This window comes from Solea solea, chromosome 14 (genome assembly GCF_958295425.1).
Source record: "Solea solea chromosome 14, fSolSol10.1, whole genome shotgun sequence".
NCBI classification, from domain to species: Eukaryota; Metazoa; Chordata; class Actinopteri; order Pleuronectiformes; family Soleidae; genus Solea; species Solea solea.
In genome coordinates, this window is record NC_081147.1 from 23,543,175 (window position 1) to 23,831,532 (window position 288,358).

Genomic DNA, 288,358 nt, shown 5'->3' on the forward strand with positions numbered 1-288,358 from the left:
TTGGGAATTGATATAGTTTCATCTTTCCATAACTCTTCCCCTTAACAACTGTATGTAAAGTTCCTCTCTTTTTTTATAGGGCGTTTCACAATTCCCACTTTTGATTCACAGGGTCTCTTAAGAACAATGTCTGTCAGCTGTGATGAGGGATAAGAAACAAAGTAAAAATGCATCTCACTCTTCAGTGGCTATGTCTCCCGTGAGAGGACATACTTCCCACAACAATGAGCTACTTAGACTGCCAGAGGACACAATGCATGTGCAAAAAAAATTATCGAGTAAGATGTGAGAACGGTAGATGCAGAGAGGGAGGAGGAGGAGAGGGAGGTTATAAATTAAACATGGAACAGATGTGAGACATATTGCACCTAGACTGAATGAAGACATCTGTGGCATCCAAACATCATTTGTGCCATGATAATGCATACGATGGCAGACATGGATCATTCTAAATACAGGCAGGTACATTAGAGAGATGTTCTGATGTTAGAGGCAAACAAGATGCAAAGGACTGCTTTGATGCAAAAGCATCAAATATTGATTAAATGTATTGAATGTTTGAAAAGAACACTTCAAATGTAAATAGGCTTTTTTTTAAGTGTACTTTAACAAATGTGTGCGTTTTATGAGGATCTATTTGCAGGAGTGGAATATTATATTTATAATATAATATATCGTATAATAGCAACTTGTATGACTCTGTTACATTAACATTAAGAATTTGAGTCTGATGGTAGACACCTATGAATTCTACATACTGCACCTTTAAGTATTTACATTTAATGTCTCTTTTCACACTAACCATCTATGCGTTAGAGAAACATTTTGTTCTTTGCTGCAAATGGTTAGAAATTGGGTTTACTATTGTTTTATAAACTACTTTTGTATCTATGAATACTCCGTTAAGGTCAAACAAGTGCTTATTGCATATAGTTTATATACTTTTACTTTCACTTACTGTCATGAATCAGCAGATTGTAGGTTGCTATAAAGCAGTTTTGTTTAAACAGAGGATATGGATGCTTTAAACTTCAAATAAAACTCTCCAAGAATCAAATTGTCCGTGACTTCACATCAAGTGAGATTAACCACATGGAAATATATGACTGAATTAGTGAATTAGAAGCAAAGAGAAGATGCAGGTTCATTTTTTTTGTATACATCAAACCCTTCTGATTAAATATAAATCTCCACCGAGCCACACAAGAAGACCCTTTGCTTGTCTGAACTGAAGATCTATGGTGACCTTGTCATCAAGGACTTTGCAAGCCGAGAATATTAATGAGCTCACACACATGAATCAGCATTTTGTCATATTTTATTAATCTTAACGTTTAATCACCTTCTCTTCTTTATCTTAACCTTCCTAGGCGACGCATCATCTCCTCGGGGCTCCGTGTCTCTGTGGACGCTAACGATATTATTTCATTGCGTCACATTTACAAACTTAAATTACATTTAGGTGATTTCAGTGGCCTTAAAAAATCAATAGAAGCTGTGTTTTTACTTATCTCTTCAATCTATGCAGATCTCTCCTCTTGGAATAAACTCGGCATTAGTTATTTACACCTTTGACAAAATATGACCAAGTTCATCTCTAACTTGATGATTCAATCTCTGTATAAAGCCTTGTGGGCTGTGTCACGCAGACATAGTGAGAGACAGAAGGTTATTGTCACCTCTTTGTTATTGCTTTGCTCAAAGCGGTAGCTTATTGTTGAAGCAATATCTTGAACTGTATTTCTCTTTAACTCGTTGACCATAAACAAGGCTTCCCTATAAACCCACTGACACAGACACTCATCAGTACCGATCAAGCTCAGTATTAGATAAGTCACAAGCTTCTTCTCTGTAAACATTGGCAGCACATTCAGGCTTATTATTGCAGTCATTACAGAGTCCCGAGATAAACGAACAACACCGTGGCGAAGCTACCTGCCGCCAGAACTCGGCTCATTCTTCCTGGTGGCCTCGTGTCGTATAAATCATTACTGTTTTGTTCTGTTCTTTTTAAAGTGTGTCCTTGCTACAAAAACAAAAACAATCAGTCATTTGATCAAGAAATTGTCGTACGACCTCTGTCACTAGACAAGTGCCCCCATTTAATTGTAGAAATAATGACTGTCCATTGTAGAAAAGGTGAAAGTAGCTGTAAAAAAGTTTGAGGACAGAGTTGATGTAGTTAGTTGCCTGAAATGCACAACTTTGACAACTTGGACACTTGAGATTCCGGTTCGCCTCTCATCTCCTACCAACAGTCACTTTTATTCCTGACCTCTTCCAATTAGTTTTTCTGCCCTTTTGAAACCCAAATTAATTAATGTTCTTTATTTTGACAATCGGTGCAAAAAGTCACTGGGAATTATCACCCAGCTCAGCAGCTTTATGGAGCTTTTTAATCTCTTTTCAGTCTCTTAAAGTGAGGCTGAGTGTGAGCCAATCACTCAGCTGTTCCCAGCACAATAGCACTCATAAACGCACTGTATTCCCCATGCCCACAAACTGCCAGCAAGTCAAAACAGTTTAGTCCGACACGCAGCATTTACAAGAGGGTGACGAGCTGAGACTAAAACAAAGAAGGAAAAGGGTGAATGTTGGACTTTTAAATGTGTTGAGAAACAGAAATAGACGTTTCCTTCCTCTGTCAGATCTTCTCTCTGTTGCTGTCTTCATTGTTTCTCTTGTGCGACTGTTGACCTTTCAGTAAATATGAATTCAAAATGTCTTCCGTCTCGATTATATCAACAACTCTATCAAATGAAGGAAAAGTTGCAGAGATATAGATGCAATAAATTCAGGTGGATGTAACTGTGGATAGGGTTAAGTGAGACAGATGTTGTTCGCTATAAAACATTATATGGCAAATGGATATCAAGGTATGTAGCCGTGGCCTGCTAGTGGACCATGAAGGTACTGTAGGCAGGTTGTGAGAGGTCATTAAATAATAAAACAATTAATAAAGCATAAAACATAATTAGGATTATTTGAACAAAGTAAGTAAACAAAATGACGGTATTTAAATCAAAGTCTTGTATACCATCTGGACTGAAAAAAAATACATTAACACATGTTTAACATGGATAAATCTGAGGTGACAAAATTCACAGGATCTCATTTCTACATCTGTTTGCGTTTAACGCTGAAACCACCTGATAATTAACCTGATTAAATGAAGGAGAACAAGCAATAATTGTGCAGAAGTCACAAATTCAAGTGCATTAATACTCATTGGCATTTACATGTTATTTTATGTTTTAAACCAGAAAGTTTACTGCTGTATTTGCTCAAAGATGTATCATATTTCGGTTTGTTTGTAAACCATCACACACACACACCACCACACTACTGTTCCAAGTCTAGATTTCAGGGGATTCTGCTGGTGACTTGGCCTATTTACTATTCATCTATCTGATGCTTGTTTCATTTTAATACTAGGTGCCAAGCGCAGTTCCTCTGTTCATGAATAACACATTTTTACCCAAGGGTTTTTGTCTAATCTTAGAACATTTAAGGCAAACGCAGATACAAATGGAATATGTGGATTTAGCCAGATTTAAACGAGCAGCCCCTTTCTTTCATTGGAACAGCTTAATTGTATTTACTTTTGAGGTCAGAAGGTTTAAGAACACCTCCTGGGTCAATTAAATGTACATAGTGAAAGTGCTACTGAAAATAAAGCACAGATCAAATTAAGATGAAAGACAAGGAATCATGGAAACATTTCTTTCTTTCTTTCTTTCTTTCTTTCTTTCTTTCTTTCTTTCTTTCTTTCTTTCGTTCTTCCAGCAGCTAAACTCAATTTAGTTTTCTATTTCAAAAACATCACTTGATAAATGTATCCCAGTGCTGCTGCAGAAGTTCTCACACGTGTCATGGGTTCTCTCCAATTCATCCCAAACCAGGTCCACTGGGCTAAAGTCTGGAGACTGTTGCTTCATCGTGTCAAGCAGCAACATCCAGCTGGTTCTCTTTTTTTAACCTTTGCCAAGGAGGTTTGTGGAAATGAATCAGTTGTGTGTTTGACAAACCAACAGATGCCGGTGAAAACCTGAACTTTGTGGAGAGGTAGGAAATGAGCCAGAGGAGAACCCAGAATATTTGGTGCAAAGTGGAATAAGGGAATGGATCCAGTTTTTTCTCATCTCTCTCGATAACCCTTAGTGCTCATGTGTCATGGATCTGTGCCGCAGGTGCACCATGGTACATTGCCATGGGTATAATACACAACTCCTTATACGTACTTCCTGGGGGGGGGTGTGTGTTTATAGGTCACATATTCAGGCTTTTTTGTCTTCTTGTTGTTGAGTCAAACTTATGATTCATTTTATATCACATTTTTAGTCGTGATATAAAGTAGCAATAATTGTGCAGAAGTCACAAAATAGACCGTTTTTCTGTTGTTTTTGTTCATAAAAACGAGCCAAGTGAACTTTGAACTGAGACGTATTTGGAAAAAATCGGCCAAAATGCTCTGTGTTATAGGGTTAACTGCTAGATATTGGTTATTTTTCTGTACAGAAGTATGCATAGGGTACTCTATTGAGTCCTGTAATGTGATGTTGTGTCATTATCCTGCCATATTTGCCCGTGTTTCTTGTTACTTGCTTCCAATAACCAGAAAGTTGTACGGAGGATGGATTAATAGTTTCCGCCAACTCTGTAATTGATCGTGCAGATGTTTGTGTTCACATCCAAGGCATCATTTACTTCAACTGATGCAGGGAAAAAAATACATTTTATAATTGAATTTGCAGCTTTATAAATCTTCACCTCATCTTACAGTAAGATCCTTGGGTAGTTTGCTGCTTACATTTATTTTTTTGAAATGCTTAAATGTGAATGACAGCTGCATTGTGGGCGTTTTGGACCTTTTGACTATTATTCTTTGACGAGCATTCTTCATCATAAAGCCGACAGATGCTGGTGTTGATAATGCAGTTGCCAAGCACATGCATATCTGGATTGTAACAGGTGCATTGGGGGCCAAGTGGGAGCAACAGAAACATTACTGTTCCAACACATTCAGCAGAATGTTTACTGGCAATTTATGTGATGATGTAAAGTCGTTTCTTTTCTGAAAATGTCTTTTATTGCACTGTAAAACTATAGCATGTTTATGTTTTACTGTTTATATTTTGATATTTAGAGCACTTATTTCATTCCATATAGTGCTGTGGAATTACTTTAATTTGTATTTTATATTATCATATTAGCTTAATAAATGACTTGATTAATACTAATGTTGCATTCTTTGTCATTAAAACATTAAAAATATGTGCATCGTTGTTAGAAGAGAGCTTCCCCTGTGCATAAAGACGCAAATGCCGCTGTTCACCACACAGGTGCTGAAAAGTGACAACGCATCACTCACTGTCTACCAGGACAAAACATATGCAGATGACCAAGTGTTTTATGTGTAATATCCTCGACCTGCTGCAATAAATGCCTCAGTTCTTTATAAAAAAAATGTGTTGATGACTGGTTGTTGATGAATGGTTTGAAAAAGTCCAAACACATGTGAAACAGGAACAAACATGAGGAAGACACACAAGTAGTGAGGAACAAAGTGTTCTGGCAACTGACAAAATAAACAATGCTTTAAATACAATGGAGACTAATTAGAAAAAAGTCAAAGACGGGGAGGAAAATCACAAGAGATGCATAGAACACACATTTTAAAAACCTCAAACTGAAGTTCACACAAAAGGGCAGATCATGAGACTGTGCTGTCAAAAGCCCCAACATTAGTTTAAACTCTGTGCAAAGAAAACAAGTAATATGGTTCTGAATGATACACTTGACCTCACTTTACAAAACCAAAACACTGCAAACAGCAGTTCATTTAGTATTAGCTCGGTAAATATTCGCATCAATACCTCCGTCTCACTATAACAGCATATCCTCACTTCTACATCAAGTCTCACACAAATATGCCACAAACTTCTTCTTGGATAAATTCAGTTGCTGAAAGCAAACGATGTTGACAAATTGAGGAGTGTCTCTAGCGCTTCACCGCCATGTTGTGGAATGTTGTTGACACACTGATTATCATACAGTTGCTCAGTTCCAACCCGTTCTCATCCCGAGAGCGTCACATGCCGCCGCTCCGTCACGTCCCTCAGCATCGCCTCATCCGAAAGAGACGCACCTGGTGTTCAACTGACTCAAATGTAAACCCACTGGTGGCACATTTTGATAAAATAAAAGTCACATTTTTAGGATAAATATCTGGGTTAAGCTTAGAGGATATTCACTCTTGGCTCACACTCAGACTTTTATTGTATTCATATCATCAGTATTTCCATAACCAATAATAAATCATAAATAAGAGAGAATACATATATTCTACATACACTTTATACTCTACATGCGTACACTGTGTGTCTGTGAGGCGACGCCAAGGGATGTGACAATGAGAACAGGCTGTAAGTTCAGTATATTATGTAATGGCAGCTGAAATCACATCTGAATTATATTCAGATACATTTCAGACACACGCACATTGCTGTTACTTTGCTATATTATGCTTGAAACAAGTACTTATTGTCTTATATCTTATATGTCGTATAACCAAGGGAAATACTAAACCTGTGTGACTAAATCAAAGTGTTTAGCAGCATACAGAGCAGGGTTTGTCGTCTCCTCTTGTTGTCGAGTGTGACACGGTCCTCATCGCTATCTCCCGAAACTGCACTGGTCTCCTCTGTTTGCACCCATCTGTGCCTCTTCCTGCTTTATCTCTCAGTGATATCCATGCATCAAACACTCTTCTCAGACATCTCATGGCTCTGGCTGTGAGTCCTCCAAACAGGTGCAGCTGTCCTGGCAGGATGCCTGAAAGTTAAGCTCTGATGTTGCAACACAAGAGGACTTTCTCTTTGCAGTCGGTTCCTTAGGTTTCTGCTCACGTGACACAACACAGTGCGGCTGATTGTTGGTGGAGAAATTCACTCACACACAAAAAACGTCCAGAAGTCAGTTTACGGAAACTGTGATGTGCATTTGCTCTAACAGTGGGCAAGCAACACGAGAACATGGACTAACAATAAAAGCAGTAATTAAAGCTGAATAGGATGGAGAGAATGATTATACAGCTGCCTCAGATACCAGGGCCTTAAGTGGCAAAAGACAAAAGATGACGACCATAGTCAAACAAAAGCCCACAGAATTAACATGAAACACATTTATTTCACCTAATGGACCTTCAGATCCAAGACCTCTCACATGGCTCCATCATATCCAGGAGGAGCACAAATAAAGAGAGTCCTTTTTCCACCAACCCCCAAGAAACCACTAGCAACACACTCAAAAAGTCCACTTCAGCTGGGTTGATTCTGGACTCTACTGCAGGACCAACCTGCTGCACACCTGCAGACCATTACAACTCATTGATTATCCTGAGCCCCTGTAACCAACAGATACAGACCGATGCTCATGCTTCATACACAACAGATGACCAGAGGCTATTCCTCCACCTATGAAACGCCTCTCCAACACTGACACCCATGTTATTGTGTTTACTCCATTTACACTCTTTTCTTTCAAGGTTGCAGGGGCAGTTGTTATCATCACAGCTCACTTAATTTTTATTATGTTAATAATAATAATAATAATAATAATAATAATAATACGTGAGTATACCCGGGTGGTCATTGATGACCATAATATGATTTAGTTTCAAGCTGTTTTTAAAAAAGAAGTGAATGCGTGTTGATGTTTTATCCTGACAGGAGAGTTTTTATTTATCTTTTCTTTTCTAAATTCCACTTCTCAAAGTGCTGAAAACAACAGTGACACAGCTCCAAAGTGGCAGCTGTCAGGATTGTGCGAGCACAGATGGCTCCCGGAAGCTGAAAAGTACGAGATGTGTCACCACACATGTGCCATGTCATTCCAGACGTTAAGAAACATAGTTTCTGTCGTGACATTTTAAGCAATGACGTTAAAAAGTTTCCCAGTTACAGCCTTTTCTTTGATCTGAATATATAACTCATGTCTTCCTTTAACATTGAGCCACTTGATACAGGTCAGGAGACTGTGTTTATGTTCACCTCAGCAGTGAAAGGCTGGTTGAGTGTTATTGAAAGTGCTGATCTCCAGGAATTTTTACGCACAACAGTCTTCACAACTGCGGTGAGCATCAGAGAGTGTCTCAGAATGCACAGCATGTTAAACTTTGAAGTGGACGGACAAAAACCGTGGCGAGACAGCGTCAGGTTATACAAAAAACCACGATGTAGTCTGGCCTGATGAGTCTTGAATTCTGCTGAAAACAGAGGCAGAAATGCTGTTCGTTTCACTCTCCCCTCAATGACATCTCTTTCCCCCCCGTCAGTCCAGTGATTCACTCTCCATTCAAGCCTACTGGTAGATAAGCTTCTTAAAAACGTTCCTGGACGTGCGCGTCTAACAGATCGCTGAGGGTGAATGGGTGCCAGTCACTGTCCTCTCATCACCCCTTTACATTATTGTATACAGATGACTGTGGGAGCCAGTTTGTGAACAGATACATCTTAAAGTGTGCAGACAATACAGTTATTGGTCTTCTCCATGATGATAAATCAAGCCAGGGCCTTGTGATTGATTTTAAAATGGTGTCAAAATGTATTTCTCAATCGTAACGCGTCCAAGAAGAAAGGCTCGCGCATTGACTTTTAGAAGTCACGCCCCTCCAACTCAGCGCACCGTTATTGATGACCAAGAGGTGGAATCTGTTGTCTGTCAGATATAAATATCTTGTTTTGAAACATTGACAACAATCTTAGCATTCAACTGGAAACAGGTCAAAACTTAAGAATTTACATTTTTACATATGAATAATCCTCATATTAAGCCTGTTCTTGGGAAATGGCAAAGGGGGAGAAGACAAAAAAAACATTTATTCAATATGTTCCTTCTCAAATACGGTAGATGCCCCAGAACACACACACGACACAAACCCAGGTTAATAAGTATCCTCTAGAGGAAAATCATGAGAATCCTGCACCCTTAAAATGGTACATGTTCCCATAAATCCTTGGGTCAAACCACTTTGATGAAATGTGGGGGAAAACTATTTTTTTTTAAAAAGCGGCTGATCTCATAATTTATCCCCCCCCCCCCCGTTATTGAATGAACTGCTTTGCTCTGATAAAAGCCCCTGGATAACATCGCTGCCTTTTACAGCACAGGGCGGGGAACTTGACATAGATGAATTTAACTGCTCCTCATGAATCACTTCACTGTGCACCAGTGAATATTACAATGGAGTGCTCTGCTTCAGTGCTCGCCACTCTTACAGGTTGTGCGCGTGCACAATTGTGCTGCTAAACGCCAAGGCCTTTGCATTTAGTCAAGAGGGCGGTCATCTAAATGTTTCACATGGGGGTTTAAATTAAATGCAGCAGGGAATTTGAAGAGGAGAAGCTAATGTTTTGGGCTGTGTGCGTCTCTGCTGGCCAGATATTAAGATATTATGGATTTGAACTGCGAGCACAGCATTTAACCATTATGCCCACACAGTAGCAAATTACAGAGTAAAATGCACATATAAATTAATGAGGGCTATATTTAAATGCACCAAGTCTGCCATTTCCAATTTTTATAACAACACAGTCCAATTCTTTCAACCTTTATTCACAAATGTGATAAGCACACAGACTTTCCTTATTCATCCCACAAGACACAACCTTATTATGCCTGACTCAGGCAGCACATAATTAGTGTTCTTTTAATGATGTTACCAAATATCAGATATTTTCCTTTCAGTCTGTAGTAAAAAAAACTCATCACCTCGTCCTTAGTTTTTAACTTCTTGTTTATTTGTGTTTATTGAACTCTTATGGTCCTACATGACCCAGCATGGGGCCATGAATCATACTTTGGGAATCATTGCATCGGGTATTTTGATATAAACAGGATTAACAGCATGAACAGAGAAATCAACACACTCATATGGAGTGGTGTGTGTGTGTGTGTGTGTGTGTGTGTAGCGGGGGCTGTTGCCAGTGCAGGTACTGCAAATATAAGATTCATTATTTATAAAGTGTGGGTGTGAGAATTAATCATGTAAACATTGGAATCCCAGCATAGACACACATCACTTGGAATCCTAAGCCACGTATGACATAATATGGATAATATGGATTTGTTGTTGACACCGAACATGGAAAATTATGGGACGTTCACTCATGCACTGTAAGTAGAATTGGATAATTGTTTTGCAATGGTAAGTAGGGGCCGCAAAAGTTGGAGCTCATTTGAAATGTTGTTTATAGTTTGTTGTTATATAAATACTAATGTGAATTTTGCCCTTGTCTGTGGAATTATATTCTTCTTATTTTTAGTCAAAAATTTCTGAAGCTCTGCTGCCTGATGAAAGGTTATTTAAAAACACATGGGTGCACCTAGAGAGGGAGAAGTGGAATAGATTTCAGCAGTAATGAGTCGATGTTTTGTTTGTCTGACATGAAAAAAAGTAATTTTATTGTAATTGTATTTTTTCCATGTTATTTTTAATGTTTTATTTTTATATATATAAATATCATTATTTTGAAGACTTAAATGCCTCAGTTTTTCAATCGGTTTTGGAATGTGCTCCTGTCACAGCTATCTATACAAACATTTAAAAATGGCCTTTTTGATTATAATAAATGTACTGCATGCAGTAGGTTACATTTAAAATACCAAATGTTAGCGGTTAATAGAGTTGGCTATACTGACTCACACGCCAATATATTGTAAGTTAATGAGTTAAGTGACGTATGTTCAGTAAATCCACAAAAATAATCATGCAACTGCATGATTATATAGCCTAAAGTTGTACGCTAAGGGTTAATATAACGTGGAGACAGTCCACGACTAATGTTGGCTCAAATAAATAGAGACTCCCGTTGTGAGCCACTTATTTTGGATACAGAAGAAAACACTCATGCCGATAGATTACAGCGGGAAGCAGGCTGTGTTTTTGTGTGACACTTTCAGCATGGATATGAAATGAGTGTGGTATTTTTAACATGCTTTGTGTGCAAAATGAGAGAGAGAGAGAGAAAGAGAGTGTTCCTCCACCACAAAGGGTGCAATACACAGGAGACAAATAGGCCTGGGCTGCAGTTTGACAATGAAATGGTGCAGGGGGAAAGTGGGACTGGGCAGTTAAGATTGGGGAGGTGGAAAGACACATTTGCTTTTAGCGAGAACAGTTCAGGTGAAATGTCGGTGTTCATTGGTTAGCCCTGTCACTTCACCCCCACCAGGTTTCATGTTCTCCCTGTGTCTATGTGGGTTTCCACCCACGGTCCAATGACATGCAGGTTAAGTGAAATGGAGACATACAAATTGCCTGTAGGTTTGAGCGTGTTTATCTGTCACTGTGCGTTACCACCGTGATAGACCGGTGACGTGTGTGTTCTGGTTGAATGTGACTCTCAGTGTGTGGTCTGAAGACGCATAGATGGGACTTGTGAATTACAACTTTAAAGGTGGAGCGTGTTAAGACTTAGTGACATCTCATGTTGAGGTTGCAGATTGCAGCAAATGCAGGACTCCACTGCTTTCGCCGCACACTCCCAAGTACATCAGGGAACTATACAGCTGCCTTCATAGCAGAAATAATATCATTCTTATACCGATTTTGCTGGCTGATTTGTTCTTCTGCACCACTGTACAAATGTGGTGCCACAAAATCCATGATTCTGTTATGAAAACTTGAAATTTTAAAGTGAGTATACACTCACAGGTCTGCAGGGTGTATAAATATAATGAAGTATAAAGCATTAAGTGTTTTTCTTTTCAGTCTTCCAAACAAATGTGGCTTCAATGACGGTGGTCAAGTCGTGTTGGGAGGAAAGTGGACATCCATCTCTGACAGTGAACATTGTGAAATTTAAAAACAAATCGAGGCAGTGGACTTTCAGAGACCTGGGACTAGCACTGGATAAACAAAGCCAAAGAAAGGAAGCAAGAAAACAGTAGAAAAGGGATTGCAAATAATTCTGATATCGTTTTTTCTTCACCGGCCAGACACATCATTTTCAAACCATTATGTGTAAACAACCAAAAAATAAAAATCATGTACCTGATTTCGGTATCATAAATTACACGCACAGCTGAGTCTATTTACGTGATTTCTCTTTTAATAATACATGTGTTATTATACGGATTCCTTTATATCCCTCTCTCATCCTTTAGAGTGTCACATTGATGTCATAAAGGATATCAGTTGCAGCTTAAACATTAACATCGATCCAAAAGGTTTCATGTAGTAAAAAATTATTTACTGGCAACACATACAATTCCCATTTAAATGGTTTTGATAAAGCCGTTCGACAACTGCTTCACGTTAAAAAAGGCCCCATTTTAAATGCATATGATATAGAAAGCTTAAAGGTTTGTATTCTTTCTATGACATATGAGGTGGAAACTTGTCAGTACCAAAAATTGTCATGATATAAGAAAAGACATGTCTCACACACACACCTTCATAAACCAAATGATCACAAAAAGAGGTGATGTCAAGTCTCAGCAACACAAGTCAATCAAGTTAATTCTCTTTTTTTTTCCCCTTAGCTGAGGTATAAGAGACGTTGGAAGTGAACACTGTTCTCAATATGAAGAAAAGCCCAGAGGTCTGGCTTTGATCTTTTCTTGCCGGAGAATTGTGACATCTGCTGTTTCAGCACATCTGAACTCAGGTGGCCTTTCACACAATAGCATTGAAAAAAGAATTCACTCTCACAGATTAAATGAGGAGCTCTTGAATTCTCACTCAAAACTGGAAAAAGGAAAGAGATGTAACAAGTGAATGAAAGTGTTATTCTTCCCTGACGTTGCACACACACACGTGGGAAACGAGCCATGTGCTGCTGACTGAGACCTTTGTGCATCGTAAATCTCTTATCTCTCCACAGCACTGGCAGGGTCAGCTCATTTTCAGTGCAATCAACTCAAAATGTCAGCTGAACCTCTGGGTTTATTTTCCACAGTTGGAACATTCAGTCTCATTTGTTTTGCTGTGAAGTCCTGTCACCCTGCATATATGGACACATCTACAACATGCGTCAGTAAGCCTGATCTCCACTGGTTTCACTGCATGTCTGACTTTGCTTTTACACTAAATTAAAACGTCAAACTGTATCTAAGTTATAACTATAAAACAGTCAAATACTGTGATAAGTGATAAGATACAGTTTTGGTTTTCATAAAAAAATTGTTGTGCCACATTTTTCCGTGTGAAAATGACATGTCCCTCCATGATAATAAACTCCACATGACATGAGGGTTGCGGTGGGGGGGGGGTTGGGGGGGCAAGTCGCCCGTCCATCACATATAGAGACAAGCAACTATTCACTCTCACACCTACGGTCAATTTAGAGTGTCCCAGACTCAATTAATTAATACTTATTTATTCTATGAATAACAATTGATTGAACGATTTCAGAGAGAATTAACTAACTAATCGTTTCCATTAAGTCGTGTTTGAGGGAGGACACAGGAGACTTGAGCTGCTCTCTCAAACATCACGCCTTCCTCGGTCAGGAAAGTTAACACAAGCCAAAGAATATCTAATATCAGCATCAGTTTGAGTGAAACATAATCAGAGTTTTTTGAATGCCATGACTTTTCTCCACTGTGACTCGGCTGCAGCAGGTCTGTTTCTGTGGGTGTGTGAGTGACAGACAGACAGACAGACAGACAGACAGACATCTCTCCTCACACTGTGGGCGACGGATTTTCTGTTTAGTACCAGGTTTTGGTACCCAGGTGTAAAGTAGTACTGTATAGCATCCAACGCTTAATCTGCATTTTGGTAAGAGGGTGCACGTGAGAACTTAGAGGCCACAGCACTCCTGTTACACACTGTAGTTCCAGTGATTGCTGATTATTTAATTGGACTTGGTGTTGCAATTACTGATGAATTCAGCACAACACTTTGTGCTCTGACCGGGGTTGGTGTTGTCTTTGTTACAGTGACAGTGATGAGCGCTTAGTGATGTTCCCATTGGTAGTGTATGACATCAGTTGTGTAGCCCAGCCTCACTGGGTGTTTCCACCTTTTAAGAATCTCTCCATCTCAAGACAGGTCCACAATAGGCTGATCTGACCTGCGGACTAAGTGGTCATTTGGCAGCACATACTGGACCCGACCACAGCCAGTGACCTCTTTTTTGCAAGTTCCTTGATTGCCTTCCTCTGCAAGACCAACCCTACTGGATTGACCTGTACCTTCCAACCCAACTCTTCTGCCTCAGCTATCAATCATAGCTTTTTACTTTAATATGTCTCAGAAAGAGGGAGGACCTGGGGTCACGGTTAGTAACCTGGTTTAACCCAGTTTGACGGGGGGCCTGTCTGTGTCCCCGTGTGCATCATCTCCAGGTACTCCGGTTTCCTCCCACAGTCCAAAAACATGCATATTAGTGATAAGGTTGATTGGACACTGTAAACTGACAGTAGGTGTGAACATGAGAGTGAATGTTGGCCCTGTGGTGGACTGGAGACCTGTCCAGGGTGTGGCCTACCCTTCGTGAGCTCTGATTGGCTCCAGCTCCAGTGGTGTCCCTCATTTGGAGAAAAAAAAAGAGCCTCATCCATGGGACTGTCAGTTCAACGATGAAGACACAACTCATTCATCAATAACAGGACATTACCTAATCGATGTGTTCTAATTGAAGCGACAGATAGCTTGAACATCCTTTCTGCATCTAATTTATAAACCAAACACACATGAGTATACATTTTTCATTTGTGTTGCAGTTGTTCTTCAGTTGTTTGCTTAAGAATCATCTCTCTATCTGGTGTGTATTTGTGTTGTGTGTTAGGGAGGGAATGAGAGACTGAAAAACAGTGGTTCCCCAGCGGATGTGTCTTTGTGTGTGTGTTGCCTCAGGTTATGCTTCATAGTTACTATTGACTCACCAACTGCAAACATCCAGCAAGTACGTGAGTCATTTTGTGACCAAAGATAATAAATACAATGATGGTGGTTAAATGTCTTTGATTAATTTTGTACTCTTACCTTTTTAGATGCCACAGTCAACATTTGAGTTTGTGTCACACGTTCGTTTATCATTCAAACTGCTGCACATTATAATTGGTTTGTTTATCTAATGTGTTACTTCACAGCATTAAAACACACAACAACAGGCACAACGTTAGGTCTCGATCTGTAGACGCCTGCTTAGTGATGTCTCGCTGTCGCTCACTTTGTCACATGCCATTGCTGAATCCTCCAACTCCAGAGTAAGAATGTTGACTTAAATATGTGAACTATTGTGATTTAATGTAATCAGGGAGAAAACACATTATTTGAAATGCAGTTTAGATTGAGATAGACTGTGGCAGGGAATCTGAGTATAACCCTTTGTGACAAGCAGTTATTCGCCAAACAGCAGCATGAGCATGAGCCTGCTTTTCTAGCAGATAATGCATGGTAAACGGTGCATCCATGGTTTTCATGCATATGTGACCCCTGGATAATTGGCCTGTTCATTTCTCAGAAAGTGACTCAGCAGGTACTTGTCATCTCCCACCTAGAGCATGTTACTGCAAATCCATATCTGAGCCCCCGCGTGTGCGACGAGACCTCTGTTTATAATCCAGAGAGTTTCTCTGACTAAATGAACTACTTGTTGCAGTTTGCAGTAGAGGATAGGAAGTGAGGGGAAGTGTTGCCTCTCAACTCCAAGCTACAGTCAACCACTGCCCATCTGCCTCTGGATGATGACCGATTACACACAGACCCTGTGGTCACTCATCTCGGTCAAGGATCTTCTCCCTGTTGGGTCCACGTTGGTCAAATGAACGGCAGGCTGAAGTCAGATGAGCAGGGTCACTGTTTTTAGCACTTTAGCCATGTGTGTGTTTCCTTTAACACTCCCTGGGAAACAACCGATTTAGTTTCTGTCCTTGTGAGTTTATTTGGATAAATCACCATGTAGAAAAAAAAGCACAGTTGAATGTGACTGAAAAACATTTTGTTTTCTGTCACAGAACAATGCAGTTGATCCTGAAAGATTGCCGGGCAGCTGATGGTATCACTCTGTCACGTAAAAGCAGAGTGTGTGGGATAGGAACAGGTGGGTGATCATTTACTTTTCATGACTTATGTCAAAAGATTCTTTACACAGACCAGAATGGTGTTGAGGCTTCTTTGAGAATGACCGTTTAACGCAGTGCAGAGTGTTGGTGGATTCTTCAAGGTTGGAGAGTATCTAATGGTCTAGCATCTGCTCAGCAAGGACAAAGCAGCTGCACAGGGAGAGAAGAAGCACGGTGGGGAGTCAGAGCTTGAAAGTGTGCAGAAAATGGCTTTACAAACAGGAAGATGATTTGTGCAGAAATACAAAAAGGCAGGAAGGTAAATGGAGGATGGAGCTCATGTTTAGACTGATAATAATTCTTACACCAGTAATGGTGGTTCAGAGTGTTGTGTATTAAAATGAAATTGTTTGTTACTGTTAAAACATTGTGTGGCAGGTGTTCATTTGTTTCAGCTCAACACATTCATTTACACTCCAGACTCACTGTTATCATCTGTTGCACTTGTATGTTTCTGCAAACCACTGATATGTGTGAGCTCACAGTTAAGGACACACATCGATGTGGACTTAGTGTTTTACCTACTTTTTGTGATTTGACTGAAATTAGAAAACCTGACGGCAGTTTGAGACGAAATGTCGCAGCATCCTGTTTTGATGCTGCGACGTTTCGTCTCAAACTGGTGGGCGATCATTTAAATATGTTCACCATTTTACATGGCAGTTTGGCAGATGTTAAAAATTCAGACATTTTCAGTGGGTAGATTTTCAGCCATTTACAGAAAAGTACAATGTATATGGATTTCTGGGAGTCCAGGCTGTTTAAACTGCTTAGACAGTGTGTGTGGTTGGCAGCTACCAATGCAGTGTTTGTTTAACTCTCTGGAAACTTAGTTTCTTATTTACTCCATAAAATAATGAACTGGACTCATGAAAGTTTTTCATCAATTTGCACCATCCTGAATAAATACAAGGGATAACAATGCATTTCTTTGTGTCCTGAATGAGGTTTTTGAATAATTTCAGTTTAATAGAGCTATACCTCTAACTTGAGAAAATGTTGGAGCTGTTTCTATCAAAAAAAAGGTTGTTTTACCTTTCGTTTTTCCATTTCTACTTACTCAGTCTGATATTCCCCATGACTTCATGATGAAACATGAAGGCCACCAAGTACCTTGGTTCCCTGGAGACAGTCTGGCTGAATACATGTTCAAATTAAATCCTAGTACAGGTATTCAAAGCATGACATGCCTCTCAGGTGGATTGGCTGTATCAAAATAGCTAAAAACCACCATGTACCTTGTGTCTTGCACCTTCCAATAAAAACTTCATTCTGTAAATGTGTGAGAAATCAATTAATGGGCGAGAGTACGTGTTTCTGTGAAGAAGATTTGAACACATCTGGTCTAATTGAAGTTTTTTGCTGAAATATTTAGGTGCTGTTCAGCGTGTTTCATGCATTATCACAATTCACTCCTGGTAATAAAGTGCTTTATACAAAATCCATACTTGGAAATAAAGTTGCCACTTCAACAGAATAATATCGCGTCAGGGAATGGAAATATTGCTTTCACCTCTGGAGGGGAGGAATGTAAGATTTTCCATCTCTTTGCTCCCATTTATGAGACCATTCATCATTAAACAATTACATAGGCAAAAAAATTTAATTTCCCTTCTCTCATTTCTTCCCTCACGACTGTGCTTCCCAGAAAGGCCAAAAACATAATTACAGAATGCTGCAACACACTAACAGAGAAATATCGACTGTTGGCTTTCAGTAAAACATTCAGTGTGCATTGCACAGCAGTCTGTGCTAATAATGTTTTACCCTCAGCTATGTCTTAGAGACATTTTTCACTGCCACCTCGCAGTGAAGGAGAAGAATATTTTCCCTCAATCTCATAATCTTTGTTTTGTGACCAGAGACAAAAGAGGCAACATGGTGGAGGCAGTGTGTGTGTGTGTGTGTACATGCTTCATATAGAATTTTAGCATTGTGCGTTGTTCTCAAGAGCGTTTCATTTTATGTTAGGGAATGCTTGCATGTATATTACAAGATACACAGTGGCACATGTGTGTCTTCTTCCTCTGCAGCCAGCCATTCTTTGGACATCAGTTTGGAACAGAGTCGGCTCACATGGGAGGTCATTTGGAAGCCCAGGCTCGTCACCGGGGAGTGTATGAAAGCTAAACCTAATGAAAGCACTCATAGCCAAAACCTGGCGGCCAACATCTGCCCCATACTCCAACTACAGCCAGCTCCATTCCTCCATTTCCCAGGCTCTCTTTCTGTCGCTCCAGTTGCAGGTCTGCGTGATCTTTCATGTGTTGCATGAGCTCGACAGCCTGTGGGGCGAAGGAATCCAGCAGAAATGTGTGGAATTTCAAAAATACCAGGATTTCACTGGACAAATGTATGCGTTTGTATTTTTTTATTCTGGGGAGTTATTTTACAGATATAAAAATATGCTCTCCTCATCCATAACGATGATAGTCATTTCAGGAGAACCAACTTGTGCACACACAAACACACGCACACACACACAGAAGATAGAACTGAGTTTTTTGTAGACTACTACTACTTCTAAATTATTTGCAGAAACACTGTCTGCAATTTCTGTTTTGAGCCACACAGAATTTGTTCTTGGCATAAAACTTCTGACAGTTCATGTCCTTAAAACTGCAGTATGTAATATTATGGGTCTGAAATAAATAATATTATGAAATATAAAGGTTCTCAAAAACTGAGAGTATGTGCAGTAGTTTTTGAGCTAAACGAGACAGTTGATGACATAAAATTATTAATTTGGTCACTAGTTGAAGTTAGGAATGCTTCAGAGACAGAGCTAATTATATCCAGCCTTTTCTCCCAATGTTACATGAAAGTAGAATTGTTTCATATCAGAAGTAGTCCTTCCCTTTGCCCTGGTAACACATGAGTCGCACAGGAATGAAGCTCCAGTGTTTTGGAGGTTCCACAACAAAGCTGTTTAAAAAATAACAGAGGCAACTCAGTCCTTAGGACCCATTGGTGTATTATTCAGTTAAGCCCAAGATGTTTGTCTCACGAGGCCCTGTCTCGCTGTGAACACTGCAGTGCCTTCAGCACTCTGATGTGCATCATCAGCTTACCAGACTTTAAATGAGCAGGTGCCTAATCAGCTGGATTTGCCACAGGTGCTCCCACTCCAATCAAGGTGAAGAGGCACCGAGAAGACGATCAAGGGGAATGGATGACACCTGAGAAAAATGTCAAGTTTTATGGTAAGGGTCCTGTCTGCCACTCTGTGTGTCTGTCATTCATTTAACAAAATGCAGGGAAACATAAAAGGTGGTGAGGGGGTTTATGGGTGATTTTGTTTGTAGTCTTCCCTATACAGTGTGAAACAAAAACTAATTCCATTTAACATAAACTACACTGCACCTTTCACATGTACAGACTACGATTGTTTTTTTTAACATTATCTTGACTAATTACGCTATAAACGTAGCTAGATCAATAAATGACTCATAAGACTTGCTCATAAGAGCCACACAGCTCTTAGAACTTTCCAAACACAAATCAAATACATACACTGATCCCATTGAAATGCAACGCAGTATAAGCGATGAAATACAGTCTATATAAAAAAAATCTGTATCACAAGTAAGGATTATTCTGCATGTCACCATGGACACATATACCGTCATACTCAATTATAATGTCAGCCTGTTCCAGCTGTCAGCCTTATATGAAATATATGGATTACTGTAAAAGCAGGCTAAATATCTACCTATAACTGGAAAATATGATTTTGTATTAGGTGTTTCCAACCATACAAAAGGGAACGTGACTTGTGCTTTAAATCAAAGTACCACATGGTGGACAAATTAATGATGTGAGCGTTATTTAGGACATACTGTGCACATGGACCCTTTGTATTTGGCTATCATCGGGACAAAGGTCTCATGGGTTCAACAAGGAAACACATTTTAATACAATTCAACTAAACGAACACTGTGGTGGTGGACATCACTGACCTACAACATTAACCTTGTTTCCTTTGTGTTTTTGGAGGAGCTGTGGCATTTGGTGCTCTGATTTCTGAAGCAGAGGCTCAGAAACCAAGCCGAATCTGTGGCTCTTGTTGCTGCAGATGCGGGACAACACACTATATATAGAGAGAGAGAGATGGAAGAGAAACAGTGTGAGAAAGAAAAGGCAGGCAAGCAGAAAGGGATATATGATGTTTCCAATTTAGGGAATATATGTTAATGAATTAACACTGCAAACAGAAATTAGTAATAGCAACAGACAAGTGATTGAAGGCTGTTTGGGAGTGGGTGGTTTGAAACTTACCTCAAACTGGCATCTGTTAAAACAATGTTAATTAAGGACATTTCAGAGGAAATATCGGTGACAGTTGAAAAACAGGTAAAGGCTCTCAGTCCAACAACTAAATAAACACATTTATTACATTTCGGTGGTGGACTTAGCTGATAAGTGATAATGTGAACCTGATAACAGATCTTAGCCTAAAATAAGAGAATCTTTTGAGCTGCAAACAAAGAAAACCTAAAGCTACTCTTCATCTCTCTTGTGTTGCAAAGGAAACAGAAGAGATATAATGTGTCATTTTGTGTATTATGCAATTGTCTTCTTTCCTAAGAAGACAAGGAGTGATCAGTGAAGTTAAAGAGAAACAGATCGCATTATGTAACAACATTTATAGTCAACCCAATGTTACAAATACATCTTCATTTATTTCACATACATTTTTTTTAACTTTTACTTTTAAAGTTTTCACAATCTAAATGATTCAACAACAAAATGAGAAACTACCACAACAAAGTCCAAATGTTCTACTGCGGAAAATGATGCAAATGTCACTGTAGTAAAATTGACACATGGAGTTTGCCAACCAGCAAAGGTACATTTAAAGGAATAAAAGGAGACAAAAATAGGACAAAAGGTGGTTCATGTAGGTACGCTGACCACTAATGGGTCATCTTTATGTTGATCCAAGCTTTATGTTAGATCTCGAACAGTGTTTAAGGACTGATTTTTGTAAAATACTTCACATTTTTCATAAATATTTTTCTACTATTTTCATTGATAAATAATATATATGTATTAATGTCAAGGAGTCAATTGGTGAGCAGGGACAGATAATCACGCATAAAAGCCCTTCCTTAATCCATAGTAACTTTGAAAGTCTGAACACATGGGGTTATATCAATTTTGGCTAATGCATCCCATGAATATTGCTATGAATAGTTCTTTTGAAGTAATTTGCAGATACATGTGTACATAATGAAGCATTAGGTACACATATGCAAAGTATTTGACATAGGGAATTATGGTCTGTTTCATTGATTTTGTTCTGTGAGTAAGCATGGCGCAAGACTAAACAAAGTAGGTTAATAGCTCAGATACAAATTTGTACTGTACATGGTTCAGCAGTCTGTAGCTCCAACCCAAAACAGAAGGGTTCTTTTTTGGGCATATAAATTTCAAAAAGCTGATAAGTGACACTGCTCCCTTAAGGTCCTCTTGGTGACAATAGTTTTCACTTCTTTTCCTTGTTGAAGAAGTATGCTCTCAGTTGCTTAACATCATGTCCAACTATTCCTTGCAGTTCATGAAGATCCAGGGATTTATGATACTGCTCAACTTGTAATGAGAGCCCAAGTCTTTTCACAGTCTCTCTCTCTCCCTGTAACACTGGGAAGTTCAATAGTCCTATTTGCAAAAAAATACATTGTACTTTGGGCATTCCCACAATCCAGAATGTTGAATCCACATAAGAAGTCACATCATTTTCATATTAAAACGACGAGGACCAGCTTGTCCCTCGGCCGAGTCCACGTTAGTGCCATTAGACTTTGACCGTGGCACATATTCAACATCTATGTTGTTTTTATGTTTTCCTTTTCCTCTGCTCCAAACAAAAAGGAGCAGGAAACAAAACAAGACCACTCCAAGGAAGGTAAAACAACCCATAGCTGTTGACACTAAAATAGTCTTTAGGTCTAAGCCAAGGGTGCCACCAGTCGTCGCATTGGCAGTGGTGTTGCTGGGATCTGTGTAGTACTGGGTCCTGTTGGCATACAGAGATCCCAGGCTTTTCACTGCCAATGAGGTCATCAGGGTGTCATTCCCGGCAGTGTTTGATGCAAGGCAAAGGTACACTCCGCCGTCTTGAACCTCTGCTGACTTGATCTCCAGTGTACCATTGTTGTGGACGGTCACTCTACCATGGCTCCTACTTGTCAGAACTCGTCGCCGAGGGGACAGCCAGGACACAGTGGGTCTTGGTGTCCCCTCAGCACTGCAGCGCAACATTGCCTGCTGGCCTTCATCCACAGTGATGGTTTGTGTTTTATTCTCACGAATTTTTGGCTTGGTGCAGGTGACGTAATATGACAGTAGAGTCTCCTTAAACTCCCTAAAAGGCCTTCCACGGATACCTTCAGGTGTGCTGCACTCCGGTTGCGAATCCCCAAAGTAAATGGAGTGCCGTTTCTGTAGGATCCACATTAGACGACAGTCACACACTAATGGGTTGTTATCAATCAGAAGAACCTCCAAAGCCTCTGGAGACTGAAAAACACCCTTTTCCAGTGTATCCAGTCGGTTGTGAGAGACATTAAGAACTTTAAGACCACGCAAGCCTTGAAAGGCATACGGCTCAATCGTGGTTAACTGAGCACCAACCAGGTGAAGCTCTCGCAGACGAACAAGCTCCATTAGCATTCCCCCTTCAATGTGGTTGATGCGGTTGAAGGACAGGTTGAGGTGTGTCAGATAGGGCAGATGCTTCATGGCTTGATAAGGGAAGGAGGACAGGTTGGTATTTGTTATAAAAAGCTTGGTCAGGTTGAGGCCATGCAATGTATTTGCTGGCACATGGTCGAGCAAAGGCCAATTATCGATTTCTAATTCCCGGAGCCTGAACAACTTTTTGAATGAGTAAGGGTGCAAGGTACTGATGCCGAGGTAACGCAAATGGAGGCTGACAAGGTTATGCAGGTGGGAAAGGGCCTCAGTAGGCACAACTGTAAGGTTGCATCTTTCTAAGGTTAGTATTTCCAGGCTTAAAAGTCCACTGAATGCTCTGTGAGAAATGTAAACCAGATCATTGTCGCCCACTTCCAAAAACCTCAGATTGTGTAAGTCCTGAAACATATAATCCAGGAGGATGACGATTTTGTTGTCACTTATATCCAGTCGGGTAAGATTTGTTAAACCTGCAAAGACACCCAGGGGAATGAGCTTGATACGATTGCTCTTGAGACTGAGTGAGTGCATGTTAAAAAGGGAATTAAAAGCTCCAGGCTCAACATAACTGATAATATTTCCACTGAGGTCAAGTTCCTCAAGCCCAGGAAACACAATGAAGTCATCAGGGTTGATCATTGTCAGTTTGTTCTTGCTCAGGTCCAGGACCCTGGTCTCTGTTGGGATGCCATCCGGAATAGTTGGCATGCGCTTGCGGTGACAGACAACTGCTTTGCTCTGCGCCGAACACTCGCAGCGTGAGGGACATCCTAGGGTGGAACCCACAAAGACAGCCACGAGGGCCAGCCCCAGGAATGGTTGCCAGCATGAGATGACCGTGTGCAGCATGACTTTGCTCATACACTCGAACATTCTGTCACGGTTCTACAAGACAAAGAGAAAACAAAGTGGTTACTGAATGAATGTACATCAGTCTTGGGTGCACAGAATAAACATAAGAACAAATAGTTTCTCTGTGTTTGAATGTATTGACAACCATGACGGCAGAACCGCCTTTAACTGGAGTCCCTTGTAAAGAAATCTGCTGAAAACAGCAGCAATGCAAAGATGTTAGCAGGTAACATGAATATTTAGCAACAGTTTAAGTTTGTCTAGCCTGTAGCAGTAACTACTGTGGCTAGTAATGTTTCAGTACTGTGTAGTTATTATAAAATATACAGGTAATTGACCCCCTGATTCAGTTCAAACACTCAGACAATAGCAGACTAACAACCCTCATTCAAACCTTAGGGTGTGAATCTGCATTTTAAACATAACAACTCACTAATGGGAGATTGGAGATTTCCACTGGTCAGCTAGAACAGAAAAGCCTGTTGTCTATAACATGTGCAGATAGTTAACTAAAAAAGTTTAAATGCATGATCAAGATTAACTAATCAACTTGATCCTACAATAGTTAGCTTGTTAATAGATATACATATCCATAGGGCTGGCTGGCATAACAGCTTAGTTCTCTTCATATTAGGGCTGCAACATTTATTCGATGAATTGATTATTGGTTGATTACTAAATTAATTGTCAACTATTTTGACAATAAATGAATCGGTTTGAGTGTTTTTGTCAATAATTAAAACAAGCTTTCACATTTTTCACCTTTTTAAATGTGAATATTTTCAGGTTTGTTAGCTCCACATAACAAAGAAATAATTAAAAGTGAATAAATAAATGGTTTGTGTACAAAACAAGACATTCGAGAACAATTTTTATCAACATGTTCTGACATTTTACGGAAGTATCGATTATGAAAACAATTGTTAGTTGCAGCCCTACTTCATATTAGCCTCTGCCAACCCTGATGTGAAGAGAACATCAAATGACAATGCATTTACACAGACAGAAAGAGGAAAATGACAGGAAAAGTGAAAAGTGCCACTGGGCAGTCATTCATTTTATTGTATGATTGCCTTTTTATGTTTATGTGGAAACATGCAAAGACATAAAACTGAAGGATTGAAACATACAAACCACACTGTGGGTAATGTTTGTTTGTTTGTTTTTTATTATTATGAATTGTTAATTTATGAAACCAATTTGAATTGGTAAAAATATCTTGGAGCTGATAATAAAACAGATTTTTATAAAATTGGTTTTGAAACCAAAATGTTTGAGTCAATACCCAGCCCTAGCTGGGTTTATGTAAAATAGGTTAATATTGCAAATAACATGGCAGGACTCACGTCTACTGTGGATGAAAATGCCTTTATATCACATATCTTGCCACCTAGGTATGTATTTTCACAACTGCTGCTGGCCTGTATGCACTGGAAGTGTAGTGTGTCAGAGACACAGAAGCTCCACAATCTAGGTCACAGATCTCCTTGCTAATCAAAAGCTATTGGGTGCAGGTGTGTACTCCCACACCTGAGAGCAGTCAGCGTTACTGGGAGGCTAAAGAAGGAGGGAGGAGATGAGCTGCTCTGTTGGTTTGTGTGCATTGTGTCTTGTGAGTCATGTATTGTGGGTTCTGTTTCAATTATGCTTTGGTTCCAGTTGTTTTTTTTGTTTATGTACCATTTTGATACAACTAGAGAGTTGCTGTGTTGAGTTTCTTCTCACTGCCACATTTTTGAAGTCCCACATCACCCACTTGTTGCAGTGTTTTATTAGTTTCCCAAACCATGAGCCCCAGAGCTTCAGGTTTTGATTTGGGTAAACATATCAAGTGTTTAAACTGTGACATATATCAGCTCACTCATGAAGAGACAATCTCTACCAAGTATACTTGGCAAATTTAAGCTAATGACTCCTGTTGCCAGGTGCACTTTGCATTATAAGATAAAGCACATTACACATAATGGAACCACTTGGGGCCTGAGTAGCAAACTCAAGTGAAAAGTCCCATGTTTTTGTTTGCAGAAAATGTTGCTTCTGGAGTACACGTACTGTGTAACAGACATTCTGTCTCTGTTGATTCTTGTAAATGATGTTTGAAAACATCAACCACTGTATTGTGAGACCTATAACCTTGCTCATTCATGTATTTCAACAAGGCTCAGGGAATAAACACCCCCTATCAGTGAAAAGGAATATGATCCGTAAAGGAATGTTGTTTTTTTTCATTAACTCATATCACACAAAAGCAGATATATAAAATGAATGCACTGCTTGCTACAAACAGACTGGGTGACAGGTTAGAAAGATTGCAAATCATCCATGCTTCATTTGGTGTGTCATGGGCTGTGCTAAATTTAAACAGTGAGAGGAATGATCTTAATTTCCCCTCCAGGCTCTTAATATGCTAGCAGATTTTCATGTAAAAAGCATAGATAATGTGGCATACACATTTTAAGAGAAACATGAAAATGCCCAAAAATTCAATCTGCATATCAAAAACAAAACAGACATTAACAACTCTGAATCCTTCATTGCAACCAGTGTAAAAAATCAAGCATGATCAGAGACGGACATTTTACACTACTCCCTTACATTTACTTCCTTACTTTAATTCCTAATAAAGTGTTTTGATTGACTTTCCCATTTCATATTTTACTTCCTCAGTTTGCTATAAAGCTTTGTTATATGCCATGTGGTTAGCTCTTCTTTGCAGCTGACTTGTAAAACATTGCCTCTGGCCTCGTTAAGCTTTGCAGTTCATTTGATAAAGAGCTTGGTCAGTATTCTCCACCCTGCTCACTATGTCTGCTCACATGCTAGTTGACTGAATCTGATTATGTTAAAGGAATTATATTAAAGTATTTGTCATACAAAAAGCAAAGAACATGTGTCCTATTCTAACATTTGCTAACACCATAATGCCACAAACCAGTAACTTATATGGGTAGCATCTTGTTAATTGTTGTATTGGTACTTTTACTAAATTAAAATGAGTTGTACTTGTTCCAGTACTGTTTTACAACCATTGCAGCTACAACATAAGACAAAAATTACAATTACTTTATTGCTATGTACAGAGTAAATAAAAACTTGCAAGGCTTTGTCTAAAAATAGTCTCTGAAATGCCTTCAACCCCCTCATATTTTTTTTTCTCAAAATATCGAGGTGGTTTCCTGTGACCTTCATTTCCAGTCCTGTGACGGCAGAAATCCTGCACTGCACAGTGAAATAAGACAGCAAAGCGAAGGTGTTTCTATAATGTGGCCCCTGCCCCACATTAGTGCGGAGTTGGATCCTGAGAGGGGGATGATAACAGCTAATGGTATCTGACTCAGCATTAATCAGTGTACAGCCATTTCACTGGGGTGCTGAGGTCGCCCGCGCAATGCCATCATGAGTGTTCACAAGTGGCCTCATATGAAGCTCAAACTTATGTAATACTTTCCCTGAAATTTAGATTTTCACTATGACAAATACGGCATATGGGTAAATATTTATCTCTTACATTTTCTACACACGCAGTTTTCTATTCTCATCACAAACTAATTTCCAATCCCTGAAAACATGGGGCTTTTCAACAACAGCCCCAGGCTGACGTGTAAGACTATGAGTAGAGATGTCGCCTCTTTCTCACAGCAGCAAAAACACAGGTCTGCACTGTAGTCATGCACTGCATTGCATGTATACAAATAACTTACACTTCATCTTAATTATCACACATAATTGCATGAAATACATGCTAATTTTGGTGCAACTCTTCTCAGACCGAGATGCTCATTTTGTGCGTCGGTGACTCGTGTGCTCTTGACACAGTTTCTCTGTGAATAAACACCACAGGCAGGTGAGAGGGGTGAAAGTGGAGGTACTGTACTTGCATTGCTACATTTCTGTCTGCATCTTGCTCTGACCCAGTCTCTATTGAAGTTTTATCTATTTGAAGCACTTTTCTGAGTATATATTGGGGTTGTTGTGCTTTTCATTATAAGAGTTTCCACAGTGACACCACAGACCAAGTGAGTGGTGATAAATTAAAACTATTAATGATTTAGATTTAATCCTGCAAGATTATACACCCTAGGGCAAAAAAAAGGAAATGCAAAAAATGCCATTATTGTATTGTTTTAGTGCTTATGCACACATTTTCAGTCATTTTGTAAAAAAAAAACTTTAATAAAAGTTTGGCAAAGATACAAAGTTTGATTATGTTTGTATTTATCCAATGATTCTCTCAGTAAAGTTTGCCACTTTTAGTTTACATTTTGTCATCATTTCAAACGTCATACACAAAATAAAGACAATTAAAATGAATATAAGTAGTGTTCCTTTCGATAAACCATCTGCAGACCAAAGCATATGTTGGTTTCTCTGAGCTACAGAAGCCAAAATCTCTACAGAAGACAATTTTGTTTTAATTGGAGCAAATTGAATCAGGCAATCATGGGTCAGTTTGCTCATCAGTGACTCTGCCCCTGCTGGGCAGAGTGGACACCCACTTCGCATGTTTGATTTCATCTTATTTACCAACTAATTGGCCCCAGAGCTCCAATATGAAGTGAATTTAATTATGCAAAATGATAAATTAAATCATGCTAGCATACACCTTGATGCACAGGAGGTCACTTTATTAGACGGCAGCATGTTCTTGGCAATTATATCTGAACTTAAGCATGTTAATGTCGATATCTTCAAAAAACACATTTAAATTTATTAGATTATTTAGATATAAGCCTTTCAATCTAAGTCTAATGGTCCATCAATTCAAGTATAAACATGACAGTCAAAGTTGACATGATTATGATGATTTTCAGCACTAGCAATGATGCTGCTCTGTATGTCACTGCTCAAATGCATCTACCAAATTCTTTTTACCCTTGGTCTCTTAATCTGTATTCCTGGCAAACTAATGGTTGTAAACATTTAGGTTTGGCTTTCCTTTGAGGGGTAAGTTTGCACACCATGGATGCTCACAAGGCACTTCTTATTTTGCCCAAGTAGTTTGAGGATTTAGATAACAACTTGGCCACTGTGCAATCAACCAGTAAAACTCCACTTGTGAAATTGGCCTGCGTCTATCTCTTCTGGAAAGGTTTTCCGACTGTGTTTGATGTGGCCCCCAGGCACTGATCATCGAACATAATGTGATTCTACTTCACACAGAAAAAAATGCCTTCCTGCCTTCATGGTGGATTGTGGGAGACAGTTGCTTACTCTAGTCGGCAATTATCAACACCCCTTAAGCATAATCAAAGTGTCGAATTTTGATATTTTGACTCAGAAAAATGGCTCTGGAGGAAGAACCACTTAGGAAGGCAGGGAAAGCGGAGAATTAACTTTGAGCTCGAGCAAAGCCGCAGAAGGGCTGGGGCTGTTTGTGGAATAAAAGCAACAATAAAAGCAACATTATGTGTAATCATGGAGGGAGTGAGTGAGTTGCACGCTGGGTGCAGCAGTTACAGAGCAAGCTCTTTTGTACATTAGCATCCGACACCGCACATCACTGGGACAGGCTACATCCCTAACATCCATTTGAAACCATGTCACCACTTTGACATACTCCACATAAACATCACAGGAACAGTGTTATTTTGGTGAATTTTTGAATGAAAAGTAGTGTTTAATGTCTTAATTTCCCTGATAACTAAAACACTAACATTATATCCTCACAAGGGTCATTGCTAGGGAAAGTTATTAAATCACCATTTAGGCTTAATGAGGCTTATATCTTATAATGATGCTGCCCTGAAGGAAATATGTTATTAACTTGCAGGTTGGTTCATAGTCAGAGTGTGCAATTAGTCCACCTTTTGAAAATAGCATTGGCCAGTAATTGGGATCATAATGAGAGGAAAGAGACTCCAGCGCTTGTTGCCTTATCCATTATTGAGAAGTTCTCTGAAAAGGGCAGTGAGGCTTTAATGTGAGCCTGCCAACATGCAAAGTGACACCGTTCTCCTTTTAATGAACCATCGTTAATCTGACTTTCCACGCAACAAAATGCTTCCTCAGGATGTGACCTGTATGTAATTTAAAAAAAGTACAAATAGTTCAAAGAAGTCCAGACCCAGGGGGGCTTTTCGTTGACCCAAACCAACCTTTTTCTCCTCCTTTAACATTCCCGTTGTTCTGTATCTCCCTTAAGCACTAGTGTGCTTTATGGGTTCATATGTCACTGCCCTTAAATGACAAAGTAGCATAGGGCCTCATTAAGGGTTTTTTTCTGAACATGGTGTTACATTTACTCAATGAGAATTTAAGGAGGATCTCACAAAATTGTCTTTACTATGGACCTTATATAGGTAAGTCCACTGTAAGCCCCTTTCGCTTAGAACCCATGGCAATTTCCTGCCTTGCCCACCTTGTTACAATGCCCCCGTCTAAAGGTACGAGAAGAAAAACTAAAAGAAAACAACCGCAACCTTGTTAACTCCACACACACATAGATGCTGTTGAAGAAAATCTAATTATTGGTACTTTACAACCATTTTAGGAAGTAAATCAATGTGTTAAACAGTATGATTTTCTATTTGTAAACAACAAGATGATCCTAACCTCCTTATTAATGGTTCTGAGACTTGGAGCACTAAATAGAAAGGCTTATGGGGCAACAATGGGCTTTCATGCACAAATTGCCCTTCTGCTTGGCTTGCACAGCGAAGTCAAAGCTCAATTAATCTGTGCTAATTAAAGATAAACTTGCTGGATTGAGTCAGTTGCTCTTTGCTCCGAAAGATAACACTTGCTTTTGGGAAAGAGTCAAAATGTTGCATCAAACTGATTCTTCCCGGGGAAAATAATCCCGTGTTTAATAGCTATCGAAAAAATCAAACAAAAAGTCGACAGAGTAAAAAAGTGAATAAAACTTGGTAATTTAATGTGTGAGGGTAACACACAATGGCAAGAGCACTGAATACAGGTGAAAGGAACGTTGTCATTACAGTGACAAGTGAAAGAGAAAAATTAACCATTTAGTCAGTACATTACAAAGCAGTGCGCTACATATTGCTTTTTATTGCAGGGTATATTTTAGACTTAAAATGACACCTATTCCCCACTCCTATTAGGCTCATTCAGTATAAACATTCATGTACCTTTATATTGCTCCTGAAGTGTGTTATTGTGTTTATAGCAACACTTAAGCAGGTCAGGGTGATCTCCAGAGAGAAGTCTGTGTTCTTTCAGGACATTCAGGACGTTAACAAGGGCAAATGGTTTAAATAGGAGAAAATTGCCCGAAGGATATTTTGCAGATACAATTTCTGATTTGAATATAGATATGGTCTGATGGTGGAAAGATTGCTACTATATCTTTATACCCAGAACATTCGTATTCCACTTCCACACACACTCATTAAGTAAGTAGCAATAGATACAGTATGTAATCTATAACAGTGAACCACTAAGCTACTGGCTATAATGAATTGGATATCAGGAGCTGAATCAGAGACCAGATTGTGATTGCGACCGATCTACACTATGAATATATGAGGCTACAGTTTACAAATACCATAATGAATGATTCAGGTTTGACATTTTTAATTTCAAATAAAACAAAAGCTATACTATCAGTGATGACAAGAGGGATTTATCACCTCATGCCCCACCCCACACAGATTAGACCACATCTGCAACCCTGGAGCTGTGAGGGATGCAGGGTTTTACTCGTGGGTACAACTGGCAGCAGTTTGTGCCAACAGAAACGTACACCTGGGAGCAGCAGGTGTTTTAAAGAAGCGCTCCCTAAATCATGACTGACTGCTGCCAGTGACAGGTATACATGTAGGATTAGAGTCAGACAGGAAATGAAGAAAATCTTCTCATTCCTTTTAATGACTTCATCCTAAACTTGCTGAATCTTTTCTTATTGATCGCTTGTGTTTTTACTGACCCTGACTGTGTCTATTCATCCTTTTTGAAAGGGTAAGCAGATTCTCAAGTGAATTTCTTCCTCTTTGACTTGCCTTGCCTTTTGTGTGGACTTATTAAAATGCATCTGCAGCAGCTGTTAACACATTGTGCGGGCTCGTGAGATCCCTGGGGGATTTGCTTCCACCTCTGTGCACCACCCCAACCCCTCTGAGTCTGGGCAGCCAACATCAGGTGTGAGTCACGGGTTGTTTCATTGGTACCATCACTTAAAACCACCCACACACCTCACTCTGGCCAATAACACTTTTCTAATTTTCATTGTACAACAGTAACAAAAACAAAAGGAAGACACGTTACAATGAAGGGAAGAAATGTTCTGCTGACTCCATAAATGCCCACAGCAAAAATTTAGAAAATAACAAACAGTATTAAAACAGCTTAATGAAAGCGCCACACTTCCCACTGCTGCGCATCAGCTTAGACCAAGTACTGTGCTGAAATGATGCTTTTCAGTACTGTAATGAGGCAATGGGAACATGGTCATAATGACTCCTTGTTTGTTTGTTGTAGCATTTTTGCAAAAGCTCGATGTTTTTTTTTTTTTTTTCTGCTTAAAGCAACCACTGTTGACATAATGTGCATCAAGCACAATTCTGCAACCTGCGCACACTGTCTTCAGTGTATTCTGTGCCCAAAACAATAGACATTTTGTAAATTTTAAATAGTTTTCTCAAAAGGAACATATATTATTCATGACATTTGCTAAAAGGAAAATGCAACGGTGACATACCCATGTGTCTCCATGATGTCCCAACTGTTTTTCCATATACTTGGCAGAAAAATAAATATCTCCAAGCCATCTCTCCATTCCTTTGTCTAAGCCAACATGGATTCACAACTTCCTCCTTTGAAGCTCATCCTCATATACTACTATTTTCTGCCCATATGATGCTTCTTCCTCCGTGTCGCTCTGTCTTCCACACTCTCCCTCCTTCTTGGTTTTTTTTCTCCCCTCACTTAATCAAGAGATCTGATCTCTGACCTTGCGGCTCAATGCCATTATGCTCCTTTCAATTGTGCAGTTGTGGCACAAAAGAGAAGACAGTGTGGCCATATGCAGCCCTTAATATCAGCCTGAGATAGTGGCTTGGATGATGTTCCTTCTCAGTTGTTTGACGAAAATGAAATATTTGTATGATATATATGTGCTATGGTATTTCAAGAGGTCCGGTGAAATTGAAAGGCATATTGACCAACGTGTTATTCTATTGGTGTTTCAATAAATTAGTTTACTTCCAATCAATATTATTTTTATTATTGTGTTTTCCTTCTGTCAAGTATATACAGCATGTATTACATGCTGTGTGCATCCTGGAGGAACAATCCTTTGTCTGTTGCTTTTCCTGAACAAAATTAGGTTCCGAGGATAAGAGGTTTCATTATTGTGTTGTACTGTGTGTTACATTTTCAAGTCTGCTGAGGCTGTTTTGAATAGAATTGAAATTACCTCTAAATTTAACATCTGGAGATGATCATGTGTTCCGACAGGATTATCACCCAAACCATAATCTCTTCACAAGACACAATTTATGATCTGCCAAGGTCATTGGCAAAAGTAGGACTATTTTCCTTTTGTCATGCACAATAGTAATTTGAATATCTTAAATCTATGCAATTATTAATATTATTACACTTCTACACTAGCACAACAGTTGAATAGGCAATTGAAAACGACGGTCACAAAGATGATTCCACTCAACTGCCCTAAAGCTGTTCTGAGCTCATGGTATTAGAGTATGACTATCACTTATGGCAATCATTAAACGCCTCAAGGAAGATGAGTAAAGATACATCACATGCAATCTTATCAACCGAGGTAATAAAAGCAAACGTCTAAGACGTCCGTTTATATCACTGTTTTGTTTGTGTTTCTGTCTCTCCTCCTTTTTAATGCCTTAAGTTTGAGATGATGGACGATGATTGCAAATGCATTATGGTAGGTGTACGATGAGCTATCATAATGTTATTAATGCTAATGTTATTGCTGCATGTTACACCCCATTGCATACCACAGCTATCAATAAAACTTGAGCAGCAGGGGCATAACCATATAAATTATACATTGGTGCTGATCCAAGTAAAAAAAAAAAAATGCATATACATAAACACAGGCAGCATCGCCTCCAGGCTTCACAGTATGATCACTGCCCAGCGGAGTTCATCGGCTGAGGCTAATCTGCCTGCATTTGTGGCCGAAGACATAGGGTTAATGAATTCTCGAGGGACAAATCAAAGCTGGCGTTTGAGTGATTTGACTGTTTTTATAGCTTTCTGTTATCAACCTTCCAGTACGGTTCTCCTTTGAGAATACTGTTCGTGCAAGGATCATAAAACCTTATTGGGTATCGATCATGTCACATGATTCACTTGTAGTGTGGGGGGGGGGCAATGAAATAAAAATCAAAGTTACTGCCGGTGGCAAAAGATAATGTTCAGAATGACAATCCTGCTGATTGTTGTGCTGAATGTCTCAGTCAATATTGCATTTACGGCACTTTATGTTGTTGACCAAGCCCCACTCATCCCTCCTTTCCTGGTCTTCTCCTCAGCAGCAGCTACTTAAGTAACCTAAGACGGTCATTTGTCCTATAGTGCAACATATTGACTGTTCCTTTCAGGACAATGGCAGTATTTACAATATACTACGTTGGACTACATTAAAAAGAGTAAGATGATTACACATTTTCCACCACAATTTATAATCAATATATGTCATGAAATATCTTTGTAAATATAAGTTTGTATAAAAAGCACAATTTAACAATATTTTGCTTTCAATACCACTGACAATACAACCGTTGTTACTTCAACATCAAATAAATGATTCTTTACACAATAATTGCACAAGGTTGTCACATAGTAAACCAATTTTTCGAGCGAGGAATAATCCCTGTACATTTTGAAAAAAGTAAGTGGTTGGAATAAAAGAACATTTTATTAAATTCTAATTCTTTTATTTAATGACCTGTCAAAGGCAACAGCCACAAGCACCTTTCAGTCACATGAGCAGGATAGTTGCATTGCCGGTGGCCGTTCGGGTAATGCCACTGTTTAAACAATGTTGACTTTTGACAACAGTACACAACAATGTAGCTGGAATCTAATCAAAAACAAACATGTTCAAGTTTAATTAAATTGCATTCCCCCTATTGCAGACTGCCTCCAGTACAAACACTGGAATAAGATGACACAGTTCAAGCTGCTTTTGAAATATTCAACATGGAAAGGTTCTAAAGGGAGAAAAAAAAAACGCTCAACTATAAGTTACCTCTGTTTTAAAGTATCTAAACTCAAGTTTTATACACATGATTTTCCTAAGGTGGCTGCCATTGTTATGGCAAACTGAAACACATTCCCTGCTTCATTGGCTCCCCTGGGTTTTAGGTGACTGAGGCAAGGGAACAGCCTTGTTGCTTATCACTGAACCACACTCATCCCTGTGGGATCACTTTTTTTTTCTTTTCTTGTTATGTCAGCCAAAATGAATTTTCACATGTTTCACGGGTAAAACATGGAACGTGCGGCAATAAATGTGTAGAAAAATATGTATCTGCTGTTCAAGTAACAAAGGTTGTGTTGTCACTGATTATCACAATGCTGTGGTCGTCAAATTGTGCTTGAGCCAATATGCAACAAAATACACTTCTCTGAAATATGTGAGTGTTTTCATTTCTTGAAAATAACACAGCTGATGTAAAGCTACACTTTATTAATGAGAGCAAAATGGCCTCCTGTCAGTCTGCTTTAATTCACTTTATTGCGTTCCACGTTTCCTTAAACTCTTGCTTAGAAAAGGAGGAGCAGTGAATAATCATTTGGATGCATCGAGGGACCAACTACAGCAGCATTGTAGCAAACAATAGCTCTGGGGAAATTGTTTAAGTACTCGGAGAGGGTTGGTGTGTAATATTCTAGTAGAGGGTTTGCAATATGTTCTATAGGTAGCAGCAGGGACTGGAATATACATCTATCTCAAAATACTGTACCTCAAATGTGCATAATATTTTAAATATTAAATAAGCCAGCAGTTTTCCCAAAGGATGTGCTATATGCCTTCTTTGCTGTTTTCGTCAAAATCCTGAAACATGCATGTGACATGAACAAGACATAGTGAGAGAGAATCAATAGTTTGTCATCTAATGCAAGGTCAACCAGTAGAGAACAGAATATTCAATTTCAGACGGACTGAATTACTAGAGTGAATGGAACCACAATAGTAAACAAAGCTTGAAAGTTGATAAGAGACTATCAAACACACTTTTTAGGGTCTGACAATGGACTGGTGCATTTTTGAGGACCTTGCCATCACTCTCATCGTACTTTGATCTGTCCGTTGGTTACCGTGGCAACCGTGGTAGTGGCCACAAGTATGTTTGCAGGAATAGCATGCAGCAGGCTTTTACCCCATCTCCTTTTTTTTTGTCCTCTTTTTAGGGCCAATCAGTCTAATTGTCGATAACCTGCAAATCCAGTCATTGTGCCCCGTACTGGTAAGAGAAAGTAAGCCTTCAGTAACACAGCCCCAGTGTTTTGTTTGGTCATTATAACATGAGGATCTGCTAGGAGCTTGTATAAAACAGGCCAATAGAACATGTACCAGCATTAGAAAATTGAACTGCTTTTCACTGGCTTTCAAGACAAATTATTAAAGATAAAAGCCATGCATATTAAAATAGAACCAGACCACGTCTCAAGGTACTTGAGGCAGTATCATAAGAAGGGCAGCTCTTTGGTGAGTAGCCCCATGTAGCTGAAGTGATCATGTGTTCAGTAGATTCTGGTAGGATGTCACCTTGATTGTTCAGACGAGCTTCATCAATCATTTCTAAAAACGCTGTCGATTAGTCGATAATTGAACAGAAAGACATATTATAAATATATATAAATCAACACAAGGCAATACAAACTTCCTAACTCACTTTGCAGGAACAATCCCCCTTTTCTGAAACAACATTCAAACATTGGAAGAATATCAATGCATATTAGCTTCTGTGACTTCACAAACTTTTCACTCAAGTTCAAATTAGATCATTCTATGAGTGGTGATTTACTGGATATGTCGACAAGCCATTACTGAACAGATATGTCAAAATATGGTTGAGACAATCCACTCTATTAGTTTACTGTGGAAAAATCTATATTAGAGGAGTTGTAACAATCCATAGAGAATGAGAGTTTTTTTAAGTTTGTCAAGTAAACAAGTTTGGAGACACAGCCTCTCCACAATCCTGTATTTATACAGTAGATGAGGTCCTTTGGTTTCTCATAAACACTTCCCCATCACATTAAAAGTTTGTTGTCACCTGCGATGGGGGAGGTTACATTAAGGGCCTGTTTGCTGGAGATAAGGCTTCAAACAATCCACTGCAGGAAGACCTTCTCTCAAAGAAAATCATTAACATGGCCATTTCTCTTGGCACTTTACCAATTTCAGCATCCTGAAGACTGACACTGTTTATGTATTGACTTTCTGCTGCTTCCAGGTAAATGATTGGGAAGTGTGTAATCATTTAAAAAAAAAGTCTGAGAGGGGAACAACTAATAGTTTTTTTCCTTGTTTGGATTAATTTGGTTCTCTCTGGACTGCCCCTCAAAAATGTTATTACACTCCTCTTGCGACACTGTGATATTACTCAGACACTCTCTCTCACACTACTGTCCGCACTGAATTCTTCCACAATTTTTCTGGCAAAGTAAGGTTTGAAAAGCACCTCGATCCACAAGACGACGGGACGTATATGATGCATAAACTGCTAGAGTGGCGGAATATGGATCTAGCTTATCCTCCATTTCAGCTGTTATACAAGGCAACCACACCTTTTGAGCCTCCGTCTGGCCAACGCTTGGTATATAGCATGGCACTAATGCAAAGGTCTGCTGAATATATCAGTGTCACACTGATTTACACCTTGTTTATTCACATAGCATAAAGGGCTCAAAAACACTCTGAAGTATTAGAGACACGGCCTGCTTTACTGTTGATATTTTGATATTTCTTACTGCATGCCAAGTGTTTGCTTTACCAGCTACTTCAAATACTGACCTATGAAAAGATCTAGCAGCTCTCCAAACAGCTCAGGAATGTGTCTCTGGGCAAACAGAGATGAATTGACTCTGTAATTTTAGGGCCAAGTACTGCGAGATGCTCTTCTTGAAGACAAGACATGTTCTCGCTCAATTAGTGTATCAGCAGTATTTCTTTCTTGAAATGCTGCAGAAAATATTTCCAAATCCTGTCACAGTGGTAAATCATTTGAGGCAGATAACGGGCCTGATAATGAGAGTAATATCAGACACAACACAGGACAGGACATGTTGTACAGGGCCAACAGGAGCTCTCCCTTTGAACTGCCTTATAATTGTTTTCAAATTTCCTCTCATGAGTCAGATTTCCTCACCACTAGAAACGGAGATGGAGACAGATGTCTTGTTCTCTGCATGATTTACATCACGCTGAAAGGTTATGATGGAATCATTGCTCAACAAAAACTTTCCCAGGTTTGATCTGTGTTTTTGAATATGCAGTACCAAAACTGAAGGACACAAGTTATCGGACAGTAGTCTATTTAGGCAGCAGAAAAAATGACTTGTAAATTACTGGACGCCAAATAAAAGGTTGGGTTGCTGTGGGTAAAACAATTTGAGGCTCATATAATGTTGATATTGTCATTTGTTCATTCATTCTCTACCAGTTTATCCTCCACTTGAGGTTTTTGGGGCCACTGGCGCCAATCCCAGCTGACACTCTGGACAGGTCGCCAGTCCATCACAGGGCCAACATACAGAGACAAACAACCCTTCTCTCCCACATTATTGTCATATTGGGATTTAATTCCATACATACACTATAGTTTGTGCCTCTTCTTTAACCAGAACAGCAATTTTATGTGGGCCACTTCTAGCGAAACGTAATTTGTCCTGAATGGTAGTTGGTTTTATTACTGTCCCCCATCCGACCATTTCCATTAATGTCTCTGTGAGAGTAGCCACAAGAACTGCAGCCAAAAACAGCTTGACAATGCTCTACTTGTTTGAAGGTGCCCGTTAGGATTCCTTCTGAGGACACTGTGTCATAGTGAGAGAAAAGTTCAAGGGAAAAAGGTTATTTCTTCCAATCTGGCGGAGGGAAAAGGATATGTGGTGACTCTAGACTGGAGGGCACTACTGTGGCCTAATTATAGTCCAAATGGTCTGAATAGGTATAGGCCTTTTTTATCATTTATTCAACTGAATATCCCTGTTCACATGTTATTAGCATCCCTCTAAAGAGCAAAAAAGCATATCATCTGACCTTATTAAGACTGTTATTGTTCACATACCTTGACATTTGCATCTTAACATTCTAATGTGTAACATTAGGTGGACATATTTTATTTAGGCAGAAACTAATGATGACATAAATATACTGTACATTTAAAAAATAACCTGTACAATCACCTGATTGTTGTTACCTCAAAATGAGCCTTTTATATTTATATCAGGAGTTGAATCGGTTCTACGACGGCTACCATATTGGTTTTTACAATATCCAAAATGAACAAAACACGTACAGTATGTTGAGTTTTAATACTAACTGAAGGCTACATAGTTTCTCCAACACACTTGGAAGGGAAGGGTGCGGTGAAGGATAGTTTGCTACAACATGCAACTCCACCAACAAATTGTATCCACTGTTCCTTTGAAGTATAGCTTACTATTGAGGTTGTTTTTTCCTTCTCGGGGAAATTAATTGATAATGGAATACGTTGTTAATGGGCATGATGAGTTTTCCCTCTTTCTGTGAGAACACGATCGTCACAAAATGGGCGGTTTGATAGAAGAGGGAAGAAAACAGAACTTTTTTTACAAAAGAGACCTGATTGGTCAAGTGGCAGGATATTTTATCTTTCCCTGCAGAAAGAAATGGGTAACTTCCTTTCAAAGCAACATGACAATGATGTGTGGGTTTGTCTCGGACACTGGTCACCATTTTTTCAATGTGACAATTAATTTGATATATATCATGTATGACAGAACCCATGGGCCCCATTATAGGGAGCGCAGTATCCAAAGGGCCCTGTGAAAACACTTCAAACCTATCTTCTCTCGACAGATACAGAACCCTTTTAATAAGAGAGCAGAGCTGCATGTGTCTCCGCATACAGAGGGCTAGTTTTTCAAGTTAGTAGTACAGTATGCTTTAAGTTGAAGAGTTTGTTTGCTGTTTTTTTTTTTTTTTTTTTAGAGCGAGTAAAATGGAAGAGGAGGAAGCAAGGGAGGGGGCATTATGGAAATGAGATGTAATTAAAGACGACAGGGTAAAAAAACAGCACAACGAGGCACAGTCATGAAGCCTGTGTGATCAGAGTCAGCAGTGAGAGATAGGACAACCATCTATGGATGCAACCACGGCGAAACATAAAGGAATTTTACAGTTCGGTGGTGAGTGTAATTTGCTTTGATGTGGTACATTCTGTGCAGGGGGTGTGTTGGAGTTATGTTAATGACTCATCAGAAGGACCGTTGAGTCGTGTCTGCTGTTGTGAGAGAGCATCAACATGTGGCCTCAGAATAACAGTGATTTATTTTGTTCCAACACAATTTTCTAAATGACGCATTCATGAATTTGCATTCATTTCAGGAAGATGGTATGGCGTCATCAAAACTATCTTCTTTACACACTGCTCTGGATATTGAGTTTAAATTACATCTTAATTCTTACAGTGTTACAAGCAAAATCACGTCAATAAGCTTTGACCAACGTTGGAATATCAGGTTACCAGAGTATATGAAGATGGTCCTTACCTCATTAAAATTGCATGTGACATAAGCCTGGACAATATACATGTATTCACTGTGGCCTCACATGCACAATGCTATGTACTTTACTGTCTGCTCAGGCAGTTTTTTTTTCCTGTATGAATGCAATTTACAAAACTTGGAGCTTGCTCAAACCAATCTAATTTTGTGTTCCCACACATGTAAGGTGCTCTGGTAATTCACTTCCCCCTGCAAGATCTCCTCTTTGTTCAGTCACTCAAACAAAAGTCTTGACTTGACTCATCAAATTCACAAGGTGCAGCCAAAAGCAATTACAGAGGCTTGGGGTGAAAGAGCTGCAACCAAGGCCCTCTTCTTACTCTGCTCCTAATAAAGACCTGCCTTACAAACAAGATGAATCATGCTCCTCTTTTCCTTAAGCCTCAGCACTTTGGTGAAAGCTCTCAGACTAGCATAGTGTGCTCATTACACATACACCTCACTGCTGAAGACAATAATGGCTCAAATTTCCACTCCATTTTAGGAGAGGAAGATTAAGCCTGAAGTACATCTCTGGCACAAGCACAAGTAAGGAGCCTCTGCAAAGAACTGTGTTTTTCTGTGACGTTATATTTATTCCCAAAGACGCACAGCGCCTACCTGAATCTCCACATGAGAGCATTCTTCTTTTTTTTTTTCCTTTTCATACAAGTGAAATTTGTCCCATTCTGACAAAAAGTTAGTATGGATTGCAGGTTAAAAGCTTTGTGTTTGTGTTATAATTGGTTATTTATGTAGAAACGACGTGTTCGCCTCTCAGTGTGCCGGTGTGCTGCAGCATCCTCTTACTCATGTGCTCCACAGGAGCGGATGAGTAAGAGGATAATAGGCTGTGTAGTTATACACAAAAGTTCTGTTGTCAGATAGACGCAGCTCAGTGAGGCAACTCAGAAATGTGCAAGCTGTTCTGATTTACCACAAAAGGCATCTGGCATCATACGGCTCTGCAAAGTTTGGCGACACTGGCACTGATTTTAAGAATGCAGATTTTCTCCCATCTGTGTGGGGTGTCTCTATAGGCACAGCAGAAACTAAATATCCCAATTTAGATGAAATAAAATACAGGAACAAGCATCTAAATTAAGCTGCAGATTCTTTTTGCAGATATCATGTTTACAACAAAAATAAATGATGCTTAATGGGATTACACAGCAATTAATGCAGATATGACCTTTACCCTCTTTTCACTTGATTTGTAATACAAAAAAAAGGTATTTTACTGATATTAATATCGTATGTCTAATGACAATTAAAGTATTTAAAGTAAACGTGGCTTACCTGTCTTTCAGAGAGTCACCTATACTGATATAGTTGTGCTGCAGCAAAAGCAAACCCAGCTGAAAAAAGAGGAAGAAATCTCTCAAAGAGCAGACTCCTCAAATTAATCCTGTGTGTTTGCCTCAAAGTCAGACAACAAATCCCTCCAGGTTAATACAAGTGCAGGGAGCTACAGCACATTCTTCATGCACGGAGGCTAAATCTCGTTTTATTAGCTTTCGTTTTCTGCACCAACTAACACGAGCGCAAGACAGACGGAGATTCAAAACCTCTGTTTGTATACTAATACTACTGGAGGCTGCTAGCTAGTTACCTAGTCTGGTTAATTAACCCCCAGAGGTTTAGAGAGAGCACAGGCTGCGATCTCAACAGGCCTACTGGGCTCAATCAAGACCACAAACTGAACATTGTATATAGCATAAAAGTGTTGTAGTAAACACATTCTCTTCCTTCTGTCAAACCCTGGGGAGCTCTTAATCAAACCACAGTGCACACATGATGGTGCCTACACACAGAAAGAAGAGGCCAGGGATGGAGAGGAAAGACAGAAAAATGTGTGAACATATATGCCCTTGGCCTTTCATCTCAACATGTCCATGACATTTTCGTAGCTCTGACTGTGGCGATAGTCAGCTGGACTATTCAAAGACTGTTCCAATTTCCCTGCCCGGGGATTCATCAAGTATTTAGATTCTGAGTAAATGATGAAAAGAAAATTGCAATGTTTTGTCTTTCATTATCTGCTTGTGTTTTGTGTTGCTCACGGAGAACTGCATGTGGAGTCATTTCAATGAGCTTTTCTAATGACCACATTATGTGTTGAGTGACAGTACAATCACTTGAAATGTCATTGTTCTCACATTTCAGTCTAACGTTACAGAACTTGTGACTATAGCCCCCCCACACACACACACACCCTTTTCCCTTTTTAATCAGTTACATAAATGGCACCTCTATGCCTGAGATAGCCTGGGATAGCCTGGGTTTTGGTGTCTTGCTCGAGGACACTAAAGTATGTGTAAAGTACCAGCTGGGAATCAAGAAGCCAACTAAACATACTGTTTATTCTCCTGAGCTGCAGCCAAAGTAAATAGTGTTTAAAAAAAACAAAAACTGACTGGTTGACACCATACTGACAACAATTAGTAGTACAGAGATTTGGATGCAAACATATTGTATCGAGTTTCTATATTTGTTGAAATGACCAATACATGTGATCCTCAATTCTATTACAGATTAAATCTGTAGCTAACAAAGAAACTGAAATTCAATTTCCTCTTTTTAATTAAACCGCATTGCTTTTGATGTATACTTGTATGCATTTCCTTGGAGACATGACCATGCCCAGGCTTTTGAAAAGCAATGTTCCTCTGTTTGACACTGAAGGCTTCCTATATGCAGTATCTGTGCAATGTATATTACACCAGAAGGACATTATCTATGAAATAAATTTACTTTGTATCTGAAAGCTCCAGCAGACTGTTTATCAGACCATCTGATGTTTTAAACCTAATAGTTCTCTGTGTGAATTACATTAGATTTGTCATCTCTATTTTGGAGGGCAAATACAGCAATTATTTGGTTCTTATCTATCAAGCTCTGGCCTAGACATTATAAAAACCTACTTCACATTCAAAAGGAAGAACAATACAAATAAATAATAACAGAACTATCTTAAGTTTAGAATCCTTGTGAAAACACAGAATGATACATTTGCTTTATCTGTGCAGACATATTTGGTATTGTCTCTTGAAATCGATTCATGAGGGGAGCTGGAGCCAACACTAGGTGTGAGAAAATATTAGTCTCCAATCCACCTAATCCCAATCTCCGCATGTTTGGGTTGTTGGAGTGAACTGGACTATCCAGAGAAGACTCAGGAGGAACATGCAAACTCCAACAATCACACAAATTGTGAAAATATAAGTACTCCCAGGTTTAAAAGGCACATTTCAGCTTTTTGTTTTTGCAGATCCTTTGGGAGGCGTTTCCACCAATTTCTGCTCTGAGTAAAAAGGTGACTCACAGACGACGTGAGGGACTGAAACTGTTTTCACTATTACGAAAGTGCAACGCCAAAGAACTCCTTCCTTAATTCACCAACTGGGACACATGGGCTGATGGTACAAGAATAAAAAGCACATTTTCCAAATGAAAAGTTATCCTTTAGTGACAGATATCTGCAGCCCCTTTTTAGAACTAACACTTTGAATGTAAATTATCTCAGCCTTTTATGAACAGTGGGACAGCAGAACCTTGTGATATGTGCTATATCGGAAGTCCCTTTTGACCCTTGAAAATGAGCTCCAAGTTGTTATCATGAACACAATCGTGTTTACTGTGCATGTTTGCAAGAGCAACATTCCAGGAAACAGTTCAGGAAAAACCAAAACCCTCTCGAATATCATTTGTGGGCTTGGTTGGGCAGATGGATCAATGGGACTTGTTTTTTTACTCTCTCTAAATTAAGCACTGCAAGTCCAAGCAGAAATATGGAAATAGTTGATCAGCTTTTTGTGTTAATCAAGGGACCCACCTTTCTAGTATTAAAATTTTTATCTGAATTTTTATACTGTATAAATGATGTGCATGGGCACACACACAAAAACATACTCCTCGCCTTTAATGTGTAACCAGAGCTTGTGCTTTTAAAGACTTTCTGGCGTTCTTAACTTTGAGCCGCAGATGCCAGTTCTTTTATCCTCCTGACGGTTTTGGGATCGTAATGCGTTGTAATATAAGCCCATATAAATGAGCCTCAATTTGCACATCTTAGTAGCCCTGTTGGATGTGATTTCATCAACTGTGGCAGGGAACACTGTGCCTATTCACTCCTAAAGACGAGATTAGGTCAGCAGTAAAAGATGCACTTGTACTCACTTAACCCTTCTCAATATGATGCCGTGACAGAGGGGAACTCAAACGCCCTGAAATGTCGTCCATCCATTTTCTACCGCTTAATCCTCAACAGAAGGGTCGCGGGGGGTGCTGTGCCAATCTCAGCTCACATAGGGCGATTGGCGGGGTCACACCCTGCACAGTTCGCCAGTCCACCGTAGGGCCACATAATTTACCTAATACCCATATTGCATGTTTTTGGACTGTTGGAGGAAGCCCACACACACACACGGGGAGAACATGCAAACTCCTTGCAGAAAGGCCCTTGTTCCAACTGGGGCTCAAACTGGATCTTGTTGCTGCAAAGGCAAGAGTGCTAATCACTACACCAACCTTGTTGCCCATGCTACGTAGTTTTGTTATTAAAATGGTGGGGCTTCCCATTTTGAGCATGGATAGGGATATGGACTGTGCTAGCTGCTGGGTTTGTTTTAGAAAAATCCTAACTTTGCATAGAGGGATCCACATTCTAAAAATGATAAATTATGGCGACCCAATTCACAAAAAAAGTGCACATTTAGATGGATAGATAGATAGAGTCTGAATATTTGCCTGCCTGATTTGCCACATGAGACATTTTCTAAAACGTGGAGCTCCACCTGTGAAACCTCAAGGGATAACTTGTACAGGTAACCGGTTTATGTAAAATGTGGCATGAAATGCAAATCACCAGTACTGCCTGGTATGATACAGTTGGGCTTGGGGGTACATACTGTTTAAGACCTGATAGTAAAAAATGTTGTATAATTATATACGGATGATACAGTAAATGTGTAAATTATTATGCACAAATCTATGCTAATCTTTAAAGCACTTGCAGCATGCATTTAATCGAGACATTCCACGTTCGCGTATGCATGAAGTGGCTCTAAATGTATGCATTGCTTTGCTTTCATCAGGACAATACGGACGGAAGCTGAGCTGCATCGAATGCTCTCAAAAGCATCTGTCAGAGGTGTATCAGATTCCACATTGGCTACTGCTGCAGCTAGGATGAAAATAGCTGTATTATTTTCAGCTTACTTCCCTGTAGCAATAATGCAGCACTGCAAAATGAAAAATGATTGTAATTGCGAGTTGGAGTTTACTAAGTTATACACAGGAGATCCAAGGGAAAGTTTTGTTCTGAGAACAAAAATACTGTCATAAACATAAAGACAGTGAAACCGCTCAAATTTACAGTTGACATTCTGTGATAATTCAAATGTTTCATCCTGCACAGCATATTTTATGATATTATTCACGTATTAGGGGGAATGACTGCACGTATCCTGGACACATGACGTCTGCATACTGTTCTTTCTTATAATCACTAAACAGTCTGTGATTGATTGTGGAAGCAGAGGCAAAGAAAGATAACAAAATGTTGTGAAAACATCATTTTCAGGTGCTGTTAGCACTCACTGGCATTTATGTGATTAGTAGACGTTGAAATTATCAGCTCGAGCCACTGCCTGAGAGCTGCGCCCTGCTTCAGAGATCTCCCCCATTCAATTTAACGGCATGTTGCCTCTGTCCTCCTTAACTATTTGCCTGTGCTGCTCCAACGCAGTGCAACACTTCTGCTTTCTCAGCGGCCGGGGCGATGCCACAACCCGAGCTGGAGATGGGTGACCATCAACATCCCTCCATCCACAACCCCCGCACACCCACGAACCGATTGCTACCGCTTCACTTAGCTCACATTTAATTAACTTCAACCAGCCTTACTCCTCGAGTGCTGGCCGTACTGCAGGATCACCCTTTGGGGTTCTCTGATCAGGAAGCGGACACGAATACAAACTAGGACTTCAAGCTGAAGGGAAACAAAATATCAAGCTGGTGTCTGTAGTGCCACGGCCTGAGGTGCATATAAAGCAACAGCAGGATTATGCTCTGTGCCATGGGTCAAGGCTTCCCCCCTTCACACACAACCCATTATTCTGCTGGTATCCCTGCCTGCTACAAACTCCCTTTTTGTTCTTTCCTTTTTCTTTTTTCTTTTTTTAATACTCCCATGCTTAATTAGGCCCTATAGTTAAACAATGCTCGCAGCTTCTAAGGATCTCACTTTACCAGCATTCAGAGCAGGAGAGTAGAGGAGGGAGATTCATATTCAACTCACATAAAAGTGTAAGAAAAAAACTCTGCTGACATGCCATAATTCACCCCTGGCTCTGTGGCTCCATAGTGGGTGGAAGCCATCTCTCTCTCCTCTCTCTCTCTTTCACACACACACACACACACACACACGCAGTCTGGTTTCCATGACTTCTGAGGACATTACACTGACTTACATTCATTTCCTTACTCTAACCTTAACCATAACTAGTACTGACCGAATACTAACCCTAACCATAACCACATACCATGTTCTTCCTCGTTGAAGTGTAATAGTTCCCTTGCTTTTTGTCTCCATAATGTGAGTGTTAACAGATTTAGGTCCCCACAGAATGAGGAATACCTGGAACACACACACACACACACACACACACAGGGATGGTAAAACACATAATATGTTCTCTGTGTTTCAACATAGCAGGGGGTCTGATGCTCTATTTAAAGTCATATGAGAGTGGCATCTCCATTTAAATCAACTCCCTCTGTCGGTTCCAAGCGTGCGTTCTTCCTTGATACCAAGTGATCCATGAGGACTCCTCCACAACGGTGTCAGCAGTGCTTGACGAATGTGCTCGCCACGCAAAACGCTTGTACAAGCACAAACATATCTGGACTATTTATCTTCCTGCTGAAAAATGTATCAGAATATGAAAGCATATCAACCGCATCCATTTTGTTTGAAATCAAACCTGACAATAACAGGCAGGCATTGGGCAGATGATAGATGGATGAAATGCAGGAGGAAACAGAAAATGGCAATTTCACACTGAAATTATTTCATGTTTAATATCTGGTTGGTTCCCTCCCAGCTATTCACATTTCAGTTGTGAGGAAACAATTGAAGTTTGACGTGCCTTGAAACAAAGGCGGTCAGAGACGAAAAACGCAGTCACATGCAGTGTAAACTATTTAGTCACCTTTAAAGGGGACATATTACGCAAAATCAACTTTTTAACCATTTTAATACTTATATTTGGGACTCTGGAGGCCCTACCAGTCACCAAAGTGTGGAAAAAGAATAATCCGTCATGTTTTCGTGGTTCCCCTTAGTGTAAGTATAGGCGATAAAACACTCGATGTTGAATTCCCTGCGCTTATGACGTCAGCATGCGCATTTCACCGCGAATGTTACCGCCCCACCAGTAAGTTTACTTCGAGAGCTCCACCTTAGCTCCACCTTGTCCCTGCGAGAGTGCAGGCGAGGGAGGAAGAGCGGTATTATGTCAACGCGGAGGGACAAGTGTGCTGTTCGTGGCTGCACAGTGGAGCACAGTGTTTTACACAAACTTCCCCAGAGGATTTGATATATGAAGCTAATGTGCCGGATAAAGTCAGCAAACGTGTGTTCGTGTGTTCGCACTAGACTGCGGCCAGCGGTCGCCGTATTTAGTCAGGGGACGTATTTCACCGACGTACAAACACACACACGTTGTTAAGAAAAGGTCACATAGAGCTCATAACTGACCATTCTGACACGTCCTAATTAAAAATATTTGTTCAGTACGTCCTCCATGACCGGAGCACAGACTCAGTCTGATACAATCACATATACAGCGGCGAGCGGCGATCAGCGGTGCTGCACTCTCTGTGCAGAGGTGCTGCACTCTCTGTGAAAATCAGCTGATCGCCAGCGGCGAGACGCCTAAACAGCCGCTGTATGCGACTGATCACCAGCTCCGGTGCAGACCGGTGACTATGCTCCGGAGACCTCGCCACCGCGGCACCGCTGATCGCCCACGCGGCACCGCTGATCGCCAGCAGCGAGCCGCCTAAACGGCCGCTGTATGCGACTGATCGCCAGCTCCGGTGCAGACCGGTGACGGTATGCACCGGAGCTGGCGATCAGTCGCATACAGCGGCCGTTTAGGCAGCTCGCCGCTCGCCGCTGGCGATCAGCGGTGCCGCGGTGACGAGGTCTCCGGAGCATAGTCACCGGTCTGATACAGTAACATACAGCGCCAGCTTATGCAGCTCGCCGCGCGCCGCTGGCGATCAGTGGTGCTGTTCCTAAGTGTTTTTAACTGATTTACAGTTCGGCACTGTTCGGCTCGATCCTTATGTAGAACGTCTCTTCCTGTGACGGCACTCTGGCTGTTTTCTGCGCACGCTGCCATGTTGATATTGTCAGAGAACTAGTGGAGGGAGGGGGAGACGAATAGAGCTGTAAAGCGCTGTAAAGAGGACAAATCAGAAACCCCCTGGAAGAAGTGGGTGTGTGTTTGCCTGTGTCTCATTTGCATGTAAAGGGACCATGCACGAAAACCGAGCGTTCTGAAAGGGGCGGGCTTAGCAGGGTTATTGAACTGCTATGATGCTTCATCCTTATGGTATTTTGACCAAGGCATGTCACTGAAATGTTCATTAGGACACCAGGGAACTATTTTAATGGGGGAAATAGGGTATAATATGTCCCCTTTAAGTTATCTTTTAGATCTCCAGTTTATCAACCGTATCATGCAAACACATACACATGTCAAGTGTTTTAGTGAATGGAGACAAGTTCCATTTTTTTCCATCCATGCAATGTAGGCAGAGGAAAAATAAAAAATAAGCATGGAAAACTCTGTTGGGTATTTAAATGCTCTTTGAAAAGGGTAAACAAATAAATAATAATAATTGTGTCCTCTTGTGACGTACTGCTATTACTTGATCACCTTATTTGAGTTAAATGTTCAGGTAGCAATTATCCATCTTAATTAATTTGTTTCATTATATGCATCACATTTCTGCACATTATGTTTAATCTCATCTTGCTGCTCTTTCGATATTTTCTTAATGGAAAAAAAGTGACTGGATCCCTGAGCGAGCTGCTCCAACATTTACTGTCACTAACGCTCTACTGTTCTGAGTCGATGGCACATTCTTCACTCTCTGTGAACAGCTGGAAGCCTCGGCGTGCACATTAATCCTCCGGGATGGGGCCTTTAGACTCATTTATTCACAGTTGGGGGTAAAGAGCCGAGGAGTCAAAGGTCAGTGCTTGACCATTCATATCACCACAACCCTGGGGCTTTTCCACCAATGTACACTCTCCATCTGGATGAGAGACCACAAAAGGTCGAGGTGCACAATGTTGGGAGACTGTGCTTTCTGTAATTTTCCTGGTCACTGGTAACACAAGCAATACTGTCACAGTTGGTTTAGCATATGCCATCTGGTGCATATTAATAATTTTTTTCCAATATTGGGTCTGATGTGACTGTATTATATAGTGATAATAAGTGTGTGTATGTGTGTATATATATATATATATATATATATATATATATATATATATATATATATATATAGTCACACCATATATTTTTGAGAAATTGTGGCAGAAAAAGCACAAGTGAACAAGTGTAAATTCTAACATGAACAAGTTTTAGGTTTATGATATTCTGCATGCTGTCATCAAGTCATTATCAGTAATCAGTATTGCCATCATTAACACCTGTGTCTTTACATGTCAAAAATAAATGCTGTGGAAAAAATTCCCATGTACTGCACAGTAACAGATGTTTGTAAAACATAAAAGCGGAAACCATGTGGAGGTAAATGGAAAAGAAAAGCATGTATATGTTAGAAAAAGGCTCCGGCAGCATGTTATGTGTGAGTCATTACAGTAAACATCAATAGCCTTCAGCAAAAGCAGATAGGCATGCAAGCATATTCCATGCAAGCATATTCCTTCTATGGGTCAAGCACTGCAGTGCACAATAACACTAAGGCTAAACTCTCATTAGGTATTCATTGCCAGGAAACTTTCTATTCATAAACAGGAAAACAATAACAGAATGACACAGTAGCTGGATATTTCAATAGCCTGAGGAATAATTCACATGATTTCACATAATTACTATCCATGGATGTCTATTCAGCAGAGGCACAAATGAGTGCTCTTGGCAGAACATGATGGGGAAACTAAATGTCGAGGGTTTTATTCATATATATATATATTAAAAAAAGACTACATTTTCAGGAAGATTTTGAAAATGTCTCCTGTTACATTGTTCTTTGCTACCTGCAAAGTTTGTTTACTTATAATTATAATAATTTTGCATTCTTTATATAATCATTTTGACCTGTTGCAAAAATTTGCATCACTGCAACTCTTAATTCCAGACTGGCTCAATGCTGACATGACCAAGTGAGAGTCCCTTCAAGTCAATTCAAGTCATTGGTGCTGCATTGAGGAGCCTTGTCCTCTTTCCACACTGCTTTTTGCATTCATGATCACATGACTACACTGGCAGTTTTGTCTCCCACCATCTTGCCATTGTAATATTCCGTTCTTGGTCACCTGTGCAGCCATAGCAGATACAGTTTTGGAAATAGACAATGATAATTGTGGACAGCTTCCATCGATTCTACGTTGCTTCCCACCATTGTGAGCTAAGGCACATAGAGGGATATTTCCTTGAAGCAATTCTGACTGAAACAGTGTTTCAAAAATGAGCACATGCATCATATGGGAATTGGGGCTTTGCATTCAGTAAAGCAATAAAAGAGGGCAACAAAAAGAAAGGCAAGGTGGATGTGACACACATCGTGGGGTCAATTTGCACGAAAACTGACTCACTTAACAGGGCATCTAGTCTTTAAAGAGGGGCGATGAGCCTCAGCTGTTGGTTAAATGAGATAAGCAGACTAGAATTAGAGACTGTTGGCTGCGTGTTCAAAAGAACCCTATGTTTTAACAGTCAGTCCCTTCAACAAACACCAGAGCTTATTTCAGCTACCTGTTTAAACAGAGCCGAGGCAAGAGTGGCAGAGGAATTTGTGGTGTTTAAATGCTATGGATTGATTGTACTTAGTGACGTTACACTTAATGGTTGTGATTTGTAAGCGCCACGATGAGCCCTACATTCCCAATGTCTGACACTAAGATGCAAGATAAAAATGTTTCTCTGGGGGTGTAATGTGCTTGAATTTTGACCTGAAGTTGAGAACAAATGATTTGTAGAACACTCCATCACATCTTAGCGAAGGTCAGACGTCTGGAGAATAGAGAGCATCTCTTGAAAGTTTTTTTTTCCTCTCTTTTCTCCCTCAGGTGTAGATGTAGCCATATCTTTATCAATGGATTACATCTCATCTCTCTCTCTCCCTCGCTCTCTGTCTTCAAGTACTACAAGGATGACTTGAAAACCGTAGAAGCATCTTTGATTGCCTTTGTCTCTCTATCACTTGCCTTCTCAGACAAACAAAAAATAAAGCAAACCTTTGGGATTAGTTTAACTCAATGTGAATTGCCTTCCCTAATGTTTCAGTTTGAGTCTTTTGTCAAAGGCTGATATTTCGACACAGTTATTGCCGTGGTGCAACTGAGATGTGGGTGTGGATACACAAAGATGGATGTACTCATTCAGCACTTTGCCCCACCATTCAATTCAGTGGAAGTGTCCTCGTATGTGTTGCCGCTCTTTGAAGAATATGCTTGTCTGAGCTCTGAGGCTATGCACTGAAGGAACAGGCAGCTAGCAGACAATCACAGAGGAGCTGAGTGTGTCCATTATGGCTGTCAGTTAGCAAGGGCCTTGATTAATTGCACACTGCACAGTGGCAAATTAAGGTAGGTCTCAAGCCCACCCCCCACAATAATTAGGGGAGAATAGATTGCCAGAGTGAGGAGGGTGAATACTGGATGCCTGGTGTCACTCAGCTCATCTTTGGTCTCACACTGTGTAGGAAAAGGGCAATAAGTACGTTCAGCAGTTTGTAATAGTTTATTAGGTTCCCCATTAACTCGTGTCATCATGTCATGTGGTCTCCCCCAGAAATGACTGAAAATGACTCACAAAGATCCAATCAAACCATTACTGCACTGTTCATCCGTACAGTTCATCATGCACTCCTTCATTGTTTTTCTTGAATAATGACTTGTGCTAATCAGGTGATTTGGTACAGTTCTATTGTATAATGGTCTGTCAATTATAGATATCCTTGAAGACCTCAGGCCGAGTCGCTTCTGCATTACGTATATCCAGTTAAAATGGTCAGGGTCAGAATATGCACTGCATACTGTGTTGAATGAAGAGGAAGATGAGAGTATCTGAGGAATTTCCTTACTGTAACCAGTAAGTAATATCTGGAATGTATTGATGACTTTAAATGAATTTAATGTGATTATGTTGTGTATATGGTTGTGACATGACCAGCAAATAGCACAGGTCCAGTCTTCTCGGTGTAAACAATGACGGCATGTTAACCTGGAACACACATGTCCACTGGGTTTGTTCACGATTTCACCAGATATTGTATTTTTTATGAAGATTGCACCTGTACGTGGTCAGTCATATGATCATGTTTATCAGGCTGTGTTGGAGAGATAAAGCGGTAGATGGATGGATGAAAAGATGGATAGCTGTCTGGTTTGGAAGCCTCTCTGTAGTTTCAAAATCCAAGCTAAAGAAATTGGACGTGACTGAAGACTGCAATGAGCTTTCTAACTTTATTTATTATTTTCATTGCGGTCTATCTTTGACGTACCCAGAGAATCCTCTGTGATCCCACCTATGAGCTGTTACCATCAGTACCATCTGTTACATCTGTAAATTTAATCTAAACAGGAGATTTAGATCTATATATAAGTCCAAATTAGGTTGATTATTTCTATAAATTGTATGTTTTGTTTTTGTATGCTTTAAGTTCACTCAGAAAACAAGTTGGACACAAAATCAATGCCCAATTACTTTTATGTCAAACAATCATATCTCTGTGAAGGAGTTGATGTCATGTTATTGACAGCATATACTGTAGGTCCAAACACAGTGCATTTTTTTTATTTCACAGGTTGACCAATTCTATGTTCTCCCATGCCCAGTCTGCTACTGATGTAAGCACAATGCTGATATTTTAGTGCTACACTGCACAAGGTTGAGTCATAAACATACGTAACTGTCCTTGCTTTGTCAGGAGATTGTTTATAAATATGCTTGTGTGGGTGCTCATGGTTACATGTTTGCCAATCCTCTATTTATTATTGTTGTTATTGTTATTATTATTGTTATTATTATTTAAATTATTATTAGTAGTAGTTGTGTACAATAAAATGTTAAAAGTAAAAGTTCAAATGTTAGAGTTAGACTGGCCCTGCTCAGTACATAAAGCATATAAGGTAACGTATCAGAAATTAACAAGAATAATAATAATAACAATAATAATAATAATAATAAGAATAAGAATAAGAATAACTGCAGATCTAACTTTCCATCGGCACTTACTATGGCACTTATGTGCGTGGCATCTATAGATTACTGTTGTGTGTGTATGTGTTGCAGCATGCATTGAAATAGCGATGAAAAAAACAACTTCACGTCAGAGGTGAGAGTTTTCCCATGCTCCCCTGGAGTCTATACTGTACAGTGCCATGTGTATATGGACTAAACCAGCTGCCTTTTCTTAGCTGCAGCTGTGGTCACACCTGTCTTTTCGATGTGAATCGTATCATCTGATCACGCCACGATGCATTAACTGACTGCTGTAAACGTGCTGTCGGGGATCATGTTTAAATCCACAGAGCTAAGCCACATCCTGAATTCCACCAACGCTGGACTCTGGGGAAGGAGGAACTCAACTTAAGCACAATCTAGACATTATTGTTGTTGCATCAGCAAAGCTGTACCCTACAGTCAGCCCCAGCCCTTTGCAATGTTTCCCCAGCGGAGACACAATCCTGCCAGCTATGGCCTTGATCTCAGAACCACACTCTCCTCCTTTCTCACTTTGCTGTTTCTATGAACTGTAGCTTTCACTCTATCACTGGTGGTGATTATTTATGATGTATGTAAGCCTTTAGGAATAGACACCCTTCTGTCTATTGGCACATTTCTGTCTTCGTTTCCCATTCATCTCTTAAAAACAAATGCACTTCAGTGTTAATCAACTCAGCTGTCAACACTAGCCTCATAACAACTCATTACATTGCAATAACTTAACAGAATGGATATCTAAAAGGGTGTGTGGGATAAAGTAAGGAACTTTTCTAGCCTTACTGTTTTTTTCTTTCATGCAAATGTATATATATATTGAGGCTGATATAAATAGTATGTATGTAATTTCAGCGCTCTGAATGTTCACTCTATGCATGCGATTCTGCTTGTGTGGCGTGGCTAACTGCAAACGCGTGTCTCTAAATGTGGGTAACGAAACAGAAGTAAAAATCCTCACTATGCCCCGCGGGCACATTTTGTTTTGTCATCGCATAACAGCAGACCAAGTAGCCATAAAAATTACGCGGCGTGATGAGAAACAAGGTTGGACAGTGTACAGATGTACACAACAGCCAGCACGTACATGTTCAAACTGCTGTAGTAAACAACCCTGCTGAAGCTTTTACAGTGCGAGGATTGGTCAGTGGCCTCTACTGTATGTGATGTTCAGCAGTGAAATGGCCCTGGGAAGGATGAGCACTTTTATGTTTTGATCCTGTAGAAGGACAGTGAGCCCTCTTGCAGTCAGTGGGGGCCTAATCTTCTTACAGGCAGACTATGGGGAGTCCATTAAAAATGGTGACTCCTTTTTCTAACAGGCTGATTCGTAAAGTGTAGCCACTTATCAAGCTGCTGATGTTTTACACCGTAGCCCAGCTTCTCGAGGTGGCTTTACTCTGTCTTACAGCAACAAAATGGAGACAAGATAAAAACATAACATATAAGAGAATAAAAATAAACCCCTTACTGTGGAAAATAATGGAGACCTAGGACTATCTTCTGTCCACTATTTCTGAGCAGGGCGCACATCGTAGAACAGAGTCATCATCATCGCCATTGAATAAACACTGTTGATTTTCTTGTACTCTTTCTTGTTTGTGCATTATTTTCTATTTGACTATGTCCTACATGATTTGCAATTTCAAGAAGCAATGGTTATGTACTGTACTGCGGCACAGTATAATTTTGCATGAGGTTTAAAAGGTTGTTGTGATAATATTCCATGCTGTTCAAGCCATAAGGAAACTAGTGGAGCATCAGGAGGCTGTGGCTGTACTCGCAGAACTGTAGAAGCCATGTTATACTCTCACAGTCCTCACAAGACAGTTGGTTGTTGGTGGAGGGTGGAAAAGTCCACTTGACCTGCAGATCACAAACAGTACAAAGTCTATCGTACTGACAGCTACAGTAGGAGGAGGCAGTAGAGATACACAAGATGACAGAGTCTAATTATGATCGTCCAGCAGATAGTCGTGGTTCAATGGCTGAGATACTGGGGTAAAGGGTCACTTTTTGGGAAAGCCACCAAACACTGTCCTTATCCATGAGAGGCTCCATGGGGGAAATACTTAAAGCATTGCTCAATGGTGGTCACTTCAGACCAGTGGGGGCAGCATCTGACAGTTTTGGGAATAACAGTTGGAACAAATCCAACTGTGAAGTTGAAGATATGATTCAGATGTGTGAAGCCAACTTTTTAAAAGATGTAATTGTTGGGGATTTAAACACAGGATTAATATTGCAATCTATTCAAATAAAAAATAAAAATATGCTTGGGTTTATGAGCCCATTATAATGACATTAAATTGGTTCTATTATACTTGCTGTGTATTATTAATATCACCATACATAAGGGTAATGTTATCTAAATTGTAATTATAACAACCCGTGTGATAGTGCTTTTACACAAGTTACTGCTTAATCTTTTTTTTCTATCCTCCCCTCCTTCAAATACATGTCACCATCTCTCAGGTGTCTTGCTCCTATTAAAAGCTTGTGCATACTATTGCCACATCTTGATCTGCTAAGTGCCCTATACTCAAATACAATTTAATTAAAAGTTTTAAATTCAATTACAGAAGACTATAGTGAATAATCTTGCTGAGAAAGGTGACCCCTGTTAAACAATAGTGTTGTAAGGGTTAAAAACTGTGGAGTGATATATTGAATCAAGGTGCAAGAATACAACCTATGAATATTTAAGTCACAATCAAATTTAAATGTGTTTTAATATTAATATTTAAGATGTCATGATATCATATCTGTTGACAAAACTGTCGATTTGACTATAAATCAATATTATATACCATATTATATGTGACAAAATGTTATAAATATTGTTTTTATTAAAATAGGTTTTGTAGACAAAGATGGATGTTTGTCAGTGCCAATCGTTTAAAAAAAAAGAAAAGAGTCAGACCTGCCACATGTTATGGGTTATTGAATTGGGACTGTCTGTGTCATCGCCCCATGTCTTTTTCACTTTCACATAAAACAACAAGCCATTTGCTACGCAGCCACAGCATAAACATCATTGTCAACAGATCGCAGCGTGTGTCTTTCAAAGACTGATCAAATGGGTTTTGAGATGTGGATCCCCTAGGAAGTGCACATTGTTTTTTCATTATCCAATTCAAGCGGCTGCTGCAATATACTTCAGCATAAAATTGGACTTATCAATGACGCACAGAGGGGGGAAAAAAGAAGAATCTCATATTGTGCTATAGACACAGTGTGTGAGGGAAAGTAGGCTGAAAGTGATGTAGTGTGACAAAACAAATGCAGACGATATGCCACAAGGGAGCACTATAATAAAAGAACTGCTGAGGAGAGAGGGAGAATATGGTTTAAGTTGAGCATGCTACAGTAAGATGGCTGTGTGTGTGTGTGTGTGTGTGTGTGTCTCATGCTTGCATGACTAAGCCCAGTGTGTGCACTTGTCCGTGCTGTGTGCTGCTTACAGGGTCTGAGCCAACGAAGATGCAGCTTGAATTCTTGTTGCTCGATCAAAGTCCCTGGAGTAATCTCTTACAAGAACAGAGCAGGGAATGGCGGGAGGATGCCCATTTCATCTGAAGTGTATTAAATCCCTACACTCACAAACCAGTATACCCCAGCGTGGCAATGCAATTTTGGATGGTATGTGAATACAAGTGAAACGGAAGAATAAAAGAAGTATTCACAAGACTGGTGTCGACACTAAACCAAGATTGGAATGAAGACTAAGGGATGGCAGCACACCTCGGTGATTGGCCGGTGAAGGAACTCCCCTGTGTCGGAGTAGATATGCCTCTTCTCATCATGGTGGAGCAATTTTTTTTTCCCGGTTATAGCTCTCCCATCTTCTCCCAAGCTACTTCTTATTTCAGCATTTCAATTTTCTCCCTTGTGCTAGTGCCGAGTGCTAACCTACTTCAGAATATTCTCTTAGACAGGGGAGAGAGAGAAAAGAGCGAGGGAGGGAGAGAAAGACAGAGATGAGGAACTGCCTTACTCTTAGCTCCGTCCTTCCGGTTTCCCCAAGGTGTGAGAATGCAGATTCGATGAGCAGATCTGCCCAGAGACGATGATTAAGATCCCTGTCTTGTGAACTACATGTCGGCAAAGACTTCCTACTGAGATAACTTCCTCGCCCGTGTTTCCTTCGCTTTAAGTCACTCTCAGCGAAATCTAAATGAGATAAAAACACTAGTTGGGATGATTTCCTGCCAAGAAAACAAACAAAAACAAAACTCTATCCCACTTCACAGGGGACCAGCTTGTGTAATTGCAGTTATATACTAAATTAAAACTACACTGATACCAATTTATATCCACGAGAACTGAGTTGTCATTAATAATTAATATTACCTGGACTATACGTCAGTTTAATTGCCCTGAGAAGATAAGGGAGTCCAACCCCACTTTGCACATCAACAAATCAATTAACAAATGTGCTGTCAGTGTAATTGAGCTTGTTGACATCGGCAATCTACCTCTACTGCTGTCTTCAGTTGCATTGTTGTGTTGTGTCATCACAATAATACTATAAGAAATAGCCCTGTTGTAGATGCAGTTTAGTATTATCGACCTTTCCCATTCATTATCTTTACAAGTATTTGTGTGGACATTAGTCATTTTCATTTCCCCCTTCCTCAATATGTTTGTCACTGTTGCTATAATCCCTTCCCTCCCACCTTTTTGGTTTCATCTTTCCCACTTCTCATGTCTTCACCCCCTTCCACACTATCACTGCGACATTCTCTCCATTTCAATTTTTCTCTGGCTGTTTACGGTGCATCAAATCCTCTCTCACCTCATCTTTTTCACCCGCCCAGTGGCTTCTCCTCTGATTCGACACCCAGAAAAAAAAAATCTTTTTTTTCCCCATTGCCCAGTGGCAATGAAACACTTTATCCACTTCTGAGATGTCTGAACTACCCAGAAATTGTTCTTCAAAGGCTTCTGGGCAAGCTCTCCGCACTGGCTTATGTGCCTCTAATATGACAACAAAGGAATGGGGTTAAGTTTGAAAACAACACCAAAAAAACTACAGCTAATTTAAAAGATCAATGTATATGTTGGTCCTATTATCCACATATTAACATGCACAGGTTTAAACTGAAAGTAAAACTAAAAGTGCAAATCATTTCTTCCAAGTGTTTTAATAATTACACAAAGCACCTTCGTTTTTCCAGATTCCAATTTAAATGTTCTACCTGTTTCAGCTGCCAAACACCCTGATGACATTTCCATACAGTGGTAATGAACCATTCTTCAGATAGCTCACCCTAATACTATCACAGAAGTTCCCACAAAAGTGTTGCACTCACAGTGACCTTCTGTCCTTTTCATCCCAAACCAGCTCCATTGGGTTTAATTCTGGAGACACTGCTGGCCTTTCATTTTTTTGAGGCCATGTGAGGTTATTTTCTCTAATGTTTGGGGCAATTATCTTGCTCGAGGATGAACTCCTGACAAACCGGTCTGTCTTCTTCTGTGACTCGCCATTTGCCTCATTATTCTGAAAGCACCAAACAGTGCTTCTAACACTGCCTTTGTTCATAACCAGAGAAAAATGTTGCTCCTGCAGAAATCGTTCAAACAGACATTCATGTTCAACTTGTCTTTGTCTTCCCCTGCTAAAGGTAAGCATATTTTGGGACTGGGAAAACTCTGTTTTCTGGTCTGGTTTCTGGTTTCTAGTTTGACGAATCGTATTTGAGGAGATCCATGTGGGAAGAGGTATATACATAGACTGAACGAGCACATTTTAAAGGGTAAATTCTCTATATTTTCTGATTTTCTAGTCATGATGACCACTCAATTGAAGTACTTAACAGTTTTTTTCATTCACCTATTAACACACACACATGTACATGCACTATTTTGTCTATTACACATCATCCATACTCATTTGCATGCTGTTGGCACAACTGCTATTAGCATTTTGGACAGCAGATTATAGAAGCCAGGGATGGAACCCCAAAACCTTCTTGGAAAACAACACATTCTACCAACTTAACTACAGTATTTATTTATCTGCAATCATCCACAACTCGCTTGTCACAAAAAAAATCTATTGTAGATGCCATCTCTCCACTGCAACTCAATTCCTGTGTCCCGTTCACACTGCTCATCGGACTGTAAAAATAGTAACAGTGAACAGAAAACAGAAGTAGTCCCAAAATATTGACTGTTACCCCCCGCAGCTAATATGTCACCAGACATTATGGCCAACAGGTTCCAAGATTGATCAATATCGTAAAAGGTTGGACGAGTTATATGTTAGAGGATTTATTGATATGTTTGGTTGTCATAGCCTTAGAATAAGCTTTTCAAGAGGCTTTCTCTACGTACGCTGTACTACAGTGACCGGAGCATGCATGTCAAGAAACTCACAGAACCAAGAAAGAACAGCTCCACACACATAAATATGATACACAAATGAGGAAGGAGGAAAAAGGCAAAGACTTGAAAGATTGTTTACATCATTTCTGATTCGTGAAGGCCACTGTAAATCCCTGACACACTTGGGGGAGGGAGGGGTGATTGGAGGAGTCATCTGTTTGTTGCAATCTGCAGTCTCACCATTAGAGGTTTCTAAATCTTACACAATGGTCTTCTGAGCTCTGATAGGGCAATTATTTCACAGTTTTTGGCGACGGATGTTTTTCAATTATTTTACTTTGGCAGTTTACCCCATCACCCATCACCAAATCCAATAAATGAATGTGTCTACTCAACCACTTGGGAGTGACTTGATACCCAAATGGTGAAGGCATCTATCACATGGACATTCATTCCCTCCTCTCTTTCTCCATCTGTCTCTCTTCTGTCACTATCTAATAAAGGCAAAAGGCCAACAACACCACTCAACTGCAGTGTCCACAAGCAGAAATAAATGAAAACTGACCTTTACATTAGGAATAAAAGCAATTTGTGCTGGTGAGATTCAGTCAAATGTACCACCCCACAGCTGCACTTCCCTTCTACGAGTGACACAAGGCAGGCTTTGCATTGTGGGCTTGAAGTCCCACTGGATTTAAACTCCTCCATCACTGCATAAGTTTGATCCATGAGATTGGAGGAAGTAAGATGAAGGCCACTTTGCAGCTTCCATAAAGCCATTTGGGACTCTAAATGGCCTTACACCTGCTGCCACAGCCTCTGAGAGGTGCCCACAGTGATGTGAAGGTACCCCCCACCTCCTTTTTTTTTTTTTTGAAAGTGGGACATTGCTTTTCTCCAGAGAATGTAAGCTCCAAGCAAGTGCCTGCTTCTTTTCCTGAGCTGTAGCGTCTCTCAAAGACTGCCCGACATTTAAAGGATTTAGGCCTTCCACTATCAAAGGGTGGCGTAGCAGGGACTGTGGGAGAGCCGTGGCTTAAGCCCTGAGTTTGATCTCGCCTGGGGCTGTTTAGGTCAGCCTCCCAGATTACGCCTACTTTAGGCAGACATAGCTTCAGATAAAACCACAGAAATGCAGGTATATCAAATATGTCCTTCAGCCACCTTCTTAGCCCAGACAGAGAGCAAGGGGGCAGGGGTCTGAATTCATTAATGGCTAACAGATGCTTCCTGTTAATATTATACTAACTTTGGGTGTAAGCACTGATGCTACATTTTTAAAAGCTCCTCATTTCTGTTTTAAGCTTATTTTGTGGCAGGAGAGAGAAAATACACAAATGTATTGTTGTGTAACTTTAAACAAATGGTCTGGTCTCAACCCTGACTTATGTAACCACACATGGACAACTCCAACATCCACCTTAAACTGGGACAGTACATGCTGCAAAACCATGCGCAATTCTAATGACCTCTATGAGATCCACGGGTCTACAATTCACTGAAACCACACTACAGTAGAGAGTACCTTTTTCCCGAGCTCCCTGCCTATCATTATAGTCTCATCTTTTAAGGATGCAGTACCTTTTGTCAAACAGAATTTTTAACTTTAAACTCTGTGTGTGAATAACTTTCTATGCAAACTGACAGTGTCTTTCCATTGGTTCAAATGTGTCAAAGATGCAAAATAATACATAGAGGCACAAATATTAATACCTGTGTTTTGAACAACAGCCTATGACCAATTTGATGTAGCATATACTGCAGATAAAGTTTTTTCACTGAGGTTTGACCATGATTCAAGGATGCTACGGCCATGTGATTCACAATCCACGGCCCTATATCATGCTGTTGTTTTACTCTGAATGGAAATATGAACTTCATATGAGTTCAACAGAACAGGTAAAACATGATGAATGAGTATAGTTGAACTGAATGTGTAATCATTTGTATTTAGCAAAGATATAAATAAATTGATTTCAGGGGAATTTAATGCATTTTTATGTCATACGTAAAATATACCAATTTGACAGGATGAAGCAGGACTTGAATGTGCCACCATACATTGTAATAATAAACTAAGAAAATAATTAAATGCTAGATGGAGAAAATAATCATTACTTGCAGGTCTGCAAGCGACAAGGGGGTAATTATGATGCTCTTGTAAAATATACATATTTTCTTCTCTATAATTTCTTCCTTTTGAAAATCACAAGTATAAATACAAATGGCATATTCGACTTCCACATAATGATGTGTATAAGAGACAAACATATGTATGGTATGTTGTTAAAGGAAATGATTAATGTTTTTTTCTGGTAATATGGAAAAGTTTCCAGCTGAGTGGTTTAACAAAGAATTTCATGCCTGCAAGTTTTTATTCTCTTGTTTTCCTAATTCTGGCTCTGCTGAGAGCAATTTGGATAATGTGGAGAGCATGAACACATAGGTGCATACGGAAATAGATGAAGTAAACAAAAACACTTACCTACATCAAGAGCAACAGAGAGGAGAGAACAAAAGGGAGAGAGAACAATGATAAGGCCCCAAGGAAAACATTAAAAACATAACAAATATACTGTACATTAGTGATACTTGTAGTCAGCAAACTTCACACTGCTCTTACTGGTTAGTTTAAATGCCAACGCACCACAGGGAAAATAATTGTTTTATCACGCGATAAGAGAAATAAAGGTTCTGACCAATCTCCGCTGTGTGACAGTGGAGAATCAGCGTTGCTCTCGCCAGCAAAAAGATTCTGGCCAGCAAAAAGTCTATACATCATGTGGATTTACTCGCAACCATTAAAAATATAGATGCTGGGGATGTCATTTTACAGCATCATAGGATCCCTGGTCCACTCAGCCTGACCAGTGCATCCAGCAACCCAGGATGGATAGTTGGAAGTGAGTGGATGGGGTGAAAAATGACATCCACATACCTGTTCTCACCCATACATCATTCAGAGGGTGTGTTTTTTTTTTTGATGGAGTGTGAAAAGAGAGAATGGAGACATTGGGTGAAGGCAATGTGAAAGGGTGCATGTGTGTGGTTGTGGATTGTGCTTCCTGTGAAGAACTCGTATCATGCATTATCCACCCTTCCAGGGTGAGACGAGATTAATATTCATTAGTGTCTGTATTGACTTTTGCTTCTTCTACCTGGGACTCTGAGTCGAGTGGCACAGCATAGAACATCACCTACAAAGGTCTGCATAATTATTTGTTTGGGTTAGTGGGTAATAAACATGTTACTCAAGAAGCAAATTCAATTAAACCAATCACAGACAATAATAGAAACAAGAATCAGTGTGGTTATTTTGTATATGTGTAATGTGGCAGCAATCATACTTTAGTGCAGGACCTGAATCTTAAAACTAGAATGTAAACACCTTTACTCTACCCATTCACAAGTGTTAATTGTATTATATATTTGAATAATTGTACATCTTATCTTTAAATGAATGAAGTTTCCTTTTTCAATAAAACCCTGCAGGAACTCAAAGATTCATTATTGCACAACGAAGAAAACAATAACAATAAATAAGACGGGAATGGATTTGACTTGTTTTCCCCTTTTGTAAAACAGTTTTGCCCAAAACAGAAATACAGAGTACATGTTGAGTTAAATTATTTAGTTTCGTCTGACTGTTTGAACAGAGAGTAACAGGAGGCCGTAGTGATTTCCCGTTATACAGCATACACCAGCTCAACAGAGAAAATGCCTTCCATAAAATAAGCCTCCTGTGCTCTGGGAACAGAACACGACAGAGCTTTAATTACTCAGGCAACACCAGAGAACAAGGTAAAAGGCGTGTTAATGAAATACTAATAAGGTTCCAATTTGAGTCCTTCGGCTTTGTCATCCTCCAAAGTGATCTCAAGGTCTTCAGTTCTTTCCGTGGCTGATCCCCGTTATTGCTACTTACCATCACTGAAATGACAGAAGGCAGTTTAGAAACTATTATTTCTGGGGAATGAATCCTCTGTGTGTTGCCCTTTGATGGAGGACACCCATGCTGCTTTACTGTATGCCACAATTGAGGGACGGAGAAAAATCCTAAAACCCTAAACTCCCGACAAATGGCTGTTCATTGTTTTCAGATCTTGCATTTAGCCCGCTCCATTCAGTCATGTAATAACTGCAGAACAACCTAGTCTAGCTTCTTAAGGAGGATCCTGTTTGTTTTGTCTTTGTTATTTTCTAATTTAGCTGCTTTGTACATCCACAGTACAAAGTTAAGCCACACACACACACACACACAATTTTCTCATAACGAAAGAAAAAAACTCAAGTTCAGTTAGTGCTGTAACATCCTTAGAGCTGTCTAGTAACTGTAAATCTAAGGTTAGGATCTTTCAGAGAGGTAATGAAATTTCCACTTTGGGCATCCTGCAGGACGAAACAGCCATTTCACAAGACTGTGCACTACACTGAACCACAAACTGATAACATAAGTCAAAAGGAAAGTCTTCCAAGTGATGGTGAGCAGCAACTAGAGCAAAGACATGCAGGGATGGGAGATATTCTCAAAGACATTTGAAGATAAAGCAATTTCTCTCCAAGGCAATCATTTGATGCGCTCATTCCGTGATGGCTGAGTGTCACTACTTTTGCACTCCCATCATTCAAGTGCATCCAGCACTCCAAGAAATTGATTGTTGGAGGATAGGGCTGGAATAAAAGTACACATCTCGCCAAGAATAAAACAGTTTGCCGTCTGTGCAACTCAGTCTGCAAAATGTGTTTCAAGCAAACGAGCAAATTGTGAAGTCCGTGTTCTCAACACTTGATAAAGTTGGACTGAATCGCTAGTGACTAGATGTCGCATGTAATACATGGCAATATATGAAGTTAAATTCAACTGCATTAGATTTGTTTTTCTTGACAAACGTGCAAACACTTCTGTTTGTTTACTTTTTGTTCTACTGAAAATCTATACCTAGCATATACCTTGTTTATTTAGACAGATTAAAGATTAAGTTATTGATTTCCATGTGTTTACGCCAAAGTCTGACAATCCCTTAACAGCTGTCATAGTATCTGCTCATATTACACACCCCCACTCATATCAGGTGTAGAAACAGTTTTGTTCAGCAGATTTTTTGCCTCTAATAATCATTGCAGGGATCTCAGATGGTTTCATTTTTCTTGATCCCATATGGGCTGATTGAAGGTAGGAAAACATTCGGTGTTAATTAACATCTTTCAATTATTACTCGTCAAATAAAAAAAAACGGATGAATTCCTCCAAGGCATCACCTGGAAATCTGCACCCAGTCTAAAACAGCGAATCAGAAAAGCAGCGCAAGCTCTAACAACTGCTGAACGTCACAATAAATGTCAGCATGTGACAATATTCTACTGATTTTCTGCCATAAACAAATGACTAAAGCCTGAAACTTGTTCCACTGTGTAACAGCTCTGACAGAAATATGCAGCTCAGTAAAACGCAGCACATAATGAAAGACCTGTTCCTCAGTGCAGCCTGTGTGGCGGCTTCTGTTTGTTTGCTACCACTGCTTGTGTTTCTTCTCCCCATCAAATAAAATGTCAAGTTCAGTCTCTCCAAGTGATTGTATCTCAAGTGGTAGGCAGGTGTTTCATTTTGTCTCCATACTGCTTTTAAAAGTCTAATAAAATATATATTTTTTTTCTTTTGTTTCTTCTTCTGACTAAAAGGAGATTTCAGCGAGATCCCAGAAAACCTTGCTTTGTCTCTGTCACTTTTCTTCCTCTTTGTATTTCCATGTGACTCAGAGTACAACTCTGAAGCAGTTGTTTGTAGAGCTCACACAGCAGTAGTCGATAATAACACTGATGATAATGGGATTGTGGCCGGTGTTACATTACCCACTGCTGATGGCATAAAACGGGATTATCATGTGCCATTTATTTGTATGGCAAATGAAACAGTGCCACTGCATCTGCCTCTGTCATTGGAAAGAAGAGTGTTATCATTCCTCTGTCATTTTTAAACTTACAAAGAAGAATTTGGCTCATTCACTCCGACTCATACTTGTGGAAATATGTCATCCTGCATAATTTTACTAGATAGAAAATATAGCCCAGTGTAGTGTTCAGCATCGGCTATTTACATGGGATTGTCAGTGCGAATCATCTAAATATCATCCAGCAGATTAATAACTAGTTATGGGTCTTTAATTAGGTTTAATCATGGCTGTTTTTTGTTTTTTTTTATAATAATGAGAAATAAATAAACTGACTGAATATGTAAATGGAAAACATTTAGTGCCTTTAGGTGTATTTGATTTGCCAGAAGTTGATGTGTTGTGTTAAATGACTAACAACAATTTTAGGAAGAAATATATTTATGAAACTATTATTTCAGACATACACACAGTATATCTGTAAAGTGCTGGTTGTCAGTTGGAATAAACTGCAAACCTATTCCTATTCCCATTCTTTACAGTGTAAAATATGATAATTCAATTTGTTGTGTGTATTTATTTTAATAAATACTGCACTCCATTTTTTAAGAACGAGGGCTGCTCCTCTCGCGACGCAAAGTTGAGCTGACACAAAGCCTTTTAGTTCAGGGACATGTCATCGTTATTCTGCTTGTTTTCTCTTCTTAAATCATTGCTGAACCATTAGGCATTAGACAAGGCTATGCTTTTGTTTTGAGGAATGGCAACATGCGGGGGAAAACATGGCGGATTACTGAAGTGATGCTGCCTAAATTGTTTGTCAAGCCATGAGGTTGTTTTGTTGGTTTGCTCTTTGCAACAATTCTTCTGTGCTCCCTCAGCATGCATGATGTCTATACACCACACTTGGCTACATGACATTGCACTTTTGCAAAATCTCCACCAGGCTAAGCAGAAGAAGAAAGGTCGTCTTAGTGTTCAAGATATCGACAACTCAAGAGCAATTAACGCATTATTACAAAATACCATACATACTACAACATGGGTTAACTAATTACCCGTTTGCAACAAAACCAAATTAAATTACATACAGATTTTTAACTCGAGGAGTATTTCAGAAAATGCTATTGCATCCTGAATGTAACAACCATACATGCTTTTTTTTTTTTTTTCATTGGCTGTATAGAGAGTTGAGAAGGAAGAGATGGACATCTGCCTCATCTGCATTCTGCACAGGCCGGTCGATCCGGGGCCTGTCAGGCAGGAGCTCGACTGCACTGAGGTGCCTTTGAGAGCTTGGGAGAAAGAGACACATGTGAGGAGTTCTGAAGAAGGGTGAACTTCACACCCGCCTAATCTCTACTCTGGATCTGTCTGTCGTTCTGCGGAAGCACCGACTAGCGAACCTGGCACTAATTCAATCACTGATTCTTGATTGGCAGGGGAACATGCTGTAACCCTAGGGAGGTGGAAAAAGTCCCCTTTGTCCTTAAAGAAAGACAGATAGCAGGGAGAAAGTGTCTTTGACTGAACCAGACCAGTGAGAGCTAAAAAAAAGATAAGGCTAAAGGAAGAGCAGGGTATAAATACTCGCCAAAAATTAGTATAATGGCAGTTCAGACAGACTGTAAAATGCCTTATGTGATTAATCTTTTGACGATTTTCCTGTTCAAATTCAACATGAAAACTCTCGTCCAAAACTGACTTTTTGTGAAATGTATATAATCATCTACCTGAGCGCTTCAGGCTTGGACATGCAACCTGATGCAACCTGACCCTCTTTTTTATTCATTTATTTATTGAATTGCATGAGAGCGGTCATGAAAAAAAGTGCATGAACCTGTAGCAATGAGAACATTTCATAAGAGGAAGCTCAGGAGATGTTCTCTTCTCAGAAAAGCACCAAACGTCTTGTTGTATTTGGTCTACTAACTTTAAATACAATACATGAAATACTGTATTTCCACGCTTGTAGCATTGTCATCCTATTTTAACTAACCTGTGATATTCAAACTGTGATACTTTAAATACTAACCAACTTTCCTAACCAAAAAATGCTTCTATTTTCCAAAAAAAACAGAAGAAAAAATAAAGTAAAACTGTCTCCTTTTAATACTTAGATACACTGAATTAATATATGGTTATATCCCTTGATGATATCTGATATGACTTTGTCGACACCATATATTCATATGCGGAAAAGAAATACTTATATGAAGTCCAAAGTGGATTATCTAATGTAAAACACAGTGTTTCTATGTCCATGTGTGTGTTGTTTCTATAAGAGCTTCCTGGCAGCTGTGGGAATATGAGAGGACATGTAGGAAAAGCTGTATGTACCAGAACCTTAGAAGCATCTTGTATCAGAGGTGAAATGTCTTAAAAAATAAATAAGAAAATACTCTCAAGTTTAGTTGCCTCTACACCCCTGAGGATCCAATGACCTGGATGTCAGGGAACCTTCACAGACACAGAACTTTCTGCGTTTCCTGGTGGTGCCTTCAAACACACCATGAATGGTGTAGATATAAGGGAGAATACTGGATTACCAGCTGCTGAAATAAAATTAGTGCACAAAGTATCACTAAAGTAAATGACAGTGAATAGACAGTTTAAGATTCTGCTGTACACTGAAAATGGATAGACTGAATTTGACGGATGGCTTTCGCTGGCAGGTTGATGAGAAAGGGAGTCAAAAAGATGGAGTTTAAGCAGAAAGTAAATGAGTCAATAATTGTCCAGTGCTTTTGAGGACAAGTGAGTTGTCAGCCTCGGTTGGTCAAGAGTTCTCCCTGTCAGTGCATCCTCCAGGCCCATAATGGCCTTTGGGGATTTGTGAGGAAACATGCATCAACTCGTTTTAATAACTAAGGCCTTTGATTTGGAGTGAAGAAGACTGATGAGGATTCATATAACCTTGCCATGCATCTCAGGCTTTGTCATTAAGGCAAAGTAGCAATTAAATCATTTTTATGGGTGTCCTGATAGAGCCAAAGCCAACGTGATTTATCGATTGGATTCTACTTTGAATTATCCCCTATTATAGAAGCATTTTTTTTCATTATGGAGCAATTCATTTGATTTCTTAAAGTATTTAAGCCAAGGCATGATTTAATACTGAACATTGTCTCTGTGTCTGTATTTTGTTTAGGTTACTAAATGCATTTTTGAGAGATAAGAGCATACAGAATATTAATTGGACACAACCATTTAGTTTTTTCTTTTTTCTGGAAATGTTATAAACGCAGAACACTTATCACTCTGTCAATCCAAATCAATCAAGAGCTATTAGAGTCAGTTTAAAAGCTACAAGAGGGATGATTCTGAGACCAACACAGCTGCATTTTCCTGTGCAGACATTTTGTGTTGTTAATAGAAAAAGAGCAGACACACCACTCTGAGCACTTTTACCTCTGTGATGTTGGACATTAAAGAGACTTGCATCAGCTGGAAAGCACAACCTTATCATTACTCTTCAATTATGACCACTCCCCCTGCAGCATGGGGTCTTTCACTTAAATCTTGTTGCCAGGTTTTTTCTTTCTTTCTTTTTTCACGGATGGAGAGGTTGCCTGAGCTCATCAGTTGCATTTTTGGAGCACACGCATCGGTCCATGCTCATCCAGTGGGAGGGGCTACAGACAGAAAGCCAGTTTAAGGAATCATCTAGCAATTCTGCCTACTCTAGCTTTAAATGGGATGAAAGAGGTTTACCAGAACCACCAGGGAGACACTGAACACTCAGCCTGCTCACAGAATCCACCGAGCCCTACAGCATATCTGATTTCTGTGGTCACAAAATCATTCACAGATTTCTGAGTAAATCCAAGCAAATGTACCTTTTCAATCTTTCCAAAGAGTGAAATTCAGAGTTTATTTTGATTTTTTTTTTTTTAAAGTTGTTCAGGGAGTGTTTCCCTCTCTAATTTTCACATGTATTTTTAATTCTTACTTCAGTTTGGAAGCAAATACCCAGAAAGTGGAAGACAAGGAATTGTGCAATTCTCAAATATGTACTCACTATTGGATTGAAGCAGAATGCATCACCAGCGTTGCATAATGCATCGCACTTCGCTAGTTTCAGAAATGCAAATCACCCCAAGTTGACTGGATCATTCCACGGGCATGGGTATGAAATACTTGTAATTCCTCAACTGTTATTGATGCAATGGAAGTAAATGGCTGAGAGGGATCGCAGGTAAGGTGATAGGGCACCAGCTGCTACTGGCTTTCTCTCACACTGTTATTAAACCATGGGATGGAAGATGTTGTGCACTTCTACTGGGCACAAATATCCCATTCATGTGCGGTATCATTCTGACAAAATACCCAGTTATGAAATGTTCATTTAAAGATAAAATCCTCTTTGACTACTGCCTGGCTTTTCAAGCCCCCCTTACAGAGAGTGCATTTTTGAAAGTTTGTCTGAATGCCACAGCTCTTTAATGGGGTGAAAGTGAAAGAGAAACTGTATTGTGCCCCATCATAACATCAAACACAATATACTCCCATATCCCACCACAGCGTAGACCACTCAAACCGCTGTTCAGTCCAAGTTGTGACCTAAATCAAAGTGCCACAGCCTTCCATAGTGCAACGGATGTTCTTATGTAAGAAACCATCAGCATCTTTATCGATTAAGGGCCACTGTCCATCATTGGCTGTTTGGCATTATACATTTTTTCCAAGGAGTGCCGAGGCTCACTTCTTATTCCAGTCAATAACGTTCATACCAGATTTTAAGCATTGAGTTGTATTTGTGTCAATATTTGTGGTGAAGAATCATGCAGTAATGTTTAGAAATCAATAGCTCTAAACCTTTAAGCTTTATCCGGACCTACATACAGTGGCCATTCTGACCTATGCTGTTAATAGTAACTGAGCTTGTGTGAAGAACATTTAAAATATAAAAGAGGTAGAAAACAAACAGCGTGCTCCACAGCAACTCAGAGAATATCCACCTTGTTCCTAGTTGTTTGTAACTGGACAACTGTGAGGGTGAGTGATGGCAGGCAGTTAGACACATTACTTTTAAAATGAGATTGAATGACACCATCTTTCTTTGAACCTCAGCCCGAGCTCCTCCTGGAATCTTAACCTCCTAAAGAAAAATGTTCAAAGAATGAATCAATAGTAATTCAGGGCAACGCTTGTGTCATTTTCAGCCCTTCCACCTTTTTCCTTCTTCTTCTTCTTGTTTCCTGTTCATCTCCCACCACCCATGGGAGATGAAGTAGACCATCCAAGAAGACAATTTGCTGTAAAACGTTATTTTAAAAGGACAACAAAGACGACCCAGATCAAGTTCTCTTTCGAGGGAACGAGAGGGAATTCTAGTTCACTGATAAACATATCCCACGCCACAAAGTCTAAAAGAAACATGTTCATCCACACATGCATCGTTTTCAATTCCTTACCCCCTTATTTATCTGTCTAAAATTGCCAACCTATGAAGAAAAAACATGAATACAAAAAAAAGGTCGAACCAATCCAGCTTCCTTCCTGCGGTGAGCTAGCGAATACTGATATTCAAATATGTTTTCTGAACTTGACTTTCAGAGCACAAACAGCCACTTGCATGAGCCACATCCCAATCCATCACTACCATTATCTGCAGAGTGTCCTGCAAGAATAAGACGAGAATTAGGTTCCATCAGTCACCTGCTGTCTCTGTGCCATTATGACAATCTACACTCCAGGGAGGATTCCACACACATACTCCTCGACCATCTTGACAGGTCTGCATTCAGTAGAAAGGGTACATCACAACATAACATCACCAAAGCCTTTTTCTTTCAAAATGAAAACCCACTGTGTTTGAAAATGATCACGTGTTAATCTTACAGTGATAATTCTGACTTGATTATTATAGAATAGAATATAAATAATGATTATGGCATCAACAGTGCCATAGCTCAGTGACCAGTGAGCCACTAATGTATTCGCTATGACTGTATCCAATTTCGAGGCTATTATTATTATTATTATTATTATTATCTTACATATCATCACTGTTATTATTATGCTGTAATTAAAAGTCAATATCAGTATAATTTTTGTCAACAATGTCTGCTGCTGCTTATATAAATGACATTGTAGTTCTACAAAGATGTCATCACAGAACTGTCCTGTATAAACTTATAAACTGATACAAATGCATTGTGTTCAATGATATTCTTTACTTTTACTCATGTTTTTGCACTTCTGATGCAGCTTTGGGTGTCAGTATTTGCACTGCAGATCTTCAGATCTACTCTACAGTCACTGTGGCAGCTCGGTGGGCCGCAAGCTTCATAAAACTGTGGCCCAGGTGTCTGGCCTATCGAGAGGCAATTGAAAGCTACAATCGATTTGACAGAGGACGGTTTGTCTCGATGGTCTAAACTGTGATGTCTGAACAGCCAAAAAGGTCAGCCAAATGATCCAAGATGTCACTTTTAGTTTACTTTTAACACTTCACACGATCAGCACAGCAACTCAGAATGAAGAGAGTATAAAGAAATACTGTCCCTGTTTAAAAGGTATAGTTTTGAAGATATTAAAAACCTATCAACAAGGAATTTGATTTATTGAGCTGCTCTCTCTCTGCACCACAACAACATTTTCCCTTTGGTATAATTTGAAATAAAGCAAGGTAATCATGATGATGCCACGTTAATATTACATTACCTGTCAGCTCAGTCCTTTCAAGGGAGCAGGAGATGTGTAAAACTTTCCACCTTTAAAATATTTACGAAATGGCTTGAAATAATAATAGCAATAATGTCGTAAAATAAACACTAGCTCATGCTATTTTTAGAACGTCCATTTGGGCGTTCTTCTTCTAATTAATCTTACTTTAATTTTGACTTTCAGGTATGCATGCATAATACATAAATAAACACACACATAAATATACATATTTACATGCGCATAATAAAAACATCATGTAAATTCAGTGCATGGTCTATCGACCTGTTTTTGAACTATGGGGTGAGGGGCGTTCAATCTAAAGTGAATTAAAAGAATGGGAAGCTAAGAAGAAAAGGTCGATCAAATATTGAAGACTCTCTTGGGCGCTGGCATGCAACAATCCTGTAAACCTGACCCCGGCTCCTTCTGTCGCCAAATGCAGCTCCACTGTACTGAAATATTAACGGCAGGTAATCTGTGGCAGACACAGGCGCTGAGACGCCTCGGCGGGGGCTTTACAATCGATTCCACGTGTGACGGAAACGAAGGCTTACAAACATGTGGCTGTCTGTTGTGATATAGTACGGTATATGTATATTGTATTATGTAAGCAGCATAATGTGTACACACAAGCATTCACACACCCATAACGGAACTGTATAGAAAAAGCGATATATATTTAACGCCTAATAGGTTCAACCTGTAAGGTCAGCATGACAAATATCACTAAGACCCAGACTGCACTTTTCTCTGGAGGTTTGTGTGTTGAATGTTTTATAGAAATGGGCGCCTGTTCTTTTCACTGTGGACCATTTGTCTTATATTTGATGTGGGGAAAAAAATAAAATAAAAATAAGAGTGCTAAATTACTACATGAAACAACATGATGATGAAGTTTGTGGAGCAATAAATTCCTTTGTTTGGCGTATTAAAATAAAGGAATAATGATTGGTCACACATCAGCTTTCCCCTTTGGTCAAAACAATGTGCTTCTGCTGAACAGAGGCTTAGTTTTATAGCTTACACTGAGGGTGGACGTGGTCTGTACAACAGATATTTTTCAGATGTTTTTTTTTTTCCTTCTCATGGCAAAGGACATATGGCAGGAATTGGTTAATTTATATTATTGATATGTATATATATATGCAAGGCTATTTTTGTTCATACAGTATTAAAAAAAAGACATGGCAATTTTTAAAAGAAGACACTGAGATATTCACTTTATAAATATCCTGGAGGAAAAGCAGCATGTTTCAGCTGTAGACTGTAACGTCTGTATTTTTGTAATTGTGGGATAATAAATCAGTGGCTATCTGTCTCTCTAACCCCGTTCATGCTTCAGTGACAGCTAACGCTCGGGGCTAAACAGATGATGAAGTTGTTGTTGTCGTCTGAGTGTTGCTGTTGTTACTGCTGCTTTTGCTAAAAAAAAAAAATAATGGTTGTACACCAATCTTATTTAAGTAAGCCCCTTAAACTCACAAAACCGTTGTACCTTTTTACTAGAAATCCAGAACAACAATTTACTCCAATCACTGGTCTATTTTCGAAACTATCACAGATTATTTTTGGAATTAAAATAATTCCACCCAGGTGCATGTTAATGAGTTTCTTTGTGCGACCGCTCAATTGACACAAAATGGTTTCACTTTATTTTGAGACGGGGAAACATTGCAGATCCTCCAGGTGATTTAATGGAGAGGAAAATGTCAAGATGAGTACATGGAGAAGACTTCCTGTGCAGCATCTTCTTTTTATATATTTTTACTTGCTCTGAGCAAAGCTGACAAGATGAAACTAGAGTGGACTCCAAACAACAAGGGCTCATGTTAGGGGACTGCTCTCTGACTCATCCTCTGAAGCTTTAACAAGCCGTCTCTGCAAAGGAACACATCTCTGTCGAAAAGCAAAGCAGCATGCTCGCTCTGTGTCTCTCCTCTTTGCTCTTTGCCTTCCACACAATCACAACAACAATATCAAAAACATGCTCATACAAGAGTTCTTTAGACCAGCCATGTTTCCTGTCTCTCTTTCTGCAGCTGACCAGAGCCTAGATGTCTACAGTGGTGTCCATTTCAAACCAATCAGTGGGGAACTATCTTTCTATCACTTTGAGATGTCATCATTAGAAAATATTCGTTCATTTCTTTTTTGAGTAGTGGGGTTAAACGTGCATTTTAAGCTGCTGTCAGTAATATTGCTTAACATCCTGTTAAATCTCTCCCTCCCTCCTTCTCTATCACCAAGGATACTTGAAAAGTTTCTCTTTAGACCCCTAAGACTCAGAAACCCTTGTGACTGGATTACTGTATTACATCTGAAGTTCCTGGAGGATAAATCATGTTGAACTGAACCGAGCTCAATTAAATTGACTGAATTTAACTTAAACATTGAGCTTATTATTATTTGAACGCACATCATGTCATTTCTGCCCGTGGGGATCTCTTTGTCTTTGTCTCTCAATCAAAACAAAAACAAAAGACCCAGTTGATTGATGTTGGAGAACAGCATATGAGCTTTGCTTAACGTAATTGATCCACTTGGTCTTATTAAAACAGCTTTTTTTTTTTTGTTTTAATTAAGATGCAACATGTGTTGTTACCTAGGTGCATTCAAATCATTAGATTTATAGATCATTTAAATGATACTGACCAATGTTACCTTCAATATAAATATGTGTTTCTATGGATTTAAAAAGAACCCAGAATTACAGCAAATAGTGATAGTGAATTTGATCTCTGCATTTTAACCTATTCTCTTTACACACCAGTGGTGAACACACACAAGCCGGGGCACTGGAGCATTGGGGGAATTGGGTGCCTTGCTCAGGGGCTGCCCTTCCTGGTTACATGCCAAATTGCTTTCCTCTTGGCCATGAGCTGCCTTGGCGAGTGTAAGCACACGACTCAAACAACAGCGTTAGTCTTATTGCTTTCAGATATGATGATGGAATTTTACGTATTACATCTTTTAACATGTAATTTAAGCATGGGGTGTCGCTGACAGCAGATTTAATGGTAGGAGAGAACTTAAACTGCTTTGTTGAAAGCTTGGCACAACATGGCCTCTCACTGTGGTATGGGCAGCATCCCTAGTCAACTGCAGTCACTGTAATCTGTGAGGGTTTACACTTTCATTTGGCCGGACAGAAACACGATCACAGTTTGCAGTCAGATCTGCTCCATATGGATAATGATAATCCTGTAAACAATTCACTCAGTCCTGCCGAAGGCACAAATATAAACAGCAAGCGGTCACACTAGCACAGCATGAGGTCAAGTTGTGCTTCTTTCCCCGTCTTTTTTTTTTTTTGGCGCTTTCCAATAAATACAGTTAGAGACAGGATGTGCTGATAAAAGCCTTCATTTTCAGGGGAAGGGATTTCACTCATCAGAGACAAAAACCTCTCCCAGGAATTCATTATCTTGTCTGTTTTTGGGAGCAAAAACCCACATTTGGGGCATTGTTTAATCAATGACTGGAGGTCAGGTTTTAATATCAAGGGGCAGTTTTCACATTTTAAATTAACCGAAAAGTGACAGAGTAATTATTGGCTGCACACACTTTTGTCCGAATCTCCGTGAGAGACTGACAGAGATAGATTGTCGAATCACTAGTGAACATTGATTACTTTCAAATGAATCACTGTTAAAAAACAGAGCAATGAGGCCCAGAATTCAATCAACTGCAATACATAAGGAACAAACAGCAGCCAGGATAAATCGATGCTTCCATCAAAACAACTGTGCATGTTAATTTATCTAAAACACATTCTATCTATCTATCTATCTATCTATCTATCTATCTATCTATCTATCTATCTATCTATCTATCTATCTATCTATCTATCTATCTATGTGCTTGCTCATTTGTCACAAACTGTTTGTAACCAATCCCACTCAACACGACGTTTAATGTAGATCACAGCAGACTTTGCTGAATCATTTAAAGCTCCTGATGAGTGTCTTGTCCGGCTTGTGCCATCATGTCGTAGACAATACAAACCTGCTTTGTAACAAATAAATATTCCTGATCTAATCAATACAGCGAGACATTAAACAAATGTAATGTTTCCTTTTGTTCTGTTCTCTCACTTCCACTGTGACAGGGTTCCTCTTTGCAATGAATGGAAACGCCTGGCATGGAACACTCCCTCGCTCGTTACAACTCGCTTCCCCACATATCAGTGTATGCTATAGCTGTGGCTGTCACCGGGGTAATGGATAGCTGCAATGGATAGCAGGAGAAGTAAGATAAATAAAATAAAATATTGCTTTGCCACTGGGCTTCGTTCAGACTACTTTAACTGGCACACACGTCTTCCTGCTGTCAGCACAAAATCTGAGTGGGGAGAGCAGGTAGGCCACATTATCAAGATATTAATCATTGGGCGGGATGGTAAAGTATGCTGGAGCTGCTAAGTCTCCATTCACCCTGTTAGAATTCCTCAGACGCTTCTCCACTTATCTCGAAAATCCCATTCCTATTTGTTCTCCTCCTCCTATTCAATTAAATGCAATTCCAGCAAAAGCGCATTTCTGTATCTTCACCATTATCCCTCTTTATTAGGTCAAAGTCCCGTAAAAACCTCCTCCACAAACTAATTGAGTGGTTACATGTGAAATTAAGCTTCTCGGATCACCTTCTGGATCATGGCATTCCGTAAGCGCTTCACATGTTTAAGAAAAAACAGTAAAAAATAAATGGTCTCAGTTTGTTATCAAAAAGGGAAACTGTACCGTGTTGCACAATGTTTCAGTTAACTGGTTCAGTCAGTGTGCTGAGAGATGGAAAGTCATTGGTGTTGACACATTTTGACAAAGGTGTTTACACCATGGTGGGCCAATCTCATAAACTAATCTTGACAATAAATTTGCTAATTAAGCCTCCGAAACGAGAATACAGCTCAAAGTAAAACAAAAATAGCTATATCCCTATAGAGTTGAAGCCAGTGCAGTTTTTTTTTGTTTTTGTTTTTCCTACTAACACATGCAGCGCCTTTTGTGCCTCTAATAGAATTCCAGGGGTGTGTTGTTCTTTGAATAAGATTTGGGTCGATTTGCATCACAATGAATCACTGTCACATCACTTTCTGTGAAAATCAGATGTGATTTTAGTATCTAAACAAAGAACAGCAATTTGGACTGCCACATATCTAATTTGCGCACCTCCCACCATTACACATGACAACTTGCATCAGCTGCAAGTCGCCCCGGCGTCGTGCCTCTGTGTTAAGACAGTTGTTGTCATGCTGTGGGACCAGTGTAATGTCGAGCGACATTAATCTGAAAATTGCTTCTTCTACCTGTGTTGACGTCAATTTAATTAAATTTAAACCACATATAATGCGCTCAGATTAACTCTTATAGTGTACATTTCATGTTTTTTTTTATCTTGTGCTAAGCAAATGTGTCCATAAAATAAATCTAATCCATTTAGACTTTTGTATGAGAGATCTATGGTGTGTGTGAACAATAAGACTTTTAATTCCAGAATGATTCAAGCTAGATATGTTTTTTTTTTTTTAAATGTATTGACAATATGTTATTTTATTACAGTACTTGGCAAGTTCTAAATGTTAAGAAAAAAAAAAGGCTTTACGGGTTTTTTATTTGTCACACGTTTATATTGTAAAAATAATGTGCAGTCAAATGTGGGGTGGGGGAGGCACTAAAACTGTGCTAAAAAGGCTATAGTGTGCAATAAGAAGTTATTAGAATAACAGTTAAAATGTAGGCAAGGATAAAAAATCACAAGATAACATAATGACAAGAAAAATGAGTGTTGCCCTTTTGGCAGGTGGGCGGTGTGGTTTCCTCGGTATAAAGAAAAGGTAAAATCTGCACATACTCACAGTGGTACGTGTAGAATAAAATAGTTTTAACCCATTTGAAGATATGTTAATGTGCAGGGTGGTGTATGGGATTCACAGAGTACAATGCACTAGACAAAGCCATGGATAAGGTCAGAGACACAGTGTATAGCTGTGATGCGAAGGAAAGCCTGAATACAGTAAATATTTAAAACAAGTCACAGGTCAGGTGGATAAGTGGCATTATATGGAGCTCAAAGTGTGCTCAATAACTTCTTGAAAAAGCTTCCACACTCTCAAGATATCTCTAAAACCACATTGAACTGGAAAAAAGGTTTTTGTACGTGAGTCACGTGTTCCTTCAGATGTTTGAAATTACTCTAGATGTAATAGTCAATCAGTATGTATAGTTCCCAAGTGTGTATTGTAATAAACCCTTTTCACAACACCTCAAATGCCAATGCCAACAATATTTGACCTGATGACAAAAGTTGAACAAAAACAAGTAATGCACACACAATGGCCCACGCATTGGCCCAGGCCTGCAGCTCCTCCCCAGAGGTGCAGAGAACTTTTAATCTCATTAAAGTAAGATTTGGAAAGACAACTTGAAAGATAAGGGTACCATGGAGAGTCGGCTGCCTAGCACCACTGCAATTCATCCTTCTCAGCTACACGAATAAAGCTACTTATTAAGTCCTTGAGGGCGACGAGGGTGCAGTCAGGAATGCTCCACCGAGTGACAGTTTTAAATAGCAGCTTGGTTTCGACAGCTGCGGTCTTGTTAAGAGTGGCAACACAATCATGACGAGACGGGGACCATTGATCCTTTTTTTTTTGTGTGTTTTTATTTTGTTTTTCTCTTATCTATGCATAGAATGGGCAGTGACGTATCAATGAAAAGAGCAAGGACGAAAGGGAGCGCGTCTCTTAAAGTGATTCATCCGTGAGAACAAACTGTTGAACAAAAAAAATGTAATGTGTAATTTCTGGTTAATATATTGTCCAGGATCCCTCTGCCATTTGGGATTTGGTTTTAATATTCATTGTTTCTACCTAAATCAATTCATAATGTAAGCTGATGGGGAAAGTAGTGGGGATAGAAAAGTATAACAGATTTTTAACTGAAGGAGCTTCTTTTTCCTGCTGTTAGGAATGTTTTATGGCTCACACCTCTACACTTCTATGACTTGTTTTTGCCTGATGAGTCAACCAGGTCTATAATGAACTCTTAAAGCTGGTAATGGCCCATCTCTGTATGCCAGATATATGAAAAAATTAAATGTGTTCCCCACTGGTAGAAAGATGAATGTGTTGTTGTTGTGATTGTGTTAAAACTCCCTTGCTTCTTACCATAATGGTGATTTTATAGCTAAACCGGAAGCAACAACAACATAAAGAAATGTGTAGGTGTTGTAGTCGATTTAATAGACAATAGGATTTACTATTATTTCTTTTCTTTTTCCTCCCCAAGGTAATGCTATGAAATGGGCGGATAACAAAAAGCACAAGTTGCATGTCAATGTGGCAAAAAGGTATGACTGTAACATGAGTGTTACTGCCTGAATAAAGCCAATAGTGGAATTAATGCACCAAATACTTGAATAATTAAAAAGAAATATGATTAATTTAAAGTCTCTTGTCAGTGATATCTTAATTGGCAGACAGTGTTCTGGAACTGTGCTGTACTTTTTGAAGGAAAAAACATCAAAGTAAATTATAAAGTCTTTCAAGTTCACTCATTTTCTTGACACAGCAAAACTTCTCTGTTTTGCTCATCACGACATTTAAAAGTTGAATATCTGGAAAAATAAACTAAACAAAGAAGGTGATTATTTAGACACTTTCCTACAAGATGTCACACAGTGTAGCTCAGAAATGGAGCGTACACTCACTGTATGACAGCTGGCAGAACAACATGTACAGACCAAAACTTTGTTTTATTCCTCGAGACTCTTAGATAGTTCCAAGTTGTGAAAGTGGCTTTCATGTATTACTTGCCACGAGGATTATGCACAGCAGGTAATAATTCCTCTACAATATGTCGTCGTAATTAGTAATCTTCATTGTGCAGCTGTTGGGATGTTTGCTGTCCCTAAAAAGAGCCCTGCTTCCTGACACGTCTCATTACGATATCAATACATGTTCATGAAAAATAACGCCGACCAAAGCTCATATACTGTGGGGATGCCGAGACAGTATGAATTAATATTAATAACCTCTCTGGACACCTTTTCAGAAATGCCTTTAATCATAATGCCTGGTGCACTATTTCATTTACAGTGCATGTTTTTTTTTTTTTTTTTACTGCAGTCAAGGACTCACCATGTTCTCCTCAATGAGAATGAAATATGTTGTGTAAAAAGCATTTATCTCAAATGAGCTCCTCCAAGCACTGGGACTTAATTAAAAAGGGCTACCTACAGCTGCGTCTACATGCCACATGTAAGACAGATGCCACCAACGTAACCCTTCCACTTTTGGGTTAAACCAGGAACAGAGAACTTATCGTTCCATGAATATTGATATTGTACAATGATCTCATGTTAATTGTAAGTGCACACAGTGATTAATTCCTAATATCCTTAGCATGTTCACTGAAAAAAGTCTGTTTGCCCTTTGACACCTCCTCGGCTGTTCACGGGCATTGATGTCTTAATTATGAAGATGATGGCGCTGATATTAATTTGTTTGGAAATGAGATAATAAGCATGCGGCATCATTATAAGTTCCACGGCTTTTCATTTGAGCCACTGTTGGATGTATCATCCAAACTGCAGTCAATTACTTTGCTGTGCAAGTTACTGTGACCTTATACAAGCTGACAAATGGCCAATTTCTTCACACCCTTTTGCATTCCAGCATGCTTTGCCTTTTCTTATTTACTGCCTACTCTCTAAATGCCACATTTGTTCCTGTTTATTCCCAACGAGGCGTCCTTTGTTTCTTTTTTTTTCTTCCTCTTCATTGAAGCAACTGGCTTAAAAATATTGTTGATAAGGATTTCATTTCCAAAATAACGTTCTTCTGTAAAACATAAACAAAATATTACAGAGTGTATGCATTTCAGTTGAAGAGGAGGTCTATATGAATGTAAATTTAAACTCATAAACATAAATACAATATCTGTAAATACAGCAAGTACCATGTACCCTAACTAAATATAGTTTGGGCTCAGAGCAAGATATGATTTTTATGGTAGTGTAAACCATAATCACCTGAACCAACAAAGTGATAATAGCCTCTTCTTGGCAGTGTTCCTAGCCAATCTCCTTGGGGTAATGACCCCTCATAGCCACGGAACTTGCTGTGGTATGGTTATGCTACACTGCTCAGAGTTTTACCGTCCTTCACACACGCACAAGAGGTCAGGTTCACCTTCAGTCAGGCGTTAAAATGAAGTCCACTCCCTCACCAAGCCCATCACTCAAGACCATTCCAACTCCCAATTGAAGACATAAAATGCAGTGTTATGAGCTGGCTGCGTCATATATTTCCCTGTAAATGGCCAAAGACTAAGTCCATCTAAAAAAAGGCAGAGGATTCATGACGTAATGTAAAGCAGTGGAAGAAATTCCTTCACCCAACTTATAAAAAGCAAAAATGTAGGCAGCCGGGGGTCTCGCTTCATGCAGAGATTAAAGTGAGTGTGCCTTTTTGCCACAAAATATTCATCAATTCCGTTTTTGTTGTAGTTCAAGGATCAATCGCTTTGCATAGCCTTCCCAGGTTATACATACAAATGGATATGCATTTAATCAGAAGGATTAGAGCACAGGGTCAGCCAGAGTGCAGTGCCCCTGGAGCAGTTGTGGGGGCTCAGTTCCTTGCTCAAGGGCAAGTACGACTGTGAAGCTGCAGTCTAACAGATGCACCCTTGGTCAGAGACAGGCATCAGGGATTATTTGTTGGCCCATCTTCAAGAGTAAGGAGTCATGTGGGTTTAAGGGCCCCTCATACCCCTATTGTTGCTGTTTCTGAAGCTGATTTGATTATAAATGCAACAATGTATTGACTGCAGGAAAACAAGTGGCATATGTGACATCATACAACTGAAATCACAATTGGATTCATCCTCTAGTTAATCTACCAGGAACAGGTTGGATAACTGTAAAATTCTGACTGAAATAAAATTGAAAAAGCAGTAACTGCAGCCCTCATATGAACTGCCACTATTTTTATTTTTTTTCGAAAACATTGTATTAATGGTGTTGTTAACACATGGAGAAGTAGAAGAGAATATCACTGTAAGTGCTAAAGCCTTTCTATGGATGCTCCCATTCCAGTAAACATTCTCACACATCTATATAGTACATCCATATTTTTTTTTTAAATTTAAATTACATTTTTATTAAATAACAAGGAGCTTCAGCAGAGCAGAAAGAGCCTCTCTCTTCCTGTGTGTGTGTGTGTGAACGTGAGAGTGTATGATTCTTGGACGGGAGCCATAGGAAATGTGAGACTGAATGTTGATGGTCCAGTGCTCTTGCCCAGGAAGCTGACTCCCTCTCAATCAACCTATTCAAAGTGGTGTATGCTTGTTGGATGCAGCATTGCTCTTCTCACTCTAATGTCCTGCATGACACAGGCTTATTTGCTTTACTGAAATGTATTGCTCGAGCAGCCATTTTCCTATTAGCATTTTCTGCCAGTCATGCCAGCATTCAGCCTGTATCATCATGTAGGTTCTTAAAGTGTAACTAAACTCCACTCCAAAGTGAAAACTAGTGTTTATGGGTATCTAGTATTGTTATTTGTTGATCCAGGTAAAATTGAAATGAATCATGTTGTGATAACAATACCAATGGTCAAACACCAGCTACCGCATTCACATTTTCATAGTGGCTTTCTTCGTCCACTGTTGCTTCACTGGTACACGCTTCCATCACCCTCTTGTCTAATCAGCACGTGGCTCATTATCCCAGACTCCTCCCCCTTATCTCCCTCACTCAGCTCTCAGCCCACTTATTTGGCGTTGGGTGGAGTGAACCTCAGAATAGAGGGCTTAGTGACCCTTTAAAAAATGTTTTTTTTTTCCAGGTGCAGCTGTAAATGCATTATGCTTTATGCTTGTGCTTTATGCTTTCAGCACCATTCTGTTGTTTGCCAATTTTGCAAAGTTACTGTCTGATTACTAAAGGTGATATTTCTACTTGCAGCCTTATTTTATAAAATAGTATAAAACATAAAACAAACCTTTTATGTCTGCATTCTCCATTCTCCTATCATGATGAAGTCAGAATTCAATGTATTGTTTTGAAACTGTCCCAAGTATGTATCCAGTAGTGTTGCTATGTCTATTTCTATATGTGGGTCCCCTACTATTATTGATCTGCCTTCCAGCTCCTTTTCAACTACATTGTGCAAAAATATGCTTTGAAATATTTATTTTCCAGCCCATCCCTGCAGGTCACACACCTGCTGATTTTTTTTTGAGGCAAAGCTGTGTTTGCTCTCACATTGAAGGGCAAAGTAAAATTTACATTAACATGATCCTGGGCCATCCTGGGCCATTGTGGGCCAATGGTGATGACTGTTATTAGCCCATCCAACTGATCCTCATCTGCATGATGATATAAGATGCATGTGTTGGACAAACTTGCTATTAGGTACACATGTGTCATGGCTGCCTCACATATCCTGTCTCTGTTTAGTGTGTCGGTTATGGACATCTTTCGAAATTAAGGTGAATTATCCACAAAATTGAATAAGTAAATTATACAAAAAGCACAGCGGCAGCATGCCATTGACTCAGTCGCCTCACATAAAGCCTTGATCGCTTTTTCTTCTGTGAGCTCATAAATACCCAAAAGCTAATCTCCCCTCCAGTGTTACTGTGTTTTTTTATTTGCAGATTAGGTTGCTCTATATAGTCTGACCTCCGTAGTGTGCCCCCCAGTGGAATACTTATATGTGTATACTATAGCCTAAATTTGTGCCGGTGTTTGCATACCTTACATTCACATCTGAGAGCATCTCTGTGGGAGGACATGATGTACAGTGGATGTATAATTCAGTGAGTAAGGATGGAAAAGGAGACAGGAAGAGAGGAAACTGTCAGACAGACCACATTTGCATTGACCCCACAATAATTCAGCTGCCTGTGCGACTCGTTACTTTGCTTCACGTTTTACATTTTGTTCGTCTTCCTTTGTCCCAACCTCACAAACAGGCCCGACGGTTGCATAAAGCCCCATATACACACAGATCACGGCACCCATAAATAATAGAGCACACATAAATTAAACATTGAAGTTGAGTTTGAGATAGCCACTCACTGTTGGCCAACTAAGACGCCACATTCTTCCCCTCCAAGACTTAATTAGAAGCCTTGCATTTCTTGTATGGAAAACAACAGGAAAACAAGAAAAAAAAACAGGGGAATAATGCCACAGGGAGATTACCCTTTGATTTCCCACACTGCACTCTGCTATTGCAGTGTGCAATAATTGTGGTCTGTAAGAGGACAAAGCCTTGAAAAGGAGCATGTAATAAACACCCAATTTCCACCCTCTTTTATCCACCTGTATCTTCAAAGGTTACCATTCCTTACATCTCCTTCCAAAGCTTCAGTTCCTTCGTGCATATATCTGTTTGCATTTATAGAAGGCTCAGTGCATAGTTATATGTAAACAACATCCAAACACATATAAAACCAGGAATTAAAGGATATATATACATGTGAATATCGAAACTGCAAATGTCTGTTGAGGGATATAATGAAAACAGCACCTGTATGTAATGCTGCGATCAATGGATTGCAATTTTTTTTCAAATATATGCAGTATATATATATATAAATCAGATCTGCTCTATTCAGTCAGTGCACGTGTAACTAAAGGAAACATTATGTCTCTTGAACAAACCCAGTCTGCAGTGCTTATTACAAGTTAAATACATGTATAATTAAAGGTAAAGGCTTCACACACCATGTTCATGTTATTGTCATATGAAAAGTAAAAAAAAAAAAACAATTTACATAATAGATACCTAATCAAGAAAGATAATTATTTATGACTAACAGTGAAATGCATAATTTGTCCCGGCTGTATGTGAAGACATCATGCAACGTTTGCTCGAGTTAAAATGTCCTTGTTCGTACAATACAAATGTTGGATGTTCTGTGTAGAATTCTAGATTGGGCTCATGTTGGTAATTCTAACTCAGGGTACAAAACCACATGTCCTCCCACTACCTTATGGAATTGGTGATATTGTGAATGACATTTAAGATCTCTCACTTGCTGTGTTTTTGTGAAAAATCTGAATGAGGCCCATCTGGTCCAAGTAGGCCACTGGGGATGATAGTGTGGCAGCATGTTAATACGCTCTGAGATGAGGGGGCCGCTGTGCTACAGAGACGATGATGATGGCGCTCTCAGTCACATTCACTCACTTAGCGAACCTTGTCTTCTCCTGATCATTCTTGACAGTAACAAAAGGGGTGAATATTCTCTAATCAAGGCCAAAAATTTTGATCACTCTTGACATGTTCCTAATCAGTCCATGATAGCATTCTGAGAATAGTGTCAGCAGATAATGGCGGGTTAGCCATACTAGACAATGAGAGATGACAAGTTTCCTTCAAAGGTTGCAATTTCACCCTCTGAGAGACGTGACACATGTTCTCACGCAACATTAATTGACTAGATGGGACCTGGGGGTTCTTGTGATTACCTGAGGTAACCTGACAAAGGACCAAGAAAACAAAGCATCTAAAACAAAAAGAGGGATGTTTGGTTTATTGTCATGAGTGACCTTGATATTGAAGATAAGTTGTAGTATTTTAGTTCATATTTAGCTTTGCTGCAGTTTAGCTTATGAATACTGCATGCGCTGCTACTTAGAATGCAAATCCACACAACAGCAATTAGTTGGCATTGCAGTTGGCAAAAGCTTGACAGAAAAATTATCAATCAATATACAGTACTTGCTGGCAATGTGAGTCTATTACTAAGAATAATGGTTCTTGTAGGCGGCACAGCGAGTGTAATAGACAAGATGAATGCAGTATGTTAATCATTCTCATAAATGTGTTTTTCTAGAACTGAAGAAAGTGCACGTGTCTAGTAGACCAGCTGTCTATCCCATTATTTAGAAGAAAATGGTTTGATATCAAATCAGTAATCACATATATACTGTGCTGTGCTACTTTATGTCTGTCTCGTAGGCTTCTCTCCTCAATCCAGTCTTCTTACTGTTTTCTCCTTTTAAAACAGCAGCGAGGCTTTCCATCATAACGCGGCATGCTGTCAGGGCCTACCTCTTTCGGGGAGATTATTTTTTAGCTGCACCCTTTCATATCTGAAAGGGTGCAGCTAAATCTAATAACTATCTTCAGTTGATGTTTGGGAAAGTATGGAACTTCACTGGAGACAAAAAACAACAACCACAACAAACAAAACCCACAAAACAAATCATGTCCTCCCTCCTTAAATGTCAACACGTAATTCCTCAGGATAAACACTTTTTTTTTGCCTGAACCATAATTAAAAGCTCTGTCAACACTAGTCTGCATTGTCACCCTATGCAGACTAGTGTTTGGCAGGTGAGAATGTGGTGGTGTACCCTGCAAGCGTCTTCAAATGCAGTGTGCACTGACGACTGCCTACCTCCCTTCCCAGCTGAGAAAATGGGAGGGTGGTGGAGGAATATGGGCCATTTCCTGCTGAGAGGGGATGTGGAAGAAGCACACTTCATTTACTTTAAGGCCAGGTGGTGTGTTTATTTTATTTTATTTATTTTTTTAATCTTTGATAATACAACTGAGCTTCTGCTAACAACACCCGAGGAAGCACTAATTAATCAGGTGCTGCATTTGAAATGCTTAGGTAAAAACAAAATACCGCATGTGGGATGCAACAAGGTTTGACTGATGCATGTTGAGTCAATTAATCACAGTCGGTCACCTGCGGGAATGTTCACAGGGGGACGAATGGATTGCATAATGAACACACATATTCAATCCTCCTACACGAGAGCTGGCCCCTTTCTTAGCCACAGGCATCACAAAGACATTACAGTAACAGACTGGTACAGAATACATGAAACGTGTCAGCAACTAAATAACTAGCACTGTCAAAACCCTATGGATGTTTTTTGTTTTTTTTCCCTTAAGTGCAAAGTACCCCTTAAAGTAGGTGGTTATAAACATTACACCCAGCTGTTTCAGAGTTGAAACAGCCATTAACTGTTCACTATTAAGTCTCATTTCACTCAAGGTTTTTGCTTTTTTCCAATTGCCTAATTACTGTATGTGCACTTCACTCAGTATTAATGATGCGTATCAGATTTGAGATATTGTCAGTCTTGTTCTTATGGCTGTTTAAACATATTACCTATTAAAAAAGATCCTAATTTCCCTTTCTGCAATTTCTGGCATCATTACCAGTATATTAAAGCTACAAGTGCATGTGTAGGTTGGCGCACAAACATATGCAGCAGCCTGCTGTGGTATCTCACACAATGATACTCAGCTGTAATTCCATCACATTGTAAAACACAGATCTTCCACTAAATGTATACTCAGACTTTTTACATTATACAGACTACTTGATTTTCTTTGTATATCTTATAGCTTATGTGTGCATTCATGCATTTAATGAACTGGGATTTCCAAATGTCATTATTTATATTATAGAGTGCATAATTGCTTCAACTGCTTCTCTATACGTGTTTTGGCTGTTAAGTTATATGACTTTTTGCAGCTTGTACAGAAACTTTGTTTTGCAGGGTAACTTGCAAAAAATGTCCAGTGTTGTTGAGTCGTTATGTCTCCATGATGCAACCTGCTGAAACTTTGGCTCAGTGGTTAATAACTTTAACTACAGCTTCCTTTGGAGTTTTGTTTTCTCCATTACTTTAATTGATCAGAGATATGGCAGTTTACATGGTGACTAAATGTACACATGACTTTAGCAGCTGGATGATCAGCCTGTGCATCCAGATGTATGTGAGGTGGAAAACAAGCACGTCGGGCTTTGTCTCCATAACACCTTCCCTGAAGAAACACGACATCTTGATTTAGATGCACAACACAATCCCGTGTTTGGTTGGCGTCTCCCATGAGGAGCGAGGAGATTAAGATTTAATGGTGATACCAAGGGAATGATACTATCTGTCTGCAGCCTCCCGTCTCTCCGCATAACATCATCTGTGCTTTTTTTCTGCCACTTCCTTTCCAATAAATACAGATGCAGATTCACTTCCGCAGACAGTGCTGCACTCATGTATACTGCATGTGTGCATGATCGCCACGGATTACTGCACACTGCAAAATTGGACACATAAACATGAGATATGATATGAGATTTGATCTGGCAGATAAGGTCTTGACTTGCAAAGTGATGATTGTCAACTGGATCTTCTTCTTTGTTGCGTGAATACTTGATTTGGCAAAGCAAAGATGGATCTGCACTCGACATGGTTGGCAAGAAAAGCATGCCCGGAGGGGATACACTGTTCCACACACTTAAAGAGTGCAATGTGCAGTGCATATGTTATCAAGGCAGTTTTAATTAGATAAAATGAGACAAATGAGAATGGCATCCATTGCCCGTCAAGCGCATGTTGCCAGCATCTACTTACGACATCCTTTGCCAGTATATACATTTAAAATGAATTAGTATGAGTATTTTATAACTCTGTCTCAGTAACAATTCGATCTAGGAGACACAGTAGAATATTAAAACACTGCATTGATTCCATTCATCTGGATAGCCTAACCAAAATCTTATCCCTTACTAACACCCAAACCTAAATCCACAATTCCCATCTTACCTCCTATTGTCATGATCCCTGGGTTGCTCCAGATGCTTTTTCCGGAACATTTATTTAATTTTACTTCCTGTCCTGTTTTCCTCCCTGCTTGTCTGCCCTGCCGTGATGTAATTCACCTGTGTCTTATGAGTTTTTAAGTTTTGTTTTTAAGGTACTTTTCTGTTCATGTTTTATTTAAAAACCAGAACAAAACACAACATTCTGTCTTTGTTTTCTATTTTGCCTATTTTGTGATTAGTTTGTTTTGTTGAAGGCTATTTTTGATCATTTACATTGCTGCATGTGGGTCCTCTACCTTATATAACACTAATGTATGAATCTCAAACAGGACCTCACAAATTAAGTTCTGCCTTTAAGACCACTAGTCCTCATGGGCACCAAAACCTGATTCATTAGGACCACTGATATGTGGTATATATAATACAACAACTAATCCCATTGTTATCTCGGGGAGTATAATAATGCCATTGCATTATTTCAAGAGATGTCCTATGGGTCATATTGTGTAAGGACAAATCAGGACCACTGATGCTTAAAAAGCCAGTGTTTATACAGGCAAAGGTCCCAAGGAGGTAACAAAAACCGAGTATCCACGCACACTAGCATTTATTTAAGTGCACTTTAATAATGTTCAGCTGCAGCCACCTTCCCTAATTCCATATCCTAATGTTGTAAAAGGTTGTAAAATAAAATGCTTTACTTTCTTCTTCCATTTAACACCTAGATCTCATCCCTTGATATGGTGATTGTGCATTGGGCTTCGAGATTTTTGGATTTTGGATTAAAGTGGAGCCAAATTAACTCCTTTACACTACAGTGAATTCCATTATGTTTATTAGGTTGTGACATGCTTGTGAGGAGTTTTTGATTGGATGGTATGATTTAATATTAGGGCCTCACTTTCTGCAGTGTTCACAGATAAGGAATGGGACATTAAACTTCAAGAAGGCTACAAGTAGTGGGCAACATATTTTGTCATCTTGACCTAACAAAGACAACACATTGGGTCATAAATTGTACACTCTCTTCCAAAAAAGAGAATAAAGAGATATGTAATTTTCCAAAATGAACACATAAGTCCTTGAGGAAAAACCACTAGGGCACTGTAAATGCCTGCTGCTTACCACTTTGAGAAGCAATCATCCCCTCAGCCATGGCCTATTCTTTCCTCTCTTCTTTTGCTGTGGTCGTTCCTATTTGCGGTCTTTTATCTATAGGGGTAGAGTGGAGGGAAGAGGCAGAAATTAAAAGAAAATTACAGGTAAGCTCACAAGCTACAAGGAGGATCAATACACAAAGATCACAATTTCAACCCAGTGCTTAGAAATTGAATGGGCATAGCAGAGACATGTCATTAATTGTACAAAGAGTGACAGCGTGTTTGTGGAAGCGCCGCTGTATACTGCTATCCACATTGAGCAAAATCCCCTTATATAAAACATACAGCAGGATTTCCATTTTCTTTGGAACTCACAGTTTCACCAGTTCACGATTGACATTTTTTTAAAACACAGAATTTCCAGATCCTGTTTGAGACCCTAGTAATATGTGTGACCCGCACAGTCTCACACACTGTCGCCATTTCTTTCTGTACCTTAATGAGCTCCCTTATCTCGACTGCAGTAGGAAAGACAGAGGATGGTAATTATGCAAAAGGCGTGCCTGAGGTGGTAATGCTATGACGAGAAAGAGGGAAAGTAGAGAAAGAAGAAGAGAGATATCTCCTCCAGTCCAAAGGCTGAGAGATTATAAGAAAGTCTGACTCAGGACACTCTTGTTAAAACCATTCTTGACACCCGGCACTATTAATATGCCATTAAGAGTTCAAGGACAATAGCCGTCCTGGTTTTTGATCATTTATCCATTGGATCCCCTCGTTAAGCCTGTACCCAGTTCCTAACTGTGGACACAGAATACTGATGGGCCGCGAAAGGGTGATTTCACTGACTTCATTATAACCCCCCGTCCCTGATATTTTGTAGTTGAGCCAAATGTGTTTGACATTCCCTGTTGACAAATGAATAACTTGTTCTTGATGCAAGGCTCTCAGTAATATTTATTTGACAATATTAGACATTAATCATGACACATATTATCAGGGTTGTTTAGTAATGGTATAAGACAGTGGCAGCTACAGGACGAGGTATCTCGGTGCAATCTCACAAACCCGATAATGTGAGACTGTTTGGTTACATTATATTTTGAATGATTCTCTGTTCTTTTGCATTCTGTACCATTTCAATACTGACACTGTGTATAGCTGTGTATTGTTTGTGCTTTCCAAAAGAAAGTAACCCTGGCTCAGATTATAACTTCAGTACATCACCGCAATCAATGTGGTGAAAAAAACATCTCACCAATCCCCAGTCTGCCACAAGCTTGGCCTTGATTCATATAAGGACACATTTGCATGCCATTTGCCAGCTGGATTTAAGATGCACACCAATCAAGACAATAGTGTCTGTCCTTAATTATGTGTCCATTAAGTGTCTTAATATGCGAGAGCACCTGGATGCTGTAATAGACATCAGAGCTTCATCAGCGTTTGTTCTTAACTACCACAGCCCAAAACCAGATAATTGGTGCTTTACCTCGTAATATGGAAAGTGGCGAGGGACAGAAATAAAATGTATTTTTTTCTTCTTCTTCCTATTACACTGATCAGTTGAAAGTGATAGGGTTGGCACCAGAAGTCATTCTTGTGTAGCAAAAACAAGCTCTTGCAATAACTGCATGTGTATGATCTCATAGGTCACAAGTGTCCAGAACGATGCCCAGTTTGAAAATACTGCACTATCCTCATCGGCATCATTGGTTTCTATACATACTCCTTAAAGTTATTTGAGAAAATCATGTGATTTTGTTTTGCTGAACAAAATAATGTGCTTTATTTTACTGTAAAAAAAAAAAAAATAAATAAAAAAAATAATTACCATATTAACTCATCCTTCTGATCCAAATGTTCCTTTCAAAGTCACAAATACGCGGCTAATAAAGCAGAACCAATGACTTTGCACAGCTGGCCATCTTTTGCATGTTGCTTCCGATCTTAAGCTTTTGATTGCTTGTAAATACATGCCTGATTTATACTTCTTTACAGTGTAAAAGCCATTGGGCCTGATGACAACAAAGCAATTAATCAAATTACGTTGCCAATTAAGAACTTGGTCTGCTCCAGTAAGGGTAGGAAAACAATCAGAGGATTGACGAGTGTTTCCCTCTCGGCAGTTAATGTGATAAATCACATCCATCCCTCCCACACACACTATCTGTTTCACATGCTACCATTTAAACGTTACACAAAGTTGTTAGTCCACTGGCCTTTTTACGTAGGTTTTTGTCATTCATTGTGTAAGCGCTCAGGAACTTCACACAATCACACGAGGTGTTGATAATATTATATAGTTTTGTTTTTCTTCCAACAATGAGAGCCCAGTTGCCATGGTGACCAGCAAAGAAAATCCTTCTGAGAGAATATGTATATGTTGAACACACTACAGTATAGGTAAAAAATGAAGATGTATTTATACCATGGAGGAAGAATGCACAGTGGACTGTATTTATATTATTATCATGTTATTTAACATTAGTTAACTTCAATGTGACATTAGAGACTCTGAGGAATCAAACAAGTATAAACTTGTACCTTTACACCGTTGATCCATGACGTCAATTTAAGCTTCCCCAGCTCACTAATTCTTATGCAATATGCGATATAGGCAAATGCTCTTAGACAATATCAAACTAATTATAAACAAAACATTCAACAACCAACACTCATCTCTTAGTATTGGAGCCTTGCATTGTTGTTTCCTCTAAAATTACTGGCATGGGTCATTGTTTGTGGATGACAATGTACACGATGGAACAATATGGAATATGGTATTTAAATATTCCTAATATTAATTCAACCATTTTACTGGGTATTAAAAATTGGTCTAACATGTTATGAGATTCTGGGAGGCTACTGTTCATAAAACCTTTGTAACAATGACTCCAGTAAAACCTAGAGAATTAATTTTAAACTCTGAGACAATCTCCTAATCTTAATTACATAGTTGCTGACAAAAGGTAACTCTTAATGTGGTGGTTAATACAGTTACCGCATGATTACACAGGACTTTTATGCCTGCTGCTGCTGCTGCTGCTGCTGACGTCACTGCACTATTTCAAGAGGTGTCCTACAGGTCATACTGTATAAGGACAAATCCACTGTCTGGTTATTTATGATGGTGGACCTCTTCACTTCAATCTGTGATGTATGGGTTGAAGGATTTGGGATTTTTAGAGGCCGGTTATTCTGGAACTCACATCAAAAGTTGCACTCAAACTCCACCAACAAGCACAAATTGAAACGGGGATACATCTTAAGTCTTCAAGTGCTGACTTGAATCTGCGCTGCACAACATGACTACCTCTATTTGGGAAATAAGAAAGTGCTCTTTCATTGGCAATGTTGATGCTTTCAGCATTCAAGAAAGGCTAATAAATTCATATATAAAAGAAGACTCCTAAACACTGAAGCAACATCATTTTTCTGCTTTATCAACAACAAATGATTGACAGACATGAAACCAATGTACTAAAAGTTCTACTTCCATATAGATCCCTACTCGCATGATCGAGAGCAGCACTTTCAGTAATGTAAAGTAATGGGGAAATGTACTGTATATTGCAATCAATATTGTTATGATAACAAATAGAAGGAAAGGGCTGGATGGATATTTGTTATCAGCACATTACACAGTAGTACACAGAGTATTTTGTTTTCAGTAGTGTTGATTTTGACAGTCAGCTCCTTGGGGGTCTTTGCATCAAGTGGAGCCATTTTGACTGACCTTGGCTCCGGGGTCTTCAGCTTTGACTCCTTAGAGAAAGAGGAGGAGCTGACTGGCTGTGTTTTTAGTCGAGGAAACCGCACCGACGCATGCTGCCTATCTCTTCCTCTTAGTTGGCCCAGTGGCCCGTATTGTCGCCTTAATGAAATGTGGCAACACATGTAGCATGTCCACTTTGATTAAACGGGAAAGCGCTGCCATCTCCTGCACCCCCCGGTGGAATTGTGCAATTTTTGAAAAGGTTGTTTTAAAATGGTAAAAAAAAAGAAGAAAGAGAGCAATAGTTTGTAAATACTATGGTTATTACCAAAATATAGCCTAACATTAACGGATAGACACAATGAGTAACTTGTCGACTGCATGAGCTTCTACCTGATACTGTCACCGCAGGTGGCCACATACAATTCCTGCATCTATAAATTTTACAATTAAGGGAAAAGCTGTATTATGAATTATGCTTTAAAATTTGATATTGCACATTACTAATCCTACTACTAAAATTGTCACCTCTGATTCATATAAAACTTTGAATTTATCATAGACACCTTATTTGAATGAAAGTGTGTGTATATTAATTTGAAAAGACATGAGAGTTCTCATTTGTGGATTTGTTTGCCTCCTGTTTAAGTATAAAATACAAATGCCAGATTGGCAAAAACATAAATAAACATTTGTATAAATGTTCATTTATGCCTGCAATATTATTATACCCTTCTTGTGTTAAGGTATACTGCGTATTTAATTTGGGTCTTTTCTTTTTCATTACTCTTTAGAGCTCATTAAAGCAGCAACTTGGCAGCCAGTGAAGTGGCGTCTTTCTCACAGAAAGGGCTACATTTAGTTTGAAAACTACCTGTGTATAAATTGTGAAGGAGAGACCAAAACTAGGTCGCAGTGCACCCTGTTCATCAGGAGACATTGGAGGCACCTGTGAGGTGTTAGCTCAGCTGTGACATGATGATAATCAGCTGGGCTATATAGGGAGGACGCTTGTGCTGATTAGCCCGGTGGCTTGGGTGCCACAGAGGGGTCAACATCATCAGTTGCTTTTGTAATTTATGTGGGAACGGGAAGTGTCTTTTTAAAAACATTGTGTTACACCTTGTTTTTAGTTATTATCACTTCTTATTTCGGGTCCTTTTTTGGTTTTTTACCTCCTTTAGTGGGTGTAAACCAAGGCTTGTTTTAATTTTCCTTTTTGTCGACATGTTTGCTTTACTTTCTACGAGCACATGGCACACAGTAAGCACACGTCTGCGCTGCCATGGTGCTGCAATCAGAACAATTAGAAAAATAATATGGTTGTGTTTAGCATTAATGTTTTTCTACCGAAAAAAATCTACAATTATCTGTTTTAGATGCACAGAACTATGTAGACACATCATAATACCGTGCTCTCAGACTATAATCTATGGTTATTGTTGGTCCAAAGTGCAACTGGTTTTCACTGCCTCAAGATGGCAATGTGTCTGACTTCATTTCCATTTAACAACAAGATGGCTGCATATGGATATAATATGGATGCAAGTGCATTTGCTGTTTACACAAAGTTGTGGCTGAAACTGACTGAAGACACACACGAGTTGTGCTTGTTGCTGTATGATAAAACACCATGCAAGTTGAGCGTGAACTGTGCAGCTGACATGTGAAATAGAAAATAAACACATAAACACTACAGAGTTATGGTAATTAAGCTGCCATACTAGAACTTTCACAGGCATTGCTATTCCAGTATGTAATGATGTGTTCTGTATTTTTGTCCCATTTCCCTGTGCTTATTATGGTGCATAATGTGCTACATTTCTGACACTGCATCATATGTTGATTACTTAGCTGACTATTGATCTTAGCTTGCTTGCCTTCTGTGCCCCCCTGGGCATTATGTAGTCGTGTAGGACTCCAAGCAGCACTAATTCGAAGTGAACTGATGCTAGATTTTGGATGTAGGTATGACAATGTATGCATACAAAATTAAAATGAAAGCAGCAACAGCTCTAACAGACAAATAGACATTATTTTTGAAGATGTTCTCCTCAAGAGCAAAACAATAGCATGTGTTGTACTGTTATCTTCTAACTAAGCTATACATGACAGCCGAGACACTTCCACACCAAGCTCTCTACATTTTCTCCACCATCAGACTTACAGTATACTCCTGAGCAATTGCCATCATGTGAGCATTTTCTTAATCTTAACCACAGTTCATAAAATGAAACATGTATTTCCAATGTCTGTGCCTCTCACCCACATATGTACCTTTTTCAATGGTAAAATGATGTAGGGCGTAAATTAGTGTGGGATAAATATGGCCTTTTATGAAGTACAGATCATCATTCGACACCATCCAACTGACAGTTTTGTCAGGTGCAGCCATAATGCTCTCACTGCCTCTCCTTGAGCTATACGCAGTGGTGACTATGAAATATGGACAGCCACAAATTGAGATTCATCAGGCACGCCTGCCTTGCTCACTGAAATCTATATTCAATTTTGGGGTATCTGTCATGGCGGTGGCAGGCTAAGGCATGCTGGGATTGAGAATCACTTAAGTGTTCTGAAATTGTACGTCGAGGCAGAAAGCTCTGTGCGCTGCTGCTGCCTGACATTTTGTTTCTTTCTTTCTTTCCCTGTATGCACAAGCATATTCATATGCAAAGACATCTTAAGGCACGCCAATGTGTGTCCGTTACAGATCGAATTAAAATCTGTATTCATAAAAACATTCCTGTACACCTGCGCTTTCTAACCTAATGACAAAGTACTTCAATACCCTTCATTATTCAGCGCATCTTTGTGGTTGTTAGATTTGTTAGAGACTTTGCTACCAAGGCGAGTTTCTAAACCCCAATCAATGAAGGAGTTAGCTACATTGTTAATAATCAAGTGGGAATCAGGAGGTAGGAGGTAAGCTCAAGTCGCTATAGTGTTACTGCATAAGAGATATTCATGAAGGCCATAGGTTGAGTAGCTGCTAAACCTTTAGACAGCTTTCCCTACTGGAATTACAGAAATGAACAAGTCCTTTATTTTGTCACACGCATATCTCTTAGGGAATCTATCACATGTGAGAGAATACAGGGACACCGCTGCAGAGGAGAGAGCATGAAGTCCTTGGTCCTATATGGTAACAGTCAAACTCAATTTACATGTTCTTTATGCTCATAAGAGTTTATGATTTAGAGGAAGCAAGTGGATTACTATCTACGGAGGAATGGAACATAAAGGTCAAGGTTTGATCTGCTTCCTGCAGAGTGGGACCAAGTATTCTCAGACTGACAAATCTGTAAGTGGCCATGGAAGAACAGCTCTGTCTTCAACCAGGATGCAGACATGAGATTTAACCTCCTGGCTTTTTTCATCTAAGGATCACCTGGCTCCCTATAATTCAAAGTCCTCGTTGTCATGATTTAGTAAATTTGAAAGGCTTTTGTGCTCGTCTGACCTCAGGTGCTTGATCGAATACATCAAATCCAACCTTTGCCGTCAAACAGCCATGTTACTGCCCTGATGTTGGCTGTAGATTCTAAGATTGTATAATATGGTATACAATAGTACAGTATTTGAATTGTGCACTAATACACAAAACATCAGTTTCGAACTTTTAACGTCAGATGTACACCAATACTACGTATTATGGCATCCAAGCTATTTGAAATAATATCACATGCAGGGTTATGTCTGCCGAGGCAATTCAGTGACTGAGGCCACCCGTCTGTTGTTTTAAATGTGAAATGGCTCCCATCTTTAAGGCTTGTCATCAGTCTGTCACTAGCAACAGAGAATGCATAATGGCAGCGGTAAAGCTCTTTATTAGTCCATGGTGAACAATGAGCCATGTCAGCTGATAGAGTGAGAACCCCCTCCTCATCCCCAAAGTGACAATCAAGATGGATGTTTCATTTGGTTTATATGAACACACCAGTAGGAATGAATTGCTTTTGCCCCTATTTGTTTTTCATTATTATTATTCATTTACATTTTCATCCACATACGTGAACTTGTGGGTCAAACAGTCAACAGACAAGTATAGAAATGACAGATATTCAACAAATATTTGTTTGTTTTTGCCAACAGCTTATTTTGCAATAGGACAACTGTGGTTGCCACATTTTTATCAGTGTCAGAAAATGTCAGGCCACATTTAATCTCAGAAAGACACCTTGCACACTCTGTCACCCATCACTCCATCTACATGTCTGAAGTCTGATCACAGAAATACAGAGGAGGGGGTGGCGAGGGATTCCAATGCTAAAGACTGACGTAACATCAAGTAAAATATCTACAAATGATAAATATGCCTAAAGAGGCATTTAAAGCTTCTTTGTTTTTTTACATTGCATACAGTTGGAACTTAATGTGCTCCTGTTACATTCCTAAATACTTTAAAATGGCTCCACTTCTTGGTTTAAGAATGAGCACGCCTTTTATTATTACCACAATACTTCTATTAATTATATGAGCAACATGATGTCATTTAATCTGCCTGCCCAGGTTTCCTTTTGAATATTTAAACGGTATACTTGAACGTTATGTGCCAAGACTTGCATCCATAATCCCCAGTAACCCCAGCTGAAACACATTTAAAATTCAATATGTAAAAGTGATAGGCTATATCATTGTTTTGTTATTTGTAATTAAGGTCCTGTACCTAAATGAAATAATCCTCAGTGACATTAGTGTTATGTTTCATGTCAATGGAAATGGTGAAAAGGTCCTATGGTGGATTTATGAAGGTTACTTTGGCGTTGTGTGTCAAAGATAATCAGATCACCCACTTACAATCTTTGGAGAGATCACTCTTGACTGGCGAGCTTGTTAAGGCATGGGGGAGGTCAAAGAAGGGGATGATGAGAACAGTGTGACTCAAAGAAGCTTCATTTCTCCATTCAGTGCTCTTCTGAGAGATTGAGTTACAAGGGGGGTTTATTGCTGTCTCCCAGAGCGACACTGTTCCCACATCTGGCTGAAAATACCTCCCTTTTAAAAACAAAACAAGGTCACGCCAGCGTTGTCTACAAGAACAAAACATACAACCTCACATATAAATATGATATACCAGGAGTGTGTGTTTTTATATACAACTGTCTGGATTTTATGTCTAGTTCTGCCTGTAATAGAGACAAATGCAGAGAGGAAGGTGTGAAGAGAAAACGTTCATGTCTGCAGGACGAAGTTATCTCATGGCAGTAGATTAAATCTGAGAGGAGAAAAAAAAAAAAAAAAACGAACTACCTCTGTGTTTTCATTAGCCTGCATTAAATAAGACATTTAAATGGTTTCCTCTGTTATCAACACACTAATGGAGAATCAGTAACAGTGAAATTTAAGTACTTAATGTGACTGGCTCGTCTCTACAAATACATTTAGGCAAGACTATGTGTACATTACAAGTTAATCTTATCAGCCACTAGAGTATAAAGTAAAAACTAAATTGGAAAATATTTCCCAAAAAGGAAGAACGACACATTTCCATCTCCAAAAAAACCCTCGACTATTTGCTTTTAAAGAAATACAGTTTAGGATTTTCAAGTAAGAAGAAAGTTATTTATTGATGACCAGCTGCTTTCCCCCAAATGCTCTCAGACATCCAATTTCATAAGAGAATGAACACAAGGATTCATACATCTTTCTGCCATTACCTCTGATTATTTTACAAGCTAACTGATACTTACGACTCCCGTGTGACGATGAAGACACTGGTGTGTGGAGATGCTAATTAAAAATGCTACGTTAGTTTTTATGAGAGGTATGTTAAATCTTTCCTTTTTTTTGCATGACCTGAATGACTCAAGTTTGCACTTTGCAAAGTCATCTGCATTTACCATAATGGTATTTAGTTCATACGCAAACAGTAGGAAAAATTAAGGTAGATTAGCTGTGCATTGGGAAATATGTATCACACTGTGTGTGCAGTTGAGTCCGAACCCTATTGTCACACAAATGTCCTCAGACGACAAGAAGACACACAAGCCAATGTATCGGTTAACCAGCACAGAACATGGCAAATTAACTCATAATTGGTCTCTGAAATGTTAATGCATGTGTAACTGGCATCCTTGGGTCACATTGTGTTACACCAATAAAAACTGCCTGGAGGATCTGTAAGTGTTAATGGTCACTGTGGTGTACAACTATAGTAAGCGCAAACATGTAGCTGTGCCGTACTTCTAATCTGGTCAAGACAACCACAGGCGATTGTGGGGAAGAAGTTTTCAGGTTAATAATTCAATCAGCTATTAATTGTAACTTTTCTGTCTGAAAATTCAAGAGTGCAACATGCACTTAACTAAGATGAACATGCATGAAAGCAAATGACTTGGGAGAAGGAGTTTATTTGTTCACCGCTTTGCCAGGAGTCAGGCAGCTGGTTAATTGGCTCAGCATTATCCTAAGCAATAACAGCAGTAATGTCAGTCTGGATCTCTATATAGATAATATACAATGTAATCACAGACAAGTAAGAGTCACTTAACAGGTGCAATCTATGTGCAGCTCTGTAGTGTGTCTTTGTGGCAGCAGTGCAGACATGAAATGACTTTGCAGAGTGAACATTTAACAAGCACGGTCGGACCACTTGCTCTATGAAAAGGAAAAAATGCACGGCGTACTAAGGCTTGTAGGGAAACTTTTGAATCCAGAGCATATGTAGTTTTCTGCTACAAGCAGAGTTCTCACCCGGCTCATGGATCAAACATTGTTTTGCTGTTCACAAACTCCTAACAGAGACAACGATGCAGCAGCAGCAGAAATCCGTGTTTTTATTTCTCCAGAAATGTTCTAACGATGTCGAAGACAGCTCAGCCACCCATCACCACTTGCTCAGGAGATTGTACACATGCAGTATAGCAACTGCCCACCACATCACTATTCTGACATCTGTCAATACACATCAACTCCATTACCACACTGCATTCCAAGACTGTTCTACTCTGACTCGCGTTGTTTGTACCATTCCATTTGGTTGGACTACATGCTGTCTGGGGAAAAAAAAGTTTAGATATCAAAATGGCGTCCGAGATCTAATTATGATGTTTGCAAAACCGTACACTCTCTTATCCTGAATTAAACAACAACAATAAAGAAAAACTGCTCTCCTTAAAAAGGATACATCGTGCTGTCAGTTTCATGCTTTATCACTGACCAAATGTTGCTGCCAATCATGCACCAAGACATATAAAAAAAAAAAAAGCATTTTCTTTTAGCCCCAACCACACATGATGAGTTGAGTCTAGAGAGGACTGGTCAACATTAGAGAGCGGCCACTCGATTAGGGACATGAGCTTTACAAAGCACAAAGTCCAAGGTCTAGACACTTGACTCTCCTTTCAATACAGGTTCAAACAAACTGCAGATAAATCACACAAGATCGGGTGACCTACCTGTCTCCCCCCTTTTGGATTGACCTCGCTACTCTTGTTTGATGTCTTCGAACCAGCGCCGCCGCTAACAATGCTTCCGCTCAGGAGTTGTAGCTGCCACTTTTCACTGTCTTGACTGCCTAAGCCTAAACTGCTAAGTAATCGCCCCAGGACATGGAGAGTGTCGTAACTTAAACTAAAAGAGGAACAAATTTGTACAAAACCCACGTGGTAATCCAACATGCTATCTCGTTACCCTGCTCCTGACCATTGAGGAAAGATTTTTTTTTTTTTTTTTTTTTTTTTTTTTCCGTACAGGACATTGAGGGAGAATCAATTTGTCTGTGAGCAACGGAGAGAGGAGGTGGGTGTCATGGAGCATGGCATGAGGACGGGGGTGGAGTGTTGCACTTTGGGTATCTGGTGTCTCCTGCACTTTTCTGTGGAGCTAGTGATGCCAGTGTGTGTGGGGCCTGTGTGCAAATTAAATGGAGAGACAGAAAAATGCATTATTGATCAGGGTAATGCCAAAGTGTCTCGCTCACAGCACAGGATCATGTTTAGGTACAGGGTAATTAATCCATAGGCCTGAATAAAAGCAGTGGAACTGATCTGCACCCCCTCCTTCCCCTGTCTCTCTTTGTTCAAATGTCTCCTTCATTCAGTGCAGGGAAAAATAGGTCGCTAGCTCGTAGGTAAAACCGGTGCAAGGCGCCAGTGGGAGAGCACAGAGAACTGTGTTCACACACACACACACACACACACACACTGTCGTTGCCTACGCATGCACACACACTCACTCACTCACTCACAGCCAGACGCATGCAAACACACACAGAGAAATAGGGAAGGAAGTCATGGAGACATCGAGACATGGCACCTGTGCATTTTTTATTTATTAATGTGCTGCCAGGCCGAGCAGTGCAGGTGTTTGATTCTCTCTACTATTATGTGCTGCAATCACACGTCGCAACACAGCAGTGGAGTGGATTGCATATACGCCAAACAGGTTAAAGAAAATCCTCTTAACACATAAATATTGCTTGCATTGTTTTATTTCAGCTTTGTCGTTGTCTGACATTTTCCAGTTTTCACGTGTTTCATTTCACGGGAAAAAGCTAATTATAGGGATAAAAAGAACCGTCACTCTTAATTATGAGCCCACAGATGCAATTATCACCTGACTCACAACTTTCCTGTAGTGTTTCCTGAGTTGCAGCCGAGTTTACACTAGGGTGCTCAGTAAAGTGCAGCCTCAAAGGAAGTGGGATAGTGTCCCCAAGTGCAATCAGTCTTAGAATCTTTCTTGGGGTAAAACCCTTTAAAGATACACTCTAAACAGCCTATTGTTTGGTTTTATTATTTATGCAACCATAAAGTACCTGTACATCACCAACCTACAATAAAAAAAATAGCCATTATTTATGAAAATGGTGAGCTAGATGTCTCCCTCAGGAGAAGTATTCTTTATTAATAAAGCTCACACACTTACAGGTGCCATAATTTCAATATGCTAGTGTTTTATTTGATGTTTCAACTGCCATAGGGAAGCATAAGTGCATCAGTAAATTTAGAGGCTGTCCACATGAAAATGAGTCAGATAGTGACTTTCCCAGAGTTTTACTCTCCCAACAAAAAGACTGCTTTTGTTAGTTTGTGTGTAATTACTTTTATTTTCAACTCAGATGATGTTCAAAGTATAGAATTGTGTATCTACTGAACGACAATGGCATAATGTGTTTTCAGCCTAATTTGAGGAGTCCATTACAGAGTTTGCAGCAAAGTTGCTGGGTCACATATGGATTTTGTTGAGCAATGTTTGAAATTCTTAGAACAATTATCGATATTGTCTGAATGTTGTCTATCGATACTTGCACTGAACTTAAATGGCAATCAGGAGTCCCTTGGGATTTCCCGTTGCAGTAAATGAAACATTATGGTTATAGGTTTTCTAAATATAGCAGCGTGTCTCAAAAGAACACTTTGCACATGAGACTTTTCATGCGATGTGTGGGATTCTTTTGTGTCCTAGCTGTGCCGCTGAATGCTAAAGCACCCACATCCATTATTTTCACCAAGCGCATTCTTGTATTTTAAATCTCTTATGCTTGCACAAAGGCAGAGTTCTAGTACCACCATTTTGTTTGTATTTTTAATCTAATGGACCCTATTAACATCTCTCTCAAGCCTCCACTTTCTTGACCACACGCACGCATGCTGAGACGAACGCGTATCACATTAATTCATCTACCTCACACAGCACCTTCTTTTCTTTTTTTTCAGGACAACTGATTCATCAATCTCGCAGTGCATCACCCAATTAAAGTTTTTTTTTGATTAAATGAACCAATTAAGCGTTGTACTTCTGCTTGGGAAGAGATGCATCTCTAAATGGGTTCGACCCACTCACAGGAATGACATGTCCATATCGTCTCACCGCCTCATTATCATGCAGCTATTAGCCATCACTCGCATCAACCGTGTCTCGCACTCGCACCCACTGAATGGGCTTTCATCCATGTGCTTTGGTGAATCATAATGCACTAACACTTGAGCAACTGGAACACAACAGGAAACAATCTGCCACTCTGTGCAGATAGTCCCTGTGTGAAATCAGTGAGCGGTATTTAAAATCAGATAGCGTGTGGGTTCAAGAGCCTAAAAGCCCACACTTGACCCGCGGAAAACAAAAGCAAGAGTATGTAAAGCAACACTAAATCGAGTGAATAATGTGTTAGTGCCTGACATACATTAGTGGACATTCAGTCTGACAGCGCCACATTTAGCAGCAGCATTACCAGAGTCATGCACTTATATAAGATTCTGCCATCTTTTATAATCTTAACAATACTTTAGGGTTTAATTTTTGATTTACCTGCCAGGATGACGGACAGTCTGTGTGAAAATTATAATGATTTTTTTTTAAAAAAAGAAACATTTAAATCACTGAATAGAAAGCTGACGTGACAAATGAAGTCCAAAATGTAAGTAAAAACTGTGAGGAAACTCGGAACTCGCAAGTGAATAGGGAACTAAATTGCAAAGTTCTTACAGTGTATTCACCATAGCATAATGAGAGGGACTGAAAGTTAATGGCTGAGGAAAACGTTGCAGCACATCGGATTGCCAATAATTTGGCAGAGAGATAATGTCAGTTCAGTTTCGGCTCAGTCAGCTTTGCCTCAATTGGCTGGTACACATGAATAGGAATCATCTTCAGTTGGAGGCCAAATCTCAGCTCCTCTTTTACAGTCACTGACACCTACAATTTCCACTCAAGCTACTAATCACTCTAAAAAAAAGTTTGTCTGACTTAAAAATAAGCGTATCTGCTGACTTCCGTGTGACATTTTAAGTTGAGTATTTACGTCTCTATGTTGTGACAACTTGTCAGGTTTTAATCATCGCAGTCAGTATTTGATGGAAGCCATTTCAGGCTGCTTCACATTGAAAGGTGCAAGGATGTGGTGTGGAGTGTGTTAATAATTAGTTATCTTAATAACCTGTTTCCAACATCTGTAAAGGAGCTTTGAGTGACTTGTATTGTCCAACTAAAGTCACATCATCTATTTGCCATACATTTTGCCATACTTTTAGAATATCCAAAGGATGTGAAACACATTTACTCATATTTACATTTGTGTACTCACTGTCTTGACCATGGAGGCATGACACTATCCATAATCTGCAGAATATACATGGTTGTTTGATGAATATTTGATCGTATTGAATATTGAATCTTGTTTTTTTCCCCCGTGGAGATGAGAAATAAATCATACTTACTTTCTTTAGTGTGGAAACTTGTAAGTTAGATAGAGGGACAGAGACATAAAGGTAGGTTTGTAGGTAAGTCGACAGACAGATGTTGGAGGCTGATATCTCTGTGTTAAAAGAAAACCGGGCAGCTGATGTCCTTTATCTCAATTGATCTTGCCTCTATCTGTGTAATCGGAGCCCACATGGCTAAGATTAGCTGTCCCTCCCTTCTCTTTGTGTCTGACCCCCTGGAGCTACAATCTGGGGGTCATAGCCACTGAAGCTTCTGACAATGTGGAAAGAAAACCCAAACAAAGACTGTTAGGAGACTCGATTTTCGTTGACTCCTTATTATAATGAGAAAAAAAGAAGGCAACAATAACAATCGCTTGATTGGCTTGAAGATAAATTATCTGTCTGTACTTAAACTGATATTTTTGACCTCTTTCATAATATCAGGCAAAATGAAAATGAGCATCCTCTTCCCCCAGAGTTAAATACTCTAATTCTTACTAATGATTCAAATGTATGATTTTTCATGTAGTTCACAGCTGACATTTGTTTACCGGAATAAAAAAATCGATCTAGCCCTGATTCTTTCCACGGGCCCAACAAAGCTCAGTGGACTCATTTGTAAAAGTGTCTTTTCCGTTTTTACAAATGAATGGTAACACGCCTTTTAACTCTCATTTCATTTTCCCACCAGATGGCAGGTTAGAGGCAGACACTTTACACGGCATACATGGTGACACGCTCATCACTTCATCAGGCTCGTTCCGATGTTTGTTGTCGAAGCATCATCTAATTTGTCTCTGAATATACTGTATTAACAATGCTAATGTTATGAAAGTGTTGTCATTATATCATTAAAAAGCCATTAGGTCAGAAAAGAGCGGTAATGTGAAAACAGACGAGAGTCTTTTTCTTCTTTTATAGCTAACATTAAGAAAAGAAGCCAAGGAGGAAGAAGTTAAACAGGTGGTGAACAAGTAAGAGTGCAACGTGTAGGATATAAAGTGTCAAAATTGTCTTTGTGTTTGTGTTCAGCTTTCACGGTAAATGTCTGGAAATGTTCAGGATCAGAATCTTGAGATTCATACACATTATAAAAAGGGGTAAACTGCACAAATGCTGATAATTAATATTGATTATTCGGGGGGGAAAAGTGTTGTCATGATGTCATCTCTGTGTCAACAAGCAGAGACATTTGCCAACGATGCCTTTTGTTCAAACTCTGACCTCAACAAGAAGAGCATGGACAGGAGGAAATAGGAAACCTACTGCATAATGTCATTTCCACATTCATGACACAAATTGACTATTCATGCGATGAAAGCACCACATGACCTTGAACTAATAGCTGTCCCGGTTACTCAGTCTAAATCTATACATTTCAGCTGTCACTTGAAATTGACATTTCACATAAACAGTGCCGGAATTATGTGTTTTTGTGTGTCAGTGGCAATAATTGAACAGGCATTATATTGAAATTGACTGGTTCCCTGTTGCATATTCATAGACTGACCGAAAGGCATACGATTAATCTTCCCATACTTTGGTCCCAAGCTTGGATCAACCCTGTGACAGCCCAATCAGGAGACAGTTCTGCTAAGCGCCTGCCGTACATATCTGCTGCCCCCTGTGTGATTAATCAAAAAATCTTTGACACATACAGGTTATTCAATTATCCCTCATGCCAGTGGGCAGGGGAAATTTCCAAGACCCTCAGGGCAGAGAAGTGCTTGCGTCAATGATTCAGAAGTATGCCTAAATAGGGCATCACAACAGCTGGCTCTTCCAAGCAAAGATTTAAATACATAGTTAATGGTGACGTAACACTGAGATAACACACATACGTAGGAAGTATTCCATGGATTTATCATTACGACTGTTATTTGAGCGTCTTGGTAGAGTTGGTTGAGTGTTGGAATGGTGTACATTGACGTCAGCTGCTCAGGCATATAAACCAGAACACCTGGTTCTGTTGAAATGAAGATGTACGCATTAAATGCTTTCATCTGAATGAACAGGAAATTATCTGTCAAGTGGTCGTAAAAGCATAAGGCGGCAGCAGTGTTCTGCATGTCGGGTGGAGAACAGCTTTTGAGACTCGTGCAAAACAAAGCTAACATATGGTCTTTGATGGATACTTCCATTTTAAACAACCTTACAACACTTTTTGGTCACATTGGGGATTAGGAGCTGATTTACAGCAGAGGTCAAGCATCTGTTGAATTACCCAAACAATTTATACACCAATGTCTTGCAACAGTGTATTAAAGAACCACAGTGGTGTATGTTAAAGAGTCAGTTTACACCAAATACTTTATGAATGGTTGCTGCGGCTACTGTTATGGAATAACTTTGTATTTGATATAAAAGATATAGATTATATACATTTGTCTGTCAATTAATGTCATATCCTCATATGAGTGCCATTCATTATGACTGTTGGAGTTTATTTCATCTCAATACACACAATTTTAAATGTGGTTGGACTGTATCCTTCTCAATGAGAAAAGACTAATCAGCCAGCTGATTGCAACAGACCCTGTCTTCTCTGTGCTGTTATACAATTGTTGCTATGGTGATTTTTTTTTTCTTTTTCTTTTTCCAGTCAGTCTACTAATGTGTCCCCTGGTGTTCATTTCAATAAAATATTGGTCAAATTTAGGATCCTTCAGATATGACAACAGTTTCTAACACATGTCTTTGTTTACAATTTGTGTAAATGGACCGCTACATTTCATCATGCAAATCAAAACTGGAGGTGGAAGAGGAGGAGGAGGAGGGAAAAAAAACTGCATATTTTCCCACTAATCTTCATTTTCTTGCCTCATCTTTTTGTCTTCAGGCTTTGTCCTGATTTTAAATGTTGTTCTGCTCATTAAAGAGTTCTGCCCTTGCTTTTATATAAAGTACAGAACACCGCAGCAGACTAACACAAGACCAATCTTGAAGGAGCATCAAAAGGAAGATAAGATCTTGAAATAATTAGTTGTTTAACCACTGCGTGTTTGTATTTAAAGTAAAACAAATTGCATATACTGACAACTATATTAATGCTCACTTAATTTAATAATATTACAATGTTGATTTAAGAGCCAAGGTATCTTTAATTCTCCAGTGCCTGAAGCAGGAGCTCATGCTCTTTTGTCGTGATGGATGCAGTAGACTGCGAATTGCCTCCACCGCCATTTAATGGTTTGTAATCAAAGGTGTCGAGCACCAACTTTATCATCCGCAACAGTGAGGGAGTACCTCACCTGCTGTATGTCTCTCTCATTACTCATGCAAATATACATAATGATTGCAAATGAAGAGTGACATATTGCCTCCCAGTTAATTGGATGTAGCGGTAGAATCCATTATGGCCTCTTTTTTTTTTCTTTTCTTAAAAAAGAATGATTCCAAATATTGGCACTAAAGAGGCAGAGGACTAGTGTCTGCTTAATGTTGTTGTTTTACACACTAGGATGCTAAAAAGAATTTATGTGAATGTGCTCACGACTTGTTTTTCTTTGAGATGAGGTCACAATCCCTAATTGTTCCAGACCTCCTGCGTGGCACTGCATGGGTTCTCTTTTTATGTGAGTGCTAGAAGGAAAATACTATAAATAAATAGTGCTGAAATTGCCCTTCCTTTAACATTATACTGAACTACGGAAGGTCTAATCTCAATTACATTTCTCCAGATCTATAATTATCAGCGTAACTTTGCAAAAGGCAGATAGAATATTGGCTGTTTTCCTTAATAAAAAAAATAAACAAATGCTAAGTGCAAAGTGTACAATCCACCTCATGCTGTGTAATAACTAAAAAAAACAGTTTGATGCTTTGTCAGAAAAAAATGATTTATTTTTGTTCTGGATCAGTGTTTCATATTAACCCCAGTTTGAAATAAATTGATTTTTAAAACAAAATAAACAAATGTTGCAAATGACCCAACATAGCTCAAATGTGGAATTAAAATCTGGAGCTGGAGTTGATAAAAAAATTATTGATCATTCAGTTATTCAGCAAATTGAAGCATTTTGCATTAAAGCACCTTCAATACAATACAATACAGAGTCACGGTGCAGGGGTGGTTAATACTCTTGCCCCACAGCAAGAGGCTTCCCAGATCAAATTCTTGTTTGACAACAGCATTTCTGTGTGTAGTTTGCATGTTCTTTCCCTGTCTGTGTGGGTTTTCTCTACAGGTACTCCAGCTTCCACCCACACTCCAAGCACAGATGGTGTTATGTGGATTGGAGACTAACATTTCCATTAAGTGTGAATGTGAGTGTGAGTAGCTTTTTCTCTCTTTATGTTTGCCCCGTGATGGGCCAGGGTCCAGTGTGTATCCTGCTTCTCAGCCAATGTCAGCTGGGATTTGTTTCCTAATCCCCCCGTGACCCTGAAAGGATAATGGATGGATGTGCATATTCTGTCAAATATTATGGCATAATGTGTATCACATAATGTAATACCACAGTCCCCCCATCCATGCACCACCAAATATAGAATATAATTATATGAGGAAACAGTGCAAAAACACTTATTTTGAGTCTCAGGTTTCAAAAGATATAGTGCAGTGTTTTCGAAGGAAACAAGAGAGAGAACCTTTGCAAGATTTAAGATGTAGAAATCAATGGAAGACAATAAAATACAAGCAATACATCTACTTTAATGCAGTAAACAAGAATGGATAATATTTCCATGTAAACAAAAGCCTCAATACCTTGATTTATTGGCATTATATCTCCCTCTCTCCCTGTCTCGCTCTTTCTCTTAAATGACCTTGAGTCTTTGTATTGGGGTACTTTTACTGAATCTGGATTTACACTGACATGGCAGCTAGAAATCAAAGGATGCAACACTGACCCAATTTTAAGAGCTGTTTTATAATTCAGTTTGCTCTAAATCCATTTCCCTTGTGCAGTATTTTACGGTAAACCTATTGATTTGCCACAGAAGCACAGTCAGCACTAGAGCATATAGTTTTAGTTGGATTTTAATTCACTCATTTGCTTTGTCTGAAATGTATGAAATACACAGGAAAAAAACCAAAAACCTTTGATTTGTAATATAACAAATATTCAGTTTCTGAAACTTACGATTCATAAATCCTTCATGAGCAATATACCATGATACCAATAAACAGGGGTTGTGCGATATTTGGGTAAGCCCCTGATGTATGGATGGACAGTTTCACCGTTTGTTATTTACAGTATGAATTAACTCATGAATCATTCACGAAGTATATGAAAAAGCAGAATCAACACAATAAATAAATAATCTCACAAAGCAAGCCTTCGGGTATAGGGGATCGAGTGAATTGTGATTTTTTTTTGTTATTATTTTTTCCCTTTCTTGGCCTGTTTGCCACATTATAATGAAACTGCCTCCTTCAGTGCGACAGACATACAGACAGACAGGCAAATTGGGTCATGTTTTCCTTTTTCTCTTCTCTCTCTCGCTTTCTGTGTTTCAATACATTCTGCCAAGAGCGAGCTGGATGTTAAAGGTGTGCAGAAATGATCATCACTATCGAGCAACTTCTGCCCACAGTGCCATGGCAACGGAAGGCAAATGTGACCATGAGATGTGTTCCAGAAGCAAGCAAACTCAAAAGCCCAGCCCCTCAAGGACCTGGAGTAAACAGACACATTTGCCCTATGGAGTGGAGCCGATAGGTCCTCCATGTTCAGGGTTTATCTCATTTCAACGCACTACCACATTTCACACCCTCGTTTTTTGGCAAGTCAGTGTCAGTCTCCATGTTGTGCTGTCCCAGAAAGCCACAGTTCCCAGGTAAAACTACCAATATTGATCAATCGATCAATGATCCAGACTGCCTGAGGACATTGATCCCATGTACATATCCTGGTCTGTGGCAGACTGAGATTACTGGAATGCACACCAAGAGATGAATTAGTCTAATTACTTTCTCAATTAGCCATGTTTAGGGGTGAAGAGCCAGGCAATATAGAGACAAGACAAGGGGATAATTATCATTTTGGCTGTAAAACTGCAGCATCAGAGGTAAGATGATAGGAATGATGAAAGGAAAGTGTAACTTTAAACAAATGACCTACGTGTGAGCACCTGTGTCAATGCCCAAAGGAAAACAACAAGAGTACAGATCCGCAGGTGAAGCTGAATATGGGATGCATGGATTACTTATGCAAACACAGACAAAGTATTTTTACGAGATGCATTTGGAACATTTGTACACTTACCAAATATAATTTTAATTTTACAGCCATGCTGCAAAATGACGATAAACTATTTTTTCATTGATTTAAACAATAGTCATCACTCTATGTGAATGTGGATCAATAAAGTCCAATGTAATGTTTTTCAAAGGGTTTTATTCTGTTCTTTTATAGTAGCAGGTATAAAGTATACTTGTGCATAGTCAGTACGAACTGAAAACCGCAATCAGTGTGCTGCCTGTTTGCAGAAAAAGAGATGGGAGAACATGATTTATGCATTGTTTTGATGTGAACAAGGACAGCGGGGAAAACACTCTGGGAAATCAATAGCATTCTCCGTGTTTGCTATATTTTTAGTATACCATGCATGGTAAATATTCAAAATAGATTGAATATTTCACAACTTGTGGCCGTGTTTGCGTATCTGTTGAATCAAACAGTAAAGAATGTCTGACAGCCCTTTTCTTGGACACTTTTTTTTCAAATTTAATTCAACACAATTTTTCTACGATGTGGAAGATCGGCTGTTTGGCTCAAACTGCTGTCTGATGGCACGCTAAACCACTGACGGGGCGAGAACAGGTTTTCACTGCTGTCTTCATTCACGTCAAAATGTGACATGCAACAGGAAGTGCCCTAAACGCTATGTAACACATTCACAAATCCCTTTTAATATGAGCAACTTGTAATAATGCAGATTAAGACATTTTTGAATGTAATCATTTATTTCAAACCTTCAACTAATAACATATTTCATTGCACTTCGAAGAGTGAATTTTTCCATCCATCAAATTTGAATGGGATTCTATTGAAACTGTGTGGCCTGTTGGCCACGTATGACTTATGTGACAACTTGTTTTGACACGTACTAGAATATTGCAAGGCAGAAATGTCATTCTCAGCAATGACATGATGACACCGCTGTCAGGCAACACTGATTTGCTTTTTTGCATATACCACAGGCAGTAATAGCTAATAATCAAAACAGGGAAAAATGAACTGAAAATAGCTAACACTTAAATTGTTAATCTGTCTGGCGAGACACTGGAAATGCTAAGCATTTTATTATAATGAATATAATTTGCAGTTCATGGTAATATTTCGAAATTTGATTCATTTCACTTGACGACTATTCAAAGGAGGTGAAGTGAACTTGGACGTCCTCCCATAGGTACATATCTCTGCTGACCCCCTATTGCTTCCTAAATCATATTTTATGCTGAAGGGCAGCAAGGTTAAGCAGGCTGAACAGAGCAAATAAATTATTAATTCAATATGTGCAATTAAGAACTCACATCAGACGAATAGCACACGACCTCCCGGCCCCACCTCGGGCCCCCCCGAAATAAAATCTTTGTGCAAATCCTCCTCTTAATTAACCCACAGCCTCATGTTTCCTGTTATCGCTCCAGTTTCTGGGTGTTTTAAAGAAGTTTATACTATCAGTCCCTAATTATAACAGTTATTTTGGCATTGATGTGAGAGAAGGTGCAGTAGTTCTGTGTCGTTCGTGTCAAATGAGCATCGTACGTTTGTTGATGTTTGAACTGCAGGTGAACAGGTGTCACTGCTGTACACTGTTGTCATGGTAATAAAAAAAAACAGTCATTTGATGAGTCTCTTTGTCTTTAGTTTAGTAGAAAAGCACTCTAAGCAGCACACCGATAAGAAATGTAATCCCTAACTAACAATGCCAGTCGCATTAAAAATTAATGCAAAGTAAATCGATCTCATTGACTAAATCCACTTAATCAAGGTTGTGGTAGCTTTATTTTGCTATAATTGATCCCTTACTTAAAAAAAAAAAATAATAACGACTCTTATTTTAACTGGAGTAATATAACCTGCCACCAATTCACAATTCATTTTAGCACATTTTAATGTACTCGCTGTCTCCAAACCATTACATTATTCAAAAATAATATTAAATGAATTTTAGCTGGTTTAGTCAACTGACTTTTTAACATTCATACCAGTATTCTGGGCTACCGAGCTGCTCAGTAACGTCCATTACAGCAGCAAAATGCTGTGCATTTGTTGGGCAGACAGCAGCAGTGCATCAGAACGACTGATTAGCTCAGCATCCCACTCCACCACCGAGCTTAAAGTCGCACCCTATGTCGCCACTGTACACTGTCACACATGATACATTAAGTTCAAGGGTGGTTTCTGCAGCGTCGAGATGCTTTGTTGCCGATTCCAACCGTAATTACCAACAAATGACAATTAGATGCGGTTAACTGTGCTGAATCTCATTAATTTCCGTCAGGCAACAGATTAAATCTGTCTGTTAACAACGACTGTATATACATTTCTGCGCCAAGAAGCGCGTTGTCGTCGCAGTGTAGCGTTCATGCTACATGCACACGTGCGCGATATCAAATGAGACAGACGCTCCGTCATTTCGTTGTATTCAAATTGTCTTATCTGTTTTCCCGCTATCTCCGTGTTCATGTAGAAACCATTAGTGTCGCAAGGAACGGGAGGCAAATTGACATCATCAGTGATGGAGAGTCATGATAGATAAAGTAGATACAATGCGTACACAAAATAAATACTTGATAGGTTGATTTCATCACCATGTACAGTGCACCCCTGCGGGACTTCTACATATTTCATGTACAACAGACATATTACTCATGACAGCAAACCAATAGGTCTCTCCAGCGCTTATGTTTTATGGCAGATGTCATTGATGTCCTTCAGTAGAGTCTTCGGCAGTGTCAGGTTTTGCTGACTTTGGATATTAGTCCAAAGAAGCAATATCTTGTAAACGATATTGTGGCAGCAAAAAACAAAAACAAAAACACAGAGACAATTCAAATATCAGGGGAAAAAAAGCAAACGATTTAGAAATGTCAAGCTTGTATCTAAGGTTTTTTCGTTGAATTATTAGCGTTTTCATGCAGAAGGTAATACTTTAAACCAGTGTCCACATCCATCAAGGGATTTCCACTAAGAAAATGGGTCTCATGTAGTGGCAGGGAAGATTTGAGGAAAGGTGCTACTGATTTATCTACTTGCATGTTCTGTGTAGTCCATACAAATCTGAGCTAAAATGACATAGATGTGAACTCTGCAGGACATTATGTAAACTGTCTTCTAGAGGTGGTTTTCACCGTGGTTTACCAGCACTACTTCTCTGCAGGTAGTGAATGGCCGCGAGTGTGGATGCACAAGTGTGTGACTGTACATGTGTGTCTCCACTGTAAGACTACAAAATGGCTCCTGGGGAGAAGCCGTGCTAAAGAAAATAATGATTTATGTTACTGGATCCATGAGGTCTGACTTGATGCAGCTTGTGCTCCCTGGCACTAAAACAGATACTTTTGTCTATGCAGAGAATAAAAGTTTTCTTTGTCTATGTTAAAAGGATTGTCAGATTTCTGTGAGAATCCACAGCAAAGTTGAATTTTCAAAACTAGATTTTTCTTTTACCTGATGCCCTATTTAATTATTTATCTTCATCTTCTACCGCTTTATTCTGCACATGAGGGTCGCAGGGGCTGCTGGTCCTAATCCCAGTGGAACAAAAGGCAGGGCACGCCCTGGACAGGTCATCAGTCCATCGCGGGGTCACACAGACACAAACAACCGATCCTCAATTTAAATCAAATGTGTTGCCTTCTACGATGTGTGCTATCCTCAGTGACTACAGGTCTTCTTGGATGAGTGAAGCCTCTCTCCAAACTGACTGACCTAAACTTGACTCTGGATAGAAAGAGCTAGAGAAAAAAATACATGCAATATTTATTTTATTTATGTTTTACGCGTACTCTTGCACTGCCATTGCCCCTTAGATTTTCCACTTATTTTTACTCCATTTTCTTTCATTTCTTCTTTTATTTCTTCCACTAATTGCTAGAATTAGGGTTAAGGATTTATTTGCATAGGATAGATATAGTTGCCACCAGCAGACTCAGCTTGCAAACAGATCTCTTGCTATCATTTGTACATTAAATGTGTTGACTTCACTTGGCAGCAGAGATCATCATTTTTACAGTTTTTACAGGAGGACAATGTGTAGGCCGTCCTATTTTAGCTATAGGGATGACAAGATAAAAGTATGCAACTACGCTTGTGTAGATGGAAGCATGTCTCTTGAAAGAAGGGAAGAAAACATGTCATTTTTTTTTTTGCGTGAATCACTGCTATCATGATTCACTGTCATGATGTTCTTCAGAGAACACACCACTGGCTGCAGCCGTCAACATGAAAACAAGTATTCACCAGCAAGCAGCTTAACCTCAATAGGATTCCTGGAATTTAGATTCCAAATAGATGGATTTATTGTGGGATTTCTCCAAGATTTACTCACTGACCAAACACTCCAGGTCACAGGCAGCTGTCAGAATACAGGGCTATTCAATAAGTATTATTATTATTATTGGAGAGTTTATATAATAGACAAAAGTGGACTCTTTCAAAAGATCAATTTGTATTTTGTTTTAAACTTCATCTGGCTTTACAATTAAAGCAGTAATCTAATATTTTTCTACTTATTTATTTAGAGATAAATTGGCACAGATTGCGCTCTTTGGCTGGGAGTCATTGCAATAATCTGCATTAACAAAAAAGAAAAAGAAAAAGAAAATCTGCAGCATATTGGCATACAGTATAACTGACTGATCTTTCTAGTGATAAAACTACCCTCGTTTTTTAAATATCTTATGCACAGGATGAAAACAATCATCTATGTCTATCATGGCCACAACAGACGAGCCTTGGAAAGATTTCAAGCTGTACAAAAATGAAAGACCAATTTATGTTGTATATTTACTATAGGGTTTGAGCAAAAGAACTGTCCTGGGGGATTTCGATTTACAATTTTCCCATGATATGCTACGGAAACGTGAACAGAACATGGAACAATGACAAGTTGGGCTTTGGGCCTTGACTCAGCGAAATGCTGACAGTATGATGGATGAGCAAATGTGCCTTAGTAAGCAGAAACATCGAGCATTAAAATAATAGTTGTCGAGATGAGATAATTAATATAAAACACCGCATCATCAATACAAACGTGCGACGTTTGTGCAGTGAAGAATATCACAGTACATTTTTATGACATATTCAGTTGCAAAAAAACACATTTTGTGTCAACGTGTAGTTTTTTTCCTTATCTTGAATGAAGACAAAATATATTTGCACCAATTACATGTGGAAAAAACAAATTATTATTGTTATTGTTATTATAATTACTGTTATTACACAACTGTAAATCTCATCATTTGAAGTCGCGTTCACAGTCGAATGTATTTTAAATGCGTATTTTACCAAGACATTCATTTAACAAGCCACTCTGACTAATTAACAGATGGTAAAGCAGCCTGTGGAAATTCTGATGTACATTTTAATTACTGCCAATTTCCCTCTTATTGGTTGTGTAATAGTTTGAACACATTTTGATTGAATGTAGGTCTGCCGTGCACCCCAGAGACAACAGTGAGGAGCTGTAGGTTTAGCCATTCTTAGGGGTGAATTTAGCTCTATTTGTTGTTTTGTTTTTTTCTAAAAGGATACATTTCTGTGGAAAGTGGTCACTGTAAAATGTAGGGATAGAGAATATTTTTATCTCGCTGCACCACTCACACATGCATCATAAAGTGTATTTCCGTCTCCTCAACACTGAATCACTGTAGCATCCAGTCTGCCCAGAAGATGTGCTGCTCAGAGGGAGTATGATAAGAGAGAGTCTTTTTTTATTACCACATATGGACACGGACACCTGGCTGACATCGACTGATGGAAGCCACAGTCCACGTAAACACCAGACGAATACATTTGTGTCTTCGGCGTTGTGTGTTTTCACGCTTTATTGTGTTGCCGTTTGAAAACGAACTGAGCTGAGAGCAGAATGTCGAACACGCTTTGCATCATCGCAACCTGTCGGCAACACATTCGGCAGACGAAAGCAGACGCGCTGGATTAATGACACAATAAATGCAAATGCAACTTGAATCGGTAGCTTTGGGCTACTTGGCAAATGGCAGGGTCGTGCGATGTAGCAGCATCTTTGACCACAAACAACCACAACAGCGGCATCTCACTCTGTTCTCGCACTCTCTTTGTTTACTGTATGACTGGACCCGAGGTCAAATCTAACCCTCTGAGCTACTGGCCTGCTTTTACACTGTTTGCTTTTGTTTCAGTTCATGGTGAGTCTGTGTCTTGTCTTTTCTTCATTTTTAGGTTTATTTTTGTTTCAGGAATAGCATTCACATTAAAACTGATTACCTCACTAAATGTTGAAGTAGCCTTAAAATTAAACCAGGAGAAATAGAAATGGAAATTTGGTCAGTAAATAAGACTCTAATTGCTATTTTGAATTAAACCATTTAAAAATAACTAGGAATTCACTTTTTTTTTCTTAAATGACTAAAACAACATTAAAGAAATCGTAGGATAAACTTGTTCTGACTGCTGCTAACGTCAAAGCAACAAAGACATTACACAAACTATGGGACAAAATATAGGGATAAACACAAGAGCTACCTTCAGTAATGATTCTGTTCTTCATTTTGTTTGTCGAAACTGTCATTTGTAAGATGTAGATTAGTTTTCTGGAAATATTCTACAAGCAAAAAACACAGAAATTCAGTTTTTACTTCTCAATTCAGGCATGTGGCTTAAAAATAAACAGCCAATATGATATTTTACAACAAGAATGCATTTGGTGAACATGCATGCCCTTTTCCATTGTAGCCTGTTATTTACAATCATGTGGTTCCAGATCTTCACAAAGCCGCCAGTCTTTTACAGCGCTCTGCTGCGGTTTCGCCACAGCACTGGAGTTCTTTGCACAAGTGCACCTTTGCCACAGGCTTTTAGAAAAGATGAATTCTGTTTATTTGACGGCATAATATTCCCATACAAAACATGTCTGTGCTGGCAACTGTCCAGTCACAAGTTTGGCTCCATTAGCATACCCGTCCCTGGCACCGCTCATCATGTGTGTTTCTGCTTGGCCTGCTACCTTGCATTGCTCTCTCCAGAGGAGGGTGAGAGGCAATGGCAGGGATCATTACATCACAAAACACCCGGCAGCCATTGTCCTCAGCAACTGCCACACAACATTACCACAACACTTTTTTTTGCAAACAAGTGGACAGGTCCTGTGTGCCACAGCACAGACGCATGGGTGGAGGGAACAAGAAAGTCACAAGAAAAACGGAAGAGAGGATCAGAGAGTGCTGAGAGAGAGAGAAAGAAACAAAAGGAGTGCTGTTTGTCTCCAGGGTTCCAGTCACAGCTATTGTCATGCAGAAAAACTTGACATTTGTATTTCCACCATTTGTATCTCCATGATAGACAGTCTGCACAAAGTCAAAGGTTGAGGAAGCTCAGTGGATGTCAGACTGGTCATCACTTCCTCAGAGCTTTCTCTCATGACCACAGAGGCCTGACATTTCTGTCCTTGTGTGATGGCAATGAGACGCCACCCTCCGTCCACCCCGGCTCTCCAAACATGACCTCTTTGTTAGTTCAGGAGAGGATAAGCCCTCTCCAGTTTTATTGCTTGCACACCAACATTTACAACCTTTGTGGATCGGCAGTATGTGAGGGACATCATAAACAACTCTCACAAACACACACACACGTTTCTACATACAAGTTATATGATCTGTGATGTAGCTGGTGATGTAGTAGTTGTAATTAAAATGATTCTAGGAAATAGGTAAATAAGCAACCATTTTTTGGCTCCCTGCTTCTCAAGTACCAACTCACAGCTCAAAATAAACCAAAAGATAATGAAAAAACACTTCTGCTGACTAAGAATGTAAAGAATCATTAACATCAGCAACATATCTCAATATATAGTCTGTTAAACCGGTGAATTTTCTGTTGGTCTGTGTTTTATGCGGCTGCAAATTGAAAGATTGTGGCTCGTGGTTGAACAAAACAAACGGAATTGTGATCTCTGAGGACTCATGATGAGTATTTATGCAGGTTCGATAATAAACAGTTTTAGATACAATACGAGTGTAACTATAGATTAATATGGGGGTGGAACAATGAAACTATTCAGCAACTGCTCTGCAATACGTTTGAAAACAGATATTACACCTCGGTGCCAAACTGCCTCTCTAATGTTGCATTCAATGTCATTGCTATAAGGGAACTTTGCCGTACTATTTCTGGTGCAGATTTGGCCACACTATTGTTTGGTGAAAATGCTGAATAATAAAACATTAATCCATCATCCATGAATCAACATTATATGAACTCAGCACAGTATACGTCTGGATTGACTGCTACTTCTTGTAGAAGAGCCCAGAGCGGGAACATGTGCCTCTCAGGGAGTTTCATACAGAATGGCATTACACGTTTGTGTAGCTCTCGTAAAACACAAATAAACCAAACACATGTGTATAATGTACTGTTATGTGATGAGTGATTAAAATATCTTGGCTCTGCTCCTGTATCCAGAGCTGCAAAAAAAAGTATTATACTCTGGTTTCTGTCTTATCATGTGTCAAGTGTTTTATGCAAATCAGTTCAGTTGTTTTTGTGTTATAACTGTATAAAGAAAAAAAGTAAACAAACCCACAGAACAGGCACAGGTGTAAATTGTAACATGAAGTTAAACAGGTTTGGTCTCTACAGCAACACAAGCAAACACGGGAGAACAAAATGCATCGCCGCTCGCAGGGTAAACATTAAGACAAACACAAACGCTGACAAACACAAAGTTGAACAAACTGGGTATGACAACAAACATGTTGGCCCAATAATGTCGAATGGGGGAACAAAAGAGATAAAGAGCAGGGGACAAAAACAAGGGTGACCCAGACCAGCCCGGAAATGGAGTTCAGTTGTTTTTTATTCTGCACAACAACTAATGCAAATAGTGTGTCTCACACAAATTCCAAACAAATTAATGCAGTAAATAAATGTGGGTTTTTTTCACTAGAGAAAAAATCCTATGAGCTGAAACGATGTACAAGTTTGATACGATATCAATAAACAAACTGTTTGCTATGCAAAAAAAGAGATGTCAATATGACACGTGTTTAATGGGTTATTGCAAAAATAAATGAAAGCAGATCCAGATCCTATCTGGAGATATCTTATAGCTAATAATTCAAAGGATCAAAATGTGAAAAGATCCTAACGTGCATAAGACTAAAGCGGTCTGGACAAAGGATTTCTTCAAATTATATAATGTTGTAAGGCGTATTAAAGTCAAAGATTGGAAAACATGACGCTCATATCAGCTGACTCTATTTCAATCATTGCCAAATTAATGCAAATCCATTACTGTTTCAGCTTCATGATACCCATGGATGGGCTACATACACCTATTACTTTTTTCCCACCAGTTCAACCCAGACTAGGCTTGTGTTTATGGCAGAAAAGTAAAAAAAAAGACTCTTCCATTTAAAAGCACACCATGTCGTCCTACCCGAGGACACTGTGTCAGCACCACGTTGTGCTGCAAAAGCCTCTGTAGCACCTGTCAATAAACCCAACATTGTCACATCCAGTGCCATGTTATTAACGTCCATCTGCCCAAAGTAATCTCTTAAAGACATCTTTGATGGGGGTGCTTCATGTTTCTTTACAGTCTGGCCTGTGGGATACGTCCTACAGCAAATTACAGGAAGCTCTCCCACCTCACCCTGAGATAAGAGCGGAATTGAGTTATTGAGCGGATAGTTTAAAATATAAGCTTTCCCTGAATAGGGCACTCAAAGGAGTTACAATTAGAAGCAATTTAATGTTTTTTTTTTTGTTTTTCTTCACAAAGGGGCCAATCTCATCTTCACCATTTGTTTATAGCAATGCCCTGATTAACCGGTAAAGGTCACAGTAGGCGATAGAAATCTGCACTACAACTGCTGTGTTTACATCATGGTATGGTTCAGTTTGGTACAGTACCGTACAGTTTGGAATGGTCAAACCCTGGGTGAGGCATGACATGACGTTGTTCCACTACAACGACAAATGACAACAAGAACGTCCAGCAGCTTCTGTCGCACATATCAGCTGTTCCATACCATACCATTTTATTTATTCTGGTGCCCCAAGGGACAGATGCCAAAGAATGGAATGGTTGGGTATGAAACTGGACCAGACTGAATCATTCAACTCACAGCTTATATAACCTGAAGCACATGTACAGACCATGCTACAACGGTGCGTCACATGTGGGTGAATGATAATTAGCGATGCTTGTCTGAAAAATAGAAGGTTTGGCAATCTGTAGCATGCCACGTGAGATATCAAAGAATCAACAGAAATGTCAAAAATGGCCATACTAATTCTGTGCCTAGTTAACAGCCAGATAACTAAAAATTATACACATAAATAATTAAAGAATTCTCCTTTTAGTGACACTGAAATGGCTGCAAAGTAGACTGCACTCCACATGAGAGTGTTTCAGGTCATGTGAATTCCTCATGTTTTGGTTTTGTTTTCACTTTGGTAGTTTGTATTTAATTTAGCATCCTCATAGGACAATATAATGGTGAAATGTTATACATTCTATATGCAAAACAGTTGTTAAAATAACATAAAAAACAAAACTAAAAGATAGGGTAAAATTTTGAATATGAGTAAATATTAGTCATCAATTTACGAAAATGCAACCTTACTTTGTGCACATAGTACTGTTTTAATGAAAATGTGCCATGCAGCAGTTGCCATTGGTTTTAATTGTAGATCATGTGAAGTTATACATTCACATATAATTACAAGAGAATCAAAATGTATTAACAATCGAGAGAAGGGGACAGGAGGTCTCGGTGGTACTGCAGTCACACATAAGTGCAGGGTAATTTACCCCTAAATGTATGTACTGTATTTCCCAGTAAAAAAAAGCTGGTATAAGGCATGATCTGAATCAGGAAGATCCTTCAGTGGAAAGGGAGAGAAATAATGTGTGCATGAAAAAGAAGGGAAAAAATAGCAGGTTAAAACAGCCTTCTGTAGTGAAGATGAAAAGGGCAGAACGGGGTGACGCTGGCTGTTGTTGACGTTGTTACATGCCTTGAAATGTTACAGTCAAAGCATGGAAAGGAAACACACATCCATTATCTTCAACATCCATGTGCACAGAAGACATTTTAACCAACATAGAGCTTTGTCTGACAAATTGTTTCTTTACTCTTGCATCAACAGTTCCCTTTATGATCTCCTTACATGTGTTACATGTAGACGGCATCCACTTATCTTTGTAGTTATTAATCTGAATGTTTCATGAGTACAAATGTAAAGAAAAAGCTACATAGAGTAAATACACTGAAACAAAACAAAGTATGGATAGGCAGTTATTTTCTTGTGTTGTTGAGCAATAATTCCACAAAAGCTTTTCAGTATAATGTCAATAAACCAATCTGAGAGGGGACTAGAAGATTTGTGTACCTGCTCTTGGCTCTGCCTTGGAGAAATCTGTCCAGTGACAAGAGATTTAGACTAATCAAAGCGCAGTTCACAGAGAGAGAACGCTGTTCAGCTGTTCTATAAAGTAACTGTGCATACACCCTGCTGCCCCAGCATCGGCAAGAACTGCCTCGGCTGCAAAGCAATTTAAAGGGGGGGGGGGGGGAATGGGGGGAAAATCAACACCATCAAACATGTTTGTGATCATCTGATGGGAGGTGCTATGGACAGAAAGCTAAAAACTTAACAACCTGGAGATGAGACTCTGTGATTATTTTCCGAGTGATCCTGCCTGTGCAACACCTTTTAAAACAATGCCCGTAAATTAAAACAGCTGGTGTTACAAAGTGGAGCTGATGAGAGACACTGCAGATAAGCAAAGACGGGAGGTGCATGCAATCTGAATTCAATGAAAGTGAAGTGAATTAGCAGCTTCATTAAGGTGTGTAAAAAAAATAATGATAGTTACAATTTCTTTTTTAATAATTTTACAGATTGAGTCTAAGTGAGTCCAGGGATATTTCCCTCAAATGGCTCCCTGAGATATTGAGTTCATGATAATAGGAGGCAGCTGGACGTACGAACAGACAACCCAGAAACATTATGCCCCGAGGCCATGGCTGTTTCCGGCATATCTGAAAAAAAAGTGCTACTGCACTATATTAAGATGGCAAATTTTCTTTCAGAACAATAAAATAGCAGAACATCTAAGCGACATTCCTTTAAAACATCCTACAGCAACTACTGGGGGGAAAAAACTATCTGAATGCATTCATTTTTAAAATCTCATAACGTTTTCCCTCAGGATGTGTATTTTCCAGCATTAAAAACTGAAACTACATTCTTTCCTTTTGAATTTTTCTACCAGAGCACTGTTGTGGGTAAATTTCCATGTAATCCATGGGGATTACATTAAAACATACACTGGACACAGCAAGGCTCACTTACTCATTGATTCCTCATGCTATCTATCACTCAAATCCTGTATATGTATACTGGAATGAAAAAGCTAACATTTGTTTGTTTTTTTCCTTTGTGGATTAACCATGAACAGGAAGAAAAAAAATATTTAAAATAATGCACAGACCCATCACACAAAGCCTTTGCCAGCTTCATTAAACATACCGTTATGAGGTATAACTAGTCTCATGGTCCCTTTATGTGCTCTTTCAACTTCATGAATGTGCCAATAAAGGTATGATTGTATCCATACTGAAGGGATGCAATTTGTAATAATAGGCAGTCACATGCACCACGGGCAGCTCCAGATGAGGCACTTCATCATCACATGAAACACTGTGCTGTCACGCCGAGGCTATAAAAACAACTGATTTTCAATTCATGATAGCAAATGATGTCGACCTGATGCTCGTGGGGGCCGCAGTAATGAAATATGAGAGTGCCGGTTTACATTACAACAAGCGGTTTTGTTTCTGCATTTAGCTTGCTACAGTCGCTCATTTAAAGATTTGGCCAGTTGGAAAGTTAAATGCAATGACACATCCGAGCAGATGCAGAATGGGGTTGGGTTAATTGGAGACTATAAATTGTATGTAGGTGTGAATGGTTGGTTGTTAGCTGGTGATCGGTCTTTGGTGTGCACTGCTGCTTCCCCAAGGTCGACTGGGATTGGCTCCTGCTTCCCGCTATGACCCTCGAAGAATTGGTGTTGGATAATAAATCTGAATTTTTGCCATAATTGCTACATAAAATAAAAAGTGGGAAAATATGTCATCAGGCACCAGCTGCAACAGGTGCATTTTCATTGCAAAACATGGAATATTATGTGTTCAAGATAATGGGGGGTCCTATGTATAAAATGTGACATGTATTACACTTGTAATGTGCATCTATCATTTCTGTAAAAGCCATTTAAAATGTAGGCTTGTAGTCCATCTAGTAGCCATTTGACAGTCAGAACATATGTTCCAGAAGGAACTGGACAGCAACTGCCAGCAGCCAGGAGTTCATAGACTCAGAACCAGTACGGTAATAGGTTACCATGGTTACCTCACAAGGCAATGAGTTTGTGAGTCCAAAAAAAAAAGCTAAAGCAGCTAAGCACACAGTTAGCTCACTGACTCATTAATCTTAATGCAAGAGGTGGGTTTCAGATTACCAAGAATTCCAGTTAATCTGCAGCCAAGTGTTTCCAAATTGAAAGTGCGGTACAAATGTGAAGAAAAAGAAGAAGGGCGGAAAGAAAATGCAGGGATATTTTCGTCCGGTGCACACTGGAGACAATCTGTCTGTGTGTGTGGACAGCTCCCTGTGGAGCTGGCCAGAGTCCTGAGGAGAATGAAACGCACAGAGTGCAGAGCTGTCCATGGTGCTGACTGCTTTTCTCTGCTTTAGCTTTGCAACATTAGTCAGAACAGGCAACTGCACTAACACATCGCTGCTTTCAGACAGTCTTCACCCTCTTTTGTTTGTCTGCCACATCACACTCACTACACCAGTCAACCTCTGCTTTGACAGGGATGTGTGCAGAATGTTTTCAGAAATCCTGAAATCCCCCACTCAAATATAATTGCATGTTACCAGTGCTTATTGCTTCTGCAGGCTAAATTGCGGTCTGATAATCCCATCACTCTCCTGCAAAAGTGTTTTTTTTTTTTTTTATCAAACCAATTCATGCCTTTTTTTTTGTTTAATGTCAGTAGAAATTTTGTATCAGTACAATGGCATTTTAATAATGTATCATTACAATGTCAGTGTCAAGTCATGTGCTAAGCTGGTGCTGTGTGTGAAAGCTGTGGAGAAAAAAACGCTGTCACTTAAATTCAACTATAGTAAATAACTAAGAGCTGGAGGGCTTTCTATAGATACACCCACTGACAGGTGAGGATTTACATCTTAAAATCGGTTTCAACGATTCAAAATAGTTTTGTCACAAAAATATATGTACCGCAGAGAAGCTCAGAAAAAGGCCCCGCTCTTCCTTCTTGTATTATTTAAAATGTTCACTGCAGACACAAGATGCTCTACACCATTCGCTTTAACATTCCCTGTTTATATTTGACGGGGCTTTGAATAATGCAAAGACATATTTGAATAATGACACATTTGATTTAAACAAAAAAGAAATGTATACAAAAGCATTGTGGTATTCTAGAGTCTGATTTCTCCTCCTGCCTTGTCATGGGAAATAAACCTAGACAGTTGTTCCCAAAGTCCTAAAGTCTCAGCGGTTGTCAGAGAGCCGCAGGCAGTTATTTTAGATAACAAGACCAGACTATTTAAATGGGGAGAGAGCCACAGCTGTACTTTCACTGACTCAATACTTTATTTATTGCTTTTATTTCACTACACATGCGCCATAGGTTTCACTTGTCACAGCACACCAGCAAGAATGTCTTGATTATCCCTCTTCAGCTATTAGTATTTACCATAACCATTCATGGCTTCTGTCTTTGCGACAGTATTTCAAGTTAGCGTGTGTTGTATAAATCTGAGAATTATTCTTCCAGTTCCAGTGTTAAGAGGGATTTACTGTAGAAAAAGCTTTTAAATAGATTTAAATAGACTGATTTTGCTAAAATGAAAGCACTTTAGTACATTTGTCTTCAACAGGAGAAAATTAAATTTACTTGTGACAGAGACTGCAGATAATAGTGAGGAGATTCAGCGTGATTTCTGGGACGTCCTGTTTTGGCAGAGGTGACAGTGTGAAGCAATGGTTGCCATTATTCTCAGTGTTATGAGGGGTAACCCTCTGCAACCTTGTGGTAATCATTTTTTACAGACCTTGCTTAATTAAAATGTCATACCCACTGTAGCCAATATACAGCAGAATTCTCTGCAAATTAAAAAGGAATTAGGCTGGCAGATGTGGCCTTAATGGCTTAATCATGATCCCGTTGGTTCCTTTAAAGCATGGCCACAGTTGAACACTGTCTCAATTCTCAAGTCTATGTGTAATCACAAGAGAAAGATGAAATGTATATTTGAAAATAGAAGCTTTAAGCTGGAACTGGCACATGACACGTGTCAGCATGTAGGCAGGATTGAATGCTAACGTAGCAGCGAGGCAGTAGGTAAACATGCTCATTACATTAAATAAAACGATGATGCACAGTGGTTAAACACTTCACAGCTGCAACCAGTGTATACCGTTCCATGCCAGTTTCTGTTGTGAAAGCGGGCTGAACATGCAGTACGCCTCTGTGATTGCATAAGTGAGGAACCACAGGCACTTGTTGCCATGACGTGTTGTAATAACATGGTTGAGACTGGAGGCTTACAATCATCGAAAGACAGGATAGCATGGCATGGGCACTCTTTCTGAGAGTCAGTATGTTTTAGACATCATCATACATATACTTTTTTTTCTGCGTGTGATAAATTGCTTTTCCCTCTTTCCACTGCACCTCCCCCCACCCTTCAAATGATTATACCCTCCATATACTGAACAGGTTATAATAAAGCTGCAGCATAAAGCATGATGATCCATTTTGTTGTACAAAAAAAAACAACATGTGGATATTCCCTGTTTTGTACCATCTGTTGTTAATAGAGGTTAGGAGGCATCAGATTGCATTATTAGTGTTATTAGTATAGTATAAAATATTTAGTTTAGTCATGAGGAGCTGTTTAAGAAAAACACAATTAAATTGTCACTGTTTCTTTACCTATGTAAATAAAGCTGAAACAATTACTCCATTAATCGATTATTAATCGATTACTAAATTAATCGTCAACTATTTTGATAATCGATTCAATGGTTTGAAGCTTTTTTCATTATTAAAACAGGATTTATTGTTTTATCTTCTCAAATGTGACTATTTTCTCAGTTTCTTTGCTCCAGATAACAAAGAAATCATTAAAACAAACACTGATCAACATTTTTTAACGTTTTCTGACATTTTTTGGACCAAACGATTACTCGATTTATCGTGAAAATAATAATTAACATATTAATCGATTATGAAAATAACCCTTAGTTGCAGCTCTAAATCTTACAACCTGAATAAGGAAAGGATGTGCTACATTTGTGCATCACATATTTCCATTGTAATAACATGCGGTTTAAAATGTGCTTTCATGAGAACCCAAGAATTTCACAGGTCCTTTCACTCTGCATGGGATTTCCATGTATTTTTCTGCCAAGATAATGTTTATCTTTCCTCGCCACCACTCCAACCTTTTACCCCGGAAAGTGTTACCTGGAGAATGAATGTAGAGAGACTAAATTAAGGGACCCAATTTGAAATGGCACCACTTCACTGTTAAGCTGTACAGGTGATCTGTGAGAGCACTCAGGGTCTGCCACATTATGACAATACAGAGGAATAAAGCAGATGAAAGAGAATAGCTTGGCAGGAGCAGAAATCAGATGGGCAGAGGGAGGGAGAGGAAAAAACAATCTAAAGTCTAATTGTGTTATGCCTCACGGCAGCAAGGGGGTTCAGGGAGACACATTTTCTTTCCACATGTCGTTCAGCATGGTCCCTTCCCTGATGTGATCACATTAATTTCCAGCCAGTCCCCGTCTCTCTTGCCACGTGTTCCCCCGGTGCATTTATTGAACTAGAATAACTGCCCCCCGGTTGTATGCTTCCACCAACCATTCCATTTGCAGTTTCCATGTGTGTCCATATTCATGTGATCTACGCGGCGCAGCAATAAAAGATACCAAGTGTCGACTTGGCGGAATGACACACTTATTGACATGTATGACCACCAAAATCTAATCATTTTAATGATTTCAGGAGTGAACAGTCAAATTAACTCCACTATGCCGTTCACTTTCTACTCCCAAAATATAATAGTTTCACTTTTACATTAATATCTGTGCAAAGTTTGGAGAATAGCGCCTCAAGGTGCTCAAGAGATATAGTGGGCAAACATACAGATAGATGGACAACCCAATTACATAATGCCATCGCTATTAAGAAAGTGACATAAAAGAGAACGGGAGGAAAACCAGACCCATTACATTTGGCTATAAACATGCAGCATTGGCATTTGAGGGCAGGCATTTAAACATGTTGGCCTGATGTGTCTGACACCCTGCGAGTCATTCTGTGTCATATCTGCCCTTTGGGAGGAAAATGTAACTGATGTCTTTTTTTTGTATTACTAATGTAAGGCTTGAATTCTAATCAAATATGCTTGTCTTCAGTGTATGGCTCCAGTTATGGTGACCAGTAAAGCTGTTTAGTGCATAATGTATATGTTTATGTTTACATCATTATTTTATGAAAGTGGAAGAATGACAGAAAAGATAGCAGCACAACTTCAAACTCCACCACAAATAAGGACATGGTGGTACAGAATAGTATTTGGCTTGTTATTATTTCTCCATGATGCTCAACATACTTTCGCTTCAATAATTTCACCCAAATATAAATGTGACGCCAAATGTCAGAAATACAACGCTAAACAATGCTGAAAACCTCATTTAGGCATAACGTGGTCACAACAAATGTGTTAATTATTGGTGATATAAACTTGGGCTAATTGGGCTTTCACTGTCGGGGGACTGGGACACTAGAGCAGATGGCCCAGTGAAACCAGGCTTGCTAGCAAAATATTCATTTTCAAATACATGACTTGTTTTTAATTCAAGTGTGGCAGTTTTTCATATCTTGTTTGTGACACCATTGTTTTGTGTGAGAGTCTCTGCTTGGATCTGCATGTGGTTATTTTGGGATTTTTACAAAAAACTGCTGTGTTTTTTCTTCAAAACTGACTGTTTTGAAGAAAAGTTGTCATCCGACTGGAGAAAGAAGACAACAACATGCATAATTACAAGATGATATACATTTTTCTTGACATACCTGCTGGGCTTTCCAATGTCAGATGGCCATACACTCTTAGAGAAGCACAGAAGTCCTTTGAAAACACTCCCCCGTGTGACTCTCTTCACAGGTCAGTCACTTCAGGATCTGAGAGAAAACGAAAACAAAAAAACACAAATAAGAAGAGACATGGAGAGTGAGCTCACGACTTTAACTGACTCAGCCACTGCAAATGCCTCGTGATCCAGGATAAACATCCTTGAAGAAATGTCAGTCCAAGAATCAGCATGAGGGTGGTTGGCAAAAAAAAAGCCCCACATGACATGTGCAGTATCTCTCTTCTTGCCTGGTCAATTTGATAATTTTTTCTGCTTAAACAGCTGCCAGAGCACGGCTCATTACACCGTCGTTTCGCCTGGAGAAGACAGGTGAGAAGCATTCTGCAGGGCCAGTGCCAATCAAGTTTGTGGTGCAGTCTTGGACTATGAATCAACCTGACAGACTGACACATTGTTAAAATGCAAATGGACAACAGTTTCAAGGCATTAAATCCCAACAGTTTTGAGACCTTTATAGCCACTTTACACAAGAGCGGAGCTGCAAATGCGGCTTCTTTTTTTAGGGCAAATGTCGGCCACTTTCCCTGAAAGAATCATCAGTGCTGCTTGGTTAATGTGCAGTCTCCCATGTTTGCTGTGGCTCAGCGGGTGTGTTAAAGAGCAGCTGAAACTGATTGCAAAGTATACACAGTGTATGTGCACAAAGGTTTACTTGTTCTTTTTCCTCAGTATATCTTACTAACAAGGCTGCACTTGTAGTCTTCAGGCTTGGACACAGGAATCCAAAATGGCATGCAAACTATAGCACATACTAAGGATGTTAAAGTGACAATGTGCTTTTATGTAATCCTTCATTAAAGGTCCAGTGTTGAACATTTGAAAAGGCTGTGTTGACATAAATTGAAAAGACTTCTTCTTCCAGCTTCTGCCTCCATCTTGCCCTATCCATTGTGTCCTCTTCTGTTATACCAACTGTCCTCATGTCCTCCTAAACAACATCCACAAACCTTCTCTGTGGTCGTCCTATTTTCCTACTGCCCGGGAAGCTCAAGCTTCAACATCGTTTGTCCAACATAATCACAATCACTCCTTCACTCCTCTGCATGTGCCTCTCTTACTTCCAACCTGAACTTTTCCTCCAATACATGCATTTTATCCTCCTGTCTATCCTGGACACTCACAAAGTAAATCTCTTTTGAGAGTGCCACTGTCTTCAATAGCAGGTCTCACTACCATCATAAATTGAATAGACTACCCTAAAATAAAATTTGTTTTTTGTGGCTTAGAATATAAATCTATTAAATGTTTTTCAAACGAACATGCATTTAATGTTTTTAAGTGTAGGCTTACTGAGCAAATGACAAAGATGATTTGCCAACATAGATAGACCTGATGTAAAAAAAACATTAAAGTACAATAAGGCCACTGCACTTGGAAAAGAAGAGGTGAGCAGAGGAGTCCTCTGCTTGTTGCAAATCTGCACTCACCATTAGATTCCATTCATTCTTACACACCTTTCAAAGGACGCTTCTGTCTCAGCGATCAACCAAGAGAAAAGCAGGTTAACCGAGGAACGACTGAATAACAGTCATGGCTCATATCAAAGAATGTGCAGATGCAAAGGTCATAAAATGGAGGGTCAGTGAAGAATTTCATCACGCAATTGCTTTGAGGCATCAGTGTCAGCTGTCAGCACAAATGTGCTCAGATCCACTGGCTGTCACTTCATCAGGGTGCGAGAATTGATTATGTGTTCACTGGGTTGCGAAAGCTTACCAATAAAATCCATCCCTGTGACTGGCAGAGTCACTGATTTCCTCTGGACCAGTTGTGCGACCCAAAACACACAATAAAGCAGAAAGTAGTGCTTCATAATGCATAATTTAGCGCTGGGAGATGCTGTTAGCCCTGATGTCAGTGGAAACAGCAACTCTGTGCTGGGATGTGTGTTTGTTTGTTCATCCGCCTTTTGGTTTCCATAAGAATTAATGCATGGCCCTAAAAAACATATTGCTAATGTTAATGCTAATGCATTATTTATACTGTGGAATTCTGGGCTAAAAATGATACAGATGTTTATTCACAGAGTTTGGTAAATACCTGAATGACTCAACTGATGCCTGACTTTACCTGATGGCATAAATAAATATTCCAGCCCTTCAAAATACGACATATCTTTGAAAAATCAAAAATTCCATCATACAAATGTACAAATAAGTCTACATTTTATCACAGATTTAGAGCCCTTTCATCCTGTTATTCAAGTCTCTCAACTTTCCTATCAACGGATGCCATCTTATTTGCACGCCAATAACAGTCCACAAGATGAAAGCCAGTTCATAAATCTGTCCATGAATCCGTCTATCATTGTGTTGTTGTGTTTTTTAACTATTACCACTGCGTGTGACCTTTACTCCATCACATCACGATACACACGGGATTATTCCATGATTACATTACATTGATGTGATGATATACGATACCGACAATAAGAATTCTATCTGAGAATGGAGCGTGAGGAAAAGCCAGGAAGTGAATTTATCTCACCTCTCTCATCCATTCTTCAAGTGGATTCATAACAGGTTATGACACTGTGAGGATTAAAGAAAAAATAATCTTAGCACATGGAATTTTTTCACTATACCAAAGTTCAACCGCGCTGGCTCTGCTCAATGACTCAATTGTTAAGCCCCCTGTGAGCCATTTCAATGTGCCATGTCTACTGGAGCTCGAAATGTAGTATAATTTCACATCTGTTATGGTTTCCTTGAACTCATACTTTTTTGGGTGCACACTGCCAGACAAGCAAGCGGTGGCTGCTGACACCGCTTCCACGGATTTACAAATGCTGCTATTTTCATCCCACCTACTGATCAGCATAATCCACTGTTGTAGGATTTGTGCACCATTGCGCAGAGGCAATTGTGCAGTGGCAAAATGACTGTGGCTTAATTGGGGCAAAGACTTAATGAGGGCCCCTTGAGGGTTATCATCTGTGGCTTAGAAACGGCCCAGGTAACAGAAGACACGGTCATAAGGATGAGTTCACAGTCTAACCTGGAGAGACAAAGCTGAGCCGCAATTTTTTCCAGTGCAACCTTTACATTTTTCATTTCAATTTATTTGTTATTTACTATTAACGCAGTGGAAAAGATGGCTGCAGGACCAATAGTATTCTGCTGCAAAGACAGTGCACTTATTTACAAAATAATATTTCCCAATAAAGTGTGCAAACATTTTTGACTAATTAGTTCTTTTTCATATTGACATTGCAAAGAGACTGCACACAATCAACACTACTTTTCATTATTTTCACAAGCAATTAGTCCGGTAATTAATGTCTTGACAAATTAATTAATTTTCTGCCCATTAGATGTAATTTTTTTTTTAAAAAGAAGGAAATCTTGCAAGTCCCTAAAGCCCAAATGAATGTTCCCACATTGCTTGTATAATGAGTCCAACCATAAATCGTGTAAATGTAATAAATGTGTCAGATACAACATACAGAGAAATTATCAGTGGCTAGCGGCTGAGAATAGTGGATGTTTGTCAGTTTTCAGGTAAAACGAGACACAAATAATTGATTTTTACGAGGCGGAGGCGGTGATTATCTTTCTATCGCTCTGCAAATTTATTAAGTGACAAATCATTTCAGCTCTTAAATTTTGTTAGAGGGGAACGTGGCCATGCCTGTGGGGACACAGGATTATGCTGCTATGGGAAAGGAGACCCTTCACCAGCTCTCCAAGCTGTTTTTTTTTTTCTTGTTTTGTTTTTTTCTCAAAGGGACCCTCTACCCATGTCTCTTCTTGACAGCCACAGATCAGATACGACTGACCAAGATAAATGGTTAGGCTCTAAAGTCAGATCAATTCAATCTAGCAACTGTCCTCGCCAGGAACAAAAGGCCACACTGTCAACAAGGCTCAGCTCACTTCAATGCTTATTCACTGTCTTTTTCTGTCCTTGTTACATAAATACTCACAATGTGCAAATATCCTGATTTTGCATGGTATTGTTTTTGAGCTTTAAATTAGGGAATTGAATCTCGTTTATCATTCATCACTTGAGCAGTTTGGTTTCTGTTTTTAAAGTTTAAATGTAGTTGAAGTTTTTCTTAAGGTGGTGTAATAAGTCAGACTTTACATCTCCTCACATGAGTTATTATTTGACATTTCCATAGGATGTGTTTAGTGGTCCGCCCTCAGCCAGGCTCCAGACAGAACTGGAGTCATCATCTGCAGCAGGGTTAGTCAGCCCCTACACCTCAGGGCTCAGCGCTTTCATTATGCAGGAAGACACAAAGGAAAAGTCGAAGTTTGTGCATTCAATTCGACCGATGGACAAACACGCCAAAGGAAGATTTTAGGCTGAGTTGCATTGATCCAAAGCTCAATTAAATTACATGCTCTGCAACAAGTACCAGCAACAATAATTTCTTGTTTGCAATCATGTCCTGGGCTGGCATTGACTGAATTACCAGTTTCAAAGTCTCACTTTATAAACACTGCTCCTTCACTCCTCTGTTGGGGAAATCATGCTGTGTGATGTAAGCACATTTCAAGAATACTATAATGTCATCAGTTTTCCCGGCAATCCTTTATGAATCTGTACAGATAGTGCGTCCACTATGCCAGTCTTTTATTTCCCAAAGCTGCCCCTCAATAATGTAATATTGATTTGTTAAATATGATAGCTATCTGTCTTTACTGAAACATGATGCATTTCAAAATAATGCACGGAAGACGTTACTGTTAATATTTTCTGATGGAAATCCCGGATAGCACAAACGTAATTAACTACCGATATCCGTCCAGTATACAGTCATTTTAGACATTTTAAACTATGTTAACCACACATTTGTGCCATTTCAAGCGATTTCAAAAGACTCGATTCTCCACAAATATTCATTTCCCATGAAAAAGAAACAAAAAGCCCACAATGTGACTGATTTTTAGGATTTTTGGATTGTACAGGATTTTACATGTTGACATATGTTCAGACATTCTAGCTAGATATCATATAGAAATGCTGCCGGCCTTCGATCCATACTGTGTTAAGCAGAACTGTGAAAGCTACCCCCTACTTTGTACTTTGCTTTTACAGAGAATAATAGGCAAAACACAAAGTCCACGCTAGTGAATGCACAACATAGAAAGAGTCTAGAAACATAGAGAATACTGGTTCATAGGGTCAATGAAATGTTGCAAAGATAACTAACAGCAGTTGGCACACGGTCTACATGTTATCTTCTCTTATAAAGGAAAACAGCATTAGGGGCAGTGCTGTTACTTTAAAGATATACAGATGGAGAATATGAAGGCAAATCCACACACCTTTACCAAGAGGAATAAACAACAACTTTAACATTTTAAAATAAAAAAGCGGGGTTAGTACACTGTGCAAAGACATAGTGGAAAATAATATAAAGGAGAGAGTCCCCTTTGGAATTGAAGCTCAGTGACTACCACAATGTAATCCTGCTTGAGCACTCCCCTAAACAAAGGTTTATTGCATCATTGCCTGTAGCACACAGAGCCTGAGTCAGACTCCTACAGTGTCTCAACCTTGGGATCTTGTTTTATGAGACCAATCTCGAACAATTTGCACAGACAGGACGAGAGCAGCCCCCATCATCTTATTTCTATACCGCTATAACCGGAGTTCTAAGGTGCAGCATTAAAAGCAGAACTGAAGCACTCTCCTACAAGTGAACAACTAGATAAAGATTTTAAACCATATTATCATGAACATTTTTCTACGACACCCTGGACTGATTTCTTTCACAAAAAGCACACCTTATCATTAGCTATGGGTCCCTATATCGCAAGAGCCATGCCGCGTTGCTCTCTCATCACTCTACCATTACTAAAATCTTATCTTATCCAAGTTCTGTAGATGTGATGTGGTCCCTGATCCTAAAATCAAAAGAGAGGCTAACACAGTTAAAGATCAGATTAAATAAAGCAATGAATTAAAAAGACATGACATGCCTTGAGGCAAATTCTTAGTATCCCAAATTTGGTAGTAAGCTCTGGTCCAGACATGTCCTCAAAGTCAAAAGAGTGTCCACATGATGCCTTTCATGTGGACAAAAACCTGTACCTGCAACACATCTGTACTGACTCTACGCTTCAATTGTCCATTCTCCAGACAGAAGACTATGCTTGAAAGGAATGTCAGATCAGATCATTGGTTCCTGTTTTATTTTGGTACTCATTTCAGATCCACTTCCTGTCAAGTTTCCCTCCTGTGTGATTACTGGCCCCGCCCTAACGTGTTGCACCGGTTTCTCATTGACACAGAGTATTTAGACTGTCTTCCCCTCCTTCAGTGCCAGATTGTTTTTGCCCTTGTGTGAGATTTTCCAGGGTTATTTTCGGATTAGTGACTGTGCTGAGACTGTGACTGTATTTTGACTTTGGACTGAACTATGTGTACCAACGCCTGACCGAATAAAGACCCTGAACTGTTGCTCTGTCTGGATATAGGACACCATTATTTACATTTGTACAATTTAAACACACACAATACACTTAAATTCATAATGTCATACTTTCTCAAACTACCTGTCACCTCACTTGATACCCATGGAAACCTGCGATGTTTTATGCATAGCGTTACACTGAGTGATTTAAAACTGCTGACCTAAAGCCCTAACACCCTGTCAAACAAGTGCACAGATGAAGCGAGACTCCAGGAAACCTGATGTGATAGCACATGCCAACAATCCACAGTTAATTGGACACGTACTACACAACAGGCCTGTGGTAAACAGCAGCGAGCAAATAATAAGGCTCGGATGAGCTTCCAGAAGGAACAAGGAAGAGGAAATAGCTCAAATAACGTAACCAACAGCAGATGTGCCGTCTTCTGCAGTATATTGTGTTTGGAACAACAAGTCGTCTTTGACCGCATAATCCTCAGCACTCTGCTAAACTGATTAGCCTTTCCATGCTTAACAGCTGGCATCTTAGCCCAATTGGTCCGGCTTGGAAAGTTAAGCAGAATCATGTCTTCTGCATTCTTCCTGCCAAAAGCGTAGTTATATGAAGAAAATGGTCAGCAGCCAGGTACCGAGAAGGGATTACTCATGATCAAAATGGATTTTATGGAAGCAGATTGAGGGGAAAATGCTTATGGAAATATAGCTCTGCATTGTGCTGGATGTCTCCATGTTCCAGCGGCAATCCACATGAGGAAGTTTAACTGCTGGGAGATGTCGAGGGTTTAGGAAGTTATTCAGCTCGTCAGAAACGGTCAGCTCCTGCTGAATTAAACAAGGCTTAAAGACAAGTGTTTGGTTGACTTACTGTCCCCACCCACCACACACTATATCTACTCACACCCACTTGCTCTGGAGGTCCCTGTGACATCTTTCACACCTGCGTCACAGCGGCACTAATGCAAAGCAGCACACCTGCTCCTTGTCTTTCACAGTTGTACATCTCACTGTAATTCAGCAAATAGATCCACATACGACATAAGGTGACATAAATCAAATTGTATTTGCAATTTGTCACTGACTTGCATGTATTAGCATGCAAGAAATGGCACAAGACAGCAAGGGAAGCTCAGCTTCTTATGTCGTCAAATATGTACTGTGTTGTATTTACATAACAATAGTAAACTTGTGTAGAACGGATGAAGGATTATATTACATGATTTTCATATTCCCGTAGCAGCGACCGCATTAAAACCATTTGAAGCTTCAACTGTTCTCTATGGGGCAGCACAGAATTTATTTTTTCACCTCAGTGAGCTCGACGGTGATTGGACAAATGTGGCATAAATGTCACTTCCAGGGAAGCTCAGTTTCTCTCGGAGTCAGTGGAGCAGTGGGCGGGCGCATACGCTGGGCTTGAGCATGATGACTGGAAGAACTGTCTAAAAGGCAGCAAAGCCTTTCCTGCCTCAGTCCTGTGTGGATTTGCTTTTTATCTGATCGTACCTAATACATTGTAAATAAAACCACTATTATAACATTTCAGTTTTACATAATGTCCTTGTTCTAGTTGTTTGTTTGCAGATTTTATGTAAGAACGTATGTATAAATAAGTGGGCATGAATTGAGCTCCCCCTGTTTGAAAGACCAGCATCCACCACTGGGATGGACAGATGGGCAAAAAGAAAACATAACAGCCATACCTGTGAATGGCACGTGACATAATTAATGATGATTTCTTCTTCCAAAGGCAAAGAAGTTGCACTCAACATTGCACTCAATGTCAAGTGCAACTACATTGTTCCTTTGTTGCATGATAAGCTCCAATCCATGATTCCCAGTCCTTGTCATTAGATAAAGATTGAAGCACAAAGTGACTTTGGCATTGTATGCCAGTATTTACAGTGTTAGTTGTATATATCTGGCATAGAGTATAACAGCATCTGAGAAGTGCAGGCACAACAATGGACTGCTTCCAGGCATTTGATGCAGTGCAATCACTATTGGGTTTCTGCTGGAAATAAAAGGCAGAACGTATGTTTACTAAACCGTCTGCATCTAACTGGCTCAATTCTTGTTATCTCTGAATTTGCACAGCACATCACATACAGTACATTAGTTCCATTCAGGGTGAGGGTGGAAAGTCGATATGAGCCAATATGATGCTTTTAACGTGTATTTAAGAACTGTGTTGCAAATTTTGTCTTGCATAGCATTGCGATGTACCAAAACATTGCAAAAAATAAATCATATCAGAGATTTATGATCGGGTTTGTTTTCTGTTTGTTTTTTCTAACCTGAAGCACTTTCTATCAACTCAGAGTTACTCTTGTGAAAATTTAATTTCATGGGTGACAATGACGCAGATGGGATAGTGGTTTCTGGACAATTAAGACTATGTTATTTCTCAGATAAATCTGTCACTAAATGACACCCCAATTTGTCCCCTAGTTCTGTGTGCAATGGTGTTTTATTCCAGGCAAATGCTTCCTCATGAACACAAGTAGTGTTTGCCCCAGTAACAATAAGCATAAGCACAAAATACCAAGAGCGATCTAAGTGCCTTGGCAAATGTCTGCTTCTACTATGCTCATCTGTGTGACCCGTGACCAATTAGAGAAATCTACTGCATCTGATTCCTGCAAATGTGTGCTCCACATACTGCACCCACTATTGTTTTATTTAATTCTGCTGGATTTGTTTTTTGACAAATTGACCCAACCCTGTGAAATAGGAATGCATGCAAAACATCACATCCATCACATGGTAATTAATATTTGAATTCATTTGTATTAGTAACTTGTTTTGTGTGCTTTTTATGTAAATAACAGTTAAGCACTTGCATTACTGTAAAAACTATTTCAGTGTTAAGGCAGTGCCTATTTACTTGCAATGTTTTGTAACTGTGAACATTTTACAAGAGACAAAATAAATAAATATAGCACAACCTGACGTTTTTGCCGGGCCTGAGCTGTCAAAGATGACAGCCCAATAAAAACGCCCCAGCTGAAGCACTCATCTCATAGACAGAAATCACTTTCGCATTAGCAGAAATGTCAGACATTATCTCCATCCTTTTCTTAATTGATTTCTCACCAACTCCCTCCACACTGCTATTTTTTTTTTCTTGCCACACTCACAGTCCACTGTGGTTGTCTCCATCAATAGCTGCCATCTGTGTCACTCAATCTGTCGACATAACACATGTGGAGTCCGCTGGTTCACGTGTGGCAAATACATTTTACAGTAACGCCACTTATAAACTAGAGCATTATCGTTGTTAGACAGATGAGTTTGCAGTTATTCAATTTCCATCATCCTGTTTGGAAATCAATAGTCTTATCTCCACAAGCAATATGGATTGCCTTTGGCTGAGGTGATAAGAGTAATGCTTGACTGAGTTGTTGTTTTTTTGTTTTGCTCTAAGATCGCGCATCTGAGCCTTGGAGCAATGACTGGAACATATTTAATGATTTGTTTGTTTTTATAATTTGTCTTAGTGGACAGCTGACCGAAATATTAATTACATCATAATTAAATGGTAAAGAGCCCAGTAGTTTGACTCCATGGGTTGCTGGCTGTTTGGCCAGTGAGCTACTCTGATGGAAAGCTGTCAAGCCAAGAAATGGAATCTGCTCAAGCTTCCATCTGAAAAAATAACATCTTAATATGGAGCCATACATATAATACATCGAGAATATTGGAGAGGATAAACTTACTGTATGAATGATATAAACTTGTGGACATGTGCAGGAGTAACCTGCAACCAGTAAATAGATAGATAGCAGCTGTACAAGAAACAGTTTTAATACTTTACAGTATTAAAATGTAAGGGCACACCTATACAAGGATTAAGGACTAACATATTAGAATGCAAGCCAATCAGCAATAATGCATTTGTGCTATATAAATAGAAACTGTGCAGTTTTATTTATAAGGAACAGAGAAATAAAATACCACTCTGGCATACATGTTGTAACTGTCCAATTTTCACAGCCGAGTTAACAGTCACAGAATATTTGTGCAGCAGAGAAACACAAAGACAGAAAGTGTGGTGGAGGACAACAATGGTGCCTCCCAGCAACTTAATAAAAAGGGTTCTGATACAGTGGCGGATGGTGACGTTTTATTTTGAGGGGGCGCAATCGGCAAGTCAGTTTTTCAGATGGACTGTTGTAACATAGTCCAGTGGTGATATGCAGTTACCGCATATCACCACTAAAACACACCAAAGCACCATTCTCATGTCTGATGCCATAAAGATTCACTTAAATGAAACTAAAAATACACAACAAAAGTTTTTGTCTGTATTTTCAGGCATTTGAATTTTGCCTTCTCTATCACTCCTTTGTTCGCATAGCATTTTCCATATGTATCATTGTCTCTTTGTGTTTATTATTATTATTATTATTATTGTTATTGTCATTCAGAGAAATGTTTTAAGACTGTATTACCTGTCTGAATCCAGGCTTGTTCAGTGTCCAGCATCTGAAAGAGGAGGAAGGGAAAACAAAACATGGCACTGGTCTGAGTGCAACCAGTTAGCCAGACCCTCTTCTCATACCAGCTCCTGTCTTTCGTTTGCTGTTTTATGGCGACGTTAGGCTGGTCGGGTCCGAGTTATATAAGCCGATAAGTTTTTTCTTCTATGAAACGGCTTTTTTTTGCAGTGAAAGAAAGTTGTTTGTAGTTTCTTTCCATGACGAAATCGGCAATTAATCGCTGGTAAAGTTAGCACAACTTACAGAGAAGCGAACGGAGGCATTTCCGTTTCCGCCGGCATTAGGCCATGTCCGCTCGGCCGTAGGGGGGGGGGGGGGACTCAGGATGCTGAACGTCACAGCGATATTCAGGCTGCTGATTGGACAATAATATTAAGACTTAGACCGTCAAAATAAAGTTTTTTCTCTCTTTTTTCGTGTGGCTTATGGAGGGCGGTGTACTGTCTTTCCCACTATGAGCCAGCCGACCCTGTTCTGATATAATTCCACTGCTTCTGTTTACTGCTAACACACCTCAAAGATTTATGATGCCAGTTGGAGGACATCAAAGATCCCAGCGTATGATACTTGCATTTAGTTGGTTGACATAAACGGTTATTGTAGCAGACAGTTCACATTACAAACCATCAGATAACTCAGCATCAACAGGCCACTTGCCAATAACACTTGCTGTTGTATATGCACACAGGCGTCAGGTAGACAGACAGTCAGACAGACAGACAGAAGGTAGTGGCTAAATTTGAAGAAAAATGGCAAAAACAAAATAATAATAATTAATAATTAATGTGCTGAATTTTATATTAAAACAAACATATTAAAACGTCTGAGAACAGAAATCATTCCCCTCGCCTGCAAGTTCACAAATTTAAAAACTTTCAGGAAGAAAAAGGGGTTTTATAAATCCTGTGAATTAGGCACAAATGAGACGAGTTGCATTTTCTTCTGGAAATATTCTGATGATGATAGAATGGAATGATTGTTATATGTCTATAAGACCAATGTGTCTAAAGCCTGGGAAAAATGCCAGGAAGGTTTATTTCATTACTTACTATTATTATTATCATTGGTCTTTCTGGTGTCACTAGATAATGACGCCTTTTAACGCCTTTTCTCTGCATGACACACACACAAAAAAGATATTATTTGACAAAATAAATGTATTTATTAGGTTATTATTACCATTGTTATATAAGTGTTTGTATGTACATAACAGTAAATAGTGTACAAAGCAGCCGGCCTCTCTTTTTTAATCACATTCAGGCTTACGAACAACTATTCAGGCGTGTAATTTCACAGTTGAAATTGGAACGTCGAACTTTGAGCACCAAGTTTGACAGTTTCCTGTTTTGTATTTGTACCCAGCTGTTCATACTTTTTTTAAAATTCTTTGTGTGACCTCTCCGCTGGAATAAGTTGTTCACAGATTTTATTGTCAGTCTCATTTGTTTACAAAGTACAAATCATCCATCCATCCGTAGTGCTAAGGGTTAGGGGAGAGAACCCACACACACAGAACATGCAAACTCCACACAGAAAGGCCCTGAGTGAAACTGGGATCTGAACCGCTGATCCTTTAGCTGTGAGGCAACAGGGCTAGTCACAAATACAAATCATTTCCATGAAAAGAATCCATCTCTACACATGCTTAACCTCTTGCTCATGCATGTTTATTTTCCAGGCTGCTTTCCGTCTGAACTCTTACTCGTGGATAACTTTGCGAGCTCAAAATCTCTTCGACCCTGACTTAACTTCATAAATTGACTGTTACTGAGTCAGAGAACAGTTGCATAAGGTACAGCCTTTCTCAGGTTTCCCCGGTCATAGCACTCATGCCGTTTGACTGTCTGCAGTGAAGCGGGCTGTCTCAGGCTCCAGTGCTTGTCCCATTCATAAAGAGCAGCCGGTTTGAGATGCGTGAACCCTGCAAGTCCCTCACAAAATCAATCGTGCTACCTTACTTTTGTTTTTTTAGTGCAATTGTTTGTTTTTTCCCATTAATTGCCTCTTCATCTATCCACATGTTAATATTGTATCTGCAGGATTCCTCTCACACCGTCCCTCCCTCCCTCTTTTGCTCAGACTTATTCATTGTCTTATTCAAGCACTGCGTCAGGAAGTGGTGTAGGGCTCCTTAACAAGAACCTGACACTCCCGTGGATCAATAGGGGATTGAATCTTCGCTGCACCAAAAGTCAAGGTACTTCTTTAATCGATGAGTGGCATTTTCTAAATGTAGACAGAGCCTTTCCTTTTCCTTTTTTTCTCCCCCATTTTGACTTTACACTCACACACAACCTCAGAGACTCAGACAGTTGCAGGACTGTACATTTGATAAGCACACTTGTTTTTGTTGTTGTGTGTGAGTGAAGAATAACAAGTGTGTAACTTGTTATTCTATAAAGGCGAAGAGAATTCACGCCGAATGTTAAGTAAATTGAATAAGATGAGTAACCTGTGGATGAGTGGATGGCTGACTATGTCGTTCTTCCATCTCTCAATGCCGATTGGCTTTTGTGACATCCCATCATGCAATTGTTCTCACATGATATCAGATTTCAACTCAATCTTAAGAATCAAATGTTGTAACTTTGTTTCGCACATATTTGAATTGGAAAAAAAAGAGCTTTGACTTTCAAGTGAACAAACCACAAGACTCACTCACTGACACCTGGGCAGCAATTACAGTTTGTGCCAATTTTAAAATTACACACAATCCCATTTAAGTGTCAGTGTGCACCATTCATTTTTCCTGACCTTGAATATTTTTTCAATCCACTTAACGATTATGTGTAAAACATATTACGTCTTTGTCTCCAGCTTGTTCCACTTCTCCGTTTGCCTTCTTGAAAAAAAAACCCCCAAAAAGTCTAATTCTGCTTGGTTTGTGATGACAGGTGGTTGTACTTATTAAGCGGGAGGATTTGGCTGTGGGAAATAGTAATCCCTTAAGCTTGACCTTTTTCTTCCAGATATTCTCAAGCTACTACATGTGTTATCCAACTGCTGAATGAAACGCAGGACTAAGTCATGGAGATGAGGACCCTAATATGTTTCCTGATGTGTTGGTGCTGTACAATTTAAGACAATCAGTTGCCATTTTGGCAGCGGTGCTTCACAGAGTGGAATATATTAACCACTGTGTGAAGGATATTATGAGCAACATTTCAACCGTCTGACAGGATGATAATTTGTGTTTAATAGACGGCGTTCATTATTTATAATTTGCATTTGTTTATTTTTACATCTATGAAAGCCGCACACGACATGTTCACTTTAGGCCTAGAGATGCATTGATGCATTCAAGGTAAGCACTATCAAATGTGTTGTGTCATTCAGGAAGCCCTGATAAACACATCCTCTATTACTGTGTTACAGCTGGATCGTTTGTGGGTACGATCTTCCAGACTCAACTTCAGGCTTCACTGACCAGTGAAGGGCTTTGCTTCATAATGAATGTCAAAGGTGGAAGTAAAAAAAAGAAAATCAGGCTCACAGACACGTGTTCCAGTATCTTATTTTTGGTACTGGTTTGCTTTTGACATGCAGACTATTAGACCATCATTAGCCAGGGCAATGTGAAGAGCAACAGTGGACTCTATAATCTCTGTCCCCTTATCTGGCTGCTCAATTTAATGATTAGGCAGGTGTTGATGATGATTGAGACCAGGACTGGCTTTGGCCAAAGAGCCATGAGCAAAGTGTAATGAGGTGAAAAGCTTGCTTTGGGACAAAAGTAAATTATGGCCCGAACAATCAATAGTAAGCATGACTAAAAGCCAATGGGGCTTTGCTCCAGTTCTCATCAAAATGAAGAGGAAATCAGTGATTTGCCCTCTTTACAAAGAAACAGCAAAGCACAGTATTACCCTGTATTAACTTTATAAAATGCAATAAACCAGACATACAACTAACCAAAGCCAGTATCAGTAATGCAATCATCAATCAATCATTAAACTCCATTTGTAAATGGCAGTGAACATTCACAGCTACAATTTGCACATTCTGGAAATCAAGCTTTTGGAATTGGTTATGATAAATGGTCTGCAACTCAATGTGCATGACATAGCTAACTATTCTAAAATACTTCAACTCAACATGATGGCTTTCATCAAGATGATGCAATATTTAATCTCACACACTTTGCAATTACTCTCTAGTTGTCTAGTAATTAAAGACAAAGCCCAGAATTGAGTTTATGACTGTGTTATGTTTCCATTTCCACGCTGTGCAGTTTCATGTTGTTGTCAGACGAACACTTTTATGTGCTCGAAAAGAACTGGCTCAGTACTTTCATAGATAATGCTCATCAGCTAAATTGGCCATAATACTTATGGCTGTTGCAGCTGTTTTTAAATGTGTAAAAGAAAAGAAAAAAAATTAGATTACTTGACAGTGTTTGTATGGTCAGAATTACAGACAACCTTGTAAAGCTGTGTGTAGCCCGGCAGAACCTCACAAATTTACATTTGTTAATGGTTCTCCAACCTCTTGGATTCAGCAGTGCTCGTACTCCTGTCAGTCATCCTGGCCTCATTTTGGATGAAAGGCTGCAAGCGTGATTTTCCCTCACATATTTCTCTGTCGTCTATACCACCCTCCATATTTAAGGTAGAGTTAGATTAGTGGGCCTTTGTGTGCCCCAGATATTGTATTTTAATTATGCACCTGATAATTTTGCTCAATCTGTACAAGCCTGACAGAAGGCGTGCATACAAATCATGTCTCCGACACTTGTTTCGACTTACCTGCTCGGGTTCCTGTGTATTTTTGAGAACGGCACACTCTGTTCTACAATGAAGCTGTTAAAAACTAGTGATTGATAATCCTTTAGATTTTATTTCTGGTTGAATTGGTGAAACTTGTATTAACTGGTAATAGCACCGAGTGTTTTAATAATGCAGTTTCTTTCCAGCTAGTAAATGCATTGACTTCTGAAGACGGCAAACATGCCCAGAGCAGAAATGGTCAGAAATACCAGATAGGTAAAGCAATTGATCTACAGGTTTACTTTTTTTTATTATTCACTTTCAGGTTTGAGGGCCACACGGTGGTGTAGTGGTTAGCACTCTCGCCTTGCAGCGAGAAGACCCGGGTTCGAGCCCCGGTTGGAACAAGGGCCTTTCTGCATGGAGTTTGCATGTTCTCCCCGTGTGTGCGTGGGTTCTCTCCGGGTACTCCGGCTTCCTCCCACAGTCCAAAAACATGCAATGTGGGGATAGGTAAATTGGACACTCCAAATTGACCATAGGAGTGAGTGTGAGAGTGAATGGTTGTTTGTCTGTCTCTCTATGTGGCCCTGCGATGGACTGGCGAACTGTCCAGGGTGTACCCCGCCTATCGCCCGATGTAGCTGAGATTGGCACAGCACCCCCCGCGACCCTCTGGTTGAGGATAAAGCGGTAGATGATGACTGACTGACTGACTTTCAGGTTTGAGAGCCCACTTCATAGAGTAAGTAATATGAACGCAATAGTCCTCAGCATCACATCTACCATCAACGTGTACTGATCCCTAAACATTCTCTGTGCATTACAGCACAACTATATAATTCTAAGAAACCATACAATTGCGTTTTATGGAGTAAACCAATTCAAGATTACAACATCCATTCACCACCTACACTGGCCCGAAGCACAAGAGACAACAAATGTTGTTTTCTCTGCACTCCTTACTTCTTTTAATAGTTTAAATAAATATAGTGTGTCCTGTTGTGATATGGTTACTCCTTTCCTGTTTCTACTTCCCTCTATGAATGAAGCCACAGGGGTCCCTGTAATCAGCAAAGATATTCTCTGATAGACCACTGAGGGAACAACAAAACCCCGGATAACAAAGACATTTCGGTTAGAATTTCCAGCACACTGAGTTGATCTTAAAAATCTCAGGTGAGCCCACACAGGAGCCGATAAAAGCATTTCTATCTCACCCCAAAGGACTGTGCTCATGTAATTCTCAGAAACAGCTGGGAGAAAAACAAATGTAAAGGTTTTCTTTCTCCTCCATCTGACACAGACTTGTACAATGTCAGACAAGGGAAAAAAAAAAAATTCAGAGGGACCGCAGTGGTGAAATCAGACTAACAGGGACACTCGGCCGCACGGCTCCCATTGACAGCACGGCCAAACGAGGCCCCGGGTGCGTCATTGTAATTAGCTGCTGTCCATGTAACATGCTCGTTAATGGGCATTTTTCACTGGTGTCCACCACCTTTCCAAATTCTGAGGAGGTAAACATCAACAAGGTGTCAAGGGGTTAGCTCATTAGCTCAACCACAAATGACAGAGGAGGAAATGTGGAGCCTCAAGTTTTAAGTTTGGTAAATATGCATGCTATCATGTTTATTGTGGGGAATATATTGTACACAGTATAATTGTGCATTGTTTTTAAATTAAATATACTCGATGACGTTTCAGACACTTTTTTTTGCCCGGTTGTTTTTGTTGAATTGGATTTATGGAAAACCAGGTCTTTCTGCTCGACTTAAAACTCCATTCTGTCTGAATGCCTCGGTGGTTTCACCTCCTGCATTATTTTGCAAAAGCTTATTTTAAAAAAGAAAGTAGCAGTTGTGAGAATGTTGGGATCAGTAAATCCAAAATATTGACTACTACTACTAAATCATTACATTTTAAGGGAAGTACATGATATTTTACAGTGTTCATTGTCTTTGAGGCTGTCCAGGCCTTAGGCAATTAATTTCTCTCTGTCTCAGAGAGGAAAGGTGGTGCGATGTCAGCAGGTAATCACAGATGTTAATCACAGTCAAGTTTGAGTGAGATAAGAATTTGTGTCACTCCTCAAAGAAAGCAAAGCCAACGGTCAGGTTCCCCTTAAACATGAAGAGCTTCACTGTCTAATTACTGCAGTCCAGTATCTCTATCTGGAATTACAATAACAGTTAGGCCATGTATCTGAACAGGTGGCAGGTTGCTTTATCCTCATTTAAGTTATTCTCATATATGTGTAATGTTGGGGGGGGGGGGACAAAATAATGCATTAAAGTAGATTTAATTTAAAGAATTTGGGGTAAATGTATCTTGAATGCAAATATACAGTGAATTCTCTCTAATTTCAAGCACCATAGGCTGTAACTGGGTAAGGTCTCCCTTTGCTCCCAACGCAGCCTCCATTTCAATATTGGAAACTGTCTTTTGAGATCTTCATGTTGACATGATTACAAAATGTAATTCATATAGATTTTGGTTAGATGGACACCCTTAAAGACGTTCCTACAGGATTTAGATCTGGTGTCTGGGAAAGTCATTAAAGTTCACCGAACTCGTGCTCGTTAAAACCAGCCTCATATGACTTTTTGTAACATTGTGCATTATCATGCTGGACGTATCCATTAGCAGATGGGTAAATTATGACCATAAAGGGATACACACGGTCAGCAACAATGCTCCAATCAGCTACAGCGTATAAACAATGATTGATTGGTACTAAGGGGGCCGGAGTCTTCAAAGCAAACACTCCCCACACCATTCCACCACCAGCAGCCTAGACTGTTGTCACAAGGCAGACTGGGTCCATCGATTCAAACCACTGATGCCAAATTCTGAACCCGGCCATCTGTGTGTCCCCAGCACAAATGAAGATTCATCAGGCCGAGTTAGATTTTCCACTCTTAAACCATGCTGTCCAGCCTCTGCACTCTCTCTCATCAACAGAGCATTTTTACGTTCACAAACCTGCCGCTCACTGGATGCGAGTTGTAATTCATTACCGTTCTTCAGATGCTGTCTGGCAGGAACAATCATGATTAACGTTATCAAGGTCCCATTTGTATGTCGCGATGGACTGGCGATCTGTCCAGTGTGTACTCAGCCTTTCGCTCTTTGTCTCCTGGGATCGGCTCCAGCGACGTGGAGGATAAAGAGTGGTAGACAGTGAATGAAAAGTTTAAAGTGTAACCAATGTTTTTTTTTTCTTTTTGTTTTTTGAAGTGAAGTGATAATACAATTGAAACAGAAAACATCTACACCGCCTAGACCCTCAAAAATCTTTCATCGGTGGTTTCACTTTTGAACTACACCTTTCGGCTGTGTTCTAACACCCTGAAAGCAATCTATCTATACACCACTCCCCCGAGCACTTGGAAAGATCACTTAAGGACATCAATACTCTGGGAAATAAGACACAGAGCAATGGCTTCTGAGATGGAGAACTTGACTGCTGACTGAGGTGCCCTTCCATCTTATTTAAGATGTAGCAGCTCAGTGCAGTTCACTGAGTGAGACACTTCCACTTGTTAAAAGATCAAATTGTCCAGCCAACTGGACATAAGCCAGGCGAGCCGCTCTTGTTGAATAAAGGAATTGAAAATATTCAGATATTTGGTTTGTTCCACATTAGCACAAAACAAGGTATTATCACCAGAGACAGGATACAAACCTTTGGGATCATTTGTGGGTCAGCCAGTTGTGTGCGAGCATGTATTATCTCAAATATTCGTACAAAATCAAACCCTTTCACAACAGCATTGTTGACAGAGTCTCAAAAATGTGCCTAAATTAACTCCCAGCCAAGTTTCCCGTCCCCTGCATCCACAGCGGATGCTATTCTGGAGCACAGAATAACCAGGATTAATGCTTATGTTGAATATTCAAATCTCTCCTGGATTATTGCATTGTCAATCAAATCGGCCCTGCTGTCAACCCCTCGCTTTACTTTCTTGGAAAGAAAAATGACAGATACACTGGGAACATCATATATCAACGGGCATTAAAATGGCACGGAAGGGATGTGGAGATTTAGCCGCATGAGTCAGTGACAAATGATGATCACATGACATACAGACAACATTGAATTTCCACCTTTAATCAAAATTGATGTCAGGAAAAAGCTGTGATGCAAAGGTACAGTGTGTGATTTGGTACCATCTGTTGGTGACTCATCATGTGGTGATGAAAACAGCAATTCATGCATTTATTTACACACAGAAATCAATACACTGATTATTTCTATTTTTAACAAGAATCTTACACACTGGACCTTTGAATTTGATTTGTTTGAGCATTAACAGACAAACCGGTGTCAAAAGATTTGAAGAGTTCAAACCAGACAAAAAAAGCATCATCTGTGTCCGCTGCACCTCTCGGAGAGAATTGATTATGTTGTCACCACTCTAATAGCGTCACAATGTGGTTCCACTTGGGCTCAAATGTATGCACTTTCTTTTGTCTATACACACTCACGTTTTAATCCAACGGGCAGGACTCCTCTGTTTATGCAGCGCAAAGGGGAACACGTGAGCTGCTAACTCTGTAAACTGATGGAATTGATTATCACTTCCTTTCTATGTCAGCGCTATCACTGCTGACAACTTTGCTCTTAACATTTTGCACTTTGATGTGTAAATCTGTTTTAGCATACAGTTTTAACACAGCGGAGGTGACGATCACAATCATCCAAAATGAAATTGCCTTCACTGCTGCATGTAAAGAGCTCTAAACTATGTTCTAAAAGTAAGGATGTTAAAAAGGTGGTGCCCCTGAGTTTAATTTTCCGGCCACTTGTTTCTCTCTTTATTCCTCGTGTCTTCCTCTTTCATGCCAAAAGTCAAAGCACATTCAGTTTTCCAGCTGATTTGTCAGCCGTCTAGTCTGCCGTTTTTAAAAAATGATAACAGGTTCCTCTTGAATAATGGACCCCTATAATGAGAAACGTCAGTATCTCAAGGTGCGTCCATTTTTCCTGTAAGACAGGACAAAATTGCACGACACTGATGTTCAAGTCACGTGTCTCTGATGCTGTAAACCTGCAATAAAAGGGGAGTCACGACAGACAGGTGATGTTCATTATTCAATACTGCAACATGTCAACTGTGGTAGTTTCTATGAAAAGGTGACATGTGCTGGTGGGACACACAAGTTGCACTGCTTTTTGAGCATCTGTTATGAATAGTAAATAACATCTGCACCCAGACGGACACGGCTGACAGCTATACATAGCTCGATTGATCAGAAATCATAAGAGAGCGATGAAATGACACCGTAATTGCCTGACTGATAGGGACACTAGTTATGTTATCTGCAAGGTCTCCTGCTTTCGGCTTGGAACTTTGAGTGAGACTGACACAAAACTATTGATTCATTTCTCTGAAGAAAACTTTATTCAGCACCTGCTGTCCCACTGTAGTTTCCCCTCACTGTGCCCAAACATTAAGTTGACAGGTGAGTTTGCTGACTCACCCAGAAACTTTAGACATCAAATACTTGTAAAGCACACAGCAGGAACAGGTGCAGTAATGAAATGGCAGAGCCACATGTTTTCCTTTTTTGTAACGTGCTGTTTGGTGCATAATTTAACTTGTGTCTCACATAAAAAAAAAACTGGCGTCTTAGTTGTAGATGAATTAATCACAAGGCATTAATTTTTTTTTTAATCACTTGCCAACCTTGGTATCAAGGAAGTGTCTTCAATTTCCATCCCTAGATCTAATGCATTCTTCTCTATCATCTTCACCCTATGGCATGAAGCTGCTGACAGTCAGCTCATCTGAGGAGGCTCTGATGTGGCAACTTATTCTCTCAGCTGCTCTGGGCCCCTGGTGGGACCAAGGCTGGAAAGTGATGATGTGAAGAAAGAGAGAGACAGAGAGACAGAGAGAGAGTCTAATGCTACACCTACCCACTTCAGCATGGACTCAAAATGACCTGATGTAAGTCTCTGGGAGTTTAGCTCGTTAAATGTAGCACACACATTTATTTTAAGCTTTTTTTTGCCTATGGAACTATTGTAAAACATTGCAATACCTCACTCACTGTCTACCACTTCATCCTCCACATGAGGTTCACGGGGGGGCTGAAGCCAATCTCAGCTGACATAAGGTGGGCACTAGTCGCAGGGCCAACATATAGAGATGACTCTCACACTCAGTTAACCTCTGCATGTTTTTGGACTGTGGGAGGAAACCAGAGAAAACCCTCACGCACATGATGAGAACATGCAAACTCCACACCGAAAGGCCCTTGGTCAAATTGGGATTCAAATTGGTGACCTTCTTGCTGTGAGGCAACAGTCCTAGCCACTACTCTGCCATGTACCCCATTGCAATATACCTATATTTTGATAAAAACAGAACTATGAAATTAAAAGTTGTGCACCAGTTGCTGTGAAGTCTTTTCCTCATCGCTCCACAGATAAAGAAAAAGATTTCTGGGTCATCATTAAACCGACTTCAAGGGAGAGTATGAGATTTAGTTCTTCTCTGAGCATGCAAAGGCATGTGTGCCAAACCGGAGAGACAGAGAAACAAATTGCATCATGCATCACAGAACAATGGGGATACTTAAGTGAAATGCTGTGGGAAATGTAAAACAAGGGACAGGCCAAGCATGGTATGAGGTCTTTGATCATTTTGCAACGTTAACTACACACCACCCATTTAGAAAATCAGTGTCAGTATTGATTTCCTCAGCCTCTCTTTGGAAAGGTACTTGAAGCAGAACCTAATCAGGGACCCCCTGTTTTATTTATTTATTTATTTTAACCAAACTTAAAGCATCAAAAACATTCAGCTTCAGCCTTAAAGGGAACAAACATACAGTATATGTAGTACCATTAGATTTGTTGATTTATCACATTATCACATTATTGAAACACATCCAGAAAATATGCCAAACATGTATGTAGTTTAAAAATGACAAAAAAATGACCTTCCACAGGTAAAACTGTGAAGTATTTCAAAAGAAAAAGGTGTAATGTGCCAGTTTTATTCCACACATGTTTAAGCATTACATACATACACATGTTGTATGAGTTACACTCACTGACAGCCTGCAAATATCAGACCAGCTTTCAGTCACAAATGCCAGTGATCGCAGACTATGACCGAGCCCTGAGACCAAATGTTAACGACGTCTCTTTGCTTTCACATTAGATATATTGTTAGATTAACATTATATATCTAAATGCACATGGTGTGACGTGATTCTCAATCTGTTATCTGGTCCATGGACCATGACTAAAGTGGCGGATCTGCATCTGCGGTGCAAGAGCAATTCCCCACAAAGTTAAATAACAGTGAGCACAAAACGTTTGAGTAAAGACTGTGATATGATTCCTCTTGTGAATGAAATGAATCAACCAGGCAATAACTGAGTGATAACTGGTAAAAATCTGACAATGTTGAAGGCTGACTGGGGGAACTGGGACTGCGGTCGTGTATGTACTGGGAATAATATGAAAAAGCCAGATGTGAAGTGAAAAATTAGGAGAAAATATGTAATGTTTTAATTGTACATTCAGTATAAGCACAGTATCCCACTAAACTTAATATGTTTCTTTTTGCTCATTAATTCAAAATGCAATGTGTTGCAAATAGTTGTGAATTATTGTTTCAAAATGTTGAATTAATAACAAAGCCCTTAAAAGTTTGTGATAATGTACCACCTTAGCCTTTTCTCCCCAAACTATTTAAAGAAGACGTTCTTCTTGGCAAATCCATAAAACAGGATTAAAAATTTAGAAAAGTACCTCTTGGCTTCTGGACATCTGGCTCACAGCTTTTTAGTAGAGTTAACATAAATCCAAGGTTTAAGTAATTAGCCATGAAAAACTACAAACACTAAACACAATTCAAATCCTACTTCCATTGATGAAGATGTGCTAAAGGTACAGTGTGTAAAATCTAATCCATGCTTAGATTTTTTTTGCTGGATTTGGGTAGGTAGCTTGCACAAAATGTGTAATCCCACTTACAAAGCTTCTTTTTAAATGACGGAACAAAGTGGTGAGACAGTTTGCTATGGTCTGGAATGAAGTTCACATTTCCTCAGTGTCTGCAAATACATTAGACCGGATTCAGCTGACTTCCATTTACATGTACTGCCAGGTGGGTGAATCTGTCTAGGAGCTGCACAATGTGGTCTTTCCATGTATCAATTTGAGGAATCATGTTTAATTCCCCGAGCTGTAACAAGCGGGAGACATCTTCAGTATGACTCATTGCATGAGTCTGACTGATGCCCCTGATGCCCCTTGATGCCCCTGCAATGAAGGTGTGGTGGTTCTTCAATAAAGTTTATCTTAGAAAAACACATTGACTCTCGCTGCAAGAGAGTTTTTCCAATGAAATTTGCGACAAAAGATCAAAGGCACCACCTCTCCAAAATGAGACGTACAAATGACTCACCAATGCCAAGGATTCCAACATATGGGCCCCTGCTGCACAGACTGTCGACAAAGATCAGAGCAACACAAACTCCTGGAGATACTAGCATCTTGGCACATGAACCTTGAAACTGTGAATTTCCTGTATCTCTTATTTTGCATATCTATTAAAAACAAATAAAATTTTTTATTTAGATTTATCTCAAGCAAGAATACATATACAATAGTAATTTCATGTAAAATCCTCAATGAAGCTCAGCTACCTGAGGTCAGTACAAAAAATGTTTATTATTTGCCTTTATAGCAACAGCTCAAATAATATCTCAAAGTCTTCTTTTTCTCCGTGTGAAAGCTGGAAGACAAATTACAGTTTGCACCTCCACCAAGTGCTCCACACTCAGCATTTCACATCTTCCAAGGCTCACAAGCTGTCTGAAAAGCTACAGTTGGCATAGATCATTTTTAGTGTCATCACATTACCAGTAACTGCAAGCTAGTAACATCCACGTCTGCTTCCATTCCGTCGCTCTCCCCAGAGCCATCAGCTTTTTTACTAGATCCCCATAAACCTTGAGCAACATTTCCACCCCATCTTTGATTAGTCATACCCGCAGTTAAACTATAAACATCCTGCTCATGTCATTAATAAAAAAAACAGTATCAACGTAGTTACCACTTATAATGTTTAAAAAGAGGGCCGAACATAATTAAGAAAAGATTCTGCCGTAATTGGCCACATCATGCTCCGTTGCTCCCTCTCCACTGTGACATAACCTCACCAGTACGACTAGGGGCCTGCTGCTGAATGGGCACCGTGGTTGGCATGGAGCCTAGACCTGTTCTTATCTTGTTAAGCACAATGACAGGGTTTGCTGCAAGAGAGCGGCGTTAATGATAATATATTTTGCCCCTGGGCTACAATCATCCCAACCAACCCCCGGCGGTCCCTGTTTAGCCTGTGGGTGCAAATTCTGGTGCCTCGATTTTAACAACAACTGCATAAATTCCTCATCACTGTGGTGTAAAATGCGACCATAATAATATGTCACTTATGCAACGACGACAAGGTTCGATGTGTATGGAATTACTACTACTACTACTACATTCCCAATGTTGCAGAATGCCTATATACGTAGCCTGATGATTACTGTACAGATTGAGTAACATTCAAAGGCGATGTTCAGCAGCACACCACTGCCTTAATTCAAACATTCATGAATTCTTTAGCATATCTTCTTATAATGCTGAATTGACAAAGCGTTGTCAACAACAATCTGTTCCGACTGTCAGCAGATTACAAAATGCTGCCTGTGAAAAGAGCATTATGTCCTGTACGCTTAATTTTAAAAAGCACCCACAGAGTTACTCACTTTGAATGCGTCACTGTCACACGGTGCATGCACAACAGCAGGTCGTTCAATCATGTCACATGTCCACGTTTCCTCCCAAAATGAAAGCAAAAAAGGGGGAAGGCAAAGGATAACAGCTAAGTTCTCATCAGTTTCCACTCATCTTTCCAATTGTTTTACTTCGAGAAGGTTGTGTCTATTCCTCCTTGACCCATATCTATTCATAGCTCTAAGAATACTCATTGCAAACACGTGGTAACCAAAATCCATAACAAGTCATGCATGAAGGCCCGCTGTTTTCCTCCCTGAGGAGCACATTTACTTACGCTAATAGAGATAAAAAAATATTAACTTACCATACTGGAACAGAGCAAAAGGACACGAGAGCGGAGACGTTCCTACACAGATTCGGCCTGGAACAGAAAACGGAAAAGGACACACATTATGAATGACTTGTTTTTTTCCATAGGACAGACACATCCGAGACATTTGTCAACATGCAGGAAGCTTGTTGACTCGTTGTACATCATCGACTGGATGCCGGATAATCCTACACACATCCACACTTCCCTGTGGGTGATCATTAACCCGAGTTTGCTGAATTCTATCTCAGTGAGTGTGTGATGGTGTATCCACAGCCATGCTGTTCAAATGAAATGGTAATATTCACCGTGTCTCGTCACAGAATACAGATTCAGGATGGGGTGATGATTTTATGCACACTCTCTCATCATTACCGCGGGTTTCTTTGCGGTGAATTAGCAAACACAACCAGTCTTTTTCATTTCCAGATATTTGTTTATTGACACTGCACTTAATAAGATGTGCACATGAGATTACACCATTTGCGAGCTGTGTTAATTATGTTCCTTTCTTTCCCCGCATCAGTCCTCCTCTCTGGTTTGGCCAAAATAAATGAGGTTGAGGTTGGAGCCTGATTGAAAACAGAGGCCCAAAAAAGTGGACCAGAACCAGGGAGTTGTATTGGCATGGAGGGAAACTGTGTTTCTTTGGAGGGGGCTTCAAGTTATTGTCTTGCTCTGTTGCTTCAAGATGCATTGATCGGCAGACTTATCAGTCGTCTTGTTTGTTGAGACAGTGCCACAGAGTTTATTCTGTTTCTACTCTACTTTATTTACTTGTTTTTTCATTCATTTCTTTTTAGCTTTTTGTGAGATTTTCTTACATGATCTTGTGATCTTCTGTCCTTGGGCCATTGGGACTTCAGGCAGCTTTACAAATTTACTATATAAACAAATTAGTCAGGCTTGTTGAGACATCAGCACATTTTGTAAAGAAGTAGATGAAAACTCCTGAAACCAAAACCATTTGCGAACCTCTCAGCTAGAACATTCCCATTATTTGTAATTTGTATAGCTTTTATTTGAGGTATAATTATATAGCAACTGCACTCTGCTGGACCTAGACTTTAGAAGATATGATCATTTATTCCTTAATAGCTAATAAGGATTTGCCTATCGTTTTAGCTCTTGTGTTATGAGTATACAATTAATGATAATTCATGATATCTGTGGTTGGAATCAATCAATGCAAACATGTATTTGGGGCAATATTATTCATGAAATAATAAAGCATATTGATTTCCCCAATATTATTTTCTGTGCTTTCACAGTTCACAATCCTATGTATGTTTTGACATTCAGAGTAGATGAGTAAACACTCACATGTGTTACAAACAACACACAAAAAAGCAGTTGTCATTTGAATGAATTGTGTTTCTAGTGGTTCCCAAGGGGTAGACGAGCGGCACGGTGCGGCTTGTGCTGCTGTCAACCTAAAGCACTTCACAAACTATAAATATGCCTCTGTGTAGCCACATTCAAAAGCCCTCACTTTCAAAGACAAAAACAATTCATGCTCACTATGGAATGTTTAAGTCGTGAATCTAACAATGATGCAGCTTGTTGTGTGGGCTCGTTGCTCACTGCCTCATTTTGGGCAAGATAGGGAAAGGTAAAATGCACAAGAACAAGAGCACTCAGAGAGTGCCGACCTCCACCGAGGCTTAAACACTTTGTCACCTGGTGTTAACATACCAGCAACTGACATTTCTACATTTTAGTCCATAAGACTATTTGGATCTTTACCTGCTTATAGCTATGACCATCTTACATAAGCATGACATAATTCATCCTGATCTGCATCCTGATGTTGCCGTGACATAGGCATGTGAACTTGTTAAATGGTATTTCCAGTGTTGAATTTAAATTGCTGTAATCTGGATCAGATCAGAGTGTTGGATTCTGCATACACCAAATTATGTTCATTATTATGACTTTTGACATTGATATGATTTATTTTTTTGGACTTTTACCCATTTTAAGACCATTCCATTCTTTGTGGTGGGTGGATTCTTACCAAAACTGAATGAGTACAAAAAACAAAGAAATCCACATTGATCGGTTGAAAACTGTATAGACAGGAAGTTGCTAAAATCAGGACGGACCAACCTACAGAAAACAGTACATTCTTGGCAGAGGTAAAATAATAATAATAGTAATAATGGCAATCTGCCACCCACTGCATCTCCTCCTATATGACAGCATGTTAACATGGAGCATAATAGGCTTCAGTCTCCACACTCTAGACTAACCACTACCTTGTCTCTAATCACTGTAATAACGGTCTTGTGTAGAATTATTCATGTAAAAGATAGATATGTTGGCACAATTGACTGGATTTACTGGATCTTTCAGTGAGAAGACGAGCACTGTGCTGGCAGGGGATTTGAGAGGACTGGGGGTGAAAGGACGAGCAGGAACGAACGGGAGAAGAGAGGGAAGAGACACCACTGGGATAAAATCTTGAGTATGCCAAGGTCAGCAGAACTCTCTCTATGAAATGAAACCCTGCCAAACACAGACACCTACACACACAAAGACGCGCACAGTGTAACACAAGCAGGTAATCACACACACACACTCACACGTAGCAACACACTCGCCATATTAGCTCTTCCCTGAAGACAGCCTGCTGAGGGCTGCTGAATTACTGCTGGACACTCAGCTATATGTGGCCGCGCAGCTACACACAACACACACACTCTCTGTTTCCGTGTCATTAAGGTTGGTCTGTCTCTGTCAATGTCTGCGATCAGCACCTTTCCTGTCCTCCTCGTATGGTTCCTGTTCTGTAATCTCACATACCGGCGCGCTTATTTTCAGCTGTATTACCAGCAAGAACCGATGTTACTGTCTTTAAATTAGAACAAATGCTTGTGGAAAAAAAGCTCGGCTCCACACATTTATCACGACACAGCACGTGAAAAAATAAGAGGTTACAATGATACAATGCATTGTTATGCATTCACCAAATGATGAATGTCTACACATTAACACATATATCCAAATATGGTGCTATAGTTTAGCTAAAAGTCACATACTTTCTATACCAAGACAGAACATTTCATGCCGTCTCTTTGGGTTAGGAAACTAGATTACATACAGTATGTACTGATATCGGTTGTGGCTTCTTACTCTATCAAATAAAAGTTTTGACAAGGCTCCAATTGCACAAAGTAAAAACGTAATAGTGCCATCATAGTGCAGTCCAACATAGTTTCAGTGCTAAGTGCAGTAAAAGTTGACATAATCTCTGTTATACACTGTACTGCTGTTTGCTTTTACTGTGTACATTATCTGACTTTTAAAAGTAATGTTTCTGTGTCAAATGGAGAATATCAGTAAAGGCGTAAAATATGCACATGTTTTAAGATGGATGGTGAGTTGTTTATCATTGTTGTTCATTCTACGTTCTTTGAAACGGCAAAGGGGGAAAATAAATCAGAGTAGATGGGGAGTCTCCCCATGTTAGAAAATAATGGTTGGCACACTTTGTGACGTTAGTGCTGAATATGAGTTCTGTAAAACCAGATTTGGCACCTTGCTTCGTAAAGTGCTCTTTCTCTACGACAGAATTGTAACGTTGCTTTTGAGCACACCTTGTTATACAGCTGGGGCTCCAAGCACAGATACGCACACTGTTATCATCTCCAGCGTCGTGATAGGATGCTCACTCACAACCCTCATGTTTTCATTGTTGCAATTCCAGATACTCGTCTTTATTGTGTCGTAAAAACACTTGCAGGATTCACATATTATACTCTGCTGTCATGCTCCGGAGGGAATTCCGTAAGCAGTGATCTAAAAGCTTATTTACTGTTTCAGCACAACCCATATAGTCCATTAAATACTCATCCTTTAGTGCTCTTATAAAATTTCGATGAGAGACAAAAAAAGAATGTTTTTGTTTGGCTGTTTATCATTCTTAAACACTATTGTTTATACATTTATCTACTTATAAACAGAGTAGCTTTTATAATCCATTCAAACCCGAAATGCCTTGAGTGATTGTGTGTTTTTTGTCTTAATGTGGATCAAGCATTTCAATCAATCTTTTGTGTCCAACTCCTGACCAAGAAATATTCAAACTAATATGAAAAACTATAAATATATTAATAAACATTTTCTTTCTCTTGATTGCATTATCATCATAATTTCCCGGGAGTTCCCTGAAGGCATCAGGCGCTAAATAATTGATGGGCATGAAAGCTGTTTGGCTATGTTCGTGAGCGCCTTCAACTCTCTTGGGAAACAAAGAAGCACCAGCAGCTTTGAAACCAGCGGAAGGAGGCAGCCCTCAGTTAGAATTAGTATTGTGCTCCACCATCGCCAAACATTTGGTGCTGAGACAATGCAACGCAGTTTCACGACGGCGCCGGAGCCTCGCAGGCAGAAACATCAAAGGTCCAGTTTGTCTCCGCCTCGGTTTGCTGACACAATGAAAAGATGGATATGTAGTTTATAAAAATTTCAAAGAGAACCACTGACAGCGCTGTTATGGAAATGTAGGAAGTTTGAAATGATAAAATATCACAGTCTGCACCTCAATTCAAATAACTTGTGTGGATAGATGAATTGAACCCACATTTTTGTTTATTTCCCCCTAAATAATTCACTCTTTTCCAAACTTTAACTATTTTTTTAACAAAGAAGCAAAAAGCCCATTAATTGTACATCATGTTTGTTTTGTGAAAACCATTATTCATTTAGATTTAGACTCGTGTTCTTAGCTGTTTTCTCTAAATGCAATCTCTGAAACGAGAACTTATCTTAAAAACAACTGGGAACAAGACGGTCTTTCATTAATTATACATCAGGTAGCTACAAGCTGTTCATCTTGTGACTCTGCTGTTGAAAATTGTCTCTGCGTTCAGCAGAATTAGACTCAGCTGCCCCACATTTGCATTACAACAGTATGCAACACATTTTTGGCCTCATATAGTTTACAGCATCTCAAACTTGAGAACAAGTTATATTCAGTTATATTCTTAGTTTGAATGGGAAGAAAATCCTGATTGAGCAATCACTCAACATGCAGTGAAATATCCGGAGCACACTTCCCTCTGGGACGTTGGCAGCTCACTTTTGGGACGCTTTAAATTTCAAAAATATGTATATAGGCCACAGTAGAAATTACAAACAGAACACAGGACTCAGTCGAGCATTTTATATGCAGAGTGTTACGACCCCAGGGTCATGCTTTTCCCTTTCCTTGTGTGAGTATCTCTCTCTGCATGCGTGATGGGTTGCAGGTGTGCATGATGGCAGTTGTGCATGCTTGATTGAATGACAGGTGTGTGTGAGTGGCTGGGCGGATCGTGTGAGGATTTGATTGGTCGTTGCACAGAAGGTTCCTCTATAAAAGGCCTCATCGCCGCAGCTGTGGCGGACATCTGCTGAGCCGCTCGCAGTCAGACGGCCACAGGACATCTCATGCTTGTTTTACTGTTGCTTTCTTGGGAAGTGGGAGTCTCCTCGTTTATGATGTGCAGGTTTTCCCCTAGGCCTCGTCACAACGAGAGACACTTCTGGAAGAAGGAAGTTCTTGTGTGCTATATAGTTCACTACCAGCCATGTTTAAGACCTAATGTTTTAGACTACCGCCACCTTTTGTCCACTTTGTATTTAAGCAGTTCTAGGCGAGTGAATAAGGGGCACAAAGTAGAGGTAAAATGCCAAAAAGTAAAGGAAAAGAGAAATCAGTTAAGATGTTCCTGTAGCAGTGGAAGTAAATGTAGCCTTGAAAGTGAATGCACAGTTCATAACAAGTATATATATATATATATATATATATCTATATATATATTTTTTTTTTTTCATATTGTTTGCTTACAGATTTCTTTCCTGTTTTTTGCACTACTTTTATATATATTTATATACACACACACTTATTTATTATTTTTTTTCTTAAGTCATAGTATACAGTAATCTACCTCAAAATTCAATGCTATGTTGTTGGTTTTTATCCGGTTGCCAAGCAACGTAATTTTGTTGCCAGTTTTCACTGCTGTGTTCTCTGTGCAATGACAATAAAAGGAAGTCTAAGTCTAAGTCTATATATATATATATATATTTATATCTATCTGTGTTTTTGCTTGCATTTGGGACAAAAGGTAAAAGTGCAAAATCTTTGGGATTTTGTCTAATTTTGTGTGTTGGATGCAAAACTAAGAAGACAGAGAGAGCGAGAGTGGCTGGACTGCAGAGACGTCACACACCAGAGAGCCATGAGCTTGATGAACATGCCTGTGCACCTACACAACCCCGCCCACTCGGGGGGGTTGTCACAATTTTGAGGTTCAGATTTTCTTAAACTCGTTTTATTTGTTCAACACATGCAGGGACATTATCCAACATGCAGACTGGGTTCTCAAACCCTCTGTGTATGACAAGGGGTGTTTGATAGTGCTGATGTATAGTCAAGAGAGGGCTGTGTAACACATTCAGACTTCTAAAACAGGGTAACCTAGTAATAGCAGCCAGCTTATCTCCACAACTGCATTTAATTAATAAAATAAAGAGGGAAAACCAATTTGGCTTGATAAAAAGGCAGTGAAGTTTTAATACTCGCACATTAAAAAAAGGAAAATGGCTGAATATAAAATATAGAATAGTAATGGCCCACAGTGAATTAGTTCCTCAGACATGTAGGAACTGCAAATTTAAAGTGTTAAAGAGTTGATTCTTTTTTTCCCCCTCCTTTTATTACACGTCAAAGGGAAAAAAATGAGAGCAATAGTGCCGCCATAAATTACAAGTATCAGCTGTAGAATGGGAGTGTGGCCTATACCTCAGTAGTTATCTCCATGATTCATTTCACACAATGATGTGCTACCAACTGAGGCAGGAAGTGGAGAATACTGTAATGTTTTCATTTGAAATGTAGCTCTTATAGCCCATGAATTGGATGTACTGCAGAAGATGATCATTCAGCCCCCATATTAGTCAAGTTAGTGTCTGAGAGAGGGCTGTGTTGAAGCGGCGATACTGTCATTGTAGTATTAATACAAAATCAGCATAACCATCAGAGCATGGAGTGTAACCACAATGATTATATGCTCTAAGACAAAAAAAAGAAGGGAAACACAACCCATTTTCTTTTGTGAACATCTTTTATTTTAATGAGAACGGAAACTGCAAAGTGCCAGAAATCTATCACAACGACAGACTACAGCAGCTGCTTATGAAAACTGTGGTGACAGAACTTTTGAGTAAGGTGCAATTACCGTTTCAAACAAGGTGAAATTGTTTTAATAAATTCAGACAGTTGTGTATCAAATGGAACAAATATGCTTAATTTTTACATGGCAAGGGAAAGAGAGATGGTTTGTTCAGTCTCGGTTAAAAACTCTGTTTCTCTGCAATTTCTTTTACTTATCACCTCTGACAAAGAACAGCCGTTACTGTGTCTGAGAATGAAAGAACATGGATATTATGACATTTACTGAAAATGGGGGTCTACAAGAGGCACAAGGCTATTTGTAAAAAGTAATTCAGCATTATTGGGCACATTTTGTGCTAAGTGTTCTCCAATTTGTCCATTTCATCCTGCACCAAATTTCTGGTTCAACCGTGGTGTGAAACATGAGCGCTGAAGAATGGGTTGTTCAGTTGTTGATGAATTGTGTCATAAAAGGGGCATTCGCTTCATGCATCACAGTGAAAGTGATAAGCAGTACAGAAGCGATGCTGTGATACTATTCTGTTGGACCCTTCTATCCAAGCATCGGTTAGCCTCACTTAACCCAAGCAGTTACATCTCTTAACTTCTGCCCTGCTAAGATTGACGACAATTAGCTCACACGTTGTCTCACAGCGTGCAAGTTTTAAGAATGTTTGGATCTTCCCTCAGTTGTTATCTATACAGCTCCCCGGGCCCAACCTTGGTTGCCATGGTTACTGGTGATGATAAAGGGGCCCCATCCCTCACTGCAGATAAGTAGTGGACTATAGTAACCTCATTCTGACCTTGCTTTTGTGCAGACTCTCACTGAATAGAAGACGCCTACAGAGCAAGATGGTGCATAGTAATTAAGAGAGAGAGGATACAATGAAACGTGAGATGTGTTAACATGGTAAAATTCTTGTCATTAGCAACTACAATCTCAGTTTATCACTCTTATGAAATGGTTTCATACTAAGGGAACAATCAGTGTGCAGTGTGCAGCACCTGAAGCCAAATACAAATGAAATGTTGTGCCGACACTTGTGAAACACTTTGAAAGTGAGAGGTTTTCTTAAAATGTTCTTCTCCAAAAAACAACCCCTACCCCCTTTAAACATTGAGGAAAAAAACTCCAAATGCAATTGATATGCCAATTACAAACTCTCAAAGCCAAGAACAATAATCACAATATACTTTCCTTCAATGACAACATAATAGAAGCCAAATTATTCTGGATATTATTTAATGAAGTTTTTTTTACCAATTTAACAAAAGTCCCTTTTCCACAAAAACAATCTTTGATCTTTAACCTTGAATGATCTGATATTCATTGTAATAATCATGATTGGTTGGGCTGATGTGTTTTGTGTTTCTATTCCAATTTTCCTTTTTAATTAGCACTGGAACATTTTTTTCTACTGAATGTTGTTGATCTGCATTCATGTTTGGTCCCTAAGATTGTAGAGTGATCTTTGCGTATGACAATGACACCGTCAAACTGACCGGGGTGCACAAATCCTCAAATTAAAGCTGATAATACAAATATGTAGCACATAATCATCATAATCAGTACAATTATGACTTTAACAGTTATTACTTTCCTGCCTTTTATAAAAGGATGAAGATGGATTGAGCAGGAAAAAAAAGACTCATTTTAAATGATACCTTTGTGCCTGGTCATAGTAGAGGGCAGACACATAAAAAACACCTCCAGACTTTGCTCAGCACTTTCTCATTACCTTTATTTCAACAAAATGGCATTATTTTAGAGTGCATTTTGGTAACAACGCTCTGGATACCAACTAGGTTGAGTCAAACTTTTTTTTCCGCTGACTTTCTTTCCACATTTCTATGTTTTCAGAAGGGCTATAGAGCTCCAGATGTCATGTGACTCGGTTTCTATGAATCACCATGTTGGCAGCCTAAGATGCAGGAAAAATGAACTGGATTCAACCTGTCAGAGTTCACCATTCGCTTTAAATCCACGGAGACAAAACATGACAGACTGAACATATCTGATCCATATAATATAAAACTTTATCCATATAAAGTTTGGAAGGAGCAAGACCTGCAGTATCCTGACATCTTCCAACTTCTCTTTGTCTTAGATGACCAGAGATTCACTGAAAGCAGTGTTGTCACTGGAAGGATAAGTGTGGCATTACCATAACTTTAGCATTAGCAACAGGCAGTATGATGTACATAATTAACATAGCTGTGCAAACTAGCTCTTGGTAAATCTAGTCTGAGTCCATGATTTACCAAGAGGTAACCACAAAATCCATTGCGTGTGGGGTCCTATCACTCCATTCCACCCGTTTGCCCGTCTCAGACTGTTTTGGCATCCATATGCACAACAGCTATCCACCATCTTCACTTTTAGGATGAAAACAGTTGGCAAAGGGGACGAGTTTTCTGACATATTGCCTGATTTATGTGTTGTCTAGTGTATATACGTCTATAGAGGTGTCGTATCCTACCAGAGGGCGTTACCGGAAGGTAGTGATGTCAGCTACCAGAGCTACAAACACATTATTATGATTATTATTACAAAGAGTATTGTACACAGTTGCACAGAAGACGATAAATGTCACTTTCTCCAAGTGCTGTAACACAAGACTCTTGAAAAGAATTAATCATTAATCTAAATCAAACTTCAGAAGCCAAGAGGAAATGGCATGCCTTTAATTACAATAAACTATAAATGATAAGTTTGCCTTCTCGAAATGGAAATAATGGATTATTGTGTTTTATTAGTCTAGTACCACGGTGGATTGCAATTTCACAGGTGCAGCACTGTGTGCACAATGTCTCTGCTATCATGTTCACTGACCCAAACAAAACTCGCTGTGTCCTTATGGTGCAGCGTAAAGGTAGCGGTGCCATGCATGCGTGCTCTTAACGCACCCTATATACATATTTGAATGAATAAAACATGTCAGCCAAAAGGAGGGCTTTCCAACATGCAAACACTGCACTCGCTCCCCCCTGTAGGATTCCCCGCGGTGCTATTCGCTTTTATAGGTCAAAGTGACCTCTGTCTGGATAATGAAAATAGTGGTGGCCTTGGTTGATTTAGAGTTAAGGTCCATGGAGTTAAGAAAATGGCTGATCATAGCTCCGCAGATTTCTAAACAAATCAATTTATAATGAAACTGTTCAGCTAAAAACCACTAACATAAGACATGTTGTCTCTGAGAGGGAAGACAAAATGAACATATAGTGCATTTACCATTGTTTGTTCGTCTGTATTTTTACTTTATCCAATTGCATAATTGCAGTTTTCTTTGTCAGCTTCCTCAGTGTTAATACAATATATACGATGCTAAGCATTAGCACACTCTGTGGCCTATGGCACTGAGTGCAACTTATTTAAACCCCCCCACCCCCCGCTGGGCAGTGTTCTCTTTTCATATCTAAAAATTGTAATGAGCAGTACACATGACAATTAAAAACATAGTTCTGTAAGCTGTGAGTACCATATTGTCATTGTTTCACTTTGTTGTAATAAATGGAAGTGTTTACTGCTCGGAGATGTTGCTGCTTTCCCTTGTACGGTTGCCACATACATAGACAAGAATGATGCAAGTGCATTTGCTTAAACCCTTTTTCAGGGTGAAAAAGAGCATGTTGTCATTTTTCCCTCCGCCATACCTTTATACAAGGAGCCTTATCTCCCGACTGCAGTGTTTCTCTTTTTTGTTTTCCAATTGTCATGCTACTATTCATTCCCAATCTGCCTCTGTTTTGAACAACAAATCACTGTTTGGCTCTTTTTGTCTTGGGGACAACCAACTGTCTGTTTCTTATTCAGCCTCCTTGCCACATTGTCCTCACTTGCTCATTGTCTTTGCCGCCGTCTGCCCCTTGTTATTTATGGAGGAAAAAACTGCAGCAGTACTGAGAAGAAGCCCGGAGATATACTATACCCACAGCCAAGCTGTCCCATTTCTGCCAAGAGATTATAGAAAGACCTTGTCAGATGTAGGAAACCTTCTGTCACCTGTGCCACATTACCTATCCTGCCGACTCCTGCAGCCTAATTAACACTTCTGCAGATGAAGTGAGGACTTACTGCACTGCCTAACATGGCAACATGTGCTTCTTATCTTCAAGGCAGTTGTCGCTTCTGTCATGCCAGTGGCATCTGATGCACGCGTACAACATGTGTAACACTTGATTGAGATGCTAGTCTAATAAGGTATCACTGTCTTCCTATGATGTTATTTTATACACACGTTCAATCACGCCCAACATTTGCTGTTTATGGACAAATCTCTTGCGTTATTTTTTTTTAAATGCACAGGATGTCATATTTTGTCACTTTCGTGGTGTCTCAGTCAAACCGAAGACAAAAGACCTAGTTTGACATTGGGGATCAGGGGAATTGTTGTCTTGTGGTGTCGTTTCGCTCCCCCGTGCAGCAAGTAGTCATGATCCAATAGCCTGGTTTCACACTGGATATGCGTGCGGTGAGTTATGCTGCGGCACAACTCTCCTTTTCATTGTCACACATGTTAACCGATGAGTCCAGTCACACTGGGCGTGTGCGATGTACATCTCGCGTGCGATGTCACAAAAAGGACGGTGGAGGTTCATCGCCCCGGTTCTATTTTTGCATGTTTATATTTGTAAAACTGACTGGTGTGCAGCTTCAAACTGAAGCATTCTGGCATTTAGTGTAGTATTTAGAGTAATTATTAATTATTAAAAGTATGTTTCTGGTTTTCAAAGGCAAACTCGATGTAAAACATAGCAGAAGTAGGAGATACACAACCGGAGTGAACGACAGATCAGCAGGGCTGTAGTCACGCACTGCACACTCAAGTGTGAAACCAGCCTTAGTGTCAAATACACTCAGAAAAGAAAAAAAGGCAACACTGTTGGCCAACTGTTTTATATGGAGTTATAGCAGAGACGAATACAGCAGACGTCAGTCAAAGGTCTGTTAACTTGAATAGAAATGTGCAGGTTCACTACTCAACAAATATATAAAGGTTACATTTTATATCTTTAAATGCTTAGCTCACCCTCTTATCTTTCTATACGGATGTTTTTTATTGAAGTATTTATTACAATGGGTGAATCATGGTCTACTGTGAAAAGAAAAACAAACCCAAAGAAAAGTTGAGTCAATTTTCTTTGGTGCTAAAATGGCTGTCAAGCTGTCAACTAACCCTGGTCCCAATCTATTGCAACAAGGGTACAATGACACCCCACGGCCAGTGCTCACTTCCCACTGTTATTAAACTCCAGGTGCTGTATGACTTTGTTATAAAATTTAAGGAGAGATTTGCCCTCATACCAAGGTTAGGAGCAGAGATTGGAGCAGGAAGTCACATGCCCCATGTCTGGCGTAAACCCTCAGAACCAGAAAACCCATTCAAACCCGACTACAAGGCTTGGATCACCAGAAAACCAATTACCATAAAAAATGACTTCATGGGTTACACATAGAGAATGGCAACACATGCCGCTGCATAAGAAGCAGAGACTGCTGGAGCCTGATGACAGAAGAGCTGTTGAAAATCAGTGACTTTAGTCCCTAATGTGTTTTCAGCGTCTTTTAGTCTTAAGATAAAGATCAGAGCAAAAGACGAGGGATGAAAAAGGATATGGATGAGAACAAAAGCTTTCAGGAATAACAACTCAGGAGCCAACAAAATGAAAGCCAGAAATGAATCAGATTTTATTCCACACGCAATTTTTTTTTCCTTTTCTTTCTAAAGCTTTTCAAAAGCCCCAGACTGCATTAAACATCAGAATCAAAGGGGTGCAAATACAGCGTCCACTGAGGATTTCCTTTTCCTCATTCCGTACACAAAACGAGGTGAAGTTATCTTTTACAATTAAATGGGCTTGTATATTTAATGTTAGTAGGTGTGGTTACTCCCATGTTCAGCTCTTTGTATCGGATTTCTAAGAAGCCTCTGCAGGAAAGGTTTCAATGCTTCCCAACTGTCAAAGACTCAAGGTCCAATAATCACTTATTCTCAGCGAACCATTAAGTCTCTGGCTGTAGCTGCTGTCCAGTGTAACACAAGGCATTTATCAAGCTGCTGCTCTGTTGCACAGCTAATTACACAGACTCTTTCTGTACTGTTGACATGTTTTAGCTTGTTTTTATGACTGAACGCACGTCAGCCACCTTTTCCTTTTAAAAGGGTCACTACATTCGAGCGTCGGTGTGAAACCAACGGGAACATCCCTTCAGTTTTGGAAAGCAGAAGTGCCTGCTGATGGCAAAGTATTAGGGTTACTGCAGCATAAGAAGCATGGTAGTCGTTTTCATGATGATCACAAACACAAATGGCACAATTGAACATGTATTATTAAGTTTTGAGTTTAAAATCTCTCTTTCAACCTAAAGTAGTGTCAACCACATTTCCATCCATCCATCCATCCATCCATCCATCCATTCATCCATTCATCCATTCATCCACCACTGGTGCCAAACCCAGCTGACATAGGGGTGAAAGGCTGGGGTTCCTTGTTTTTGGACTGTGGGAGGAAACCAAAGAACGTGGAGGAAACCATTCAAACTCAATGCAGAAAGGCAACAACGCTAACCACTGCCCCACCATGTGGCCCCACTTCATATTTCAAATTGTGAACCTTTTAAATGTTGAATTATTTTAACTGAACACACACACAATAATACTGTTCACTCTCCTGTACCTCTATGTATGTGTGCAGTTTTATTATTCTGACATTTCTCCTGCTTTACAGTCACATCTGAAAGCATTGTGGTGCTGTGGTTGTGTGTGTGTGTGTGTGTGTGGTGAGGTTATGTCGTGCCATGTGGTGAACCCTGTTGACTCTGTCTGGATTTTCTACACATCCACTGAAATCCTCCTAATGAGGCGTAGTTTAATAGACTGCTGTCAGGTCCTTTTGTGTTGCTTTTTAGCGGATTCCGCCGTTAGCTAGAAATGAACTGAACTGCGAACTTGCCATGTCACCGAGTTCTTTTTAATAAATGCAAATGTGTGACTCACTTGTTAATCATCGTTATTCTCCTCAGCATCGTTCTTACATGCACCAAAACAGCTGTGTGACGCTGCTGTAATACGACCACCGCTGCTGGGATTTCTTTTCTTTCTTTTTTTTCTTGTATGAGGAAAGAAGAGGGAAGCGATGTTAATAAACATTTATTCAGGAGGAAGCGAGCAATGATGATCAAAGACTATTATCATTCGCTGTCGGAAAAGACTGGACCCGCAACTTCACACGGCGTGGCAGCACAACATTTTCATTTGATAGGAATCACAAAACATTTGAAAATGGGCCCTACTGTGCATGAGGGGCCCCTGTGATATGCATAAGCTGTGATCCTCAAAGAGAACTGTACCTTTTGTACCTATTTCAATTATTCAATGATTAGATGGAAGATAAGATATACAAAAATACAAATGTAAGATTGGTTTTTTTTTGTTTTTTTACTGCAAAATTAACACCTTATGATATAACAGTGTGGCAGTGGAAGATATTTATGGGGAAAAAGAGATAATGGCTAGATTGAAGGATTAAGGTTGAAGCTTGAGCTAATCTACTTTTGAGGTTTTGTTCTGAAAGTGTTAAAGATTATAATCAGATCGTTCTGCGTCAGTTTTAGCTGCATGTTGAACCCAAGATTGATTAGGCGACTCGTTATTTGAACCATGCAATCAGTGTTTTCACCATATAATATCAGAGGTGGATTTAAAAACGTCACCATATTCGTCACTAGTTGCTTGAGTGTGACGCAGAGAATTGACAGCCGACCATGTTTCTTCTTTGATTTGTGAAACAGAAGGGCCGTGTGTGTGTGTGTGTGTGTAGCTTTGTCTGTGCAACTGTACGATGATATGTTGGTATATGCTGTATAGCGTATTCCATTTTAGATTAAGCAATCAAATCTGGAGATGATTCATAGCACTCTCGGGTGAACAAACGGCATGTCACAGTGCATCGGATCCTCATCTGCAGTCTCTCCCACTCATTAACACCTTGTATTTCCATGCAAAAAACGGCTGTCTGCCTCCACACTGGTTAGAGCTCACACTGCTAAGCCTCGGTCGAACCATTTGAGCTGCTCTGCGCCCGGTCGCTCCACTCGAATTTCAATAATGTTCCTATTCAAGACCCAATCAGCGAAGCCCGAGTTCTGACAGCTGAGGTACGGCAATAAATCATAAAAATGAGAAGGAGAGACAAAAATCCTCTGCATGTAATTAGTAACAGTGACCCGCTCATCGTGGCTTGGCTGGCAAACTTGAGAGCCCACACACTCGTCCTTAATTGCTTACTTCTCATCAGGCAAGAGTGGCCAAGTGGGGATGTGTCCAGCATCAACCATCGTTGCCATCTCTCTGTCGATAAAAGATGTTGCTTAGTTTGTTTAAAAGCATGTTGTGGATATCGTGCTTGCAAGTCAAGATATGATCAGCTATGTTGCAGAAGTGCACTCCTTTATTTCCGGGTCAGGTTTGTATGCACAGCCTTTAGCATGTTTGCTCCAAAACTGGATGGGGGCCCTCGTGGGTCATTAGATTTCATAGAAAATCAGTCGGGCATTTTTTTGTTCCTTTTTTTTAATCTTGCTAACAGTCAAACAACAGGCACAGAAAACATAACCTCGTTGGCAGAGGGAAAAAAAAAAAACATTAATCTCGTGAATTCCAGTAATTGACACCTCAATGGTTGGTGATTTTAATAAAACAGGTACTTTATTTATTTATTTATTTCACCAATGAGTAATTGAGTCGTAGCAACCGTGAATGTTTAAATTTAATTTCTGAGCCGCATCCAACTGCGGTAAAAGATGTTGTTTCATATGTTTTTTTCTTAAAAAAAATATGTAAAATGAAAATTAATGGCTCAGATGAAATTGCACCTTCGGGAAGTGAGCATGGATTCAAAAGTCCTATCACCAACGAAGGTGATGAAACACCACTTAAAGTTGTGGAGACAAGTCTGCTCACCAAGAGGAAACCGCCCGTCGTCTGGGAATAAGGATCCAAGGCTGAAATACTTGGAACAGAAAAAAGACTTGGTGAGGGCAAATGTCCAAAATCCATAAGTTAACAAATAGTCCTGTTCTCCATCGCTGCCTGGGTGCTGGCTAAACTGCTTTCACCTTGAGTAAGCGGTAATTCCCTGTTATCATTTCTAGAGCTTAGAATGTATTTAGACCACTCGACGTTCCACTAAAGAAAACCCTCACTCACCTCAAAGCCAAGAAAAACAGCGTCTTGTGATTCACGACAGTTTAACTACAGTCCTATAACATCATAAAGAGCCTTGTATAAGTTTTATGTGATATCCTTTTAATTCCAATTCAGTGTTGTTGTTTTTTTGTTTTTTTTGTTGTGGTTGAGCTCAATTATTTCCTACAGCATTATTTCAAATAATGTCCTTTTTAGTGTTTTGTATTCAAATGAAGTGCCGGTGAAGAACTACGGTTTGCACAACACTCGTACAGCCTATTTTTCATCTCTGGCATGAACTAAATGCTGAAGTAAAAAGCCCTTTTCACCTTGGCAGGTACACCACACAAGAGCCAAGATTTCTCACACAGAAAGTCTTTCAGTTAACCTCTCTAATTAGCATTCATCTTCATTAAATTGTGGGTTATTGTTTATTTTGGGTGGATTATTTTTGGTTTTACGGCACAGATTTATGAGCAGTTTACTAATAAGTTTATTCCTTTGTTCACAAAATGGCTGAGCAAGTTTTTTGGTGGCCTCTGTTACATTTATGCAGCAATGTGAGTAGATTAGTTGAGGAGTTGCTTGAAGTATTTATGATATCTCTCCTATCATAATAGACTCCACGGGCACTCAGCAGTTTCCTTAATGTCAAGCCATTTCTAAAGGAAATGGTTACATTAGCTAATTCATTTCTGGTAAATGACCACAAGAACTCAGCTCAAATAACCAGTCACAGGAAGGGAAAAAACAGACGCTATCTCTACTAACTCCATTTAAAGTCTAAAATAAAATTGAATTATCATCTTCCCGTTCATTTCTCTAAACACTACTGGAAATAAGCTGGGTGACTGGCGGTGAGAAATATAGCAAAAATATGACAATATGCATTATCACCAAGTGAAATGACCTTTAAGTACCTGTTATACGTTTATTAAAAACAGAAAAACCTGGCTAAATAATGCATTTAGACTCACTGTGTCATCTGTGCACAAAGGAATAATAATAAAGAAAGGAAGAGGACAAGTATTTAATAAGTACTAATCGTGTATATATAGTATATAGCAATATTCACTGTACACTGTGACTACATTTTTGAAAAATCTAACTTTTTTAAATGCCATTCCCTGAATGAATGCATTTATCACATCATTCAACATTCTTATTGTTAACTATTATTTAAATTGTATTCAGTTATTAATCATTGTTAAAATGACAGTAGTGGCAAGCATGCAGAGGACATTTGAGGGTGTTCCAAAAGGTCAAAGCTACATAAATGTCACCACCTCCCTGAGCGACTGAGACATCCAAGTTCTTGCATTAGAGGGTCAGACAGACAGACAGACAGACAGACAGACAGTCTATTATACAGTACAACCCACAAAGGGTGTTTGGAGTATGTCCGTGAAACCCATGGGTATCCACCCGATGGCTCTGCTTTAAAGCCTCCACACTGGAACTGACGGTGTGAGTGCCCTGTGCGTTCTCTCCTCCTTAACAATGGGTTTCCAAGAGGCTTGTGTTTAAAGTATTACATGGTGTTCGTGTGCACACCAATTAGGGAACTCGTCCATCAGCCCATGCACTGTATATTTCATTTTTATAGACTTAAAGATGCTCCGTAGTGATATATTATGTTATATGAACACAAGCACTGTATGGGTTTTTTTTGGATTATATTTTTGTTTATCCCTTGATTACATAATGTTATGCTTTGTATTCAGTAAAGCACATTTTAATTATTAATCCTCCATTAGAGTAAGAGTAAACAGTAATTAAGATCAGTGCGTATTAGGGTAAAGTGCCATTATCGTGCAGCAAATGCAATAGTTTTTAGGCTTTGCTATTTTAGCATTCCACATGACAACCCAGATCTAAGTGTCAACACTATACTAACACTAACTATCAATGTGTTTATCTTTGTACACGTGTTTTAGTTCTGCAAGAGACTGGCAACACAGAGTCTGCCGGGAAAAGCTAATGCTACATGTAATATGGAACAGTAATTCAGTCCCTTTTTAAAACACACTATTCTACTGTGACTGTGATAGTATCATGAGCATTCTATCACGTGTCGAGTCTGACAGCGAAACCAGGTGGATGCAGAATATGCACTGTGACTTTGGTCATCACAGTTGCAGCCTTGATGAGATGAGAGCGGCAATTTAAGCAGCTTTTTGCATATTTACGGCAAAATATTGAAAACTTCTCCTGTTGCTGAAGGTTTCCAGGTAAACCAACATGTGAAATGTCTTTTTTTTTTTTTTTAAATCCTCAGTGGTTAAATGTGAAATGCGTATACAGCTGAGTCCAAGGTAATCTCACAAATCCATATTTCTAAAAGATACTCTTTTCTTTGGCCTCAGCGTGAACGATGCCACAGATGCATGTGAGACAGGCAGCTTATAATATGCAAAGTCTCATCAAGGGAGTACAGATGCAAAATGTGGCTTCAAGTCATGCAGTATATAGTTCAAGTGACAGCAGGGAAGAGAGTGAAACAACCACTGTACGTGCACATTTCTCCACACATAAGAACGACAATTCTTATAATAACTCATATGGAGATATAAGTAACTTTCATAGCAGCAATATAAGAAAAAAAGTCTTTAAAGTCTTTTAAAAAAAGCTTGTATTTTACATTCAATGCCAAGCCCTGTCTCCCAGGTGCAGTGCTTCATAGTAGACATGTAATCTACCGTATCTTGCTCATGCGCAGACAGTGACCTACTTGGAATCTAATGAAAGTACACCCTGCCATCAAAGTAGTACACAAGGTAACCTGAGTTCAGTGTCAACAAAGTTATTTAGAAAAAAAGAAAAAGAAAAGAAGAGGAGTTAAGTTGGGAAACACTATTTTCAGTGAAGTACAATGTAACTCTCAGATTAATAGTTTTCCTCAAGACAACAAGATGAAAAGAATGATCTGTTCTCTACCTGCACGATGCAGAGGGTGTATTTATGTTCATCTGCCTCCATCTGACCAGAGGGTGAATCAATTCATCACCCCTTCATAACGCTCAATTCACATTTTCCAATGGCGCGCTAGTAGGTGGTGAGCGTGCATCACATGTCACGCAGCATAATCAGCGCGCTGATAGGTTGACTCCATTACTAAGGTGTTTAGTCAACTTAGTCAGGCAGCAGTGACAGGAAGTGATGCCCCTGCCAACATCACAGAATTTCCTAATTACAATCCTGATGATAGAATCCAGCCTCACGCTCATCACCCGACAATCTGCCCCACACTGTCAGTGATTATACACATTCTTCTGTCAGTGGCCGACAGCGAGGCCAAAGTCAAGTTGAGTCATTCGAAAAAGCCGCTGCTCCAACTTCAGAAACAATACTCCCAGGTTTTAGATTCCACACGCTTCTGTTAACCTTTTAAAAAACTTTGATTTAATATAAAATCGCTTCTTCTGAGAGCATGCATTTATTTTGTTTTAAGTGAGTTACATTTGTATCTGTTTCTTCATTAGTACAGTAGCTGTACCTTTAGGCCCAACAGTGACAACACTCACTGGCCACTTTATTAGGAACACTGGACCCTGTTATAGTGGTGCCTGGTGTTTGTTCTGCTTTTTTGTAGCCAATCTCCTTCAAGGTTCATTGCTCAGCTCAGTTGTAATGAATGGTTATTTCAGTGACTGTTACGCGTTATGGTTGCCCCTCATATCATCTCAAACCAGCCTGGACCATTCTCCCCTCACATATTGCATCAACACGGCATTTTCACCCAGAGGAACACAGGTCTCTGTGAATTTTATCTTTTTTCAAACTATTCTCTGTAAAACTCTCCAGAGACGCTTGTGTGAAATTCTCAGAGCAGCCCATCTGGCACCGGCGACCGTGCCATGTTCAAAGTCACTTAAGTCAGCCATTCTTCCGCTATCGGGACATCTCGGTCACGGCTACATGCGTGGATACATTGCGTTGCCGCCGTGTAATTGGCTGACTGAATGTTTGCATTAAGACCTGATAAAGTAGACTGATATAAGTCAACCTTGACCACAGGTGTACTTCATTTGTAAAAAATCTAACAAAACAGAAGCTAGGTTCTTCATAAATACTACGAAAACATCAAATTTAGGACTCAACAGTCCATATTCAGAAAGGGTGTCTCACTAAAAACCATGTCGACAACCTGGTCGACACTTAAAACAGAAAGACAGGACTTTCATAAACAACCACATCCTCACATGATCCACTTGGACCCAACTATTCAACTTGGCAGAAGTTTCTCTGAGTATATTGTTCTACTGATTGTTGACTTTCTTTCATCCTGCTGTTTTGACATTTTCCTCTTTTATACTCAGACTGAAAGCCATCTCATATTATGGCTCAGTGTGTGTGTGTGTGTGTGTGTGTGTGTGTGTGTGGACTACAAAATTGCTTACTCACAGTAAAGGGATGAAATCAAACGCCTAGAGTCACAGCTCGGGAAAGGAAAAAAAAAAAGAGAGAGGCTGCTCCACGGCTGCCGATCTGTAGCTGATGCTCAGGAGGAGCATATTTCATTTATGCAGTCTTCCACTCTTGCAGTCTCTGCTGCCTGATCACCCACCTCCTGGAGGTCCCAGATGGTCTTGGATTCTGTGGTCACACACGCTTCCCTGGTAGAGCTGGATGCAAACTGGCACTGTCCCTGTCTGCCCGCAGGGTCTAGAGGCTGACGGTTAGTGGTTTTCTTAGTCCAGTGAGCTGGAAGCAGGTGCTAACCCGAACCCACCGCTCATGCTTTGTACCTGGATGTTGCAACACCACAGTTAATCAACCCTTTGCAATCAGATGATTCAGGGGAGACCAAGTTTAGATTTCTATCTGTTCTCTGAAGGATCTATTCCCGGGACAACCACACCAGTTATGGACAATCACACCCAGGTGAAAGAATCAGAGAGAAAGAGCAGTTCCAGTTAAGGATTCTAGTGTGAATAAGAACGTTAGTTGAATGATAGTCAAACAAACAGTGCTCTATTGTTGCAGAGTCACTGGGCAACAGTTTCCTGATTAGCTGCAGTTTTAATCTCGTCAATGTTGTCTGTCGTAAATGAGCCTGATGGAACACCTGTAACCGTACATCAAAAGCTTTTTAGTGAATGAGCATGACAGCTATCTATGGTACTAATGTGTGATCTGTTCTGTTCTGCCGTTTGATGCCGAGAGGGTTCAGGCCTTTGATCTTATTTTAGTTTGCGCCATGCCCTTCACACAAACGCTCATCTGTACTACAGAGAGAGGAGTGGTGCTGTGCCAATCGGCTGTGCCATCAATTCTTCCTGAATGAGGGAAGACTTTGCACTGTGGAAATTATTAGTTCTCTCTCTCTCTCATTGTGAAGCTGTTGGCCTAAGAGCTGCAAGACATCTGAGTTGGAGAGCCCAGCAAGGGGTATGACAGGGAAAATAAATCTGCACTTTGGCTGGGCCGCAAACTTACATATCAACGTATTATGCCAAGTCTTGGAAATGCATTGACTTCCCTGCACAGACATTGACTTCCCTTTTCTGTCCTTGCTCGGCAGGAAAGTCCATAAGAGCTGTTCCGTCAGCTTTCAAATGATCAATTACTCTGTAATGTGTCCCTCTCTTCTCTCACCTGACATGCATACTACTGTTTTTCTTTCCCAGGATCACTCTGAGGGATGGATGCCACATCTCATTGTTTTCCTTCCTCCCCCCCCACACACTCTTTCTCCTTCTTTTGCATCTAACAGTTTACGATTACCATCCATCTGCCGTTTTCATGTCTCATCAAAGATTTCTCTTTCCCTCACCAAGTTTAAATATTCTCTTCGTGCTCTTTCAACAGTACCTTACAAACACTTGGAAATAATTGAGTCTCAGCGGGCTGACAAAAAAAAAAGAGCAGTGATCGTGCGCAGTGGAAGCGATCAAATATGGCCTTGAGCCAACTGTCTTTGTAGATGGTCTTTGTATCTCCATTGATCCGGGGGTGGATACACCCGAGGAATACATTATTTATGTTCTTTTTTTTCTTTCTTTTTTTCCACCCAACCGTTGAAAGTAATGAGTCACAAACAGTAATGGGATTAGATGGGTGTCGCACCGGAAGAGATGGAACCAGGGCAGCGGAGTAGATGGGCGACCCTGAGGACCAAAGGCACTGGCCACAAAACAGCGTATAGTAGAACGCTTCCATCTCTTAATAGACCCGTAATTGTCAAGATAATAAACTCCTCAATCTCATTGTACACAAGGTGCCCTGTGATAACGACGGGCACAGAAAGTTCTTTTAAGCAACCTCTCAGACCTCGCTGAGTCGATGATACATGTAACCCCTCCTCGTTAAAATCATTTCCTTTTCTTCCTGCAGGGCAAATAAGTTACTGTGTGTGATCATCAACTGTGCAGTCTGCCTCTGAGTGTACCTCATGTGGAACATTTATATACGGCCGCACTTTCAGCATGTATCCATGCAGACAGGAAAAGCAATGAATGTGGTGCTTTCATTTCAGCATTTCTCAGTGTCTCTGGTCTTTACGTCGCTAATTACCTAAAAGATGCTAAACGCTTCCCCTCTTGTAAGTAACATGAACGGGCTTCCTGACGCAGTCATGTACGATGATTCTATTACTTGTGCGAGTGCTCTTAGAAATAATGCATTTTAACATACACTATTTCTAAAAGCATAATGCAATTGTTCATAGCATCTAAATTATTCAAATTACTTACATGCATGCATGCATGCATGCATACGCACGTGTGTTCGCTTTGTCAGATGCCTTTAGGGTCAACATGTGTTTTAAATAAGTAGAAAAACACCATTATACCACCGTTTTATGATAGTGTGCATCAGAGAAGTGTGTACGACGTATTAGGGCCAAAAAACTTTAGCCATGACGAGATTAATCTCGACACGTCGAGTTTAAAGTTGACATTTCGAGAATATTCTGGGACCTTTGCTGCAGTAATGCGTGTGCTCCACACTTCCCTCGGGATCAAGCATCTTAATCCATTGTCTTCTTGTATGTTGGGATACATCATAACCTCTCTGTATTGCACACAGGTGAAACCATTGATATCCTTGCATGTGCCTTTTTGCAGCTATTTCTTTTAGCAAGAATACATCCACTTCCTCGAGGGTTGAATGATTTTTTTTTCCTTCTGAACAGACGCAGTTTTTTATATTATATTTCTGTGCTAAAAGAGTGAGGATTTCCTTGCTGCTAAAACCGATTCACCAATTCACCTTTACACGGGACATTTTGTTGAGTGCGGATTCTGCGGCAGCTTCTGAGGAGCGGTCGCTCACTCTGATGGACGTGTCGAGACTGAAGTCATGAAGACGACATGATTTTCCAGCTTTATTCTCGCAATTTCGAGTGTAAAGTCGTCAAAAAGATATGTATTTTTTCATGTGTGGCCCTAATACTCCTTCGTAAATTAGATATATATAAGTATATAGTAAAAAAGATTATTCCCCACTCCCTTGTTCCCTACATATTTCCGGTGTGAGTATACAGCACATGATCCCTGCCTCCTCCTCTTGGCCTTCACACAGCCATGGGTAGAATAGAATATAATCTCATTCAGTGTCTATTACTCTGTGTAACTGCAACACTATCTTTTCTGTTTTACTGAAGACAGCTCCAAATGCATTAGGGCCTTGAATGACCACGGACTGCTGTGAACTGCTCGGTCATTTCTACACCAAAGAGCTTTTCTACAAACATTTCCCATTCTTTCTGAGTAACCGCATCAGAGCCAAAACTCCATGTTTAACAGCCTTGTTCCTTTTGTTTTTCTGCAGGGGCAGCACCTTTGTTGCTATGCAGCGCTTCACACTTTCCATTTCAGACCATACAGTCTTATGTTCACAAAGACATTGTCTTCGTTTTGAATAATTGACTCCGAACCACTGGTGCTGCTGCTGCTGCTGCTGCAAGAACTTTAAGTGGACGTTAAATGAACGCCTGTGTGGACTTTCAGCACAGCCTTACGTACCACAGAACACTACCGGCTCCTTTGTGCAATATGTGGGCTGCAACTATTCCTGAAACTCCCTGAAGCTTATCAAAGCACACTCACACAGACGCGGATTCACCACGAGGTGAAGTGTGCTTTTTCTTCAGAATCTGTGCACTATAAGCCCTCCGTCTCAGAGTATCTGATGAGCTCGAGGCTGTGTGACCAGAAAACCCATAGATGGACTGCTGCCTGCCATCCCCTGAAGTTCCCCTGTGTCTCTCCTATTCATTCTAACATCACAAGCAAAGCCCCAGCCCAAGTGCTGGAGGATTTTAAACTAATGCAGGCTCTTTGATTTATAATCCAAGGCTAACAATTACACATGTTGACAATGGCAGCGTCCTTTTGTATGCTAGGAAGTAAAGGTCGTCATTTAAATGGGGAGGCTTTTGTACTCATTTCATCCAACTGATGTAGGAAATACAGCAGGCTGCCTTTGCACCATATATACATTAAATATGTCTGAGAATGTCGTTGACAGGGGAGAGCTGCATATTGCAGTGAGGTCATCCACAATGTGATGTCGTTAATTGTTGTGCGTTTGATCGAGGCATGTGCTGGCATGTGTCATTTAGTCGTGTGGCTTATACAGTACAACACAAACCATGTTAATGAGCATGATGCAGCAGTGTCATCATGTGTTTGTGTTTGGAAACATCTGGGAAATCTGTTTTAATCATCACCAACAGTGACACATCATTTGCCACCTGAATGTGATATTTAATTTGTTCATTGTCTGAATGCAAAAAAAAAAATGCATTAATGCCAATCTTGAATTATTGAAATATTGAATTGATGCGTAAACAAAGCCAGTAATGGGCAGAATCAGTGAGAATAAACCCTCTCTTCTATATTCAAGGTAGTTTATACACAAACCCATTAATGCCAACACTGTAATGACAAAATTTAAATGGGCAAATGTATTAAAAAGACAACACAATTCTTCCAAAAAAGTGTTTCCCTAACCATCGATTCTTCATTACCCTGAAAATGTCCTCTATTTTTCCAATTAAGTAAAGGATCAAAAAACGCTCCAGTCACGCGATGTTCAAGTGTTTTCATTCTTGCACCTTTTCATCGATGCACTGACTTTTTGCGATATTTCAAACGTAAACGAAACCCACCAAGTCTCCCTCGCTCTCTCTTGCACACATGCTCCCTCACATATGCTCCAGATAGGCGGTTGAATCATCAAACAACATTCTTTTGTAACCAAGTGAAGGCTTAAAAAGGGCAAGGCAGCAGCAGGCAAATGATTATGTGCTACCGTCAGAGCCTCCACTGCCTCCCTGAAAGACTCCAAAAATGAGTAGAGCTTCCACTTGATGGTCAAATCTATGCTAACATGCTGAGCGGTGAGGGAAGAGGAAAGTAGAGTGCTGTGGCGATAAAGAGGGAGAGAGAGAGGAAAAGAACCTCTTATCTATTCAGTACGCTGCTCAGCCCGGAAGCACTGGCATGACAAAGGTTCTAATGAGACTCTCGCTCAACTGACAGCTATCGGAGATTATAGGAAAATAAGAAAGAGGCGTGCAATAAATTAAAAGGGCAACAGTGAATCATGGCCCTTCTTCTAAATTTATTGCCAGTTTATGCAACAGCCCGGAATAGAGCAGAATCAGACGGCCGTATATGAGGGTCCGAGGACAACAAGGCTGTTATGAGATTGAGTCGGTCACATTTTACTGGGTAGCAGTCAACTGTTAAAGGTCACGTATCGTTGAAAGTGGAAAATTCCCCGTGTCTTATTTGATTACAAAGTTATATGGTGCCGTGCCACATAAATACTTTTGATAGCATCAAAATGCTAAATCGACGGAGAAATGTACAGTCTATATTCTAGTATTTTAGCAACTGTCTTGTTTTGGTTTGAATTGTTAAATTTAAAATGACATTTATTTTTCATTTGTTCATGTATTCTCACTCTCATTTTAGTACAAATCAAAGATTAGTTTAGTACAAATCAAAGATTTCTAACCCTAACCCTAACCCTTGATTTAAAAATCAAATTTATTTTGTTTAGTCTTGCATTTGTGGCTCTTTTGTAGAAGCTATGTGGCTGCAGCATGTCAAATTATTTCAACATGGCATTGTCCTCCAACATTGGGTATATGGCTGATTCCATTATTTAGGTTTACTGACGGTTCTCCCAAATAAGATATTCAAATTATTTGTCAATTAATGCATTCTACATTTGAAAAAAAGAAAAAAAAAGCCTTGAAATAAAGACACATAAAGATTGAAGCCCTGACATGACATGCATCCTGTGAAGTTCTCTCATGATGCTGTGGGTCAGTGGGGCGGGGCGGGGTCAGCCACCTCCTTCTCCCATAACAACACATTTCCTGCCCTGCGGGGAGATTTTTAACTTGTGTCAGCATTCTTACTCTTTCCCCACTGATTCCGTAAAGCAGAAGGAACTAACAAACACCTGAGCTGTACTTTGGTCCGTATCAGTTGTAAGCCCAACGGAGGCAAGGATCAGTGACCTGCACTAACAAGTGCAGTCCCAGCGTCCAGCTGGGAGCCTTTTCATAGTCCGGCAGAAGTAGCAGAGTTATGGGAGCTTGTCCGGTGTTGGAGAGTCCACGCTTCCCTTAGAGGCAGTTGACATAACCATGTACTGACATTTCAACTATTGTTGCAATGAAAGACACGTCTACCTGCATGTGGACCATTAGTGCAGATACCGTCATGACCCGAAAAAAAAAAAAAAAACCTTCCTGGAAATCAGTCTGGCAGCTTATATCTCAAGGATACGTTTAAACCAGCGTCTATCCAATTCTTTTTTCTTTTTTTTTTTTTACAGATATATTTAGCCAGAAGCAACAAGAGAGTGGATAGTGCATTTAGTCAAGAGTGAAAGAGCAGTGATGGGAGAACTGCATCCTGCCCTGCCCTGCCCTTCTTCAAAGGCCCGAGGAAAACGAGTTTAGGCAGGGTAAACTGTACCAGTGTGCACTTTGAAGCTAATTGCGGCTCATTCCCCGAGCAGCCACTTGAGTGATGAAGCAAAAGAACATGAACCAGGTATTTTATATTATTAAATATTCCATTTTTTTCAGTCCATGTTTGTCTTTGATTTAGTTTGTTTCCCTGCAGACTGACAAACCCAAGCAAGAAGCAAGACATCGCTTGGTGCCATTGTTTCTGAAGAACTGACAGAAGCATATTTTTAACATTGGTTGGGAAGGCGGGTTGAAAGACAACATGATATTGGCTGCGACTGAGAGGGAGGCGAGATCAGAGCACAAACAAAAACCATAGCCTGCTCTGTGCAACATTTACAGATCAGCTTTTCCTCCCATTCACTTTAAATGGTGTACGATACAGGTGCCCTTCAACGGAGCCAATGTTAGACACAGATAGTAACCGTACATCACTTGATATAGCAAATATATGTTCATAACTCAACCAGTGATCAGTGCTGCTGGAGCACTTTCCTCCTGAAATAGTGTGTGACGCGGCAATAAATCAGAGAAAATGGCTTTTCTTTCTTCTTTTATTTGTTGTGCTCCACTTACCTTGATATTCAGCCCTTGATCGGCACTGTTAATACCCAGCATTTAACAAGACTATTGATCAAGCTCAGCAAAACAATGCGCATGACAAAGAGATGCATATGTAAGTGGCTCCTCACCTTGATAGTTGAGACCCAGCATTTGTGTTGCCATCTAAAGAGCAAAGCGCTCAATACTCTAAATACCCTTCTTCACGGCTGAAAAGTGAGAGCGCGGGGAAAGGATGGAGGTGGCAAAGTCGCTGTAAGGACCTTGTGCAGCGGCTGATGGAGGCAGAAACACAAAATGGATGGCTCCAACATTGGCCCTGTTCAAAAGAGACGCCGTTATCAATCTTCCCTCGCTGTTAGAATATAGGCAGGTTATTCTACTGGCTGAATTTTTAACGAGCCTTAATTAGTTTTTTTAGTTTTTTTTTTTTTAAAGGAACTGGTCAGTAATGGCACATAAGAGGTTTGGCTGCTGTGTCTGCATGTTTCTTGCTAAATACTGTGGTCGAGTACTGGGTTACAGGGTAAACATGAAAACATCCATAGCAACAGGATGTTTTTTTATTATTACCCTTAAATTGATGTTGAAATATAAAAGAAAATAACTTTTTCTGTAGCAGTTGTTGACTCAATTGACTTTTGAGAACTGACAGGCAATTTACTGGTTACCAAATTAAACTAAATCACCTTTAAACTTAATGTTTATCAGTTTTTATGTAACAAAAAAAAAGAGATTTTAGACATTGAGACAGGATATATATCCGCCTAATTAAGTATAAATGTTTGCCCATGTGAGCTGTCAGGTATCTTTTGGAACCAGATAACCATGTGATGACATTTTAGTTATCAAGTAGCGAGAAAAAGCACTGAATGTCAAATCAAACATGTGATTTTTTTCTCAGGCTGCATTATGTACTTGCTAAATTGAGAGTGAGACTTGTAGTTAAACATAAGGTCCCCTCACTTAAACTGTACGCACTGCTCAAGGACACTCGTTTCATTTTTTTCACGTCTCAGCTGCCACATAGTGCAACATCAACTGCCCCCTTTACTCTTAGTGAGCCGCGCCACCCCTGAACCTTACTAATGCCACTTGTCGACACGCGAGGAAAGGGACTTTTCCAAAGGTGACTCGACACTCATTGCCCCCGGCAGCTTGCCCGGGAAGGTCACCCTTCAAAGTGACACAGACAGCAAGGTCACTGTGGAGTGAGTTTGTGCGTGGATCAGTCCTCATGCCCCAGACACAGCCTCTCTTCATGATTACTGCATCCCAGAGGAGCTGCACTGCCACCAGCAGCCATTTACCACATCACATGAACAACAGACACCAGACAGAAATCCTTTGTGTGCCTGTTCCTTATCTCTTTTACCAAGCGTAGACTACCGTTTCCTTTCAGTCCTGGTTGCTTGCAGAGATGCTGTTAAATCAGAACGGCACCAAAGCATTCAAGAACATTCAATGAATCAGATTTTGATACTTTACAATAGCTCTCTATTTTTCCAGAGGTCTTCCACTAATCACCTATCGTTTTATTTTTATTAGATTTATTTAAACTTATCTTTACTGGAATGGAGCACACACAGAGTCCCTCCCCCCTTCGTTTGATGGCAGCCAACCATGATGAATAAGCATTTTCCATAAATGACCCAGCTGTTTGAGCATATTGTGTTTTGCCTCATCAGGGATTCAAAGCCTGACAACAGATCAGTCACATCCGTCCGCGGCTTGGTCTCCAGCTGACCAGACCTCCATTTGAAATAAGGTCCCTCTGTTTATCTCTGCCAGCTGCTGGTTTATACAGGAAGCTACAGATGTGTGACGCTCTATAGCAACATCGCTATATGTTAATGTGTTCCTGAGTCGCAGCGAGAACACATTAGCCTGTAGCTGGGGGATAAAGAAATGAGCTCCTCGTAGTATAACTGCACCCAGACACAGACAAAAATAACAATTTTAAATAAAATTTGAGGACAAAGACGATATTAACGAAAAGGCAAAAGGGCTCGTTTCATCCGTATCTTTGGGTCTGTTTTATCGACTAAGTTTGAATCTGATATTCACAAAGAACATCATTCCCAACAGCATTCAAAGGTCATACAGGGAAAAAAATAAATAAATAAACTTGAAACCCAGTGTTTCAGTCTGTGATCATTGATTTTTCTCCCATGTCCCTAATGGACTAAAGGCTAAAAATATACTGTTCTGCTTCTTGGTACGAGATAATATTTTATTATACCACTATATGTATTTCAAAGGACCTCTATGGCATATAGATGTTCTATTAAATATCTTAGATTCCACAGCCCCATGATAAACTGAACCTGGAAAAAAATATGTATATACAGTAGCTGTGCAGACATGCCACTGTGCTGCAGCTGATCTTTCAAAACACTGAAACAAATCCAATTTATTTCCAATCTCGGCTTCATTTTCCACGGGTGTGAATTCTGATCAAGTATCAAATATGTTTGATTTACATTGTCTTGTGTGCAGACATGTATATAAAAGTATATAGCCACATTTTGAAAAGCTAAAACCCAGAGAGCAGATTCGTATTAGCTTCCATGAGATTGAATTTGGGACCATTTTACCTTTGGACAGGCATAATATGACATTATTTGTTTCAGAGATTATTCAATAACTCAGTAAAAAGTAGAAATGTCTTGATTTTGTTTTTCAATCACCATTACCACAAATAACACAATGGGTTGCAGCAGACGGAGGGAGCTGCGTACTCTGTGGACAAGGATGAGGACAAAAATAGAAATTCAACCTTTCAATAAGCTCTAATTATGGCTCGCTATCCCATTTCTTTTTTTCTCTATTAATGATGCCTTTCATGTGGTAAAAATACTTGTTTTCTTTTATAGTCATGTGCTTTGATGGACTCTCATGCGAGGAAAACATAGCTATGGGAAATAAATGTTTTATTAATTTGATTCCACAGCACATACCTTACCCCTGTTACCCCGCTTACAGTTGACAACATGACGAGGTACGACATCCTGGAGAAAAGCTATCAATTAGGGATATTGGTGGCGTTCATGGACACCGACTCAACAATGTGACGTCTGAAGGTACGACGAACAACACGCGAAGCAATATTATAATATTGATTTGCTCCTATAATTGAATGATGTTTGGCTGGTACCGACCCAAAAAAGGCACACATGACTGCAAATGATTTATGATACTTGGAAGCAGGTGTGTCACATTTCAGGTGCCCACCGGTGTGTATGCATACTGATTGGAACTCTGTTTTCACGAGCAATAAATCAAAAGCCCAGCATTTTGCCATTAACGTCACATCCTGTTATACCTTCCCACCGTGAACACGTTGTCTACGGCACGGAATAATCGTGAGGTCTGGAGGGTGATTCCTCCCATGTCCGTCCCATGATTCCATGCTGCACATTCTAGAGAGGCACGGCCTGTGCACACGGGAACAGGCCGTCTCACCTGCACCTCAACCACAATCCAACGGGCCTGACGAGGTGGACACAGCACTGCTGATACAGAGTTGAGAGAAATACAAGGGAGAGCAAAGCCGGGCTTTAGTACTTCCCTTTAACCATGCTAGTCTGCATCAGAGCCAGTGCGTCAGCCCTACCATGGTTAACACTCAATAAAACATCAAAAGGGATGAATCTCTGAGCTCTGGACAAATACACACACCCACACAGAAACTCTCTTTCACTCCTCTATGTACTCTTACACACATCTGTGCATACAAACGCGCACACACACACACACACACACACACCCACACGTACTGTAGATGAAGCTCATTATCTTGAATGAATAGAGCAGGTAAAGGCCACATGATAGATCTGCGTTTTCCTTCAAAAGGAAGCAAATATACTACGTTTGCTGAACGACGAATGTGATTTTCAACAGTCCATTTGTACACAGCGATCACGCCATGTGTGTTAGAGGAGCAAATGGTCATTTGAGCCATCTATGGAGTCACACACCACATGCACAGGGGCTGTCATCAACTTCCCATAAAGGCTCCACTTCCCCCCAGTGGATGTTCTGCAAGAGGAGACATTTTTATATCCAGAGGCAAAGGCATTTAATGGTCACTGTTTTGCATGTTTCCATGAGCAGGTGGCATTATCATCATTTGTTCAAGCCACATGTGGGCCGTGGCAAACCGTAGACAGGATATTTATTTTTCATTTTTTTTAAATATTTAAAGGGTTGCACAGGATGCTCATGCAATCATGAATATTTCAGCCAGTGCCTCATAAATGAGGTAGCCTTGCACTTGTATTGATCAAGAGGGCAACGGCGCACACAGTGTACCTTCACACTTCTTGTCTGTGGGTTGGCACAATAAGTCAGTCTTAATTCTCGTGCAGCAAGAGAACACATACAAATCACTGTATCGTCATCGTCTCGTTTGGAAAGATGCGCGGCACATAGAGACGTGGAAAGAGATGAATTGCCACGGACCTTAATTGTGCTGTCAAACTTACATACCCACGCACGCCAAACATATACTGTCGGACGAAAATTGCATTACTGGACATAATCATTTGTTTTGTAAGCAAAATAAATAAGGGACAGCACAGCCTTTGGAGAAGCAGAGACTCTGTGTTGAATACAACGCGGAGAACGCGTTAAAAAGTCATTCTCAGACACATTATTGCAAAGACAGACACAAACAGCAACCCACAATTATGCCGCTTCCACTGGCAGCCTCTCCTGGCGAGAACCGTTAGGTAGCACGGATGCAAAGAAGATGAATTGCTTTGCAGACAGACAACCCCCCCCCCCCATCAGCAAACGCACTTGAACAAGTATGCAGATAGACACTGACACAGTCAGAGGGGGGCAGCCCTTCTAAATCCATTCAAACAACAATTTGGGATATGTTCTTGTGTTAATGAGACATTTATCACAACTTTGCTCCTTCTGTTAAAAAAAAAACTGTCTAAATACAGTCAGGGATAAAACTCGCACACCACCTCCCTCCGTCTGTCTCCCACCCTTCACTTTCATTCTGAGCTTTTCGTCGGCTGCCAAATCTGACATGTATTCATAAACCTGTGAGGTGCTAAATATGGACAAGTACCAGTGAACGTGCCCTTACCTTAAAATACCATCCGGAACCCAGTAGTCCACAAAATCAGCTGCTGTCTGAAGCTCAGTGTCGCTCCACAAGGAAATGGGGGAGGAAAAAAAAGGGCAAAATTCCTCCGAGTCTTAAAGAATCAGAGATGAATTCAAATCCTTCTCTGATTAGAACTTACTTTTTCATGAACAGGATGTCCTTCAATGCTTCTGTTCATAACGGATCCCCTTCTACTTCCCTGGTTGAGGAGAAATTGTTTTCAGCTGCTTCCCCAGATATTCCACCTTGGCACAGTAAAAGGATGTTGTGTGTTCTATTGGAAAATGCGCGTGTGTGTGTGTGTGTGTGTGTGTGAGAGAGAGAGAGAGAGAGAGAGAGACGAAGCAAGAGAAAGAGAAAATGAGGCACTGTGTGATCTCACTTGGTGCGCACGACCAGTTCCACTGCAAGTCAATCCAGCCGGTGTTCACAGCTCTCCTCCTGCCTTCTGGAATGAAATTCAACATCCACTGTTCATCCCCACTGCCAGGGGAGGCTGTCCCCCCCCCAGATGGAAACTTTCAGCCACCCTTGTGAAAGCTGTATAAGGTGACAGTGGATGCCAGTGAGAGCCAGGTTAATTATTTTCCTCGATATCCTTCCTCTTCAATGGAATATTCCACCGTTTTCCTTGTCTAATTTGCCTGTTATGTGGCTCTTTCCTCTCCAAAACCAAGTCTCTCTGAATGGATGATCAGAAAGCAGCGGAATGAGGCGAACCGCTTGTTCCCCTCTCCGCGTCTCTCTCTCTCTCCCTCCCTCCCTTGCCTTCACACCCTCCCTCATTCATGCTCCCTCCCTGCTTCTCACTGCACTTCCCCACCCTTTCATTTTCTCCCTCCTCCTCTCCGTCCATCTCGTACACACACAGATATGCACTTCTCCGGCTCTGGCGTTTGACAATTACTGCTGTGCCTTTCCCAGCCATGTCACACAGGAAGGTTCAGCAGTTTCTCAGCAAAACAAATCATGACGTTTGATCAGTAGCTAAAAATATATAAACAGAAGAAAGAAGCAGCAGCAGCAGCATGGAAACGAGCACTGAGCCAAAAAAGATGATGCAATCTAATCCTCCTTTCCTCCATCCTTGATATGATTGTTAAATATGCCTATATTTTACTATGTGCTGCGTCTCTTTCGTGTCACGCTTTTTGGGGGTGTTGATTAAGTAGTTTGCACTGGCCATCTGTCAAGAGTGACTGGAGAGGAAGACGAAAATAGCAAGCAAGTGAGCAGCACGCGGCGCGGAAACAAGGACGAGACGCACAGAAGCAGTCGTATAATTATATAATTAGCCGCCTAAACAAATTGACAAAAACTGTATTATCATCTTACATGCACAGTGATTACTAGACCTGAGGTATGGCACACACAAAACCATTGTGTATAACAATTAGAGACCTAACTTCTGGAAAGTATCTCACCTCGCTGAGAAAACCATGTATGTCGTTTTTTTACAACTAATCGTTCTTTTTGTTTCAAACACCCACCATGACTGCGTTTGGCCTTTGAATGTGCAACATCTCACACCTTTACCTGTCGATTCAACGCAGACGAGCACGTGTGCCAAATTTATATAGTACACAGTGCATCCTTTCTGCCGCTAGCTTCTGTCACTCAAACCAAAAACAGAAGCCTTTGTTTGATGGTGTCATGAAGCAGCATGGCATCATGGGAATTGTTGTTCAGGGAGTGCTTGGGTGGCAACAAAAGGCAATGAGTGACAACACATTGGCTAACAAGTAGCACCAAATGTCTCTTTACTTCCTCACTCTGATGCCCCTGAGGTTATAGCTGTCATAAACGGTAGTGTACAAATGTGGTTGCACATTTCTTATGTGCTTTATGGTATAGTCATGCAGTTAGCTATGTGTAATTCACAGGAGGGTGTTAGGAGAGTATATAGGAGACTCAAGTGTGTGCATGTTCCTGTTCCCATGCTCATGAAATTGACAGGTTAAGAGGATGATGTCGTTTATATAATAAAAAAGCAACCAAAATGAAGCAGCAGCATGACTTTGAATATGCAGCAAAAATGGATTTCTGTGGATTTAAAGAGTGCACTTGAAAACACACAGGAAAACAGAGCTTTCCCTTCTCACATCATGTATGACATGTCTTGTGGGCAAAGGAGAAAATTGGAGTTTCATGTTAAAACGTAGGAGAAGCTGCACGAGAGCGACAGATTATTTATTCCTTCCTGTGTATGAAAACTGCAGGTCCAAGTGTAGCACCATGATGGTCACCGCAGGTGGTCAACATCCCACGGTCACAGTGTCCAGTGCACTGGTGAAGTTTCCCTACGTCATGCTTGCAAAAGTTTGTGCATCTGATCAGAGACGATGATTTTTTCCTGTGGTTAGAAAGGCAGACGTTGACCTTGACGCTATCAAGGCAAGATCAACTCCCATCAACACCTTGTCACCAGAGCTCTGAGGCAAATGTTAAAGTGTCTTTGGAAGGGTCACTTGCCGATTGTAATCCATCTATCATGTATGTCCACCCTGGGGAGTTGTGTCAACAATGTCATCCTGCTTTTTCCGCCAGAAAAAGAAAACTAAGTGTGTTTGAACCAGACAAACTGTCTCACTCGCCTGTCCCTCCTACAGTTTCATAGCCGATCCAACGACCGCAGCACATGATCTGCATCATCCCTGCTTGTCACATGCCAACAAGTCAGATTATGCAACTGTCCTTTTTCCCCCTAATGTCATTATGTGTCAACTCTCCAGAGAAAAGCTTTTTTTCACTGTTTTGCTGCCGAATGCAAATTATTGGCTACTTTACCTCGACTACGTCGTCTGCACAGTCATAAATTGACTTTTTTAACATAGGACGTTTATGTTGCCCTGAATGTTTTTGTGCAACACCCTTGGCTGCATCATTAGAGATAGTACTTATGTTTAAAATGTGAGTGTAAGAGCCAAATTAACATTATTGAGCATTATTGTTTTACGAGTCTGTGGGTCCAAACTCTTAGGTCTCTATTTTTCTGTCCTTCATCTTGTCTTCTTTGTTTCTTACTGGACCCGATTGTACTGCAAATGACAAATAAAACTATTCTGAACTAGGGTTGCACAATTTTGTGCACAAAGGATTTCGTGTCCATGTCACTGTATTTCATACCCAGAAACATCTCAAACACCACTGACCTCTTTCTTTTTTTTTTACCATCTATGCAAAAGTGAAATAGTGCAAGTCTGTGGATGAGAGTCATTAAAAGCAGCCTAAAGTTGAATTCTCCAACAAATCTCAAACTCAGACTGCAAACACAAAAATCCCAAAGACAAAACCGCTGCTGCTGCTGCTGCTGATGTAACAAATGAAAAGTCATTGTTCCAATTTCCATGATATCACACAGCTCTGAACAACATAAAATCAAGCTACATTAATCTTAGGAATAAGCTTGTCCTTAGATATTGATTAATATATAAAACAAAAATATTGTATAAATCACCAAAGCTGCTGCAAACAGCTCATCATTCACAAGTCAAGAAATAATATTCCACCCATAGGCCAACTTGACATGAGGAGATCTGTCTGCCAGGCAGAAGTGTCAGAAACGTGGAGACAGCAGCGAGGTGAAAAACGCTGGACTCTGAAGCACGGTGCAAAATGTCTCCACATTATCCCGCGCTACATGCTTACCTGACAGAACATGGAGGCACGTGCACGCTGGGTCAGCTGATGTCTGTTTCATTCTGCAAAACAAACTTCAAATAAATAAATACACTCTTTTTTTTTTTTTAAGTAAAGCATGGACAGCGAAGTTACACCACTTAGAAATGTCAGCCACATTCAAAATGTGCATTGTGAAATGTGTCCACTAAGATCTCTCCCTCTCTCTCCTGCAGCTTGTGGACAGACCCTCTGGCTAAGGCATCAGCATGGCTCTTCCTGAATCTCCTCAGTGTGTGACCAACTGTCCACAGTCTGGACACACATGTCACGATTGTCGCGATTATACAGCATCTCTCAGAATGCCCTATTATAATCGTATCATGAACAAATGCAGTTGTTGCTCCTTAATTGCTCACATTGATAACGTGGCGGCGTCTTTGTAGCTCACAATTAAAGATGCCAAGAGTGGATGAAAGAATCTCTGTCTCTGGTCAGTTTCACCACGTTGTCACGGACGTTATCGGAGTTACTCACCACAGCAATTAGGGAACATATTTATGCCTGCTGTCGGTAAGGTGTGTTTTGATTTGACCACGAGATGATGGACGACGCTCCAAAGAGGTTTCATTTCCAAATGATATAAAGACTGCCGACACGGGGCATTTATCTTCAGCGTGCAATTGATTATCGGTCAGCAGTATTTTAGCATTATAACACATTATCACCCGTAAAAACACATATTTCAGGATGATTTCATGCATGTGTTATGTAAGTGACAGGCGTGTGTACACAGTAAGAGTGGATTAGAAAAACTCATGTGTTCTGACAATCACACGTATATATTAAAGGTTTTATGTGTAGGCACGTCATAGCAAATGGATGATATAATCATTAGGAGCGGGATTTCATGAGCATGCTAGTTCTTCCTAATAAATAAATTGCTAATAAATAAATGAATTAAAAAGAATTTAAGTTTTGAGAATATGGCTCTTGGAAAGGTAGTGACCCATAAGATCGCAGGTATTGATCCTCCTCATACCTTAGCAGCAAAACATGAGTGGTTTTAAATATCTGTTCTTAATTTCCCGGCAATTTGTTAAGCAGTTACCTCATTTGGCGTTTGGTAACTTTAAAAGCTCGGGGTTCCTACAAAATGTTGTCTGACACACTTAGCCTCGAGGTGAATGAAACGGCCGGCCTCCACTCCATTGATCAACAGTGGAATTGAAACTCTGACAAGTTGAGGGAGAACTAATTGGGTGTTGAATTGTGGGAGAGTGAGCGAGGGTGTGTGAGGAGGAGTTTCTCATTAAGTCTCATTAGAGGCAAAAAAAAAAAAAAAGACCAGAAAGACAAGTAGCATATTTCTGTGTTCCAGAAGTGTTATCCCTGACCCATAATGGGATAAAAATGGGATAAATTAGACTGCAGTGAATATCCAGTCTAATTGAATCAGAGGAAAACCCCATGGTAGGAAATCCTGACCTTAAGGGCGTAGTGTGTGTTGGACCAAACACTGACATTGAGGCCAGGGTCAATCATACATGTAAAAGAAGCTGAGAGGGGAGAAAACAATGCTGCAGAAAGGAATAAAACATAAAACATAAAACAAGCACCGTCATCCTGTGTACATTTATCACAGATTGGAGACACGGGAATAGAAAGTGTGTAAACTATGGATATAGGAAAGTGCAGTCCACGTTGTATGAGGCGATTGATTTTCCTCGCCAGCCTTCTTAACAGAATTGGAAGATAAATGGGGATATTAGGAGTATCCTAATAAACACCACACAAAACAGTTTAAATTAAGAGATAAAGCTAAAAAGAATTACTCTCGAGACAGTTTAATACAGAGCCGGCATAAAATGCTATTAAACACATATATATATCTATATATACTGTATATATAGTGCAAACCCAGCCAACTGCTTACGGAGCAGTGGAATATTAAGAGATCAAGATATTAGCTTTTTAATTTCAAGAACTTTTCCTCTGATCTCTGTACTTTCACAACAGCAGCGGGGATGGATTACAGTTCTTACATTTTCCACAGTGAATAAATGCAATCAGTGCTTCTTCTTCTTCTTCTTCTTCTTTTTTTTTTTTTTGCTCAGTAAAATGTAAAAAGCAGCAATTAACACATTGCCCCAGAATGAGATGGCCCACACATGGTCGGGTTTGGATCTGAGATCTATGAAGCATTTTTATGAGATGGCCAAGGTGAAAAACTCATGTCAGTTCATAGAAAAAAAAATCACCAATCCTATTTTGTTCATAATTAAACAATCTTTGAACATAAAATTTTAACTAGATTGAGTAAACATACCGCAGGAACCATTATTCACACAGCTCAGGCTGGCTTTATCTCGGGCGTTTGCCTTTTTCAATGTGTGTCAACTGCTGAATATTATATTAGGTGAGACATGACACATTATTCTGGCCGGAGAAAGAAGAAGAAGAAGAAAAAAACACTCTAGCAGACATTAAACTTTTGACTTAATTAAATCTTCTCCTTTGAATATGGGGGACATTCCTGTGGGCTTGATAAAAAATTAAAACCTTTCATAAATAATCTGTTATTTTATCTACACAGGGGTGTGTGAGGCGGGAAGATTGCCGCCCCCCTTTTGTTATTTAATATAGTAGCTTTAGAACATTTGGCAGATTAAGAAGTTATTATCATATCAAGGATGTTCTATAGCTGAATCACTGTGAACGTTTTATAGGTTGCACGGTTAAGATTGTATTTTAAAGGATTTATATATAAAATGTACAATATTTGTCTAACCTAAAGTTGTTTTTATGGTGTTTATGAATGCTTGGAGTTTGTCTCTCTCTGTGATTGTCAGTTTGAATTTTGTCAATAAAGGTGCGATCTCTACCCAAAAATCCACTTTTTTTTTCCTCAAGAAGCTAGAGACAATTGAAGTGATCACTGAGGACATAAAAACTGATGCAAACACGACACCCATTCTGTCACCTACAAAGGAATAATAACCCAGTGTAATAGAGATTTAAGCACTATTGTAAGAGACACAGATGCCTGCCTACACGCTATATTGATGAGTTTGCGGACACATACAATAAATGCCATGAATCACAGTCCTGCTCCGGTTCGTGTCGTACACGGAGCTGAATAATGGTCCTCTTCTCCAACAATACGCTTAGATTGAGCTGTGAAGTGTCCAGTCCTCAGCGGCGTCGGACTATAATGTAATTTAAACACCATCTTAATCAGAGTCAGCCTGTGCTCCAACCCGAGATTATGCAATCATTTAACTTTGGCTCCAGAGTGGAGGTTTCTGCCTGCAGTGTTAATAGCAACCTTTCAGCACGTCCGTGAAACACTCAGGACGTGAGAGAATATGGGTAATTTGATCGTTCCTGAGGGGTCCTAAATTTAGTGAGTTCAATATCCCAGTCTGTCTCCTAACACCATGAGCTATTTGGTTAGACAATTGGCTCTTATTTCCTCCTCTATTTGAATGTTTACTTTGGGTGTTTGTGTTCAGAATTTACCGAGGTTCATAAAAGACCGGACCCACACGAAGATCTTCCAAATGGCTCCTCTATCCCTTGAGCTATTTGGTCAGACAATGGGATCAGAGTGTTTAATTTGGGTGTTGAACTTCAGACTTTACTACACGGTAATGATGGTTGAAGCCAAAACCTCAAACCTGCAGAGTTATACTTCTATACTTCTATCTCCCCGACATGTTTGAACAGAGCCAGAGAAAATCTCAATGGCCTTGCCAGAGAATAAAACCCACAACCTTTTTATCTTTCTGAATCTGCCCTCTTATACTCCAACCTCTGTCCACTCGCTCACCATCGCCTACCAATGTCCGTACTAAACATTTGTCAAAGTCAAACTACTCAGGTTTCCAGGTTAGACTTTTACGTCTTTACGAAAGCTCAGCAAAGACTTACTGTAAGTCCAACATGACTCAGGTAAAAAAAACTAAAAAATACAAGAAAAAGAAAATGGAAAAAGGTGAGTTTCAGGCTGGCCAACTGGCTCCAGGGTATAACAGAATTATTTTCAAATCCCGCAATCAATATTCAGGTAACTCGGGTGAATTTTGAAGTACATCTTCCAAAGTTCAGTGTGTTTCAGACCCTCACTCTCTTATCTTTTAAATTCAATGGTTTATATCTAAGACGCTGCAGTGGATTTTTGAAGTCTGACACCTAAAGTAATTATTAATATAGTATTTGAGGTATTTGTGTTCAGTCTCAAATAGCTTCAGTCAATGTCTGGTCAGGGTGTCAAAAGCTGCATTTGAGTTTGAAGTCTGTGGGTTCTATTCAACAAACAGATGAAAGACTGAAGGACTCTGAGAAACAGTCAGTTGAATTTCTCCGACCAAATAATGTAGTGTCGGAACTTCTGCTTGGAACTTCTAAGGATGTTCACAAGTGATTAGAGTCACTAAGTTTGGAATTCCAACAGCAGGGAAAGTTCTTAGATAAAAGATCCCAGTGCAGCTGCTGCCATGTTGGGTTGGTTTGTGACCGTGACTGTGTGTCGTGGCAAAAGTTGAAATTATGAATGAAGCCAGTTTGCTGTTTGATGTTTGCTCACTTAAACAGTTTTTTTGGGATCCACCCTGACAGCACTTTTCCACTCGGCACGACACGGCTCGACTCTACTCTACTGTTTTGTTTTTTTTTGCTTTTCCATTAGCGATAGTAGTTCCAAGTGAGCTGAGCCGATACTGAAACATGTGTCGCGACCAGAAGGGTCATGAGCACGACGTCCAACACAGGAATCAAGCCGAACAATGCCGAACTCTAGATCAGTTAAAAAAGACTTAAAAAATCCTGAAAACATTTGTTAATATTCAACATTTAGCAAGGAAATGTCTAAAATCTCCATATTTAACACAGGAGTCTGATGTATTAAGCAGCCGTGTTAAGCCGTGCCGAGTCAAATAGTGCTAGAACTGTACAGTGGCCATTAGAAGGCATCATCTGGCCTCACTGTTGTTGAGTGTGTGTGTTGTGTTAGAGGAGACTTGGCGTTTAATTAGACATCCTGAGGATACATTCAATTCATAACAATTTTTTGGTGATCTACACTCGGTCAGAATAACTTGACACCTGATATTTTTGGTGGTCCGCACTCGAAGAGTCTGACACCTTTGCGTAAGAAAGACGAGTGGAATGTGTGTTGGAGGAGATTGGTGTTTAATTAGACATCCTGTCTACACAGAGTCGCCGTGAGAAACCTTTCCTCTCTGATGGGGTCCTTTCTTCGTCGTTTTCTTTGTTTGCTTTTCTCTACTGACAGGCGAGCAGATGCGTTACTTTTTCAGACAAGCAAAAATGTCACAAGCTCTGGGGGGAAAAAAAAAGACAAGAATACATTTTGCACACAGTCATTTTGGCATTTGATTTTGTATCAGATTCAATGTGGCAAGCTTGAAAATATACACAATTTACTGTCTATTTAGCTCTACACAACTGCTGCACTTCCTGTCACCGTATTGTACAATTAAGGTGTGAAAGTGGAGCTAATGACCTCTTTTATAATGCAGCAGTGGGTCGTTGTCAGCTGCTCAATTTTAAAGGATCGTGTGTAATGTGTAACTTTGGTCACCATGGACCTTTCTTAGATGAAATGGAAATAAAATGGTAAAAAGGTTTTTCACTGTAAGGTTTATGTTGGCACAACTGAGCAAAAATGTGAACAGACGTAAATGCCTTTACATAAACGGCACATAATATTACTAAATACAATAAAAACGTCAAATATATTGGACAATACCACATATTCCATATCATATACTCACAAATTAGATTCCCTTGTATCTCTGTATTCTGAAGGCGAAGGTAAAATGAGATGTGTCGGCAGAAAAATGTGACTTCAAGGTGTGCAGGAGTGAGTCAAATAACACTGTGTTGTCATTTGTGATTACCAGTCTGGATGTTTTCTTTCTTTTTCTTTAAGAACTAAGCGACCCACAGTGAAACTGAGATATCATCAGAAGAGTTCACACTTCAGGAAGAAGAAAAACATGATTTTAATGAATAGTTTTTATGAATTAATGAATTATGAAGCCCTAATGAACCGATATTTTTGGAATATGATACCTTCTCATTTTCACCTCGATCTTCTTATTGTTGTTGTTGGTTCATTTTTTATGTAGTGCAACAACACATGCTGGTGTTTTTTTTCCTTTCATTTACCACCTGTCCCTGATGAGTGCTACTGTAAGCATTTAAAGACACCAGCTCTCCTCGTGCTGCACGTCAAAACTACATTTAAATCCATCAGCCACCGCTTGTACTGTGTGCACTGTGAATATTCAAATATTGTAGTATTTAAAAGTCAGCCAGCTTGATTTGCCTTGGCCCTCAGTCAACATGACCCCACCGTGACCCACAGTATTAACCACCTGGAAGTGGTTGGATCCCACCCAGCTCCCCGCCGTACTGTATAATAATGTATAATTATCTCTCAAACCTTGAAAGAGGACGTCCTCCTCTCTTGTGTGGGGAAAATGATGCCTGAAGTGCTGTGTAAGGCTGTCAACAATGGCTGGATAACTGTATGCCGAAGCTCTCGGTGCTTTGATGTCGTATGTTTCTTTAATCAAGACGAACCGGCGAAGATAATGGCGCCAAAGATAATGGAAGGAATATAATGTGGTGGTCATTAAGGATTAAACATGTAAAATTACAAGTGAATGGACAAGTAAGCCCCGAAGACTGTCCTGTCCTTCATAACTCCCTGCTGTCTGCTCACAGGCACACATTAACTGCAATAACCCGCTCTGATTTCTGCCATTTAATATGTATAGCACATTAGGAATATGCATTAATTCACCTCAAAATTGTCATAGCAAAGTCACTTTATGAACAGAAGTAAGACTATCACCTACAGTACTTTCACTTCTAGGTTCATTAGCGATTGCGTGACTCACTGAGCTATTTTTTTTTCTTTCTTTTATGTGGAAAAATGAAATTAAGTAAAGACTTTCTCATTCTTCACTGAACAAATGCACTATCTTGGTGAGTAGAACTTAGATAAAGAAATGATGAACTGCAGATTGAGAGCTGTGAACTGTGTAGGGAGCATCACAGTCCGTCAGAAATGATTGTTATTATTATTATTATTAGAAGAAGAAGGGCTAATGAAAATAATAATAAAAAAAAAACCCAGAGGAAATAGACAAATAAATGAAAAAAAAGACAGACATTTAATCAAAAGCAAGAAAAAAAAAGTGAATTCTGACTTTGACGTGTTATAACTTATATTGATGTCAGAAATTCAAAGTGTCGTGACACAGTGACAAAATCAAAAGATCACAGTGATCTAAGAGGCATTTTGTCGCAGACCATAATGTCTGTTAATGTCGCTGTCAACTGCGGATTGAAAGCTTCAGACTGTGGATGGACAGCACTGCACCTCTTAGTGTATGTACAGCCTGCCAGATATTATTATTAGAAGAAGAAGAAAAAGTACTTACACTCGTTTAGGAGGAATTTAAAGGATATTGATTATTTAAATTGATAATTATCCCAATCCATGTGTATTTGCTGTGGTTTGAGAAAACTCAACAATCATTTTTAGCTTACAGGGACACAGAAGCTGCTGGTCTTCTGCTGCCGGACAGAAAGGAAAGTGTTCAGGACCATGGACAGCGCTCGGCGAACGTGCTGAGGAGCTGTTCAGTGTCTTGTGGTGCTGTACGTCACCACAATGAGCCGTGTCACATGTTTTCCAGCTGGAAAAAGACAAAAAAAAAAAAAAAGAGGCAAACATACTCTTCAGATATTTTAGACTCAGGCATGAATTTCATGAGAGCCTTTTATTCAGCAGCTAAAATCGGTTTCCCCCTCTGCCTCTGCTGGAAGTCATGTTATCAGTGAGAGGGACTCAGTGAAATGGGTCACTCGCTTTGGGGAAGTCTGTCATGACCGAGGAATCTGGTGGTGTTTAGTTGTTGTCTTGTGTCAGTGTTTGTCTGCCCCGCCCTGATTGTTTCCACCTGTTCCCCATTACCACGTGTCTGTTGCCAGTTCATCTTTGTCTTGTGAACCAGAGAACCGGCGTAACTCCCGTGCCTTTGTCTTGTCAGGAATTTTCAGTATTTGCTCCACGTAAGGTTTTGTTTGCTGCTTTGTCAAGCCCTTGTTTTTTCAAGTACTTTTTCCCTCGAAAGAGCGATTCATTTGTTAGATTTAGCGCTGTTTTTTGTTGCGCTTAAGACAAAACAATAAAAGTTTGTTTATTTTTCACTTTCGTCTCCCAAGTCATGCAACTGGGTCCAAGTCCTTGTCCCGGTGTGACAAAGTCAGTGTCGATTATGTGTTAGTACATGATAAAACCTGAACTATCCCTTCCAAATGTACACAATAATAATAATAACAACAACAATGATATATACAATAAATATCAAATGACCCCACAGGTTACAGGAGACGCTCCATTGAGTTAGTTCACATTCTGTTCATTCGGAAATAAAATGAAAAGTGAACAAATAAATAAATAAATATGTCACACAGACTCATTACTGTCACATTGTTTGGTAAAATTAAAAGAAAGAGGTGTTTAATCATTTGCATGTCATAACGAGCTACTGCTACTGCACAATTATCAGTTTCATGTGTTTTTTGGAGGCGCAAAATGATCCGAATCCAGCATTTAAACGTCATTTGGTACGACTGTTGCCCGACACCTCTCAGGTTATTCCACGTGCATTTAGTTTGCACAGTTTTCTTCATTGAATCTTGATGTGTGTACCGTGTTGTTATCACACCTTTCCCGAAATCATCTCAGCGGTGCTTCACAGTGTCGCGGTACCAAATAATTGATTCGTCCAGATCTGACCGTCCAGCGTCGATAGTTAAGGGCTCAGAAATGATCATAAAATGCTTTTATCATACAGTCGAAATGATCTTTCACTCAATCATGTGATTATTTGTGTCGAGGTGAACTGTGGGCCACACCCCTTCCAGCCTGAGTGCACCAGCTGAGGGTGATCTGCTCATCACCTGGTGTTGGAGTCACACACTCACAGATTCACTGCTGAGCAGCAGCAGAGAGCGAACCATTGCAAAGAGACTGAGAGCTGACAACAACTGAGGATCCAAAACCACTATGTGCAAAAAAAAGCTTGTTCAAACAAGGATGAAGCAGCTGGTGAGCTGATTAGGTTGCAAATGTTTCAAATTATGTTTGTTAATTTAAATGTGATACATTTATAGCCATTTCAGTTAACCACTGAACGACTTGCCTTAAAACAATTGTTTGTGTTTGTTAAATTTTGTAATTACATTTGTTAAATTGTTAGACTTTAATTTAAGTGTATATTTGTTGGGCATGATGCATTTTTTGGTAGTTGGCAAAGTTTACTGTACATGCAGTACAAGTGATGTTTGGTTTTGATTTGTTAGGTTTTTCACCTATTATTATTATTATTATTATTATCATTATTATTATTATTATTATTATTATTATTATTATTATTAATAATAATAATAATAATAATAATAATAATAATAACAATAATAATAATACTGGCAATGACAATGCTAATGATGATAATAATAACAATATCAATAATAATAATAATAATTAATATATTATACAAAGCACCTTTCAAAACAGCCACTCTAGCTTTACAATGGAGGACAAAAAACATCAGCAAAGAAATCAAATGTTTTAAAATCAAAGGCATCTAATAAAATAACAGCAAAAGTCAAATAACAACACAAGGGCCTCAGTTTTATCTTTAGCTCATTACACATCTTATTCACTAAAAACTATAGTGATTATCATTGATCATGTTCTTGTTCTGAACGCCCAAAACCAAATGATATCCTCTTCCTTTTCAATATCCAGAGGCTTTTAGTTAAAGAAAAGCACTGAAACCTTCATACTTTTTTCTCAGTATGTCACTTATCTTTGGAACATGAGACCATATCATAGTGTGTCTTTTGTTTTTTTTTTCTTTTGGTGCTTTGTACCTTGGCAACAGCCATCGTTTGGCACACTCATCCGAGATACAATAGTGTCACTGTCGTAGTGTGCTTCTTGTACCAGTTTGCTTTGTGCTCAAAAAAAAAAACAGGGCCTGCTTTCCATTGAAGCTCAGTGTCTCATCACCGATGAGAGAGTCCAGCAGCTTCACAACTGCCGCGCTTTCATCAAACGTCTCCATCTCCTTCAGCTTGCTAATTTCCACTTGTCCCTTCGGCTGACATGTGCTGTACATTAGTCACGATGGAGCTCGAGGTGTAATCAACAACATCACGCGGAATAACAATAGTAATCAATAGCCCATTGTCATAACCTTAACAAGCTTGCATTGGACTCGCTGTGAGCAGAATCTTTATGTGCCGCTGCAGATTTGGAACCAGTTTCATTTACGTCGGCACATTTGCACGGAATAATCAAAGTCATAGAAATGCAAGAGTTGGTCTTTGTGACAGAGAGATTTATGAGGGGCTTAATGTCAGAAATGTGCCACATGAATGCTTCACCACAAAAACAAGTAAAGGGGAGGGGAAAAAAAGCCACACAGACGGAGAGAGATTACTTTACAGTGGAGAAAAATTAACGGCTTTAAAATGTAATGTAATTCAGTCACATTAGAGAATGTGAACTGAATGAGCCACGACGGTGCGAGTGTGTGCTGATGTTTACAGAATGAAGAGACTGGTCAACTTGTTACGTTGTTACTGGGATTAACAGCATATAAATATAACATAAATAAACATAAAATAAGGTATGAATACAATGTGAGTGCACATGTATAGAAATGAAATAAGTCTTTCATTTAGTCCGAGCAGCTACATGAATTATGAGAAGCCATGTTGCTTTTCCACGTCAACCAGGATCAGAAATGGTGGCGCTGACACAGTGAGTAACTTCGATTTTCACCAATTAGAGCGTCAAACATTTGCTGCTTCAAATGCACTGCTTGAAGTTTTTTTAGATCCAGGCTTTGGTCCAGGTTTAGCACGGCCCCCACACGATGATCGAGCGCCCTGCAACAAACCTCGTAGCTGTCACCCTGCCGTATTTATCAACGTGAGTAAACGATGAATAAAAAATGTAAACGTATGTGGCAGTCAAGTGCAGATCTCAGGGTGTGTACACGCTCCGTGCGTTTCCTTCTGGTGAGGCAAACTGCAGCAAACCTCATCATTAAAAAAAAGAAAAAGAAAAGACAAATGGTATAATGGAGATGTTTACTTTAAATGGTGCATTATTTCCCCACATGCATTCTCATTGCCACTCCATTCTCATCACCAGTGGCACTCAGGACGGCCTACAGGAGACCCCCGCTATTATTTATTATGGCTTAATAACTGCCAACCTGCCACGTCGGGAAGTGGTCGATAAGAAAAAGTGGCTGTGAAAGTGTTTCATATTAAATGTGTCAGTGTTTGCTTGAATACAGAATGTGCTTTGCCACTCTGCGAAGAGACGGGGAGGAAAAAAATAATAATGCATTTGAGTCAGGGTCACCTTCAGCCCGTGTTTGAGTTGTATTAGTGCTAGAATGTAGTGATTAGTCAAAGACTGCTTTTGTTTGGATCAGAGCTCACATAGTACGAGAGTGAGGACTCTCAAGGCTGACGGCTCCGGCGTCAACACGATCCGTCGTCTTTATTCCGGAGAGATAAACTTAAAAGCATGTTTTTTTGTTAATAAATAATAAATCATAAGAAGTATAGCATGCAACTTCTGTTCTGTTTTTAATAGCTCAAATATTTGCTGAAGTGATAGAATAACAAACAGTCAGTGCTGTTGAACTGCTCTGAGAGAACAGCGCCACAACAGTGAAGATGCAAAGTTACTTTTATATCATATCATAGTACTAAGTACTGGATTCATTTAAATAAATGATGGGTCTTGACATGAGAATTTAAGCAGTTGTTTTTGTTATTTGTTTCATTTTCTACACACTATGGTCAAAATTCATCAGCTCCACTCCGCTGTAGTATGATGTAGTTGATTTTCCACCAAGCGAAAGCTCACAGTACCACAGTTTGAGAACCATGGTTCTAGAGAACTCAATGTATATGTATTACCATCAAAATAATTAAATTATAATTAAAAACACATTTACTACAGCCTAATCCGGGTTAGGGTTAGGGTCAAGGCACCGGGCTAAATCTTGTAAATCCTAAATCTGTGTTCAGTGGGATCATACCGTGCTTTCATTGACTCACACAATCACAGTTGAACCAAATCTGTGAGAGTAGGCAGGCGAGGAGGCGTTCGCACTTTTGATGGTTTATTAACAAACGATGAACAAGAGAATAGTGCAACAGGATGTGGGTGATGGTGATGGCAGTCAGCTCCAGGCGATGGTTGAGGATAAGCGTCCGAGGCGGAGCACGACAAAAATCGAAGTAAAACGTCTGCATCACGTCTCAAATTTCATACGGCGAATTTGATTTGGCAAAAAAAAAAAAAGTAATCACACAATCAGCAGGTAGGGAGCAACTCCGGTGTCCCTATAGGGGGTGCAGTCATCTGGCCAATTTAAATCCAATATTTGCTCATATCTTAAGTCTCCAGGAAGGATATTTTGTTAAATTGGCTGGTCTGCTCACCTGCTATTTGCTAATCATGTCATTTGATGCCTAAAAAAGTAGCACACAGTAATTTTTTTTTTGCCTTTTAACTACTGCAAACAGTACTAATGAGCGGTGTAAGGAAAACTAAGACAATGAGCTGGAAGACAGCCTGAGGGGAACTCAGGGAGTGGGGTTGCTAATTGCCTGCGGGTTACTCATGAGTGACCCTGTTAGACACACATTGATCCTTTACTATTACATGTAGAAAAGTTAATATGAGCGAGCATTGGAATAATACTTTTCTTTAGAGACAGTCTACTTGCTTCAAATCCTGTCAAATCTAAACTAAAACAATGATTTTAAAGGATTTAAAAACACTGCAAGTTTCTCTGCACTGTCACACATGGATTTGTCAACCTGACGCATAACTGCTGAACTATTCTTCATATATATATAAAAGAATAAAAAGTACATTTGGAAGTGCAGCAGCCGGAGCCCAACATACGTCACAGTTTGACAGCAGGATGTGCCTACGTACATTTTTCTTCTGTTTTCTTGTAATTTCCTGAAGGTTTTTAATTGGCTGATGTGTAGGTAGTGCTGGTTGCTCCTACGGGGTAAAGTAGGTGGTTTAACTCTTGAGTTGCTGCTCGTGATGCTATAACGAGCATGTGTGGCTTGCAATATCGAAGTGGGGGATTTTCTGAATGAACATGTGTAACCGTATTATAACTATTGGCATAAATGTGACTCAAACCCAGCAATCCCAATTCATTCCTTCTATTAAAGGTAAGCCTGGCCGATCCGTGTTTGACAGGGAATAGTTAGTGAGCCCCTATTGCTAAGTGCCTAATTATCCTTGAATATGTAATGATTTTAACCTCACGGAGCTCAAAGAAATTGATAAGCAAGCCCAGCACACACTGGCCGGGGATGAGTTTGATGCCTCCTCTGCTGATAAGCACAATATGGTCCTCTGAAAACACCCATTTGCATTTCAACAGCTAATTAGTATGCTTCAGTAGTATGTGGGCAAAAGATACTCTGCTCAAAAACTTACAAAGTCAACATAAAATGCACATGTGCCGAATGTAAGCAGTGGCGATAAATGATGAACTATTGTAATTCAATTTCCAGCATTTTTGAAAAAGGAGAAGAAAAGCTGGCGTGGCTTTTAAATATTGGTTTAAAGCCAACATTAGATACCTGCAGCCTTTGATTTTTATTATTATTGTTAGTATGCTTTTTATAATTTCTCTTTACACTATGTGCATAATCTTGTAATCAAGTAATTCAGCCTGCCTGTGATTTTTATTACACTGGACTTGCAATGTGCATTAACTTGTACTCACACTTCCAGATCCTGGAGGCTTCCGAATGAGGCACTTCAAACAGAGGCTGGATACACCCTGGTAGTTATCACATTTTCTATTTCTATGCACTTCATGGTCTGTTTGATGTTATTCATGAGCTGTAACCGAAAGTAATACAACTGCATGGGACCAGAAAACACTTTTGCATACAAAGTGTGGGCTGCCGTGCCACAGGATCATGTACGTCCCCACTGTTGATAATTGATAGTAATTAAACGCCGCCCATCAGGAATTCCTGCACCTGTTAGTTTTTTGCGTCAATAAAAAAAAATGGTGGAGTTTTCGACCGTCGAAGGAACTGCTACTGAGAGTTTGTCGTAAGTTCATAATGATGTGCTCTCATTGTTATGCAGGCAAAGGGTTTGTTCAGTTTGAACGGTGTGACTTTGTAGAACTTCAGTCTGTCCGTCATTCAGACATTTTTATATGCTTAAAAAATGTATTCACTTTTTCTCGAGGTAAGGCGAATTTAACCTGTTCATATCCAGTTAAGTTAATATTCCTGTCTTTGTGTTACCTCTCCATGCAGAATCTTAGAAACAGTGTTCTGACATTGATCTGTGCAGCTGAATCCGATGCTTTATGTGACTCTGTGTGGACATATGCTATATAGACATACCATATCAATATGTCTTGTCTTACTTCCCCACTCCCAGAATAGAAAAGACAGTCAAGGGTGGTTTTCAGGCAATTTTTGTAACACTACTTTGAACCCAGCGCATCAAGTACAGGTTGTATAATACATTCCTCACCAGTCTGTGGGTGGAATAGATTAGCCGCTACTGCTATTTGAGGTGGCTGTGTCATTTTTTTTTTTTTTTCCTTCCCTTAAAAAATATATATAAATAAATAAAAGAAAACAGCAGAAGATGTTAAGGTTTCTATCTCATTACCGTCGCTACCAAAAAACTGCCGGGAGTTCCCGTGGCTCATCAGACCTGTGTGCATTAGACGTTATAAGCCCTCGTGAAAAACGTGGATAAAAAAGCAAAAAAAAACTTAATGTGATTCCTTTTCTTATGCCACCACCTAAAGATTTCCACTATGCACTTACTCCTGAGGCAGAGGTGTCCTAAATACTGCCTGTGAAATAAATTGAACAAGCTGCGCCGAGGCACTGGCAGTTCTCAACTTTGGCTGCTGATGATTTTGTGACTCTCGTGGAGGAGTACATCAGTGCTTCTCGTCTCTCAGCTATCACACCAGCCAACTGTCTACCTTTCTGCAGGGATGAGCGAGCACTCCTTGAATTGATTCTGTATTAGCCTGGAGCTTTGCAGGATGGACATAAAGTGCCCCTCAGTCTTTTAAGCCCTTAATGCACCAAACCAATCCTAACCAGTTTATGCCCCCTGATTGTTGTTTAATGCAGATGCCAGTTCCACACTGTGGGAATGTCTCCCTTTGTGTTCTCCGATTGCATTTTTCGGTATCAGCTTTGTGCCAGTGTTGCCATCATCAAAGTGCAATATGCCTTAACTCTCTGCTCATGTAAACATGACATACAAAGCTGATTATCTCTGGCTGGAGAGTCATTTGGTCTCGTCGCTGCGGACCTTACAGCAGCCATGTCGTCCTTTATGACATTGTTAGCCAAGCATGTACCAGGCTTGGGGGCTTTATGCTGGCTCATATTATAATGAAAGTTAAATCCCCACTACAAATGTCCTTAATTATGATTTTGTTTTCTACTGTTTGATAGGATGAGCCGCCAATAACACTGTAGCAGGGATAAGTCTGCCGGGACATTCACCAGTGCTTATGCTCCCATTTCAAATCATAGACAGGCCTCACATCAAAGGTACTCAAAGTCTGTCTCTCTGTTCAAAGCAAACAACAAACAAACAAACACCCAAAACAGGCAATCACTGGTGCACATATACTCCAATGAGAGGAGCTTATTTATAAAGTTAGGGAAATGGATTGGAACGGAGCGGTAGAGTGGGACGTAAAACTCTGCACCTTTTTGATGGCGCAAAGTTTTGATCGTGATACCACGTCTGGGTTTTGAGTCATTGCATATACATTATAAAATCTGCCTCTCTGTTCACATTCACAATGGCACCTTGAGAGCACAGCATTCAGACGACACATTCAGTATTCACATTCCCAGCAGTGTGCATGCGCGCGCGCGGCTGCAGGAACAGTGACTGTAATCTTATGCACTCAAAAAATCAGCCCTTTGTTAGTCAGAAATCCCAGATTCTGGCAGAGTAAGTTGAACACTGACAATTTGACAACTCTACTAAATCCCCGTGGTTAAGTCTGCGATTTGTTAAATTCCTACTTAGAGACTGAAGTCTATAAATGTATAGCAATTTTAACATCACCATCAAATCATGTGGAACTTAACACTGAATGACAAAAATGTCCTTCATCAGTTCAGACTTCGCTTCTTTAGTGACGTTTTCTTTTGTGTCATTTTATTGTGTTGTACTGATTATGTACTTGTTCTCTCTCAAGGTTTATTGAGGAAGGTTTTGTGATTCATGGTTGGGCCGCACGGGCGGTGTAGTGGTTGGCACTCAAGAAGACCTGGTCGGCACAAGGGCCTTTCAGCATGGAGTTCTCCGCGTTTGTGCGTGGGTTTTCTCCTGGTTCTCCGGGTTCCTCCCACAGTCCAAAAACATGCAATATGGGGATTAATATGGGGTCAATTGGACCCTGACCGAAGGTGTGGCTGTGAGAGTGAATGGTTGTTTGTACCCCGCCTATCGCCCTATGTCAGCTGAGATAACCCTCATGTGGAGGATAAAGCGGTAGAAGATGGATGTATTATTAAGTATACATTAACATGGTTAAACATTCATGGCCTATGCTGACATGAAGTTGGACTTACCAATGCATATTTTTGAGTAATTCAGATTCTCCTCAGTGTAGTGTTTTTGTCATGTTTGTACTAAAATGTGTCTTTTGTATAAAGACTTCCCTACATATTACCTGAGGTACCTGATTGACATATACCCTTTTAGCACATAGGTCACTTGCTCTTGCTGAATATGTGAGCTTCATATGTGTGTTGGTGCACAGACAACGGCAAGACGAAACACAAAATCTCCACACATAGACATAGACATAGATTTTAATGAGGCCTCATTGGACTGACAGCCTGAAAGAGGTCAGTTCGATGTTCTGTGAGGTGCTAAAAGAGATCACAGATTTCATAGGAAACTAGGCCAAGGTTATGTCTCTGCTCTTACTGCAGATTTTGAGCACAACACAGGATGGTCTTGGCAAGAATTCACAATGCATGAGCTGATTTTCTTGGCAGAAATCATGATTTGCTTTTCTGTTTCTCTTTGTTTTTTCAGAGTATTACATTTTCCTGCTGTGAAAAATCCAAATAAAGCCCTCAATTAATTTACCATTATCTTTATATATTTAAGCCAGGGGACTATTGATGCTCAACATGCCCACACAAGGTATAATTACCTTGAAATGTACAGTACATGAACTCAGAGTAAACCATTCTCTCTAACACTCTCAAATGGCACTTGTATAATCACATTCCAGCTTGTTGCCGTCATTTGAATTACTCCCAAACTTGAGGATTAAATTGGATATAGCAGCTCTTTTACGGCGTTTATAGAAGAGACTAATTTAATGCTGTATTTTTGACCATACTCGTCAATCTCTGTGCATGAAAATCCTCCTTAATGAAAAGATGGGTTTATGTGGAGTTCGTGTAAATGGGGCGTGATTGTGCTTTAACTGATCTGAATTTCCAGAAGCCGTCCTAAATAGAAGTCATAGAGAGGAAATATTTCCACATTTTCACTTAAATGTTGCCCCCTCTGTGCAGACGAGCAAGCTTTACAGTAATAGATTTGCCTTGAATTACTATCTGTGGGTGCAGAGAGCCTGCATCCCTGTCCACAGGCTACCTCCCCTCTGTATGCAGTATGTCAACAAGGAACGCTACCTGGGCTGAGCAAATCTAAATCAAACATGACAGCCCTTGCTCTCTGTGGCCCCTTTGGTGGCAAGTTAAGTTTGGTGTGAAGACCTTGGCTTTCTGTCTTTGCTAAGAAGACACACCCTTGTCACTCACAGTCTCCATCAACATGATGGCTCCTCATGAAAGACCTCTGGCCCTCCCTTCAGGCTAGGATGGACTCTCATCACTTAAGATAACAGTGGAATAACTGCAAAATTGTTGCATTTTTTTTTAACCAATCCACATATGTAGTATTTCTAGTATTTCATTTAAAATGACAAGACTAAAGTAATATGTTTATATGGTTTACAACACTTTTCAGGGTACTGAAAGGGTAAACCCCTATGGAAAGTCACAGTGAGGACAAAACTATTCAGCCGTACTAATTAGCCAGTGTGTTGTGTGTCTTTTTTTCATTTTATTCTGTGCATGTGTCACTAATAATGTAGATCATATACCCTTTGGTGTGTTTTTCTGCACATTCTGCAACCAAAGCTCTCCATGTAAAGTGAAAACACACGAGGGAACCAAACAAGACGAACAATTCCCATGATCCCCACCCTACATTATCAAACTATGTCTTTTGTTATTGTTTTGATTGAGAGAGGCAAAAATGACATACTGTGCATCTGAGGGATATTACAGGAGCCAGATGGTTGGATCACATGCAAGTGCTTGAGATGTAACTCTTCGACAATCTCCCATGTTACCATAACGTAATGTATTATTAAAACACAAGTGCATCACTGTCAGAATGGCTTACTCTAAATCAGTGCTGTCCATGCAGATGCAAACATAGGTACCTAATTACTTCTGATACTAATAATAATAATAATAATAATGATGATAATACAGTGCAGCACACATACATGTATGACTGTTTATCACTTTGCTTGTGACTGCAGTCCGATGTTTTCCTCTGATGTGGAGCACACGACCTATGTGTGGGGCATCTTCATTTGTGAGCTGTCTTTCGGTGTCTGCCTGCTAAAAGGTCACCTTCTCCATGACAGAATGAAAGAATCTCCAGTGCTAAGTTGTAATTTTCAAGGTTTCTCCGCCCAGTGCAACAGGTTCTATAAGCTGATTTGTATTGTGGCGTGTTTGACATTCACAACCCTGACATTTACTGTAAAGATGTTCTGTTTTTGTTTCTCTGGCTAATGAGGTTGAAACTCCAAAACAAAATAATGTGTAATGTCATTCAAGAGAATGTATGTTCGACTCAATGAGCTTTTCTGAGCGGAGTGTGTGGACCGCTTCGGTTTGCGTGTTTTAATGCTGTGTGTTAGACAGCAAGGCGGCTAATCCAAAAAATGATGATCACATTTAGTTCAGACTGGATTTCAGATTTGCATTGTACTGAAAATCAAACAAAAGCAACAGAAAACACAGTGTTCCTTAGAAAGGATTAATACTGATGGGTTGTTTTTTTTTCTAAAATTGAATATACATGTACTGTAGCACTGACATTATCATATTGCATGAATAAATATTCACATGGTAATGTTTCATGAAGGAGTCTTTAGGTATTTAAATTGGATTACTAGTTTAAAGACGACATGGCTTGAACATAATATAGTCCGCTTTGTTTCCTTTTCAACTAAAATGTCATTGCTGACATTGGAGAGGATACACCACTAAACACATGGCAGTGTATACTGCGTAAGCCTCCAATAATATTGATCCAGGATGAGCCAAACGTGTTTCAACTGAGGATCAGCCAGAAATTAGATATTTGTTCTTATTTCCCATTAAAAAAAAAATCAATTTATACTCTCAGTAACTATATGTATATATATATATAGTATGTGTTATTTTCAAATGTTATCTCCTAGTCATTTATTCCTGATGAATTGTTTTTTTTCTCCTTTTGTAGCTTTGATCTGAGGCCAGAGCGTCACCATAAAGAGACTTTCCTCTGAGCAATATGATTTTCATCACTCAGATTTGGTGCCAGTACACATACAAGTCTATGTTTTGCGTCTGTGTGAGAAATTATTTTGGACATTTGTTCTGCCTTTCATCATGTAAATTTCCATGAGCTGTTACATATAATTATTTAATGCATTATGTGATTGCTGGTATTGTGTATGCTGTTTTTTTTGGTGCGGATGAGGGAGAGAAATGATCAAAGAATTATTGTGGGCTTAAACATGAGGTCTTTTTAAAGAGAAAACTATAATTGCATCGCACCCATGTGTTCTGGCTACCACTCAGAAAATCAAAATGCTCCAAAAAAAAAAAGGGGCTCTGTTTCCTCATTTCCTATTCAGTCCCTTTCACATGTAAGGAGCACTACCCACAGGAAAATCCTGCTGTTCTGAAAAATCTTCGTAAGCTGAATTACTTCCAGACAAGTGGGGCAGAGATTTGCTGCTGTGCACAATGGATGAAATACTCAGTGGGGGATTCAAATTGGATGTTCCTTGAGTACGACAAATAATGAATTTTAAGAAGTACATGAAATGTTATTCTCAGAATGTGTTACTTGGCTTACCATGTATACATCTATAATTGTACTCCTGTTGTTTTTGAGTTAATACTAAGTGTAATTTATCATGCACACGTTGGTAGTCAGTGAATACCTCATCTTATTGGATGTTTTGAGTTTTTCATGTGAGTATGATTCATTCAGTCAGTCAGAAATAAGTAACTCTACCATTTTTATTTTTGTCTGTGTTTATTTAGTGGTTAGATGTTTTTGTTTTTTTTAATTGGCAGGTAACATTGAGACACACAGCCGGGGTTATAATAAGTTGGTAAATAAATGTCTGAATTATCAAAACAGCTTTAAATTATCATGCCGCTGCTACAGAGTAGCAGGCTTTATATTTACATTTTCACTCCACTAAGCCCTGTGTCTTGTTTACTCTGCTTAGTCCTCTGGAGCTTCCTGCCATCTTAATGAAAAATAAAAACAAAGACTTAAGTGGGCTGCCCGTCTAAGAACAAGTGACACTGCAGTGATTCACTGCTGAAAGATCAAAGTACATTAAGAGGTTAAGATATAAATGAATAACCTGCACTTTAAATTACATAACAAATGAATTCAATATTGATCGTAAAGCTGCTTGATCAATATTTTTATTTTAACAATGTACCTAAAAAAAGAAAAAAGGGGTTACTTCTCACAAAAAAACCACCAAAGACATATTACTCTCCTCCCCAGACTGGAGATTTTTTTTACATCACTGTTTTGATGAAGCAGCTATTTTCAGCAGAGTTGAACTGTTAACATTACATAGAAACACTTGCTTTTCATAATTCAAAAGTATCAGACTTTTTTGTGTGTGTGTGTGTTGGAATTGTTCCCATTGTGTAAGCAGGAACTGGTATCCGTTGCAGAACAAGACAATGCTTTTAAGTGGAACCTTCTCGGTTTCTCTTCAGTGTTTCGGTGGCTTTTGCCTTGCTCTTGAAACAAAATCTTCATAAGGCATTCAGTGTTTAGTGAAATGTTTGTAATATTGATGACTCTGGCCACTGCATATCCAGAAAGGGAAGGAAAGAATGCCACCAAATGTATAAGCAGTGCGGAGCTGTGTATTCAAACTTGTTCAAGGTGAATGCATTTAAATATGAGAATCCACTAAACGGATGCACCGATATTAAACACACAAACTGGAGTTGTCCTCCAGGCTAAGTGCAGTAATCAGATTAGTATGGCTCCAGTTTGGCTCCAGCACCAACATGTCTAACCACACGAAATACTGTGTTACTAAAATACCGGCTATAATCAACTTAGAAGGCCAAATGACCATATTGCTATTTTATTATAAGTAACCAATTGGTAACCAAATAACCAATGACTTTTTTTTAAAGCATGGGTCAAACAAATGACATAATAACATGTGTTTATTTGTGAGTATAAAACACCATTCCTCACAGACCTAACAGGCCCACGTGCCAGCTGACTGAAAATGCATATTTAATCACCCAGGAATCAGGCCCAAATAGGCATATTAGCTCAAACACATGAAGCCACCTTCAGGGAAAAAAACAGTAAACATTTAGTTGAAATAAATATCAGAGTAAAACTCTGTAATCTCATTTGCATAGTCCCCTGGGAGAGCTACTACAGTACGACTTTTTTTAATCCCTCTAAATAGCCAGTGTTCATGAAAACCCACACTCCACATGCCCTGCAGGGAGAGGCTGTCTGCCAATGCTGATTTTCGTAGTGACACATTAAGAGCAGACCAGATCATTTGCATCGTAGGAGTTATAAATGTAGTAGATTCTTGGACAAGATATTGGATGAGGTAAGACTCCTGGTACATGGAGCAGACATGGCTGAGAATGGTACGTGAGAATGGCACTGGCACAGCATGCTGTATTTGTGGCTCCAATTAGGTAATTACTTAAACGATCATTGACTTTTCCTGTACATGGTCTGTGGTTTTTAGTGAAATATCTCTACAGCTATTGAAAAAATAAATAAAGCATAGTAAATTCAGTGATGATGATGCAAGTCAAGGGTGGTTTTCAGTGTTTGAGTGATCCCAAACTGAGATACAAAGTTGGCATTTGGCATTTTTCCACGATACAGTGGTGGCACGGCACGGTTCAACAAGTTTTTTACTTTTCCATTAGTGATAGTACCTGGTACCTTTTTAGTACCTGCTCTGGCAAGGTTTCAAGCGAGCTGAGCTGATACAAAATGTGACGTCAACAGGCTGCCGGCCACTGATTGGCAGAGAGTGTCGTCACTAGAGGAGTTATGAGAGCGACGTCCGACACAGGAATCAAACCGAACAATGCCAAACTGTAGATCAGTTAAAAAAGAACGGACAAATCCCGAAAACATGCGTTCATCTCCAGCATTTAGCAAGGAAAGTCTGGTGTATTTAGCGACAGCAGTGACGAAAGCGATTGTGAGCCGAATCGCAACCCATTCGGCCTGTATTTTAATTCTGAGTCTGCGTAGAGTCGAGTCGTGCTAGAACTGTACAGTGGAAAAGCACCAGTTTTGTGCCCTAAGGCTGGGAAACACCATCATGATGTTTTACATGCAATATATAGCTAAAGCAGAGGGAATTTCCTGTAACCACAGCAGTGATTTTGTCAACTGCTTTGCAGCTCAGTGACTTCATGCTGCAGGTTGTCAGGTGCATCAGCCGATTCCACGTTAAAAGAAATAACAAACATGTTGGCTTCCTTTTGTTTACTTGTCATGGCCTAAAACCTCGCACCAAATGCCTGAAGGAGTTTTGTAAACTCGCCAGTATCTTCAGGTGTCACAGTGGGCTGTTGTTCTTGCAGACGAATACAATGCCTATGACTACTTTTCAGTTGCACATGGCACATCATGCACGCCTCACAAAGAAAGCTATTCTCCCCTTGTATCAACCTCAGCAGTGATCCTCTGCCTTGAAATGGCTTGTTGAGCTGTATTTGTTCATCATTCCAGGAGGAAAAATGTTATTGTTGTGAAGAATGTAAGTTAAGGCAAGTTCAGGTCATTGTACTGTAACCCCTGACTGTGAAGTCTGCCAAGCACAATAAACCCAAAAGGCAAATACTGTATGACACCTCGGTTTTCCTCCTGATGGGTAACCTTCTAACCCACTTTTTTTTGTATTTTATTTTCTTACATTCTTTGTTGACTTATGACTGTAGGACTGCACAAATGTTGGCAGACTGAATGTTCACTGTAATGTAATTCTTCTCTGTTCCATGTATCTTCATATACTTCTATGTTTTCGAAGTGCATTTGCAAATTTAAAGTCATTTTGAATTCTATAATGTGAAATATGAATACACATTTTCTGATTAGGTTGATAAGGCCAAAAGCAAATCCACTATGTTGTGTTGTAGATTCCACTATTGCTCTCATCTAGGATAATTCTTCAGAAACAGAAGGAGACCAAACAAAACAAGACCAATTTGTTAAACAGATTCATTATATTCATTACATGCAAACATCATTAATCACCGAGGAGGAAAATTAAGCATTTTGTCAGCACCATAATAAGCTTTGTATACCACATTAAAAGCATGAGTATAGTAAACAATACAAAATAAGCTGCATATTTTGTAGATTACAATGTAGCAATGAAAAATGATCAGTCTATTATAGACTGCTCCGGTGAACACCTTTGGCATTTCACACCAAAATAAAAAATAATAATTGCTATCTTATTAGACAGACATTGGCTTCTACATATTGCTGCAGATACATCAGAAATATACAAGACAGGTATACCAATTTTATTTTAATGTGCTACTGTAGTTTTTAAGTGTCACAAGTCAGATCAGTTTTGTACCATAAGACAGGTCTGTCTTCATGTAATTAATATTTAGACGCTATTATACGCTAGATTCCACTTGGCCTAAGACCTCCAACAATATGCAAGTGGTTCTCATTCGGGGCTGAATCATCGTGCTTTTAAGGATTCAATTACATCTGCAATGCAAAACGACCTTAAGTGCAATGTTTTTTTTTGCTGTGGTTTTGTTGGAATGCCACACAGGAAATATCTTTTATTCTTTTTTATTTAGCAACATCTCTTTGTTATAGGGTTCCTGTGTCTCACAGCTGGGTATCACTGATTTGCATGTTGAGAGATAGAGAATGAAACCACCTAATTATCCCGTTATCAGCATTTTGGTCACTCAATCAAGCTTTATCACGGAGCGCTGCTGGTCGTGTGACAGTAATAAATAAAGAAAAAAAAGGAAAAGAAAACACACACACACACCATCATAGAAGTTCATCAAAAGTTTTCCTTAGGAATTTCACAGTTTAAGCACTATGAGCATTTCTTTACTGTATCTGAAAAGGTTTGCACTTAAATTAGAGATAACAGTATTTATAGTTGGTTTAATCCGAACTCACTTTAGCGTTTGTTTTTCTTTGAAAAAACTCTCTACCATTTTTTCAACTTCATGACATGTTCACTCATAAAGAGAGAGAGTACCACTTGGACTGTGAAAGCCATTACCCCAAACCACGCCATTTAAATGGCCAGTTAAGCCACTCAGGTGTATTCAGTTATTCAGGCTAATAGGATCTTTACTGAAGTTGAAATTAGGATAAAAATATGTGAATTGTGTGAGCCATTGTTCATATCTGTATTGAGGATCATTTATTTTCCATCGTATCCCATGGCTACGCTTGACATAAAGCCCACACGGTATACACAACAACTGTACACCATGTTCACTTTTTATTAAAAATACCTGGTATATATGTCTATGAATTTCAACAGCTTCCTTCCTGGCCTTCTTTTGATTAGGGATGAGCCATATATAATGTAAATGTAATGTATAATGTAAAGAAACATCAGCAATAGCAAATTAGCTGAGTCATGTCGTGGGCTGTTATGGGAGAAGAATATTTGTTTGTACAAATGTGTTGTACGTTGAACGTTCTATAAAGGTTGTATAGAAGTAACGTTAGGGGAACGTTCTCGGAAACTTTTAGAGAAAGTTTTCTAAAGGTTGTATGAAGGTTGTAGAAAAGTAACGTTAGGGGAACGTTCTGGGAACCTTTGTATAAAGGTTGTGACAAAAGTGGTTACGGAACATTCCGGGAAACCAACTGTGCAACCAATAACTAACGTTAGGAGAGGTTTCCGTGGCTACCGCAGGAGAACCTAGGGGGGAACCTTCAGAGAACGTTCTGCAACCAAAAGGTAACATTCCCAGAAGTCCTGGGAACCAAAAATTGTCATGGTTTGAAAGTTCTAAAATGACTGTTTCAGACTAATATCAGCATTGACAGATCACTTTCTGTTGTACGTGACATCACTAGTATTGATTCCATGATGTCAGGTCTACACCTGTCCTAAACAAATGTCACAGCTAATGTGGTTGGTTCGGGGGCGGGTCAGTTACACGAGAAATGGGAAGAAGCAAGGTGCTGCTGTGGCCCTGGGAGCTACAAGTGACAGAGGGAAAGTTTAGTTGTAAGACTGAAGTCATTAAATAGTCTTACTTACCAGCTAACTGTGTTTTAAACTGCGTGGTCTGCTTAGAGTGGACTGTGACGTATCACTTTTGCTCTCGAGCGGTTATTAGCATGTCGGCTACTGTTGTGCTAGCACCTGCGAGTGACAGCGCGTTAAAGTACGGAGAGCCTACCTGATGTTGATGATTGAAGACCAAGCGGGATGAGTTGGATTGTTCCCTTCCTCGCTGTGTGGGCTTGTCAACGAAGTAAGGAGACCGTGTTTGAACTCTTCATCCTGGGTGAGTCAAACCAGCCGCTGCTCAGTGAGAGTGAAGACGTTATCCGCGCTGCACTAAGGTAAAACACACCTTTACGTGAATTCACAGCATCTTCCAGGCCTGTAATGTAACGACGAGTTATTTATTTGTCGTATTTCGTTGTTGTTGTGTTTTTAAAGTGGGTCTTAAAGTCAGTCCCTTGTATAGCTGCTACAAAATCTTGGTCAAGCATTGTTATTATTGTATTACAAGAGTTGTCTTGCAGGTAAAGGTGATATATAGTGATATTAGGTCAGACTTTTGTTTCATTGAAATCTAAATATATTCATAAAAAGACAGCAAAGACATTTACCTCTCATTTGTAACAGGGAAGGTTGATAGTGTTGACTTCCTTTTGTGTTTAAAGTTCAGGAGTTCAAGTTACTTAACTGCTTTTTGTGACACCATACAAATCATATAAATGCTGATTAATGATTTTTAAGTCAGTCCTTTGCATATCTGCTGCAAAATCTTAGTCAAGCATTGTTATTTTGTATTGCACTTAAAGGTGGTATCAGTGATATTAGGTCAGACTTGTCATTAAAATCTAAACATAATCTAAATGAAAGACGGCAAAGACATTTACCTCTTATTTGCAACAGGGAAGGTTGATAGTGATACATTCAAAAGGTCCATACATTTCATACCAGACAAACAATCTTCAAATCATCATATTCACTTTAGAGCTTCAAGGTGTAAATTGTTCTTGTGGTAACACCTCTGTGGTGTATTTCAGGTTAGAGGATGCATAGAAAGTGCTACAACATCAACAAGTTTTACATTATATACTGTAAATTAATTATCCAGCATCAGAACTCATCAGTGTAAGAAGAGTCTAACAAAAGATGCTGATGATGATGTGCCACTTCTAGAAGACACCACCCCAGTAACATGCTATGTGTATAGTTTTCTTGGATGCAATATTTCAAGGCTTAATGGTTATTGAGTAAAAACAAAGGAGAAGTAATTATGTGACTCTCGATGACGAGGGCAAGGACCTGAAATTAAACACACTTGACTGGTGATTGCTGGATCTGTCTAAATGCAGAACGCTAAACACTGATTGTGGCTCATTTGTTTTGATCTTAACCAGATTGTGGAAGAATTAATGGTGCATGGTGGATTCAGTCAGATGGTGTTCATACAGGTGTAACAATTCACTGATTGATGCGCGCCCCCAGCAACGTAGTGTTCCACAGTGTTTGTGGACTTCTTGTGGTTCACACATCTCTGTTTTTCCTGCTGCTTGGTTCTGTAGTTATTTTTAAAAGAAGTGGAAGGCCATTTGATATATGTATCTTAATATTGTTCCATAAGCTCTATGGGCAGTGGCTCTGATGTTCATAGTCGAAACTGTATTTTCAGTTGTTTGCATAGTCTGCAAAGAACCTGTCGGGAATTTACTGATTAATAACTTTCAATAAGGTACGTGCAAAGTATGGTTTATAACGTTATGATTGTTTTTAACTTTCAACTTTTTTTGTGAAATCATGTTATATTCCTGGTATTAGTAGAGTTGGATGACTAAACTGCCCTGATTTGAGTGTCGTGCTCAATCTATCTTTTAGTAGTTATTTAAAAATAACTACTAAAGTTATTACTACTAAAGCTAGTTATTTAAAATTAGTAATACTTTAAAAAACACACTAACGAAATTGCCACTGCAAAAGGTCATTATACACCATATACTGTACCATCTCCCATACAAATGTGCACCTTTTTATTCAAAGTCAACAAGTAAACAACATAAAAGATACCCAGTGGATTTCTCAAAATGTTTGCGGGTGGTGCACTCGTCAAATAACAATTACGTTTCACCAAAATAGTGACTAAAAATGCCTACTTAAGGCTGCGTGTGCAGAATTACCCTCAGTTTGAAAACATCCATATTGTTGATGTGCTCAAGAATGTTGCACCAACATCTGTTAGGTTTGTCTCTGAGCTCCCAAATGGAAGTGATGGGCATCTCGTAACCTACGAGAGAGCAAGTCAGAGAGCCACAAGCACTGAACAAGATGCCTGCACTGGGCGATTGGCCAGGGGTGATAATAGCCCGCTTCCATCGGTTCCAGGACAAGCACATAATGTGCTGGGTGAAAGAGAAAGGCCAGCTGTTCTACCAGGGCAAGAAAAATATTTTCTTGCGCTAAGTGCCAAGCTGGCAAGAAGGCAGCAACATGCTCAATGGAATGAATTCAACCCTGAAAGTTGTCATGCAGCTGATTTTGCAACAGGAGTCATTTTACATACACATTTAAGTCATTGTAAATATACAACTTAAGGGCAAAGCTGGAACTATAGCACACATATTAAGATTATAATTTGAGATATTTTCATATATCGATGCAAGGCAGACACACCTGGAAATATATGCACGTTTCAACAGCTGCATGTCACAACGACACCCGCGGAGCAACATCAACAGCATTGCTCTTGTTTGTGCACTTGTCTGACATGTTTTTATTGCAGGAAAAAAACAAGCTTTTTGTGCTTGCAAAAGATGCTGTGTGTGTGTGTGAGCAACACTTTCGTGTGATTTTGGTGGCTTCTGGTTGCTGATGAGAAATACAAAATCATTAATTACAATCGCTATTCTTTCTGCTCTCTAGCAGCTGTTGTGCAGCAATGAGCCCATTATTTACACCACAATTAATCAATGTAGACAGCACATCCCCCAAAAAATCTTTCTCCCACTCATGCCCTTGGTGTGTATCCCACAAGACCACTTGGATTTCTAGCTGTGAATGATGAAAAACCAGTAGAGGTGGTGTGAGTGCACTCTGAAACACACAGACAGCAGCGGATGAGGTAGCTAATCTCGCAACACTTTGCCACACATTTACTTTTCATTTCATTACTGAATAGGCCACCCGCCAACATGTTGTCAACATGTTGATGATAAAAGCCTTGTACACATTCATCACAGAGACATCAACACAATGGCTTTAATTTCCTTATTCCTGTAATCGGTCGCCTGTAAAGTTTATCTATTTCATAAGGGGAGAGATTTCCATGCTTAACAACTGTTTGCGCAGTTCTAACATTTATTGCATATCAAAACTCTGCCTGATGAACAGTATGCTTGTTCTTTCTTGCAGGCCACTTACAGTCATTATGGAAATCATTGGAGAAGGATCTTAAGACGGATTCAAATTAGTAGTATACGTTTTTTTTTTTTAAATGGAGAAACAGTAGTTGTAATTGTTTTAGCATATGCATCTGATGGTGCTGTGGAAATCCTCTGGCCTTTCCAGATCCAGAAAGTTATGACAAGATAAAGAAGGGATTACATTGCACCATCAAGAATATTTCCATTATTCAGACTAAAGGAAGACTTTTAGAATCTCTCTGCAAACACGGCTCATTGGCATTAAACCTGCACTGGCTGCAAATGGTTTTCAGTCTGGTAGGAAAGACATAATTAATGACACCCATCTAATGACTATTAGCTAAGTGTGGCCCAGAGATAAAGGACAAAATAATGATTTTAATGAAAAGCATCCACTTGGACCACATATTTGGTCAATTATCTGTACATTTGTTTAAAGCCTTTGATTGGGTACTAGTAGAACTATATGGTGGTTAGCTTAGGGCTCAATAGAGAGCAGTGGAACTGGGGACCAGAAGTGTGCGGGCGGTCACCATGATAAGCACAAGCTGTTCAATGGAGTCAAAGAGAGACACTCATTGGGATTGAATGGCTCTTTATTGCCACCTATTCATGCCTTATTTATTTATTTGTTAAAGTGTTTATTGTTAGTGTTGCCACTGTTTGCAAGTGGCCTGCCACTCTAAAAGTCAGATTGACATAATGTGCTCGATGAGTGTTTCTGTTGTTGCCTATGCTCGCCTCTCTCTGCATTCACTCTGCAGCCTGCAGCTCAGGCTGCAGAGTGCAGTTAAGTAGTTCACTGTCCACGCAAAGCACCAGTCTGTCAGTCAGGTATTGTAGAAGCTGTCACGTTACATATCTGTTCTCTAAGAACTCGTTAGTTTGCCATAGCAATGCTGCAGAAGGCAATTACAGCAAGTTCTTTCCATAACAGGACTGAAACTACAACTAATGGACTGATTGTATTGTTGTAAAATCATGTAAAGATATTCACACGGGACTACAGTTGAATTTATATTTGAAATGATTTTGTCAGGTCACCAAATCAATAAGTTCCTATGTGTATGTGGACTTGCCCTCTATCACTATTCTCTCATTCATGTCAACAAGTGTTAAGAGCCATTAACCATATCCTGTATGACTTTATATATCTTATGTGAAATACCCAACCTCAGTTACTGTTTTCAAATCTAAGATAAAATAATGTTAAGGAAACATTAGTGAGATATGGGCTGGATCTCCGTGATGATAATTTCATAAGCGTTGCTAAACGTTAATGTCAATTAAACGTCACCGTTGAGCACAGTTCAGTTGTACCTCCCTTGACATTGCACTGTACAGTGTCTACAAATAACAAAGCCACTGGTCATGAGCAGTCCTACTCAACCAGGTGGTGTTTATTTTATAAAATGATCCCTTCCTCTTTCTCCACCTGAAACTGTTGTATTTGCAGATGTTTTTCCACATCCCCTTTTGAATTGTGCAGAAGGGAGAAGTGGAGGAGGCAACAGCAAACAACGTCACATCTGCGTTCATGCTTGTGAACAAAAGGCAACAAGCGGGCAGAGATTTATGAGGTACAACCACATTTATCTGTGACAACTGGCACAGTGGTAGTGTAAGCAGACTCTCAAGTGACTCTGGAGGACTGAATGCTAGATAGAGTGAGGTAAAGGAAGTGATGGGAGGGAGGGAGGGGGCGGGCTCTTTGGTCTGTGAGGATGCACGTGAATGTGATGCAGTAAGCAGTGTGCAAATGAGTCTGTGGGAGTGGTGGGGAGCAGGAGGTGGGTTGCATAAGCTGTACAAGTCAAGTGCTGAGATCTTTGTTTTCTAGTATTTTAACATAGCCTGTAGGAAAACAGGGTGACGAGTCAAAATTTGCAGCCCGTGCCAAGCCCCCCTGTCCTACTTGTTTGTCCCAGATCTGCTGATGCAGTTTGCTTCCTCGTCTTTTTTTCCTACATTTTATTTTCACTCTCCAGCTGTGGGCATTTATTATTCAAACCATTCCTTTTGAATTCTCCCTTTTCCGTGTTTTGCATGAGGATTAGCAATGCAGCACTAGTTATTTTTTCAAAGGCGTATCCAAATATTTGAGAAACATTAAATAATGAAATTAAGTTATTTTTCTTCTCCTTCCATTTGGCAAGACAGATTCTCAATTCAGTGCTTTTTACAGCGCTTGATAAAAACACTCAACACAGCTCAGCATGCTCAGTGCTGAGTGGATCTTATCCTGTATGGAGGACGTAAGAGCCTCTCCCGACAAATGCAAAGCTGGCTGTATCACGTGGGATAATTTCTTTATTAATGATTTTAGTTTTGCACTGGGGCAAAACCTTTCTTTCTGAATACGCTGGACATATGTCAGCAGTTCTCGTGTAGTGCTTCTTCTCAACCCAGACATCAAAATCATTGAACGTGTCTGCAAACCACAGATACTTGTGAGCTCATGTTTCTGGGGCAAAATCAAGTTACTTGTTTACATTTCTACAGCCTTGGATAATAACATGATAACTTTAATTGCTCGTGGCACTCTTGGCGGAAATGAACATCATTTTGTGGTTATGAATGTGCTTAGATTTAGGCACAAAAAAAGCACCTATTAGAGCTGAGAAAATTCATGTTTTTGTTTTTTCCCCTCAAACACAATTTCCATAAAAAGCACGGCAGGTCTTTGCAACATCCTTTCCACAAAAACAGACCAAAAAGTCCCTGTAACACTCAGATAATCTGGAACAAATCTTTAGCGTTGGCTCTTGAGCTGGTCTCACATTGCAGTCTGCTGCTTAGTAGAATGTCACAGATTTACATGCCTCCACCAACCTGACAAGTAACTCAAATAATTGTAAACAACATCACGGTATCTTGAGTAAAGATTCATGGTCATAGGCTAATAGGAAAAATGTAGCACACTGTTGTTTACATTGCGTCGTCCTGTTTTCTTGCCTGTTGATTATGTCTATACAACAAAGCCTTTACTTTTGCCCTTGACAGTATTTGCCTTGGTTCACCTCACAGAGCCTGTGACTGAAGTTCATAACACGAAGCCAACAGAGCTTTGCGAATTAAGTCTCAGAAGTTCTTTACAAATCTTATCTGAAGATGTTTAAAGTGATGTGATTAGGCTTCTAGAGGACCCCGGAGTTTGTGTGGAGCATCCCACTGGTTGATATCCTCTTTATAATTAATTTTCTCTTACCCGAAAAACAGCATCTCATACTGTTGAGATATCCTCAGAGGCATTATGCAACAATTGCACTTCACTAAGATGAATTATTAACCTGATAAACAGTCAGTAGTTCCAGACTTGGCAAAACAAAAGAGGCCCAGCACTTCAGTTTCGAATTGCAACTGGTTCACCAGGTAATTTGGATGATTTGTCTTGGAATTTGTTTTTTCATTATTCCAAGGTTGGATCAAGGATAATTTAAAATGTCCTTAAATTTTGCAAGACGAGCAAACACAGCCCCTGTAATTTCCTCAGATGAATTATTTTCTCTTCTATCCTATCACGTACTGCAAGTTTGCCGCTTAAAGTAAATTATTTCAGACTGTCATCGAGCTATTGCAGCATTTCCTACTTGACCCTCTTTAGCTAAGCACAGCAATCCACTGTGCTCTCTCACTCCTGTGTTGGCTAAATCGCACAGTTACACCTTGTTCACTCAAAGCCCATTTCTTCCCCCCACTTTCCCAAGGCTATCCATATTACCTCCAAGTAATCCTGCGATATGCACCTGCTGCCATGATCAACAGCAAGGCTGCCACAGGGGAAACGTAAACAGGGAGAAAACCCTTTGGCTATGTGGTTTCCTGTTTTCTGGCAAGTCAATTAAGCAGCAAATGACCCCTGTAATCCACTGTAATAAGCCAAGCACTACAAAATTGCCTTTAATATATCATAATGATGACAGCAACTGGATTGAACGGTTGATTGCATTTTCTCAAGCTGTAAAGATACCAAGCAATAAAATAAAAATGCTGCCAATTAAAAGGAGTTATAAAACCCATTCTTTTTGGTCAAGTGGTTCAGAGGGACTGCTGCAGAACCTCCTGGTTGAGCTGTACCTGTTATTATGAGTACACCACCCACACTCTCTGTAAACACACAAACCAGATGAGTATGTTTACTGTCAATAATTCAAAATGATGGTGTAGCGATCCATGTTGATCTCGTGCAGACTACAGCACAGTGCCGTACATGTGAAGGTGTACTATGGTGGAAGTGCTCATTTACTGATGGAAGTTGATATCGCTAAAAATGGAGGATATTAACACATACAACAACAACACAATATACTCCACTCATGAGCAGGGCTCTAGAGTGTGACCAAAATAGTTTGGCGGTGTGACTACATTTTTTCTTTGGTCACACTGGTGCAGATTAATGTGTGGCGGCAGAATCAACACGTCTCGGCTTGTAAGTTCAGTCATTTATAGTATAGTAATATAATGTTTTCAATGGAGTTAAATGGTAATTATTGAATAAAGTCTGCCTTGCCATTAATTTAGTTTATTGTGTGTTTGTATACCACCCTATATTCCCCATACAACCACTACAAAACAGGATTTTCCCTGTTGATCTAACCAGTGAAGCACTTTCATCATTTAGGGCTGTGGAAGCTCAAACAGTTTTTATAGGAATGTCATCAACCCAAATTTTTGTGTCTGCTTTTTGGAAAGAAAAGTGAATCAGTCAGTTTCATAGTGTAATCGTCGATATTTCAATGTCAGAGTCTCTCTCAACAGCCACGTTTAAAGAGCACAAAAACAAAAAACGTCACACCCTTGTTTTAAAACTTGTGACTGTCGAGAAGAAAAGTGATTGAAATAGGAAGTGGCACTCAAGCATGCTGAGTTGTCTTGATGATCACATTTGTCAAAAGCCCTCACCATTGATTTTGGGAGATAATTATCTTGAGTATGGGGACCAAGGTCATTCCATGGGTTTATTGAAAGTGAGAAAATCTTCAGCTGAAAACTAGCCTGCTCCATTACCAATTCATGAGCTTATAATGACTGAATGATATTATCTTCACCACCAAACCATTTTCTTCCCCATCAAGATCTGTTTGATTGATTAATCATTCCAATTTCATTTCCATTGTGTACGTTTACAGAGGGGGCTGAGTAGTTAATAAATATTTATATCCTTATATCAAGATTTTATATCAAGTGCCCAATTAAAAATTCTAATATATCATTTGTAGGTTAATGGGATCTTTTTAGTACCATTGTGGCAGTAGAATTAAAGTAATCTCTTGAAAATGTATTTGTGAACAATGTCAACTCAATCATTTCCTTAGCAGCTTAGCAGTTTTTTTTTTGTTTTTCTCTGATACCATAGTATCAGTGCAGGTTCCAATTTAAAAAGAAATACCTGTGAGCAAAGAGGTTTATGATTATTACAAAAGTCATGTCACATCTTATCATTAAGTCCCCCACTAGGTGCAGAGATTTTGTACCACATGAGAAAATTGTAAGGGAACATCAAGACAATTTCACATCAAAGCTACCTGGAAATCATGTGTCTTGTTGTTGTGAGGAATTTGGGCTCACTCTTTTGATGTACCTTTCAAAGCCACTCATGGCCACAGTGTCTGCCTTCTGTGTGTGCACTCAACAAATGGTGGAAAATAGATCTGATTCAAAGTCCGGACAAACAGACTCTCCTGCTAAACCCATTTGACAATAGATACACTTTTTGGGATTATTGATAATAGAAGCCTCTGGATCTCAACTGTGGATTATTGTGAGTTCCAATATGTGCTGCAAATGTTATGTTTACAGTATTCTGGCTTTATGTTTGTTAACCACGCAATAATCCTAATAATTTTATTTGTAAAATTGCTTTATTTTTATTTTTTTTAAATGTTGATTTTAATAGCCTTAGAACAAGCCTTTTATATGAACTTTAGGCAAGAGCTTTGCTTCATGGAGGCCACCATCTTTTAGCTTCATGTTTCTAAAAGGTATACGTTTACTGTGGCAACAAAAAAGTATAAAGAGTGGGAGAGAGTTGCAAATGTGTGTTTACAACCTGGCATGCGAAGGATTCTGGTGAGCTTAGAAGTCCTCTATTTGTTGTTCTTGGTCTCAGCATTGGATGTCATTAATTCTTACACACTGGCAAAATTAAATATGCACTATTCGTGAGGCAACTGTAGCATTTTGTGCAATTATACAGTATGCAACTAGTTTCAAATGTTACAGTCATATAATTGGGAAAATAAATGACCTGCAATGTTTTTAGGGATGTAGTAATCAGAACTTTACTTATTCTTTTTACTTTTTTACATTTCTTCCTGTATTTTTGGAATTTTCAAATCACACTAAAAAGAAAATCTAATAACCTTGTGGATTGCATACTTGCACTCCTGCTTGGATTTTAGCCAAACATGTCACCAAAAGCAGTGACATATTTGGCACTAAAACATATCATATGTGAAAACTCTTGTAAAGAGCTTATACCTTATAATGTATGTGCTGTGCAGTTACCACCATGTCGGCTATCTCTTCTCTTGTCCTTTTCTTGTGTGAACAAGGTCATCTATCATTATCTATTGTAGTCTCAACAAAAATAGATGCATTCCTCTCCTATTCATCTAGTCTTGCTTTGTTGTTGTGCACTTATCTTTTGGTATATGCCTCCTTGTTGCCTCATTAGACGAGACCTGGCCTTTCGAGATTGGAACCCAATCAAAATGCCCTCTGACCCTGAAAATATATCATGTGAATTTTGCCGAGGGTGAAGAAAGGATCCATCAAGTCTCCTGGCCATGATGAGGCCCATGACTCAGGCATTGCGGAAAGGCTTTAGGTGAATATAAATTAGAATGGGCAATCAGAACTGGCCTAATTGAGCTTCTGTCCTCCAGAGTTCAGCAGTTGTGGTCTGGAGGATTTGTGTTAGTGATTTTTCTTTTCAGTTTGCAGTCTATTAAAAGCTGACAATACCTGTCACTTGTATTCTATGAACATGCAACCCATTGTGATTATTTTGGTCTTAATAGCAGACTTTATCTACAACCACATACTACTTACTCTAATGCATCTATCCTCCACAAGTTTGTGTTTACTTGTTTGGATTGAGAAGGAAATGAAAGTGTTGTCAAGGAAGCATGTTCACAGCCCTTGATTGGCCAATGATGCCCTGGCTTGTTCAGTCAGATGATTGGAGGTCCTTGTGGAAATGTTTGCTCTGACTGCCATAGAATAAAGATGAGGACTCACTGCCAGCATGCAGCTCAGGGCTGCCAATCTAAGTGATGCCAAAGGTCTAATAGCTGTTAGTATCACATGATCTACAAATGGTTTTACATTGTACAAATAGAAGAATATTGAAGGTCTAAGCAGTGTTTTAAACTTTGTTGTGAATACAAAGACTGTGCAATGAAAATTGGCCTATTTGAACCACAAATGAATGAGAGCAAATGAAGCACTCAAATGTCCCAAACTGCATTCAGCGATTTTGTAAATGGCCAGATTTTTAGACAATACGGAAATAAGATGCTGAAATTATATTCAGTTTATAGCTGTATTTATAGATAAAAACAACTGCCCCACCACCTTTTTCTAAATTTTTTATAAACATTGAACCTATTTGGTTTATTTTTCTATTATTGTCCAATCCCTGAGCTCCCGCTCCAGCCTGCGGAATCACCTACTTGGGGACGGCATTCACCTTCTTGCTTGACATGTTGTATGCTGAACTGTGCAGTCAGTGCACCAGCTGTGTTAAACTAATGTGCCTTCTGTCAAACTGAAAAGTGTGACCAAGTCCTTTTAAATTAAAGCCATACGGAGTTCAGCCATATAGCCTTTGAGTTTATTTTTGACATCAGCTACCAATAGAGTTTCGGTTCACCCCCCGACCCCGTGACTAAACAACCAATGAAATCTCACCGATTTATGATTATTCTGTTTGATAAATTTTTAACCGACTATAAGAGGGCAGCCCTAATCCCTGGCAATGACAAGTTTCCCATTGAATTCTGTGTTGACTGCAGGCAGTTTCCAAGTTTGGAACCCCTTAATTAGGCCCAATGCCACAGTCTCATTTGAGTCCAGTTTAATGTAGGGCCCTTGGGTCTCTTAAGCCTCTGGCTCCCAAAGTCTCTTGAAGTGCACCTGGTGAGTGAATTGCATGGTTTCCCCCTGGCCTGTGCATTGCTGCATTGAACAACACATACTCTACTCATTGCTGTGATTATGCCTGTGTGATGTGTCCTTTTGTGGGACAATCTTCTGTCTTTGAGTGTAACTTGACTTCAAACAGTAGTGGTTCTGCTTAATGCAAAATATAAATTTACTTTACCTCAATTATCAAATGGGACTTGGGAGAACCCACTGAACATAAAGTACAGTTTTTATGGTGTGTATCTTATCTTTTTGATTAAACGTTGAAATACAAGGAAAAGAGAGGTTAATACGTTAATACTAATAATCTGTTGACAATGATGCACTCACAAGTGCCATAATGCCATATTTAAGCCTCGGCTGAGTTTGTCTCTTTGTGCCATTTACTGTGCAAATATAATGTCATACTTTTAAATCAGATTTGGGAACTTGTGCCATTAAAACCCCTCCACAAAACTTGTTAAATAAATTGCATTAGTTGTTTATTCCCCAGAGCATTTCTTCAATCTGTTACTATTTCTTCCCCTAACAGCACAGGCTAGGATGGTGATGTCCCCAGAGGATCACTACTATATAGCACAGAAAACCTCGGGAACCAGAGGGCTCATATTTACTTCCTCTCACAGATAGTTTCTTGGCTCTCTTTCTGTGTGGCTAATAGAGATGTAAGGATATGAAAATTTCATATCACGGTTATTGTGACCAAAATTATTACGGCTATCAATATTATCACGGTATTGTTAGATGTGTTCAAAATACGTACTGAACACATCCACTGAAATCTTTTAACAAAGTTTTATTTAAAAAAATATATTTTATATTATATGATGATTATTATTATTAATTATCATTTGACTGACTGACACGCGCACACACACACACACAGGTCCTCACTCTGTGTCGGATAATAATTAAGTAGCAGCGGTCATACACAGCATAAAAATACAAAATATGCCCAGACTTCTGATCTGGTTTTTTTACTGGGGGAAAAAAAAATCAATCGCGGTTTTAACGATAATTAAAATTTGAAACGGTAGTACTAACCGTCGGAAATTTACCGGCATGGTGTAATGGTTGCCTGTTTTTGAAATTGGGGTAGCAAGCTTTAAGTGATTGGACTTTATGTGTGTTTGCAGAAATGATGACATTTAAGAGATTTCTTGAACAAAATAAGCTCAACATTATGTAAACCATGCATTACTTCCACTAGGTCTCATGCACTGTAGCTAAGAATATTCACTGGTACTATTATTAGATAGATAGATAGATAGATGGATGGATAGATAGATAGATAGATAGATAGATAGATAGATAGATAGATAGATAGATAGATAGATGAAATGGCAGCTTGCTATTAAAATATCTTTGTATCTGTCTAATACCAATCATTAATCCCTGACATGTGTCGCTGAGCCAGCCAGTCAGTTACATAACGTGAAAAGAGAGACTTTATAAAAGGCTGCACTGATATTGTAGTGACTTCATCACTTCCAGCCAGCCCTTAATTATTTAGTGAAAGACTCCTTTTGTAGGATAGGGAATTGGTTTTTTATTGAACATGATTAACATGTGTTGATGTGCTGTCCTTTGTAGTTTTTGGCAGCTAACTCCACTTGCTGTAGAGATGCAAACATTCAGTTGATGTTGAACAAGACAGAAGAAAAGAGTGGGTGCTTGGTAGCTAGGCAACCCTGGAGACCTGCTCTGGAGGACCTTGAGATGTCTCACATAGTATTGCAGGCAAGTATTGCTGCTCGAGTGCTTGACAGAATTCACTTCTTCTCTTTTCTTTTAAACAAGTTTGAGTTGATGAGATGTATCAGAATTTTTGCAGAGGTACTATATCTTCCATCCGTCCATCTTCTACCGCTTTATCCTCCACCAGAGGGTCGCGGGTGGTGCTGTGCCAATCTCAGCTGACATAGGGCGATAGGCGGGGTACACCCTGGACAGTTCACCAGTCCATCACGGGGCCTCACACAGAGACAAACAACCATTCACTCTCACACTCACACCTATGGTCAATTTACAGTGTCCAGTTTACCCAATCCCCATATTGCATGTTTTTGGACTGTGGGAGGAAGATGGAGGTACTATATCTTATGATTCTTAAATAGTTCTCTTAAAAGCAAACATGATGACCCTGCTCTGCTTTACAAGAACAGTCCTTAAGTATTCCAATAACTAATCACACTGATTTTTTTAAAGCCTAATTGGTTAACATGCTGTGTACATTATGGTACTATGTATCCTGTTCAAGTGATATTTTGATTTCCCTCTAAACCCATCGTAAGACAAGGGAAAACACCTCCTTGTTGAAAATTGGTTGGAAAGCGTGCACTGTACATCTCCTCTTTGCATGTGCCATTTTATATCTCACCTCTGTTTCATTATTCATAACTCTTTGGCTATACAACATGGACAGCCGCAACCCTCTGCACCAGCTCATGCACAAAAGTCTGACTCTGAGCCACTTGGTGGCAGCCGGATAAAAGCAAGGCAAAGTCATTCAAGAGGAATCCTTTGCTTTCAGGGGTCGCTCACCCACACATGATGTTGGTTCAAAGCATCGTTACCTGTGAGAGCAAGACAGAGGCTCAGACAGACAGACAGATGGACAGAGTCATACAGCACTCTAATATGTTGGAGCTGTAGAAGAGGTGTCAGAAAGTGTAGATTAGGAAGCAGTGACACAGGAAATGGAGTGAGAATGGGAAAGGGAAAGTGCACTGGATAGAATCACTAGATAGACATGATGCACGGTGGAGAGGAGGTAGATGGAGTCGCTGAGCCAGCTATGAGAGCAACAGCAGCGTGGGCACTGGAGTAGAATTATTTTCCAACATCAGAGCCTCTGAGTGCCCCTGTTATTATGTGTGTTTTGTGTTGACGTCTATTTTCTAAAGGAAACAAGTGGTACAGAATCAGTTGTCTCCATGGATGTAAGAAAAGACAAATAAGTCATCTATTGCTAAGGATGTGGTCATATTTCACGCTCGTGTTCTCACAAAAGCTTTTAGAAATATTAAAAATAAATAAATAAATCACGAGGCACAGTGCTCTGAATACCGACATAAACGGCAGCATACCAGCATATTATATTTTCCATGCCACCACCTGCCCTTTCATGAGTAAGAATATTACCTGAAAGATCTATGTCACTATGGTTTGATATAGAGCACTAAGTGTTTGCCAACAAGTTCTTACTCCCAAGCACTTCCTTAGAAAGAGAGAAGCAGATTTGCTTTCTTTTCTCAACATCACCTAGTCAGTAACACACACAGTAACACATACTTTTTTTTTTTTTTTTTTTTGGTGTGCTTTTAAGTCAATTTATTTGGATGTGGATGTCTTTTGATACTTTCTGTATCATTATTACTATAACAAAATATATCATAAACGTAACATAAAAGGAAAAATACGTTCCCTACAAAACCTGATTTGAGGATGCAGTGTATTTTGTTTTTGTTTTAGTTTACTGATGAGATCATTTAAACCTCACAAAGCCTCAGAATAGGTATCAAGATACCATCACATAGGTCTTAATTGTCAGCCATTCTGCAGGACCTGGTATGGAGCACAATACGCTATTGATCCTTTGGTCACAATAGTGGTCTGCAGTGCAGTCGACTGAGATGACTGATCATGAGACTTGGGTCACAAGGTGTGCAGGGAGGAATGAGCAACGTCACCCTGTTGCTAGGTAAAAGTCAGCTTTCCTGCATGTTTGAATGTATACACACACTCTCAGATGTTGATGGTCAAAAGAATATGAAACAAACTCAATGTATAAATTCAGTAAAGGCATCAATGCTAATATTAGTGCAACATGGAGCAATAACAAGCTAATAAAAATGAGACTTAGTGCAATTTAAAATATTCACAACGTGACAGTACAAATTAGCAAAAGAAAAAATATCCTCTGTCGGGTTGTTTGTATCAAAGCCTCTGCATCTTTTTTAAATTATTTTTTCCACTGATTACAGAGTTTCTCAACAATCCAGATACGTAGCAGTGATGCAACAAACTTGCAAGAGAGCCTCATTAAAAGGACCAAACAGCAATCATCATGACTCACCAACCGACTGATTTCATATCCAGAAATGTGCCGGCAGAGTGTATAGACATTGCCGACTGCAAACCCTGTGCAGCTCTGGCAAAGCATCACATTATAAATAAAGTAATTTAGTATAAATGTTATCATCTGACATCGCTGCACCTCAGGTGTGACACCTATATTAATGAAGCGCACGCTTTACGTCTGCATGGACAAATATAGTCATGCATCTCAGAAATTACCTCTCACCCAGTCCCTTAAAACAAATCGCTATCCTCTAGAAATTTGAACACATTAAAAGTTGGAACTTCCTAGACTTTTGGACAAGATAGGGACTTGTGTTAACTACTCTGTGCTATTATTAAATATTCTACAGACTTAAAGAGTCAAAAACAATGAGATACATTTGTTATTGGTTGGCAACAGTATGAAAATAAGTGAAATGCGTTATCACGTCACACAATTAATGTGTCACAGGGCCAAGCACAGATTGTACAGATAAAAATAAATGTCTGTGATGTGTTCCGTAGGCTTAGGACGAGATGCTGTGATGTCTGGGTTTTGCTTTCTTACTCGCTGCCATTTTGGCAGATTTTGTCATCACAAAAATAAAAATCTGGGCAGAGTTTTCTGGCCCGGGTGGCACCAAGCAGCAAGCAGCAGCAATTATGGCGGAGTGTGGGCCTGCAAGCACACATCAATCAAACATGCCTGTAAACTTTCAAAACCAATAAAACAAAGCATGTATACAACACAAGTTTTTGCCATATAGCAAACAAAGACCTGCAATACTGTTAAGTATGTGATTCTGAGAGGAGTCGAGGACTCCTGATAATTCTATTAAGAAAACACTGGTGTCATTGGTGGGACATTAGAAGACGGCATCAAAGGAGGGACAGTTTGTAAATGGCTATAATTTGCATTCAGTGGGGAGATAACATCCTGGAAAGATAATGTTGCATGCTCTGGCATATTTTCTCTTTGCCTTGGAAAACAATAGATAATGCTGACATACAAAAATATTCTTCTCATAATATTGTAAAGAGCCTGAAATGTAATTTCCTACTTTCTGGTCCTGTAGTATACTAGTCGTGGAATGTGTGTATTTTCCTGTGTTACTATTTCACCTTTTTTTTTATAATCATATGGTCATATGCAATGCTTTTTTTTCCAGGCAAGGGAAATGTATCTATGCCAACTTCTTACTGCATTTAAGTAACTGATTCTGATAATAATAGCTTGATAGTGTCAGTACAAGTCCAGAACATTAAATGTATAGCCACATTTAACACAACACACTATGTCACTTTTTTGTTTTTACATATACCAGATAGTGTGTTTTTATTAGTTAATATTTCATCTGTAGTCCTCTACTCCACCAGCCCACTGTTTGAACTGCTACACTGTTGGTGCTGATCGATAATACTTCCATTACACTTCGAGAGACACACTTTTACAGATGCTGCAATTGCAGAAACATTAGGACATTATCAAATCACACTTGTGGTCCTGAGAGATCCGCAATAAACACTGAACACGTGCTCAGGCGGCAAACGACACGGAAAGCATTTCCCTGCATGTTTTATTTAAGCATGTCTTAGCTTTCTTCAAATCTCTGGTCATCTCATGATGAGTCCATGATCGTGCATGACAAGTGTGTCTTGGCTCTCAGCCTGTCACAGGAGGCAGCTGACATTTTTTTAATAATGGATTTGATTCAGGGAGCCATTCTGCCATTCTGGTGGAGCGGTTGTCATTCACTAGCTCGTAAACAAACATCACAGACACACAGAGTCGCAGGCAGAGTGGGCTCATCAGGAGAAGAGGGCCATGGAATATATATATATATATATATATATATATATATATATATATATATATATATATATATATATACAAACATCTGGACAGTACTGTATGTACTGTATGTATTCAATGGTGATTTGTACTATGAGTGCATGGATAGGGTGATGATGACACCTTTTTTGTGCTGCTGTCATGCTGCCTATTGTTTTCTAAGAGCTTGTAATCGCTGCACATTTTGTGATATTTATTTTATTGATCTTTCATGTGACAGGTAGTAAATCCATCTGCTGCAGCAGAAAGCAACATTTTAGTGCGCTGTTATTATTTATGGCACAAACTTAACAGTGGAGAACAAATAATAATGCCCCATATTTTAAGCACCGCAGTGAAAGTTTTATGCCAAAGGTTAATTGAGAATACATTATTAATATTAATAATAAAGTATTATTTCTTTGCTGTGATGTGTAGTGTGTAAATCACACACTACATAAATCACACCCTGACAATGTAGCATTCAATTCATGAGCTATAGGATTTCTTTTATTCAAACCCCCCAAACAGTCCACAGCACATACTGTAATTTGCTGCTTTATTTACACTTCTTACACAGTAGGACAATGCATAGTTCACGTTGAGAGCGCGAGAGGCCAATATAAACAAGATTAATTCTAAGATGCAGAAAAAAACAAACAAAATAAGACTTGTATTGTTCCCCAAAGGAGAAGCCCATTAGAGAGGCACAGCATCTACCAATCACCATGCTGCATACAAACACGGTGTTGCAGGGTCACGGGGGTGAAGAGGAACAAGCTCTGCCACATCATCACGAGTCCGCCCGGCAGTGTTTATAGCCTGATGACCAATCAGCTGCAAGTGCCTCCAGCTAATGGGCCAATTTTCAGCCACCACCCAAGTCAATCAGGGACCAGAACACCTGACAAATATCAATCGGTAAATGCTAGTCTCACATACATACTCGTGGGAGGAGAAACTAAGTCGAACTAGGAACACAGCAAATCCACAACCTGTCCCTAACAGTCGTGAACTGGCATTTGTGAAAGGAAGCAATACCAGAAGTCAAAAAAACAACACTAGTAATCACAAAATAACAGAATCAATCAAGTTTCAAAGAATCTGTCAGGTCTCAGGATTTTCTGTAATCACACCAGTGTATATGGATAAATATGCAAGGTTTTTAGGGCAACTAGCAGGATGGAGACACATATACAGTGCTTTTACTGAATACATCTCTCTGACTCAGACTCATGAAAGCATGTATAGGCTGCATGACGTCCACTAATCTTAGTTTGAGTGAGACCACAACTGAGATGGTGTGAGCAGATATATATAAGAAATATATCCATTCCTTCGCTGTATATTGCTTTATCCTCCACATTTAATATGAATGAAAGGGTGATTACCAGTAAAATGACGACATTAGAATTTTGGATTTCTGTAAAAAAAAGCAACAGATGTTATTCAAGGCACTGTTATTATAAACATGATAATAATTTGATAATCAAGCACTTGTATCACACTTGTAAACATGTCCAAACATTCAGCCAATGGCTTGTCACCTTGGTTGATCACATGGCATTGTGTGATATCAGCTCCTGGGTCAGTACGGCTGGCAGTCCAGGATTTTCACACAGCCCCGGAACATGTGATGATGTTGGCGAGCAGTGGTGGTGGTGGTGATGATGACGATAGTGATGATAATGATAGTATCTGTGCCAGTGGCTGTGTGTGTGCTGTCTCAGCGTGATGAATATCCCCATCCCAGATGGCTGGCTCTCCATGGAGCAGAGCGTGTGAACCCTCTCAACCAGCAGGAGGCTTGAACGACTATGCCTCTGCCTCCTTGTCCTCAGCAAGGTCACTGTCAGCAGCGAGTGAGACTGAAACCAGGAGCAAGTTTAACATCTCTTCGGCTGACAGATGTAATTTAATTGCTACCTAGTGAAACAGATACTGCACTTTGAAAGCAAAGGACACTATGGTTTTATCTTCATGGCTCTCTTGTGATTGCCCCCCCCAAAAAAACATAGATTGCTTATAAACTTAAAAGAAGAGTTTTTAGTCTAGTAGGGATTGTAAGAAATAAGCTCTTTTGTCAGTTAAGTGCTTGGGCAAAACATGACTAAAAAGTTTTATCACAGACTGGTGCAGCCTGAGGTGTTATTTACTCATTAAACGTCCAGCGAGCATGTGCAGAGGGGTTATCTCAGTCCACTGCAGCATTTGTCATGATGCAGATGGCAGGAGGCTATCATGATGTGGACTAAATCCCTGTCATGTTTTCCTGCTACCTCACGCGTTTTTGTAAAGTTATGCCGTCGTATGGGATATTACGCAGCTGCTCGGTTGTCAAAGCACGGAGTGGCAAGAATTTCCAAAATGTTCTCCCAACAATTTGTCTGTCCAGGCAGAACACTCTGAATTTCAGTCCAAACTGAAGGCTTAAATCGTGAAAAGCAAATCCACTTTCATGTTTTTATAAATGTCATTCCAACTGTAGTGTGGTCCTAGGTAATGTCTTCATTGCCAGGTATGATTTGTGCACCTTGTGAATATACTAGACTGAAGATAGCAGCAGAAGATAGACTGTTTGCATTCTTTGCATTGATATATATATGTGTATATATCTCATAATACATCTCATGATTGTACATAAGGAAAGTGGAATTTTAGTCAAGTGTAATATTTGCTTGCATTGACCTGTGTTATTGATTCTCGGATTGATGATGATAATAATAATAATAATAATAATAATAGTAATAGTATAAAACCCATAACAACATAACAAATGCAAAACAATTTCAACACCACTGCTCATTACTGGGTTGACTACATTGATCATTTAGTCACTTAACAGACCTTTGTAATTGCTCACTAAGCTTTGGACCATCATTTAAAATTTTGTACAGCAAACTAACTCATTCTAAAAGCGTAGATTTAAGTTGTTCTTCTTAAGGAAGGAATTTGGACAAATCTGTGGAAGATTCAGTGTGCAAATATGCACATGAGAGACGCTGCATTGCATATAAGGAAGATGAAAGTAGGTTACTTTTTTTATTTTTTTTTATTTGAAAAAAAAAAATAAATAAAAGGCTTCCCATCTTTTTTCCATGAATGAAAAAACAACAACAATCTATTGTACTTTTGAGAAGGGCAGCCAGCCCAGAAATTGCAAGTGGTGACACTGCACACTGAAATGTCATCAACCCAGAGCATACTGTATAAACTCACAGTGAAGCAGCAAGATTGTGCAAACTTTTCAAGGGCCACATGGTAATTCTGGACTGGAGGTAAAAGTAGTATAACTTCAGTAATCTTTTTTATCTTTCCACAAAACCCTGAAACACGGCGCTGCCCCAATCTATTTCATGCTGCCCACTTCATATCGACTTAAAATGTCTGTTTTTGACATTTATACATTCATTTTGCATCATTAGTATGTTTTCTTATTGTGAAATAGACACCGTTCCGTATCAAAACAAGCATTTTTATTTTTGAATGTCTGTGAAACACTGTTGTTATTGTAATATGATGGATATTTTTCACTTGAGTGGCCCCCTCCTGGCCAGAGTAGATGCTCAGTAGCCCCCAGGCCATTTGAGGATGAGACCCCTGCTTTAAATCAAATATGCAGCATTTCAGTCATGTCTATCACAAACATAAAAAGAGCCACATGTTTTCTAGTATTAGTGTGCTATTTTATTTACCATCAACCTGGAGCCCATTGCTGCTGCAAGGCTCTAAGAGACAGAACCACATTACTCTTATTTTGACATCTATACATTGGTTCGCTGTCAGTGTCATGATTGATTTTAAAAATTTGATTGATAACTTAAGCATTTGTCAGGGCTTGACTCCCAGCTATATTTTGGACCTTTTAACCATCTATGAGCCATTGTTCGGCTGTACAGCCCCAGGGCTTGACTAGTGCATGGCTTTGCTACATCGACTGAAACACTGTTCAAATCATCTGATCAGTCACGATCCTGCTTTTTTTTTTGGTTTTATTTGTTTTCTTCACCAGCTCTTGTTTCGGCCACGTTCCTTTACCTGTCTGCTCGGTAAGATCTTTATGGCAACAGATTTTCTAATATTCCCAAAACGATGTTTCACTGTGTGGATTTTTCTACACAACACTTTTGGCAACAACTGGCACCAGTCAGTGCTCATGCTTTTTTGTAATGTTACTGCTGGATCATTTACACAAAAAGCTCTATTTGACCTCAACATGGCCAAATATTGAACGTTGTCTTTATGCATGTGACATACTAATTATACATACACCCTGAACAAATATTGACACGTGTGACACAAGAGTGACAAATCTGCCATTTTAATAACCTTTCCTAATTGCTTTTCAGCTCATAAGTTAAATCTCCTTTTGTTGTTATTAGTCTCTATCTCTCTCTATTTGTATGCTGTGTCTGTTATCTGAAAATGGACTCTGTCAAACAATGCTATTGGACCTGACTGAGGGAGCATTTGTGTGTATACTCCAGCAGCACAAGGGCAAGATTATACTATCAAACGACCAGGTTTTTTTGAGCACTAGAATTAACTTTTGAAATTTTTCATGGATCCCTCCATTGTGTTTTCAGTCACACTCTTCATTTCTAATATTTCTAACCTAAAAAGAATCACTTCCTGTGTGCAACATTACATGTCATTTAACATGGACATGTCACCTCAATATAAGTTATAAACACCATTATACTGAGAGATACAGAGCAGTTTGTGTGGCACTCATAGGCTTAATCAACACCGTGTGAGCTCATTTAATAATGGGTTGGATGGAACAGACATTTGTTAATGATTAAATGATGATGTGAGTAAAAGAAAAAACCTAAAACTTACAGTCCATTAAGGGTCCTCCATGCAAATATTCAGACCTACTGTATCTAACATGTCTGCTTCACAATTGGACAGATGGCATTGTTAGTGGGGAACTAGCATTGACAGCATTCTCTGCTAAACTTTGTGGAGGTGTTATGGGCCTGTCAGCAGTCTCAGACTGAATTCCCAAATTCTACATTTCAGCTTCAACCATGTCACCGAGCAGCGTGGTGAATCCCGCGCAGATTGGCATTTTGCATGGTAGCTTCCATCAATGTGTTGTTGTTGTAAACCACTTGCTTTGAGCCCACCCACCTACAGTCAGAATGATTTATTTATCATTATTCCTTTCTTTTCTTTAAAAAAAAACAAAAAAACCTCCTGAGTCAGTGAAAGTGAGGTGGAAGATGACTCACAGTCAACCCCACAACTGACACAGCAACAGAACATGCGAGATGGTGAGCATACCTGAGAGTACAACAACTGCAGCGGGACACAGAGGTGCAGGTGTGGTTGAGTTAAAGGTTAGTTTCCACCACTATTAACAAAGGAGCAGCAGGTACGCGCACTGCCCATGGCTCCTTCCAGTTTTAGTGTGGTTTTCTGTAGTGGCTACTTTTGAATATACTATGGTTAGGTGTGGCTTTTTCTGCTGCAACAGCAGCTTCACTTTGCAGGAGGTTTGTCCAGCCTTTAAAGGTTAATTAGCTACATACAGTAAATCACTATGGTAAATTAACTGACCAAGCACAAACCCCAGTAAATGCATAGATGTAACTAGTTACTATATACTAAATATACATTGATACTGGAATAAGATCAGATTCACAGTCTACTTTGTGCTGAACAGCACGTATAGGAACGAGGAGCATGCCTCAGTTTGGGCACTATGGCTGCTGTCATCTGACAAAATGGGGACCTAAATGACAATGAATATGCTCTGCAGTCAGTGTGCCCACTCGTCCATTGTAGCTCAGGCCTTGGAGAGAGGATGTAGCTGAAGAAAGAGTGAATGGAACACATGTGACCCAGATCTGACACATACCCGACACATCTGGCCCACATAAAACATGGAACTGGTCAGTACACTCCTGTTTGCCAGATAATGGCCCGAAGCTGCCCCGTGCATCGCCACATGTGGGCAATTGTGCCACATCTTTACCAAAGATGGCCCACGTTTGCCAGTTCATATGCCAGTTCAAAGTGTGCCACTTTAGACTCTCATCCGTTTTGTCTGGGCCAGATTAAAGCTGGCAGTGCCACGTTATTGCCAGATGTGGCCCACATCCGGATGCTATCTGTGAAGCCACTGAGTAGGAGGAGGAAGAAACTGTTGCAGACATCTGGCACAGGCTTGTGATAGTGAGCACAGCTGAGGTTGTGGTAAAGAATCACATGTATCAGGATCTGAATACAAGCAGCCTTTACAAAGACACCTTGGAAAAAAAGGTCATCAAGAAAAGAAAATGGTCTTAAAAGACAGATGTGAGCAGAAAGAAATCATCTTCACATGCTGCATGTCGCCACTCCACTATTTATCAGCCCATTAAATGAAGTGAAACAAAGAAAGTGTTGCGCCGAACAAGAGTCTCATGAGCATGAGGTCTCGATGGATGGCTTTACAAAAATGCCCCAGATTACCTGCAATTCCTCTGAAGGCTCATGAAGGTGACCACAGTAAGTACCCTTGTTCATTCAAATACACTTGTGAGTTTTCTGTGGAGTCTTAACGGTGAGATAATGCACATTGATAAATGACCCTTGTGGTAACCGCAGCTACACGGTAACCCAAATTTACATTCTTACAATTGCGCTCAACTTTGTCCTAGTTGCAACGACTCAATTGCCTGTTTTCATCATTACTACCACACAGGTGTAGCAGTAGCAGCCATCGTTCCAAACGGCTGTCAGTGCACCTTGTTACATGAATGCTGAGAATCCAAACTCTTGTGTTTTGTAGCCGAGTAACAAACAGTTTGAAACACACCATTAACACGCCATGGCGATGCTTTGTTTGGGAACAAGCGTCGACTTATGAAGGGGAAAATTAGACCTTTGTAATGGTCGTTGCTAATTCTAGAACATTCACACCGCAAAGCCTCGTAAAGGGATAGAAAATGACTCATGCACCAGATGTCCTTGTCATGTTTATAGTAATATTGTTGTGTCTTGGGCAGAGCTCCTGCAAACATTGGTTAGTGTCTGCAAAAGCAACCAAACATGAGATGTCTTTCAGGATATGGTTTGATGAAACTGGATAATTAAAGCACTAATAGTTACATAACCACTTAATATGAATTTGAAACAGTATCATTTGCTTAATTACTCTGAAGTTTCATATCTGACACATGGTGTGTGTTAGTGTAGAGAGGTTTTTTTTCCCAACTCGACTCGACTGCTTTGGCAGTCACAGCCTTATTTAGCTTTCTCATGCAGAAATTGTCTTGAGTATTTCACACAAAAACAAATGTCACCCTTCCATATCATGCCATGTCATATAGTGTCTGATATATTTATGGATCAGCAGTGGGATAAATTGGACAGTTGCCTGAGGTTAATCCCCCAAAGCGATTTTTGGTTTAGTGACGTGTTGCTTCACATGTCATTTTTAAAGCTGCAAGGTAGCTGCAGGTTTCACAGGACTGGTGATTAATCTGTGCTGATACAGTTGGATGGGATTTTCCTCTATGTTGGCTCGTGTTCTTTGTGTTTTTATCTCTCATTTGTATTTTCTAGTCATCATTCATTAGCATTTGGGTCATGATTTGGTTCCGACCTATTCATGCACGGTGCTTTTCAAACATTCTTGATGTCACGGAACAATAAAGCTGACTGCATTTTTTTTAATTTAACATTTAAGCAGAAAATGACCATGCTAAAATGGGTTCTTTCAAAACCCCTCTGCAGCAAAACCAAGCTATGCAGTATTTATGTGGTAAATAAAAAAAACCACCCTTAGTACAAACAGTCCCGTCAATTCATCAACATATATGAAGTGACGGTAATTAATAATAGCAACATGTGTTGCTGCTTTTCCCAACCCACCCTATCAACAGTTAAGAGGTCAAAAAAGACATCAAGAACCTTTTGAAAGAATCATTACCATTTACCCTTTCTCAATCTATTCCCATCTACTCCCATACCGGGGGGGGGGAGAAAAAAGACTTGAACTCATTCAAACCCGTCTGACATTTTTCACTGAAGGAGACCTTTGATTTCTAATTGTGATATAGATCATAAATGGTGTGCAGTGTACCCATGGGTGTGTTTTCTGTAGCGCCGTAGCTCTTAAAGTGTGAGATATGTTTTTTTTTTTTCCACTGCAATGTCCATATGAGGGCTTTAGGGGATTTAGATGATAGAAATCAGTGACATTTGAGTCCCCACAACGACTAAAAGGTGAGGGAGGATGAAATATGCAACAGGAAAAGATGGAGTGAGAGAGGGGGAGAGGGCCCTGTTACACATGACTGCAGCCTCCAAGGCTGACCACTCACTAGGTTTCATCAAATGCCGTGGGGCTCTATATATAGACTTGAAATTGCTTTTAATGACATTTGACTGTCAGCACATAATGACAACTAGCATCAGTTGGTGAGCTAATATGACAGTGCATTGTCGTAAGTTCATGTCAAGGCTGCATCCATCTCACTTCACACCTTCAGTGTGTTTCCACGCACAGTTAAGTTGAGCTACAGTTGTAGCTTGACCACGCCGTGTAATTGGACTACTGCCCTTGTCCCAGTATACAGGCACTAGCAGAAAATTGATTTATTGAATAAAGTGTGTCCACTTCCACTAAGCTACGTGGCAGTGTGTGCTGCTTTCAGCTTGTTAGTATTATGCAGTTTACAATTTAGCTGGTGGATAGTTAGCTTGTAGAGCACATTTTACAAAATGTTAAATTCTTTGGGCTGGCAGAGGATAAACTCAGTCCCCATGTCAGTCCATATAATGTCAGCACAGCACAATGTTTTTCTTGCTGTTGTCTTCCACATCTGTGTTCTGGCTTTCTGGTCAAAGTCAGATGCAGTATTTCCTATTGTCTGATTTTCATATAAATAAAAGGACAATCATTGTATCGTTGTTTCTCTTCATGTCCATGCTTTACGTTTCTGTTGTTGTTTCATCATGATCAATTTAGACGATGCTAGAGCATACGATTCAGGAAAGGTGCACATGGCTGGAGCCTCCAAGGCTGACCACTCATTAGGTTTCATCAAATGTTGTCATGGTGCTCTACTGCAAGAGAGTGCAATATAAAGACTGCAAATTGCTTTTAATGACATTTGATTGTCGGCACATAATGTTGGATAGCATCTGTTGGTAAGATAGTACGAGAATATATTTCTGTAAGTTCATGTTATTTTGGACCTGACATAATTTGGATATTTATTTGAGGGTATTCTGATTATCCAGGTAATTGCACCTGAATATGTGATCTACCTGAAAAGCCATCTCAGGTGTGGGTTGAAAAAACACATCTATAAACCTAATGTCCACAGGATAAGTTTGTGTTTGTCAAGCAAATCAAACAAAATGCCCAAAACCAGTGTTGCCCATGTTGCCAAATTTTAATTTATTTGAATACTGTTGCTGTTTTCTGTCTGTTGTTGCTTTCAAAGCACACACACATCGGTGCAAATTTTCAGTCCAGATTAGTAAATGAAATTCATCCCACCACCACCATTACCTTTATATCGGTGTTTGCAGTAGTAATTATAATGCTTCACATTGTAAGTGGTTTTCATCGAGGTGTTTACAATGTTTGTTCTTTTCCCTTTAAATGCATCAGTCTTTTTAAACCATGCGTGCCAAATGATTCTAAGCAAGCTTTCATTAGCTGTGAGCACAAAACCACAGGCACTGAAGTACTTGCATTGATTAAGAAACACAACAGGAATTCAAGTAGGGGAACTTAAACAGGTGCCAGTTTGGACTTCAGAGAGGAAGAGCACTCTGGGGAAACCAAAGTAAATGCACAACAGATAAATGTCACATGCTGGTGCCGGGTATGTAAATCCACCTTAGCAGTGCAGGCTCCAATGCCTTGTTGTGATTTTAAACATTCATGTCGAAAGAGTGAAAACTGAAGCATAATGTGTTTGTCATGCACTGGCATCAGAAATGACAGGTTGTCTCAATTATGCCCTCTGTGCTGTGGAAACATATTTGTTGTCTTCACAGCTCCAGCTGGGGAAAAGGAGGATTATCTAAAATGTTTTTCACATGTCATGACTGTGTTTGTAACACTCCTAAAGCATAACAGTAGTATGTTTTAAATTAAATTATAGTTGTATGTGTAAATTAAAATACCAGTGATATATTAGCACATTTCTACTTTTCTACTATTCATTCATTCATTCACTGTCTATGGCTTTATACTCCACAGTTTCATGAGTCCATGGCAGGGCAAACATACAGAGATGAACAACCATTGCTCAATGAAATTAGTAATGCAACGACATTGTGCAGCTGCTCTAGTATCTTTTTAAATATAAACAAATGTCTGTCCAATACAATGCTGATTTAAAGTCATATTTACAGCAGCCCTTCTGATTCGAATCCTAGTTCAGATTCCTTGCTCGGATTCCTTGCTCGGAAAGTCTGGTATCATTTGGGGAGGTGCAACCGAACTCCGATCCGTACCAAAGAAGCAAACTCTGGTCCGCCTAAAAATGTAGGTCTCGGTTCGCTTCGAGTGACCCAAATGCAGGAAGTGGACTACAGCGCAGGGTATTGTGGGTAAACACAACCAGAACATACGCACGTGTAGAACGATAGCTAGGAGAAATGGCTGAGTCCGCTATTATACACAGCGTATATGTGTCGTATGTTATACATAAAACTATAGGATTTGATGCAGTTCCATGTTTTGCTCTGATGTGTCGAGTCTAGCAGATACTATTACGTAACTTAAGCCTCAGCTTAGCATCAGCTCAGCGTGACTCTCTCTGTATATCGTGTAACCCGGTAATATCCCCATGCTGCACAGAGGAAGTGGCCCGGCCCCCTATGGCCCACCCATAGCCACGGGTGTGTGTATATGCAGTATTAGTAGTACTGGTCAATCACTTGGTTTAATCACTGGGACTTGGAGGTGAGAAATGTATTCTGCCGGGGCCTCTGTTGCTCGGCAAAAGTTACACAGCACTGTTTTAAATTCTGAAAACCCCTTAGTCGTCTGAGTGATAACAGGCATTGAGGAGCAGCCGTCAGATTGATAAGGAACAAGTTAACTGGGTTAGCAGGCGCGGAGACTGGAGAGAGATCTGGTCGCTCCAGTGACGGAGGTGACAAAAAGATTAGATGCAGAACAGATGATGCTGAAGTCCCTGCCTCAGTAATGCTTCAGATAACCTACGCTTACTGAAAAGCACTCAGTCACAAAATAACAGCCACCAGCATCTGGGAAATGGAGATGAAAGGACCGAGCTAAAGAATGAAGAAGAGGAACGGATTAAAAAATAATATAACGTATCTGCACCCATGTACTGTAATTAACACTTTCTCTGTTGTGGCTTTGACTGCAACCCTAGCACTGATCATAGAATGTCGACCGTTGACGTTACCATCCATCAAACCCATCCACTGCAGAAACACTTTCTGGTTTGCTGCATTGATGTGCAACAAATTCATGCAATTTCCCCAAATATTTGCACCAGTGCATGTCCTGCTCCGGCGGCTTTGCACCACACAACAAACTGTGTGTGTGTGCGCGCTTTTGCTCACAGCACATACTGCAGCACAGTGTCAGTGCTGTACTTACATCAAGGTATGATTCAACATGTTCTTGGTGATATGTTTGACAGTTAATGTATTCAAATGCATGCAGTGCGCGAGATGAGTAATTACATGGTGAGAGCTATAATATAGACGGCTTCATTTCATAGCCACGTTAGCATTTGTATAGTGCACATTCAGTAACTTAAGATCTGGTAATTTGTGGGAGGTCAGGTTCTTTTGACTAATTCTTAGTGCACCTAACGTCATGGATCTGAATGTGGCAGATCTAAGGTCACTCGGAAACCTACAATTCTATGTAGTTACACGACTACATAATTAAATACATGAGTGCTGTTCAGTTGTTTTGAGCCATATTGGCAGCATTATTAAATGTACTGTATATAACTATATTAGAGTGTCCTTAGAAGGTTCTCTACACGACTGCATACTCTTACCATAATTCAGTGGCTGGCACTTTGGTGGCAGTAACACAATAACTATAATTCATTGTACACTTGTGTATTCATTTTTAATACATATAAATAAACATTTTCATCAGACGGACATGATTAGTGCATTGTGCTAATTAGGACCTTTAAGCGTGTTGAGACACTGACATATAGTGAATATGATAACAAAAATATACCTGCTTGACTTTGAGTGCAATACTGTAATTAGTATTTCTGCTCGGGAACAATGCTGTGCATAAGTGAGCTTCTTTTTCCAAGGTTAACAAGGATTTGTAAAGGTGTAGTGAGGTTCTCTTTTTAAGCTAGGCCAATTTGTTTTTCTTTTCATGCACAAAGATGTATACTGCTCTTTATAATTGTAATGAACACAAGACAAAGAAACAAGGCCACACAAGGCTTAACTTTGAGCCAAAACCAAGAGACATCTGCATTTATATGAAGGGTTGATACAAACCCCGCAGGCGGAGTTTGGGTGGGGTTGTGTTATTATATTAAAGCAATTTTACACAATTTCCAAGATCATTATAACAACCAGGATACGACCAACAGTTCAAGAAAAACAGATATAGTCTTTATATATCGCAGACAGATAATAGAATAACTGAGATTAAAGACTAACAGATATTTCTCCTCTCCCCCTGTTTTTACACATACAGTATAATTTCCAAAGTTGGGCAGGAAGTTGCGCTTGAAGCAGTGCAAAAATAATAAGCAGATGTTCTCTGAAAAGATGAGGTATGAGTCTTACAAACCATGGCCAACTAACAGCTGTTTGACATTTAAAACAGAAATGGAGTTTGTGTTTCAGCTTTAATGAGGCAGGGAAAGAAATGGTGTCCTTCAGAACATGTTTGGTCTCAGTACATTGCCAAACCCACACAAAATGATTTCTTTCAACCCCTCTAAGGACCTTGCAATGTGGTTATATCTGAGTAGCATGTTTGAGTTAAATTATTTATTATGAATTTCCCTTTTCCATTTTTGTAAATTTTACTCAAAATGTTTGTGTTTTATTTGTGTGACTCTAATCTCATCTTGTAGCAAACCCTGTTGACAATTTAAAGCCACCACTGTCTGTCGCCCTTGTGGACTTCCGCCCTTTTCAGCCATCGTCAAACTGTCCCCCTGCCTCTGTCAGTAGTGATGCAAAATGTGTCACACTGTGTGCAGTGTGGGAATGTCTCCATAGACACAAAAACAAAACACTGCTTTAATTGCATACAGAGTTGCGTAGAGCAACTGCAGACTTCACATCAGCTTAACCAACAGATAAGCGAGTTTTCTTGTCCATTGTTTGTCTCGTCCTCTCCTTCAGTAATTCTTGACGTAGCGCCGCCTCAGGCGAGGAGGGTAATAATACATTATTCAAAAGGTTTGGTTCGTTTCACTAAAGTGCGAAAGTGTGAAAGCAAATGTTGCAACCCCAAATTGAAGCGAGTCTCGCGGACCATTAGGTGTGAAAATGACCTTAATCAGTGTTGCGTGTACTCATTCAATGATGATCAATGTCCCCATGACATCAAAATCAACATTTTAGAGCTTTAATCATGCATTTGTTGCATGAAATGTCACCTACATGCCAGTTTACAACCTTATGGTATACAAATCTCAAATCTTCCTTGACTTCTTTTGATGTCCTGTACCATTCAGGCTTTGTTTCCTCAGTGTCTCCCTCCTTAGCAGCACACCTGGCATCACATGATGGTTCAAACATACGACTTTGCTCCAAACTCCTTATGTCCTGGTGAAATGATCTGGGGGAATATGACAGATTTCTTTTTGGCATTGTCATTGTCATATTTTTTTTTTTTTTCCTGACTAAACCTCCCACTGAGAGGAGAGGAAATATCATAACATATTATATAAAGTACCCCAGGAACACTCAAAGGAGTAAAAATACAAAAAACCCATGTAAGATGGTAGAATCCATTCAAACACAGGTGAACAAAGTTAAAGCATTCAGTCGACAAACGGTCTTTAGACTTTGCCTGTGTTTGAGTCTGCATTCAACAGCATTGAGTGATGTAACTATGTCAGGATGCATCTAGATTGTAGGTGGCTGTGTGGCAGCAGCCTCCACCGCCGTGGTGCACTGCAACAAATCCACAGCTTTTCTCCGAGGCGAGTGAGAGGAGACTGGCAGTTTGCCCTTGGCTGATGAGCTGTCATAATGAGGTTCTGTGTGTGGTTGTGCACCTGGACACGCACAGCACTGCTTCATAGCACAGTTGATTAAGAATGAGGAGTTTTGTTGCGTCTAATTAAAGTATAGTGACAATCTTTTGAACACGGTAAAAAAATAAATGCCTATGCAGAGGTTTAAAGCAATTAAAAAGTATGGACTAAAAAGATTACCCTACAAACAAATAATAATAATAATAACAATAATGAAATCACAATGCATGCTGGAGCCAGTCTTTTAACCCTTTTATTGATGTTAATAACTGTAAAGGAATTATCTATTTTTAAAATTATAAATTAAATAAGAGGGTCAGCAAACAGGATGCAGAAACAAATCAAAGTGCTAACTTAGTGCTATCACTTACATTGGCCGCATCAGTAATCCTGCATGAATTAATGATAGGACAGCCGTGTCTATAGGCTTTATGTTGTCTCTCAGGAATTCCCTAAGTGGAACCTCTTAACATTTGTGATAAGCATTCGCTTGGACTCCAGGTGAAACCGATTGGGATACTTAGAGATCCTGGAAGAACAGTTTGAGCAGGCTACATTTTGAATTCAGACTTCCCTCCGAAGCTACGCCTCCAGAGCACAGGAACGCGCAGCGAACACAGATTCACGAGCGCTGCGCAGCATCAGTAACCTTCGGTACGCTTCGGTGGCGCTAACTTTTAGGAGTCCAGTACCTCTTAATAGCCACATGTCAGTTAACCTGAAATATGACTTTTAATTATGATAAAATGCAATCAGTGCAGTTTCTTGAATACCCTCAAAATCATCATCACCGCATGTATTATATATAATATATATGAGGCTGGACATCCAAAGTAGCTGCCAGGTGTTGGACACGACATTTGTTTTTATCTTGAACGACCCTGCCCCAGTTTGAAGCAGCCTAGAGTTGTCCGGCAGTGTGGGGAGAATAATCAACACGCATCAATTTCAGGTGAAAGCTTTGCAATGGTGTAGAAAGAAAGGACACACAGGACAGGAAAAGATATTCTGTATGAAGCTACACTTACTGCTACTATGAGCAATTAAACATGGGTAATACAGTAAACACATGTTGTGTTTATATGTTTATTGTGATTCCACAACAAAGACATACTGTCTGTGCATGCACTTGTATAAAATGCAAAGGCTGATGCATTTGAATGGATGGATTTCTGAGTATGGTGCTCTGCGTTCTCAAGGTGATCTATCATGCTCCTTATCCTACTTGTCAAATCTGCTGAACTGCTGTGTGCTCTTCAAAGCCGTTTTCAAATGGAGTTGAAGGCTTTTTTTATTTCATGTTACAATATCCAAAGACTCAGACTGAATGAGTTACGTAGTTTCATTTTTTTTTTTCTTTCACACAAATGCATGCATTCAAATCTGTAGTTTTTGGAATTACTTTGCAAAGCTATTAAAATGTTATCAAGCATTTGGTTATTCACCATAAATCAAGTCCAGCAAACAAGCTCTGAGAGCAGTTGTATATAGTGTACTCAGCCATGTATTGCATTATTGCAACAGTCATTGGTTAGTGTGATTAAAAAAAAAAAAAAAAAACTCAATTAAAATATTTTGTTTGTTCACCTTAATATAATGAATACAACAATTAGTAGTAGCACAGGTAGGAGTACAAAGTTTCAACTCTGCATCAAAGTGCGCACGTTGTTCAGATGACACTACTCCAGACAAGTCCGTCAGCGAGTGCAAGGTCAGTCAACAAAGTCAACAGCCCCTGTTCTCTCTCCAAAGGGTGTTAGAGCCCATTATGTGTGTAAACTCCCTTTGGATGTGTCCTGTTGTCCAACACTCTGTGCCCCCTGGCCCTCATTTGAAAGAGGGACATGACCTTCAGGCTGATGATTGAACACTGTGGCTCTGAGCTTCACACGTTTGTATTATTCAACACAGTGATTCAGCAGGACAAAGCCGTCCATAACATGCACTGTTAACTGAGTTTTGTGAGGCCTTGTGTACATTGTCGACTTTATATTCTTATTACATTTGAAGGAAATCTCGGTTTTCTTTTCGCTGCCCATGTTGACAACAAGTGACAATGGCCTTGCTGCTTTTTGCATGAGACACACGCACATCATGAAGACTAGCGAGTCGGGAATCGAACCCACAGGTTGTGGGTTCGATCAGGACATCTGTGATATTAATGGCCGATTCGCACGGGATAAGAAATCTCAGTAAAACTACCACAGGTGGGAGGGGTAAATCGATTTCACCACCACTGTCATGTGCGTACTTCACCGCCTAGTGTCAAACTGCTGAGTGCTTCTTCCAGTGCCTCCATGCTTGAAAATCCACGGAAAAGTACTAGGATATAAATAACGGGAATATTTCCGGACCTTTTTTACCCAAGGTAAAAGTCACTGTAATCTTAACTGACATCGTCCGGTAATGACACGGCACATTCGGACGGGACAAAAATCAATGAGGGGCTGTTATAATAATTACTTTACCCCTCCTCTCCATGTAAAACTAATGTGGTCAGAATATGGCTGTGGATGAAAAGCAGTAGTGTTTCTCTCTCTCTCTCTCTCTCTCTCTCTCTCTCTCTCTCTCTCACAAACCTCTGTGTCTTACTCTTGGTTCACAACAATCACGTGACAGCTTTGCTTTTCTTTCTTCTCAATAGATGTGGTGTCTCATATTGTGTCACTGTCACACTGGATTTCCCTTTAAGGATTTGTATTCTTCATATTGAGGAGGATGAGGATGAAGAGGTGGAGGTGGTGGTAAAGGAGAAGAAGTACTGTAGGTGGAATGTGTCTTTTTTTGTTTCTCAGCTGAGTCATATGTGCATTTACCTGCTGAAGGTATCAGTGCGTTGGTAAGTTGCTGTTTATCCGAGTTGTACCGTTTTCTCTGTGCTATACCCGCAGCTCTGTAAGGATGCCGTGTGCTTACCACGTATTTTTGCCAACTCTGTGGAGACGACATCTCAAGCTTTGAAAATGAAAGTCATTTAGACATGGAGGCAATAGAGGACAGCAAGATGCCATCTAGATGGTTGACAGGCAGAGGGATCAGCCTTCCAAATCATTCAGGGTGAGGGACAGCTAATTTTCTGTTGTACATTTAATGATTAATCCCCCAGCAGTGCATATGTATATTTCACACAGCCATGGGACATTCACGCTGAGGTTGATAGTCTGTCTAACAGTGGCACTTATTCAAATTACCCTTGTCCCATTTCAACGCCAGCATCAAAAATGGATGCACGGGGACTTTGCAGTAGGAGTCCCACAAGCACATGTGCTACAAAAGCTACAGAGAGGAGTGTTTGCTCTCACTCCAAAGTCACTGCTGGGGGTTTTTTATTGGCAGATGCATGGGCATGAAGGCAATTACACAGGGCCATGGGGTGAAAACGTGGTGTGACCCTGACTCCACGTTTGTGTATATTTCATTGAGACTTTCCTTCTACTTTTAGTCTTGGCTCGCAAAGGACTCGTTCATTGACCGGGATGTTGGAGACAGATAAGCATTGCAAACATTTCCTATATACGGTATATACATGCAGAACATTCTGCTTCTGTTGCAGAATTGCTACAAGCTTTGATATGCTACGCTTTCCGAGATGGTTCTCTACATAATGTGATTGTAAGTTGTTATTTGATTTCATGTTGCCTCTCTATGATTTTAAACCAGGCTGACCGTTCTCGTCTGATCTCTTTCAGCATGAAGGCATCACTCAGAGAACTGCTTCTCTCTGGTTATTATCTCTTTTTTGGGGGGGGAAATTCTTCTTCAAACTGTGTGACATGGTTTTTGTGTGAAAATCCTTGCAGAACGACCGTTTATGAAATACTGAAAGCAGCCTGTCTGGCGCGTAGCGTGGACACAAACCATGCCATTTTTCAAATGTGCAAAGTCACATGAATCACCTCCCTCTCCTCCTTGAACTACGTCGTCTTGACCATGTCTGATACTTTAGTCGATGAGTTGTGGTACGTAGATCAAAGTGACACCCTGCAAAGGTCATAGAAGGTGAGGTGACATTTTGAGTCCAAGGCCTCTGTTATCATTTCATACAGAAGTGAACACTGGCGAATGGTGAACGGCTGTGATTGCCGCGGGATCTTTGGTCAAACTATCGAGTATGTCGTCCACAGTGTTGTAATGTAACGAGGTACAAATACTTTGTTACTATACTGTAGTAGAATGTTCACATATCTGTACTTTACTTCGTTATTTATATTTCTGACAACTTTGACTTTTACTCCACACTACATTTCCTAAATAAAACGTGTACTTTTACGCCGATAAATTTCCCTTAACCATCTTCATGCTCGTTACTACAAAATAAAAGTTGAGTTGGTGACGTTATGCCTGTTTGTTGTCGCTAGTTGTTTTTAGCGGCAGCAGCTGTTAGCTTCTCAGCTGTTAGCCGCAGATTTCGGCTCCAAGTGGACTTAAAACACACCAGCGGCTCGTTGTTTACCATGTCCGACACTGAGGCTCTGGTCTCCGGGTTTCTGGTCTCCTGTCTCCGGGTTTCTGTTTTACACTACAGACGCCGGGTTTCAGCTATCCGCTGTTTCAGCTCTTGGCTGTCAGCTGAGCAGCCAACCAATACTTTTACTTCTAATACTTAAGTACATATTATATCAGAAAATTACTTTTGATACTTAAGTACAGTAAATGCCAGGTACTTTTAAGGCTTTTACTCAAGTAATATTCTAAAAAGTGACTTTATCTTCTACCAAAGTAATTTTCTGGTAAGATACTTGTACTTGTACCGCTTTCAAGTACTTTATACAAGACTGGTCATCCACTTCTTTTCTTATTAAGTATAACAAGAGCGGCATTATCCCTGTTAAAGAGATTATTATGTCCCTGAACTTCACAGAACCACTGAGACATGTTCCGTGCGTTGCACTGCTGACCCAAAGTTGGCTGAATTTGCCCGCTGAGGTCTGCAGCAGCACAAAACGTGCACAAACACCATCTGTTTATATCTTGCATCCAATAGAAATAGACGCGTCGAAACGTAAATATAAGTGCATTTGCAAGTAGTCATTTATCTTCTATTCGGTGACATGACACTGTAGTCTAGTTTGGTGCTTTTACTCTAAAGGAGAGATAAAAATTTCATGGTAGGACTTGGTTTGGATGATAAGATACATCTAATATTGTTACATCCTTATATGAATGGGTTACTGCTCACTGCTTGGGGGCAGCTATAGCCAAGGCTGATATAAACTATGAGACTGGACACCATGACTTCGCTGTCTCTATATTTCATATGCGACCTTATTTTAGCATACATAACTTAACATCACTTAGGGAAGAGCTCCCCACCAGTCCTACAAACTGAATGAACAAATGTCTCTAATGGTCCATGCCGTCTTGGGCAGTGATTTTTCTGATCGAATGCCACAGTTGGCAGAAAAACAACATTTTGTCCAAAATCTGAGGCCAGTTTTTATGATGAGACACTACATCTCAGTAAGGTTTGGGCAGAGAGAGTAGTAGAGAGAGTGGAGACTGATTTGATCCTTTTGAATAGAAATGATCGTATCCTTGGCAATGATGGCTGAGAATGAGACCAAGCCGCCGTCTTTCTCCCATAACCCAAACACGTCTTTTATAACAGCCAAAGCAGAAAATACATTCCAACTGCATTGACACATGCAGCAGTATCAACTGATCTGCGATTGATGGACAGCATGAAATACGAGGATATGAAGCTTTTGGACACAAAAATAATTTTTTGGATGAGCCAAAGGTGATCAACAAAAGAAAGGACAGAGCTGATTCTCTGGATTGTTGTTACAAAACCCAGAGCACGCATTGTAGAAGTGTAACCTGTGGGGGAAAAAAACCTTTATTTTAAAACTTTATATGCCTGTGACCATTAAAAACGGAGGTTATAGCTCTATATTCGTGGATTTAGGAGCCTGGAAATGATCTCTCCACATTGTTTCGGCTCCATATTTACTACAAACGCAGCACGTTGAGTATTTAAAAGTATGTGTTCATGATTTCCAGAGGTGAACTCTACGTAAAACACAGCAGAAGCTCCACCAGCAGCAGCAGCAGCAGCAGCAGCAGCAGCAGCAGCAGCTCCGTGTCAGGTGAACGAGATATATTTATCAACATATTTGGAATAATGCGACTCTCAGTTGAGATAAATTAAGAATTATGGTCAAGCTTTCCAAAAACAATGTTGACACGGCACAGTCGGGGGAAACGGGGAATAAAATGCTGCGTCGCATAACGGCGCCTTCGCATCTGTCATTGGTATTACAATAGAAAGCTTTGTCACTTGAACGTAAACATGGCATCGTGTTGCAAAAGCTGAAAAAGCAGCTGTCATTAATTTAATGGCTCAACAGCCTCAAACACATTTTACCTCTGAACAAGATTCTGGCAGCAATAACTTTGCTCATAAAACACGGATATAAACATATTGTCGGAGACGAGATACATATACAAACTCAGGAATGAGCAGACCGAGCATTGTTTTTTGTCTTGTTTTGTTGCACCACTACATCAAAGGACATAATATGGCATTTTCAACCCCATCAAATACAGTATAGAGAGAATTAAATGCTTTTGATGCTGGTATAACCGTTTCATTGAGATTGCATACAGTGTTTCTTGTGGTCTCATTTGATGTTTTATGTGTTGGTGATGATCTGGGAGTCAAGAGTGAGACAAATGCATTACAGTGTCTTTCTAGGCTTCAACAGGAAGATGCTGGAATACAAACTGTGCCACCGTTCCACTCAGTTTATCCAAGACTGGCTCATTACAAAAAAATATTGAATTCAATTTTACAAATATAAATGAATCGTAATTACTTTACAAATTGAAATAACAAAGGCAGTCAGCCATGGTAGAGTTGGGGGAAATCAGTTGAGTTAAAAATTGTGATAAAAAGAAGATCACATTTGAAATAATTAATAAATGAATATCTATTTTAATATATAAGAAAACGAGGGCTGTCAATCGATTAAAAAAAAGAAATTATTCGCACAATTTTCTGTAATTAATCTCAAAAATAAACCTGAAGCTTATAACAGATATTTATTTATATAAAAAACAAGTTTTAATGGCTTTCTTTAAACTTTAAACACACTTTCTCTCCTGTGAAGTACAAATTTGGCACAAATATTATATTCTCGAATAGAAATGATAGAAATATTCTCGAATAGAATTATTTCTCATCTGAACTAGTAACATCAATAACAACACAAATACAGTATGTCCCATCTTTGTGCCAGTTCCATTTCAAACAGGTGCAAATATAAAAAACTTTAGAACATTTTTCACTCCATAGAGACAATTTGGTTTGGTCCTTCTTTACATTAGGGGACAAAGAAGCTTGCTTCTTTCAAATGATGTGGCCTGAGGGTGAGAAGGGTTAAGTGTGCCGTGCAAAGGCAGCTGTTCAAATGGAAGTAGCTTTGCGGCTGCAACCAAGTTACGGGCATTTTTCCTTGATTTTTCATTCGTGTGCAACATCCAAAAAATGGTTAGCACATCCAGGGTAGATTACAAGAAGTGTCTCCCGACGCAACACCAATGACTTCAGCCCTTCATCCTCTACTGGGTCAGTCGCCACCGGAAGTAAACAAACAACGTTAATTAAAGCTGCGTTAATTATTTTTTTATTCATTAAAATGACTCGCCAAAATGAATGCGCTAGCGTTGACAGCACTAAAGAAAACAAATAAATGACGCGTTAATTCTTAGTGCGGATACGTTGGGTGACAGTTTCAAATATCCAGTTAATAAACCCTCAGAAAACCAATCATGATGTGACTAAAAAATGAGTTGACGGAGCCAACCCGGGGGTAATGTGAGGAACAGCACTGGTGTCACTGTGATGCCACACGATCCTCTGCTCCCTGTTGATGAAAAAATTCAAGGAAAAAAAAAAAACAACAACAATATAGCAGCTCATGGCAGAGATGATTATTGTTATATTCGTCCCAGAATGCACAGTGTGTGGGAGTGTGATTAAACCGAGAGCTGGCAAAAGTGTCGGCTTCAGCTGAAAGAAGAAGCTTTATCTCTGCTTTTTTTGTTTTTGTCATTTACAAATTATATCTATTTATATATATATATATATATATATATATATATATATATATATATATATATATATATATATATATATATATATACATAAATATATAAGATAATTCACCTGCAGAAATGTATATCACACACGATGGTTCGTGTCTGTGCTACCGGAAACAACAACAAGAAGAAGCATCACCTGTCTGTGGGCGCAGTTATTAATGAAAAACAAACAAACAGATTATTTGCAGGTGAAATAAACGGGTTCATCACAATCATTCAAGGTCTCTCGTCGCTTCCTGTTTCCTTTGATTGATTGATTAATTAAAGAATGTAATGTGACGTGTGGATAAAAGCTTTGTCTCCGGGTAAAGAGTTTTTAAAGTGGATTTTATACCAGCTACTTTTTATATTGGCACAGGTAAACTCTCGCGTAATTAGGTGTCATAAATAAGACGGGGGAACAAAACGGAAGGAGTGAGGTGAGAGTATTGATCTGCAGCACTGCTGCCCAAGAAAGATGGGATTTGATTTATTTTGATTTGATTTGACTCTCTCAATATAATTTATACATGTGTGTATGTATATATATACTGTATATATATATATATATATATATATATATATATATATATATATATATATATATATACATGTGTGTATATATATATACATGTGTGTATATATATATGTGTATATGTATATATGTGTATATACTGTATATATGTGTATATGTATATATATATACAGTATATATATGTGTAAATGTGAATATATATATATACACATACATATATACAGTGTGTGTGTGTGTGTGTGTAAGGGCAAAATGGACGGATGTGTCCATCGAACACTTGCCTTTGAAACGTGAGATTTATTTCTGCTCCTCCTTCTTACAGGAGGTGTTGCATGATGGCTCCTCTGCAAGCCTTTGTAACCTCATCCATAATGTTATTTTCTGTGTAAGTGCAAAGAGACAGTTTACAATTAATACTATAAATGTGGAGATTACTGGAAAAGACAGCATTAGGTGTTTTACAAAGGCGGCAGCACCATTATAAGATGAAGTATGCCCCTCGCTATTCTTTCTACAGCTTTTTTTTCCAGAAGTCTTTCCTGTGAAGTTCTGCGGGTCAGCGTCCTCTTCCTGGAGGAGCTGTACAACTCTGACGTGCCTCCCACCTCCTGTAGGGGGTGCTAAAGGATGCACAGGGAGAGCCAGATATAGGACTGGAGAGGCATCTGTAGGAGCTGCTCGGGATCATATTGTGCAGACTCTGCTGGACATTAACGACGGCGTTGTCTGGAGACATAATGAGTCCCCACGTCTTTGGCACAGATGACCTCGTACAAGTAAACAGTTGTAAAAAAGGTGCAGGTAAACTTGCTGTCTGAGGAACGTGGACCCTACAGTACATTCCAGGGCTGCAACTAACATTTTTTTAAAGAATAGATTCATAGATATAATAGATTAATGTGTCGATTATTTTCTCAGTGAATCGAGTACTTGTTTGGGTCACAAAATGTCTGCAAATGTTGATCAATGTTTCCCAAAACCTCAAGGTCTTATTTTGTCCACAAACAGTTTTACTGATTTTTTTGTGATATGGAGCAAAGGAACTCGACAATATTCACATTTAATTAGCTGAAAACGCAATGAACTTGTTTTTTAATTACTAGAAAAAACACTCAAATGACATAATTAATGAATTAATTGACTGTAAGGTTGCAGCCTTAGTACATTCAAGTAAAGGCTTCACTGGCACATGTGGCTAAGAGCTTGATTTTGACAAAATGGTTCCGTGTAATGTTTTCTTTTACAAAGAAAGACAACCATCGACCTTTTTAGCTCATTACAAAGAGTTTATAAAAGAAAAGAAAAACTACCTAAATAGGAGGTCTTTGGGGAAAGTGCTCGTCTCAGCCCCAACTGTTGCTATGCAACCACAGAAAATCCAGTCAAAGCATGACACCTTTACCACTGTGTATAAGTATATGTATATATTTTATTTTTTCTTAAAAAACGTCCAGCACCCACTACACTTGAAAGACCATGTAGCATCATACAGAAGGGGTATTTAAAACAAATTAAGAAAAATGTTGTGTTAATCCACAGTCATTGTGTTGTCTCTCAACAAGAACATGTTTTGTTTTCTTTATTTATTTCATTAGTTGTTTTTCTTTCTTATTCTTTGTTCTTATTACCTAAAGCAGCATTGAAGGACAAACATCCCTTTTAGCTGTCATTCAATGAGAGAACACAAACTTTTATTTTATTTTTTGATTTCCACACCACAAACAACACGCTGCTATAAATACTGGGGGTTGAAAAAAAAATGCCCTGAAAACTTGTGAATGCATTATACCAGTTGAATTTGCATATAGTTCATTTCAATGAGATTGTGTGCCGTTGTTTGGTAGAGTTGTTTTTTTTTTCTTCTTTTTTTTCTGGATTTAATCCCATCCCATGTTGGAAACCAGGAAACCCTTTTAGTTCCACCACTGCGCTGACTTTGAGCAGAAATGTGTTTTGTGGATTAGTCTGGGGTCCAGCAAAGAGACACAAGCAATCACTCTGACTTTATCCCTTATTTACATTACAATACTCAAAAGTTCATTTTATTATTATTATTTGGTAGCTCTTCTAAAAAGCACTTGACTTCAATTTATCCACTTGAACTCAGGAATCAGATAGTGGGAGACACTGTTGAGAAACTGTTTATATTTAGTATGGGGACAAAATTGCCATGTTAACTACCAAAATCAGGTAAATTCACTCCACATCTAAGGTTTAAAAAAAAAAAAACCTGTCACGTATCAACATTAAATAACACTGCAGTCATTTAAGGTAACCATTCTTAAAGAACAGGTCTATACCATGTCCTTTTATTAAACAAACCAAATAACCTTATGTTATTTATCTTATTTACACAACGACATGTCATTTCCTGGTAAATTAGGGTCAAAAGCCTGTATAGATGTGCTTTTTTCAACATTACCTAGAAGATATCTTGCTGTACATATACATGTAGGAACATATACATGTAGGTACATATACATGCGTCTATGCTTCCATATGCATGTACTTGCATATACTGCACACAGAAATCAAGGAACTCAAGGAATCAGATTTTGATGAGTGGGTAATTTGTAAAATCAACGCTCCGACGTGCATTACATAATGCACCGAGACAACTGCGGCTAATCAAAACAAAATCAGAAAGGAAAAAAAAAATCAAGGCAAATCATTTTCAGTCTTCCGTTCACAGTGATGCTGAAGGAGTGACACGCGTTAGCAGCCTAATCCTCTCACCTGTCAGGATAATGAGTTCAAGTCAGAAGAAAGTGTCTCTCCCTCGCCACATTACAGTGTCACACTATTAAATTCACTCGTGCAGAATCAAGGAAGCTTGAAGTTTCCTTTGTTCACGTTACGTTTATTAAAACAATAGTTCACCATGATGCATTAGCACAGAGCAAAAATTCATTTTTTCTATGAACCGATTCCACTAATTCTGCTGCAATGATCTCATTTTGTTGTGCATTCCCGACCACGGTGTGAACCCATTTCTTTCGAGTGACACTTTTATGTGGCTGGAGCTCTGTCCTCCTCCTCTCTAACTGTGGTCAGACAGGATGCCGAGGAAAGCATATGCTCCAGTTCAGTTGTCAACAAACCTCCCTCATGGCTCGTCTCCCACACTCTCCCTCTCGCTCTCTACGACCAAACAGAGTTGAAGGCACTGGAGGAGGAAGCCGCCGCTCTCCTCAGGAAGAAAGCCATCACAGAGATTTCTATCCTGCAGGTTCCCAGTGGGAATCGACCCTCTGTACTTCCTCGTACCTCCTAAGGAATTCATATCAGCCTCTCTCAGTCGCTGCTCATATTTTACACTAATATGCGTTTGATTAGAAGTGGACAGCTGTAAGTAGGGCAGCTCACATGTGGCAGTAGATTGCATCTCCTTGTTTCAAGTGACTACTAGTGGTTGGATTTTACCTCCTTACTCGGCACTGTGGGCCCGTGCTAATAATTCATCGCTGCTATTTCCACAGACCAGTCTGGTTATGTAAAGTGCGTGTTTGTGTGTGTGTGAGAGAGAGGGGGTGGGGGGGCCGGGGGGGAATGAGAGGGTTGGAGCAAATTAATGCAATTCACACATCTTTAAAGTGAAATAAGCTTTTACTCATTTAAAAAAAGAGAAAAATCAATAGGTAGCTCTTGTAGCCGGAAGCACAGTATTGTGTAAATTGTGTGTTTATATGTTTGTGTAAGTGTGTGTGTGTGTGCGCACTTGGTGGGAGAACATCATCCTGCATTTATCACGTTATGAGAAATGCAATGAAAACTCGTTCATTTCATGCATTGTTCATATATATATATATATATAAACCAACCTGGTTTGAGCAAAGTGCTCCACACTCAGACATGGTCCAGACCACATGCACAACAATCTCTCACGATTTATAGAGAATGGTCTGGGAAACAAAACGATCCTGTGGGCTCCAGTTCTCTGAGCCCAAGTGCCCTGTTGATATCAGATGTTAGAGGCGAACGGCCACTTTGGTAGCTCAGTGGTAGAGTGAGTCGTCTTTCAACTGGAAGGTTGTGGGTGCAATTCCCAGCTCCACTCGTCTACATGCGGGCAAGACACTTAAAGTTTATCTGTGAATGAGTGAAGTGGCAAAAACTGTATCATAAAGCAGTTTTTGAGCGGTCGTCGAGACCAGAAAAGCACTATATTAGTTGTCATGTGTACCTAATGCTGTGGCACTTGTCCCTGGGAAGAATGTCATTGTAAACAGACAATGATGACAATGTGTCTTGGGTGCATTTAAACCTGAACAATGTCGTATGAAGTGACATAATAGGAAGCATTCAATTCAATGTTTCCTCCTGAAGAGCTCCAGCTCAAATACTTAGGATATGTTAGAATGAATGTCCTTGTGATTGGGTCTCAGTCACGTCAGACGTCATTGATGGCGAGTGTCCTCATCTCCCCTTCATGCTCAGTTTGACACATCTGTGCTGTCTTGTTCTCTCTTGGGGGCAGGAGCAGGAGGCCGGACAGTCTCGTCGTCGGTGGTCTTCTGCTGAGTAATCGCCCTGTTTGTCCAAACAGGTGCTGGGCCATTGTGCATCATTGTGTATTCGGGTCCAGCTAGGTGAGCATCACATCTGTTATGGCCTTTGCCTCTGGTCACAAGTTACGAATGGGGAATTCCATCAAAGTGGGGGAAAACATTTATGCATGGAAATGTGTGGGTAATGGAATCTGACTGGGCAGTCGGTGCATGCATCTTTTTACAGGTTGCTGAGCAGACTCGTATTTCTGACTGATTACTGGATAACGCTCGTAAAACTGGAGTTACATCGAAGAACTGTCTCCTTCCTCATTCATAGCGGTTTCATGGAGTAAAAAGTTATCACCCATCCTGTTTTAATTTTCATTTTGGGTATAATAAAAACTGAAGAGTCGTTGAAATCCATATTGATTTGAATCCGTTGTTTTTTTCTTAAGCCAAGAACAATATTGAGAAATGAAATGATCATAACCTCCTACGTTGGCACAGACTGGCAGTTGCACACATGAAGTGCTGTCCAATTGGTCTGTCAATCAAATGGAGCTTTTGCCACATTCAGGATTCATTCCTCCCGTCAGTCCAAGGTGAAAGGTCTCATTTTTATCATTACTTTCTCCAATTCTTTCATACGCACGTCATTTGAAAGCTAACAGGCCTCGCCGGGCTAACTGAGGACCACATGCCCAGGAAACTGACAGCTTAATGTACAATCCCAAAGCTTTTGCTTCTAAAACCATAATTAATTAAGAATAATGACTGCTTTAACAGACAGAATTACAACAGCAAGTGAGTCAGAGCTCGGTTTAACTACCCTTTGAATGTCTTTTCAGTTGACAGACAAAACTTAACTTAAAACCCAAGTTATTACAAAATTAAGTCATGACGACGTGGAGCACCTGCATTTGTTTCTGCTTTCTTCTTTCGGTTAAAAAGTGCCTGAATTAACCGTTTGTCTCAATCAAATAGTGAAAAAATAATAATTTGCCCATGTACTTGAAAACCAATACATGCCTGACACAAAATACAAAAATTATTTGTTGGTATTTGTTGATCTCGCCAAACATAAATTGTATTTTAAATGTGGTTTCTACGGAGCCCCTAAAGGGACATGGGGATGTTTGTCTTTGTGCACGAGATACTTTCTGGTGCGCACAAGAAAGTATTCATTCTTTCATTCGTTCATTCATTCTAACCTCGGTCTTCATTATAAGGACATTGCTGCTCTACTTGCATGTCGTCACAGTCATGTTGTCACACAGAAACACATGCGGAACTGAAATGCAGTGGATGGTCTCCCAGACATCATGCCCGCATACAATACGTTTAATTTTCATTTTTTTCCCCATGTGCCTTTTAGGGGCTCCGTAGGTTTCCATCCATTGTACTGTTAAGACTGAGTAAAGCAAAGCAACAAAAAAACTATGCATTCAGTGAAAGGAAACAAAATAAAAGGTATAAAACCTTGTTGACGTGACATGAAAACAACATGAACATCAGTTTTACGTATGTGAACATCCATCCATCTTCTATCACTTTATCCTCCACATGAGGGTCATTTCGGTGGCTGTGCCACTCTGAGCTGACTGCAAATCCCAAAGGGCAGTTATTATGGTAAACAATATCCCAAACCTTTAGTCTCAAGTGAGGGTGTGCATGTAATTGCACATGTGTTGACATGTACCACAGTCCAGGCTAAAAGAGCTAATTAGTGACAGACATAGGACTTTGCATGTATAATTAAAAAAGGAGGGGAAAGGAGGAAAACGAAAATGGAATGAGTGTTTTCCAGACTGGCTGTGTGTTCCTCCCCTGCACACCTGAGGCCAAAATACTACTCACCAGTCGCAGAATAAAGACATGGATTACTCCCCGACTCTTTGCCAGATTGTTCAGTCTGCAGAGCCAAGCTCTGTTCCCAGTTGACTGGGCAAGCTCTTGGCCACATTTGACAGAAAAACTCAGCTTGTTCCAACACCTTGCCCAGTACTCCCGGCCCAACGTCTGCCAAATCTACTTCACTGTAAATCTATACTTTGAACTGTATTCGTTACAAAACCTAATGGGGCAAACAAAATGAATGTGCTCGCTTTCAAACGCCTCCACTCGCACTACGTCTCCCAGTCCGGTCCCACTGAACCCACCGTCATGGTTCTTTCATCAAGACTCAATCAGCACATTTGAAACAGAGTAAAAGAGCAGAGGAGCAGATTCAGATGTGATGCCCCACTCAGAGTCAGGGTCAGTATGAAAATTTGATAATGAAACAAACTTTTAACAGATTTTTTTTTTGGACACAGAAGCAAAGAATTCAGCAAATAAAAAAGGAACACCCTAGCAAAGCAAGGTGGTAATAATAGGGTAATCATTTTGTTGTACTAATATTATGGCAATGCTTGGTAATAACCAATGTCCTAATGTAGAAATAAGGATATCATAGTACAGTAATATAATATTGTGTCAATGATTGTTTCATTTTAGCATCAACATCCAGAGTTTGCCATCTCCACTGCCATCCTTGCTGTGTGTGCCTGATTGGCTCGGACAGAATCTTGTCTAGTCACCTAAATCCCTTTTCTTAACTGCAGAAAACCAAAACTCTCGCACGACCTCAATTAAGATCAAGGTCTCCAAAAAGCGGAAAACTCTCATCGCAAGTGAGAACCCCAAGCTCAATAAAAATAAAGCTTGTGAAGGATTTTTGTGATCTACAGTGTGAGGCCATTACAGGAAAAAGTGTTTAGAGAAAAAAAAAAGAGGAAGAATCAAATCAATTCCTCAAACAGTCTTATGCCAAAAGAATATATACACACACACACACACATGCAAGTTGTTGCTGAATTGGTGTCCCTTTTTTTTTGCAGGGGTTTTATCTCCCGAAGCTACAACCATTTAAAACCGCCTGAACACACAGTGCTGCTTTTAACTGTCTTTGGTTCAGTGAGTTCAAGAGTGAGTAGAAATCAAAGTCCCAGAATATGCATCGAAAGATTCCTTGCTTAAAGTTACTTGGCATTACTTTGCACTGACGTAGCACTCAAAGTCCTATATGTTGAAATAAACCTTAAATCAGAGGTTCACCAATATGGGTTTTTCCTCAGTTAACACAGGTTGTAAAGGCATAAATGACTGAGTATGGTTACAAAACAGGGTCACCTTTTAGTATAATAGTCTAATTTAACACTATTAACAACAACAACAAAAACAAAAACATGTCCTTGAGAAAATAGCAACCCTCTTCTTTACGACGATACAGCTGCAGTGTGTCACTTAAATCTGCAAAAACAGTGTTGCTACCACTCTCAATGCCTCAGGTGGGTTTGCAACGCTGTATGAAAGGATGACTCGTCCATATTACAGCTGTTCCCTTTTAACAATTTTATTTCGGTAGCTCACTAATGTTTCAGAGAACTGGGGTTAATCCTAGTAGAAAAATATATACAGTACACTTAAACTTTAGTTACAACAAAAGCACTCTAACTTGGTAGCAAACGACTTCACACATTTGTATTTAAGCAGTCAGTGGCAATAAAATATTGACTTATCTTTAAAGGCTTTGAGTCATGTCTTTTTACGGTTGTTTATGGTGAAATCTCTGCAGCCTCTTTTGTTCTGTCACGTTAATGAGATGACTATTTATGGTGTAATTCCAGTATTACTTTGGAAGGCATTACTACAGGGAGCAAACCCTGTAATGGCTACTTCAACTGGCCACTTACTAACGTACTTACCCTTAAAGGCGCTCTATAATGTGCCTTGGAGAGACTGGCACTCCTTTTCAGTACCTGGCTACAAAACAAGGCAAACTATCGTCCATCTTAAATGCTTGTTTACATTTACATGCAGATTAATACATTGTTGACTGTTAATTTGGTTGAATTCTAAACGTCTACTCCTAGCTGTGCTGTATATCCTTACAAATATCTATTTATCTATCCATGTCTGCATATAATAATCTATCAGAGTCCGTTTGTAATCCCACACCTGTCTTTGTCCCTTGGTCGAAGATGGTGACCTTGCAGAACCTGTTTCTGCGTCTCAGCCTGTTTCCACTCCCGAGCCTCTTTGTAATCTCAAACCTGTCATCTCCCTCTCAGTCCTCTCCAAGCTCAGACTCAGTCTCCTCTCGCGCTCACTGTGTGTCCCAGATTCATGCAACATACATTACTAAGTCTTTTTACGGTGCCCGACAGGGGCAAACGCACTGCAACGACCCAAAACACATGCAGAAGGAGAAACGAGCTGCATATTCACAAACGCTGCAGATTCAAAAACCCCAACGAAAACAAAAACACACACAGAAGCGAAAACACACACAAACCCCAAAACGCCTGCAAGTCCCAAAACACAAGCAGAAAAACATGCTTACAGTTAGTACGTAGAATGGATTTGGGACACACCTCATGTTAAGCGTTTCCTCTGGAGATAATCTGACCCACTCACATGCCCGTTAAAACACTCTGAATTGCCGTGTGTCTGTGAGCGGTGCTTTATAAATAAACCTCTCCCCGGCTCCCTCGCGTACTTCCCTGTATACAAACCTGTCTCGCTATAGACATTAAATTTGTAGGGGACAGTGATACAGTAAAAATAGAGATGCAACCCCCTCCACCCACCATATTTGAAATGAAGGTTTACGGGCGCACATGTGAGCAGCATTCACTCTGACCTTTGTTTCTGCAGAATCTGTCGTTCCATATGTTGATAATTGCGTTGATCTCATGAAAGCACGACGCCTCCCACCTTGTGGAACGTTTCATCAACAGTACATGATGGTTTCCAATGCTAGTCGGATAAAGGCGAGTGAGTGAGTGAGTGAGTGAGTGAGTGTGTGGATGCATGCAAATCACGCTTCATATTGGCCGACAGTCTCCAGCACGAATTAAATGGCCAACACATTTTTTATTTATTACGTCTGCTAAGAAGGTTAATCTTGAAAGTGAAGGTTGGATTTATTTGAAATCTCTTGAGATGTAATGGGCAAAGGAAGGTATAATTAAATTTTAGTAGTGATTTAGATGAGGATCTGGATTATTTTTAAATCAACAATAAATCAATAAACAATTGTCCTCCTTGCAACGTACGGTGAGTGTGCCGACATTGTGAGAGACTGAGTGGCCTTGGTGAGCTTTCTCTGTTACTGTTTTGTATAAAAAATGACCATAAATATGATCACTGATCAATATTCAGTGATTCCGTGGCTCGTCATGTAAGTCTGCCACATAGCTTTGGGCATAATAAGCGCATCAGTATGCTGTTTTCAAGTTTAGCTACAAAAGAAAAATCCGTTGTTTCAAAGGCCGTAGGCTGTGTTATAGTAACCGTCACTGTTGCATCAGTCATTTTAGCTGTGGGGTTGGACTGGGACTCCAGTTACTGATGATAGTAACAACGTCGGGGATACTTTTCCCATAAAATGACTTTTGTGCTAGAATTGTACACATACACATACAAAAAATAAAAATAAATAATTGTAGGCCTGCATTCTAGGAACAGATGGTGCAGCCTCGCTGTAACTCTCTTCTTTGCCGTGTGGTGCACAGGAAAGACATTAACACAGGAGTCACCTGCTGCAGCATGTAGACAATTTGTGGACAAACTAGAGCACACTGGCTGCACATGCTCCCCGTCACACAACACTGTCTGGTCCATTTGCTAGCCAACAACAAAGACGATGGTAATCACGGACACTCGCTGTATGTTTTGTGAGGAGGTCTGTGCCTGTTCACCCACACCTGCAAAACTCATCGCTCAAATATTGCAAGGACATAGAAATTATGGCAAACTCCTGGCGAGAAATAGCTGGAACTGGAATGGAATGTGAGATTGAGTGAGCCTGCGTGGAATGCTAAAGTGATGCGGACCCTCTTTTTATTATGAACGGAAATGTGGTCATGTATATGCATGAAGAAATACATAGAGGTTTTCTGTGTTCAAGGCACATGAAAAGTATCTTCTGTGCACGTGAGAAATGGCTCACTAACTGCATTCGGGTGTATATGGGAACACAATAAACTGCTCCATCTTAATTTAACCAGACAGAAAGCTACCAAAACAGATTTGGACTGTATTGTTTTCTCCACCCGAGGCTGGTTATTTGGGATCTACTCAATTACTTGAGTAGCAGGCACTTTGTTGGCACTGATAAGCTTGTAAGTAAGTATATAGATGTCCATTTAAACTCTGGAAAGACAATTTTATTGACACCTTTATTGACCAAATGGAAGAAGGCCAACTGCAGATCAGCAGCGAATGACATAGGATAAGAAACAGCCAGCAAACGCTAACACAATACACCACATCCAATCAGTGCGGCCGGCCAGGAACTACAGAAAATGGAAAAATACTCCAAAAATAAGATGAACACATTTTTTTACTGTGTTGGTATTGTCTGCTATGACGAATCATAATGAGCCACAGTTGTGACAGGCAGGAACACACTAGTCAAATATAATGAATCACGTCCAGGAGTCGCACGAGACATTGACTTCTAGCAATAAACATTGTCACAGTGTTCATGGTTAGATGTCAGCACTGAGTGGCAAGAGATGAAAATCCAAGATGTACGATTGAAGCTGGTCCTCCACATCTCAATTTGTTGCTGTAATGCAAGGACATCGACCAACTTCTGGCATTGGCACTGAGCTTTGGCCTTTTCTTGCACCAATCTATATATTAATGTGCTTTATATACACATGTATACTTATATAGTGAGGGAGAGTGAAAGGGAACAGTTACAGTGTTATTCTGCTCAGGCAAGGGGATTTTATCATTGTTATTATTATTATTTATTATAATACTATTACAAGTTGCCAAAAAAAGACGAGGACATTTGCACTAAAGGTATTTTTCAATAGAGACAAAACATCTTTTCTTCTTTTTTCATTGGGAACAACTAACTGAAGTCTGGCCCGGCTTTTTCAACCGAAGGTGAAACAGTTAAAATAAGGTTGTTCCACCTTGTTAGTGAACTTCATTCAGACACTTTCCTATAGCCGGCTTTGAAGTGCTCGCTCTTCATTATATTATTTCTGCATGCTTTATACTTTGTATTTTTGGCTCTTTTCTCATTTGGGGACAAAACTCGCAGAGAAACGCTGTCAGGGCTCTTCAACTTCTGCAGTGAAGGGAGGAATTAATCTATGGCTGAGGAGAGCAGATCAGCGGGCAACAAAGCAGCACAGCCATTAGGGCTGCGGAGGAGGCCAAATGCGCTTGTGGTCGTAGATCGACGCAAATGACTGCGCCGGGGGGACGACAATCCCCTCTGCTGGAGCTTCTGTTGATCATCATTAGTGTGCCTGCTTTGATTGATATGGCACATTTCCGATGGCAGGTGGACGACTCATCTCAACATGGCAGTCCCCGGTGATTAATCTCATTTTAAGATGCATCTGGAGGAGTCGACTTATTGTAGATAGGCTGGTGTAAATTAAGGTGTATAATAGTGCGGCACAGCCTGAGCTATTTGAGTCGGGCTGAATGGAACGTCAGCATTTCCACGGCATTCAAATCAGCTGTCAGGGAGGATTGTGACTCCTGATGAATGTATACAAAGTGGCACAAAGCAAGTCAGATTAATAATTCAGCCTGACTTTGTGGCACAGAGGTGTACAGTGTGGAGACGCGCAGGTGGTGCAGACAACACCGGGGATGATTCATCACGGTGTCTGCACTCGAGGCCCGACTGCAGCAGATTACACCGGCACTGGCACTGGCGCTGGCGGATTGATTAGATCTTGATCAGCCATTTTGAAATCAAACATCCGCTGTGTGAGTTCCTCACTTACTCAGCGGATGTGCAGAGGCCAGAAGAAGAAAAAAACTGTGTGTGTTTGCAAATTTATCGAATGCATGGACGCGAAACAGGGGTGGTGCTGATAACAAGCATCCGCGGTCAGCAAAACAATTAACCTTGGCAAATAAAGGTAAAATCACAAGAGCGGAAGCTTAGGCTGTGCAAGGTTAATGGTTTGGGAAACTATTTCTACCCACAGGAGATTATTGTAATTATCGGCTCTAGGATGGAAGTCTCCGAGTGAAATTAGACGTTTGTTTTTTCCCCTTTTCTTTGCTCCCCAGTATCATGGGTCTGTATAGTAAGGTTAGAGAATCTCTCCATATGAAAAGAAGTATGCTCAGAGACTACAGCGACTGGACTTGATTTGTACGGGGTTCAGCCAAAAGGCTTCAAGGCTGTAGAGTTCAGCACTAACGATGGATTCCTTCACTCTGTTAATGTCTTTCACTTGAAAGCAAAATCGGGGCCCGAGAAGTCATTGTCTGCTGCAGATATTTAATTGAAATGGAGAGTCGAGCTTTTGTCGTCCTCCCTTTCATTCCGCAGTATTGTAAAAGTTTCCTTCTCCTTTTACAGCCAAGTCTGTCTCCGGCTGAACTTTGTACCGAGCCAAACTCTGTGTTTGCATGAATATCATTATCCCTATTGAAGGGTTCTAGTTTATTGATGTTTGTAATTAATGTTTTTATTTTTTTTCACTTTGACAACACGGTACCTTTGTGTCGTAAGGTAAAAATAATATTCAAACTCACATTGAACTGACGGATTAAACAGGAACTGTGTGTCATTTAAACAAAAGAGTTGTGGCTTTGAGTCGGTTGTATATATATTTTTTTTAAAACTCATTATATTTACAGAACATTAAGCGTCACAAATTAATCATAGAACAAACAAAAACCCCACTTTTTTCCAGCGCCTTCATTAAATTGTGTTTCTTCATTGGGAAAGACTGTGCTTTTATGTGCTGTAAACAAGTGCATGTTGATGAAAGTCATTTTTAAATCCAGCAGGAAATGCTCTCCCTTCTGTCTACAACTGACACTTGACTTTGTTTTTTGTGTTTTTTTAAATCATCCAGTAACAACAACAAAAAAATGAAATACAGCTAGTATTAGTTTCATAAATCCATTCAATTCAGATCATTACATCATATTATCGCAGTGTTAAGTATTTTGATGGTCATGGAGTTCCTACATTAAAGAAATGTATTTAATCGCCACTGTGGCTGTATAAATTAGAGTAATATAACTTCATGTAATATAATTAAAATGTAAGTCTGCAATATGAACGTTGCAGCCTCAGACAGAGAAATAAAACGTTGCCAGCCTAAAACCTCAACCCTCATGTGCCAACACTTCATTTATAGTCTCTAATTCGGCATGTTTTGGAATACGTGAGGAAATCCACATACACTTGCATGGAGAGCAAATTAAAAGTCCTCACAGCGAGGACTGGGTCAAGTCACGATTCAAATGTGCTACTGCTCTGTTCACACAGGATTAGGGAAGTATCTGGGGTAATTTTTCTGGACCTTTTTACCCAAGGTAAAGGTCAATGTAATCTGAACCCTCCGTGTTCACGGCACACCCTTGGTAAATTGTCTTGGGAATAATACACAACTCCGTATATGGACATCCTGTAGGGGTGTGTTCATAGGTCACATATTCTTCTTATGTGTTGTTGAATCAAAGTTATGATTTGTTTTATACCGCATTTTTAGTCGCGATATTAAGTAGCAATAATTGTGCAGAAGTCAGAAAATGTGTCTGTTTTTTTTTTCTTTTATTTTTGTTCATAAAAACGAACCAAGTGAACTTTGAACTGTGACATATTTTACAAATTCAATCTGATTTTAAACATTTTGAGTACTTTTTGCTCAGGTGTGTTTATAGTATTGGTGAAAACTAAACATTTTTTAATCAGATTGTCTAGGTTGTGCTGAAAGAAAGGATAGAAGACACGCTATGTCGCACATTCTTATAGCCTCTGTATATACTGCACATTTAAACATAGTAACAGAGTTCTAAGGGTTAACTGACACTGCACATTTTGACAGGACTAAAATCACTGAGAAGCTGCGGTAATAATTACTTTACCTTCACCTCTCCATGTAAATCTAATCCTTTCCACATGGGGCTTAAGTCTTTATTGTCCATCCATTGTCTACTACTTTATCCTCCACATGAGGGTTGCGGGCCTGCAGGTGCCAATCCCAGCTGATATAGGGCAACACATAGAGACAAGCAACCATTCATTCACACACTCACACCTACGGTCAATTTAGAGGGTCCAATTAGCCGGAACCGGAGAACCTGGAGAAACCCACGCACACACAGGGAGAGAACATGCAAACTCCACAGCGAAAACCCTGGACCAGTGTATTCTCACTTTGCAAACCCTAAACCAAACCCTTGCAGATATCTACAAGGTGGAAAGGAACCAAAGATTTGTAATTGATTTTTAGGAATGAAAAAACAATTACACTGCCTATACGAGGAGTCGATACAGGCTGAGATGCGACACAATACAGAAAGTGCATTGTTTGTTTCGTCGCGGAATCCCTTCCATCATGTGTCTGGCACACAGTGCTAATCAATACACAGGGAGTGTGGAAGGTGGCCCTGATTGATCAGGTGGCCATAGTTGGTGAAATCAATGAAACGACTCACTGGATCATGAACATGGGAGGGAGTCACTCAAAATTAGGTCACACATTTGCATTTCACGAAACCACCAGAGATCAGCTAGTACTGTATATATAATATTGGAATCAATCACTATAATTGCCTTATACCCAAAATGCACAGGGATTTTACCTCCGTGACTTTGGTTTGATATTGACGAATGACATTTTACACATTTTAAATAAAGAGGTTAGTTGAGTTTAGATTTTTTCATTTTTTTCATTGTATCATAAAACACCCATGTAACATAAGTTAGCCCAGCTTTAATGTGAAAGCTCATTTACATGCGTTACATTTGCTCTCCTCCATGTTTCTGTGTGTTGCCTTCAGATGGAGGAAAAAAAGAAAATGACTCAAAGTGCGATTTCAGGGACGGTCGAAACAGACAATTGATGTTTTCCGAGCCTCATTTACACAGCCCTACTTGTGCGGGTCATTTATTCTCCTACCGTAGAAACCGCAATGACAGCAGGTGTATCAACACTTATCAACCCTTATTGCCTTATTGATGTCCCACAAATCCATACACATTAAAGTCTTGCGATGACTAACAAGACTATAGCACCACTGAGGATGTTAATAGCTGAGTGGGGTTTTCATTATTTCTCTATCTTAGCCCTTTCATGCAGATTTTATTCACCATTTGTATAATTTGATACAAATGTTACGAAAAAGCTGTAATAGATAAAATAAAATAGCATTTTAAAGAGTGCATGTAAAGTACATTTCTTCAACAAATGCACAAAAGGTTGGTACTATTTTCCCTTTTCCCTTGGATTTACTTCCATCTTGAATATCTGCTTTGACCCGGTCCATATGTGATTCATTCACAGTTGCTTATCAGTTTATGAAATAGAATTTTTGGATCAATAAACACTGATGTCTGAAAGGCTTTTAGTTGTAACCGCAAATATCTGAAGCTTAAAACTGTTTCGCTTTCCCTAGAACGTTTTTTTATTGGAAAGTTGAGTTTCTCTGGACTCATCTCTAAACTCTAATCTCTCTCCTCAAGGGCTGTATATGTATCTCTCACTTGCACACACACACACACAAAAACACACTCCATGCACAGCTAATGTGTAGTTACTTTACAAAGGAGATTTTTTTTCTCTCTCTCTCTCGATTTCTCTCTGGGCTTTCTCTTTCAAATTCCTCTTATCTGTTTCCTATCCTTTCATGGTAGGTTGAGCTTTTCAGGCATTGTCAGGCTTGTTTAAATTTTTAACACGCAGGGGGGAAGAAACAAAGAAAGTGAGACGAAGGGAGAGTCCCTCATCTGAAAGTGAAGGTGTATTCCTCATGCAATGTTGTGTGCAGTGACGTAGAATACTCTCTTTGTGTGTGTTGGCCCTTTTAACCAAGTGGTGAAGATGCATGCTTGAGCATTCTTAGACGAGGGTTAATCTAGCAAGAATAACGACAGTATACCCAGGTGGTTTTCACTGTATCTGCTTCTTTTAAATGTCTTTACATGTTTCCTCCGCATGTTTCATCCCTGGCTAAGCAGCTTTAGTTTTACCCGCTTGAATTGCTTACACTCTAGAGTAATCTCAATTTAAGACAAAAAAAAAAGAATGATGCTAATGAGGAACACTTTTCAATTATGCCCCACACATGCTTCCCTTGACTGAAAAGTAATTGGGTAAAAATCATCATCACAAGATGCTGATCATGGATGGCCCGGTAGAAACGGCGCCATGTCGTCTAATTCTCTTACAGGTGTGAAGGTAATTGAATGTTGCCAGGTATCAGACAATGAAATGAGAGCAGCGAACACGGAGTCATGCAAACCTGAAATTGAGTTCAGTGCCAAACACAAACAAATGAAGCCTAAATTGCTTGTTTTTAGATCTGAAGTAATCATGTTGACATTTCCGAGGAGGCAGAGTGAAGCCATCACAGGATGACACTGAATTCAGGAGGGGTTTTTTTTGCGATACGCATTTATAATTTTGCACTCAAAATAATTTCAGAGGGTGTTTGATGATTGAAAAAAAACAACAACATTTAAGGGCTTTAAAAGACGTGCAGACCTCCACGGTAATAATACAATGTCAAAAGACTGGAAATGTAATTGGATAAGTAAAGACTGAGCATATGGAGCCACGCGACTACTGCTTCCGATGAAATGCTCATGTCAAAGGTGTCAATATGTAGTAGTTTTAGTTTACATATCATTTCTGTTTTAATTTGGCTATAGGCCATATACATTTTATTTTTTACTTATTGCAAGTATACTTTTTTTTTAGAAAATAAACGAAAAATAACGAATATAAAACTCATGGTTGTGTTTTAGTAGAAAAAAAGTAAACAATTACTTCCTAAATGAATCGTATTTAAACTATTTTCATTATCGATTTATGGGTTTTAAAGGGTTTTTTCATTATTCAAACAATTTCTGATTGTTTCGGCTTCTTAAGTGTGACTATTTTCTTGTTTCTTTGCTCCATAAACAAAGAAATCATTAAAACTGAATCAATTTTGTTTGTGGACAAAAACAAGAATATCATCATTTCCAGCTTTGATAAACACTGATCAATATTTTCCTACATTTTCCGATATTTTATGGACCAAACAAACTCGATTAAACTGAGAAAATACTCGACAGATGAATTGATTATGAATATAATCGTTAGCTGCAGCTCTAGCACAAGTGGCAGCAGAACATTCATGATCTGGAGACAAGGAATGCCTCCACAAATTTTCATTTCAATAATTCAATCATTTCAATCCACAGAACCACACCAACAAAAGAGCAAACACAAAACAATACGGCCCACAATAACACAATGCAGAAAACTACACTGCACCGGAGTCCAAGGAGAAAATGTAGGTCTTCACAGAACATTTAAAGATCCCCTGGGTCTGGAGGACACATCTGTTGTACCATAGCTGGCAGTTCTAAAACTGAGGGGCTCGGTCACCTCTGGTCTTCAGTTTAATCTCAGGGACCTGCAGCAACAGCTGGTGAGCCGACCTAAGTGCTCTGGCTGGAGTATGCATGTACCGGCCCATTTAGGGATTTAGAACCTGTTATGACCCAAGGGTCGTACATTTCCTGTACCAGTGTCTCTCTGCTTGTGTGTGTGTGTGTGTGTGTTGTAATTCTCGTTGGGGATCGTGAGGTGGATCCAATTTGTGTTCCCACCATTGCCAGTGCCAGTAAGAATTAATACCGACATCATACTTACTCTATGTAAATCGGCAGTAAGACCTTGCTCGCTGGGGAAAATTCCATATATGATCCAATAGCTGCTACAACAAACACTTTTATGTGGTCAGTGATTTTCAATTATGCCCGTTTGTTAGTTTTTTAAGGCTTAATTGCAGGCACAGGCTTTCATAATAGAAATAATAGATAAGGCTGTGATTCCTATGAGATGGATTTGAGAGCAAGCCAATGTCAAAAAAACACAGGGAACATAAGTGGGGTGGAGTTCAGCAAACTGGCTCCATCTCCTGGAGGAGGCATGATGGGGCTTAACTGAATACACCCCCCCCCACCCTCACATGGTCTCATTATGCTGTTTGCTGAATGCTTATGGAAGGCTCATGCACGCTTCACAAGCATGTGAATCTTGCATTAACCTTACTGTCAAGACTTTGCTGTCACAAATGTGTTGTTGGACCGAAAGGAAAACCTTTGATTGCTTTACTGCGAGAATATCCAGCCCGGCATTTTCTGCCGGAAGCCTCGGTATGCTTTGAAATATAATGCTATGCTGCGTCAAGGTACAGCAAATAACGACAAACTCAGTGCGATATTAAATGACTTCACACTCTAATAACAAGTGACATTTTCCCGCCCTTGTTCATTACAATTCTTCTTGTGAGGCTTCATAGAAAGAGGAGGGGGGGGGAACTATAACACAGTTCATTTGATTCATTATATTGGGGGTGTCTGCAGGTGCAGTGAGGCATGAATTGGTCATCCATGACCAGTAATCATGTTCCTGTCTATTAGACTGTGCTGCTGGGAAATAACACAAGAAATAGAAAAAGAGCTATGAAACTCCTGGAATTACCACACCTCACTTGTCGCAATCCAATTACTTTATATATATGTTTGCAGCAGATCTCTCTTCCTCCTTCTTTCCGTTTAAATTAATTTCCTGAGGTTAACACCTTATTATTTTCTCCACATGTTCTGTAACCGGCACCCAAATACCTCGTTTTACCCTCGCACTAACCCAACATTGGAAGGACAATAATATTTTTGACACATAATAAAACGTCAGCACTTTGATGCCTGGAATGATATATACTCCGCAGTTCCTGGATACAGCGTTGGTCTGTGTGGCTTCCAACATATTGGATTTCCCAGTGTAATGGAAGCAACATTTATATTCAGCTATGTGGTGGGCTTTAGAAAACAAGAACTAATCCTTTTGCATCTTCGGCTTGTCCCTCGCTCTTAAATGAATTTGTTTAACAAGCACTTCTCGAGGGTTTGTGTGCCAAGCAGCACTGAGTTACAGCTGTTCCACCAGCGCGTCTGCAACAGTCCAAATTTAGCTGAATAGCTGGGAGCGAAAGTGCTGTCCATGCTGGTTCAGGACCCGAACATGGAGGTACACCCAACTACAAAGCACTACCACGTTTTCTCTCGTTTTGTAACAAGAAAAAGTACAGTATTTACTCACTTAAGGCGCAGAATGACTACTCCATGTCTGCGGGGAGTTAAAAGGCTTGTTGAACATTTATTGATTTTCTTTATTTCTTTGGTGTTTGATATGAAAAGCCCACTTTGCGGTCCATGTTTTGCAAGACAAACTCCCACGTGTCGGTGGGAGAGTCTTTTGGTGTATATCCCTACACTCGTGTGACCATTTGTGAGCGTAATAAATAAATGTATTATTTTATTCCGAAGTGTTATCAAAAGACCCGCAGGTCCTCTTTGCACAATTTGCACGTGTGCGACTAAAGGAGTCGGGGATGAAGCGCAGCAGGGCTGCAGCAGCTGCAGTGTTTATTCCCCCATGTTATCTCAGCTTGTTTGTTCGTTCAACATTTTCTGAATGATATATCGGCCTAAATATGAATATGAAGTTTTCAACGACACGTGTGAAGAAAAGGTTGTTTCTTAGAAAGTGCCGCCTCACGCTGAACGTCCATATGGATGTTCTCTAATGATACGACGCCAGATGTTTGGCTTCTGAGTGAATATGTAAATGACTGCTACCAAGAGAAACTAACTTTCTGGTACACTGGCTAAGGGGAAAGGGGAATCGTTAATTTGCTTTCAAATTTCACTTGAACTCAGTTATCATCACTGTCGATGTCAGGCAGCCAGTATCATGGCTGTTCACCTTGAGGGGTCCATGGGAGATTGGTTTCTCTGGAGCTAACTGATATGGACTGGAGCCCAATTTCCTTCTGGCTAATTAGCTTGGCTACAATACCAGTGGCAGTCCTTATCATCCCCCAAGCCTTGTAAGATATCTAAACCAGCATGCCTAGAACGTTAGCGGCGGTTTCTGTTTGTGTGTGCTTGACAGCAGAGATTATAATCTCTATGTCTGCAAAGAACATAAACATGCACTCATCATGTCTCTCAGGTTTAACATACAATGGTATAAACTATAGTAAAAACCCTAAAGCTCATCAGCTTATCAGAATGTTAATTCATATATTTAATGACACTAAAACTGCATGCATTTTTTTTTTTTTTCACATTTTCCAAATCATTTGCAGGTGAGGTTAACAGCAAATCCCAGTAGAGCATTGACTGATGGACATGCATCATTGGATTCATTTTCACGAATGCAATCATGACGTCAACTTTTAAACTGCTTTTAATTAACAAGCAACTGTCACAAAGTAAAGTTGAGTATTAAAACAAGTGTGCAACTTGAATAAAGTAACGAAAGCATTATCCACTGGCTCCGTCCTGCTCTAATCCCAAAAACTCACGTATTGAATCAGATTTGACAGCACAAAAAACAAAAAGTGCAAAGAAAAGAGAGAATAAATACACAAAGAGATGTTGGGGGTTGTCGTAGCACTGCTTTACGAAACTGGCATCGTCATTTATACGCGACACAAACTAGCAAAGCAGTTCTTTTTTGGTGTACTGAGTAATTAGAATCGGTTCATTAAAAAAGATTAGTTCAGTACTTTCTGCATCACCGGAGCGCAGACTCCTTCTGACACACTCACTGAACTAAAATACGGCTAAAATGGGGGTTGTGATTCGGCTAACGCCTGCTTTTGGCAGTGTTGTCGCTAAATATGCCAGAAACCTCTGTTAAATATTGAGATTTTATAAATTTCCTCGCTTAATGTTCAAGGTCTTTTTAACTGATCTACAGTTTGGCATTGTTCGGTTTGATTAGCATTAGCATGGGCAGTGTAATGTACATAATTGTTGTGTTAACCTAAGCAGACTTGCGTGTCAGTTAGACTGATTTACAGAGAGTTAACCATGAAATCCTTGTGCTTGTGTTTGTTCCCATTACCATCGTCTTCTTCCGCTCACTGTGAGTGTGGTTCATAGCAGTGATGCACCCCCGCCGTCTCTCTGGATCTGTGGGGATCCGGTTAAATGCTCTCCCGTCTCCGACCGTTTTAGCACATCTATCCACCGTCTTCACTTTTATGATGAAAACAGCCGGCGCAGAGACGAGTTATCTGACATATTGCCTGGTTTATGTGTTTATGTCTAGGATATATAGTCTTTAGAGGTGAAAGGCATAGAGGGCGTTACTTTGGTTGTGTGATGTCAACTCTATACTCCATACCAGGGGTGTCAAACACATGGTCTGCAGGCCAAAACCGGCCCACCAGAGGGTCCAACCTGGCCCGCAAGATGAATTTGCAACGATTTTGCAGTATGATTAGAACCTAATGGTAACGTTAAATACCATATTTTTCAGTTCCAGATACCTGTGACTCAGTTTTTTGTGCCTTTGTAGATCCACAGTGATCCGTAGGTGGTAATGCACATGTGTAAATGGTAAAGTTAGACATAATATTGTTGAATTTGCAGTTATTTTTCCTCAAGAAATGTCAGGTTGTTCATTATGTTTTGTAAAAAGACACTTCATAAAATGTAAAACGAGTTGCTTATAGATTATCACTTCAGTTGGTATTATATTACTGTTGCTGCCCACTTGGGAACAAATTGGCCTCTATGTGGCCCCTGAACTACGTTAACTCGCTCAAAGCGTTGTCCATTTTCCATCCTTCCTTTTACAACGTTGCATAATGATGATTATAGGTTGCTGTAACCTATAATATGTGATTTGAAACTAATATTATTGATTAATACTTGGACAATAATAGTTGCCGTTTCAGTGTTTGTTTTTAAAAGGGTTGACTCTGATGAGCTTTTTAAGTACAACGCTACTTTAAATGGTTTGAATTCTATCAGTTCGGATCATTAAACAAGTGAGCAAAACACACTCGGTGTGTGAATTTTCTTCAGTGTTCAGGATATCTTCAGCAAACCTTATTCAAATTCATGTAATCCTCCAAGATGGCACGGGCCCAGCATGCAGCCATTCAGAATGCACCAGTGCCCTCAAATGCCTGCTCAGTCCCGGGAACACAGACAGTAAAGGCCTCAGGGTAATTTCACACTCTGTTATGATTTTTGGAGAGAAATTTAGGTTGACTTTAAAGAAATAAAATAAATAAAAGCACACCGCTGTTTTGTAAGTTCTACTTAAACTTTGATATCCTCTTACCTGTCAGACACATGCAAATAGGTTTCCATATCAAGCTAAAAAAAAAAAAAAAGACAACGTCCATGCAATAACAATAAAGCTTTGTTTTTAGGAGCAGTATCTAGCACGAGATAAGCAACCGTTATATTCTATCTACTGAAACGACGAAGAAAACATAAACTAGTTACTGCGGTGCATGTTTCACTGTGACGTGAAAAATGGACAAAAGACATTTGAAGGAAAGTACCTGGCAAACACAGACTCTCTAATGTCTCCTTAATGTGTTTCTCTGTGCAGCCTGGCTGCAGGGCATCACGGGGTGACACATGTACACAATAATAACTGACTAAAAGAAGCATAGGACCACATAATAGCTTCCATGACCATTAAACTTTAATAACCACACATAACTAATGCGGTTAAACCTGCAGCAGGTTTTTCCCTCGCCCCAGACCACATGACTCACAGATAAAATTTCTAAAGTAGATTGATTTGTACAGATATGACCGATGGCTTTAATGCAATAATGCATAACAGGCCAGCGCACTGTTAGGGCGGCAGGGAGAATTATTGTGGCCACAACTGCATGACTGGGCCGCTGCTTATGCTCCAAAACAACACAGATTTACCACCAAGCAAAGGATGTCAAGGCAACCTAATATTCTGTCACTGAAACTCATCTCAATTAAGCTGACAGTGGACAGGAACCGCGGGAGCTGACTGATTGTTTCTGTTCTTCCTCTCTCAGTGTGGTCATGTTCCTATTTTCCCAGTGGAAAAAAAGAGGGTTGTTAAGAGGCTCTCAACGCAGTTTATGTGTTTTTCAGTAAAGGAAGAGACAGTAACTAACTCTTGAATCCACATGTCAAGAGTTCCCCGTTGTGATAATAGCTTCACTCCCGTGTTTACAGTAATCGACTGTTTCATTTGATTATTGCGCTGCTGTTCAGAAAGCATATACGAGCCGTTTTCTTGGAATTCACATATGTAAAAAAAAACGAGTCGCAATTTTAATTGTTATGACCGTTATGACCGATAATGTGTAATTTTTAAATGAATTGCATATTAAACAAATTTACCATGTAGTGTTTTATTTTATTAGAAGGCAGGCACATTTGACATCATTATAAATTGTATTATAATCATAATTTAATCATAAATTAAAATAAAAATGAGCAAAATTTCTTAACATAGCTATAATAGGAAAATTATTTATTAGTCTTCTACTCCTACATCATGTCTGCTTTTTAATATGTTTAGCAATCAGTCAGTTATGTAGAATTAAGTATGAAATGATGCAATTCAAAAGCTAATAAAGCTTAACCTCACATCACCTAACATCAGAAAGAAGGGGAACGATCTTTGGCGCTGGTGTTGCATGAGTGTTGCTGCCAAACGGAGATGGTTTGAGTGTTTCTTAAAGTGCTGTTTTCTTCTTCTTCTTCTTTTTTCTTTTTTTTACTCACACCTCAGTTGTCTAGAGTTTACTCTGAATGGCGGAGGAAGAAACACGGTGAGTGGCAGTTCTGTGGATGGAAAGGCTTGCTGATGAGAGAGGTCAGAAGAGTTTGGCCAAACTAGTTGATGTTGACAGAAAGGCCATGCGGTGATAACCACTCATTACAAGTGGGGTGAGCGCACACAACTCAGAATGTACATGTCAAACCTTGAGACGGATAAGCTGAGGACCACACTGTGTTCCACTCCTGTCAGCCAAGAATAGAAATGTGAGGCTACAGTGACAACGAGCTCAAAAAGCTGGACATTTCAAGATATACCTCAAAATAAAACCTGTCTGAACCTGCAGATGTAGAAACTTTACATCAACAGCATCAATACACAGACCCAGTCTGCTTTGAGTCTATAGGTCTGGTGTCATGGTGTATGAGAAGTTTTCTGGCACACTTTGAGGCCCTCTAATACGAATCCGTCACGAGTAATGTGCATCCTTTTTGGCCACAGTTCACCATTGTCTAAGGGCTTCTTGAAAGATGTCGTAGAACAAGTCTGAAACTGAGCAAATCAATTTAGCATTGACTTCACTGTACGACGTCAATGGCCTCCTCAGATCTGAATCCACTAGAATACCTTTGGAAAAAGGCCCAACAGGAGACTATCCATCCGTCCATCCGTCCATCCATGCATTGAGGATTAGCAGAGCTGGAGCTGATTCTAGCTGACATTGCATGAGAGACAGTCACTTCTGGACGGGTTGCCAGTCCATCACAGGGCCAACATGCAGAGACAACCTTTAGGAGAAAGGAAAAGCTGCATTAGACAAATCAGCAGTGTCCTAACATTCAGGGAACTGTTTCTGACGTCTTGTGGAACCCATGCCAAGAACTGTGAACATGTGTAGGGTTAGGGTTATTCAGACAACACTGGAAGGCCTATACATGGAGCAGTAAAAAAGTAAGTAAGATTTATTTGACAGAATAAATATTATTAATTGAAGTCAGTGGGCTGTTGGCAGTGGGCGATGGGGTGAATTGCTGGCGAACATTTTTAGTCCTTGTCGAGCCGGTTGTATTTTTGTAATTAGCACGTTGGCTGAGAACCTCTCCAATGCATATTTCCAGGTTAAGTTTGTATGCCACTGTGTGATTGTGCTCAGGTACATCATTTAAACTTCCATTGTGAGATTCCTCTACCTCTCTGTAGCGGGCAGAGCTGTGATGGGTCCATGAGATTTGAGATAACCTCCAGCCATATAAATTGGAAGATTAACCCACTGCACGGACTTTTGATGGCGCAGCAGCAACGAGTGGTGCATAATCAGGTTTTTTCCCGCTCAGGTTAAAGTTGCCTTGCATGCTTATTGAACTGCTCCTCCCATCACTTCAACCAACAAAAGTCCTGCTTATCGCTGACACCTGTCAGAATGTTGTTTACCAGCGTCTGTGCGATTGCAACATTTTTCTCTATGTCCCCGAAGAGGAACTGCAGCTGTGGATGATGTGTGTGGCAGGAGGATTGCAGCGCCTGCAGGGGCGAGATGAAAATCATCTGTCTGTAGGGTGTTTGGAAATCGCTTTGAAACATTAAAAAAAAAAAGAAAAGAAATGCTCATCATTTAGGGGATGTGAAATTCCTTGATTCTATACAACATTCTTCAAACGCAAACCATGAATCTCGTCGAAACCAGATGGGCCAAACGTGATGTTTTTTTCCCCTGCTTCATGGCTGAGATGAAGGACAAACTGACCACAGATGATTTTCAGCCACTTCCACATGCAGACACAGTTATTGCTGCACCGACAACAGGCAGGATGTTGCGGTCTGAAAATGAGTCAGTGGGGTTTGCTTAGCAAGCCATGCACTTAGTGAACTCGCTCACTTTTTAAGACCAATTTCCCTCGATAATCGAGTTTGTGTCATGTCCTTGTTTAGTTACGTTGCCCTTTATTTCTGATACTCTTGTTTTATCAGATGTCGTCACTTCCTGCCCTCTTTTGATTAACTGCACTTTGCCCTAAACCTGCTTCACACTCTCTCTCCTCCTTGGCTTATTCAGCCTCTCTTTCCGTTTGTCTGAGCTGCTTCGTCTTGTACCTATAAGGATGGGTATTGCTAAGATATTCACAGCCCTACTATTTGGCCTGTATTTGAGTGTTTGAGTTCTCGTCTGCTTGGCTTCGTTTGCAGAGCTAAAATCTGTGATGCGACTTTAAGATTTTCAAACTGAGCACAATCCTCCAAGCACTTGACATTAACACAAATAGCCCACGCAAACCCAAGAGGATCAAACCATCTCTCCAAAGCAGCATGGAACTCGATAGGCTGAGCACTATCACGCTGTCTTCTGCTGTCTATTGAGCAGGACTTCATCCATGAATCACCAGACTCCAATGACACGGTGATTAAACATCCCAGAAAGTTTGTCGATGGGAGCCTCTCTTCACACAAAGTAAATCCAAGTCCATAGTCTTCCTAAAAGACAGACACACATTTCTTTCACCTTTAGCTCGCACGTCTTTATTTAGCTATGTTTACACGTTTAATTAAGGGAAGACAAAAACACTTTCAACTAGTTTCAACAAGTTTTTCACACTGATCCATCTTTTCTACCTTGAAAGAAAACAACAGTAATGATAGTTTCTCCAAGCTGCCCCAATGGCTGCTACGGTCATTGTTTTAGTTAAGTATTCATTTTAAAAACCATGCAGCTGAATTTGAATAATGTTCACCCTCAGTCGAGCAATTTCTAGCCACAGTGGCTGATTAAATAATTCAGACAGTTTTGATAGGGAATTATGTGTCATTTCATATGTAATAATGAGACATTCTTCAAATGAAGCATGAGAAAATACTCGTATTACTATTAAAGATTATGGAAGAACTCCAATGCTCAACGACAAAGCATAAACATTTGGTTCATAAGTGTTTAAGAAGCAATTTTACAGATTCTACTGCTTGGTTGTAGCCTGAAATAATCCGTGGGGAGTCCTAAAATCTGAGGTGTGATGATTCAGAAGAGGCTTGTGTAACTAGTGTGGCGGGGCCATAGGAAGCTCCACATGTGAAGCACGTTCTCCGTGAAACTCCCCGCTGTGAATGGAAAAAATGCAGGGGTCAGCAAGTCCACATGCATTAGAGAGCGCTTCGCAGAGCAGTGACAGTGGCACAGACAGAGCCTCCAGGTACTCTCAATCAAAATGACATGAATAGTGATATAAAGTGAATAAAGCATATTCTCAAATTTGGATTTCAACTACTACTTTCCTCAAGAAGCGGCATTATTTAACAAAACATTCTCACAATTATCTTGGGGAAGAAAACATCCTATAAGAGAATATTAGAGCCGGCATGCAGTTAAAGTTGACGGACAGGAGACTCATAGGCCCAGATTCAGTGCTTTGTTCTATCTATTTAAACCTTCTATACAGTATATACTTCTGTCTGTCTTCCTGTTACAACACCACTGGTTTTCAGTCTGTCCCTCCATCATAATAATTCCAGCCACTAGAGTTACCGCACAGACTAATGGACAGTCTGGAGTGACAGCAGGTTTCAGTCCCTATATACTGCTTATCTTTAAAGGGTTTAGTTAATTCCGTCTCACAGTGGGTGAGAGGTGGGCTTCGCCATCATTTTATTTCCATTTGTTCTTTTTTTTTTTGCATAATTTTCTAACAGCCTTTTAATGTTGTCCAAAGGTCACTCTCAACCTTAATTGTTTTGCTAGGGGAATGAGTGAGGAAGGCTCAGGGGAAGTTGGAAATGGAAGGGGTCATAATCATCGAGGTTTTATCACAGGGTCTGTTCTTTTCTTCTCTGCACAAGCTCCTTTTTATGGCTTACAACGCTGCGTGTCGATCCACACTGCAAACCCATTCCATGCCGTGAATTCCCTGAAACTCGGTATTGCCGAAATGTTATCAAATGTCTTTACAAATGAAATGCTGTTTGCAGTTTAATTGCATTGTTTTACTTTTCTTCATTGCATGTAAAAGACAATAACTCCTCAGGAAGGAGCGCAGCATGTAATTAAATGCTGTTTCCTCTAACTGTTCGCTAATCTGCCGACTCACATGCTTACTATGGTACGTTTGTCATTGTTACTTTTAAACTGGGGTAAGAAGCCGATCAGACCAGGATGTAGCCATTCGACGGAGAGAAAAGCTTAAACTAAAAGTGTGTGGTTGCCATTTGCTGCTTTAAAAACTATAAAATAAATCTCTTGCCGTTGGGTATAGCCAAGATACTCAAACATGACATGTTACAAAATTGCTCCTTATTGCCAATAATGTTCATGAAATATGCTTTGAAGTCTCTGCTTTTCTGGGGTTTTCCCTGCACTGAAAACACTGGAATCAGGATTTTATGGTGACCTTCAAGTAACACTAAAATATGAAAGGCCCATCAACTGAAGTGAATGGTATATCCGTTCTTTCATCTCAGACCAGCGCTCTGTACCATTAGGAATTTGATGTTGCTTGGTAAAGTGCCTATTTTTTTTTCCCACGGGGGAATTCTTCCTTTGCACATTTGTAAGATTTAGCAAAACCAACCTTTTGCAGCTCAACCCACAACTGTTGTGTCTCCAAATCTGTCCTTTCTCCTGGTTTTGGCTCGTCCTACCAATGTTATCCTGTCTTGTGGCTTTATATCCTCCTCTTCCAGGTTTTTTCTGAGTCTCTTCATCAGTCACAAACCATTTGCCTATTGTAAAGTAGATACATACTTTTCCAACATGGGGTGGTACGATGGAGTAGTGGTCAGCACTGCTGCCTCACAGCAAGAAGGTGCAAAACATGTGTGAATGTTTTAATTGGGGGCTGCAACATTCAGCCGGTCCAAGCTTGCTTTCACAAAGCACTTTAGTGAAATGGACTGAACCTTTCGAATAGTGTTGTCCCCTCCTCGCCTGCGGCGGCGCTGCATCAAGATTTACTGAAGGAGAAGACGAGACAAACGATGAATCGCGCATCTATTGGTTAACGCTTACTAGCAGTTGTGATATATTTTTGTCTGACCATATTTCTTTCACCTCGTTCTCACTCCACATCTGACCGCGAGCCATTTCTCCCGGCTATCGTTACACATGCGCATGTTGTGTTTACCCACAATGCCCTGTGTTTTAGTTTTAGGGTTCGATTAAAAAGATCTGGTGTGAATCATGGATGTATTATAAGAACTGGATAGAGCTCTTATCTCTTCTCCATAAAATCACCGATCGCCCGCTTTACAATGGACATGCAGAAATGCCTTAAACATTCCATTCATATATTCTCTCTCCTGTTGATGACGATGCTTTCTGCAAGATGTGCTGGGAGTTCTGGCCATTTGAAAGAAAATGCTGCTGAAATTTACCCGACGCTCCATCCTCAAGGAAAAGAGGCACAAAAAAGAAGAAAAAAAAGCCTTGAGCCTTGATCTCTGAAATACAAAGTCTGCACATAAAAGCAAAGTGATCAGCCTCAAGTGGCATTGACCTGTGCACCTGTCATTTCAATCCTACTTATTCTCTTGTGATGTTTTGATTCCCGGTCTCCTGCGGTAGAACCGTCCAGTGAGCCATTATGTGTGTAACCTCGGGGGATTGCAGGGGTGACCATCGAGGCCAACCAGAACTAAAAGCCCACAGGTCTGAGCCACTGCATGCATCCATACCCGTGTGTCAAAGTCAGCTGAGGAACACATTGAAGTATTGCTTGCTCCTTTGGTATGACATCCTGCTGACAACGCTGTTCCTCCTCGCAGTTTTATACCGCTCTGTGTTGCCTTTGATTAGGCGACCTGGAGGAGACGCTTTCCACAGGCAACTCTTGAGTTTGTAAATGTTTGGGATCTCTTTTCTCCACTGATTTCAAATAACCATGAACGAATACAGGTTTTTTTTTTTTTTTCTCTCCACTCCCTTCCACTAAAATCAATTTGCTTGAGTTTATCTGGTTTGTTTTCACCCAAGTAGATTAGTCATGTTCCAACATTGCAAAACCCAAGCACTCGGCACATAAGGACAGAGATTGTAATTAAAACTACTGCGTAAGTTTTGAAAATGTGTCTGTGCTTAATTCAGGCAATTACTGATCATTACTATGAAAGTACTTAGCCATAGCTTTAGCCCCTGGAAAACATTCATTTACCAACAGCAACAAACACACATCTTAGAGTCAAACTTGCTCAAAGTAATGCAGCATGAAAAATTG

General features: G+C 39.7%; 1 protein-coding gene across 5 annotated transcripts; it reads right to left on the reverse strand.

Annotated features, from left to right (window-relative positions):
* Positions 1–20,450: 20,450 nt before the first annotated feature.
* Positions 20,451–189,108, reverse strand: lingo2 (leucine rich repeat and Ig domain containing 2). 5 transcript variants are annotated; one of them, XM_058650558.1, is made up of 5 exons: positions 188,539–189,108; positions 155,416–155,472; positions 129,628–129,735; positions 90,433–90,519; positions 20,451–23,661 (listed from the first exon to the last, which is right to left on the reverse strand). In XM_058650558.1, the coding sequence occupies exon 5, from the start codon at positions 23,647–23,649 to the stop codon at positions 21,808–21,810; it is 1,842 nt and encodes a 613-aa protein (XP_058506541.1). In that variant the 5' UTR covers positions 23,650–23,661; positions 90,433–90,519; positions 129,628–129,735; positions 155,416–155,472; positions 188,539–189,108; the 3' UTR covers positions 20,451–21,807. The 5 variants fall into 5 exon arrangements, with proteins under 5 accessions (XP_058506541.1, XP_058506540.1, XP_058506544.1 ...); XM_058650557.1 differs by having other exon boundaries at positions 188,379–189,108; XM_058650561.1 differs by lacking the exon at positions 90,433–90,519 and having other exon boundaries at positions 188,379–189,108.
* Between the last annotated feature and the right edge of the window lie 99,250 nt (positions 189,109–288,358).

Excerpts from the sequence above, each read along its gene's own strand:
- lingo2 (XM_058650558.1), bottom strand. The coding sequence starts at position 23,649 with ATGTTCGAGTGTATGAGCAAAGTCATGCTGCACACGGTCATCTCATGC.